At 45.2% G+C, this 288,358-nt stretch overlaps 1 protein-coding gene and 1 long non-coding RNA gene across 4 annotated transcripts; both read left to right on the plus strand.

The window, feature by feature from the left end:
- Positions 1 to 16,584: 16,584 nt before the first annotated feature.
- LOC129341028 (uncharacterized) lies at positions 16,585 to 25,133 on the plus strand. Of its 2 annotated transcripts, XR_008598083.1 has the most exons (5): positions 16,585 to 16,751; positions 17,609 to 17,716; positions 20,621 to 20,729; positions 21,598 to 21,690; positions 23,697 to 25,133. It is a non-coding gene; the product is annotated as an uncharacterized LOC129341028 (long non-coding RNA). The 2 variants fall into 2 exon arrangements; XR_008598082.1 differs by having other exon boundaries at positions 21,598 to 25,133.
- An 8,361-nt stretch (positions 25,134 to 33,494) lies between these two features.
- On the plus strand, positions 33,495 to 190,530 carry PCDH19 (protocadherin 19). Of its 2 annotated transcripts, none has more exons than XM_054996943.1 (5): positions 33,495 to 35,726; positions 39,626 to 39,953; positions 122,190 to 122,248; positions 126,994 to 127,166; positions 188,758 to 190,530. In XM_054996943.1, the coding sequence occupies exons 1-5, from the start codon at positions 33,580 to 33,582 to the stop codon at positions 189,348 to 189,350; spliced, it is 3,300 nt and encodes a 1,099-aa protein (XP_054852918.1). In that variant the 5' UTR covers positions 33,495 to 33,579; the 3' UTR covers positions 189,351 to 190,530. The 2 variants fall into 2 exon arrangements, with proteins under 2 accessions (XP_054852918.1, XP_054852919.1); XM_054996944.1 differs by having other exon boundaries at positions 126,997 to 127,166.
- The last annotated feature ends 97,828 nt before the right edge of the window (positions 190,531 to 288,358 follow it).

Genomic DNA, 288,358 nt, shown 5'->3' on the forward strand with positions numbered 1-288,358 from the left:
GCAGGGTATAAATGAAAAAAATAAATAATAACCCTAATCCGCTGTGGTTTTAAGGGCCAGCAGTTTTTCTTTTCAACTTTTGCTACATTTTCTTCTTAACATGCCCTTCGCCAGTTTCCTGCCATGTGAGTCTGCCTCCTTTTAAAGTTTTTTCCCCCACTGCAAAAACACCTTACATTGACTTTTTATGTTCTCTCCTCGTTTTCAAAGCACCAGTTCACACACAATTTACTCCACTGGAGAAACTTACATAGATTGAAGTTAGATCAAGACAGGCAGCCCTGTTTGTCTGTCTGTAGCAGTAGAATAGATAAGAGTTCAGTAGCATCTATGAGACTAACCAAATTTGTGGTAGGGTATGAGCTTTGGTGAGTCGCAGCTCACTCACAATGGATAGAAGTTGACACCTAAGTTTCCTCAGTGGGCAAATAGTGGTTCCCTGGGGCTGTTTTCAGTTGGGGAAATAGCATGGGGGGGTGCGGCTCCTTCCCATCACACACTACAGTTCCATTTTGAATCAGGCCCCGATGTAACTGGGCACTATGTTTCAAGCAGCACATGTTGATCAAAAGTCTTCCAGGCAGCCATGGGAGAGACGAATGGAGTTTGCAATGTGTGCAACCATGGTTGACTTCATTTGCTCTCAGAGTCATATTTGATAGCTGCATAGCATAAGGGCATCATCCCATTCATTACATAATATCTACTAGGCTGGGATCACCCCAGTGATAATCCACCAGTCCTACCCTCAATGGACTTAATTTCCACCCAGTGAAACCCCTTACATAGCTGATTCTGGCAATATAGTGTAGTGTTGTCCTGCTCACTGTATGATTCTGGGATCATCCAGGTGACTAATTCAGGGAGAAGAAAGAAACAGTTATCAAGAGGGAGAAAAAAGATGGGAAGAAAGTGGCAGCCAAGTGGCAGCAGGAAAAAAAAAGGTGAATATTTGCAGCATCAAAGGCCTTTTTTGGAGAAATATTTCTAACTCCCCAGATCACTATTTGTTTGGATTCAAAAAAGTGAAACAGGAGAGTATCTGAGAGCGCCTTAACTGGCACCAAGTAATGACTTCCCCCGTTATTTTGCTGGGGAAGCAAATGCAGGAGCGTGACCTCCCATTTCGGCTGACATTTCCTCTCTTCCGTCCCACAAATTGTCACAACTGCCACCCCTCCCCCAGCAGATGCAGGGCTTGCTTTATGAATAACTCCCTTGGAATCCTTTCTCCAGAATTTGTTTTATTCACTCTCTCTGGAGGCTGTAATGCCCTCGGGGAAACTGGCAGTTCCCAGCCAAAATGAAGTCGCCTACTCAGACAAAAAAAAAAAGGGGGAGGGGGCAAACCAGCCAAGCAATTTGCTGCCCCAGGCAAACACCTGTTGTTGCGCAGTCAGCAGCCAAGCCTGGCATAGCTTCTTGCCAGTAGAGAGGCTGAATTGGTCCCACGGAGGAGCCCTATCCACCTGGCATCTCCTGGAAGCTCAATATGGAAACTTGATGCTGAGCCAACACAAACCCTCACAGATTCACTGGCTTGGGGTTCTGCCATGCAAAAGTGTATGCCAGCCCCTTCCCTTCATGTAAAGTTTGCTATTTTGGAGTCATGTAGATTAGCTATGATTGCAGCTTTTGATGAACCTTTTCCCTCTCATGCAGGCAATGATCTGTTGAGATCCAATATTCCATCGCTGCCTTCCAAAGCAGCTCTGTTTCCCACCTTTGTATCCTACCTATTCTCCTCTGAGGCCCTTCTTAAACAGACCCCAGATGTCAGGACGGAGGGCCACAAACTATTTATTATGGTACTGTTCAGGGCTTTTTTTTCTGGGAAAAGAGATGGTGGAACTCAGTAGGTTGCCAGCACAGGGGGCAACTCTTGGCAGGAGATAGTGCCCCTGGTACCACATGCACATGTGCAAAGTGCGTGCACGCTCCCAGGACTGCACAATGATGTCACTTTGGATCAGCTGGAACAAGGGGGGAGTTTTTAAAAGTTTAAATTGCCCTCGGCGAAAATGGTCACATGGCTGGTGGGCCCGCCCCCTGATCTCCAGACAGAAGGGAGTTTAGATTGCCTTCTGCGCTGCTCAGCAGCATGGAGGGCAATCGAAACTCCCCTCTGTCTGGAGATCAGGTGGTGGGGCCATCAGCCATGTGACCATTTTCAAGAGGTGCCGAAACTCTGTTCCACCGCGTTCCAGCTGAAAAAAAGCCCTGGTACTGTTGTTCTTTCCTCTGGATGCACAAGTGTTAGAATTTTTTTTAACCTCAAGTAGTGGCATAGGAAGAGGAGGAGAGGCTGTTTAATCCTCCCCCCTCCAGACATTTTTCAATTCGGAATGTTCTCCCATTGTTGCTTTTTCACTTGCATGGAGAAAAGATATGGGGACCTTGTGTCCTTCCCTTTACAAGGGAATTTCATGTCAAACGTGTTTGACAGCTAAACACACCATGTTTGAATGCAAGCCACAATCTACTTGCTTTTCTGAAGCCACAAACTTTCATTTAAAAAGTCTTTCACCATTTTCATTGCACAGATATTATCTCCAAAATGTAAAAGACTAGAGACTTATTTAAATTTTTTTTAACAAAAGCTGGGAATTCAGGGGAACTTGTAAATTGGGCAATAGATTGTTACAGTGTTATTGTGCAGTAGCACAATAGCATTCCTGATTTTTTAAAAAGCTGTCTGGTAGCATGGGGTCAGTAACAAACCTATTTAAATAATTAGGGTGCAGCGACGGTGGGGGAGTAGAACTCAACTGGTCTGTGTGAGAATGTCTATGTGCAAAAACCTGATTGCACTGTACTGCATTGTACTTATTTATTACAATGTTTGTAGTCCATTATGATCTATATAGCCCAGGCAAGCCCGATATCATCAGATCTCAGAAGCTAAGCAGGGTCAGCCTTGGTTACTAGTTGGAAGGGATACCTCCAAAGACGACCAGGGTCACTATGCAGAGGCAAGCAATGGCAAACCACTTTTGTTAGTCTTTTGCCTTGAAAACCCCAGTAAGTCAGCTATGAATTGACAACACTTTCTACCTCCACCATTCATACCCCACCTTTCCTTGTAACTCCAAGCAGCTTACAAATCATAATGAAAAACATTAACTCTTAAAATGAACAAAATAAAGCCATAAATAAGTCCCCTTCTTTCAAAAGACACCTGTAGTTTAAACTCAATTTAAAGCCCTGGCAAATAAGATGGCCTCCAGAAAGTTTCAGGGGGCAGTGTGTGTGTGTGTATAATTTGTATTTATTTTACTTCATTTATACCCCACCTTTCTCACAGCAGCTTACATCAAAGCAGCTTACATCATTCTCTTCTCCATTTTCCCCTCACAACAACGTGACTTAGCAAGTTTCCATCGCAGAGCTGGGAATCGAACCGGGATCACCCAGATTCTAGTCCATCACTCTAGCTCCTACTCCACACTGACTCTCTAGTGACACAGTGCGCAGTGAAAAGGAAGTGGGAGGTGAGGCTCAAATGAATATCCCAGCTTTGGTGCTCTTGATGTCTCAAAACGTGTCTGTGGCTTAATCTGCTCACTGCTGCTGCCGCCCCTGCCATTAAGAACCGAGCCTGTTCCCCTCTTGTGTATCAACCTCTCGGCTTCTCTAGGTCACTCTAAGATGTGACAGTTCTGAGAACTGGCGTCCATACATATGTGGTTCATACCTAATGGCAGAGTGGTTTGCCAGTAAGTGAACTTGCCTGGGGAATCCGCAGGCTCATGCACACCTTTTCTTTATTTTTCTTTCTTTATTTACTTTCGATTTCTATTCCACCCTTCCCAAACTGGCAGGCTCAGGGCGGATTACACTCTGCAAAACAACACACTAAAAAACTTACATTTTACCATTTTAAAACAGCCGTATAAAACAGTGCAATATAAATATTTTAAAAGGTACAAGAAAGCAGCGCAGGAGCTGTCAGTTAATCAATCAGTCCGCCACCTACTCCGCTATATTAAACTTACTGGCGTGGTTGGTTAAAAAGTTCGATGGTGGATGCCTCTAGGAGGGGGGGGGGCGTTCACCTCTATTTGGCCGGTGGGGGCCCAGCTCAGCCCCAACCATATGCCTGTCGGAACAGCTCTCTTTCAGGCAGACCCTTCTCCCTCCTCTGCTTATCCTTGTACACAGAGAGCAAACGATAGTTACCTTTGAATGAGAAAAATATGGTTTGCACATTTTTGCACAAATTAATTGTGATTTGCCATTAATGCCAAGACAAAGGAGTCTTAGCTATTACCTTTCTTTCTTTCTCTCTTTCTCTCTTTCTTTCCATACATGCAAACTTTTAGCATTCTGCAGAAAGCAGGTAGGGTTGAGCTTGAACAGGAGAGAAAATGCAGTCCAGAGACTACCATTGAGATTTGGATATGGGACTTAAACTCAAGGCCAAGCTGGACATGCCATGCAAACGTAGGGGTGGGGAATTCCTGGAGATTTAGAGGCAGTACGTGGGGAGGGCAGAATTTGGGGAAGGAAAGGTGCTCTGCAGGATTGTGACTCTATGAAGTACACCCTCTGCAGCTGCCTTTTTCTCCAGGGGAATTGATCTATGTAGTCTGGAGATCAGTTGGAATTCCAGAAGAACTCTATCTCCCACCTGGAAGTTGGCAATCCTATGAAAACATTTATTTTTAAGTCTGGAAAGCAGCTTTGCATATGGAAAAGCAACCTGAGCAATTTAGATCAAGTGAAGGGAGAGGATATTTAACCTTTCCTCCTCTTGAGGTTTTCCTGCTCCAAGTAGTCCCCCAAATTTGCTCCATGTCATGTCTATGGGGCCCATGCCTGAAATGCTGCTGGGAGGAAAGTAGCCAGTAAGGTCGACGTTTGGAAGTGCACACAGCCTCTCCCCCGCTTCCCTCCTTCCAAAGCAGCTTTTCCAAAAACGAAGCAGCCACCAGGATTTAAAACTTTCGATGTCATGGAGTGTCTACTTTGGCCTTGTAGCTCTGCCCTGCACACATAGTGACTCATCTATGCCCTTCCGTTTAAGACTCTCTCTTGTACACGGAGGATACAGGGGCACAGCACGTGCAAGACGTCCAACCTGGCTATTTTGGTCAGCTTCCCTCTTCCATCTGTGACTGGCTGGCTCTCCTGTTGCATGAGGCTCTTTACAGGAGTGCCCGGCTTTGCTAAAAGCTGCACAAATTGGCTGATGGGTCCAATTTCCTGCTCTCAGCCAGCTTATGCGCTCTGTTCAGCCTCCCAGAACTGACTCGACGTTCCCCAAATTGAAGTGGTGTTTATGGAGAGAGGCTCTGCCTCCAGTTCCAACACTGCGATCCGTCCTTTTCCTTTTCTACTGGTTAGAGAAGCACATCTCTGGGGCTTTAGTCCCCTCTCTGTTCCCTGTGGGTGAAAATGAATGCAAATCTAGAGTAATCCCATGGGAGATCATTTGAGCCAACCAGCATGGTTAAAAAAAGAGACCTTTCCAGGGTTTAGAATACAAGAACTGGAGCTGTACATTTTCCATGCAGGGTGAGATGTGAACTTGTGCACCAAGGTCACTGCATTAAGAAAACTGGGTTCTATGTCTTGTGCAAAAGTGTACAAATGGGCAAAAGATTTAGGACAAACAAAAAGAAATACTTCTTTACTCAAAGGGTAATATTACATAATGGAATTCGCTGCCAGAGAATGAGCACAAATGGGTTTCAAAGGGGATTAGACAGACGCAGGGCTTTTTTTCTGGGAAAAGAGGTGGTGGAACTCAGGACTGCACAATGATGTCACTTTGGGTCAGCTGGAACAAGGGGAGAGTTTTTTAAAGTTTAAATCACCCTTGGTGAAAATGGTCACATGGCCGGTGGCCCTGCTCCCTGATCGCCATACAGAGGGGAGTTTAGATTGGCCTCCGCGCTGCACAGTGCAAAAGGCAATCTATACTCCCCTCTGTCTGGAGATCAGGGGGTGGGGCCACCGGCCATGTGACCATTTTCAAGAGGTGCCAGTGGAACTCTGTTCCACCGTGTTCCAGCTGAAAAAAAGCCCTGGACAGACATGTGAATGAGAGGGCCATCAGTGGCTATTAGCCCTGGTGACTATAGGGAACCTCCACATTCAGGAACAGCAGACTTCTGAATCCCAGAGCTAAGAGGCTAGATCAGGGGGAGGTCCCAACCTCTCTATCTTCTTTGTTTTCCATTCAGGATAACTGGTTGGCCGCTGTATAAAACAGGTTGCTGGACCTGATGGATCTCTCTTCCATGAATGTGTCTAATCCCATTTTAGTGCCATTTATGCACATGACCACCTCTTTGCCATTTTTGTCTCTCCTGAACGGTGCACCGGATTGCAAATGACACTGACTTAAACAAGCTTTTTGATGACTCACACGGCCCCCCCCCTCAGGTTTCAGTATAACCCTGTTCTCGATAGCTAGCAAGTGATAGGGTCCTCCTGATTGATGGGACGTGTGTATTTGGAGCTGCTGGAATTCATGTTACTTCCCAACTGGCTTGTTGGGATGAAATCGGAATGATAACTCTGTGTGACCTAGAACACACACACAGGTCACCCGGCCAGACCAGTTAGACCTTATGGCCCGAGACTGCTTAAGAATACACCCAATATACCCAATGTGACATCACTGTTCTGGGGATGATTAGGAGCAAACGAACTTATAATGTGCATCATTTGTACCCTGCCCTTCTCCACAAAGGCAATACAAAGCAGTTTATACCTTTCTCCTTTTTTAAAATTCCCACAACCTATGTGAGGTAGGTTAGGCTCTGTGTGTGTGTGACTGGCCCAAGGTTTTCCAGTGAGTTTCCATGGTAGAATGGGGAGTCCACCCAGGGTCTCCCAGATCATAGTCTGACACTATAACCACCGTACTACATTGTTTCCCTTCTAGAGAATGTTGCCTGGCAATACTGAACTTCTCACAGGTAATCCCAAGAAACTTCCGAGGAGCCCTTGGATACTGGGCGATCCAGATGAAGGTTACTTGAGGATTAGTACTCTGTACGTGGTTGCTTCCCATCTGCTCAACCTATACAGGTTTTCGCTTTGGAGTTCCCTTTTTGAGCAGGTGTTCGGACCAGATGGTTTATAAGGATCCTTCCAGGGCGGGGACTTTGCGAAACCAAGCATTACAAAAGGCTTCTCAAGTTTCCAGTCCTCTCTTTAGAAGAGAACTAACTGAAGGCTGCATTAGAACTTCCCCTCACTTGTGCTGTGTGTGTGTATGGGGAATAACAAAGTATACAAAGCCTTGATTACAGACTGATGGTTGTATCACAGCTTTCTCTCTCTGTGTCTCACATTGTTCCTGGCTATTCAGCAGCGCTTCATGAACTGACAGCTCTTGTGCTTTGCCTCGCAGCCTCTGTCTTTGGCACATCTGCCGGAAAGAATGGGAGTCCTAATCTGTCCTCACCCCATTGAGATCTGAGCAGTGATTGGAAAGATGTGGATGGAAGTGTTAGTAACAGTACAGAGAGATTACTCTGTGCACTCCTAAACAGAGTTACCCTCTTCCAAATCCACTGAAATAAATGGGCTTAGAAGGGTCTAAGACTGCTTAGGAGTACATTGTTAAGTGTCTTCCACCAGACACAGAGCTTAAAGTAACACTTCTTCTGCCTTTTCGCAAAAGCAATTATTTTCCTAAAACTCTAGACAGGGTTTTCTTTATTCTCCCTCCTCCCAAAGGAAGCAGGATCACAAATCCTGCTTCAAAAATCCAATAGCTTTTTGAGCTTCTTGTTCAAATGAATCAACTCTATACCGAATCAGACCATCAGTCTATCTAGCTCAGCAAAGCCTAATTTGGAAGCGACTCTCCAGGGCTTTAGGCTGCAATCCCAAGCACACTCTCCTGGGTATAAAGCCCATGGAATAAAATGTGACTTACATCTGAGTAGACTGCCTGTGATTGTCTCCTCAGAAACAGAAGGCTCTTTCCCAAGAAAGATTACAGGTGTCCTGCAAGATCAGCCGATGCAGAAGTATTTACACCACCTCCCATTCCTAGGATATGTTTAGGCAGGGCTTTTTTTCTGGGAAAAGAGGTGGTGGAACTCAGGACCACACAATGACGACACTTTGGGTCAGCTAGAACATGGGGGGGGAGTTTTTTAAAGTTTAAATTGCCCTCAGTGAAAAATGTCACATGGCCAGTGGCCCCACCCCCTGATCTCCAGACAGAGGGGAGTTTAGATTGCCCTCCGCGCCACTCAGGGGGTGGGGCCACTGGCCATGTGACCATTTTTAGGAGGTGCTGGAACTCTGTTCCACTGCGTTCCCACTGGAAAAAAGCCTTGTGTTTAGGGAACAGTGAAGGCTGGTGGAGGCCTTTGGGAAGATCCCATGTTTTTCTGCAGGGAAAAAATGCCTAAAAATGTTCTTTGAAGAGAAACAAACTTTCCTCACCAGGTGCCAAGCAATGGCAGAACAGATACTGCATGGAACATTAAACCTGCTGGCCGAGCAGGCTCCAACTTCTCGCCAGGAACGAAGGCTGCCCCAGCTGCTGTCAACCTGCCGTGCCCTGCGTTGTTCCTGCCTCTCTGATTTCTTCTTCTAACTACTGTGACCTTCACTTGGCTGGCGGGAGTGGGGGTGGGGTAGCCTGCTTCAGCCACAGCTCCCCATCCTCCTTCCTCTTTAGCACACAACACCACCAGTTTTGAATGTTTGCAAATAAGATGCTACAACAGGAGTGTAAATTTGGATCTATTTGTTTGTTTGCAAAATGCAAGCTCTGCTTAAAAGCACTCCCCCCCACCCAAAGTGGCACACTACAATCATAATGTAATTTCTAACCCCCGCCAAGAATTAAGCACATAAAAACATGTAGCCAAATAAAACTAAGTGATCTGGAGGAAAAGTGACCTAAAACCCAGAAGGAATAAAACTTGCCAAGAGAAACGGAAATAAAAGCTGCAGCTTTACAGAGAGGTCACAGTGGGGCAATTAAGCATCTGCTTTGATGTCAAAGGTCCCAGGTTCAATCCTCAGTGCCTCTAATTAATGGGCCGCAGGTATATTTGTTTATCTAGATATTTATATCTCACTTTTCTTCCCAGTGAGGACCCAAAATAGCTTACAACATCATTCTCCCCACTTCCTCTCAACAACCACCCTGTGAAGTAGGTTAGACTGAGACAGAGTGGTGACCCAGTAAGAGTCTCTTTACACAAGACCTCTTACACGAGGACGTTCAGGTGAAGGAGGACGCAATGTTAGCCTGGAAGCGTAGTTTAAAAAGACAGAGGTAACAGCTCTGTCAATTTCCCCTCTCTAGGGAGCTGGCAAAGATCACTGCTCAGAGGGTTTGTTAATTTCCTTTTCGCCTCCCCAAAGGCTCTGTTAGTTTCACCTCCTCTTGGGGGAGGCGAAGAGGTAATTAACAAACCCTCTGAGCAGAGATCTTTGCCAGCTTTGTAGAGAGGGTTAAATTGACGGAGACTTTGCCTCTGTCTTTTTAAACTATGCTTCTTGGCTAACATTGCGTCTCCCTTCATTTGAGCATCCAGATCCAATCTAAAGATCTTGTAAGGCATGTATGACCCTGGACAAGCTTGGTGAATAAAAAAACCAAACCCATTTTGTTCACAGGTCAAATATGGCACCACTTTTGATGGAGGTGGTTGATTAGGGTTGCCAACAACCTGGCAAAAAACACCCTCCTCCTTTACAAAGGCTTTATATGTGGAAATGGGCAGCTGAAGCTTTTCATGGCACGGAGGTAAATAACATCACCCAGCAAATAATATCACATTATTCGTCTTTTAAAGGCACAGGACATTTTTTTTCTCCAGGTTGTTGGGAACCCGATGGATGATCCCTAATCTTTTCAGTTGGAGGAGTGCTGAGCTTGGGAGGGTGTTTTCCTTTTAGGGCACAGAGTGGCTTTTCTTTTCGGTCAGAGCTCCTGCGTGTGAAAAGCCATGAACCCTGCTGGACATCCACCTGCCAGTTAGCTGTGGCCCTGACCTGGATAGCCCAGAGAAGCCCGATCCTGTCTGATCTTGGAAGCTAAGCAGGGTCAGCCTTGGTTAGTAATTGGATGGGAGACCTCCAAAGAAGACCAAGGTTGCTACACAGAAGCAGGCAATCATTAAACCACCTCTTGCCTTGCAAATCCCGCCAGGGGTTGCCATAAGTCAGCTATGACTTGATGGCACTTTCCACCACTACCTCCGCTTAGCTGTTAAATGTACGGGAACTCTTTGGGGGGCAGGAGGAAGTTGGCAAGCCTACGCAGGCAGTTTTTAGGAGAGTTGTTGGTTCACTCAGTTTATTCCTGGCTTTGACCTGAAATCCTTAGGGAGCCTCCCCCCACCACCCTGTTTCTCCACTTGCCAGAATAATGGGTTACTTTAATGGGCTTCTCCCTCCACCCCCTTCTCCTCTTTATGCTATGGATGTTTAATAGCTGTTCAATATGTTGACAGCTGGTTGATTCCTCCTTTTTAAACAGGAAGATTTTAGAGCCAGAGATTTTGTTTTTGATAGGTGTACGCTAGACAGGTATAAATGCTGGGTTGGAACGGAAAGTCATTTCTCATTAAAAAGAATGCAAAACAGCCCAGCCGTAACTGCGGAGTCTAATTAAAGGCTTGCATTCTTCTAGAGTTTATACAAAGCCCATATTACAAGGATCCATCAGTGGGAGTGATGAAGAATTTCTAATATATCATCCCCTCCCCTCCGAAAACCCATAAAATCCATAGACTGATTAGGCTACCAGGTGGCAAGACTTGCGCACTCCCTTTAACACAAAAAGTCCAGTGGCGCCTTAAAGATGAACACACTTATTTCCATATGACCTTTCCTACGCACTGCGTCACAGAGTTGAGGAAGTGAGCTGTGATGCTTGAAAGCTCACATGGAAATAAACGTCCATTTTTTGAGGTACCACTGGACCTTTTATTTTGCTGCAACAGACTAACCTTTGTAATCATCTTGAAAACAATCCATGGAACGGCCCCGGCTTTTGCCATGCCTTCCCCACTGGGTTTAGCAACTGGCCAGATTCCCACCCTCCTCTTGTGCCTTTAACAAAAGCACAGAAATCTGCTAGTAAAGCTGGCAAGATTGGCATCTGAATGGTCACAGATAAAGTTGGTTTTAAAGGATGCCTACAGAAAGAGGTTAGAAAGTCAACAACTTTATTCCTCCCCTTTTTGTGAGAAAGACTCTGGATATGCTTCCTAGCAGGCACGGAAAAGGGCGGAGGAAAGAGGGAGGAGAGAAGGAGGAGAGAGGCACTGGCTAGTACTATGGTGTAATCTTAAAGGGAAAGAAGGCACCTCTGGGTTGCAACCAGCAGCTGAAAGGCAGCTTTGGATGTAAGTTGTGGCATGGGAGTCACATGCTGCAGCTGTAATACCTACAGACTGGAACCACCTGAGATGGGTGGATACTGTTGTTACTTCCAGGCCATCATACCATCACCCCCCCTTGCCTTTACGCTGCATTGTCCAAGGTGTAAATGCATCCATGCACACATGGCCCCCTTCTTGCCACCCTGCTGCGTCTCTTGTAAACCATGCAAAACAGCCGATCCATCTTCTTCTACATGTTCCTTTCCTTTTGTCTACTGCCTTTCCATATGTGTTGTTTGCCATGTCTGCAAGATTCCTGCCTCCTATGGCAGGTGGGGATCTGATGAAAGGACAGCCATTAGAAGAGAGAGAGAGAGAGAGAGAGAGAGAGAGAGAGAGAGAGAGAGAGAGAGAGAGAGAGAGAGAGAGAGAGCGCTTTTCAAACTGTAGATCCAGAGGAGTTAGCCGTGTTAGTCTGTAGTAGCGAAATCAAAAAGAGTCCAGTAGCACCTTTAAGACTAACCAATTTTATTGTAGCATAAGGGCCAACCCTCTCCTCCTCTATATTTGACCAGTTTCTGTTGGCCCTCCATGCATCTGACGAAGAGAACTGTGATTCTCGAAAGCTTATGCTACAATAAAATTGGTTAGTCTTAAAGGTGCTACTGGACTCTTTTTGATTTCAAACTGTATTGGCTTATGATATTTATAGACTGCTTTTTGATACAAAAGTGTTCTCAAACCAGTTTACATAAGAGTTAACATTAATTCAGATAACCCCCCTCCCACACACATAAACAAATCGAAACAGCAGTGAACAACTTGAGAGTCTATCTCTGAAAGGACAGAAGAAGATTTTCACCTGCCTCCATAAGCAGACCAATGAGAGAGACATGCAGTCATTTTGGGGAGGGCATGCCAAGGGTCTGGGGATGTCACATTGAAAAACCCAAATTCTGCCTGATGATCCTCTAGTAGTCCTAAAAGATGGTACCTGGAATATGGTTAGTCTGAAATCTGAGGGGAGAATAATAAAATGGTCCTTATCATAACCTTTCTAAGTCCATGGAAGTCAATGGGCTTATAACGGTGTAAACTCTGCTTAGGATTGCTCTATGGACTCAGACTATGTGGGGTATTAGTGCAATCCTAAACAGAGTTACCCCAGTCTAAGCCCATTGATTTCAATGGGCAAAGATTGGAGTAACTCTGTTTAGGATTGTACTGAGACAGCAATCTTAAGTAGGTCTACTCAAAATCTTGCTTAGGTCTATTCAATCAAGCTTACTCCCAAGAAAATGTTCTTAGGATTGCACTTTCACAGTGGGATCCTAATCAGAGTTACCCCATCTAAGCCCATTGATTTCAATGGAATTTGAAGAGTGCAACTTTGTATAGAATTACACTGCAAATGTCAAAGCCAGCACTTTGGCTAGAGAATCAAACTGAAAACTAATTATGCTATTTCAGAATAGGTGTAATATATTCACACTGGCTTATAGCTGTCAAATGGCATTCTGAAACAGTTGAAGTTTTTAGACCATCTTCATGAAAAGTTCCACGTAGAGCACTTTACAGCCGTCCAATTTTGCACGGGGAACCTCTGGATAATTGGACCACCAATTAACTCTGCCCCGCCCCACAATTTTTAGCATTCATGTGCTCAGAGTAGAAAGAACGCAGTTCTCAGGGACTCTCTCATGTGGCCTAGAAACATCATTTTGCTTCAGGGCTGCATCAACCCCAAGCCCGCCGCAGCATTCTCAAGGCTGGGACTAGGCACTGGCAACATTTTTGATCAGAGCGCCAAACCCTCTTGTAACACCTACGTGTAAAGATGTTTGTCTGCTGAGCAAAGAAAAGACAGAGACAAGGACTGGACTTGACCAGACGCATGCAGTTCCTACAACAGAATGGTGTTTCTGTTAGTAGGAGAAGGGATGCTGGTTTCTGCCAATTCCCCCTCCTGCTGTGGGCCCTTGCTTCGCCATCTGTGCTGTTGTTGAGGTTCTGCTGACCCGCAGGAACAGAACTCGGTGTGGGGCAGGAGGACTCAACAGGAGGGGGAAGTAGGAAAGTCTTGCTCCTCTGAGTCCATGGATGGTTGGATATGCTTCACAAGGACCAAGCTGAGATCCAGCAGTCCTGCTCTCCTCAGATCGGGTGGAGAGCCCTGCAGATCCAGAGCATGATAGCAGGCATCAGCCATGCTTGTAACCTTCTCACACGCTGCTGACACCAGCAGCACCGGCAACATCTTAAGGGCTCGCTTTGGTTGCTTGGGTGGAGGACTGGTCCTGAGTGCCAAGCACAATGGTCTGGTATGGCACCGTTCATCAGAGAGTTGCCTATCCCTACTCTAGGGGACACAGAACGGGTTGGCCAGGGACGGTCTTCGTAATTCTAGGGCCCTGGGCAAAAGTCCAGGATGGGCCCCAGAATCACCATCATCCCCTCCACGCTCCCCCACCGAGACCAAACAAACATGACCGTCACCCCATGCGAGGTGGGTGGTAGAAGCCAGTTGCTTGAAGTTGCACAGGATGGACACGAGTGACAGCGGTGGAAGGCTGTTCTTCTTTCCCCCCTTCATTTGGGGGTGGGGCTGTGGGCAGTTGGGCTCCCTTGCACAGGACCCAGTGTAACCTATTGGCTACGACTGCCCCGGGGCTGTCACATTGGTCAGACTCCTACCAGAGGCAGGTTACATCCCAAAATGGTCCCAAGGAAACCTTCTTATTCAACCAACAGTGCTGGCAAGATACTGGAGTACCCCTTTGAGTTGCACACAAGCACCTTTGCCACTCATAAAGCTTCCGTTCCCACCCTCAGAGGTTAAGCCAGTGTGATGTAGTGGTTAGAGTGCTGGATTAGGATCTGGGAGACCCAGGACTGAATTCCCACTCTGCCTTGGGATCTCACGGGGGGACCCTGGGCCAGTCACACTTTCTCACACTTTCTAAATGGAGGGCGTCCAGTAGCACCTTTCAGACTAACCAGCTTTATTGTAGCATAAGCTTCCGAGAACCACAGCTCTCTTCATCAGATGCATCTGATGAAGAGAGCTGTGGTTCTCAAAAGCTGACAATGCATCTCACGAAGAGAGCTGTGGTTCTCAAAGGCTGACAATGCATCTGATGAAGAGAGCTGTGGTTCTCAAAAGCTGACAATGCATCTCACGAAGAGAGCTGTGGTTCTCAAAGGCTGACAATGCATCTGATGAAGAGAGCTGTGGTTCTCAAAAGCTTATGCTACAATTAAGTTGGTCAGTCTGAAAGGTGCTGCAGGACTCTTTACTATTTTGCAACTACAGACTAACACGGCTAACTCCTCTAGATAAATGGAAGGGAGAGAATGATATTGTAAACTGCTTTGGGTCCCCATTGGGGGGAGAAAAATGGGGTATAAACATCTAAATATTTATGCCTCTTCTTTCTCTCTCCCGTATTTGAAGCTCTTTCTCGTCCTCCCCTCCTTTCCCACAGATGCCCTCCCAATAGTGAAACGATGTCTATAAGCTCCTTCAAGGCAGAGACCTGTCTCCTCCGCTCACGTTGCCCTGTAGAGAGCAATGTTCATCAACGGCATCGGATAAATACACAAAATACACCCTTGACTTGGCAGATCAAAGATATCTGTTGAATCATCCTGGAATCCTACCCACTTTTCATTGGTGGCTAATCTCAGGCTAGGCAGGAGAAGCCTTTGTGAGTTGGCCAAGCCTAATGGCCTGGATTGACTGTGCAAATTTTAGCCTCGTGGCTAACCTAACTCAATTTGGCATGTGGGATGACATAGCAACTTAACCGCACATCAAACCCAGCTCCTTGGATGCTGACCCAACTGCCTGGGGAAGTTGCTAGGGAACCAGATGCTCCTGCCGGGGATCTTCTTTTTATTTTTTGAAAGCCAGCTTCCTTTTCTTTGGCATCCCTTTCCTGCTGCTGAAATGCCAAAAAGAGCCAGGAAGAGCAAAATTACAGGCAGCTTGTGCTGTGCTCCTATCATCGCGGGACGTACGGACAGCCGGCAGCGTGGACTGTCTAGCGCTTTGGCGTTAGCAAAGCTAATTATGTGTCAAGGGGAAGGGACAGGCGCTTGGAGATCAAAGCCCCCCAATGTGTGGCTATCTTTATTTTTGTACAGACTTCATTTGGCTTGTACGTGTTTGTGTGTGTGGTTGTGTTTATCTGGACCGGTAATAGGATTATTAATCCATTTTGCTTGGAGTGTTTGCATACATCCAATGAGGCAGGGTATGTAATGGGGGTGAGCTTAATTCCGAAGCGGCTAAATCTACTTTGAGTAGCAAAGTGGATGTGGTATTAATGGCTTCAGCTAAACCCATCCTTATTAGGGGTGGCAAAATCAAATAATGAACTCGCTGACTGTCTCCGGGAGTACTTCTCCTTAACTACTGAGCTAGCTGCTGCTTCGCACCGGCATTAACCAGTGTCAGTAGAGTCACTGCTGTGTTCTTACTGGGAATCCCCCAGGAAGAGGAGAGGGACTTAACCCTTCAACCCCTGCTCGGTCTACATGATCAAAATTGTGGTCTCCATACTTTTATTACCGTCTGAAAGGCAAAAGACTTTTTTAAAAGGACACTTTTTTGGCTTGAAACACTGATAGCAGCACTTTATTTCCCTTAGGGTTACGCACTTGCAATTTGTATGGATTATTCATATTTTGGGAGTTGTATCACCATTAAGTAGGAAATCTGTTACGGATGGAAATGTGTTCCCCTTTTTTGTATTGCTGGGAGGTATTCCTCAAGAAAAAAAAATCCCAGCGGATTATTGTTTTGCATAAGAGGTGCAGAAATGAGCGATGCGTTCCTTACTTTGGTAGACAGCCAGTGTGGTATAGTGGTTAGAGTGACAAACTAGGACGTGGGAGACCTGGGTTCCAATCCCCACTCTGCCATGGAAGCTTGCTGGGTGTCTTTGGGTCAGCCACACATTCTCAGCCTAACCTATCTCGCTGGGTTGTTGTGTGGCTACAATAGAGAAGAGGAAAACAATGTAGGGCACTTTGGGTTTCCATTGACAAGAAAGGGGGGGGTATACATGAAGCAAATATATAAATCTTATAGATCAGATTGATCAGTACAAACAGTGTTACCACTGACCTCAGGTCACTCTGGACAGATAAACTCCATATTTAGTATTATAAATAAGTGACCAGATACTGGCAATGATTAATACTTTGGTTATAGAAAGACCAGTGACGATAACAGCCTTTACAGAATGCTTTTGACTCTGTAGATTTTTTCATATGCATTAACATATTGCAGTCTTGATGACAACCCAGGGGTGGTCTTAGCCAATACAGGGGCAACTGCTTCCAAACACCATATTTGGGGGCAGATTTTAGCAAAATATTCTCCTTCAGCACAACCTGGTTGGAAAAGGACATCATTTCCTGGTGCAACTGGTGAGTGCAGGAGCCTGGGCACACACTTTGTGCTCACACAGGGGTAAGTCCCCCCTCCCTCTGCTCCCCTGGCCCCCGGGGGAGCTGACATCCTAGCCACTTAAAAGAATCTCCACCAGAGTAATCGATATCAGGCTAGGTGGATCAATGATCGGACACTGCATAAATCAGCTTTGCATGCCTGTAACTTGCCAAGCCCTGTCTGTTTCAGCTGCATAGACGTTTTTCCGTTTATGCTGCCATATTTGTTTTCCCGAGCCCTCTTGCTTGGACCTCTGCCGATATTTGCTCAAGAAGCCTCCTCCTGTATCCTCTCTTCCCGCTGGCACCCCCAGAATCATCTGGCGCCTGTTTTTGGTCCAGTACCTCAAGTTTCTTCCAATTATTGCTGCTTCATGGCTATCGTACCTGTTGCATTTGATCTCCAGGTGCTCTAAACTTGCCTCTCTCAAGAACGCCTCTCTCCGAATGGCTGGCCTGCTTTCCAGTCTCTCTTGGCCTGTTTGTATTAATTCTCTCTGCTCTCCTGTGTTCCAAAACGCCTCCCAATTTACTATCATCTGCCAAATTCATTAACGTGCTGTTTACTCCCTCATTCAGGTCATTAATGAAGGTATTAAATAAGAGCAGGCCGAACCCAGATCCCCACAGTACCCCATAAACGCCTCCCCCTGTTTCTAATTACCTTTTGTTTATGGCCCTTCAGACAGTTCTCAATCCGCACGGAGCTCTTCAAGTGATTGGAATTAATTTTTCAAGGAAGGCTTTGCGGAACGTAGTAGCGATTAAAGTTGCTGATTCCTGCTATACCGCAAATGCAGCCTGCTTCTTCCCCCTACCGCTCTCCGTCCCTGCAGGTTGCAAGCAGCTTCTTTCCTGGAAACTTGTAACTGGAGCTGCCTTATACTGAGTCAGACGAGGACACCGCCTGTCTTCCTCGCCAAGTGAGGCTGCCACCTTTCCAGGTAGATTTCAAAGAAAAGAATGAAGGAGAAAAACTCGGTAATTTCTTCAGAGCTAGGATTATCAGGCTGCAACCCGGAGATTGGCTCTGTCCCTTTGAAACTATCAACTGAAGAGCAGACACAGGTTCTCTTATTCATAGAAGCCGCTCTAGGATTGCCAGCCGGCCAGAAAAGGCCTCCCTTATGCCTTGAACAGAGGATTGATATATGGAGCTCTGCAGGTAAAGCTAAATGTCATAATGTCCAAACTGCTGCAGATCAAATAGCTATCAAAGGGAGGCACGGGAGCCAGTAGATAAAGTTAGCAATCACCCCTTCCCTATGAATGTAGCACTGAAGGCAGAAGGGGAGACAAAGGGGCCTGAGAATGTGGAGTCCTGGACATAATGAATAGGTTTAAAGGGGGAGAGAAACTCTTCAGGTTGTAACCTGGCAACCTAACTGATAAGGAACAGAAACTTCTAGAACCTTTCACCCAAATGTTTGCCTCTCTGTGTTCCAGCATCCTTGAGTGGTTATCAGCAGATACCTGCTAGGTGAATAAGAACAGTTATATTTAAGCTCAGCAATATTTACCTGCTTATAATGAATGCTTCCTAAAAGAAAGAAGATCTTTGTGTAGCCTGTACTCTCCTCAAAGCGTCCAGCTGTGCTCACAGCCATGACAGCCGAAGGAAGATGTTTTTCAGAATCACTTAAGCACGATAAAGGATGATAGCGATCTTGAAAAATCCACACGAAGCTAAGAGGAATCCGGAGTGGGCAGACCTGGCAAGTCAGGTTGGAAGAGTTTGAAAAATTTCCACTTTTAAAAGGCATCCGCTGCCTGTGTTCTCTTCCTCTTTATATATCATTATATTTAATTATATACTGTCTGGTCCTTTTGTGGATCATAAATGCTGCAAAAATCAGCTCGCCAACAGAAACTCTTTACATGCTCAGGGGGCTCTGAATGTAAGCAGAAAAATCTGTAAAAAAACACCTTTAAAATCAGCCTGAAGAGGGCTGAATCTGTTATAGGAGCGCAGAATATTAAGTGCAGCTGAAAGTGTGTTCAAAGTAAAAAGCATGCTCCTAAGCACGGGGAGGGAACCGCGTGTTCAAACTCCTGAGAGCTTTGAGAATGCTTGAGGAGCCATCTTTGGAGGGTGAAGTACAGGGCCGGTTCCAGGTTTGGGGGGCATCCTGGGCAGGGAATGCTCACCCCCCATACCCACTACTAGGCTCCCCTTCTTGTCCTCCCACCCATGTGCCCTCACCTGCCTGTGTGCCCTTCCTTTGCCCACTCGCATACTCTTGCACAATCTGCAGTCACAGCTGCCCACAGTGCCTACACTCCCCTTCCCTGATGGAGCTGGGTGGTGGGTGCAGCTAGGAATAGCCACCAGGAATGTCGATGCTTTGGGCACCACCCATATGCCCTTCTCCAGCAGCACTAGGCACTGTACAGCATATGCTTCTGGGAGCAGAGGTGGCGAAGCACTCACAAGCAGGCAGAGGAAGGGTATGAATGCAGGCATCTGAGGAAATGCATGAGAAAGGAGTCAGCAGCCATGGGCCCAGAGTTGCTAGTCCCTCGCTGGGGGCAGGGGATCCCCTGCTTCTATCCTCCACCCCCCGCCCCCACTTACCTGGCCAGCAGGGGAGGCATGGGTCTCTCGGGGGCATGTTCCCGGGCAGAGCAACACACTCCAACGTGCCTGATCTGGGCTGATTCGGGCCCAAATCAGCCAGTACTGGGCCTGAATCAGCCCAAATTGGCCCACTGTGGAGTGTGGAAGCCCGGAAGTGACATCATCATGCTGGCCCGGGAAGGTGCATGCGACCTTCAACAGAGCAATTAGGTGCCAGGGCCCCCACCTCCTGCCAGGAGGACAGGGGGACCTAGCAACCCTACATGGGCCCCACCTGAAACCATGGGCCCTGGCAGCTGCCACATCTTGCCACGTGTTGATGCCAGCTCTGATGAGGTAGGATTTCCAAAAACGTCTCCAGTTCCTCCTAAGCTCCATCTTGGACCATTTCCTATTCTAAAAAAAGAGCACTCTTAAAAAAATAAGTTGTCCTGAAACATTGAAGGAGTTTGTTTTAATTCTAGGGTAAAGTAAATTAGCCCTCTAGCCTGGGGTCTCACCCTCTTTGAAGCCTTGACTAATAGTCCGTATATTGGTTTTTGAAATAATGAAGAAAGTAATGACAATAAAATAAATGACAACAAAAGTTTCATGTGTAGGCCCAAAGCCATTTTTTAAAAGCTGGATATAGTTGCCCTCTACCCTTTTCTACCAGCCCTTTTTGTGTCTTTAATTGTGGTCTGGAGCCCACAAATTTAGCATGTGATGATATTTTCTGGAATGGAGATAAGTAATGAGAAGAGTGTAGGATAGAGTAGCCAACTTCAGGCTGAGAAATTCCTGGAGATAATGGGAGTGGAGCCAGGACTGAGGCGTTTGGGGAGGTGTTTGGAATCCACCCTCTAAAGCTGCCATTTTCTCCAGGGGAGCCTCTCTTTCTAGTCAAGATTATTTGTAATTCTGGGAGAACTCCTGGACCAGCCCCACATTTTATGAGTGTAATTTTTAGGCAACTATTTAATGCTGTTTTTATGCCATACTTTTTTTAATGGTTTTTATATGGTTAATTTATTATTGACAATTTTTATTATTTTTTTGTATTTTTGTATTTTTATTTTGTTTTACTTATGTGAGTTTTGTTTTACTTTTATTTTGTTAAGAGGTCTCTGGAAAGGCAACATATATATACTTTCTAAATATTGTTTGCCTACTTTATTTAGCTAACTGCCTAGGGTACCAAAATTACAGGAGCACCTGCCTCACGTAGGTGAATGTTCTGGAGAAACAAGGACAGCCTTTATTTTGAAATTTATCCGTTTTATTCCCTCAGATATATGCTTTCAAATGGCCTTGGGATCCTAATCTATGTTTGTGATGGCGCCCAGGAATCTGGAGGTCATATTCTGTGCTGATTAATTGTTCTGGAGCACAATAGTAAGGTAATCAAGTTACCGAAATTTGAATGAAAATATGAAAAACTACCCTGGCCAATACTGGATCATTTAATGTGCAATTGTTATACTGCTCAGCAGGCATATGATCAGACTGGGCGGAGGGGGCAGAAACATTTCAGTCGCTGAAGGCAGCAAATAATTCCAGGCTGGCCCTTGGAAAGCATATCCTGTTTACTTTGTGTGTTTTCCCCTTATCTGAGCCAGGAAGAAACATTACCTGCTAAATTTCTGGGTACCAAGCAACCATTAAAAGGTGCAGGTATATGGTTGCCAACTTTTTAACTGGCCCCTGCTCCTGTGTCCTTAAGAGAAGCTTGATCAGCAGAGATGGGCAGATAATTCCTTTTTAAAAGTTCAGCTTCTGGTTTTTGTAGATCAAACTGCTGGGAAAGTTGGAGGAGCGTACCAGGTTGCTGTTCCCCTGGTCATTTGGCAACTCGGCACTGAGAGTAGGGCCAGTAAAAATGGTGGCACCCTCAGTGGTTCTATAGCCTGAGAACACACGATGCCCTATAAGGAGTTGCCATATAGGAAAACTACTGGCACTGCTGTAGCGGAGTCACAGGCACCCTTCTATGTCCACACACAAAAAAAGTGCTGGAACACAACAGGTGATTCACACAAATCATCTTCTCATCTCCTGAGTGAATCATCCACAGATGACTTAGGTGTGTGAATTCAGTCCCAGATTTCACACCACAGACAAAGCCGTCATATATTCTTGCCTCATTTCAAGAACAAAGCTTTTCAATGGGTGTTGGTTCATATATTCAGCTACCATTCAGAAGTGTAATAGTAATTGGATGCTGAAAATGCATGCTTGTGTGACACAGGCTCTTTGCTGCTCTTTCAGCCGGTTTACTGCCTGCATCAGCTCACCTTCCTACTTCATTATGACAGAAATCAACCGGTAATTCCAGCAGCAGCGTGTCGCAAAGAACTTCAGGTGGGAGATCTGATAGCACATCATCTTCTTACTCGGGAAGAATCTTGTAAGGATGAGAGCCAGCCTGGCTTAGAGCGCTTTCACACACAAAGCTTATGTTGGCTTTGCTTGAAATTGGTTCCTAAAACGAATGGCTGCAGCATTCATTTGATTTCTCTTCCAAACCCTCTCCCATATGAACAGCATTCACAAGTGATGCAAAAAGCACAATATGGATCCAAATGTGCATTTTCTTTGGAGTGGCTGTGTGTGTGAAAATGCTCAAACAGAGAAAGCTTGCAAATACCTAGCTCAGGTTTTTGCCTTTGCTATGAAATGTGGTGCCCTAAGATAAGCCGCAATATGAGTTTAACATATTAAAGGGGTGTTTAAGAACAACCAGCCTATTGTGCATGGGAAGTCTTTGGACCAGTCTAGAGAGCTATACAAATTATTAGGACATGCTTCCATGATAGAAAAACTGGTTGAGTAGCAGTATCTTAAGAAGGGAGATCTGACTCTCAGATGCTTCTACCCTGAAAATCTTGTTGGTCTCTAAGGTGCTACTAGACCCAAATCCCTCAGGTTTAATAGTAACTCCTTCTTCTTAAGGAACTCTGGTGCAACAGCCAAATTTGTTGTACACTACAGTACAATACTCCTTTTTTTATTTCAAGGAACTCTGGGAAGTGCAGTTCTGTGCGGTCCGCTAGATAAAGATTTGTATCAAAGAACTACCAGCACTAAACTACAGTTCCCAAGATCCTCTGGGGAAGCTGTGACAGTCAAAGGGATATAAGTGAACACATGAAGTTGCTTTATACTGAGTTCAGTCCACTAGTCTACCAAAGTCAGTCTTGTCTCCTCTGATTGTCAGCGGCTCTCCAGGGTCTCAGGTGGAAGTCTTTCACATCTCTCTTAAACAAACAATTAAAAAAAACTAGACATGCTGGGGATTAAAATTTGGGACCATCACCATACAAAACAGATGCTTTGCCATGGAGTCATGGTCCCTCTCTAGTAGATGATCCCAAAGTGGTCTACAGTGGGTGGGTTGCTCCTTAAATCAAGATAGCCAATACTATATCTTCAAGCCAACCCAACAAGACAAATTTTTATACAAAATGGGAACCTTTTTTTGATTTTCTAGCTAAAAATGAACTTTTACTAACAAAATTGAGATTTCAAGAAATTATGGAAATGGAAACGTGGGGTTTCCGGTAAACATAACTATTAGGAAACTATACCAAGACGGTTACTGTTATAAAGGTCCGTTTCTCATTTCATAATTGGATGAAAGTTTAAAATTATATATATTGATAAGATTATCTCTGTATTACGATTTGGTTGAGATTTGAGTACTTAATATTGTTATTATTATTGTTTGTATGTTACAAGTTAATAATAAAATATTTTTTTTTTAAAAAAGATAGCCAATACTAGATGTTAGGAGGACTCTATGCTGTTCTTTTCCTCAGGTTTCAGAGGGGGATAATCCAAAGAGTTAGAAAGATAGAGAGGTCAAGGCACTCTTTTTACTGCTTACTGCTCCTTTGATATGTAGATTGCTACTCTCAGGATGTCCTCCTCCTAACTTCCTCCCTTTCAACTGTTTTCTTCCTGGCTTTGTTCCAGGCAACATATCTCTCCTTTTCCTCCCTCCATCTTGGAAGCATGGACTTGTCCTAGCATCCATGCCCATCCATAGACTAGCTAGGTAGTTAGGATCTGTCTCTCCTCCTTTCCTATCAGAATATGGAGTTCCTACAATAAAGAATTCTTATTTCCTTTCTAAATATAAACAAGTGTAAGCTTTGTTATTTTCTCTCCTGCACACACACCAACCAGCAGAACCAGCTCACAACTTCCTATAATCATGCTTCCTCTGCTAAACAATAGACTCCGCTAATGGCCCAAACATGGAATCCTTTAATTAGGTTTCTGGGGTCAACATACGATTTATTTATCACTAGAGACACTTCAACAGTTTTCCTTCATTTGTTCTCTCTATCCCATCCTTCATCCAGGGAGTTCAAGGCAGCATACATGAGTCCACCTTAGGGTTTTCAAACTCCAGGTGGAGCCTGGAGTTCTCCTAGAATTACAACTGATCTCCAGGCTTATAGAGACCAGCTCCCTTGGAGAAAATGGCGGCTTCAGAGGATGGACTGTATGGCATCTCATCCCTGCTGGGGCTCCTCTTCTCTCCAAACTGTGCCTTCCTCACGCTCTGCCCCCAAGAATCTTCCAACCTGGAGTTGGTGACCATAGGACCCCCCTCCATTTTATCCTTGCAACAATCCAGGTAGAGGCCTTCTTGGCTGCTGTTCCTGAACTGTGAAACTATTGACCTAGGATTTATAGAGTATGTGTGGAGTGAATTGAGCCTTTCAGGTTATGAGTTTGATTGTATGTAACTCCATCGGCACATAGCACTTTATTAAGTATATAAAGAGTATATGATTGCCAAATTGGAGTGAGAGTGGTCGGAGCTCAGGGTGGACTTGGGTCCTTTTGTTTTTGTGCTCATACCCATGAGAGCCTCTTCCCCCCACCCCCAACCTCCAGGTGAGGCCTAGAGTTCTCCTGGAATTACAACAGCTCTCCAGACTAGAGAGATCACTTCCCCTGGAGAAAGTGGCAGCTCCAGAGAGAGGATTCTATGGCATTATATTCCTGCAGATCTCCCTCTGCCGGCTCTACCCCCAAAGCCCCAAGAATTTCCCAGCCTAAAAGTGGCCTAGACCCAGTGCATTATTTCTTGCATTTGCACAAGAGAAAGGGTTGGGGGGGTGGTCTATGGCAAGAGCTTTTACTCAGATAGGAAGACAGGATTGTAAGGAGGGAGTCTCAGATGTTTCGCTAATGAATTAGGGGAAAAGGGTAAAGGTAGTCCCCTGTGCAAGCATCAAGTCATTACTGACCCATGGAGGGACATCGCATCACGACGTTTTCTTGGCAAACTTTTTGTTACGGGATGGTTTGCCATTGCCTTCCCCAGTCATCTACACTTTACCCCCAGGAAACGGTACTCATTTTACCAACCTCGGAAGGATGGAAGGCTGAGTCAACCTTGAGCTAGCGACTTGACCCCAGCTTCCTCCAGGATCAAACTCAGGTTGTGAACAGAGCTCACCATAGACTTCACCATTATTTTGCATTACATATTATCTGTTGCTTTAAATATGTACTCCTGTATACTACTTGTGCTTCATGTCATCTAATGTCAGTCCTAGAATTGATTATGTTCTGTTTCAGCAGTTCTTCAACCCCGTATTGGATCCTTGCTAATGCTATGTCTTTGTAAACTTGTATTCATTTACCCTATGACATTGTTTATGGAAATGTCCTTGATACTGTATGGAAATGCCTGCCCTTGTCCTTGCCACTGATTGTACTAATCTCACACTCTTTAATCCACCTTGAGTCTCAGTGAGAAAGGCGGACTATAAATGACATAAATAAATAAGTAGCATGGGATGGAAAATGTGGACTTATTTCTATGCTGCCTGCTGCTGCTGGTGGGGTGGGGGCACATTTTCATGCTGCTGTGTGGATGCAGTCGTAGTCTTCCACTTTATTTCTTCGCTGCCTCTGTTTCTAATCTTCCAACTGTCCTTCCTCTTCTTCCTGTCTTTGACATTGCCCTCTAAGAATCCTCCAGTCATTTGCTTCATTCCAATATAGAAGAGTTAGAGTTCTTAGCAGAGAAATCAGACATATGAATTTACTAAATAAACCCAGGGTGGTAGGTGAGATTGAGACAGATTGACTGGCCCACAGTAGGCTTGCAATTGCCTGCCTGTGGCATGTCAACTAGAGCTGAACCCCGGTTTTTCTGTCCAAGCCTGACATTCTCACCTCTACATTACATTGAAATGCTTAGCAAGGAGAAAGAAAGAGAGGAGAGAAATGTGGACAAGTGGATGGCCTTCTATGCTACAGATCTGAATGGGTTACGTTCTTGGCCATCTCCAAGGGAATTTTGGGAACTGTAGTTCTGCAGTGGGAGGAGGGCTGTCTCTGCACCTTGCCATCCTCTCGGCTTGGATCTAGCAAGGTGTTCCTTTGGGTGGACAAATTTTCACCAAAGTGGGATAACTTTCTTGCTTCCCGCTGCAGCCCCAGATATGCCATTTCAGGGAGCGTTTGGAGCTGCGTTGGCAGGAGGGAAGCAACGAAAGTCCCATTCTGCAAGCAGAAATCCTTTTACCCGTGAAAAACGCTCAGCGAGATCCATCCCACAGTGGCCAGGATTCTTGGGAGAGCCATGATAGTTAAGCTGATTTAAAACCAATCCAAGTTTGTAGTGAAGGGGTGGAGAGGGCAAAACGGAGGGGATTTATTAATCAAAAATGAAAAGCCAGTTTCATGTGGCAGGCTGGGGTGAAAGGGGAAGTCCCTTGCCCTAAGAGGCCTGCTAATGCTCACAAGCATCCCCGTTATCCCTGGAGCTGGAGATAAATGTGGACAAGCAATGCCATCACCCGCTGCTAGATGTCCCTCTTGCGTCTTCCAAAAGGAAGCCGGCAGCTGCTTTCGCCTCTCCCTCCCCCTCTCCCTGCACTCCTCGTGAAAGAGACGCTGGAGAGAAGACTTCATTTGTGCTGCGGCGCCTTAAATGCATAATAGGTTTTATTCACTCATAATAAATTCCAGCTCCAAGGATGTGCTTTCAGTGACCGTTTTGTCGATATAATTATTAAAATGATGATTATAATATAAACAGATGACAGGGTAGGACTGTAATTACCAAGAGATAAGAGGGGGAAAAAATCTCCCTTAGCCACTGTGACTCCATGTGGGGCGATAATAGTGACTTTGCATTTGTTCATGCCTTTATCCCCCACCCCCCACCTTTGTACTCAGGGGCTGGATTTGGGTATGTGTAATGGGAAGTGAAGGGGAGGCAAAAGAGAGGTGGTTTGTTTTAAAGGGGATTTGTTTTTTCTGTTGTTGCAAGCTGTATCCTCTTGATTAAGACTAACAGGAGACATTTATGCAATAGCAACTTAAAATGTTAGCAACATTGGGGGGGGGGGATACACCGCCACTGCTTGGCTTGCCAACTTCTTTTATGGCCCTGCTTCAGTGCCTCTACCAGTAATCTTATGCAGAGACCCTTTGCTGATGCAACTTTCTATTAAAAACCCAGCAGCAGGGCCATTAAAACAAATGGCAACCTACCTGCTCCATTACGGAGTTCGGAAGGCAGCAAGAAGTGCCCAGAAAGGCAAGGCTCCTGTACCTTTAAGAACCAAATAAAAAGAGGCTTGTCAACACAGGCAGCTTGTCATTGTAGGAAAAGCTGCCTATGCAGAAATTCCCCCTTGATGCAAATAGGAAAAGGACAGGAAATGGTGTACTCTTTTGGATCTTGTTATTCCCAAAGCTGGCAGAGGATGTTGGAGGAGAGATTTCAGGTCCTGAATCCTCGCTTTTTGCTTCTGAGGATGTGCAGAGAGTTGGGGAAAATGTTAGCAGCATGAACCTGTGAGGGAACGAAGAGCCTCGCCCTCTCCCAACCTTGGTTTGCCTGCCTCATGGATTCCTGGGCAGCATCTCTACTCAGCTTTGCAAAAGCCACTGTATCATTAATAATATTGTTTTACCTGTGCAGTTCTTCTGTTTCTCATAACCTGGGGGGATTGCTAATGGCTGAGCTAGCCCTGTTCAGACTCTTTTTCTCCAGCTCAATCAAATCTTGAAGGCGCCAGTTTACTTTTATTGATCAGTGAGTTCCTGACAAGGTTTGCCACAAGAAAGCAGCAGCGAGATCATTCCCCCCGCCCCCCGCTTGAAAAATATCCTCGAAGAAGGGGAGAGGCCTTTTTAAAAAACATGCTGCTTTGAACACTTCCAAGCAGAGCCCTACAAGCATCGGATGCTAATTGTTCCGTTGAAGAGATCCAGGCAGTATTTTAGTAGGCTGCCAAACCCATACACAAGCAGCCTGTGTCTGTGTCGTAAAAACCCATCTTAATGCGCTTGCTAAGCCTTTTTAATTAGACCTAAATGCATTTAATTGCTGCATGCTCCGATCAAAGGTAAATAACTTGGGTAAGTCATAAGGGGGAGAGGGGTTTGTCTCTGTTGCTCTCTCTTTCCCTCTCCCTCTCCCCCATGCTCTCTTTCAAGGTGCTTTTGTGTCAGCTTCCCCCCTGGTTACACCATACTTTCTGCGTTCCTGAGACTGACATTTGGAAAGCATTGCTTCAACATACTCTATCAAAAGATGTTTGCTTTGATGTGTCTGCTATGGGATCTATCACTCTTTCCTGCCCCACTCCTGATTCTTTCCAAGTCTGACCCAATGCTCAATAAAGTCTTCTGTGGACTGGTTTCAAGCATTTAATACTTTGCCATGTGCTATGGCAACGCTCCCCCCCCCATTTGTTTAGTAGTTATGAGGCAAACTTTGAATTATGTACAGTCAGAGCATTTTCTTTTTAATAGGTGTGAACATAAATTATTACTTCTTAACAGTGCATTAGAGCATTTGTAGCACTTCATGTAGATTAACACAGTCATTCTTACAATGACCCTGTGAGGAAGGATGATATCTTAATCACATATGTTGTAGATGGAAGGTGCTGAAAGAATAGTGGCTTTATAATGAGTTTGTTGCTGAGAGAGGGGGGATTTGAACCAGAGACTTCCAGGTGCCCTCTGAGAGAGTTTATGTGGCTCTCTGCCAGGGCAACAGCCTAACTCCTTGCATGTCGATGACTTGGCAATCCCCAGATATGACAGCTAAGCCAGGCCTGGAACCCTCCAGTATAAACTCCAGGCTCTTGGGTGCAGTACACCCTCCTCTCCACTAGGGGCATGTGTGTACAATGGGCGGGACTATCACAGAGTTCGGTGTGGAGGAAATTGCCTTTCTTCCTCAGTTGTCACTGGCTGTCTTGTAAGATACTGAGAGACATTAGTTCCAATGGGAGAATTTTACGTGGGATGTAATCAAATTCTTGGGAGAGCGGTAAAGCTTGCTTCTGACACTAGGCTTGCCTAAGTCCAACCAGGTTTTTTTTCTCCATTCAACTCTGTTCTCAGTTGCAGCCCTTGATTTTTCTTCCATAGAAAGTCGAAAATGGCTGCCTCAGTGGGAGAAAACATGGGTTATGGACTAGTACATTCTGGTATCTCGTGTATATTGTATACATTGGCTATTTCTGGCCAGTAACTAGCTTTGCTGGAGGGCCAAATGGCCTCCTGCCATGTCAGTGGGGCTTGACTCACAATGAAATACACAAATGGACATACAAAATGCGCAGCGAACCAACACTGCCATACGCCACTGAACTATCCTCACAACAGAACACCTGCATTGAAAACCCCATGATGGAAACAGGAAAACATGGATGCAGTCTTGACCCAACAGGCATCTCACTGGAGAAACACACAATGAAGAATTCCACAGAAGTTCCAAGGACATATCAGGTAGAAACTGGGACCATTCAAAGGTCTTAAAGTTGCAACATGGTTTGTTTGAGTACCGGCTTATGTAGAGATCCAGCATGGTGTAGTGTTTAGAGTTTCAGGGTAGAATCTGGGTGATGCAGGTTCAAATCCACCCTCTGCCCTGGAAGCTTGCTGGCTGACCTTGGGCCAGTCTCTGTCAGCTTAGACTACCTCATAAGGTTGTTGTTGAGAGGATGAAACAGAGGAGAAGGTGCTTTGGGGACAAAAGTGGGGCATAAATAAACAGATATCCCACTGGTATTGGAGAACAATTCCCTAGACTGCAGGTCACAAAGCCAGAGCTGGCTCTTTCATTAAGACCTGCAGCGTAGACTGCATGCATATTGAAAATCCAAGAGACTTCTCTTGCCAACAGCAGTGCCTCAAGACTGGCACATCCGCTGGACCATTCTGCATTTGTGTGTGAATTTTTAATTGTTGCTGTGCATGGCTCAGTTGTGTTTTTAATGAATTTGATGGCTTTTTCATGGTTTTATTTGTTTTTCTTATGAGCTGCATTGGCATGATAGATTGTTGGGAAGGGGCTTGATTAGATAAATGAAACCTTGGTTGTAACTTTGGCACACTGTTAAGTGCACTGAAATCAATGTGTGTTTAATTGTGTGATGCATTGTGGCCACTGAGGTAGGGACTCCCCCGCCGCCTCATGGTCAATCTGTCTCTATCTTCCTCATCTTAAAAAAACATTGCTGCTTGTCCTTATGGAGGAAGGATGAAGAATCGTTCTGTTCTCATAGAGGAGTGCATTCTCTGTAAAAGCGTTCCCTGAAGCCCAATGGAATTACTTTCTTTTGAGGTGCATTCTGCAGTCTTTCAGCACATCCTTATCTAAGAAGATGTTTCAGGTGATTACAGCAAGCAAAACAAAGAAAAGGTTGCTTCATCAATATTGTCCCAGTGCTTAATTATTAGTCTACTTGCCCGCATTGCTGTTGAAATCAAAGGAGCACATGGCCTTGGGGGCTGGGGTGTTCCTTTTCAACTTTGATCCCATCTTTGCTTTTTAAAATCACATCTTTGCTTTACTATCTGTCAATGGCTCTCCCAGACCATTCAACCTTAGCTGTTTGCAGTAGAGAAAAATGTTGATTCTACTAAGACAGACTGGAAAAAAACCTTTTTGATGTGTTCGAAGTCCACAGGAGGTTTAAACCCAGATTGTTTGCTCTAGAGTGGAAAAATACCTGCACTCTCGGGGCAGATGGTTGGTAATTAACCCTTCCACATCCCCCCTTTAAAAATTCTTGTCTGTCCCTCCTCCCACCAACGTCTTAAAGAAAGGACCAGAATTGAAATATACAAACCACATAATGCAAGAAACTGAGCCTAACTCAACTAAAATCAAACAGAAAGAAGCTTAGACAAGGCCCTTGTTCACTGAAATCAATTCCCAAGCCAGTCTGATTGATTTATAAGCATACTTTTTGGTTTCATTGATTTAAGAATTCAGCTTGTTTGAAAGCGAGTCATGGAAGAACTCCTATAAGGCTGGCTTTCTATTCATCGGTGACCGTAATTAACAAGCACAGACAATTTGGGGGAGGGTGTGTGTGTGACCGGTCTTCTTTTTATAGTACTACATTCATTAAGAAGGGCTGACCTCATTCAAGGCACATTCCCATGTTTGGGATTAAGATAGATTTGGACAGATATTCAGAAATATCAGAATTAAAATAAAGCCAGTAACCTCTGTTCCAAAAGTAATAAAGCCAGTGACAGAGTCAGAAGCAGTTTTTTTTTTTAAATGGACCTAACAGTACTTTAGAGACATGCAAGCTTCTGAGTTCCACTAAACCTTTCATCAGGTTAAAAAAAAAGGTCATTCAGAGCACTAACAATGGAAATAAACACTCATGTCTTATTTGGACTTTTACCTTAACTTTCTGTCTCTCTGTGTGAGTGTGGGCAGGTGGGCATGCAAACTAGAAATAGGTTTGGCTGCTAATGAGATCTTCTCTTGGACTGAAGGGGGTGGTTCTTACTGATTTTCAGATCACACTGGAATAGCCATTAATTCTCTCATGAAAGAGAGGTGATCCTTGCCACCACTGCTTCCCTGTTTTCTGAATCTAACTCACAAATGGGCTGTTTCAAATAACAAAAGTAAGAGACAATGTGGCATAGCAGCTAAGGTGCTGGAGGCAGATACGCAAAGCCCCGCTCAGCTGCGGAGCTCACAGGATGCCCTTTCCCAAAGCCACTCTCTCTCAACTAGCCTACCCCGCGATGTTAGTTGCAAGCTGCTCTTTGCTTCCCAAGCCTTTGGCAGAAATCCTGACTTCACCTCTGTGTCTTGCCTCCTCCTCCTCTCCCTCCCGTGCCTGGACGCCTGCTGTGTTTGCAGCAGGCTCCTCCAACCGCTGGCGTCCTTGCTGTTTAGAGGGAAGGGGAAAGCGTCGCAGGATTTTGCCCCAAGCAAGCAGCCACACGTCTCATGATGTTTGAACAAGTGCTTTTTAAAAAGAGCGGAAGGAATAATAATAATAAAAAAAAACACGGCCCACCACCAACTCTACTACAGTTTTTAAAATAAAAAGTACTGTCCAAAAAGAGGAATTGCTTTCATCATTGCTCGCCTGTAAAACAACAAAAACAGCCCCCCCCAACGCACGCACTTTTTAAAAAAGGGACGCCACCCCCCTCCCAGGAGAGCCCCGAGGCGCGTCTCCCCTTCGCTGCATCCCTGGCGGAGAGATGCTCCCATCCTCTCCCCGCCCCCCTGGGTACCACTCGCTTCCATCTCAGCCGCTGGGCCCCGCCCCTTTCCCCTCGGCGGCTCCTCCCCCTCGGCTTGGAACGCGCTTCCCCGGGCTCTGATTGGCTGCAGCCCTGCCGTAGCTCGGGACCGGAGCCGCTGTGTCTCTCTTGCTCGTGTGTGGCCAGCAGTTTGCAGCAGCGGCAGCGGCGGCGGGCGTGCGCTGGGGACGGACGGTCGCTTGCAAAGTCGGGCGGGGACCACACAAAAAAAATTAAGAAAAAAAATTAATTTTTCTTTGGGGGGGGGGGAGGTGGCTGTCCCAAGCCGCAAGCCTGCCGAGAGCGATGCCAGGCGCTGCGGCGGGGCTGGCCTCTGCAAAGGCTCCCGCAGCCCGCCTGGTGGAGCCGCGGCTTTGAGAACTTCGCCTTCGCCCCCCAAGCGCGAGAGCGAGCGCAGAGCCGGCGATCGCCGCTGCCCGGCAGCCCCTGCCGCCCTCCGGCGCGCCTGCCGCCTCTCCCTCCGCGCCTCGCGAAAGGAAGATGAGGATCTCCCGCAAACTTTCCCCGCCGCCTCTGCGTTCCCTTCGGCGCCTGGCAACTTGGATGCTCCACGCCAGATAATCATGGGGGGAGACCCCGAGGCGAGCGGGAGAGCCGGCCGGGGATTGCCACGGCCGCCGCCGCTCTGAGCGCCACCTGCGCGCCGCCGCCCGAGCCCGGGAGCCCTGCCTTCGGAAGCTCGCCTGCTCTGCCTTCCCCGGTTCGGGCCAGCTCCCCTCGTCCGGCAACTCCGCCTGGTTTGCACCGGAGCCCGCGATCCGGCGTTCCTCCCCGGGCCCCGCACCGCCAATGCCTCTCCCCGTTCCGCCCGGGCTTTGGGGATGACACCGCTGCCGCCTTCTCCGGCGCATGGAGCAGCTTTCTTAACACGACGCCGCTTCGGAGCTTCGGATCTGGCCGGCCTGCCTTCTCCTCGCCTTCCTCTCCCCTCCCTGCCTCTGAGACTTACGATCGGACAAGACTCTTCGCTGCCTCCTCCCATCCAGCCCCCCCACCCATGAGCCTTACTTTCACCCAGATCCTTGGCTGCCCCCCTCCCGGTTTTTAATTTGGGCTTTTGGGTTTCTCTGTATTCTCTGCCTTGCCCAAGAGGATGTTTTCCCGGAGTGTCCACTTTCTGCATTAAGGTCTGTGCTATTTTGGGGGGGAGGGAGGGAGGGGATGAAGGGGGGAGAGAGATTTGCGCATGCCAGGTGCGAATAATTTGAGGCCCCTCCATAAGACACGGACTGCACTTAATATCTATCTCTCTGTGTCTCTGTGATTTATTTTTTGTTGAAATTGACGATATAAACCTGCCTTGCCTGTAACTTAGAACTCCCCTTGACCTGGCTGAGAGAAAGACAAGCATTTTGGCATTCTCTCTTGATATATTGTTTTTTTGGGGGGTCCACCCTATCTTGAGGACTTGCAATTGAGAGATGTGTGGTGGAGAAGTGAGAGGCAATTAGCTCATAAAGTAACCACATCCAAAGGCCCCCCTTCCTTCCCCTACTCCCCCCTCTCCTATGTCTCTCCTTTGCTCCTTCCTTCCTCTCCATTCCTGAAACCACCCCAAAGTAGTAAACCCAAATCCCTCCCTCTGTCCAGCCGCAAAATCAACAGGCAAGGAGAGAAAGAGAGAGCGAGAGAAGGGGAGGAGGCAGCGGGTGCACTGAGCCGTGAGCTATGGATATTCTGTGCCCCCTGCTTCGGTTTCTGTTCGCTCTCTTGTGGACTGGGGCAGGTGCCCTGATCAACCTCAAGTACTCAGTGGAGGAGGAACAGAGAGCTGGCACAGTGATTGCCAACATAGCCAAAGATGCACGAGACGCGGGCTTTGTACTGGATCCCCGGCAGCCCACTGCTTTTCGAGTGGTCTCCAATTCGGCACCACACCTGGTGGACATCAACCCAGGCTCAGGGTTACTGGTGACCAAGCAGAAGATTGACCGGGACTTACTCTGCAGACAGAGCCCCAAGTGTGTGATCTCGTTGGAGGTCATGTCGAGTTCCATGGAGATCTGTGTGATCAAGCTGGAAATCAAAGACCTCAATGACAATGCACCCAGTTTCCCCACGGATCAGATTGCACTGGAGATCTCCGAGACGGCTAGCCCAGGCACCAGGGTACCGCTGGAGAGTGCCTACGATCCAGACTCGGGCAGCTTTGGGGTGCAGAGTTATGAGATCACACCCAACGACCTCTTTGGGCTGGAGACCAAGACGCGTGGGGATGGCTCGCGCTTTGCCGAACTGGTGGTGGAGAAGAGTCTGGATCGTGAGACGCAGTCTCATTACAGTTACATGATCACTGCTTTGGATGGTGGTGACCCACCCAACTTTGGCACTGTGGAGTTGAACATCAGGGTCATAGACTCCAATGACAACAACCCTCTCTTTGAAGACCCATCCTACACCGTTAGTGTGCCTGAGAATGCACCCCCTGGCACTCCAGTTATCCGCCTCAACGCCACTGACCCCGATGAGGGCACCAATGGACAAGTGCTGTATTCCATCCACAGCTATGTGTCTGAGAAGGCCAGGGACCTCTTCCAGATCAATCCTCAGACAGGCCTGATCACGGTCAGTGGCGCGATTGACTATGAGGAAGGGCACGCCTATGAACTGGATGTGCAGGCCAAAGACCTTGGTCCAAATTCCATTCCTGCCCACTGCAAGGTGACCGTCACTGTGCAGGATGCCAATGACAACCCCCCTCTCATTAATTTGCTCTCGGTCAACAGTGAGTTGGTGGAAGTCAGCGAAAATGCACCGCCAGGCTATGTGATCGCTCTGGTGAGGGTCTCTGACCGGGACTCTGGTGCCAATGGCAGGGTGCAGTGCAAGCTCCTGGGCAACGTGCCCTTCCGTCTGCAAGAGTATGAGAGCTTTTCCACCATCCTGGTGGATGGACGATTGGACAGGGAGCAACGGGACCAGTACAACCTCACCATCCAGGCCAAGGACAACGGGGTCCCCTCTTTGCAAGCCACCAAGTCCTTCACGGTCAAGATCACAGACGAGAATGATAACCACCCTCACTTCTCTAAACCTTATTACCAGGTCATTGTGCAGGAGAACAACACTCCCGGGGCCTACCTCCTTTCTGTTTCTGCCAGGGACCCTGACCTAGGCCTTAACGGCAGTGTCTCTTATCAGATTGTGCCCTCCCAAGTAAGAGACATGCCGGTCTTTACTTATGTCTCCATCAACCCCAACTCAGGAGACATCTATGCCTTGAGGTCCTTCAACCATGAACAGACCAAGTCTTTTGAGTTCAAGGTCTTAGCCAAAGATGGAGGCAACCCGTCCTTGCAAAGCAATGCCACCATCCGAGTGATTGTCTTGGATGTCAATGACAATACCCCGGTGATCACCGCCCCTCCTCTGGTCAATGGGACTGCAGAAGTATATATTCCCAGGAACGCTGGGGTTGGCTATTTGGTGACAGTGGTCAAGGCAGACGACTATGATGAAGGGGAGAATGGAAGGCTGTCCTACGAGATGGCAGAAGGAGACCGAGGATTTTTCGAGATCGACCAGGTCAATGGCGAGATAAGGACCACCAGATCATTTGGGGAGAATTCCAAGACTACGTATGAGCTGATTGTGGTTGCCCACGACCATGGGAAAACTTCTCTTTCGGCTTCTGCCTTGATTTTGATATACCTTTCTCCGGCTCTGGATGCCCAGGAATCCATAGGATCTGTTAACTTATCCCTGATTTTTATTATTGCCCTGGGGTCTATTGCTGCCATTCTCTTTGTCACCATGATCTTTGTAGCAGTAAAGTGTAAACGGGATAACAAAGAGATCAGGACGTACAATTGCAGGTAAAGTCAGCTTGTTTCTTGGTATCAGCAAAAATGAGAACACTGACATAGATTGGGGCAAACCTTCATAATGTGTATTTTTTTTTAAAAAATGTTGCAAACCCAATTTATACATCAAATTGTTCCAAAGATATTGCTATATAAAAGTATCAACTGTCTTTGTTTTAAATGTATTCACTGCATTGGTGTTAAGTAGCTATACAGTGCAATCCTATGCAGATTTACTCCAACGGAAGCCCATTTCCATGGGTTTAGACAGAAGTAACTCTGGATAGGATTGCACAGTTAATTCAGGGTGTTTGGCAGCAAATTGCCTGTAATCTAAAACCTACCAACCACAATCCGTCTTAAATCTACACGGGTGCTTGTCCTTGGTTGGAGAAAAGAAGGGAATTCCCATAGGAAGTCCAAAACATACAAAAGGGTACAAAAAAAATTAAAGGGGGTAGGTTTGTGATCAACTTTTGGCTTGGAAGTGTGAAGGCACGCTTCTATGCAGGTCTGCCGGGCTTGAGTGTGCAAAAACCTGTTTCTTTAAAAAGGCGTAGCAGGTCGGAAGAGAAACCTCCGTGGGGCTGGGGGGCTGGGAATTAGTTAGGTGGTGTCGTGACAAATTAAGCCGGCACTCTTGAAAATTGCCATGGGTGGACGTTCGCTTTGAAGGGCCTCTGCATCCTTGTCAGTATCCCGTCCCCACCAGATGAGGTCACTGTGGGTGCTTTTGAAAATCTGCGCTTGTTTTCGCCGGGAGGGCTGATTGTAAGAAGAACGTGGGATCTGGCAGAATAGATGAAAGGAAAATCGGGTTCCGCGAGAAATGTAGTAAGAAGCAGAAAAAAAGGGAGGGGGGAAACAGCTCTTGGGAAGCCCTTAAGAAAAAGAAAAGAATAGGAGCTTCTATTTATTTGTGCAGCAGACAAGATCAGCAAAACCCAGCAAAGCCACTCCACCCCCCCAACAACTTTATCTCTGATTCACTGCTAAACCCCCCCCCCCAAGGTTATGATGGGTGTTTTAATTGATAGCCGAGCGCCCCTAGCTTATTTCTCTTCCACCGAGATCTGGAACGGATCGTCTTGAAAGTGATGCGCGGGGTTGCAGTGTGAACTCCCCCTCCTCCAATCAGGCCGCTTTTGAAAGCTTAAGACATGGATTTGAGCCCCTTGAATATGTAACAGCCGGCCGATTATTGTCTCTCTCTTGCTATTCTCTGTGTTGCACAAGTTAGGAGACAAATGCAAACCGCGCATGAATATCAATTGGGCGCCATAAAGGAGCAGCTGCAATAGCCCATAAATGGTTTAATCCTGTTATGGGCAAAAGAGCCGTGACTCCTCCAGTCCGAAGTGATTTCTGAGGGAAGGGACGGAAATTAATTTTGCCCTCCCTTTAGAAGCGCACAAAATGCCTCTGGCCATTTCTGTTAAGGGAGAGACTGGGGGAATGCGTGCCCTTTCAAGTTTTATTTGCGTGGCGTAGAATGGGGACAGAAGAGTTCAGGGTTTCTTTCCCTTGTGTTTAAAGCACTTCGCTTTCCTAGCGTACAGCTTCATTGAGCCAGAGGTTTGTATGTGTGTGAGAGGTTAAAAAAAAAATCATCTGCGAATAAAGCCGTTGCAGGCTCTGTTCTTGCGAGCGGCGTGGCTTTTAAACGAAAACTAATATACCGGATTTCTTGCCTGCGCGGTCCATTAAGCAAGAATAGGCGTCGAACGTATGGGGGGAAAAAACCCCACTCGTGTCAACGCCTCTAACAGATTTTCACTTCTCTATAACCAATTGGTTTAGTGCGATGGCTCAGGGATTAATGAAGTGCGCTTTAATTAAATAATTGGTCAATAGGAAGGGAGGGGCAAATAAGACTGCAGAAGGAATTCCTGTAGGGAACATTTAGGATCCTGCGTGGCTAACCTGAAACGTTTAGACAAACAACACAATTAAGGCATCTTCAAGTGTCAATAGCCCACACAATGTGCAAAGAGATACCCCCCTGCTGGGATTACCTTTAATTTATTGAAAAGCACAGCGGGGGGCACCTCTCTTGGTGGGTATAAAGGGGATCAGATGAAGGAGTGAAGAAATGTGGTTTATAGATGCCACAGACAAGCTTAGAAAGGGAAGGGAAAGAAACGTCCTCTTTGCAACCTATATTATCTTTACTGTGAGGGGGGGGGGAAATCAAAAGTCAGAGGGGGGTGGTGGTTCTTAGGTCCTGGTGGTTTGGAACCTTTGAGCCTACATCAGTTTTGCGTGTTTGATCTTCAGATTTCCAACGAGTACACACATTCATCTCTTGTTACCTGTTTTCTTCTATTCCTCCCGCCTCTCCCTTCTGTCTCTTCTGTGTGTCATCTCCCCCCCCCCACCGCACTTCTAGATTGTAAAGTCTTTGGGGCAGGGTATCCTGTTTCTCTGGTTGTTTTTTTGGTGTTGCTTGCATGGCTCTCTAAACTATCATGCACTGGCATGGCTGGGATGCTACATAAAAAGTGCTCTTTCACTCTAGGTGAGAAAGAAAGAGACAGCGAGGCTTTCTGGCTCATGCCCCCCCCCCCTTCCTGGTACCAATGAGTTTTGAGCAAGAATATTAACAGTATATTTATTTATTGTGCAAACACTGCCCTGCCCCATTCATCTTCCTGTTTCATCCTTGCAATTACTGGATTTTCAAACAATGCAATTTTGAAAGTAACAGATGCTACTTTTGGAAACGGGTATTTTCAGGCCTTGCTTCAAGTCAAAGCCATTTCTTTTGGAAGATTGCAGTGCCTGGCATCTTCTATGCATATCTACATCTGTGTGGTACTGATAACAATACATAGTCCCCAATGCTTATACTGAGCTACCATTATTTCAATCTAGACTTACTGAGATAACAGTGACTGCACTCATGTTTTTAATTATATTCCTGGTAGTTGTTTACTGATAACTTTTCTCTTGTTCCCCCCCCTCCCTTTTTCCACTTTCTTTCCATGTGTACAAGAGACACAGCAAACCTACATTCTGTAAACCAATTGAAGGTCAAAAAAGGAGATAATTTCTTCATCCCAGACAAAACGCTTTGGCCTGCATTTCTTCTTTGGGGAAAAATTAAAAAAAAAATTGCTTAACAGGAAATACAGTACAAAGAGTGACTGGGGATGGCTGAAAGTTTCCACTTGTCATATAAAACATAGCAAGTCATTTGGATACTGCATTGGCCTTGCAAATAAGTTTGTAAAAGTCACAGGTTTTATTTATTGACTTTTTTACTATCCCATCTGGCTGCACTAATTTCCTTTCCTTTTGAGGACTTTTTTTCTTGTGGTTGTCTGAATTTTTTTCTTTTTGCCCCAGTGATCCAGCAAGGGGCTATTTATATGCCTGTATTGTATGATTAGATAAACTGCCTTTAGGGAGGGAAGTAAAGTATGTTTGTGCAGAGTTAATGCCACGGAGATGGCACGGAAACATCCCTCTCTGTGCTGATTCCCCCTCCCTCCACTTTCCACATTTGCATTAATCAATTTTAAATAACTTTAAAAATCCTTATTACCAATGGAAATGCATTCATGTACCCTTTTCACTTCATGGATTTTTACGTCATTATTTTTTTCCCTTTTCTGCAGGCTGAACTATATCTCTGGTAACTAGATCCCGACAATCCTAAGCAACAGACAAAAAAAAAAACCCAGGGGGAACGTATTTTTTACCCCTTATTCCTCACTTGTTTTCTTTATGTATTTGCGCAACAAACTTTTTATGCCTGTGAAAAGTAACCCCAAGACTGTCCATTATCACAAGAGCCGAGCGATGACCTTGCATGTGGATGGGAACCCGTTCCTCTGGGATTACCTGTTGACTTGTGTACGGTTTGAGGATGAAGTAAGATACTCACTTTGCTTTCTTGTGTCCTGCAGAATTGCAGAGTATTCCTATGGGCACCAAAAGAAATCCAACAAGAAGAAAAAAATCTGCAAGAATGACATCCGCCTGGTGCCACGGGATGTCGAGGAGACCGATAAAATGAACGTTGTGAGTTGCTCCTCCCTCACTTCGTCGCTCAACTACTTTGACTATCATCAGCAGACCCTGCCTCTGGGCTGCCGCAGATCTGAAAGCACCTTCCTCAATGTGGAGAACCAGAACCACAGGAACACGGGGTCCAACCATGTCTATCATCACACCTTCACTGGACAGAGCAACCAGCAACCGGATCTCATCATCAACGGAATGCCGCTTCCAGAGGTGAGCATGCATTGGAACTTGAGAAGAGCTGTGCTGGTCTCCAGATGTTGGGGGAGAAACCATAGAGGAAGCCCAGCATACTTGTGAAGAAGGTCCAGAGGCTTGTGGATGACTGTAGTTGAAATGATTGGTGGTCTAGATAGACCTGAACATTTTGGGTGTGGTGGTGGCTTTTCAAAAAGGATTAGGCAAGTTCCTGGAGGATAGATCTATTGGTGGTTACGAGCTGCGCTAGCTAGATGGAATCTCATTGTTCAGAGGTCGTTGATGCTGGTGCCTGACAACAGGGGGACATGTTGAATTGTTCATGGGCTTCTTGGGGGTGCTGGGCTGGTTGCTTTTGGGAACAGAATGCAAGTCTACAGGTGAACCCTTTGGTCCGACCAAACCAGACAATTCATATATTCATTGCTTATTAGAACCTCTTATCTATTGAGCGCTTAGGGCTGTGGCTGTTCATTTAGACTTTCTGGTTTTGGCATTGTGTTGCTGTGTTGGGGCTTTTAAAACAATGCTATTTAGCTTCATGAATGAATGGCCATTGGGACTGCAGTTGCCGAGATCACACCTTGCGGCCGTGCTGCTTGCAAGATGTGGCCCATGTTGGATTAACTGGGCTGTGGCCGGCCTGGTTTTTCTCAAGAATTTATTTCCACTCTGCTTGGCAAACATGGCTACCCTATGACATCATCCAAGTTCCTGCACTGGAGATTAACCCTTACTGCTCCGGTTAGAAACCAGTAGAGGAGGAATAATTCAGAAGCATGGATGTTTCACAAAAAAGCGGGACACTGGCCAGCCTAGCATGAGAAGGGTCGTTTTCTAATTTGGTGGCAGGGTAATGAGATGTAAGCTGTGTGAGTGCAGAGCTGTGTCTGATACCTGTTAATGGCAGGTGATGTTATAAGTTTAAAATTTCAGGCGTTCATTGTGTGGCTTCCTGATGTCATCTATTTTGGACAGTGTTAGACTTGGTGGCAGTTACCAGGTGACCCGGCCTCAAGTGGCCTGGGCGTGTTTAGGTGGGAGTTAATATAGCATCAAGCTTTAATTGACAGGTCAGGTAAAACTTCAGCTGGTTAGGAAGGGGGACCAGATTTTAGCTGTTTGGAAATTACAGACACTTCTGTTGACTTTGGAAGTGATTGGGTTCCAAGGATATGGTTAAAAGGCACCTGTTCAAGCAGCCTTGCTGGAACGAAGATGATCTAAATCTTGACTGTGCTTGGACAAGAGACCGGTCGGGAACTCTGTATAGTCTGTGGGATACAAATGGAAAAACGAGACAAGTTTTGTGGCTCTCTTCTGTTATAGTTGTAGGGAATTTGGATTAAAGATGGGCTTTCCTTTTTAACAGTGTGTGTGGAGGGCATTTGCTTTGTGGCTTTGGAATTATCTTCTTCCACTGACTCAAAATGGCTCCTATATTGCAGTTTTGTAATACACACACCGGTTTAAAGGTAATCAAACGTATCCACTTAATTGGATAAAAGAATGCCGAACTCTCAGTAAACAGCCCTTTAACTGGTTGATAGACCTACGTTATGCTTTCTGAAGAATGGTACTGTAAAATCATGTGCCCCAGAGAAAGTAAAGAATGGTACCTTTTGGTCACATGATTACTCAGTGGGCAGTACCACTGTGCAATAGGGTGGCGGAACTCCTGCTATGTAATGCAATCTCTTGCTTCCCTTTCGGTTATTTCATTCTGTGTTCCTAACTTATTATGGGTAGGAAAGGGGAGAGAAATGTTTTAACACCATTACTGATTTCTGTGAAAAGCAGCCAGCACCCCAAGGCTGATTTCCCTACATTCGTCCTTTACATCTGAGTGATGAAATATCTTATGTTTCCCCTTCTTTGAAAATGGTGCTGTGAAATATTGCTGCTTTTATCGTGAGATAAGCCATTTTCTCCGCTGCTAGGGGAAGAAAGTAGACATTCATACCCGCAACTCTTCTGTTGGGCATCCTTGACTAATGCTTACTTGTTCGCTTTTGAATTATTATTTGGTATTAAGTGAAACAATCAAAGGTTTGTCATGTTTCCCACATTAAACAGCATAACAAAGCTAGGAAGCTGTTGAAATATTTATGGGCTGCTCTGTGCTGCTCTTTCTTGTCACCTATATTTACCCAGGTAGTCTGGGTTATCCCGGTGCATGTGGCATCAAATGTTTTTTTTGGGGGGGGGTTATAGCCCCCCATCCTCCAGTTTATGAAGAGGGAAACACTAGGGTTCCCAGATTTGCACTGGCAACCGCAGGTAGCTTTTTTTGGTGGGGGGGAGTGGAATGTGGGGAGGGAAACCATTGCTGATACAATGATGTCACTGCTCACCTGATAATGCTCTAGGTAAAGACCACAGAGATTGGGAGAATTCTTAGAGCATCGTAGAAGTGACATCTCCGTGTCGGCAACATCATTTCCCCTTCTTGTTTTCTTTCTCCATGCAAAAGCAAGCGAGACTTGGGGAGGGAGGTATAGCTAGGAAACAGTGCCCCACAGGCTCCATCTGACCCCATGAACTTCTTTCCCCTGGCATAGCCCCTAATCTTCAGGGGCATCCCTATAGTTTGTACCCAAGCTACTTCAGCCTACGTAAACCAAGATCCCTGCCAAGGACTCTTTAGCCCCCTGCTCTCTGGCATGAAGAGTGGTAGAGGCTTTGGCATAACCCTTGCCCCATTCAGCCCCTGACTTGCATGCATGTCAGACAGGAGTGTGTAAGGAAGGGGCTTGGACAAAATTTCTGTTGCATTCTTGGGGGAGGAGGTGTTATTTGCCCTATTGGGAAACTATGTGTACTGATGCCCAAAGGGCAAACTGTGCACCTGGGACCATTTCAAGTTGGGAAAATGGCATCGGATGGAAGGCTTAAGCCCCATCTCCCCATGTACCAATCCAATCCAAATCAGCCCAGATACATCTGGGAATTTTTGAACCATGGTCCCCCAGATCTTAGTCTGACACTTTAACCGTTACACAACACTGGCCCTTGGAGAACTGGAAATATTTCAGCTGATGAACCGAAGAAGGTATTTTGGCAGGAATTGATTTAAAACATTGCAGGTGAAGTGGCATGCCTTAGAACCATAGTGTTTCTGGCAGTTCCTAGAGCTACCCTACATAACTTTCAGGTTTTCCCTGCAAGTGAGGTAGTGGTGGAGATGACACTGGCATTTATTAAAATTTTTCTCCCACTACCTTTTGGAGCAGCAGTGGGCAAAGAAAGCTGCTGGTGGGAGGCAGAAGGCGTGGAGCCCTGTCATCACTTGACAGCCTCTTTTCCATCTCAATTCTGCTACATGGGTAAACCAGATTTTTTTGAGGAGGAGGGGCTTTCTTGACTTGCAACTATCAGTGCCTAGGGCTTCCAAGGCCTCTTACAGTTCCTTGCCATGGCTGTGACTTGATGGCATCTCTCCAGGGCCCCTTTCACACTACATACCTGCTTCCAGAACATCGTGAAACGCAGCGCAAAAAACGCAGAAGATAGCGTCTTCTCGCGAGAGTTTTGTGTGATGTTGCGCGAGTTTTGCACGACATCGCGCAAAATTCTCATGAGAAGACGCTATCTTCCATCGTTTTTGCGCTGCGTTGCATGATGTTCTGGAAGCAGGAAGCATTTTACACAGCAGATATGAAAAAGTGCAGAGAGTGATGTAGTGGATAAACGTCTGGGTTTGAGCCTGGTGCACACATGCAGCAGAATGCAGAAGGAGAAAATTGAGGGGGTTGAATGAACTAAGCCACGCCATGTTAGACTACAGTAGGGGGAACCTGTTTTTACTGTTTTTCCCCCATGTACAAATTTGCAGTTGGAAAAGATTCCGACTATTATACCACCTCAGGATTCTGCCACCTTGGTCTTCTGCACCTGGAGATCATGCTTTAAGCCAGATATAATTGTGATGTTTGTGTGTGAGAAAAACTTATCAGTGCAGTCTTCACGTGCTCAGCTTCTCATTTAAACTGGGCTCTTGGCCAGGGTTGGGAAGAGATGGCAAGTGGCAGGGGGAGGGGAGTACTTACCTGTGAGGGTGCAGCAGCACAAGCGCACTCCCGTGACGTAATTATGTCACTTTCAGTAGTGATGTCATCACATCACTGGAACTGCTCTAGTGTTTGGACAATACTCTGTTTTTTGCCCAAATAGGAGGGCTTAACCCATCGCTGTAATGATGTGACTTCTGAGTGTGCAGGAAGTGACATCATCACATCATGGGTGATGTAATGACATTACCTGGAAGGCTCTTTGGTAATCGAGTAAGTCCCCTGTTTCTTTTCCAATTGGCCAGCTGAGTGGTGGTGGGGAGTATGGTATGGGGGCGGGAATCCCCACCCACAGTGGTGGGCTAGCAACCCTACTCTTAGCTAACTGTGATGTGGCTTTAGCACAGCAGAGATCCATAGCCTGGGCATGTTAATGTTGCATGCTCAGCAGCAGTGTGCACATAGCTGTGCTGTTAAACGAGACTCTAAGTGTGTGCAACATAACAAGGATAAGTCTTTTGCCCATTTTGTGTCCCCTTTAAATCAGGCTTTAGACTGGGGAACTGGAGGCTCAAATCTCTGCTCATACATTCCATAGGAATGTAAGTTGCAGGCAGGGGTCATTTCATAGAAAAAGAGCTGGAGGAACTCATTAGCACAATTCATTAGCATATGCCACGCCCCTTGACATCATCAGAAGTTTTTATATAATTATATATTTATATAATTATTTTTACAAAGTGGTGTATTTTGTGTATGATACTCACTTATGTGTTTATAAGTCTGTACTTGTTATTAACTGTAAATAAATAATCTGATCTGATCATCAGAAGTGTGTCATTAGCATAACTGATTTGCATATGCCACACCCCCTGACATCACCTATCCTGGCTGTTTTGGACCCAATCTTGGCCATTCAGGGCCAAATTTGGGCCCAAAATGGCAAAAAGGGTCTGAAAATGGCCGAAAAGGGGCCCAAAATGTTCAGGATTGGGCTGCTGCTCAGTGGGAGAGTGATCCACCACCTGTCAGAGGCCTGATCTGGGCCGTTTCGGCTCCAATCCAGACTGAAATGGGCCAAAATGGCCAAGAATCAAGTGGGCAGGGCCACCTGTCATGTGACCTCTTTGGGGAACTGCCGGAACTGCGTTCCTGCGCGTTCCCCCTCGAAATGAGCCCTGGTTGCAGAATAATTAACCAAGTATCTTGTGGACCCTTAAGAGGTTTATTGTGGCATTGACATCCCCTTTGGATGAAGTCTGCTAATCTTTAAGAAGCCATGAGACTAAACTGAATTGTTTTATTCTGATTTCCAGTATCTGCACAGCCTGGTACAATATTCAGAACCAGGGTAGGAGCAGAACAGTTGCTTTCACCCCAGTGTGATCGTTTCTAATAAAACAGCAAGCACATTTCCTGCTGTATCCCTGATGCTGTCAAATCTACATTTTCTAAGTAATACTTTGGAGGTTGAACGTACCGCCAGAGGAGACAAAGTACTTTACTTCTGTTTCCCCTTGGAGACTGACAAGAGAGTGCAGATGACTCTAGAACACAGAGCAACTATTTCCGTACTCCCGTTTTTCCGACATGGTGGGGCTCTTGTGGCTTTAATAGCTGCACAAGTGACGTTTTCCCCATCCCTGTATCTCCTTGAGGGGAACTGATGTACGTGTTACATTTCTCCCAGTCATGTAATTGTTAAAGGCACAGGCGCCCTTGCCAAGGGGGAAAAAAAATCTGGCAAATACTGTCCTCCTGGCTCAAACGCTAGGATAGAAGGCCCTTTTTTCAAACAACTCTCTCCATCTTCTCTCATTCAGTGTAATAGAGGATAGTTGCTGCTATTTTCCTTTGTGGTGGTCCTGAAAAGCAAAGGGGGGTGGGGGAGAGCAGCTCTGAATCGGCTGGGCGGCTGCAGCTCTTGAGGCTGTTGGAAAAGAAGGCGGGTGCAAAAGCAGTCAGCAGAACACGAAAGTAGGCGTCATTTTGTGACTGGAAAGCTGCTGCAGTCAAGTAGCTGAGGGCATGCCGACAGTGCCCCAAGTCAGGATCTATGACCAAGTCAGTCAGTTTCCCACATAAATGGGGGTAGCATGGTTCTCTCCCCCCCAAAGAATCCTAGGAACTGTAAGTACTCCCAAAGAGTCCTGGGGAGTTGTAAAGTAACCTGAGCTGTTCACTCACTATGATTTTAGGAAAACCAGGGTATCGCAAGGATGACCGAACTATTTTGTCTCCTACATTTTTATCCTGTTCTTTCCCCAAGGAATTCCGGGTGAGTGGGCATGAGTCTCCTCTCCCATTTTATGACCACAACAATCTTGTGAGGTAGGCAAGGCTGAGAAGCAACTAACCAGCCTGAGAGCCAAGCTACAAGTGACGCCTGACACAGGTTGGACACTTGTCAGCTTCCCTCAAGTTTTGATGGGAAATGTAGGCGTCCTGGTCTTACAGCTTGGCTCTCCATTTAATTGAAGTTTACAGACCCCCCCCCCCACACCCAGCGGAGGGGAAGGGGGGAACCTGGCAAGAGCCCAACACTTGCATTCCCCTCCCAACAGCATGTTCTCCTTCACATAGACTGTCGCTCTGTAAACTTCAGTTAAATGGAGAGCCAAGCTACAAGACCAGGATGCCCACATTTCCCATCAAAACTTAAGGGAAGCTGACAAGTGTCCAAACTGTGTCAGGCATCACTTGTAGCTTGGCTCTCAGCTGACTTTTGTGTCAGAGTGGGGATTCAGAATGGTGTCTCCTGAGCCATATACCACCCTGCCTTCCTAAATTGTGTCTAGGACTTGAAGCATATAAAAAATGCTAAATAATATGAAAAGGCAGCACCACTCAGATTCATCTGGCCGAGATTTTACCCTTCTGCTAGCTTGATGCCATTTCCCTGATTTCCGCCCTCTTTGCATGTCTTGCTCTGTATCCTGCTGGGGCAAGTACCAGATTCCTACACGGGAGATTCAGCTTTTGGCCTTTTCAAGGTTACCTGCTCAGAGACTACACGAGGTAACTTCTGCATCACTGCACAAGCGCCTTGAGCCAAAAATGAATGCAATGGCCTGTAGCTGCCGAGAGGAAGGGAGAGTCTGGAATGCAATTAGCAGAGGATAGCAGATGTAATATAGCACCGTTCCAGAGAATTAAAACTCCATTTTGCTGTCGGTGTCGATATGGAAAATATAATCTGGTTTCTCGGTTACACCTGAATGGCATTGACCTCTGAATAATAACTCAGTCGCTACGTCAGTTCTGGTTTCAAGCAGTATCCGACAACTGAATTTGGGAGGGCAGCATAGCATGCTTCAGAGCCACACAGAATTCTTCAGGTAGGATGAAGGGCAGGAAAGCTGAACTGGGCATATCTACTACTGGAGGCTTAGAATAAATGGCTTGTTTTAAGGGCCTTCTGGGGCACTAGAGTTGCCAAATCTGGGTCGGGGAATTCTTGGAGATTTAATAACAACAACATTCGATTTATACACCACCCTTCAGGGCAACTTAACACCCACTCAGAGCAGTTTATGAAGTATGTTATTATTATCCCTGTGAGGTGGGTGGGGCTGAGAGAGCTCCGGGGAAGCTGTGACTGACCCACGGTCACCCAGTTGGCTTCAAGGGGAGGAGTGGGGAATCAAACCCAGTTCTCCATTTGGGGATGGAGCCTGGGAAAGGTGGAATGTGGTAGGAGAGGGACCTCAGTAGGGTATAATATCGTAGAGTACACCCTCCAAAGCTCCCATTTCCCCCAGGGGATTGGATTTCTGCAGTCTGGAAATGAGTGGTAATTCTGGGAGATCCCCACGCCCCACCTGGAGGTTGGCAACCTTATGAGGTATACATCTGGCCAGTGTTCCCATTTACCAGTGGGAGCGGGGGATCCTTCACTCTCACCTTTTGCCCTCTGCCACTGCTTACCTGGTCAGTGGGGGGAAAGGCGGGTAACGGGCCTCCCAGGTGCACTTCCAGGGCCAGTGTGACGACATCACTGACGTCATTGCACCGCCCTGAGAATGCTCACACTCTTTGCAGTGGGCCGATTTGGGCCCCAGCCTTCTGTGAAGCACATGCACCCCTCCCACCTTGCATGATGACATCATTCCCTGGAAGTGATGTCATCACGCTGGTGCGAGCCCGTACATGTGAGTGGGCCCATGGGAAAGAGAAAAAGGTAAGTGCCACGTCCTGCCCTCACGCTGGGAGGGTAAGGGGACCTGACAACCCTAATCTGGCCATTTCGGGAAACAGTAGATGGACCCTTAGCTGAATATAACAGGGCTGCTCCTGTATTCTTAATTGTGTGTTAAAGCTACCAGCGGAGGAACTAGAAGTAGCAAAACAATATCTGCAGATGCTGCTGCAGGTTCCTGAAGTAGTCCTGTCCTACCTGAAGGGTCTTTGTTTCCGGTTTCCTATATTTTGAATATAGAACAAAACTGCTTTTATTTTTTTCCTGCATCACCGCAACGTTATCATATTAATAATAATTGTTCATTTGTAATGATCTGTTTAAAAAGCAGATCATTACAAAGCCCACCAGGTGGAAATGGTTTTTGTAATTGCCCTGCATTTTGGATATAGAACAGACCTGCTTTTTTTGTTACCCGCATCACCGCAGTGTTATCTTATTAATAATAATTGTTCGTTTGTAATTATCTGTTTAAAAAGCAGATCATTACAAAGCCCACCAGGCAGAAATGGTTTTTGTAATTGCCCTGCATCCTAGCAAGAAACCAGATAATAGAAGGGGAGCAGCCGGAGATGAGGGGGTGTGTGTGTGTTGGGTTCATCTAGCTAGTCTCCCTACGGTGTATTTTCTAGGACTCTGTCCATTCTTATTTTAAACGACTGTAGCAGCCGAGCCTCTGTTGTTTCCCTGGGGAGGCTGTTGAACAACAGACTTATAGATTTGAGTGTCAGGAAGATTTTCCTAATGTTCCTGTCGAACGTGTGACTTTTCCCTTATTGCCACAATGCTAAAGCAAAACATTGTTTGATGCAGGATAAGATACAAGGGTAAACATGGTAAGCTTTATATGCCAGTTAGCATGAAATGTTTTGTGTCTGAGAAGTGCGTGGGTGTCTGTCTTTTTTTTTTTTTAAACAAACAGCTATCTGTCTTTTTAGTAAGAGGAAGGTTTGGGAGTGCATGGATATCCAATTGCTCTTTTAAAACAAGAGGCTCTCTTTTATTTTAACAGTTGAACTTTGCAATAAAAAGTCCCCAAGGATTAGTTGTTTGTAAAGATTAGCTTGTGTGCTACAAAATAGACTTTCTTGTTTGTGGTTGGCTGGAGTAGAATTGTGGTAGCAGTTGCCAAGAATGTGTGTACAGGATTGGCAAGGGTGGATCTCCTCTCTACTCAGAAGGAAATAATCAGAATTTTTCATGGAAGCATATCTGAATTTTGTGACTTGAATACTTTCTGCAAATGAAGCTGATTTGCATCTCTTGCTTGTTCTTCAGGTTTTATTCTATTAATGCAAGTCACAGAAGCTACACAGAGAATTTGCCTCCTGTCCACTAGAAATGTTATTATGGCAGGACACTTCTCCTGGCTTCTGACGTTTTGTCCATACTCTTTCAGTTTTCTTCCCAACCTTATGGGCTAGAAACATGCATCGAGATTTTTTAAAACGATTTTTTAAAACAGGCATTGAAATTCTGACTGTGCACCCAGTGCCCTATTGCATACGCTCCAACATTTTATAAATGAAAATATGGACATCCTTTTGTATGGATACATTGTTATGCTCACATTCTACCTGGAGCCTGATTGTGCATGGCCTGGTACCTTAGTATTCATGCACATACATTTATGAGAAATATATGTGAAATATATTTATGAGAAATATGAGAAACAAAAACCCTAGTTCACATGCCCCAACAAAGTTTTATAAAAACACATTCTCCAAAATGTTTCTCGAAGGTAAAAAACAGAAACAAAGATCTACCTGGAACAAGTGTCAGAAGAGGTGTCTGTCACTGCTAAAGGCACAGTTGGAGCATATGATATCCTGTGCAATAACTTCCATCATACTGTTGTATCCCAGGGGTATTAAAACCTTTTTTTATTTTGTTTTTAAACAATTCCATTTTGTCTTTCTGTATGCTCGAGTCCGACACTTAGTTCATTAAAAAACTAATCCAACAATTAGTTCATTAAAAAAATACAATGCTTAAAACCCAGAAGGAAAACAGCCAGCTTCTACCAACTCACAGACTGCTAAGTAGTGTTACAGTTCAAAAAGAGGTTCCCTCTTCCAAAGAGTCCTTCTCTGTGCTGCTTTCATGAAAGTAACAGAAACCTGCAGAGTTCCTCTGGAAGAGAGAACGCACCTGTAGAGCAAATAGAGGAAGAACTGTTATGAAGACCCTCAACTAGCATCTGGACCATTTAAGGAGAGGTGGTCTATCATAGAATCATAGGTTTGGAAGGTACCTCTAGGGTCATCTAGTCCAACCCCCTGCACAAAGCAGGAAATTTACAAATACCTCCCCCCCGCCCCCGACACCTCCATGCCCAGAAGATGGCAAAACACCGCCAGGATCCCTAGCCAAACTGGCCTGGGGAAAATTGCTTCCTGACCCCAAAGTGGCGATTGGCCTTACCCAGGGCATATAAGAAGGGGCCATGAGAACTAAGCACTGATGTAACTCTTCCTGCCCTTCCTCTCATGATCTGCCTAGGTTCACAGAATCAGCATTGCTGTCACATGGCCATCTAGCCTCTGCTTAAAAACCTCCAAAGAAGGGGAGCCCACCACTTCCTGAGGAAGCCTGTTCCACTGATGGACTGCTCTAACTGTCAGGAAGTTCTTCCTAATGTTTAGCCGAAAAGTTTTTGATTTAATTTCAACTCGTTGGTTCTGGTCCAACCTTCCTGGGCAGCAGAAACCAACTCCTTTTTGGAAATATTAGTGAAAGAGACATGTAATGACATTACTATCTGCACCCTTGTTGTTTCCCAGAAGGGTTGTGATACTTGATGAGGCTAATTTAATGCCAGCGTAAGCCTTGGGTGGCAGCTACCATTTTGTGTTTTGATCATTGGATTGGGATGCCAGTGAGAGAAGAACTGTCAGTATGAGTGGAAATGACTGTATTGTTAGCACAGTGAATGAACAAAGGAGATGGAGTTCCTTGGTTGAGAGAAAGGACCACCCCACACCTGACCTTCAAGGCTCTTTGTTCATGTTTATTCTTCCTCCAAATACAATTTGTAGAACTTGAGATTATCACTTACCCAACACGAATTCACTAGTTTAGAAGGGATTCACATTTGGCCCGTCATGGGGGTCAAGAGTATTCATAGTTTCAGGTGGTAGCCATGTTGGTCTGCAATAGAAGAGCATGATTTGAGTCCAGTAGCACCTTAATGACCAGCTAGATTCCCAAGGCATGAGCTTTTGAGAGTCAAGCTTGACTCTCAAGAGCTTATACCCTGGAAATCTTGTTGGTCTTTAAGGTGCTACTGAATAATAATCATGTGTACCCAGAGCCTACCACATACCAATAATAGGAATGTACTCTACCCATGATCCTCCATGTTGCATGAACAGAATAGGCGTATGTACACCCAGCCTGAAAAATCTGGTGGTCACTTTGCACATACCCGAGCATGGTAAATATGTACGTTGCTTCTGTTCATATAATGTGGGAACCACACATATAGGGAGAATTGTTGATAGTTCATGCTCCCTTTATGTGCATTTGGGAGGTTCCCTGTGATTATAATGTCTGAAAGAGATGTAACACCACCCATATCTGAGTTTATTTTGGCAATTTATTACCTCACCATTTCTGACAATTGGAACCCAAAGTGGCATACAGAAATAATTTAAATAAACAGTTTAAACTAACACATAATTTAAACAGAGCAAGGAAACAAATACATGGCAGCATCTTGAGCAAGATCTGAATTCCGTCGGGTAGCTCACATAATGGCCGCAGGATGCGGGCCAAGACCCCTGCGGCCCTGCAAGACTCAAGGACTTGAAGCCCACGGGAGCGGAGTCCCTGGAGACAGGAAAGAGACAGTGAGCTAGATGTAATTCAGCTGACAAGGTGTTTCCCAAACCTCCCTTCCTTTGTCCCCACTATGCCCTTCGGGCTGAACATAAACACCAGAGATACATAATGCTGCCCCAAGCCACTGGTCCATCTAGTTCAATACTGTCTCTTCCTACTGCCAGTTGTTCCCCTATGATCTTCTCCAACCGGGCCACCCATATTTCTTGTAATTGGTAATAAAAGGGATTGAACCTCTGACCTTCTGCATGCTAAGCACTTGCTCTCTCATTGAGACATCTCATTGCTCTTAGTAAGCATGTTTTCAGGAATGGGAATGAGCACTAACCTGGGCCGTTTTGACACTGCTTACCAGCCATGGAACATTGCACCAAGCTCCCGGAACGGCAGCGGATTCCCGGTGCAGTTTCGTGCGAGAGTTCTCATGCGAAATCGTGCCAGGAAGACGCTGCTGTTCCGGGAGCTCAGCGTGATGTTCTGGGGCCGGTAAGCAGTGTGAAAACGGCCCTGATCCCAGAAGGATTCCCTGCTGTCTTTTAGGCGGTGAACAGACATCGAAAATCTGCATACACTTCAGTGTGTTAGATTATATTCATGAATGCTCAACAGTTTTCTTCTCTGGGAGGAAGAAACAGGCACTGACTGGTTTCAGAGACAAGTCTGGGACCTGCTTGTTGATTTCGACATAGTTTTTAGACTGTTGAAATGAACATGCAGAGAAATGATTCTTCAGCAAATGCCAGTCATCGGAGTAATACAAATTAGAAAAATACAAAATCTGAGATTTCAGTCTCCAGGAGGATTTCATTCAGTTCATTCGAATGGGGGAAACATCCATTACTTTCCCGCAGCATTTCTTATGCATCTATTTTTTAAAAAAATTAAATATAAAAACCTAATAAAATGAATCAACAAAAACTGATTACGCCTTTAATTAAAATTTAAAGGTGAGTTGTGATAATTAAAAACAATAAATTAAAGGGCATTGCATTATTCACATTTGAATTTAGATGAATTCTCGGTTCTCTAAAGATTGCCAATTAAAATCTTTGACTGCATAAGTATTTTTTGTTATGAGCGGAGAGGAGGTTTGTTTGGCTTTCTTAGGTACATTATGTTACTTACGAGCAGGGCTTTTTTTCAGCAGGAACGCGGGGGAACAGAGTTCCGGAACCTCTTGAAAATGGTCACATGGCTGGTGGCCCCGCCCCCTGATCTCCAGACAGAGGGGAGTTGAGATTGCCCTCTGCGCCGCTTGGAGATCAGGGGGCGGGGCCACCAGCCACATGACGATTTTCTCCGAGGGCAACCCACTGAGTTCCACCACCTCTTTTCCCAGAAAAAAAGCCCTGCTTACAAGTCCATGTAAAGAGTCCAACTACTGGCTCTTCCTTCTTTGCAATGTGCCCTATGGGTGGCTTCTTTGAGGGAGAGGGAAAGGGGGATGTTTAACCCCTGGCTAACCCATTTCCTAGTTTCAAATAACACAAGCTTTTTTTCAGGGTTTCAGACCCAGATTTAACGTGTAAACATGGGACTGGAACCCTGCAATGGTTTGGTGTTGCTGGCAGGGTTGCCAACCTCCAGGTGGGGCCTGGCGATCTCCTGGAATGACAACTGATCTCCAGATGGCAGAAATCAGTTCCTCTGGAGAAAATGGCTGCGTTGAAGGCCAGACTGTAAGATATTATATAGGGTTTCCAGATCCCCCACTCCTACCCTCCACCTCTTGTCCCCGCTTACTTGGCTGGCAGGGGAAAAGGTGGGGGAAGGTGACTCCGGGGCGTGCTCCCGAATAGGGCTGCTGCGAAGTGTGGGAGCACTCCAAGGCCAATTGTGTGGTCTTGGCACTGCTCCCGCCAGGGGTCATTTCATAGAAAAAGAGCTGGAAGAACTCATTAGCACAACTCATTAGCATATGCCACACCCCTTGCCATCACCGGAAGTGTGTCATTAGCATAACTGATGTGCATATGCCACACCCCCTGACATCACCTAGCCTGGCTGTTTTGGACCCAATCCTGGCCATTCAGGGCCCAAATGGGGCCCAAAATGGCAAAAAGGGGCTGAAAATGGCTGAAAAGGGGCCCCAAATGGTCCGGATCGCTGCTGAGCAGGAGAGTGATCCACCACCCGTCAGAGGCCCGATCCGGGCTGTTTCGGCCCCAATCCAGGCTGAAATGGGCCCAAAATGGCTGAGAGTCAGGGGGGCGGGGCCACCTGACATGTGACCTCTTTGGGGAACTGCCAGAACTGCGTTCCTGCGCGTTCCCCCTCAAAATGAGCCCTGCCTCCCGCTCTCTGCAGCAACCCAATTCGGCCCGCTGCGGAGCACAGGGGTGCTCCCAGAGGCGGCACATGGCCTGTGCAATGATGTCACCCCAGAAGTGATGTCATCATGCAGGCTGGGAGCACGCACGTGCAGGGGGAGCGCTCAGGTAAGTGCCAGGTCTCCAACCTCCTGCCTGGAGGGTTAGGGGACCTGGCAACCCTCTACCCTGCTAAAGTCCCACTCCTTCTGAAATTCCATCCTCCCTGAGCTCTACCCCCGAAACTCCAGGAATTTGCTTTCCTGGATTTGGCAACCCTTGTTGCAGGGCAAGGTATTTCATGGAAAGCAGACCGGCAGAAGAAGAGCCAAACACTTCTTTCCTCTTCCTTTCTGCCTGAAAGCAATTTAAAAAGTACACTTCAGCACACTAAAAAAACCATCCAGCTGCTCTAGAATTAGTGAAGATGCTCATACTAATAGAGATCGCCTGATGTAGCAAGCCAGTTCTTATGAATTTAGAAGCAAGCTGCATATAATTGTGCACTTCTGTGCCGCAACACAGCCAGCTAATTGCACATGTCAGTTAAGTTGCCTCTGTGGTGGTGGCTCTGAGCTGCTTCCACTCTCCCTCCTGCACAGGTTCCTGTAGGATGGGATGGCCTTCATATATGATCTCTGCTTACCAAAAAAGGAGACAAGCCCCTAAGCCTCTGCCATCCCCAAGATCTCAGTGACTTAATATTCTTGAGCCTTTGGTGGTGACCCTGTGAAGATCTGAGACAGCATAAGAATCTGCCAGGCCAGTTTGAGCCTAGTATGTGTTTCGTGGGAAGGGTGTGTGTCAAATTGATCAGTTCATGCAGTTCTCCTGCAGATAAGGTTGCCATCAAGTGGTTGCTGCAGGTCTTCCAGAATTACAACTGATCTCAAAGCTACAGAGATCAGCTCCCCTGGAGAAAACGACTGCTTTGGAAGGTTGGCCCAACAGCACGATACCCTGTTGGGGTCCCTCCTTTCTCAAGCCCTGCTCTGTCTCCAAATCTCCAGGAATCTCCTGACTGGAAGCCAGCAACCCTACCTGCAGAACTAACCCCATCAATGTGCATTTGGCCTTGTGAACGAAAGGATGCATCCCTTTTCTTTAGCAAGCTCTTACTGCTTCAGGCTGTCGTGGATACATAAAGCCGCTTCATATTGATTCAGGCCATTGGTTCCTTCTGGTTCAGTCTTGTCTATTCTGGCTGGTGGAGCCTCTTTAAGGACTTGGACAAAGAAAGGTCTTTCTTGGCATGTGCTATCTCAGATCCTTTAGCTGAATGCAAAGTATGTGCTCTGCCACTGAACTCATGGCCTTCGTTCTTTCTCAGCTAGAAATCGGGCACTCTTGTGTTACACTCTTATCTCGCTCCTCAGATCACTGCCGGACTGCACTCACTCCTTATATTGCTGAAGATTTTTCACTGCCTGCTGGGTGTTTGAATAAACGCATTACCAACACACCTCTCTTTTTAGTGATGGGCACAAACCTGATAAATGGCCATGCTTCCATGCCCTTTCCTCCTCCCCTCATGTGCGGAGCATGAGTGAAGACAATCCAATATTTTCAAGGCTTCAACCAAATCACACTCTGTCATGAATTCCAAATGCGGGCACACTTGGACAAATTAGAACTTGTTTCTACCCCAAACTCTAATTTTACGTTTGATCATCATGACAAATTGCAGTTAGGGCTTCTGAAATCAGGAAGTCTTCAGTTGCTAGATGCAAGAAGGAAAGCGCATGCAAGTGCCATCATGAGCCAGGTTTTTGCTTAACGTAAATGGAGGTTTGTTCAAGAAGGGACTGTGACCTTACTCTGCAATATAGCCTGCCCTGTATTAGTGTTAGTACAACCAGGGTGTGCTAATAAAATTTTACTTAACAAAACTTTGTAGAATTAGGGTTGCCAGCCAGGAATGTTGGTGGGCCAGAAGCATTTGGGAAGTGGGGATTGTGTAGACGGTGATTGATGTCACAGTGCCATGTGACGCTCTAGGAATAACCTCAATCTCTACAATATAAACCATAGAGATTAGGGGGAGTTCTACAGAGTTACATGATGCCACCCCCTATTATTTTCCTCTTGTCACTGCAAGGACAGGACAAGAGTAGTGGAGGCAGGAGGTTCCCCTCCGTGGAGGGCAACATGGCAAATCTATTTAGAATATTTAATAGATTTTTTAATTTCATGGTTTATATGATTGTATTTATTACTGAATATCAGCATATTCAACAACATACCATCTTCATAGGCTATCATTGGAGATGTTTCCATGTGCAACATTTGTGTGTGCTAGCGTCAAGATATCTTTCTTTTATGCACATGTGCGATATGATCTTACATGCTACGGAGTTCTGTGGCTCTTACTGTGTTTAGGATTGCAGCTGTATTTTTTAGAGATGTGAGGAAGGTGTCTGAAGCCTGGAATTTCGTGTGGATGTGCCACCAGGCTTGGGCTAGCAACCAGCAGGAGACTGGGGCGGGAGTGGTGCCATTGGTGCCCTCGCGATGTCGCTTCCAGGGAAAACTTGGAATAGGAATAGCTGGAAACTTTATGGTAAACAGTATGCTCTTAGTGAAAAATGAGAACTGGGGTTGGAGCTCTGGATGTATGTGAACACTACAGAAATTTATACTAAGTCTCCCACAATATGTCCTGAAAATATTGGCAAAATAGAGGCAGTGGTTTATTAAAGACAGGTATGAAAAATGTCCCTAGTAAATAGGAGTCCATGCTGTCTGGGCATGTTACCCCATTGTTAAGGAAGAGCTTTTAGACCTCTCCCAGATCTCTCTTCATTGCTCCACCACAGATGAATTTCCCGTTGAAGCTGGAGCATTAAGGGCAGATTGCACTAAAAGATCAAACAAGAGGAGCTGCTGGAAGGTTCATACACTCCTGTGCATTTTTTCCCTGTTTGTGGAGAGCTCTAATCAGAGCTTTAGTGTGGGGATGGGTCCCCCCCCCCACCTATTCCCTGCACACCATTGTTACAACCTCCCCCTCCTAACTGTTGCTTTCCATTTTAAAGGGAACATACAGATAGCTTGTACGTTTCCCCTAATGGGGCACATAACAGCTGGTTTGTCTGTGTCTGTCTGAAGTCAGGTTGCCAGTTGGCCTTTTTGCTCTAGTGAGAGCAAAAACAATGGGGGGCAGGACGGAGCAATGTTGTGATGTCACTTCCACTTGTATCCAGTAGTGATGCCGTGACGTAAAAACCATAGAGATTTGGGAAAGTCCTAGAGCGTTATCATGTTAGTCCTGGGTATAAATGGAAATGATGGTGGAATGTTGGTGATGTCATTTCCCACCTCCCATTTTTGCTCCCACTGCAGTGAAGAGCAGCAATGGGAGCTGGAAGCCAGGTCCAGGAGATTGCTCACCATGGCAGGCAATCTGGTAAAACTAGTCTGGAAAACTGTTAATCTTGTTGGCCCCACCGTTCCAATCCCAGCCAGGGCCCTCTGTGGCTGCTGTTAACTGAGGAGAAAAACACTATGTTGGGTTTTCTGGCGGCTTGTTTGTTTGCCTTACGTTGCCCATTGCCCCATTTTAATCCTTTCCTCAGTTTCTGACTACAGGTCTACCGTCTCTAGTTGTCTACGATACTTTTCGTTGTCTGTCTAAACAAAATGGATGCTATTTTCTTTTAAGTAATTCACACCACCTTCTCTCCTCCAACGATCTCACTGGGCCTGCCAAAGTTAATGTGTCTGCAGCTTGCGAAGGATTGTTTTATGGCAGGAAGTGAAATCAACCTTAGGGTGCTGCTTGTTTTTCTGTAATTTCCTTGCTTGTCAGGTCTTCCCACCTCCCCCACCCCCAGCTTGTCCTCCTGTTCTGTGCCTGTCTTTTAAAAAAATTGTCAAAAGTGTCTGTTATGATCACATTTTTGTGTATTCCAGCTCAAGTGAATGCACTTCCTCTAATATGCTCAGTTTGTGGAAATCATCTTGTGTCTGGCATTGAGACTTTTTCTTTTTTAACAAATCATGCCATTTGAAAGCAAGCGCGTGGGGTGGGGTGGGGGGGAAGTTAGTAGAATGCCAGGCAATTATCATGAGAAATAATTGGAAGGAGATTGGGTATGAGTAATGCTGTTTATAGAGCTTTAAAAAAAAACACAACTCCACCCTTCTGCACAAACCAGACAATTTTCAGCGTGCTGTTCTGTCACTGCAAATCTTTTTTTAAGAATGGCTCATGCAAGCCAAAGTTAAAATTTAAACTGAGGAAGGAGATACAAATTCTGCCATGATTCCCGGTCGCAGTATCCCGGCTCCTGTTTTTGTACTGCAAGGTTTGCCCATAGATGGGTGAAGTATGAACTGAATGAAGAAATGTAAAAAAGACTAAAGGGGATTTTGTCACCAGGTTGGTTCAGCTGCCACGCTCATGGTTTGGGGAGCAGGATATCTGAACCGGGCCAGTGTCTGGCTTGCCTTCTGCTCCTCTCCCTCTGGGCGGATCCGCCTTTCCTTGCCCTCTAGATTCTGTCTTCTCCTGCCGTGGTCTGTTTGTCTTCCCGCTTTGCTTTAGAACCTGAATTCAGTAATTAAATCATTATAAACAGTGCTGTGCAGCTTGCTGGAAGACTTATTTTGCACAAGATCCTGCCAAAGCCTGTTTTCTCCTTGGGAGGTCAGCATCTTTCATCACTGTTTCTCAAGATTTACAGCGAGCGAGACCCAAGTCCACAGGTCACTTCTCTAATTAGCACATCTTCATTTGCTTCAAGCAGCTGCCTTTTATGCTTGTTATATATTAATGCCAGGGTTTTTTTTTTTTGGTGTGTGCGTTCGAAAGCCTCAAAAAGATGAAGGATGGTTTTAAAATAACCAGGACGTGAGTTTGCTCTCTTTTTCTTTTCTTCCTGAAAGGAAAGAACAGTGTTTACGTGGCTGGGATGACATGACATCATCTGTACCCTGGTGACTGACTGACCCAAGGTCACACAATGAATTTTTTTGAAGGGGTGGGGCATTAAATCTAGTATTTCCCATCCTAGTCTGACGATTATGCCATACTGGCTGTTTCAAAAACATCTACATTTCCCCAGTTTCGGGTCCAGTAGCTCCTTAAAGACTGACTAGATTTCCAGGGTATGAGCTTTCGAGAGTCAGAGCACCCTTCATGTCCCCATATTTAGCATCTTTCCAAAATATGCTTCCAGATTCTGGGCACGGTTCATTAGTTTGCAAAGTTGGAAGTGGCCATTTTGAATTCTGGTGAATGATTCCTAGGAACGTGGCTCTTTAATTTGAATGACCTGGAACTAGAGCAATGGTGCTCACTGTGAAGCTCACTGAGAGTCATGTTCCTATTTGCCATCTACCAAAAGAGCCACATGACTACTGCATGCTCTGTGCATTCCCTCAAAGTGGACACAAGAATGGTGGGACTGTAATCTGGAGAGCCCGGTTTGATTCCCCACTCTTCTGCTTGAAGCCAGCCGGGTGACCTTGAGTCTGTCACAGCTTCTCAGAGCTCTCTCAGCCCCACCCACCTCACAGGGTGATTGTCATGAGGATAATAATAACACACTTTGTAAACCACTCTGAGTGGGTGTTAAGTTGTCCCGAAAGGCGGTATATAAATTGAATGTTGTTGTTATTATTATTAAAGTCACTACAACCTTTTTTCATTACCAAGTTCTACTGAGCGTGTACAGTTGTTTCTCTCCACCACTGCTGTCCCTCTGTGCTTTCTCACTGTCTCCTCTGCATGAGCTCAGGCAAGAGAGTGAGGCTGCGAAGGTGCCTGGAAGAGAGCAAGCTGGCTATTGAGAAAGGAGATAAAACCACCACCACCACCCCACTGTGGCCACCTTGCTCTTTTCCTGGCTAGCTGATGTGGTGGTAGTTTCCCTCTCTCTTCCTAGCAACTAGTTTTCTGTCTTCCCAACAGCTGCCCAGGTGCTGAGGTAAGATTTTAGAGGCTTCAGGTAAGGGTGGGCCCTTTGCGTCACTGCCTAATTGTAAACCGGGGAGAAGCCCTTTTGGTTAATAGACTTCGAGTGGCTTTCTAGATGGCCATGTGTAGACTGACCTTTTCTAGCACTGGAGGCCAGCGTGATGGAAATCAGAATCTTTTCTCTCTCTCTCTCTCTCTTTTTTTTCTTCCATTGTAAGGACAGCCTAACCAAATTAGGGAACTTTGAAGGTAATTGCTCTCCGTGGTGAAATTCTCGTTTTAATATCTTGCTGCAGAGAGAAAACGCTGCAGTTTGTCACCGACTTTAGTTCACGGGTGACTGTTCTTTTTGGTGTCCGTGTGGCATGTATGTTTCCAGTACAGATGCAGGGCCCAATAACACACTACAAAGTCTTTGTGTCCTCTGTGTGTCCTGTTGACAGATGTGCTCTGGGAGGTCTTTTTTAGGCACATGGGGGTCCAGTTCTGATCAGGACAATGGCATCCAGGGAGAGGGGGAAAGCCTTCCTTCTGAACCATTTTTCTGACCTTAAATGGCCCTGGGGAGTGGCTTTTTACTCCACTGGAGAAATTTATGTGTACTGATGGGCTACACACAAATTTCTCCAGTGGGATAAACAGAGCTTCCCAGTCGGGTTGCCATGGCCCCTATACCCCTTGCTGGGAGGTAGAGGACCCTGGCACTTACTTCGCGCCAGCAGTGTGGTGCTTCTTCGCATGCGTGCCCAGGGGCCTGCGTGATAATGTCACTCCCGAAAGTGACATCATCACGCTGGCCTTGTGAGCAGTCCTGCACTCTGTGTAGGGCTGATTCTGCCTATTTGGGGCCAAAATCAACCCCAGATGAAGTGTGGGAGTGCTCCTGCTCCTGGCACGACTACATTACTTCCGTGAGCAGGGGTCATTTCGTAGAAAAAGAGCTGGAGGAACTCATTAGCATAACTCATCAGCATAAATCATTAGCATATGCCATGCCCCTTGACATCACTGGAAGTGTTCCATTAGCATAACTGATCTGCATATGCCACACCCCCTGAAATCACCTATCCTGGCTATTTTGGACCCAATTCTGGCCATTCAGGGCCAAAATTGGGCCCAAAATGGCAAAAAGGGGCTGAAAATGGCTGAAAAGGAGCCCAAAATGGTCAAGCTCAGGCCACTGCTGAGCGGGAGAGTGATCCACCACCTGTCAGAGGCCTAGCCACCACCCTGGGCGGGGCCACCTGACATGTGACCTCTTTGGGGAACTACTGGAACTGCGTTCCTGTGCATTCCCCCTCAAAATGAACCATGTCCGGGAGTGACATCATCACGCCTGCTGGAAACACACATGCAACATGTGTTTCTGGGGTACCTGTCAGTGGTGGGCAACCTTCAGGAGCTTGCCCACCCCAGGAGTTTGTCTGCCATTGGCAAGCACCTGGGAACCTTACTTCCCAGGTCTGTTTTTGGTTGGGGAATTCCCCCCTCATGGTTCCAAATCACCTCCATGCATACCAGGGAACTAAGGTCCAAGCGCAGAACTCCCAGAGTACGTTTGTTGTCAGGACTATGGTTGGCAGAATACCTGTGCAGCAGTCAGGACAGTGAAGTGAATAAGAGTAATGAAAGCTTTATTAATAGAACTAAACTGGATAGGAGAGAAAATAAAATAAAGTTAGCTGCCTTGCTAGTTGTGAGGGTTCATGCCGAGTTTTAGAAAAAAGGCATAAGAATAGCATTCTGCAGACAGACAAGTGGAAAACCCCTTATTAGATAGAAGGCTCTCCTCCTGCAGCCCTATCTAGCTGGAGCTTGCTGCTTCCTGCAATATCTTCTTCTCTTCTTCTTTGTACACAAGACATTGCTATACCTCCACAAGCATGGTGGGACACAAGTACTTTGTAATGTATGCTTAGGCTTGGAGTCTGCATGTGTATGTTCACAGAGTCACTCTCATAATCGCATGTGCACCATTCAACATGTATACATCAGTATGTGCCATCTAAGGGAAGTTCACAAGCTTATTACTCAGGGAGAGGGGATGCTTGAAAGGGAAGGTTTGGGCCTGTTGGCTTTGCTTCTATGTGTATATAACTTGTAAAATGGTGTATAGGTAATTGGGACCTTGCATTTGCCATAGTACAGACAAAGACTATGGGTGTATACTTGAATGCACCTGGGCTCTTGTGCATATTTATAATAACACATGTAGGTTGGATGCAGTCCTGCTCCTTCCCTCCCCCACCATGAACTCTGTCATGACAGTAAATTATGGCCTTGGATTTTTCAGCATTTTGGTCCCCTGCTGTGAAACAAATGTACATTCAGATATGCATGGAATATGAATGTATGCATCTAGAATGCAACATGTTTTAACTCTGCACTTGCTAACCACAGGAAGAGTCCCCCCACCCACATTTATTTATTTATTTATTTATTTATTCAATTTATATACCGCCCATCCCCAGGGGCTCTGGGCGGTGAACAGTTAAAATCGATAAAAACAAAAACTAAAATCAATATACAAATAATAAAACAAATTAACAAGGTGCAGTTGTGGGGAGAACCTTCCCCACCCCAAAGGTGGGAGGCCGACATGGCACCGCCCCCTTCATCTAGGATAAGGGCAGGATTTTCAGGGTACATGTGCCTTGAATCCCAGATTCTCTCATTCTGCATTTTCTGGCTTGTAAACACACCTTCATGTATGTTTCCTTTGGTTTGAAGCAGGGATTCTGATAATGACAGAGGCGTTCTTTATGAAGTTGCAGGCACCAGCTGGAGGAGTGTTTCCTGAATTCCTAGTAGCTAAGCTACACTTGCTTTTCTGAATTAAAATTGGAAGCATTGTTCTTGCTTGTAGTCCAAAAGACTGTCAGTAGAGCTAGAGCCCAGTCTCATGTTTCTGAGTGAGTTATTGCTCTGAGCATGCTTTTTGTCTGGAAAGAGTCCTATGCTGAACATCAGCTCATGCAGAGATGCAACAGGCAGCCTCATTAAAAAAGTGTGTACCAGTAATTTTACTGCATCTCTTTACTGTGAGTGTCCAAATGATTTTAAATGCCCCTGATGTTGGGAAGGGTCATTGGAGAGAAGTTTCAACTAGAGAAGAGTGAATCATGCAAAAAATATTTCTACCTTTTGTAGGACAAGAGTTTGGGCTGATAGGAATCTTTAGTTGCTTCATTAATTAATGCAGAATTACAGTGCTAGAACACTATATGGCTGTATTGTCAAGTTTTCAAAGGCACAAATCTAGTAAGGGATGGGTTCTGGCCCAGGTCCTACCCAATGAGAAATGGGATTAGATATGGAGATCAATGGGATCAAAGGGCAGAGTCCCAGATGGCCAGAGACAGAGCTGAGAGTGGCGCAAATGGGTCAAGGAGCAAAGCTAACGAAAAATACTGGTTCATCTAAAGTGTGCAAGTTGTCTCTGTCTCTTTCTGTTTTCTCTTTCTGGCTGAGGAGAAATCAGGAGGGAAAGGGAAGCAAAGACAACAGCCCAGGACAACTACAATGTTTAGAGAAGCTTCTCTTGAGGCACAGGACAACCTTGCCTGAAAATGAAAGGTAAAATTGGCTGCATGCCAAGTGTGCAAATGTTATAAACGTGCAGTACAGCAAGTTCTCTTGTCTTTTAAAAGTGTGAACACTTTTAAAGAAAACTTCCTATCTGCACATCCCTCCATTATAAGAAAAAATCCTGGTAAAGGGCCAGAAGGGGGAATAATTGGTTTTATATAGTTAATCCTTAGGACTGGGGTTTGGAATGGCAGGGTTCTGCTGCACACACCTGATGCGTTTAAGCAAAGTCATTGTGAAAGTCAATAGGAAAACTTTGCCAAAAAAGAAGACAGCCATATCGGCCTGGCAGCATTTTAAACAGCCAAAGATTTGAAGTGAACTAATAGCTTATGTCAGCCAGACAAGTGATTATGAGTTGGCTTGAAAGTGATACTCTGTCTAACATGGAATTCTTGAGTCCTTACTAAAGTGGCTGCGTTCAGGGCAATGATTGTTAATGAGATGGTGGTTTGGAAAAAAACACCCTGGGCAGAGCTTTCCCCATGCAACAGAGCCGGAATGGCTTATTAAAATCTCCTTCCCTCCGATGGAGAGCAGTCAGTGTGTTATAAGTAAGAGCCTGATGTGGGAGGAGAACTCTCTCATTAAAGACAGACTCTGGAAATTGGAGTTGATTTCTGCCTTTCAACAGCCCTGGGAAGCCCTGGCCTGCTCGCCTTGCATCAGCCGCGAGAGATCTGGACATGAATTCTTTATCACTCTCATGGGAACTTAGAACGTGTTGGATTATACCATCTTTTGTAGTGGCAGGTGTATGCCACAGGGCAGGCTTTAGAATCCCCGTGTTGGTGGATTGCATTAACCCACCCTAAGTCAGGTATATGACATTCCATTAAGCTAAACCCCCTCTGGCATTTTCTCGCCAAGGCTAAAGATCTGCAGCCCTAAGAGCATGCAGGCAGGATGGTGGGTCTATTAGGGAAATGATGCTTTTTAAATAATGATGGTTGTCTTTGGCCTGTAGTCCAGCACTTGTCTGTGTCAAGGGTGATTTTGGATTTATTTTTGCAAAAGGTATTGCAGATGGGTCTTCAGTCTAGATCAAGGGAGGTGGGGAGATGCCTCACACTTATCCTTGCTAGACAGATTAAACAATTCTGTATTTTTAAAATGGATCTGTAATTTTTTTGGGAAATGATTTTCTCCACTGCTATATCACATGAATGAGAAACCGCAAAACCTGGGCTACCGTGAGTCCCATTTTGTAGAAAAGTCCTTGATTCTGTGGGTGTTCGTGGGTGAATCTCTGAGGTGTTAAAGGGAAGAAGGAGGAGGTGAAAGAGGGAGTGAGAAGTCATAGTCGAAGTAGTAGCCCTGTTGTGGATGTAGCAGGTGGTTGGTTCCCCCTGCACTGGCTGACCAAAAGGAAAGTGAGACAATAGCTGTGTTAGTCTGTAGTAGTGAGCTAAGAAAGGAGTCTTGACACCTAAGGCCGATGCACGTGTAACTTCTCTTTGCATGGGTTCTATGGGGCTTAGGATGCAAACTTACACAGAATTGCAAGTTAAGAATTTTTTTTAAAAAAATGTCTAACAATAAATACAACTATTTCCCCCCTTTAACTAAACTCATAAGTGCAAGCATACAGAAACTTTCAGCCAACAATGTCTTTGAAAAGGTAAACCGTTCAACTTGTCGCATCGCACCAAGTGAGAGAGTCCTTTTTCACAGTCTTTCCAATTTGAAGCCACTGGATCCCAGGCTTCTGTCCTCTTCCTGGGGAATCACAGCCCTGCAAGAACAGTACAGTCCCAGTAACACCAACCAAACACAATACACAAACACCACTTTTAGTCATATTGTTCACATACAACATTTCTGATTACCTTATTCAAGGTGATAAGAGCATATGAATTATTATTCAGCTTCCCAGCCACCAGCTTCTTCCTCAGCGGCCTGGCTCTAGCTACTGACTCCACCCTACTGGGCTAAATCAGTTACCTCATAGGGGTTACACACGCACAAGGTAAGTGCCCCCTGTGACCCCCATTTCCTGCTTTCACCCACGGGACCTAGCAACCCTGTGGTGGGGTGTCAAAAATATAAGAGGTGTAGTGGATCTTCAAACCTTATGCCACAATAAATCTGTTAGTCTTTCAGGTGCCACAATACTCTTTGCATTTCCTTTACGGTAGCCCCAAACAATTCCTGGTCTGAGAGTGAGGCCTCCCTGTGAGTAATGGCCTATTTTGGGGGTAAGGATCTACGCATGAACAAGGCATCGGAGCCAAGGAACAGTTGTTACTGGCAAGCTGCATTTTAGGGTGTTATTTATTTCAGAATTTATATCTTGTCTTTCTCCCAAATCAGGGCCACCGAGACAGCTGCAAATTTGCTTAGGGAGCAGAAAAATGTTTCCACATCGTAAGAAAAAGAGATATTGGAGAGTATAATATTTTATCTCTTTTGGACTTTGGTATGTGACGTTTTTATTTGTCTGTAATGGTAGCCTGAACCCTATTGCGGCAAAAGCCATGTGGCTAGATGGTGAAGCGTATTATGGGTTTTCCCCATTATGGAGCTTTGGCATTTGTCACGGGGTCCGCTTGTGCAGCACAATATATTTCTGGCTTTGGATCAATATGTGTCCAATAGAGTGGTCCTCAAGAATGCTGTAGCCATAGATTATATTCTTAGCCTGCAAATGAACATCAAGAAAAAATAATTCTCTCTCCCCATGTACACACGTACGCACACATGCACACTCACATGCACACAAATAGTTAAAAAACATGCTTAGGAACTGGCTTTCTCCATTACTGCACTTAAACAAATGATTTGAGAAAGCACAAAACTTTGCAATTGCTTGGTCTGTTGCAAAACAATGTGGATTTCTTTGCCATTGATTAGGCAATTGATTATTAGTGTGAAAAAGAACATACACTCTAACGTGTGGAATCCTAATCCCTGCATCCCAGATAAATGTCCTGACTGACTCATCAACGCCCAGCCTAAACCCATAGACCTAGAAACATGAAATTTGGGGAGAACATTCTTTTCTTGATGTAAACACCCACTAAGAAGAGATTTTAAGAAATTCTCCCCCTAAGGGGGTAAAAAGGAATAAAATGTGTTTTTCCAAAGAGATATAGCTTCCCTGTGTGTGTGGCTGGCAGGCTGCTGCGTGCTTGCACCCCCACCCACTGCCAGCTCAGCCACTCTTACCTGATTGGGCCATCCTTTCTATGTCATTTACATATGCGGGCTGATTGGGGCTCACAACATTCCACACCTTATCCCCCCACCCCCAGAGACAGTTAGTACTATGCTCTCAGTGGAACTTACTTCTAAGTAAACAGGTTTAGGAGAGGGTTGTTGGAATAACCCACAACAGGTTTATTTTTTTACCATTCTCTTCTATGTAACATCCCCTTAAGATCCCTGATGGAGCCACCAGTGAGTTTCTGCAAAGTGCCAGAATGTTTACAAACATGACTGCTCAAAGGGAGCGATGCTGACAATAGAATCTTGACCAATGGGACTGATTTTGTGAAGGAAGTGAAAGGCCAGCTTGGATGGAGATGGGCCTCCCAGGAGTGGGAGAACCTGTGAGCTGTTTGAATGGACGCAGACTGGGGAATCTGGGGCTGATCCAGAAGTGGTGGTGGAGAGTACATTATGCATACTGGTGGAGCTGACCACATGCTGTTGATCTCCAGTATAATGAACAGTTTTCCTTGGAAAATACTGCATTGAGATGTTTGCTTTACTGTGCCAAAGCTGATGGCAGTGAGTTAGGGAGAAATATGTACATAGGTACCAAGTCAGGGCATTGGTCCATCTCTTTCAGGATTGTCTTAGGTAGCAACAGGTAGCACCCAGAGTCTCTGGTCTTTCCTGTGACCAGAGATCCTTTAACTAGAGATGACAGGAACTGAACTGAGCATCTTTTTGCATGCAGAGTAGGTGCTCTACCTCAGTGTCACAGCTCTCCCCACCTCATCACTGCAATGAACGCCATACTCACTTGCGCTCTGCAAATTCAAGTTGAATGCAAGGTGTCATTTGCTGCTGATCCAGCAGAGGGAGCCCAGAAGCATGATAAAATGTTGTTATGCAAACCAGCTCATGGCTGTACGCTTGTTTGTTTGGTGTGTTTTCAGGAATACGGAATGACTTTTCACGGAGAATAGAAAGAGTTGTGTCAGGTTTTTCTTCTGATCATCAAAACATCGCTGTCATTAACGCTTGAGTTTCAGGCACACTTGCTTTAAGTGCAGAGTGACTCGACAGATCAAGAGCGAAATGGCTTATTCATTCCTGACAAATTGCAACAATCTACGCAGGGGGAGGAAAGGGCGGTTGGGAAACCATGACTGTCGACCGGGTTTTGTGTGGTTACTTCTCGATGGTTTATGAAAAGTGTTTGTTTATTCCTTTGTTAGCAGTGAGGGATTAACACAGCCAGGAGCACTGATTAAAAAGATGGTGAAACACCTGTTTTATAAATGCCTTACGAGCAACTTTGATTTCTCTAGGACAGTTTTTTTAAATAAGTAGAGTGCCCTTGTGCACATCGCAGAGGATGCTGGAGGCAAAAAAGATGACAAATCACACTGGACACCTGAAAAGGAGGACCCGAGAGTTCCTTCAATTGCCACTTGAATGAGAAACTTTGGAAGTCTTGGCTCAGTGTTTACTGCCGTTTGGCCTCAATAAGATCCTGTCTGTGATAACCACTAGAATGTTGGTCACATCATCAGTTGGCTGTGAGCGACACCCTGACTTGGAGCCAAGCTACAAGTGACGCCTGACACAGGTTGGACACTTGTCAGCTTACCTCAAATTTTGATGGGAAATGTAGGCATCCTGGTCTTACAGCTTGGCTCTCCATTTAATTGAAGTTTACAGAACCCCTCCCACACCCAGCGGAGGGGAAGGGGGGCGCCCGACGAGAGCGTGATGCCTGCACTCCCCTCCTGACTGCATGTTCTCCCTCCCATAGACTGCCGCTCTGTATGTAAACTAGAATTAAATGGAGAGCCAAGCTGCAAGACCAGGATGCCTACATTTCCCATCAAAACTTGAGGGAAGCTGACAAGTGTCCAACCTGTGTCAGGGCTCACTTGTAGCTTGGCTCTTGGCTTGGGTCCAGCGGGCTTATAGACAAGTGAGCTTTTATTTTCATTGCTGTTTTCTTTATTTATGGGGGTTTTTTTTGTTTCTCCCCTCCCAAATAAGAGTGAGAGAAGACCGTTTAGGTGAGTAAAATGGTGGAAGTTTGCTTAGGGCCGGCCTTAAGCCTGCCTTCTGTCGCCATGCTTGGTCTAGTGGTGAATTTTTCAGACAAGTGAGGTGCAAACCATGTCCAGAGCATGGAAGATTCTCAGCATCCCAGCCAGTTCATTGCACACAGGAAAAAAAAATCATTATATATAACAATGAACCATTCAAATCACCTCAGCAAATCAGCAGCTCATCCTGAATAAAGTGAGAAAGAACTCTGGCAGAACAAACAACACATTGTACAAGTTTATGGGTTTAATTTGTCTATATCTGATAGCAGATAGATAAAATGACACTGTGGAGGCAACCAATACTGTTTCGAAGGAGAACCTTTAAAACCCCTCCTTAAAGGAGATGGAAATGCATTTAGCAGCAGGGGCCTTCAACATTTCCTGAACTGCAAAACCTTCCTTCTAATGGAATACTGTTCTATTTTTACAGCTGACGTGTGTGCGTGCTTCTGTCTGTATCTAGGGCTGGCTCAAGCCATTCTGCCACACCCTCCTCCTGTGCCACCATTAGGGTTGCCAAGCCCCCTGGGGGGAACAGCCCACACTGGGGGATGGGGTGGGGGTGGCATGCGCATTGGGAGTACTTACCTCACGCACGCGCACAGCGCACTCCCGCACACTCCAGAGCACTTCTTTTTCACGCCGGGAATGATGTCATGGCGGGGTCCAAGGTGGCAGGAATGGGAAGGAGGTGCCTCGAGTGGCCAAGTCTCCTGGTACTTACTGAGCTTATTTTCTTTGGCTCTTTAAGAATAAGCCTGTTTGGGGCCAAAATCGTTGCGGTACAAAGCTCAGGAGCGCTCCCCCAGCCAGAGCAATGATGTCACTTCAGGAAGTGACATTGTCGTGCAGGGCCAGGAGAACGCATGCGCTGTGTATTAGCCTAGAATGCCTGCTTAGGGTGATTACCGGGTATCACCGAGCAAAAGAGCAAATCCCCAGGAGTTTGCCTGCCACTGGCAGGCACCTGGGAACCCTAAATGTGGCACCTGAGTAGAGTCCAGGATGGACTCCAAAGGCATCACTCTCTGGACCCAGGCAGTAGCAACACAGGCCAGGGAGACTTTGAGCACAAGCTGAACTGCTCAGCTCCTCTTACTTCGTTCCCCCCACACCTGGTCGGCCCTCCAAGGGTCCACTTACGCCTCTTTGATGATGAACCAGGGCTGTCATCTGTGTAAATTATATTTTTACCCTACTGTTTCTCCGAGGAGCTAAGGGTAGTATACCTGGTTACCCTCTCCTCTATTTTATCTGGACGTGTGGCATCCATGCAGTAGATTGCCCATCCATGGATCAGACAAACAGTTTTTAGGTTTATAGGCACAGATTCAGTTTGGCATTAATGGGTTCTGCTTTCCTTTTGATGTTCACACCATTTCTTGCATTTAAAATAAAAACTTGAAATGACATGAAAGTGCCATTTCGAAAGAGGTATATTTTAGAAAATGACTTCGCTATTAAAGTTGTTTCGTTATGCTATTAAAGCCACCTAAAATGGAAGATTTGGTGTATTTTTAAAAAAATAAGAGCCAGTAAGGAAATCGGGATATATATACCTTTTTTTTTCCTGTGTGGCTATTAAAGTGAAAGGGCTTCTCTATCACAAATTCCAAACAGTCTGAGCTGGAGCGACTGAATTGGAAGTAATTGACATGCTTGGTATTTGTGAAATTCACTGGGTTCCATCCCTCCATTCTCCCTCTATAAGCAGCGTTACACTGCACTCAAATCGTCTATAGTGCCTCCTAGCCTAGCCTAATCTAATTCCATGCTCAAAGGGGATTTGCGGTCACAGAAAACTGAGGAGGAAGGAAACTGCCCGTAACACATATTTTCAGGATATTTTGCTCTGTGGGGGTATCCCAGAATGCTCAGCGCTGCTGTGCAGAGACTCTGATATGTGGGCAGCCAGACCTTCTGTATACGAAACTCTGGTCAGCAACCACTTTCTTGAGGGACTGCTTTGAGAAGTGCCACTCCTGAAGGGCTCTGTCAGCAGATAACTGTTGTCCTGTGCTCTGTAGGCAGGCCTGGTTTAGGCTTGGCTGTCTAGATTTGGGAATGTAGAGTGGAGCTTGGGGCTTCTGCTAAGTGGACCAGATGATCTAGCAATGTAGACTTCTTAAGCCTCACCATGGTCGAGGCTGCCAAAACCGCCACTGGCATAAGTGTAAGAGGAGTGCAGTTCTATCTAGCTTTCTCCTGTGAGGTTTCCAGATGCTATCATGTCAGCTGAAGCACCAAGATGGCCCCAACTAGAATCGCTGGAGGGTAATGCTAGGCCTTTATCATGAACAAAAATATAAAGAGGTTCCTACCACAAATGCAATATATAGAGAGTGGATGACCATGTGTGTAGGATGGCACAGGATGCTAAGACTGATTCATTAACTTGATGGTTCTGTAAGATGTTCTTTATACTACGCTTGTTCGGTGGACCAAGTCTTCACCCCTGATGAGGTTATTACAACGAAACCTCGAGTATCTTGCCAGCCCTGCATGTTGGGCGACACGGGTATGCCTGTTGGCGTCCCGCAATCATCGGCACCGTCTAAAAAGAATGCAGTAAGAAAAATTAATATATTGGACATGAAAATGAACATATGATACTTACCTTGCTTTTGAGATTTTGTGGGAACTTACCTGTTGGATGCCTTCCCACCTCCCGTTTTGTACTGCACCTGTTGTATAATGGACTTACCTATTGGACATCTTCCTAGTCAATGCTGATTATTATATTTATGTAAGTTTGAGCTTATCTAGGATTGCTGATTATTTGAAAAAGGTTTTGAGTGTATCATCATACTCCTTATAATATACTTTCACTGAGATTTTCACTAGTTCTGATTTCTTGTGCCATCCTACACGCAGGGCCTTTATCATGGCCTGTGGACATCAGGAATAGTGAAAGGCATTAATTTAAGGTAATTTAAGGTATCTGAACAAGGGAACTTTGACTCTTGAAACCTCATACCCTGAAAATCTTGTTGGTCTCTAAGATGCCGCTGGACTTAAATCCTGCTGTTCTACTGCAGGGCCACACAGCTACCCACGTAAAAAGAAGTTTAAGGTGTTATTCAAGGGGCCTTGAAGTTTAGAGCGAACTCTAGGTGAGTGAGTAAGAGACCTCTCCAGGGTGACGATTGCATCGATCCGTATTACACTTTGATAGTTTGGTAGGGTCAGAATTGCAAAATCAGAGTTGGTTATGATGGTTACATCTGTCTACTACATTTTTATCTCTCCCTTCCTCTAAGGGTGGTATACATGGTTCCCTGCACCCATTATGTCCTTACAACAACCCTGTGAGGTAGGTTAGGTTGTAGGGTTGCCAGCTTTCAGGTGGGACCTGGAGATCTCCCATAATTACAACTCCTCTCCAGACGGTTTCCCCCTGGTGAAAATGGCAGCTTCACAGGGTGGGCATTATATTGTAGAGAGGTCCCTCCCCTCCCCAAAGCCGACACTCCCCAGGATCTACCCTCAAATCTCCAGCAATTTCCTAATCTGGAATTGGCAACTCTATAATAGATTGCAAGCGTGTGACGGGGCTAAGATCAGCCAGCAAGTTTCATGGCAGAGAAGGGATTTGAACCCAGATCTCCCAGACAACAGTCTGATCACACCATGCTGATTATTACATGGTTTCATGAGAAATCCAATCAACAGTTGTCATCTGTCTTAAGATGCAGAAAGGTAGCATCACAAGAAAGGGTGAAGAACAGCATGGAGCTGTTTGTTCAGATGACTGATTCTAGCCAATTGCCACTGAGAAGTAGGAATTCGTGGCCAAGTGTAATGTCGGGGAGTTGCTCTAGTTTATTTCAAAGGAGGTTGCCTTTTTTGTCAATCTCAAGGTGTGGTCTAGCCATGCAGGACAATGAGGTGGTAGGATTGTGAAGTAATGGAATTGATAGATCTGGATAGCACAGGTAGGTTTTATCAAATCATAGAAGCTAAGCAGGGTTGGCCTTGGCTAGTAATTGGATGGGAGGCCTCCAAAGAAGACAAGGGTCACTATGGAATGGCAAACTGCCCCTGTTAATCGCTTGTCTTGCAAACCCTGGCAGGGGTTGCCGTAAATCAGCTACAACTTGATGGCGCTCTCCACCCCCAGAGTGGCTAGAACCATTTCCCACTGCAGGTTGGAAGATTCATATTTTGAATGTACTTTCATGTAAAAACTCTCTGCAAATGGAAAAAAATTTAGCACATCAGAGAAAGAGAAAGAGAGAGAGAGGTTCTAGCCTAGCCTTGGGCACACTGTACTAGTTTTCCATTTACAGGAAATTATTAATGCAAGGGAATTTTGTAAAAATCTCTCACTGGCAGTCTGTTCTCCCACCTCAACACTCTACCTCATTACCACCTCATTGCATGCATGTCTAGGCCAAGTCTAAGTTAGGATGCATAATATAGAAATCACAGAAGTGGAGTCTGTGTAATGAGAGAAAGAGAGGTTACGCCAGTAAAGGGCGTACTCTTGTGCAGGTGATAAAGAACGGAAGTTGGATTTGGGAGACCCACATTCAAGAGATTCCTCTGCTACAGATACACCATGCAGTCTTGGACATCTCTCTCTCTCTCTCTCTCTCTCTCTCTCTCTCTCTCTCTCTCCCCTTCCTCCCTTATAAAGCTGGACTTGACCAACTGCTTAGCGTGAAGCTTTTTGCATGCAGGCAAGATTGGAAAGCACTTGGCAAATTGAAATTGCTGTTTAGCGATTAGTAGAAGGAGAAATAATTCCCTGTTGCAGAAATGCATTTCTACATTTTCTGTGGCCAGGCAAGAGAGCAAAATCTGTTATCTTCCTATTTGGAAGGAATAGGAAATGAATAAGCAGAATGTACGGCGCATCTGAACTGGATTTTTAATTTCTTTTGGGTATTAGTCTAGTCATGTAAGTGAGGATTCTTGATTTTACAAAAAAACCTCCACCCTTATTACATTATCGTTAATGCCCACCAAGCGTAGGATAAACCTTGAGCTTAAATCATAGAAACCGGGCAGATTTATATGAAAAGCAAGGGGAAATTCATTTGCCATAGAATGGGGAGTGTTGCATGATAACCAGACAGTTTGGACAGGAAAGCTGTGCACAGTTTAGGTTGTAGTGTATAAAGTTCAACACTTTGTGAAGTTCCTAATTTTTGTTTTAAGGCTGTTTCTAGACCTTATGGCTAAAAAGGGAAACTTAGGCTTGAGACAGACAGTTGATTATTTTTAAAAAGTGTTGAAAAGGGTATGAGAGAAGCATTTGTGATTTTGGTGTACCCACAGGTTTCTAAGCTCACACTGTTGCTCTGTGTTAAATACACCTTTGAAACACTGTGCCGCCAAAAGTCAAATGAGCCATATGCTCTGAACAACAGTCCTTTTCTAATGGCACTTTCAGTGCTCTGATAAAACCGTTGCCTGTTCCAGCGCGTGCCATCCTTAGCAGAGTTTCCTTTTCTATGTCCCATTGAAGTCAATGGACAGAAAAGGGTTTAACATTGTTTAGGATGGCACTATTAGGATCCTTGTCTGAAATAGTGGACATTGTATAGTAGAGATCAGGGCTTTTTTTCTGGGGAAAGAGGTGGTGGAACTCAGTGGGTTGCCCTCGGAGAAAATGGTCACATGGCTGGTGGCCCTGCCCCCTGATCTCCAGACAGAGGGGAATTTAGATTGCCCTCTGCGCCGCTCGGCGGCGTGGAGGGCAACCTAAACTCCCTTCTGTCTGGAGATCAGGGGGCAGGGCCACCAGCCATGTGACCATTTTCAAGCGGTTCTGGAACTCCGTTCCACTGTGTTCCAGTTGAAAAAAAGCCCTGGTAGAGATTAAATTATTTCCCTAGGGCTGAAAATAACTCATGAGAACAAATGAGTTTCTCCTACAGGGCTTCATTGAAGCCAGGGCTCACCAGAGGTGATTCAAGGATCCAGCCAGGGCCCTATTATACGTAAGGCTGACTAGGCTGAAGCCTGAGGGCCCTGCAGAGACTAGGGACCTATCAGTGTTTTTGCTGAGGCTCTAGGGCTCCAATGGTTAAAGGCACTTTGCACTCTGCGCTGTAGCAATACGTGTACATATATATTTATCCGTATATATACTCAGCCTAGGGGCCCAGCCATGGGTTAATATGGCCATGGATCCAGCCCTGGAATGTTTGCTTCAGTAATAACAACAGCAACAACAACAGCAGTCCCACCACCACCACCACCAAAACAACAACAGTGTGCTTACATACCATCCTTCTAGACAGAGCAGTGCCCCACTCAGAGCAGCGAACAAAGTCAGTGTTAATATTTTGCCGACAATACAGCTGGGGGGCTGGGGCCGAGAGGAGTGGCTGACCCAAGGCCACCTGCTGAGCTCATGGCAGTAGTGAGAGTCGAACCAGCAGAGTGTTGATTCGCAATCCAACTACCGAACCACTATGTATAGCTCTGCTATAGTGAAAAATCATGGAAGTGCCTCCTTATCTTCATGATAAGAAGGTTTCGTTTCTGTTGGGCTTGACTCTTTGAAACAAGAACTAACTCCTAATATCCTGGTCAGTATTGTTCACTGGGAAGAATCCCGGACTCAGTCCCCTATTTGTAAAACGGGAATAATTTCAACCAACGTCACTATTTGGTTGTGAGGGCAAGTGTAACTTCTTTTTAAAATTCTTCTTACATACTTCAAAATAAACACACAAATGTAACCATGTTCATACTAACAAATATTCAACAATCAATTGGCATGTGGAAGTGTATAAAACTGTATAGCAAATATTTCTCAGCCTATGACTGTATTATCAACTAGGAAAAAGAAAGGAAAACCAGTCACCTAATGCTGGACATCACATTATAATTCTAAATATATGTTTCTGTTTCTCTGGAGAAAATATTTCTGAAACTTTTAACAGTCGTGGCAAGTGCTCTGCAAACTGCTGTAGGTAAACGGGGGAGTAGCAGAGCTTCAGAAAGATCTGTGAACCTTTTGTAGATAGAAGGAGTTCTTCTGGGAACATGGTGATAACGATTCTCCATAGCACCGTGGGGTGGATCCATTCCAGACTAACTTTCTCATCAGCAGAATGGAACTTGCCTGCCTCTCCCCACTCACTGCAGCCCACTGATCACAAAAATGCTGCTTCTGGGGAAGAGGGGCCCTGAAGAAAGACTGGGGGGCAGGGATCTGCAGTGCGGAGTTGGTGGAAATATCTGGATCCAACCGTATGGAACTGTGTGGAAAGCAACTGATAGGGAAAGGATGCATGTGAGCAAATGAATCTACACTTATCTTTGGCCAGAGCTTTAGCTTATATGGAGACCCTAAACTCTGTGACCATCTTATACCTGCAGAATGCAGCACCCCACAGTGTAAATCAGTAATCCTCAACATTGTGCCCATGAATGCCATGGTGCACCCACCAATGAGCTTCCTAGCGTCCATATGCTTCTTTGACAAAGTATCTCCTTCCAAAACGAAGAGCCACTCTTAATTTTCTTCCATCTCATTGTAGCAGGAGGTGGTTCTAAAGAACTCAGGGTGCAGGAAAAACCCATTTGAAAATAGTTGTCCCTGTTTTGGGAGATTCCAAGCCATGCATCCTCCTAATGTTTTGTGATTTGCTCCCAGAACCCCATAATGGCCATTTTGTGATTGCCCCCCTTACAGCTCTTTGAGAGTGGCTACCTCTTCTTGTTCTCAAAATTTTAAAAATACCCACAGGATCAACAAGGTTGGGGACCACAATGATATATATGGCTTCCTTTAGAACTTTAAATGCATATTTAGATGAGAGTTTAAAGAACTGGGTAGATGGATGCTATTCTGATCCAGCCAGTGAGTCAGAAGGCTGAAAGAAACGTCACTAGCAAGCTGATGAGCACATTTGTAGACCACTCCCCAACCGTGCAATAAAGACAAGTTCCCTTGAGTGTTTGCAGTGGGCCCCATGTGAGCCGCAGAAGACTACCCCCCACTAGGGTTGCCAGCCTCCAGGTAGTGGCTGAAGATCTGGAATTACAACTGGTCTCCAGGCAACAGAGATCAGTTCACCAGGAGAAAATGGCTACTTTTGGGGTGGACTCTATGGAATTATGCCATGCCAAGGTCCTTTCCCTCCCCAAACCCCACTTTCTCCAGGTTTCACCCCCCAGATCTCCAGGAATTTCCCAACTTGGAGCTGGCAACCGTACTCCCCACATATTTGGAAAGAAAGGGTAGGACTTTCTTCTGGGGCAGATGGCAACCTAATAGTACTCCTGGGTAGACATGGGCACGAACCAAAAAAAAAATAACAAACCTGCAGTTCGTGGTTCATTGCTGCCGCCAAACCCGAACTCACGAACCGTAACAAACATTTCCCGCTGACAAACTTGTTTGTGGTTCGTGGTTCATGGGGGTCAGAACAGCCCCGGTTGGACTTAGAGAGCCCATATTCACAGGGAGTGTTTAGCAGGCTCTCCTCCAGCCAGCACCCAAGTTTGGTCAAGAGCAACACAGGAGGTCTGTGGTTGGCCGTCAGAGCTGCCTATCAGGGTTTGCAGGAATGAGATTGGAGTGCCCATGGCTACAGAACACCCCTCTCACTCACTCCCCTGGGTGTCTTTTCCCATGTAACCCATTGTAACCAATTTGCAACTCCATGGTTGGAAGGAAGACCTACTGATCAAGGTTAGCTGGGCTTCGATTCGGGTTTCCAGGGTGACAGAAGGAGTGCAGACAGAGTTCAGGCACTCCCCCAGCTCCGTTTCCAAGGGAATTGATTGATGGCGTCTGACTGTCTGGCTTCACGAACCTTGGACGAATGCAACAAACCGTGCTTCTTACGAACGCTGGTTCATTGGCCATGGACCCTCATGAACTGCTGGATCGCAAACAGATGATCAGGCGGTTCGTGGGTTTTTTGCATTCGTAATGCAGTTCGTGCCCATGTCTACTCCATGTCTACTCCTGGGCCATTGCTAATCCTTTATACCTCCTGTTGTCTTTGTTCACTCTCACCACTGCATATGGCTGATACAGAGGATAAGTACTAGAAATTTAATCAAAGTCTTTCCCAAACATCTCTGCCCTCTCTGGTCTTCCTTAAGTTTCTGCTTTGTTCCTTTCTTTTTTCCTTTCAGCCATCTTCAGAAGAAACCTGGTCGCTCACCTAAGCAAGGGCTCCCTTTGATGCCCTGTGGAGTAATTGCTTAGTGATACGGAGCGGCGGTCGAGGGTCAGGCAACGGAGTTTTAATTGGCCTGCATTTTCCCTCTTATTATTTTATTTTTTCAAAACTTGCATAATTCTGCCCTGCCCACCTTCAGCCCCTCCGCTTGCATCTCAGAGATCAAAGAGATACCTTTGAGCGAGGTGGAATTTCATTGTGTCCTTCAACATTTAATAAACAGTTGGGGGGTGGGGTGGGGGGAGGAACTGGCCTTGGTTGGACACATTGTATGTGACTCACCCACTTGTCGTGTGAAAACATACTGTTCAGAAAATTGTTTAGTGTGAACTTTTGTACCGTGGCACTTGTTATTATTATCACCCAAGCCCAGTAAACTAGCTTGGTAATTATCAGGGGCTGATTTGAATGGACAGCAAAGCTATTCTTGGCAGGTTCGGCTAAGCAGTTGTCACGACAGCTGCATAAATGAGTCTTATGAATCGGGTTAATCAAGGGTAATTAATAACTGCTGTTTTGCCCCTGTTTTGCCTATATATATATATATATATATTTAATAAATAAGATATTGCCCGGGCATTATCAAAAGGGAAAACTGGATGTGTCCTGTGCAGTTTGGTGTGCTATGCAAGCGAGTATTATTAATTAACTTTGTTATTAATGATTTCTTACAGTGCCGTCACTCTCCATGACACATGTTCTCTCTCTCCTTTTTGTCCCACCCTTCTCCTAGGGTTGCCATCCTCCAGGTGGAGCCTTCCAGAATTACAGCTGATCTCCATACTACAGAGATCAGCCCCCCTGGAGGAAATGGCAGCTGTGGAGTGTGGACTAGGCATCACATCTCTGCTGAGCTCCCTTCCCTCCCTCAAACTCTGCCCCCAAATCTCCAGGAATTTCCCAAGCTGGAGTTGGCAGCCCTTTTTCACTGTGTCCTCACAGCAACCTTGTGAGATTGGTTAGACTGAAACAGAACGGCTGGCCCAAGGTTACTCAGTGAACTTTTTTGACTGACAGGGGGTTATTGTGTGGAGTAATATTTACTGATCTGTGTAGTGTAATATCTTAGAGGCAGAACTACGAATTAGGAAAAGGCCTATGCTAAGTGAATGCACAAGACAGTTAACAGTAAACAATAGCACCAATAAACTGGTAAAATATCCAAAACATCAAAAAAAATGTGAATAACACAGTAGCAAGATAGGCCACAACTCAAAAGTCCCAATAACGGCTACCCAGGACAGAGATGCGCTAGAGGAGCAGCATCTTGACCTGATAACTGATGGCAAGCAAAGGCCACCTTGAACATGCAGAAGTGTGGTGTAGGGTTTGGACTAGGACTGAAGAGACCTGCATGCAAAACTCGACTCCATTTAGGATTGCCAGTTCCTGGTTGGGAAATTCCTGGAGATTTGGGGGGTGGAGCCTGGAGAGGGCAGGGTTTGGGGAGGGGAGGGACCTCAGCTTGGTATAATGCCATAGAGTCCATCTTCTAAGACATCCATTTTCTCCAGGGGAACTGATCTTTGTTGCCTGGAGATCAATTGCAATTCCGAGAGATCTCCAGCCACCACCTGGAGGTTAGCAATCCTAACTCTACTACAAAGTTTAGTGGATGACCTTGGACTAACCATAATCTATCTTACATGGTTAGTGTAAATGGGGAAAAGGCAAGTTATGTCGGCCATCCTAATTTCCCTTAAAGATGGGAAGATAAATACATAATAAATAGGATTGCTTTGAGCACTTGGAAGTGCTGTAAAAATACTGACAGCTATAGTGAACATGCTGGATCTATGGGCCACTGTAAAAATCCTACCTTCCACCTTTGGCCCAATGATCACTAAGCACGCTCATTGGTCTCAAGAAGCTGTGGAACCTTGAAGGCTGTTGAATATCGACGAACAGGAGAAAAACGGGGATGGTGAAGTGGGCTCGGGCTGGCCCCTAACAATTTACAGGGTCCAGTAAAGGTTGTGTTTGTGAAATTTGGATCAAGGTGTGATTATTGCCTTCAGAATGTTGAGAGCAATTTAGAGTTAAGAGTGGGTAAGAGATCGAAATTGATCTGCTCAAACTTCCAAGAATATCCTGTAGAGAGAATGGGAAGGAGTGATTCCTAAAAATTATTTCCCCCTTCACACAATTCTTCACAGTGCCCCTGCTTATCATCCGAAATATTTGTCACGAGCACCTTCTTGTCTCTTCCCTAACACACAGTCTTAATGTCAAAGGAGAGAAAATAAAAAGAGGTGAAGGAAGGAAAGGCGAGAAACCAGGGTAACAGGATTTGTTCTTTTTTTCAGGATAGGCTATGAGACTGAGCAGGAGAAGGGTTAGACTTTAAATGCTGGCCCCAGAACTGCAATCTGTTTCCTCCTCCTTTCATAACCAATTAAAAATAACATTATATTTTCTTTTTAGTACCAAAAACCAGTGTGCTTTAGCATTCTGTCTGCCCAAGTACATTCCCATGACAGTCTTTACAGTCCTTTAACCGCTCGTGTTGTTTGTGATTCCCTTGGACATCTGCTTCTATCTTTGTTCAGGGTGGAAGAAAAGTCCCCAAGGCTGTGAAATGTTTTCAGAGGGTTTACAGAGCATGCATATGAACAAAAAACAGGTGGAACCTGTTGCTGTTTAATAGTTAAAGGTCACCACTAATTTTCCTTCCTTCCTTCCTTTCAAAAAGAAACACTATGATCTGGAAGCTCACTGGGTAGTTCACATGTGATGTCAAACTGTGGTTTGGTGCTCTGGTTGGGGGCATTGTGCTTGCGTATTCTGGCCACTGTGCACTCCAGAGGCAATTAGTCACTTGCTATTTCACACAATCCCTATGTTGCCGGTTCAAATAGAAGAGCAAATTATGGTTTGTGCTGAATAGGAATAATTGAATTGGGGGTGCATATGCGGAGAAGGGAAGGGGTGAGCAGAGAAAAGGCTTATAAACTCGAGGGGAAAGCAGGAGTTTGGTGTTATGTCACCTTAAGTCAACTGGCTGAGACGGGCTGTTTCTTCTTCCATGGGGGAAAAACACATTGTTCACATGCCCAGAGGCAGACTGTATATGTATATTTTTTATTTTGTCTTGATGGATAGTTTATCTTATCTTGCTATGGCTTTCTGCTAATGCAGTAAAGATTGATTCATTCAGGAAGAAGCACTAGGTTATAGCATTCTACAAATAAAGAGCATGAAAATTCTTGTATATGCATTCTATATTCCCTCCAGTCTAGTCCCACAACTTAAATTTAGTGCAAATATGTTGCTTGGCTCTGTGAAAAGAACAAAATATAGGATGTGCCTATTACATTCATAAAGTTGTAGGGTATGTATCCCATAGCCTAATGCAAGAGGGAAAGAGTAATAGGAATTGGTTCAGCAAAAAGAAAGAAGTTTGCTGTCTTGGGGATCATGTCTAGTATGTTTCTCCAGTCCTGAAATTCCTCTTTTACCTGACCTGACTCTTGTTTCAGTAAGTGGAAAGCATGGTTTTTATTACAAGTGATGTTAAGTGATGCTGTGGTGTGTTCCCTCCATTTTCTTCTACCGGTGCCAGAGGTGCTGGTGGGCAGTGAGCCCGATACCGAGAGGCCTTATCCCAATTGCAGTTGGGAGATTCCAGGAGACTGGAGTTTAGGGAGAGGAGGAAGCTCAGGGGGACTATGATACCATAGAGGCCATCCTCTGAAGATGTCATTTCCTCCACAGGAACCTCTCAGCCCTCCACTCCAACCCCTGCTCTTGCTTAGTGGAACAGTGGGAGCCCAGTTGGGGGGTGGGAACAGAATTGCATGATGCCATTTCCCCCAGTTTCTGCTCCCACCCAGCTGGCGACCCGAAGATGAACTGGCTTCTGTAGTCTGAAGTTGTAATTCTTGGAGGGCTCCAGGTTCCATCTGCATGTTATTAACTCTAGCACAAGATTTTACCCAGAGCCCTGCCCAAACTAGAATCTCTGGGCGAAAGCCCGGTGAAACCCTAACGTGAAATGTTAAAGTAATTGGGAGGAAGTATCGTATAAATAAAAAGCATTAATCTGGTTAATTGTTGTTGTTGTTGATGATAATAATAATAATATTTGATGCCACAAATGCATTAAGCCATGAGAGCATCTGTTCCTTTTTTCTTTCTACTAAGCATTCTGTTGCATCATAGCTTTCCTTTCCTTTTTTTTAAAAAAATTACTTTGTTAAGAGAAATAGGCTGCGTTTTGTACTCCATGGAGGCTTCCCTGCTTTGAAGAGCAGAAAAAGGGACAAAAAGACCCGATAGAAGTCTTGGTGGTTGATTATTAAAAATAGTCAAGATAAAAGCCTGGGCTGAGAAAGATTACATAAGCTTTGGAAAGAAAATGACCCGAAAATATGATTCGAGACAATGATTGTTTTTTCTCCCAGTCATGTCTATTTTTAATCGCCTCCAGGGCTTTCGAAGACCCCTTTAAACTGTTTGAGAACACAGATCTTTTAAAAAGAGGATGCTTGGAAAGGGAGGGAAGGGGATAGGGGGGAGAGAACTCTAGAGGGATAAGGGAGGCTTTTTTTAAAAAACAAAGAATAATTTCCCCTTATTCTCCAGCAACCTCAGGGTTAATAGCTTGGAACTTGTACTTTGGTTCCTTTAAAAATGCCCAACCAAACAAGCCAATTACAGCCTTTGAATTTTTTTTTTAAAATTGTAGTATCTTGTTAATGGGACTTCATTCTTTGCCACGGCCCATTAACTGAAAGGATCCAGTGAGATGTGGAGGGGTCGGTGTTTTTGCAATAAATAACTGGACTATTTATTAGAAAGCTAGTGGAGCAGGAAAGGGGATTTTAAAAGAAGATGTAGGGCGGGAGGCAAAGGGAAGTGGGGTTACAGAGACTTGGATATGTGGGTTAAAATTTTACTTCTGTCTGGTGCTGGCTGTTATTACTTGTCTTTAGGCTGGAGAATCATAATAGGTTTTTAAAAAAAACCAGGTGTTGAAGTTCTTGCTGTATGTGGCGTGTTCATGAATCTTATTTACGTCTTTTGGACATTGGGGCCAAGTTATAAGTGAAGAATGACACAGGTTGGACACTTGTCAGCTTCCCTCAAGTTTTGATGGGAAATGTAGGCATCCTGGTCTTGCAGCTTGGCTCTCCGACTGCTGTCCATGGACTTTTCAAGTGTCACTTGTCCAACATTCTGCCAAGCTGCCTATATTTCCCATCAAAATTTGAGGGAAGCTGACAAGTGTCCAACCTGTGTCATTCATCACTTGTAGTTTGGCCCCAAGTTCAGCTCTTGGTCTCTAGCTCGCAACAGTCTACTTCTCCAGGGTGTCAGGCAGAGAAAATTCTTTTACCTGAGATTCTTGTAGCGGAGATAGTAGGGACTGAATGTGGTTCCTTTAGCAGACAAAGTATCTATGCTGGCCTTGAGCTCCAGTGCTAGGATTGCCCACTGCAACTTGGAAAATTCTTGGAGGTTCGAGGGCAGTGCGTGGGAGGGCAGAGCTTGCAGATGGAGGCTGAATCCACATTCTTGGCATAGCTCTAAACTGTTGCAATGATAGTGTCTTCCTGGCACAATCTCTGACATCATCGCGCCATGAGAGCGGAATTGCGGTGCGATGACATCAGAAATCACGCCGGGAAGATGCTATCGTTCCGACAGTTTAGCGCTATCCTGGGACGTGTGGATTCAGCTGGAGTTTAGCAGGGATGTGATGCCACAGAACCCATCCTCTGAAGCTACCGTTTTCTCCAGAGGAACTGATGTTTATAGTGTGGAGATCAACTGGAATTCCAGGAGAATTCTAAGCCCCACCTGGAGACTGGCAAACCTAGCTTTTTAATATTGTCACAAACCTTTTTGACCCAAGGCTACAGTGAACCAAACAAAGTGTATACCTATGCCATGGGAAGCGAGGCCTCTCTCAGACCATATTCTCTTAAAACTAATTTCCCCCCTCTCTGGCCTCTGATTTCCCCATCTGTAAAATAGGTTAGAAACTTTCTCATGTATTGATAGAGGAATGATTGCAGTCAAGATTGCTATGCAAATTAAATTATTTGTTGGAGGAATCAATAATACAAGTGCAGGGCATCTGTGACTGAATCACCATATATAATAATTGCTCTCAGTTATTGTCCTTGTTGTTCTTAAGGTTGCCAACCTCCAGTGGGGCTTGGAGATCTCCTGGACTTATAACTGGTTGGCAGACCACAGGGATCAGTTCCCCTGGAGAAAATGGCTACTTTGGATAGTGGATTATATGCCAATATACCCCACTGAGGTCCCTCTCCAAATGCTGTCCTCCCCAGGCTTTACTGCCAAATCACCAGGAATTTCCCAACCCAGAGATGGCAACTCCATTGGCTACTTATTAGTTACCATGTTCAGTTCAAGGTATTGGTTATCACTTACAAACCTTTTCACGGTCTTGGTTCAGCATACCTACGGGACTACCTCCCTCCCTAATCTCCTCCACAGCATCTTTGCTCTTCTGAATAGGGCACGATCCGCATTACTATCGAAAAAAACCCACGATAATGGCGATCACGCAATCATGACCCGGCGGATCGTGATCATCCATGGCCAACGATCCAGTGATCGGGAGAGGCCTGGATCATTGCGTTCGGGCTCGGATTGGGGATCCAGACACTCAGGCACCAGCAATCTATTCCCCTGGCAACGGAGCCAGGGAAAAGCCTGAGCTCTGTTTGCCCTCCTTCTGTCGCTCTGGAAACCCGAATGGAAGCCCAGCTTTCCTTGATCAGCGGGGCTTCCTTCCAACCACGGAGCAGCAAAGTAGTCACAAGTTGGGAGAAGACAGCCAGGGGAGGGAGGGGGAAGGGGGTGTTCTGTAGCCGTGGGCACTCCAATCTCATCCCTGCAAACCCTGATAGGCAGCTCTGACGGCCAAACACAGACCTCCTGTGTTGCTGAATGGGACCTGAGGGGGCTTGTTGCCGCCTCCCCGTGCCCGCCAGGCCCAGCAGCCGCCACCACCACCCACCTTCCCACATAGCTGGGAATACCAGCGTGCCCTACTTTGGCATCCACGATCCACGGCTCGGGAATGGGAGATGATCAGTGTGGATCGTTAATGCAGGATCGTCGTCAGCGCCGATCCATGATCAGCTGGATCATTAATTTTTTTTGGATCGTGCCCATCTCTAGTTTCCTGCAGGTACCACCTTGCACATGGGCAAAATCAGCAGCAGTCCGTACATGGGCTTTCTCTGTGGTGGCCCCTACCCTTTGGAATTGCCTGCCTGAGGAGGTCAGGAGAGTCCCCACTCTCCTGGCTTTCCACAAACAATGCAAAACCAAATTATTCAAAAAGGCTTTTTACTCAGATAGGAGGGCTGTATTGTATGGAGGGGGAGTCTCAGATGCTCTGCTAATAAGTTAGGAACCGTAGACTTCACCGCTATAGACTTCATCACTGTGCTGTATTGGATTCCTGCTAATGCTATGTCTTTGTAAACTTGTATCTGTTCACCCTATGGCATTGTTTATGGAAATGTGCTTGATATTGATTGTACTAATCTCACACTGTGAATTCCGCCTTGAATCTCAGTGAGAAAGGCAGACTACAATCAATCAATCAATCAATCAATCAATCAATCAATCAATCAATCAATCAATCAATCAATCAATCAATCAGTCAGTCAGTCAGTCAGTCAGTCAGTCAGTCAGTCAGTCAGTCAGTCAGTCAGTCAATCAAACAAACAAACAAACAAACAAACAAACAAACAAACAAACAAACCCAGTGTAATATTGAGGCTCTCCAGGGTATGGTTGGAAGGTCTTAATACAGCACCCTTGCTGAAGCCAATCTCTGTTCAGTACCTATGTAGCTGGTAAACCATCTTGGGGACCTTCTCTATGCATGCCTCCTTGGGGTTCCATGATGAAAGGCTGATGTTTGGTATAGTGGTTAGAGTAGGACTTCGTCCAAGGGGACTGAAATCTCTTCTGTGAGTGACCATAGGACAACTCACAGCAGAGGACCATAGGACCAATCTTGCACAACAGTTGTGAGGAACAAATGGGCTAACCTAGGCAGGACAGACTTTATGTTTCTGTACGTTACTTAGCTTTTTTCAAATGTCTTGGAAGTTACTGGTTACAAAATGGCAGCTTGGTGATTGGAGCCAAACACAAAATGGTGGCTTGTAAAAAAAATCATAGCATTCTAGAGCAAGTCTGCAGTGCTTAGGAGGGAAATTTTTCCTCTGTTGTTTTTCCAAGCCACCACTAACCCAAAATGTAACTTGCCCTGCCAGGAAAAAATATACAGTTACCTTCATGTATTCCCTGGAGGAGGCAAAGAACAGCTTGGATGCAGGGGGGAAAGAGCCAATAGCATGTTCTTTTCCTGTCCATAACAGGGGTATGCATGTATGTGCATGAAAGAGGAGGCTGAGGAGAGGTAGATGGGAAAGGGTGCAGGTGTTGTAATTTCCCCATCCAAAGCAAAGGTGTGGGTGTGTGCATGTGCCTTCTTCTCCTTCACGTGAAAGGACAAGAGGAGTGAAGCTGCTACTTCTAATTTGCTGAGAAGGTGAGTCGTCACGCTTGAGTGGCCTTACTTCCACTTAGGTTTGCCAGTTTTCCACTGCAGATGGGGAATGCCCCATCCCGGTTCCCATTTCCTGCCACCACCTCTGTGGCTGCCAGGAGAAAAGTAATGTAAAAAAATCGCCATCATCTCTTGACATCACATCCCTGCTGGGGAAAACCCAGAAATGATGTCAGTCCACTCTAGAAATTGCCAGAAATGCTGTGGTTTTACCACAGAGTTTCCAGTGATTTCTAGAGAGGCAGGGGAACCCAGAAGTGACATCAAGCTGTCACCTGCCCCATAGGGGGCAGGAACAGTACCACTCCCATCTCTGCTTCTGTGGACTCCTGCAAGTCAACCCCTTTATGAATTCCATCCATCTTTGTTTAGGGGAATTTTATACTGCTGTTCAATATAAATTTCTAAAATACAGTCATTACATATTATACGATATCATAATACCAAACATACAGTGAAAGGAGAAGCCATCAAACAGAGGAGTAGAGCAAAGTGGGTGAGCAGAGACCACTTCTGAAAATACCCCAGAAAGGGAAGCCCTTAACCTGATTCTACAATAGGGTTCCCAGTCCCCTGGTGAAGGTGGGGGATCCCCTGCTCCCAGCCTCTGCCCACCACTGCCTCTTACCTGGCCAGTGGGGAGGGGAGGTGTGGGGAACAGGTCCGGGAGCTCTGGAGCATGCTCCAGAGCCTTCATTGTTGAGCTGGGAATGATGTCACAGCAATTCCCCCCCATGTTCACCCTCCATGACACCCCCCACCCCCCCAGTTTGGACCCTGGGAAACCTGGAAACGCTATTCTACAAGGATAGTCAAGAGGAGGTCCAGTGGGCTGCCCAGTGTTTCAGTGGTACAGCAGCAAAGGCACTGCACCTAATGGAGACCATTTGCCTTCCATGTTAAGCCTGCACTTTCAATAGGGCTTTCTTAACAGATAGGGCTACAAACCTGTAGGTGGGGCCTTAGACTGTCCCAGAATTATAACATACTTTGCAAACTGCTCTGAGTGGGTGTTAAGTTGTCCTGAAGGTTGGTATATAAATCAAATGTTGTTGTTGTTACAACTGTAGGAAATGGCAGTGTTGGACTCTCGGGCCTCCCATCCTCGCTGAGCTCCCTTCCCCCCATTTCACCCTCTCCAATCACTGCCCCCAAACCGCCAAGAATTCCTCAAGCTTGAGTAGGCTACTATATCAACAGATCTTAAATTAGTACAACTTAAATGGAGTGAGTAAATAATGTATGCTTTCTGTAGGACCTGCCTCCAGAGTGGGGATGCAGGGTCTGTCTTATAGGGGTAGAGTAGCCTGTTCTACAATGGAATACCACTTGTTCTAGACTTTCTTCTTGATGCAGGGAAGAGTTTCTGTTCTTCCATGGGTGGTTATCATAATTATCCCAGGCATTTTACATTGCATCGAATCTGTGTCACGTGCAGTGTGCCCTTCCAAAATGAACATAACATTTCTGACCCTCAGCCCCAGGGAATGGATGACAATGAGGTTTATTTAAACCTCAAGACAGAAACCTTTAACCAACAGTGAATCTGTGATCTTATTTTTAAAATTTAAGCATTCATTCATGACACAAAGAGGCAGGCCAAGAATTACAGCATACTGAGATGGTTTTGAAAGGTTCCCTGTGTCATCCCCCATTAGTTTTAAGCTTGCTGAGGAAATCTGGGTCTTTGGGGGCAGTGGCGAAACTGCTGTGCCCAGGAAAGTATGTGTGGAAGGCTAAGCAGTGCACACACCTGCCTTGGATTTGTATGAATACAAGATGTATTGGTGAGAAGGGAGGGGGGAAGCAACCAATAGGAAGCCATCTCCCCATGGGTAAGGTGACACGGGTGGCCAGTAAAGTGGTCCACTGCTGGTTGGAGCTTCTATCTGTCAGTGCAAGGCAGTCCAGGAAGATGGGAAGCTCCTGCTCTTACCATAATCATCCAGAGGTAGTGGTGCAGGTTGGGGGTGCCTCAGGGCCAAACTACAAGCGACGCCTGACACTAGTTGGACACTTGTCAGCTTCCCTCAAGTTTTGATGGGAAATGTAGGCGTCCTGGTCTTGCAGCTTGGCTCTGACTGCTCTCCAATGGACTTTTCAACTGTCACTTGTCCAACATTCCGCCAAGCTGCCTACATTTCCCATCAAAACTTGAGGGAAGCTGACAAGTGTCCAACTCGTGTCAGGCATCACTTGTAGTTTGGCCCTCAGTTGGCACTGTGCAAGTGTATGGTTGCTAGGGTTGCCAACCTCTCAGTGGATGCCTGAAGTTCTCCTGGAATTACAAGTGATCTCCAAACTATAGAGATCAATCTGCCTCAAGGAAGTTGTAGCTTTGGAGGATGGACTGTATGGCACCAAGTCCCTGCTGAGCTTCCTCTGCTCCCCAAACTTCACCCCCCCATACACTGCCTTCAAATCTCCAGGATTTTCCCCAGCCAGAACTGGCAAGCTTGGCAGTTGCTGACTGATTAGGAGCTCTTGGAATGGGTATGGGGTGCTGACAGCAGTGTGTGCGGCTAGTCAGTTCGCAACTATGCGCTTAAACAGTGCCATCTGAGATGTTTCCTGCCTGCACCTCTGTCTCCAAAGGTTACTGGTAAACTGAAGACAGGGATCTTGGCCTTTTAACAGATAAGGAAATGTTCTCCAGTGCGGGACCGCCTCTTCCATTACATCCCCGGCAGGGTGTTGCGCTCTGCAGACAAACAACTCCTGGTGGTCCCCGGCCCGAAGGACATCCGTCTGGCCTCAACCAGAGCCAGGGCTTTTTCTGCCCTGGCCCTGGCCTGGTGGAACGCTCTCCCACTGGAGATCCGGGCCCTACGGGACCTGTTACAGTTCCGCAGGGCCTGTAAAACGGAGATGTTCCGCCGGGCCTTTGGCTGAGTGCCAGCAGGTGTCCTCCTTCTTCCATCTAAGACCACCACTTCTTCTGGGGCTGCCCTCGGCCATCTGCTATGCCCATATACAGACTCCCAATATTTGTTTAAATAGCCTGCTCCTGGACTATTTTAATGACTTTTTAAAAATTATTATTGATTTTATGGTTTTTTGACTTTTAATGTATTTTTTGAATGTTGTTAGCTGCCCTGAGTCCATATGTGGGGAGGGCAGGGTATAAATCAAATCAAATAAATAAATAAAAAATAAAAATTGCCCTCATCCTATTGCTGTATGATCTGTCAGATGACAGTTGTTGAATTTTTTTCCTTTTTAAAAATAAAGTCCGGGATACCTTTCTTGTATCAAAGTTAATGGAGGATAGGGCTGTCCATTAGCCATGACAGAAAAGTGGTACCTCCATATGCAAAGGCATTATACCTGTGAATGCCAGATGTTGGGAACACATTACAGTAGGGTTGCCAGGGGTCCCTGGAGCATGAGTGGAGCTACAGGGTGCGAGGGACAGTGGGGTACTTATCTCCCATGCACGCGCTATGCACGCACACTCTCCTGCACTCCCCCGCCACAGAGGAATCCCGGTGGGCACTGAGTGAAAACAGCCCTTTTGGAGACAGTTTTCACTTTTGGTGTGCACACATGGCAACTCTTTCCTTTGTCCAGTTGGAAAATGTGTATGGCACGATGGAGGAGGGAGAGCAACTCCTCTCTCCTCCGTCGTGCTTATTTTACAACAAGATGAAGGAAAGAGTCACTGTGTGTGCACGCTGAAAGGGAAAACTGCCTCCAAAAGGGGTGGTTTTCACTCAGGGCACATCATCTGTGGAGGAGGAGCATGTGCACGCACTTCTCCCCCCGCCCCCATGCTGGCTAGGTGAGCAGGGCTGGGGGGAGGCAGGTGGGGGAGATTAGATGATGTTTGGATTGATCCAGCAAGGCCATCCTTATGTTTATCTGGCCACTGTATCCATAAGACCTATTAAAATGGAGTAATTATCCTAGGCCAAATTAAATAAAAACCTCATCCTATAGCAAGGTTTGGGTTGCTTGGCAGGAAAAATTCTGCCTGTGTTGGAATGTTGAGCAGGCTGTAAAAAAATGGCACTACCAGGTGGAAACAGAGCAGGGGCTTCTGGCCCTTTTCCCTAATAGGTTCCCTACAGGTCAGGTCAGCCCTTATTACCTGTTTCCTCCTTTGCATTTGTAATCTTTCACTCTTGGTGGCTGCTGATCCTGGCAGCCACACTGTCTTTGGAAACATTCCATGAATACAGTGATTTTTAATGAACAAACCTCGTTTACACTAGTGTAGTGTGTTAACCCTGCGTCATCTTGGGACATACTCTGGTAATACTACCCAACTTTAGACATTCCAGATATATAAATTGCTTTTTCCCAAGATCTGGTGTGCTGTAGAGAAAACAAGCTGAAAGATCCTCTGTTCACATCTTTGCCATGGACTTGCAAAGTGGTAAGATACTGGCCGATTCTGCACGGCTTACCTGAAGCCGGGACGTTGCGGAACATGCAACGTCTCGGCTTCAGGTAAGCCGTGTGGAATCGGCCACTCTCTCGGCCTCTACCCTGCACAATCAATATGGGGGGGGGGATAAATCTGGCCTACTTTGCAAGGTTGCTGTAAGGATTCATGATAATGTACGTGAAACGCTTGGAGCACTGAAGGACCTATATGAGTGTGAAGCATGGTAGTTAAGATGAAACAGGTCAAGAGCCTCTGGTTATTAAGGGGCTCTTTCCCCTGCCCACTTTGCTTCAGCCTGGGTGGGTAAATAAATTCAAGTTAAGGATTGTTTAGCAGGATAACATCAGTATCTATAGCGGTTAGAATATTGGACCGGGAACTGGGAGATGGAAATTCAGACCCGCACTGTCCCATGAAACTCACTGGGTGACCTTGTGCCAATCACTGTCTTTCATCCCAACCTACCTGACAGGGTTTTTGAGATGATAAATTGGGGGTGGGGGTGGGGGTGGGGACAGAAGAGAGGAAAGAACCATGTCTGTTGCCCTTGGAGGCAAGGTGGGATTAAAAAATGCAGAGAAAATAAATGCCATGTAAATGCAAATGGAACACAAGTCAGAAGTCCTTCTTCCACCTTCTGCTTAAATCCCACACTTACAACCCCCCCCACCATTTTATTTTGAGTTCTGCGGGCTTGACAACTATTTATCCATCTCCCAAGCTTGACAGCCCTTCTCTGAACATACATTCAGTTCTTTCCAAAAGTCCCATTTTTTCCCCCTCACAGATGTCAATGATTATACTTACTCCATCCGTCAGGACAGCCTCTCTCCCTCATTTGATCCAATTAACTTGCATAAAACCACTTTGCCTCTTTATGTTCTCCTCCAGCTTCGTAGCTATTTGAATAATTTCAGTGCCTTCTCTCTTCGGTCCCCTACTCTGCCCTGTTGTCTCTCCGTGTCAGTTTCCAAATGAACACGGGAGCCTCTTGAGAAGATGGTATCATATTGTGGCTGTGTTGGGGCTGAGGTGTGTGTGTGTGTGTGAAGGATGGAGGGGTCCTAACTGAAGCAAATGTTGAGATGTTCACTTAAATAGAACATTAAATGAGTCATGTCATACTTACAGCATGATTTTGCTCCCAGATATTCAGGCAGAGAAGCTTTTGGAAATTGAAAGATAGGCTTCTATTTCTTCCCTCTTTATAGGCTGTTGATGTTTTAAAAATGAGTACCAGTGCAGTCCTATGAAGGATTACTCCAGTCTAATCCTATCCCTCTGCATAGAATTGCACTGCATAGGATAGGACAGGTGAGCTAATAATATTTTTTTTGAGGATCAGTAACTTATGTAGAGAGAGGTACTGAGCTAGTATGCAAGGCCAGTCAGTTTTAAAAAAAATGTAATACAGTGTCTAGCTTTAATTTTTTAAATTAAGATTTATTGAACAACAACACGATCAAAGTGACAGAAAAGAACCAAAAACTTATGAAAGGATTTACCCATCACAGGCTGTACAATTGAGCATATAACCAAGAATACCAACACTGAATGATAGTAGCTTAACTTCTAACTATTCTGTGGCCAGCTCCATCCTCTGTATAATTTCTGACCCTAATGAGTCCAATCTAGACACATCATTGTATTTTTGGTAAGATATTAATTTCATCAAGGCATTGGATCTCTTTTACTTTCACCAGCCAATCTTGACTCTTGGGCATATTTTTTTGCTTCTGTTTCCTGGCACAGACCGATCTGGCAGCAGTAACAGAATGTAAGGCTACCATTTGAAGATATGTAGAGTTATTGGGTACATGATTTAGCAATAATATCTCTGGTTTGTGGTGGTAGAGAGTGCCCTCAAGTCACAGCTGAGTTATGGCAAATCCTGGTGGGATTTTCATGGCAAGAGACTATCAGAGGTGGTTTGCCATTGCCTGCCTCTGCAACCCTGGTCTTTGTTGGAGGTCTCCTATCCAACTACTAACCAAGGCTGACCTTGCTTAGTTTCTGAGATCTGATGAGATCAGGCTCACCTAGATTATCCAGGTCAGGGCCTTTGGTTTGTAGGAAATTTGTTTTCCCATCCTGGCTGATATAATCCTTACCCCTTGCTTCCAATAATTGGAGACACATTTGGATGTCCGGCACAAATGCAGTGCCTAGCTTTTGAAAGTGCTTTATGCATAATAATACTGATTCCATCTAAAGCTGATTGTATTTATGATACTGTAATCAGTAGCAGAATGCATTTGAAAAACAATGATCAGTATGTCAATTTTACAATTCTGTAATTATTTGTGTTTTTGGACTACTCAAGATGGAGGATCTGGGAGGGGGGCATTTGAGTTGTCCCAATTGTTTATCCCCCCAGTTTCTCATAGGTCCACAGGTCACCTACAATATCAATTGTCCCAGATGTCTGCATGTGCAAGAGATTGTCTACCTGTGTCCAGGGCCGGTGCCAGAGTTTCTGGCACCTGAGGCCAGGGGGGAGCTTCAGGACTGCTCCTGCCCCCTTGCACATGCGTGCGCAGAGCACCTGGACTTTGGGGCAACGGGCGGCTGGGCAGGAGGGCTGAGAGGCTGCCAGCCCAGCCAGGCACGGCGGGTGGCTGGGGAGGCGTGCGTGCATCCTCCCAGCCCTCCCGCTCTGTTGCTCCGCACGCCGTTCTGGACGCCTGCTGTGCCTGGCCCACGGCTGCTGCTCCCGGCCGGGGGCGTGTGTTGGCGGTGGCAGCAGTGCGGGAGAGCTGGGAGGCTGCAGTAGCTGCGGACCAGGCAAGGCAGGCGGCTGGGGCAGTGCACGGGCAGCTTCTCATCCCTCCCGCACTGCTGCCACCGCAATCTGCTAAAGGCCTAACCAGATGTGACATTGTACACGTGTACAATGACTTGGTTATGTCGTTCTGCTTAGATCTGCTGCAACTGTGGTATGTGTATACACCGTCAGCTAGGAGCCAAGAGGCTGAAGTGCTACTGCTGTACCGTGGAAGATTGCTGGGTGACCTTGGGCCATTCATACACTCTCAGTCTAACCTGCCGTGATCAGCTCTGAGCCCGCTTGCAGGGAGAGCGGAATAAAAATTAAAGAAAGAAACAAATAAATAAATAACCTGTCCCACAGGGTTCTTGTGAGGATAAAATGGAAGAGAGGAGAATTATGTAAGCCACTTTGAGTCCCCACTGAGGAGAAAGGCAGAGTATAAATGAAATAAGTAAGAAAATAAATAAATAAATAAATAAGTTTCACACTGGTAAATGGGGCAAAGCTATCTGGAAGGGGATGATATGGCTGTACTTGAGTGAATGGGTCACCCTTATCTTTATAGCTATATTTTCATACAGATTACCCTTCTTCGTGGGGATGTCAACATGACAAATAAGACAGGCTGAAGAGAGGAAGAAGCCAGATGCACCCTGGGAACAGGATGCAGATGAGACTCTGAACAGAGGCAATGGCCCAAAGAGATACTGATAGGAAGAGAGCAGGGGCTAAGGGAGGGGAATGCCTTTGGGGCATTGCCAGCGACTTCCTCAGCTCCAGTGCATCTTCTATGGCACCATGTCCATATCCATTCCCACCATTTGGTGAACATCTTGTCATTGCTACAAGTGAGATTTGTAAGATTCGGTTATGAACTGTGTGAATTGGAAAATACAGAGAAACTGAGAAAATGAATAGTCTGTAAATTAAAGAGTTAGAGACTTTAAAAACAAAAAAGGTAAATATTTGAAGGGGTCTGTAATATGGCAGTGGAATCCACATGTGGCTTCAGTGTTGGGCAGGTGAATAATCCCATATGACACCAGCCAGCAATTTTTGTTGAAAGTAGCAATACTAAAAGAAGCAGAGGTCCTCTGGTAATGTCTTACTGTGCACTGGGTATCTTGCCTGCATGGAGATTCGCTGATCTCAAGATGCTTAGGGTGGAATCATGCAAGCTGTATGTTCCAATTTTGTAGTGTACAGGTTGTGTATTTGGGGTCTTTTCATGCAGATGCAAATGTGATATTCAGTGCATGGATGCTGAAGGGGCACTACCAGTCAGTATGGGGCTGACTGTACTATCTGTACTATCGCTACATGCATGCACCTCACAATGGAGCTACAGATTTTTGATACCACTAGCCCGACCTATTCAAGATAGCTGATATTATTAGTCAGTTTTGGAGAGCTTAATTATATCTTCACTAGCAACAAAGCCTGTGGTGTGAAAAAATACAAGGGGTTCTAGAAAACTGTTGTTGGTCATTTTTTAAATATTTTATGAAACATAACAATCAGTCATCAATGGTGAAAGATTTTTTATATACAGTCTTTTTTGTAAAGATATTGTCGGAATTGGGAAGTAACTTGCCATGCTCTGGTCTGTGGACAATAGAGCGTATGCTGAGGAAGCTGCCTTCAGGATTGCAGCCTAAGCACTCCTCCCCACACCTCCCCTCAGCACCCTCCCACTCTGGCCTCCAGGCTTTTGTGAAGCACCTACTTGCCACTGGGAGGAGTGCTCAGGCTGTTGATTTGCTGGTCCCCCTCCCGGCGGCAAGACAGTGCTTCACAGCAGCCTTCAGGCCCGAGTTGTCAGCAACGCACCTGTGTGAGAATAAAAAGTGAGTCGTTGCCAATACGGCTCGCTTTTTATATTGTAGGTTTGTGAGCTGCTGCTCTCAGGATCTGGGTTTCAAATGCAAGCTCCATTTTAAAAATCAAGTTACAGCCACTCCTTGCTGTGGATTTTCTTATCCATTTCCAAATAAAAATGATCAAAAGCAAGAAGAAAAACAACAATAACCCCAATCCCAACCTAGTATTTATTTTGGAAGAAGAGAGAATTTGGAACGGATTAGAAAATACGCTTGTGCTGACATGTATATAATCTGTTGAGATACTTTTTCTCATTATGGTACAGTAGGTGATGCCCAGGGATAAACTCTCTGGTTTGCCTTGAATATTACATTTTTTTTTGCTGCAGTGCTTTTTATTTTATTGGGAGAAAATGGAAGCTTGACTGAGTTCTCTCACTCTCTTTAATAATCTCCGTCTGAATCTGATGCCCTTTATGTAAGCTTCAGCCATAATTAGAGGGTTGCTGGAGTTAAGCAGGCACGGAGGCTGACTTCGAGAAACATTCATTGTGGCTCATTAAATTTGGAATTAGGACTTAAAAGGTCACGAATAAGTATTCTGTTTATATTTCTGGACAGTAAATCTAAATGGACGCTGCATTTGCACATCCTTTTTTTGCCTCTCTGCTGCTCTCCTTGCGTTTCTCCACTGAAGTTGAACAGCCATTGTGGTGTCTGATGAAAGTGAAACCAAAAAAAAAAAAAAAGGGTATGGTTGCATTGATCAAAGGCAAGGGAGATGATCTCTTGTATTCCTTGTAATTATAAAACATCGATATCAGAAGCTGAATGCACTTACTGTTTCAGAGAGGGGGAGAGAAAGGGACTCTTGATTGCTACTGTTCAGTTTGCAATCTTGGGTATTACCAGGGGTAGCAATAAGTGTGGAGGTAGGAAAATGGTTTCCAAGGGAGATAGGTGAGATCAGACCCTTTTAACTGTTATTGAACCTATTCGGGTGACTGGCACTTAAATGCTGTTTAATAATAGATAGTCCAACTGCATTGAGTCTGCCTTTTTGTCTCGTTTTGGGATGTTGAGCTAGAGCGGACATGTAATGCTCCCTGGGAAAAATGGAACTTGGTAAGATCAGATGGTGGATAAGATTTGGTGTGAGACAACTGTAGGATCAAGACGTTTCATCTTGACAATGAAGTATAGGTAGGAGTGAACATACAATTAAAGCCAGAAGAACAGAATTGGATCCGGACCTAAGAGGAGGAAGAGAACAAGCAATGATGAGGACAGGAATTGATGACAAGTTGCTGGCTTGGGGATCAATTTGTTGAGGACACAAGGAAAGAGAGGCAGAAACTTGACTGCTTTGAAGCTGGTGCAGTGAGACAAAGCTTTAGGTTCAGGTTGCCATCACATGCTCCTGTTGTCCACATTTTGACTGAATTCCGGGCTTGGAACAGGAATGCCAGCCACCCAGAGGGGGCTAGGGATCCCTCACCCCAGCTCCTGTTTCTGCTGCTGCTCTGAATATGGGTAGGGCAAAAATTTTAAAAAACGCTATTGGACCAAGGGTTTGACTTCCCTTCCAAGAATACCTGGAAGTGACATTGTGCCTCTCTAGGAATCTCTGGAAACTCTAGATAAAACCATAAGGTCTCTACTAATTCCTAGAGAGGTTTGACATCATTTTTGGGGGAAACCCAGGAGAAATGTCAGGCCTCTTTAGGAATCATTGAAAACTCTTTTATCGTAGAGTTTCCAGCAATTCCTAGATAAATGTGCCATTACTTCCAGGTTTTCCCAGAGCTGATGTCAAATTGTTGCCAATGGTCACCTCCCATGTCCCGATGTCCCCACAGCCCTAGCCTGGAGTGTCTGTTTGAGCCATTACTTAGCTTGAGTTCCACTTCCTAGTTTTCCTCCCCCCACCCCAGGTCAATTTCTGCCTTTCGTAATGTTCTGCCAGGTAGATTTCAATGACTTCACTACATGAGTCCAGAACTGCATGAATTAACGCTTTACTGATAACCTACTAGTTCAGCTATCCGTTACAGGGTCATTGCCAGGAATGAAATTCTGCCCCAAGTCAGAAGCCTATGTTGAAATCTGGATACAGCCCAGTTCCCCCTAGCTACGGTGTGTGTAATGCAAAAACAAAGCAAAGTTCCAAGGTTATGTATCCATGACAACCGTTCCTTTTCCTGGGCTGAGTGCTGGAGGTAGGCAGATGAGTTGGAGACAACTAAGCTCAGGAGCCCCCCCACTTCTCTGCATGCTTTCACAGAAACACAGGAGACAGCCATGGCTGTCTCTGACCTAAGAGCACAGTGTCCATTAGACTCCAGTCCCTGGCCTAGGCCTTTACTCAGCTGTCCAGGGGTTTGTCCAGGGGTTTGTCACACCTCTGAAGTATGGCAGGGAATGCTAAGACCCTGACATCAGAGGCGTAAGGTAAAGTGGGCAGGCAGAATTCTGCTCAGTTGCTTAGTGAGAATGAAGCCGGCCCCCACCTTCCATCGTATTAGCCAATGAGGGTATCCAGCTATGACTAACATGCCTACTACATCACTGTTGTTGCCTGATATGACAGCCTGAGGCAATACTGTAATGAGGGGAAAAGATGTTTTCTGTGACCTCCCCCTTTTTTCTTGTTGAAATTTTCAGGAGCAGACACAAAGTAAACTGGGAGATAAGGCAACAATTGGTATTTTGGATCAAAGGCAAAAAAGGTGCCTAAATGTTCACATTTGGCTTCCTGGCTTTGGGGAAATGGCGTAAGGCAACCCTATTTTTAATGATGTTTACAGCTGAATGCTGGTCAGGCCACACCTGGAGTACTGTGTGCAGGTGGAGGCCTCGCTTCAAAAAGGATGTGGACAAAATCGAGAGGGTGCAGAAGAGAGTGACGAGGATAATCAGGGGTCTGGAGACTGAGCTCTACGAGGAAAGGCTGAGGGCCTTGGGAATGTTTAGTTTGGAGAAGAGGAGATTGAGGGGGGACATGATTGCTCTCTTTAAGTATTTGAAAGGCAGTCATTTGGAGGAGGGCAAGGAGCTGTTCCAGTTGGCAGCAGAGGATAGGACTCGAAGCAATGGGCTTAAATTACATGCAGAAAGGTATTAGGAAAAACGATGTTAGGAAAAACTTTTTCACAGCCAGAGTAGTTCAAAGGTGGAATCAGCTGCCTAGGGAGGTGGTGAGCTCCCCTTCACTGGCAGTTTTCAAGAAGAGGCTGGATGAATGATCCTGTTAGAGATGCTTTAGGCTCATCCAGCATTGGGCGAGGGGTTGGACTAGAAGATGTGTATGACCACTTCCAACTCTGTGATTCTGTGAATATAGAGAGGGTCTAGCCTTCCAGCAGCCTCTTCCTATTTCCTTTTGCAGGGCCTTCTGGGTGGGAGGTCACTGTGACCTCCCACCTGGGTAGGAGGTCACCATGACCAAATCACTCCCAAGTTCAACTATGCTTATGCAAGCGAGGATGCAGCACAAGTCCTAACACTACACTACTTATAGAGATGTTGACATTCTGTGCAGGAAAATGTCTCCATAAGGTCGCAGGCGTTGGACTCTACAGCCTCCGATTTCAATGGAACGTCATTTGCTGGTCCTGCTGCCACAGCGTCCATTGTGTAACGAGGCAGAGGTCCCCAGGGAGTTCATGGCGGTGGCGAATCACAACCATGACTGGCACTAATTGGCTCCCTTGCTGGCAGCCTCGACAGAGAGGCTGGGGTGCAAAATGGTCACGGCAGGTGGAATGGCCTCGCTGTTCCTCTGGTCAAGGTTGGGGCTTTTGGGGAGAGCTTACGGTGTTACAATCTGCTCTGGGTATAATTGACACTACAGTCTGACTCTGTAGTCCAGCACTAAAAACTGACAGTCTGGCACTAAAAATGCACTGGAAGAGTGTCTGAGGGATTTTGATAAGACTCTGCATTTGGTGGATGAAAAGGCTCATCGGACAGAGACTCAACATTGCCACAATTATTGGGATAAAATAGCACTTTGTCAAAAAAGGGAGGAGGGAGTGAGAGGAAAAATAACCATTTTATTTGGTCCATGAGAAGTGACAAGAAGTTGCTCTCTTCCTCCTTACCTATAGTACTCACCATTCAGGGCTGGCAGGCCTAAATAAATTATTTTTTTAAATTAGCGATGATGTGGAAGGGTTGGGAATTGACATAGGGGAGTGTGACATCAGCTACACTAATACATGACTTCTGGGGAAAACCTGGAAGTGACATAGGGTAGCTCTAGAAATTAATGTAACATCTGTGGTTTTACCCTAGAGAATCCAGCAATTCCTACAGCTACACTATGTCACTTCGGAGTTTCCCCCAGAAGTAATGTAGCAGCAATGCTGATGTCACCCCCCTCCCATGTCCCTGTCCCCAACTCTTCTGCTGGTTGCCAGGTATGGCTTGGCAACCCTAACACCATCTGGTTAATTTGAGAATGATATTTTGGCACTGGAGTGGTTCTTTGAAAGTACAGACTTTCTCCATGATACCATTTTGGACGCCCTGTCTCATTTGGACCAAACAACTGCTTATTGCAGGAATAGTGGTTAACAACAACAGCAGCAATAACAACACAACATTTGATTTATATACTGACCTTCAGGAAAACTTAATGCTCACTCAGAGCAGTTTACAAAGCGTGTTATTATTATCCTCATAACAATTGCCGTGTGAGGTGGGTGGGGCTGAGAGAGCTCTGAAAGAGCTGTGACTGACCCAGGGTCACCCAGGTGGCTTCAAGAGGAGGAGTGGGGAATCAAACCTGGTTGTCCAGATTAGATTCCTGCCGCTCTTATCCACTACACCAAACTGGTTGTGAAAAGGTGAGAGAGGGTATTTGCATATGTCAGGCACTGGGCATCTTGAATGTGGGAGCTAGGTCTCAGTGCCTGCACCTCTACAGCCATGAAGAAGAAGACTAGCCTTGGACTGAAGTAAGCCACAGTGCTATCCTGCGAGTGGCCACTCGAGGAACTGCTGCCTAGGCCCACCCGGATGGCATGTTGCTGATCAGAGCAGAGCTGGCACTACATAAGCTCTTCTGACTTAGCTCCTCAGTCCTAATAAATCGTTCGCTGTGAAAGATTCCAGCTCCAGTCTACCTACCTTTTGAACATGACCTCCTACGTGCTGTGATGATGTCTCCTGCCTTTGGCTCCCTATTGTTAGCCACTATCAGACTTGACCTCTGGACTGACCTCAGCTTGCTTCTTGCTGGAGCCCTGCCTCCTTCCCCGGAGAGGCTGCTTTAGTTGGACTCGTTTCCAGCTGGCCCTGGAGCTCCAACAGAACCCAAGAACATTCCATTGACAGTAAAGGACATAGTAGGACAGAGTGAAATTGGAGATCACATGCTATGAAACTAGACTTGCCAGCTCTGGGTTAAGAAATTCCTGGAGATTTGGGGGTGGAGACTGGGGAGGGTATATTTTGGGGAAAGCAGCCATTTTCTTCAGGGGAACTGATCTATGAGTCAAGCTAGATCTATGGGTCAAGCTAAAGAATTGGATTTGGGTTCCCCAGACTCAGCTTGGGTCCCCTGCACCACACAGCAGTTTTGGGGAATGGCCGTTTAAAAAGAAAAGAAAGCCCAATGGGCCTCAGAATGCCTCTGTTTTCTCCCTGTTTTTTCTGCTTCATATGGAGTATTCTGTGCAGGTGGAGCAGGAAAAAACAGGCGAGAAAACCTCCTTCCTGTGCTATTTTGACACAGGGAAATGGCTTGAATAGGGAGAGAGGAGCCCCTCCTCCACCATCGGAGGCACTCTGAGGCCGTTTGGGCTCTCCTTTATTTTTTGACAGCCATCCCCCAAAGCTGCTGTGTGGCTGCAGGGAGCGCTAGTTGGGTCAAGGGAACTCGGGAATCCAGACCCAACTCTTTAAAAATGTGCACATCTAGCTTGACCCTAAGTCATCTGGAGATAGGGTTGCCAGTCCCCGCTGGGGGTGGGGGATCCCCTGCTCCCACCCTCCACCCCCACTTACCTGGCTGGAGGGGGGGGGGAAAGCGCCTCCTGGGGCGTGCTCCTGGACAGCGCGGCCCGATTCAGCCTGGATTCAGCCAGAATTGGGCCCGATTCAGCCCGATTTGTGCTCAATTCAGCTTGAATCGGGCCACTAAAGAACTACAAGCTTATCCTTGCACTTAGAGGACATTGATAGAAGGGATAGAGTAATACTGTACTATATGATAACGACGGCAAGAACTTTGTATGCACAATATTGGAAGAAAGAAGAAATACCGAAAACTGAAGAGTGGATACAAAGAGTGTTATATATGGCAGAAATGGACAAATTAACAAGGAATCTGAGAGAGCAAGATCCAAAGGAATTTTTTGAGGACTGGGGGAAATTGAAAAAATACTTAGAAAAAAGATGGGCTGTTAAAGGACAATTATGGTCTTTTGAGTGTTATTAAGTAAGATAAGATATAATGTAAATCTTTACCATTAAGTTTAAAATGACAACTAAGAGATAGTATTTGTAACAAGAAACGGGGGGTTGTAGTGCTGTTGGAAGTCAATAGAGGAAAGGGGGTGGGGAGGGGGTGGGGAGCATATACTATCTATAGGGGATAATTAGTAAGTAAGATGTAATAATACTATATATGTTATGTTAACCATCCAATAATTTTTTTTAAAAAAAGAACTACAAGCTACAAGGTAGGTATCACACCTAGGCCTTCCCATCCGGCGGGGTCATTCGGAGGTTAACAGTTCTCCTTGAAACAGGCTATGAAAGTGGTCTGGTCAAATTTATAGGTTTTTCAGGGGACAATTGATCATGGGATGAAGTTTAAAAAGATGTGTATGTTTGTCTGCATAGTTGCCATTACATAGGCAATGCAGTCCTGTTCCAATCTTGGCCAAATGTGCAGGGGAGGATGTAGCCCCACATATTGTCACAGAATTATTGCCCATGGAATAGTTGCAGCAGCCACTTCAGAGGATGTGATAAGCAACATGACGCCCTGTGGGATTCGTCCCTCTCTCTTGGCAATTTATTTGGCAGGATAGGGGAAGGATTAAAGGCATTAAGGCAGTGCTAGTTATTTTGGGACTCCCTGAAACGCCAGCTTTTGCTGTGAAAAGCGAATCTCACCAAAAATTTGGCCTTGACCCAGCTTCGTTCTGAAGATTTAAAGCAAATGGCCGTTGTGATCAGTTTCTTTGACCTGATGGATTGTGGACGAATCATGCTGGAGAAGATCTTCTGCGATGGAGAGTCTAGATCGCTGGGCGTAGATGCAGGAAGCCTTGGTTGAAATCCTTGCATATCTCCCTGGATAGTCCGGATCAAGTTGTCCTCTCTCTCAGACTAAATAACTTTTAAGGCTCATTGGGGAACTTAAAACACCTCTCTAAACTTCTTGGAGGTAGCACAGGATAGAAATGTAATGAAGAATGGAAGCAATCAGACCTTTTCCCCCCTCATTAAGGTAACTTTCCCAGAGTGCGAGGTCTAATTTGTGAACCTTCTGTGCTCATTGGTAAGTGATTACTCACATGGGAGAAAACGAACCAGTGGGAAGAATACTGGATGAGCAAATGTTCACAATCCAGGCTGTGGGATTTGCTTTGGTTTTAAATGAGGGAGGCCCTTTCGTTGATGAATTCATGAAAGCTTCCGCCCAACTGTGAAGAGATCTGATTTTTGTGCAATTTGCTTTTGGGTTCCTGAGACTTTGTATCCGCTTGTAAAGTTGCAAGAGCACCAAAGCTAATGGATGGTTTTTGAAGAAACGATGTATGATGATCTGCCTTATTCATATCCTTAACGTGCTCTGGCCTTGATCATTTAGAACCTAGCAGTGTATCTTCAAAATGCTCAGCTTTTACCCAATCAGTGCTAGGTTCTGAGCCAAATGTTTCCTGTAAAGTTCAAGAACAGTCCCAAGATGGAATTTTATCATGATGAGTGTGACTGCATACACATGTTGGGAAAGATTGCAGGGCAACAGAGTGGTTTTCTTACTTCCATAAAAGATGAACTGGGGCTCACTTGCTTGAGTCCCTTTGATCTTGGAAGAACTGAAAATGAAAGGGACTCATCTCTCTAGTGATGTTGAAAGCTGAAGATGAATCGACTCCTCACTACCCCCCCCATCTCTCTGCCTGTTAGGGGCCTGGCCTTTGTGTGTCTTTCCCCTCTCCTGCTTTATAAAACTGGAGCATTTGTGGCTCTTTAGCACCTCACACATTAGAAAAACTGTCCCCAAGAGGGTGGGATGTTCTGTTCAAGGGAGGAAAAAGAAAACTACTCAGGCAAGTGGAATGACTGAAGGTACAAGTTTGCACGAAGATACATGGGATGATGGAGGAGAGTATATCAAATGACCTTATTCCAAGTTAGGTCATTGGTAGGGATCAGGGGATCCCCGGCTTTCACCCTCTACCCCCTGCCACCACTCACCTGGCCAGCGGGGGAACAGGCCTCCTGGGCACACTCTCGAAGTGGTGCAACATCACTCCCAGGAGTGACATCATTGCACTGCCCAAAGAGTGCTCTTGCTCGTCACAATGGGCTGATTTGGGTCCCACATGGGCTGAATCGGACCTATTTGGAGCCCAAATAAGCCCGCTGCAAAGCGTGCATGTACTCCCGGGTCTGTGCAATAATGTTGTCGTACAGGCCCAGGAGCATGTGCACACAAGAACCTAAGAGAAGGTGAGTGCCAGGTGCCCCCACTCCCACCGGGAAGGTAAGGGGATCTGGCAGCCCTTGCTATTGGTCCAAGTAGCCCAACACTGTCTACTGTGATTGGCAGCAGCTCTCAGAAGTTTGCAAGGGAGGTAATTCCTGTCCCTACTGCTGAGATCATTTTAAACTGGAGATGCCAAGAAATGTGGAAACTACATTCTCATGGGACCATTTTTCAGTGGTAGAGCAGATGCTTTGTATGCAGATGGTCCCAGGTACTATCTTTAGCATTTCAAGTTAAGAGGATCTGAGCAGGTGATGAAGAAGACTTCCATCTTTATCAGTTAGAATAAATGCTGGGCTAGAAGGATTACTGGGCCGTTTCCAGACGGCTTACCTGCCTCCGGAACGTCGCGCCATCTTGCGGGGAAAACGCGAAATATCGCGTTTTCTCGCGCGAGTTTTGCGCGATGTCGTGCGACGTCGTGCAAAACTCGCGTGAGAAAACGCGATATTTCGCGTTTTCCCCACAAGATGGCGCGACATTCCGGAGGCAGGTAAGCCGTCTGGAAATGGCCCTGGTCTTAACTCTGTATGAGGTAGCTTCATCTGCACAAAACCGTGGCTCCTTCTAAGATGACTCTAGGGTTAAGTGAGCTGTCAGAAGGCTCTTTGTTAGAACAGTAGTTCTGAAACTGTTTAATAAGGGAGTCTGCTGGTGATGATCCACCCAATAAAGTCATATGACTTTTTCACTGGAGGGGGTGGGTATTGAATCTGGGACATACATGTGAAGCAGGTGGTCAACTGCCTTCTGCTCGCCTCTTCTTTTCTGGAGTGGATGCCGTCCTAAATCTGCCTTACAAAGGAAAAGGTTCAGAAATGCAATGTATCTGTCCTCTGGTGAACGACAAGTGACTTACCATTTCTAGCTTACATGAACCCTTTCACTGGTCAGGATATAGGACTGCAGCTGGTCTGAATTGCATTCTAAAATTACCGTGTTTTCCAAATAAGGGCCAGCTGTTTTGATTTAATGCATGTACTTCACATTACATGTAATCATAGCAATTAAGGGCTGGCATGATTATCCTGATAGTTTGGAATAAATGTGCACAAGGCTCTGCAGTTTCATGATTGATTGCCCCACAGAGAACCAGGCGGATGGACTAAGGAAAGAGAGAACAACATGATTGAAGGGGTATTACAAGCTTGGCTTTTCCCACTGAGAAGGCCCTGTGTGCTTTTGCGAACGAATTGACATTTTTGTTGCAGTCTCTGAGTACGCCCGCAGGCCTGACGTAAGCCTGCAACACCTGTTCTCGTGATGAATACATGCATCTCGATACAGGGAATGCCAAGATAAAAATGGGTCTGTTGCTGGTTTTTTTTTCTGGGGGATTTGCTCTAATACAAATGGGATGGATTTGGCTTTGGGTAAAGGTCTGTGTTGTTTGTTTGATAATAAGGAAAGACATGGAAACGTTATTCTTGAAGTGTGCAGACAAAAGGTTGTGGCAAGGAGGGTAATGGGAAAGATGTGATTTTAAAAATTCAGTCTGTTTACAGTTCTTCATGGAAAGGCAGGAAATCTGTGCCAAAAATGAAGGCAGTTTCACAAACGTAGGAAGCATGATTGCTGGATCTACATCTGCCTTGCCCTAAAGGAAACCCGTAAAGTGTGAATTTGGGAACCATGATGCAATTAGGGTTCCTAAATGTGCTTAGTAGAGGTGGGCACGAACTGGGAAAATTCTGAACTGTGCGGTTTGTGGTTCATCACGTTTCACGAACCATGAACTTTCATGAACTTGCCTCAGTTCGTGAACTGGTTTGTTTGGTTCGTGAAAACATCACTTTCAGGTCAGCAGAAGATCAGCAGAGAGCCCATCCTCCCGTTGCCTAGGAAACTGATTGATCAGCACCAGCCTGTCTGTAGTGACGAACCAAAATACAAACCAAACAAACCGGGCTAAAATTCATCACAGTTCTGAACCACCAGTTTGCGAACCACGAACCGGCCTGGTTTGTGACGAACTTTGGTTCGTATTTCGGTTCGTGCCTGCCTCTAGTGCTTAGATATTTAAAGACGTGTTCATATTACATGTATGTGCTGTGAGTATCATCAATGTGCTGTAAAGGCCACCATCACATTATGCACATAAATTGTAGAGCTATCCTAAGACAAAGAAGTTGTGTGTACAGAGTGCTTTCAAGTGCCCCTAAAGCCTGCATGATCTTGCTGCAAATCCTAACAACAGCCTTGAATGATTGGTCAGTACTGCAGTTATTCCCATATCTCAGCTGTCACTGAGAGTGAGTGGATTGCCTAGCTGGATGCCAGGTGAGATCTAGAGTCAAAGTAGATGTGCAGCTTTTAAAAAATTTGGGCCATATTCTCCAGACCCAGTTCGGGTTCCCCGCAGTGACACAGCTCATATATAGGAGAGCCCAAATGGCCTTAGAATGCCACTTTGGGGGGGAGGAAGGGCTCCTGCCTCCCCCCTCAAGCTGTTTCCCATATCAAAATAGCATGGGGGAGGATATTTCCTTGGGGAGGGTATTTCCTTGTTTTTACTGTTCCACATGTGCAGAATACTTCACATGGAGCAGCATAAACAGAGACCCCCCCCCCCCGACTCACTATTTTGGAAAGCAGCTTAAGGTGGGAGACAGAACCTCTTCCTTCCCCCGTGGTGCAATTATGAGGCTGTTTGGGCTCTCCTTTATTTGTTAATGGTTATTCCTCACAACTGCTGTGTGGTTGTGGGAACCCAAGTTGAATCTGGGAAACTCAGACCCAGCTCTTTAAAAACCTGCATGTCTAGTTGGACCCTTAGGTTGGTGACATCTCGGGCGGCAGCTCTGAGCTGGTTGATAATGCTTTCTAGCTGGTCTATGGGTGTAGGAATTTGCCCAATGCAGCAGCCTCGTCTCTATTGATACTGCTTGAAGTTGATTACCTACGGTTGCCAGCCTCCCGGTAGTGGCTGGAGATCTCCTGGAATTACAACTGATCTCCAGGCCACAGAGATCAGTTTACCTGGAGAAAATGGCTACTTTGGGGGGTGGACTCTATGGAATTATGCCATGCCAATGTCCTTTTCCTCCACAAACCCCACTTTCTCCAGGTTTCTCCAGGTTTCACCCCCTAGATCTCCAGGAGTTTCCCAACTTGGAGCTCGCAACCCTATGATCACCCCGTCCCAAAAGGATTTTGGAAAGCTGAGAATAGGTGCAGAAAAGGGCAATGAAAATGATGAAGGGAGTGAAGCACCTTCCTGTCGAGACGGCTAAAGTATATGAGCCCTTCAGCTGTGAAACAAGATGGCTGGAGGAGGAAATATGACAGAGGTTTATACAATTACATACGGCTATGAGGAAGTGGATAGAAAGAACTTTCCCCTCCACTCCTGTAATATTAGAACTTGGGGGCCACTCAGTAAAGTTGATGGGCAGTTGATTCAGGCAAAAGGCAGTATTTTTTCACACAATGTATGGTTAATTTGTGGAACTCACTGAAACAAGATACGTGGATGGCCATCAGAGTGAATGTCTTTAAAGGAGGAGACATGTATCAGTGGATATTAGCCACGATGGCTAAACAAAACCTCCATGTTTAGAGGCAGTATACTATTGAATGCGAGCTGCTATCAGTGAGTGCTAGTTGGGGGAAATTATGGGAGAAGGTTGTTGCTTGTGGGCGTCTTGTATTCATGTGGTTGACCATTGTGAGGAAAAAAGATGGTCTGTTTTTATGTTCTTGTTTTATTAATACGGAATCCCACCTTTTGCTGTTGTTGCTTTGTTGAAAAAAGAACCCTTTTTGCAACATGAAAAAAGAATTTAGAACTCTTTCTAGCTCTTGGGGTGCTTGTTTATTGAGAAGATCCCCAATGGCACCCAATTCCAGGAAAGCATCGGCAACAGTCGTCCATAACGACAGCATTTTTTTTTCACTGGTGGAAAACAACAAGGGGTTAAATAAGCAAATAAATAAATAAGTGCAGATTAATATGTCTAAAACGTCCCTGCTGCATGCGTGATTCAGAGAGTTTCTGTTGATATATTTGTTTTGTGTTGCTAAGACAACAGCTAAGAGCACTTTGAGAAATTATATATTAGTTAGCTGCATGGGGGCTTGAGGCTTTTTCGTTGATGGAACTGCTGTTAAAATGCCCGTCTGCAGAAATCAAATCCCAAAGTTTTGTTTGTGTATGTGTGTGTGGTGGGGGAGTTACAGTTTCTGGCATTGGGATCTGATTTAATTTCTTTCCCCAGAGGAGTTAGCCATGTTAGTCTGTAGTAGCAAAATCAAAAAGAGTCCAGTAGCACCTTTAAGATTAACCAACTTTATTGTAGCATAAGCTTTCGAGAACCACAGCTCTCTTTGTCAGAGAGGTGCTACTGGACTCTACTATTTTTTTTTGAGTTTCAGTTTAGGAGGCATTAAAAAAAGATTCCTCTTTGATCGCCTCCTTTCTAGAGCAACTTTATCCTTATTTATGCAGGGTGAAAAGCACATGTTCTAGAGCAGTGGAGCTGCTCTGAAAACCCAGCTTTAGTTCTGAAGTTGAAACTGGCTGTATTCTATGTTAATTGGTTGGCTTTAACTCCAGGCTACCCATGACATCACCAAGAAGTCATCTCCAGAGCTGTTTTGCACTTTTAAATAAAGCTGCCTTTTTGAAATAAATAAAGTCATGATGAATGGCTAAGTGTAGCATCGCAGGAAAAGACAGAGGGGCAAGGGAGCTTTCTGTTTATCAGATATGTGCTTCTGTCATTTCAGATGCAAAGCTTGTAGGAAGCTGTGTGTGCCTTATGGCTCAGGGACAAACTGTGATCTCTCTGTTTTATATCATATTTCTTCACCCATAGGTCAATATAAACACAAGAGATGAGCAAAAAGTGTAGATAAACTTACAATGGCTTGCAGTTTCTGGGTTCATTCCTCTATGTGACCCAGCTAAAAAGAACTGATGGGGGGTAATTCTCACTTAGATTCCTCTTCTTATTATTAGTCACTAAATTTTAATGTCCTATCTTCTGATCTGAATGCCTTTCAATTTGTAATTCTCAGATATGGATGCTACTTGGTTTAGTAGTTTTGCAATGCAATCCTAAAAAGAGTGACCTTGAAAACCTTCATGAAGAATGTACACCTTTCTTTCTTTCTTTCTTTCTTTCTTTCTTTCTTTCTTTCTTTCTTTCTTTCTTTCTTTCTTTCTTTCTTTCTTTCTTTCTTTCTTTCTTTCTTTCTTTCTTTCTTTCTTTTTCTTTCTTTCTTTCTTTCTTTCTTTCTTTCTTTCTTTCTTTCTTTCTTTCTTTCTTTCTTTCTTTCTTTCTTTCTTTCTTTCTTTCTTTCTTTCTCTCCAGTTATACTTTACCTTCTCCCCAATGGGGACCCAAAGTGGCTTACATCATTCTCCTTTCCTCCAGTTTATCAACACAACAACCCTGTGAGGTAGGTTAGGTTGAGAGAGTATGAATGGCCTAAGGTCACTCAACAAGCTTCCATGGCAGAGTGTGGATTCAAATTTGGGTCTTCCATGTCCTAGTCTAACACTTAACCACCACACCACACACTCTCATTCTTGGCACTGGAACCACACATACAGAATCATGCTATACAGGGTACTCCCAGCATGCATGACTTCCATTTCATCTGGGGTCTAGTGTGCGTGTACCAAGGCTGAAAAATCACACGTTGCCCCTTTCTGATGAAATAGCAATTGTGCTTATTGAGAGGGTCATGTGTGTCATGTGCCGTCCGAATGCTAGGACATAATGATTGAAAAGGACTATATTCTCTAAGTGTTCCTATTGTCATGACTGTAACCCTGCATTCATTCCATTGTTCTAGGTGTTGAACCACTGCTAATACTATGCCTTGATTTCATTTTGCAGGTGCTCTAACCATCACTTTCGTTTCTCCCTCTGGCAGCCTGAGAACACAGCTGTGTTATCTCTTTCTTTGAAGCTCTCTGAAGTGACCTTGTACTGTCTGAAATGTTGCTGTTTCTCTTATGCCTCTTTGTCTTGTCTAGCTTGATGTATAGACTCCAGCAGAAGTTCCCAGACTTTTCCCCCACGGGAACTTGTGGTTTGGGAGGGGGGAAATGTTTCAGTATTTAGAACTGTACTTTTCTCAAGTTTCTATTCCTATCAAGGAAGCGTGTACTGCTTGGATGCTTTCTTGCCTCTGAGTAATTCTATGGACATATATATGGAAAGATTGGATTCCTGAATAAAAACCATTTAACCAAGAGCTTGGACTTCTTGTTGCAATGGTACAGAGAGACCTGTTTACCATATCCTGTCATCCATAGCTTGACACCTATTTTTGACACTCTAATCACTATATCACACTAGGGTATAACTCTGTTTAGAACTGCACCCCTAGGGGGTGGGAATGGTATTGAATTCAGAATGTTAACAGTTAACATTTAGTTTTTTTTTTTTAAAAACCCTCCCAACGTTAAAAACGGATCTCAAACGTCCAACTTTTGGTTCTGAAATTTCGCCAGTTTCAGTTTTATATGTATATTGCAGTTTCCTCATTCTTGCTTGTGTCAATGACAGGTCACCCTGTTTCTCTAGGGAATTGCGCACTTGACCATCCTCTGCAGATCAGAGATAAAAGAAAACCTTGCTATTTACAGAAAACATAAGAGGATATCAGCTTTGACTGCACTGAACTCAATCTTCCTGGGTGGGAGTGAGTGGGGTTGTACTCTTCATCGTAAAGAATATCGGAACAATTACTAAAGACGATTGCATATAAAAATTATGGAATGTCTTAATGATAGATAAGCTGTCTCTGGGTTAAATACTGTCATCTGCAAAAACCAAACCAAACCAAACCATGCAGGAATGATGGCCTCTTACTGAATATGTGGAATCTATATGACCTTTCTGTATAAAGCTACATATTTATAAAAGATTATATGCATATTGATACTAGCTTTCTTTTTTATTTGATAAGCATTTACTGATTTGATAGGTAACTATTATATGGCACGAGTGATGGAGGGGATTAGTGGATTTTTCAGAATGTAGGTTACAGCTGTAAAGTTAAGTTATTGGGGTTGTTTTGTAATTTTATGATAAATGAAAAGAGTAAAAACCACTTTTCTTAAACATTAACCCTCTGGGAGTGTCTGGCAGTGTAGAAGAAAGGCACATTCAGACAGTTTCATCTGCAAAAGAATATAACACCATTTGTCTTTTTGTCTTGTGAACATAGCACCCCTACATTGCTCTTTCTGCATCCCCCCCCCCAAGATATGTTTACTTTATTTATAGCCGTGGCTGGGCATTTCACATTTTCTCCTTTCTAGCAGGAAGATTCCCATCTGCTCATTCTTTAACTCCAGGCACACACAGAGAGCATCTTTGGACTTCTTCCCTGTCCCTTCCACCCCCAGCGGGATAGGCAGGCCTTCGTGCGCACGTGCGCACACGCATATGGCCCATGCGAACAGAGCTGGCACTGGAAGCAGCTCTGTGCAGGTGGGAGCAAAATGACTTGGGCATTAGCAGCTGGCATGAGGAGAAGGAGAGGTCAGTTTTGCCAGCTCTCCATCTGACAGCACAAGATCATTCAATAGGTTCCCTAAGAGAAGCCGTACATGAAAGCCCTCGCCTGCCATTTCTTTCTATCCTCCACGGTTCAGCTCCTCTTGCAGCTTGTTCATGAACTACGTCTGCCCTTTAAAAGGGGAAAAAAAGAAACTGGCCATCTGCTTTTTTAGATCCCACTCACAGAACTGCTCTATGGATGGAAATGCATTGGAAGGTTCTTTTCAAAATGTTGTCCCAAGGAGGGAAGGTCAAGCAGTCAGCTGAAAGCTCTGTCCAGCTCTGTCAGGAGGCAGCTTTTCTCCATATTTATATGAGTGTATGCAGCATATAGGATTAAGATCAATTCACATGAACATTGAGCATGTGGCTAGCTACTTGGCGGAGCCTGGATTTCAGTACGTTTATGCCAGATGAGTGGCCTGAGGACTGTCAGCCCAGATTACAATGGGACAGCCTCCAGCTGTGAAAGCATTGGAAAATGTTTCAGGATTTGGTCCGAGAAGCCAAATTGGGAGCATGCCAGCAGACCTCAGTACAGCTTGGAGCCAACAAATGGGTAGGTAGACTTTGGCAATCATGTCATGGTGGATCTCTTCAAGGCAGCAGCAGGACCATCTGAGAGGTGATATGATAACCATCTTCAAGTACTTGAAGGGCTGTCATATAGAGGACAGTGCAGAGTGGTTTTCTGTTGCATCAGAAAGTTAGACCAGAACCAGTGGGTTGAAATCAAAAGAGTTTTCAGCTAAACATTAGGAAGAACTTCCTGACTATAGGAGCGGTCCCTCAGTGGAACAGGCTTCCTCGGGAGGTGGTGGGCTCTCCTTCTAGAGAGGTTTTAAAGCAGAGGCTAGATGGCCATCTGACAGCAATGCTGATTCTGTGAACCTGGGCAGATCATGAGAGGGAGGGCAGGAAGGGTAATATCAGTGCAAAGTCCTCATGGCCCTTTCTTACATGCCCAGGGTAATGCTGATCACCACCTTGGTCAGGCAGCAATTTTCCCCGGGCCAGTTTGGCTAGGGATCCTGACAGTGTTTTGCCTTCTTCTGGACACGGAGCAGGGGTCACTGGGTGTGTGTGTGGGGGAGGTAGTTGTGAATGTCCTGCATTGTGCAGCGGGTTGGACTAGATGACCCTGGAGATCCCTTCCAAGTCTGCTACTGGACTCTGTACTACCTTCCAACCCTATGATTCTGTGACCCGCTGAAATCAAGTGTCTTGAGTGTGGACAAAGCGAGATTTCACCAAGTGATGTTGAAACAGGAGGCTATGTGGACAACTGGTAACCAATTGTTGTGATAAAGAGATTGTGCTGAACCCAAAGCAAATATAGTCAGCATGGGTCAGAGAGGACCAATCCCAGATGCAAGGCAGAGTGGGGTGAGAATTAGAAGCCATGGAGGAGGGCCCTTTGCCGGGATAGTTCCTGAGGGTGAATGGGTCATCAGGGGTGATGAGTTCCCCAGCTTGAAGCTGGCCAGTTTTAACATTATATGGCTCCATTTTGGAAGGTGTGAAGCAGTGTGCATGATCTGTGCCCATAGTCAAGTTCACCAGTTGTTCTGTTTTGTGCAGATGGCTCCCCAGGCTTGCATTCTGCCCCTTCTTAGGCCCCAGGGTCAAGTGCTGCTAGACTTCAGGGATTGTGACATTAGCTGTGTAATTTGGCTGGAAAACAGCCAACAACAAGATCTGGATTGGGGTTAAGTCTTTGGGGGGGGGGGGCGTTAAAAACTCATTCCCCCTTGATATCCTCCTAATCTGAAATGCTCCTCTTTCGTTTAGCCTTGACCGGGGGTGGGGGTGTGGGGAAGGGTACCTGCTTTGTGTCTACTTTTTCTCCTACTTGGGATTAAAGCAAACTTGGGGGGTACATTTTCTGTAGGGGAAATGATATAAGTGGAAGAGTTAGCTCCCCTCCCCCTGTGTCTAGACTGACCCTCCTTGAAGCTTCTTTTATGGGTTAAAATATCTGTCCGAAATTCCATTTATGGAACTCTTACGTGTCACTTTTGGTTTGGTGAAGTGTGTCTGGACTTCACCACTTCAGATTACAAATGTGTGTGTGTGTGTGTATGGAGGGGCTTGTTTTCTGGAATGCTCCTAGATAGAGAGGAAAAACATGGGAGGGAGGGTCAAGTATGCCCTTCCTTCCCATGGCTTCTCCTTTGCAAAACCCTGTCCTTTCCACTCTTCCTGTTGGTGGTAAACTCTGAGCTGGCATTGTTCCACCATCTCTCCTTCACATTGGCCCCATCAGAGCAACCCTGTCCTCTCAGCAAGGCTGGCTCCTGACAACCTGGTGTCAGAAATAGGAGGCTGTGTAATCTTACCCAATTGCGCATGTGTTTTTTTCTGTTGAGACCCAGGGTGTTTGATATTCATAGTCATCTTGGAGGAACGGGGATGAAGGAATTGCTCAGTATGCCTTTCTCCCCCTCTGCTCAGACTCCAACTTGAGTGTACAGCAGTAATTACAAAGTGAAAGCAATAACCGAACCATGCCGTTGATGAGCCCGGCTCCTTTTAGCTTTCTTTCGATAACGTGTTTCTCCCTGGGAGGTGCCTGTTTTTCTTAAATTAGATATTGTATTTGGATTTTTGAAAAAGGTCACGCTTAGCTGGCGTGGCTTTTGCTTTATTATCTTGGTACCAAAGCGTAGCCTCCACAAGCACACCCTCCACTGCTCCAATCTGCACGTCCTGCCACTGTGATTATGCTAGCAGGAGACGCAGCCCTCTTTCCTTATTTATTGCACCATTAAAGATGCATATGTTTATTTTTTGCTTTGTTCGGAATGGCCATAGAAAGAGGGACTGAAAAGTAGGTTTCCTAGGGAAGAGAGAGCTGTAAGGACATGAAGGAGGGAGCTGGGTCATACTTCTGCACCGTCCAATGCAATAGTAAACCCAGGATGGGGCAAGGACATGGGGTCTCAGATGAGGACCCTCTCTTTTCATTGCCCTGGTCTGCTATTATACGCTGTGATATGGCTATCTGGACGCAGGCTGTCTATAAATTCATGAAGTTAGACAAGCTTTTTCCTACATCGATTCCACTATGCTTGACCTGGAGGGCAGAAGCCAATGTCCAGAGACTATCACCTTTCCTGGTTTTGAAAGTCAAAGCAAATGATCACAGACATAGGCTAGGAAGTGTGTGGGCAACCTTGGGCTAAATTTCAGGGGCAAACTCAATATGATACTGGTGTTCCATGGCTGGAATCCACATTTGTAACTTGGCTCTAAAGAGTTGCCCCTAGGGGACTCTTTGGATTGGGATTGTGCTTGGCAAGGGCTCGTGGTGTTAAATTCTTAGGGATGGCTGTAGATTAGGCAGAGGCATGAAGGAGAGGTCCATCCGTGGCTACTAGCCAAAATGACTGAAGGGAGCCTCCACTTCCAGAGGCAGTAAACCTGTAAATACTGGTGCTAGGAGGTGATATCAGGCCTTGGCTTCTATGCTATGTTCACTTGCAGCCTGTTGGTGTACTTGCCAGACTGGGCCTCCTCAGGCAGCCGCTTGGGTCATTTGAGCGGTGGACATGACCTGGCCTCTTCTCTTCCCACCAAGAACATGTAGTTCTTCCATTTCTTGGTGTGTGAGTTTTTCTTCAGATGTGGCTCCTCCTCTAGTATTCTCCCTGTCTTGTCCTTGTTTCTTGCAGAGTTTACCAGCTCTATCTTCATCCCTCCAATTTACATGCTTTGTGTAAAACTTTTCTCCCGTCAAAACCGACCTTTCCCTTATTTCTAATGCCTTCACCTTGAGCAGTTAAAATGTTTGTGAACATTTCATGACATCACAACCGTGTGACTGGCGGCTCATAGGTGACAGGCTGAAAATAGTTTTCAGTCTATTGTATAAGTAATAGAAAGGAACAGTCTTCAGACTCAGACCTCTGTGTGTGGTTGGAAGGATTTTTTTGTGAGGGGGGAGGGGAGAGAAGAGATCTTATTACAAACAGAACTACAGATTTTGAGACAGAATAGCTGTTAAATCTCCTTAGCCAACACACATTGTTCCTTGCTGGATATTCCTTAGTGCTTTGTCCAGCTCTATTTTGAACAGGCCAAGCAATGCAGAATGCCTGTTGCTTCCCCCTGGGAACCATTTCCACAGCCTAACAGACTGTGACACGAAAGCTATTCTGTTCCCTTTTGTTTCAGTTTTCATACCTGTTCTTATGAAAAGGAGAAACAAAGGGGTTTTGAAGGAGGAAAACTATACAGTATTAAACAGTAGTGCAAATGAAATAACCACAGTAATGAGCCTGTGAGTTGTGCACTGGATTTATATATTATTAAGCCAGGGCAGAAGGGCAGGGGTCTACCAAAACAGGAAGTGAGGTCATGCTTTCATCATCTAGCATGGGAGACTTGTGAGGAAATTGTATTTGGATTTTGAGGCTCTGACAGAGATGGTCTTGAGGGTTTTTTTGTTGCAGGTTCTGTACCCACAAGGAGCAGGAGATCATAGTGATGTAGTCTCCCCTTTGTTCTCCACCCTCCCCAAGTAGGTTAATGCTCTGTATTTCATTTCTGTTTATATTTTTGCCTACAGTTTTGTTCCTCCACTTTCCACTTTCAGTGCCTACAGTTTTGGTCCTCCACTTTCAGTTTATCAGATTTATTTCTGTCATGTACCCATATTGTATGTATTTTTATCACATTTATTTGCACAGCTTTTAATACATACTCCTAATATGTATGCCATGCATATAAGGCTGATTTCTTCATGCATAATTACAGTTGAAGAATGTGTACATTTGACGGGAAAATTTAACTGTGAGGAAACCAGAAAATGGCACTGAAAGAAAGGCTTGCAGTTTTGATTAGCACAAAGGAGGAACAAAATCCATGTCAAATCCCAGTTGAAACAGCAGGGATGTAAAATTTAAAATGATCTCAATGGCTGTCTAGCAAAGTGAAGAGAAAGTCTGATATGAAATAAGTGTGCAGATAAAGTTGAGGAGGAGGCACCAAAGGCCTGTCTTTGTCCCACCAGTGATGGTGGTTCATAATCCACTGAAACACACTGGATGACTTTTGGCCAGTCACCCTCTTTCTGGCCTGACCTGGATAGCTTGGGTGAGCTTGATCTTGTCAGATCTCAGAAGCTAAGCAGGGTCAGCCTTGGTTAGTAATTGGATGGGAGGCCTCCAACAAAGACCAGGCCGGAAGAGGCAGGCAATGGCAGACCACCTCTGTTAGTCTCTTGCCATGAAAACCCCACCAGGGGTTGCCAAAGGTCAGCTATGATGTGAGCGCACTCTCTACCACCACACCTTCTTTCTACCTAACCTACCTCACAATATTGTTGTTAGGATAATTGGGAGATGGTTCTTGTAAGCCACTTTTGGTCTCCATTGGGGACAAAAGTGGACTTGGTCGCTCCCAACTGCAGCCTAAACTGGGTGTGACACTGTGGCTCTTGTTCTGCTGGTATTTTTACCATCAGCAATAGCCTTGGGAGATTACCTGTTTGAAGGCAGAATGGTAGAAGGGGAGGGCTGCTTAATCCTTCCCTGCTCTTCTGGTTTCCCTTTCAGAATGCCTCTCCCTCACGTCTTTCTGCCTGAGAATGGAAAAGCAGCTGGAAAGACAGAATTTTTAGTAAACAAAGACCGGTTTTGCGTCTTTCTTGTGCCAAAAATTGCATGATTTGTCCTTTTGGAACTGCTTAAGGAAGCAGGAATCGAAACATGCAACTGCCCGCACCCCGACACTGTGCCCAAGGAAGCCTGGTTTGTAGTTACAAACAGCTTTTGCCTGTCCAAAGGAAATGGCAAACCTCTTTAAATGTTCCATTGCTGCTAGAAAACCTTCAAGCTTTGGTCTGTTTGCTTCTACCCACCCTGCAGCCTCTAAGTTTTACGCGTTGTTTTTCTTGTTCGCTTCAGTGTTAAAAAGAAAGCTCAGCCTATTGGCATGCGAACCTCCGTGTAATACAATAAAAGGGTTTCAAACACATTACCAAGGCTCTATTTTCACTTTTTTTTCCAGCTGGGGATTTACCTTGATTGCCATTTACATATCTATGCAGTAAATATTTTAGCACGCTAATTATACGCTAATAAGAAAACACCTTTTGAACTTTCAGTCAAATTGACACACACAAACCCGGTCCGTCGGGGAATTAAAAAGCAATTAGTTTTTGTAACAGAGTGTGGTCACATTGTTTCTTTTCTGCAAATGGTGCTGTGGTCGCCAAGCTGGTCTGCCAGCCATTTTCTGCCAAATGTTTATGGAATGATCAACGGGGCCTGGAGTTTTCAAATACCTTTAAAAAATCAGATTTAGAGGTCTGTAAGCTTTTGGGCAACTTGATATTGCTTTTCTTGCTGAGGAGCTGTAGTTTTGTCATAAAGTAATTGCTTGTCAGCCAAAGGGGCTCTGGTCTGACTCTTGGGATCTTTAGTTAATGGCTCTCAGCAAAACGATCTGTGCATGAGAGATCTGAGGGAAGTGCTGCCAATCAAACATCATACTGGACGGGCCAGCCTGCAGTGTTGGATTTGCCAGTTCCTCTTTCCCATCTGTGGTGTCCAGTTTTTTTTGTTCCTCCTTGGCATTTGTAGTGATGAGAAGAGTACCGTGTGGCACCCCCAGCCCGAGAGTCTTTTCTTTTTTTCAAAATCAAGTTTCTAGTCCTTGCAAATATGTGGAGTGTTGCTTGGTGGAATGCTGGTCCTTGGAAAGGGTCTGAATAGGACTTGCAGCCATAAAGGATAGGATGAAATTCATTTATTTACTTTTAAATTTTGTTATATTTGTACCCCACATTTCCCCCAAGGAGGTCAGGCTTCTGTCCTGCTCCTGCTTTGTCTTCACAGCATGTCTGTGATGAGGCTAGGCTGAGAGAGTGGCCCAAGATCAACCAGAGAGCTTTGTGGCTGAACAAGGATTTCAACCACGGTCTCCGTGGTCAAACATTGTATGCTGCATATGCACTGTGTCTCAGTAGTAGACGTTCTGCTATATATGCAGAAGGTCTCAGATTCAGTTCCCAGCATCTCCAGTTAGAATTAGTCAGCAGGTGATGTAAAGGTCCTCTGATTGAGGTGCTGAAGAGCTGCTCCAGTTCAGGTCAGCCAATACTGACCATGATAGACTAATGTTCAACATATGGCACCTTCTTTTGTATGCGAGTGCTCTGCATAGTTTCTCCAGCCACTCTGTAGCTACCTACTCAGTTCCTCACTTTCCAGCTCATGAGAACTACTTTAGGCATATCTGGCACCACTGCAGACACCCCCCCCCCTTTGAATGTCAAAACATTCAATTTGAGCGGAAAGGCTGGGCAGACCTTTCCCAAGGCTTGCCTCTCTCATTTCAGCACCAGGGACAGCTGCCACCCAAGCCACACCCGTACTGGAGCTTCTTAAGCCCAGGTCTCACCTTCATGTAGCAGGTCTCACCTTCATGAAGTTCTGGAGCCCGCGACCACCGCCACAGGCCCTCGGCTAAATCTGAAAAGAGTCTGGCTCAAGCAGAGGAATTGTGGCGGTTCTTGTTATTGGACCTTGAGGGTGTGCATTCTGCAAGGTGAATTCGGTTCTTTAAGCTGCTAGGGACAGCACTCCTTTCAGCTGAAAGGGATCTGATTGGGTTCTCTCACATGTGCATTCTGTGAGCCTAGTTCCCTCCCTTTAGCTCCCAAGGCAAGCCACTTAATTTTCTTGTGTGTAGCTCTCAGCCTTGACCAGCTGTAAGAGATCATGTTTGTATATGAGCACCTTGTATTGTACAATGGTCAGAGTGTTCGATTAGGACCTGGAAGAGCCAGGTGTGGATCCCTACTCGGCCGTGGAAGCTTGGGCTCACCATATTCTCTCATCTTAACTTACTTTGCAGGGTGGTTGTTGTCAGGATACCATGGAGGAGGGGAGAACAATGTGATAAACTACTTTGTGTCCTCATCAGGGGGAAAAGAAGGATACAAATTTAAATAAATACATAAATAATAATAACTGCACTTATATACTGCTCTTCTCGACAGATTAGTGCCTCACCGAGAGCGGTGAACAAGTTAGTGTTATTATTATCCCCACAATACTGCTGGGTGTCAGACTGTGGCATCCCAATTAGCCAGAGTCTGCCTTCCTCCCTTCTGCAAGAAGCCAAAGTCTCTTGATTTCAGAAGGTTTATTTGAAAGACAGCATTCAGGCCCAGAGGTTCACACTCCAGAACCAAGATAGTCCTGGCTGAACACAAGCTTTGTTAGGAATGAGCTACAAAATGAAAGTTGTTACAGATCAAACCCTCCGTTCCCAGCCTCCCCCCAGCATTCACATTGCTGGGCGCTCTTCCGTGGGAAAGCTGGTTCGTCAAGGTCGACTTTGAAGAAAAACAGATAAGACGCAGCATCCTCTCCCATGGAAAGTGCGGTCATGGCATACCTAGACCTGGAGGGAGAGAAAGACTAAACAACTACACAGTTTAACATGGCGGAACTAAGGTCAGGTCCATGACTCAGTAACTTTAGAACAAAGGCATCATTCTTTAGGACATAACTTTGGTCAGCTTAAGAACCCTGAATATGACAGATCCTGACACTGGGGAGCTGGGGCTGAGAGGAGTGGCTTATCCAAGGCCACCTACTGAGCTCATGGCAGTAGTGAGATTCGAACCAGTAGAGTGCTGATTTGCAGCCAAACCACTTAACCACTGTGCTACAGTCATTGCCCTCACTATCCATGGGGGGAGGGTTTTGGGGGGGAGGCAAATCCAAGATCAGCTATATATGCCAGTGGTCTTCCCTACCTATATTGATTCATTTCTGTTCTTTCTGTTAAATTGAAATACCACCCAAGTGCTTTTACCCACTAGCTTGCTAATAAAAGGAACAATTATGCCGTCAGCATGTGTGCTGGGCTGCAGAATAAATGAAACCAAAAGGCAAGCCCCAGTCCCAGGGAAATTACAGTCTAATGTAGACCAGTATGTATGGTGGGGAGATGATAAACAGTAGGAGAGGAGAGGATAAGAAGAGAAGCTCATTTACTCTACGATAAGAAGAGAAACAGAGTTACTCCAGAGTCACTAATCAATGGGCTTAGACTGGAGTAACTCACCTTAAGATTACACTGTAAATGTATTTAGGCTTTGTTTCGACTTGAGAGGAGGCCCAAGGCTAATGCCAGAGGTGGGGTAGCAGAGCTGAGTTTTGATCTGGGCCCTGTAAAGGGGGTCTGTTTGGTGCAATTTGAAAAATGTGTCTGATGCACCATTCTGGTAATTGTGATGAATATGTATGGACCATGTTTCTTTAAGATATCCTATAGGTTGAAGGGATGCACTTCTGTTACTCTTGTCTGTCCTGTCTTACTCTTCTCTTCCCTGTGTAGTTTTCAGTGACACTAGGTGATTACAGATAACCATTAATTAAGGGTACTTTCAGGTGGGTAGCCATGTTGGTCTGTAGTAGAAGAGCAGTATTCGGGTCCAGGAACACCTAAAAAGCCAACTAGAGGGGTAACTTAACCCCTGGCAAGGGTGTGAGCTGATCTCATTAAGGCCTGGGATTATGATGGCTTTCCCTAGGACAAATCATATGTCTGTCTTCAGCATGGTAAGAGCTAGCAGAGATGAACCAACTGTTTAACTTTCAGGGAAAGTTCCCAGTGGGCCACTGTTGTGGAGTACCTCTAGCACCTAGGATGAAGCATTGTCGAGTCCCAGTAGCTCTGCCGGCACCTCAGTGGTTACTTGGTGGAGACAGGCCAGTGGTACCAGTGATGGGCATCAGCTCACCCATTGCTTTCTGGGCACAGGAGGAGTCACCAGGAGACCCGATGCCCATTGCTGGCGTCACTGGCCAGGTCTGATCCGAGTAGCCTTGTGGCACCAGTTTGTAGTATGGCAGGGCTACTCAGCTGGGGTCATAATGTCCCAGTCCACCTCTGCCAGCTGGGCATTGTGCTGGGGTCATAAGCTGAGGTAACTGGCAATGGCTGACCCCACATAGAGAACACTTTGCAGCTTGGCTTTGGGCATGCTGGAAACAGATCCACGCAGCGTTCTGTGCGCACTAAGTGATTGGAACACACAGGCTGCAGTTGTCACACGTGCCTCCGTTCTAAGCTGGCCATTGATCTGTGGTGTCTTTGCTCCAGAGCGCCTGGCTGTTCAAAATAGCAGATAAACCATGCGTGTAACCATCTCTATTTTCTTCTTTTCAGACTGAAAACTACTCCTTTGATTCCAACTACGTGAACAGCAGAGCCCATTTAATAAAAAGGTATGTAGGAGTGAGGGTTTTTTTTTGAGGAAGCATTCCATTTTGAATCAAATTTGCATTGTCTAAAGCTCGTTTCTCCTCGTCCTCTTATTATATCCTCAGTCACTGTACGCAGCATCTATTCATTTGATTTTTTTTTTAAAAAAAACCCAGAATGTACATTCTATTAAAATCCTACAGTTTGTGACTTTTAGGGGATTTTGTGTGTAAACAGGTGTCTCATTCATCCAGGAAGGTGGTGATGAGTTTGGCAGAGTCCTGTTACCCTGACAACTTAAAAATTCATAGAGTTTATGCTATTTGAATGTGAAAAATAAAATGATAGATGGAGATGGAGAGAGCTCCCGGCCACGTGAGGAGAGAAAAAGAACTTGTATGGGAGTAGGTAATTGGGCAGCATGCGTTCTCACTTTTTTCTTGAAACTGAATGGCAAGGAAAAATAACATTTGTATTGCAATTCATTCCCATCCACCAAATCCGCCCTCCTACATTATTAAAATAAATCTGTCTGTGGCCCGTTTTCATCCAAGCATAAATTCTGGGATGAATCTTTGGTCTCCTGAGAATTTTTGTTTATAATAATTACTAACATTTCAGGAGCACTTTGGAGGAAACAAAAATTATTTCTAATTTCATAAGAAGCCTATGGCACTTGTTGTGTAAATAAGAAATATTTTGCTTTGCTTCTGGTTTTGGTTCATCTGTTGTGCTGTACACATGATGTATGTGTCTACATGGTCAGTGCACACAAAAGGGAAAGCATGCATGGGCTCCTCCCTTCCTGTGCATATTTGCCTTACGTGGGCCCAGTTCTTACTCAGGTACAGCCTGTACACATCTGTTCCTGTGATTAAGAATGCTATGTTTTGAACCTTCCCAGGCAGAGGCAGAGGGTCCATGTGTGCACAGTTTATATACGCACAGGTGGTATGCCCTTAAGATGCAAATGCATATAGGAAGAAGTGGAGCCAAAAAACATGGTTATGAACAGGGGAAGGAACCAGCTTGTTTTCAACCCCTCCCTCTTTGTACGCTGGCATAGCGAATCCCTTCTGTTTGCATTTTTAAAGAATCATGTCGTGTGGCACTTGCAAGCAGATGATATGAGCAACTTCTATTCAAGAAGGGGAAAGGAAAGTAGTTGTCTTCAGGGTTCATTATATTTAACCACAAATTGTGTAATTGCTGGTAGAGAAAACAACTTCCTGTATCATATTGTTCCTTGCAATCCAGTCTGGAGTTTGAGAAGAAATGTATTCGTCTTGTCTGTTTTGCATGTGCCTTTCAATGAACCTGTATATTTAGTTCTCATGGTGAGCTAGAGTGCAATCCTAAGCAGAGTTGCACCCTTCTAAACCCATTAACTTCAATGGATTTAAAAAGGTGACGTTCTGTTTGAAATTGCACTGGTATATTCTGATTGAGAGGCGAAGAAGAATTCTTTGATGAGGGAGAGAAATCTGGCCATTTTTAGGCGAGGTGAAGAGGAGAACGAGCCCTCATGTGGGTATGCCTCTTGTATAAATGGATTGTTGTTTTGCTGGAAAGACAAATGTGTTGAAACAAAGATGGTGTGGATGTTCAGTTTATGGGGCATGGTGTATGGCACTCTTCTCCTCCCCTTCTGGGATTAGGCATCCACAGTAGTTAAATCACACTGAGTCAGAAAGACCATACTCATCAGGACCATGGACAGAGTGCAGGAGAAGCTCATCATACAGGTACCCTCAGTCCTTGCTCCTGCATTGGCCTAGGAGCTCTAAAATACTGTTTCCCATGGGTAGGTGGCTCAAATGCTGAGTCCCCAGGAATAGTCAGCTTACAACCAAAGCAGTATTGCAGTGGCCCTGGGTTGACCACACTGATGCTGCTCGGAAGAGTCTTGGCATGGGTATTGCCACCATCAGGCATGGGAAGACAGAGAAAGTAACATGCAGAAGGCCACAAGGTTTTCTGAAGATAAGTCGTTGGCATCTGCAGGGAGAACAGCCCAAGCTTGGTGATGGGTATGTTGGAATTACTGGAACCCATTGGCAGCTCCGCGTCTTCCAAAATCTCCTGAGACCTTGATTAAGTCCTGGGACAGGGCACCAACTATATCCAGGCTGTCACATAATCCCTCCCCCCTGCACCAGTGAAGTGATTGCCGTCCAGGCAAGGAGGGTGGCACTGGGCAATCTGTAAATAAAGCTGGTTTTAAAACAATATCTATGCCTGCCCTAAAGAATAACAACATTGTTACCTGGAGGCCCCGAGCTTAATGGTAGAACACATGATTTGTCCTAAAGTCCAATCCAAGGTTGCTCTAGTTAAAGGATCTTGGGTGACAGGGCTGGGAAAGATCTTTGTCAGAGACCTTAGAGAACTAAGGTCAAAGTGGACAATTCTGCGGTAGGTGGATGAATGGTCTGACGGGCAGCTTCATATGTTCAAGGTGTGCCATGTGCAGCCTGGTGGTGTTGAGAGATAAGCCTAAGGAAAAGGGGGAAGAATTGCAACAACGGGGCACAGCTGCAGACTTACCCTAATGAATGTCGTGAACGTGATGTTGTCATCAGAGAATTAAAATGTCAACCATTAATCCTCCGGTGTGTTTTTAATCCAGCAAAATGTCGCTTTTGGAGAAGTGTGATTGCTGCTTTAACTTTGTGGTGTGAATCTTAAAACCTTGCTCTTTAATTAATCTGTTTGGTCTTTCCACATCAATTTCTTCCCAGCCCTCTGCCATGCTGGTTAAATCCCGGTTTTAAAGGGCTTCTGCAGGGATGTCTTTATTGAAAAGGCCAGCTAGGAAAAGGTACAAACCTGAGTGTGTTTTAAACAGCCCTCTCTAATACTCTTCTCCCTCCCCATTTGCTCTTTTTTCCGGTTCTGCAGAAGATGCCATGGTAGGTGGTCCTGTTTGTTCCCATGGAGACCTGGAAAGGGCTTCGCAAAGGGATGGACTTGCATAAGTCTCCAAAGCTTTGAAGTGTGAGCTGTTTTCAGCACAAACTTTGTAGTTTGGGGCCAGATCTCCAGAAAGTACGCTTTGACAGTAATTTACATCAGGTGTCACATTCGAGTTTTAAGGGAAAAGGAGCACCTGACTCCAATGAGATGTGCTGTAAAAAAGATGCAGTGCATCTGCATTGGTGCTTTGGGGGCTGCTGTTTGTTCAGCTGTTTATACTCGCCTTTATCTCCAGTGGAGAACTGAAGTGGCTTCCATCATTCTCCCCTCCTCAGTTTTATCCTCCCAACAACCCTGTGAAGTAGGTTAGACTGAGAGCTAAACTATAAGAGACAAATTACACAAGGATGCCCACGTAAAAGGGAGTCACAATGTTAGCCGGGAAGCCGAGTTTTAAAATACAGATCGGAAGGATATGTCAATTTCCCCTCTCTACAGAGCAGGCAGAGATTGCTGCTCAGAGGGTTTATTTCCTGTTCACCTCTTGAAGGCTCTGTCAATTTCATCTCCGCTTCTAGGAGGCAAAGAGGAAATTAACAACCCTTCTGAGGAGTCTTCTTTGCTGGCTCTTCTGATCTGTCTTGTAAAACTCGGCTTCGCAGCTGACATTGCGACTCCCTTCATGTGAGGGTCCTCTTGTAATTCGTCTCTTGTAGTTTAGCTCTGAGAAAGTGTGAATGGCCCAGGGTCATACAGCAAGGGATGCCTTTATTGAGGTGGTCGGGCAGTTCTCAGCAGCTGCTGTTTGACTGAAGGTAATGAGAACCAGGTTGGGGAATGGTCCCCAACTCATTAAAAATATCCCATCTAGTTTGGCTCTTAGCTAGAAGCAGAATCCCCACCTGCCAAACATCCGTCTGGTTGCTAGTTGAAAACCCACTGTGGGTTCAAGCCATGTTATGTTTATCTGTTGCTGTTATAACCTCCTTTCCCCTTCCTGGGACTCAAGGAGGAGTACATGAGTTTCCCAGGAACTCTCCCATCCATTTGCCAAACAACCCCAGCCATGTTGAGCTTCAGTAAGGTGGTTGTGTTGTGCACCCTCCAAATGTACCCTGGGATCATGTGTGTTTCAAGTTACCTGCCAGGGAAAAGATAGCATTAAAGGACACGTGTTGCTTAAATATTACATCAGTTACGCAGGTGCCTCTCCCAGCTGCTGTATATCACTTGGTATTTCCTGTACATTTACTAACCTAGCCTGGGATTTCTACTTAAGGAAACTTAGTATTGTTCAGCCTTACATGGTCCATAATCATAGGAGACTTTTGTTCCTTTGCCGCTGGAGGAGTTCGGAGTCGTGCATGTCACAGTGAACTGAATAGGCTGAATTGTGGTTGTACTTTGTCTCTTCTGATTACTCTTCTCGCACAGAAGGTGTCCCCTCCCCCCTGCCCGTCTTGCCTGGAGTGTAGCTTTGGCTGTGCTTTTCTCAAACTCTCTCCTTCTTTGTTCCACAAGCAACGACTTTTCTTTTGCTGGTGAGAGTAAGAGCAAGAACCATCTGTAATTTTTTCCCCTCTCACACCTTGGGGCTACCTCCTGTTCTTGCTAGCTTTACCATCTGATGAGTGTTCAGATCAAGGGCTATAGCTGCTGCTCTCTTGTACTGAAAAGACCCCCTTGTGGCTTCTGATTGCCCTGCTGGAGAAGGATTTCTCTCCCCACCCCAGGATGATAGAAACATTGCAGATCATGCCTGAGGCTTTTGACACCCTCTGGGGTGAGAGGGACATTTACCATCTCTGATGTGGTTCGGTGGAGTAAGTCATTTTTTCCCTCTTACACCCAGCAGTTCAACATTCAAGGATTTGGAGGGGAACAGCCTGAAAGACAGTGGGCATGAAGAGAGTGACCAGACAGACAGCGAACACGATGTTCAACGTGGCCTGTACTGTGACACAGCTGTGAATGACGTTTTAAACACTAGCGTCACTTCCATGGGGTCTCAAATGCCTGAACAAGGTAGGTTGCATTCTCTGCAAATGGCGCATGGTACAATGATATATAGAATACAAGCTCACAGCTGATGTTGCTGCTTATTCCATGTCACTTGTAGTTCTCTCCCTGTCAGCCTGAGCCTGTAGACTGTGGTGTCATGGAATGTTTGTGAACATTCTAACTTCTCAAGAGAATCGTGAAGGACAGTGTTGTTCTTGGGAAGGAAGTGAGGGATCATTAGAAAACCTTATGCAAGGTCTAAAGGATGGTCGGTATTGGCAAGAACTCTGGTTGGACAGCCCTGGAAGCTAACTGGGAAACCAAAGCTACTGGTAAGCCAAATCTAAGGAGAAATAGAAGTTATGACAAAGGACTGCTCCTGAATTTCCCATTAATCATTTGAATTTAGTGACCTAGAATGGACCTGCCAGTTTCTATCCTATCCTTTCCTAGGGCTTGACTCCTAAAGAGCTGTGTTGCATACTGTACTATGCTGCTGGGCCTTTTCATTGTGTGTATGTTTTTTAAAGTAGAGACTTACAGACAGTATAAATTAAAAAAAAAATAACACAGTCTGCTTCTTTCAATGAACATGGCAGCAATACCAGTCCTGTGAGATCTTGCTTGGAGAAGAAGAACTGTGTGAAAAGCTTCTTTAAAAAGAAAAGGATTTTCTGCCACGGAAGCCTCTCTTCCCCTTTGCAGATGGTGTGAGGGTTACCCAGTGACAAAGGATATGTGCTTTGTACATGCTCAGAGACACTGTCCTCTTGATTCTAACTTTTTTATGTGTAAGTCCTAGTAAGCGCATTAGTACTAGAAATGTACTAATCCCTCCTGGCCTATCTTTTTACTCTTCTTATGGGATGGTTCCACCACTTCCCATACATTTTTGGAGACACTGTGTCCTCCAGGCTAGAATCCAATATTGATGTCATTTCAGTGAGAGCTAGCACTCCATCTCACAGATGCAGAATTTCGGCCCATTCATAAAAAGAGAAACTTTAGAAGTACAGGCATCTGTTTCTCATCAGAACATGATGTTTTGTTCTTTCTGCTTGATAAATGATGCCTGTTTGACCTGTTGCAAAACGTTTCACTCATAACAACAAGTCCCAAATGAGCCGTTTTGCCCATGGTGGAGGCGTTCTGCAGCTCCGCTCAGTCCCTTTCGAAACCTATTTCCTCCTCTTGGCTATTACAACTTTATATCATTCTAGATGAGGTTTATAAAACATCTGGGGAAAGTATAAATATGTGTTTAAGGGGATGGTATGCTTATTGTGTTCTGGTGTTCCAATAGCAATACACACATGGGAATGCGTTTGTGTATGTATGTGGATGGAGGTTTATAAACTGTATTGTGCTAACAGCAGACACAATCTGAGGTTCTTCGATCTTTAACAAGAAACTGTTTATTTAGAAAAAATGATCTGGGCAACCTTAAATTGGCACAGTCAACCACATAACACTTACTCCTTTTATGCCTAGCTCCTCTGTGTCCTTGAGATGAATATTGACATCTGGTAGTATTGTCACCTGGTTGTCAGCTGGGATTATTTGAGGGGAGAAAACTAGGGAAAACAACATTATGCAATGTCATGATGTCACTTCTGCACGAGTGACGTCACAGTGTCAAATGATGCTCTAGGAATTTCCCAATCTCTGTGGTAAAAGCCATAGAGACCAGGGGAATTCCCAGAGCACTGTGTTATGCCATTCCCCCCCTCCCCCCCTCCCATTTTGGCTCCCGCTGTTCCACTGAGTGAAGCTGGGGGCCAGAATGTGGGGGAGGGGAGGTTGCCCACCACAGTGAAAGGACTATATTGTTGACTTATAGAGTGATGCAGAACTGCTGTAAAGCTACCATAAAGCGCACTACTGAAGATTGCAGTAAGATATGGGTTTGGGATTTTTTGCCATTAAGTTGCAGCCAACCCCATAGGGTTTTCAAAGCAAGAGATGTTTGGAGGTCGTTTGACATTGCCTACCTCTGTGTAGCAAACTTAGACTTCCTTGGTGTTCTACCATTCAAGTACTAACCAGGGCTGACTCTGCTTAGCTTCTGAGATCTGATGAGATCAGGCTAGCTTGAGCTATCCAGATCAGAGTTCAGCAGTACATACTAGTCAATATGGCTTGTCTTCAACAAGTATACATTCCTGGCTGCCTCTGCAGATGGAATCCACCAATCAGGCTGGTTTGGTGTGTGAAATTCCTATCCTATATCGTAATAGCCAAGTCGCCCTGACTGGAGTATACTTAAATCTGGACACTGGAGCCATGAGTGGACAAGACAGAACTTCCTACATACCTGAAAAATGCCTCAAGTTTGGAGAAAAATCTGAAATCTAAAAAAAGTATATACTGTGGGTTTAAAAGCAGCAAGAAAATGATAAAAGGAATGCCTGTAGCTTTAACCAGATACCCTCAGTGGCTGTTACTAGTAAACCTTAAGAGTTTTGCCAGTATTCCAGGTTTAGTTTCTGTCAGTAAAAAGCAGGGGGAGGGGAAGGGCTCTTTCCAGGGCTGTTTTGGTCGAATCATCACTCTGTTATGGAAGCTCACTAGGTGACTGGGCCCAGCCAGCACCACATAACTGGGCCATAGGGGACAGGCTCGAGGCGGGGGAGGTGAAGACAAGGAGACAGAGGAAGGTGAGTGGGAAGGAGAGAAGGAGGCAGGAGAAGGGGGAAAGGCTATGGGGGCAGGGAAGAGAAAGAGAATATGGTGAGGGAGGGGCAAATAACATGCCCCCTGCAAGTCCTCGCAGGTTTCCACTTATACTATCTAATCTATTGCACGTTTGATTTAGCACAGCCTCTTCTAGATTATGGCTTGCTATTACGAGGTAGAATTAATATTCTACATTTCAAGTGAGAGGTGCAAAAATGTCTAGTTATCAGATTTTTCTAATATCAGTGTGCCTTAGGGATCTCATTCCCCCTGTGGGGGCAGGGGATCCCCTGCTCCCGGCCTCTGCCCCTCCACCACTCACCTGGCCAGTGGGGGAAAAGGTGCAGGGAATGGGTTCCACACTGTGCAGCACTTCCTTGTCGTGCTGGGAATGACATCATGGGAGTGCACTCACAAGGTAAGAACTCCCAATGCATGGCCCCCAACCCTCCCATTTCCCTAGTTTGAGCTCCAGGGGACCTGGCGACCCTAGTGTGCCCATTAAACATATATGTACAACTTTCTGCTTTCAATGTGCTTTGAAAGTACCTTAACAATGTGGGTACCCCTATCAGTCTGTGAGTATGGCTCAAGGATCTTTATATATATACGTTACCTAAATTTTAACTATCCTCAAAGCCAAACTTCAGGAATGAAAAATGTTATGAGTAGAGTGTGGGAACTCCATCTCCCCCATTTTGGAACACTAATATTCCTCAATAGTTTTCATAAAAATTCACATCAAGGATTTAACCAAAGTCAGTGAGCACAACTGTGGGAGAAAATGGTGCTGTCCAAAATGGTGGAGGTGTAGCTACCAATTTGGGTACATTTTTGTAAATTAATTTCCTGTAATAATATTATTATTGGGATAACTTTGAATACGAATCTTGAAAAACATTTCCAAAATTTGGGAGTTCTTTACCTTCAACATCCTTAAAACAACAATACACCACTTTTATTTCAAAAAGAGGGAAACAGTGCTGTGTGTATATATGTGTGGATGAGATTGTGTGATCTCAAGCGGAGAAAGGGCTTTTCTAATGCCTATTGTGACAAAAAGTGGGATTTTGTTTAACTAGCAGCCTTTAATAATCAGAGAAAAAGAGAGGAAAACACAGTGGAGGAAAGGAGGGTGAACAAAAGACAAGGGTTTAGAAATAAAGGCAGTCCTCTTGCCAGAGGAAGGTGTCAAAGTTGGAGGAGTTGATGATTACTTGGCTTGCCTGTGATAGGCTGGGTTAGTCAGCTGCAAACATGATTGGCTGGAAGTTTAAAAATTCTTTGGCCCATTTGGCCAGTTAGGAAAGTTTTTGATAGCTGAGGGAGAGAGAGAGAGAGAGAGAGAGAGAGAGAGAGAGAGAGAGAGATGAAAAAAACCTGGAGAAGAAGCAGCCAAGAATAGTGCTATATGAAATAAATTCAAAAGCATCAGAATATCCATGTGGGATATTTCCAAGCACAGACAATCTTGGAGACAGGGTTTCTATATTAGAGGACGGGGTGTATTTTTCTTCTAGGTTTTCTTGGGGAGAGAGTTGTGGCTTAGTTGATTTACAAATTGAAATTAGTTGGAACTGTAAAATTTCTTAAGGATCAACTGAAGTAGTATTCTGAATAGCTTGGTGGTATCAAATTTAAATGTCGAGTAAGACAAATTCCAAAATTTACTTAAAGCCTCAAGTGGCAGCAGTTTCCACTGACAGACTGTTTATCACGTGTGTTATCTCAGATCTGCTGTGACTGGCAGCAGAACTCTGGGTTTCAAGCAGAGAAAGAAGTCTATTCCAATACCTGTTGTCAGAGATGAATAATAATAATAATAATAATAATAATAATAATAGCAGCATTTGATTTATATACCGCCCTTCAGGACAACTTAATGCCCGCTCAGCCATTTACAAAGTGTTTTATTATTATCCTTATGACTATCCTCCTGTGAGGTGGGTGGGGCTGAGAGAGCTCTGAGAGAGCTGTGACTGGCCCAAGGTCACCCAGCTGGCTTCAAGCGGAGGAGTGGGGAATCAAACCTGGGTCTCCAGATTAAAGTCCTGCCACTCTTAACCACTACACCAAACTGGCTCTCTAGTTCCTCTAGTTGGAGATCTCTCTAGATTCTCTAGTTGGAGATATCCCAGACAGTACCAGGGATTTTTTGTATGCAAAGCAGGTGGTTGGCAACTGAATCAAAGTTCCTGTTCACTAAGACATGAAAATGCAGCTGTCTTATATGGATTTATACTTGGTGGTTATTGTCTCAGTCAATATTGGCTGATTGGGAGCAGCGACTCCCAACTGCTGTGACTGATAGAAGGTTTTGGTAGGCTGGTCCCCTAGATGGCTCCTGTTCTGGCCAGAAATGGATTGGGAAGTAAAAACAACTGGGAACAAGTTCTGTCTGTGATGACTGGACTGTTCTTGGATTCTGCATTTAATTATTTTGTTTTCTCTTAACGGGTGCTATATTTGCACAAAGTTGGATGTGTGCCTCATTAAGATGCACAGGATCTAGAAGAAACTGGCATCGTTTGTTAGTGCCTGCAGATGGGGAAGACCTTGAAAGATGTCACTTTTTAGGGATTGTGAAACATGCTGGCAAGTGCAAAGGTGGTGGTGGTGGTGGGGAACAAGTCTGAAAACAATTAATTAAGATTCCTGGAAATACATGAAAAGCTTGAGGGAGGAAGTGGGGAATGTGGTTGGTACAGGACTTCCAAGATGTGTCTTTCATTGCCGTTGCTAGTACTGTAGGATGTTACACTAAGGGTGGCGCCTCTTTTTTGCTGGCTGGTGATTTTGGTGTTGGAAATCCTGGAATCAGAATGCAAATAATAATAGTGCATGGAAGCAGATTAGCCTCATTATTCAGAATTAGACACTAGCCTCTCACTTTCTTTGCTTGAGCTCCTCTGTGCTCATCTATTGGTGGCTCCCACCCTTCTGCCAGGAGTCACAGACACAGGGATATAGCTGCAGTCATAATATGCCTCTGTGTTTACCTGATGGGGAGAAAAACCAGTGTACCAGGGCTGTCTCTGGTATTGACCTTTAAAGCCCTATATGGTTTGGGGCCAGCCTACCTGAAGGGCTGCCTACTCCCGTATGAACCTACCTCACCACTCCAGTCCTCTTCAGAGGCCATGTGTCAGATGGTCCGGCCAGATGAGTAGCAGCGTGAGAAAGGGCCTTCTTGGTCGTGGCACCAAGACCTTGGCACTCCCCCCAAAGGGAGATTTGTCTATCTCCTTCTATCACTGTTTTCCACCAGCATGTGAAGAGTTTGTTTGTTTGAAGTTCCCTCACTAACTCTCATTACCCCGCCTCACTGTTTGTGTGCCCGTGTCTGTGTTTTTATATTTTATTTAATTTTAAAAACTATTTTCTAGATGTTTGTGTTTTAAACACTGTTTGAATGTTTGAAATGCTTATCGCCTTGAGGATCCTAAGCTGGGTGGAAAGGCAGCATAGAAATGTTTCAAATAAAAATGAATGCAATCCCAAGAACACTTTCCTGAAAGTAAAGCCCGTTAAATAAGTTCAGAGTAGACTTGCGTAGGATTGCTCCCTAAGTGTGGGATTTCCCCATGGAATCTGTCCTGGCTTCTAGTGCTGATCCCGTGGGACAGAGCCCCACAGTCAGTCTATTTAAAGTTCTCCCAACAAATTCAGACCTGTTCACAAATCTGGTGGAATGTCTGAAGAGTAGCTCCAGGGATCTGATCCACACATTCCATTTGTAGCTATACGTCAAGTGTTGAATAATCCGCTGATGAGAAATCAGGCAGGATACAAGCTAATTCACACATTATAGAGTACGTGTCCTCATTGGTGCTAGCCCTGGGTACATGTGAATTTCCCAATAGGTCAAGTGGTGCCCCTGGACTGTTCCAGATCAGCAAAACGCTGCAGCAGGGAGGCTGAAGCTCCTTCTCCACATGCATCATAATCCTTATCCAAATCAGGCACCCCACATTTAGGAATTGAAATGAACCAGCAACTCACACCTGACTATTACACTGGATACTAGCTTAAGTATGTGTACTCTGTAATGTGTGACTTAACCTGTGTATGAAAATGTGCCTGTTGTTGAACATTATTCTTTTTGTCTGCATGCAAGAGAGAGGTCCACAGGGCTTTGTTCCTTCACCATCCAAGTAGCAAAATTCCTCCACCAGAAGGAAAAGATGCCTGAAGCCTTAATTCTGGGCATAAGCTGTGAAATGGCTTCAGTTAACCCCGTAAAACTTTCTAAATGGGAGTCGGTGGCGGTCACTTTCCAATTCCCCACCGCCAGCCATGCTTAATGGGAGAGCGGCGATATCTGCAGCAATAATGTATTTTCCGGACAACCTTCTTATGGGTATAGATGAAAAAATTAAACATTTATAGATCTGTGCTATGGAAGTTTAAAATCTTCCAGACCTAGACTCTTTCTGAAAGAGGTAGCATTTATTATACTCCCATACAGAAGACAAGGGTTTTAAAATGAAAGGTTGATGGAGGGGGAGGGAAGGAAAGCCAATGGAAGACTGATCGACCAGCCTTGAGACTGATTATTATGTCTTTTATAGCGTAAGCCTATGCATGTTTACTCAAAAGTAAGACCCATTTTGTTTCATGGACCTGACTTCTGGATAAATTTGCACAGGATTGCAGCCTGAACGTGATTTAAAGTGTTATTATGCATATTTTATACTCACTGGAGGGTTTTAAGAAAAGGTTTGTGAACTATCTGCGGCATTTTCGTGAAAGTAATAGTACTGGTCATGGCACAGGGTTCTGACTGGCAATTGTGTGTTCTGACACGTAATGAACAGATTTCTCTGGTTCCTTTAGCAGTCCAGAATTTTGCTTTCCCCAATTTCCACTTTTTATGAATTCTGGTTTAAGAAAACTTCTGAAACTAATTTCAGACTTGGTGCATGCACAGTTTGCAGTTCATTCCCCTCTACTTTTTTGTGCAATTTTTCACATGCAGTCTGCATTGATGAAACACCACACAGAAAAAGAATCTCCCTGCACTTGTGTGTGTAATCACATCAAAGATTGCTTTTCTTCAGTGTGTGACTAATGCAGATGTGCACATTGGCAGTGCTGGTAATGTTCAACCACGAAAGCACTGAAAGCTAATGCAAGTTTCACATGGATTGTGTTCTTTATAAATCTGGTATTAAAAAAAATGGAAAATGGAGTTTCCGTTCAGAAGCAAGAACAGATAATCAGTCCCCATTTGAAAGAAAAGCTAAATAATTTGGATTTCCAAAATCCTGGGAGAAATTTGGAGGAGAAATATCCTTACACACCCAGAAATCCTGCCCCAGGATGTGTGTGAGCTGGTGGTCTTTACTTAAGTGGCGAGTGAACTCTGCAGATGCTCAGAGGTACATATAACATACTATTATGCATGTGTCAATGCAATTTATTTCATGAGCTCCGGAGGGATTTGGAACTCTTTAGACAGCAGTCCTCTTTCCACGTTGTATGCTAAGCCACATTTGAAGCTGAGGGCTATTTTCCAAAGGAGGGTGAGAAACAGGGGCTGTGGCTGCTTTTTGAGCTTAAAATATGTGCTTTGGGTAGAACTTTATTCTTCACTTTCCGTTTCAAGTGTCTAGTTCTTCACTTTCAATTTCAAGTGTCTAGTCCTCATAATTGTATAGATCTATTTTCAGGCTTGGAGTTTTCAAAAACTTGGAATGCTAGAAAGCCCTTATGCATTTTAAGGGTTTCTGATTTCTGGCCACATACATAGTGCTACTCAGCAAAGAAAATCGGCAGATGAGAACCGCAAAGCTGTCTGCTTCCCAAAATAGACAGTGGTTGCAAGTAGGTATGCCGGTCCACAGATGAATTCTCTCCAGCGCCCACACTTTATTTTGGTTTTTTTGTACTGGACATCCAGTTTCATAAAGAGTTCTAGAGAACTCATCAGCTTGAGCCCTGGTGTATGATATTTTGGTTGGTCATACTCAGGGCTTTTTTTCAGTGGGAACGCAGTGGAACAGAGTTCCGGAACCTCTTGAAAATGGTCACATGGCTGGTGGCTCTGCCCCCTGATCTCCAGACAGAGGGGAGTTTAGATTACCCTCCGCGCTGCTCCAGCTGCTCTAAACTCCCCTCTGTCTGGACATCAGGAGGCGGGGCGACCAGCCATGTGACCATTTTCTCTGAGGGCAACCCACTGAGTTCCACCACCTCTTTTCCCAGAAAAAAAGCCCTGGTCATACTCAAAGACCACACATGACTTTGGCTGCATTCCCAGGATGTCAGCAGTTGTTCCTTGAAGCCCATAAATTGGAGTCCTTGTATTGTTTCTTGAGCATTTGTATGTTCTTGTATTGTTCTTGTATTGCTGCCTGAATGAACATTTTCATCATGGTGCCTAAGTACCTGTAAATTGAGATTGCTGATGATCTCGAAAGCTTTCCAGTAGAAGCGGCTACTGCTAGTCTCTTGCCTAATATTGTGCAGAGAAGGTGCAAAACGCTTTAATGTATTCCATGCAAATATTATGTAAATGAAATCTATGTGTGAACAAGATATGCAAATGTGATGTGGTTCTACAGACTGTGATAACTTTCTAATGGGAACCTTTGTGGTGATCCCTGTCATCTTAAATCATCCTAAAGCCAGTTGCTACTCTTGTAGCTGCAAATATTTAAAACACTTTTCATTGATGTGGCTTGGAGGCTGCTTCAGTGGTTGTTGGTGGTGGAGAGTGCCCGCAAGTCATAGCTGACATATGGCGACCCCTGGTGGGGTTTTCACGGCAAGAGAATAACAGAGGTGGTTTGCCTTTGCCTGCCTCTGCAACTCTAGTCTTTGTTGGAGGTCTCCCATCCAATTACTAACCAAGGCCGACCCAGCTTAGCTTCTGAGATCTGATGAGATCAGGCTCACCTGGGCTATCCAGGTCAGGGTGCTTCAGTACTTTCAGCTAGTGAATTTCAGAACGTGGGGGGTGGGTGGGTCTTGGTGGTCATTGGGATTAACCCTAACTTACTATTATTATCATTTATAGTCTGTCTTTCTCACTGAGACTCAAGGCGGATTACATAGACTGAGATTAGCACAGTCGATATCAAGGACATTCTAATAAACAATGCCATAGTGTAAATAAATGTATGTTTACTCTATTGAAGAAATGGTGAAATAGAGCATAAGCAGTTCTAGGACTGACATTTGACAACATAGGACTACCAGTAAGATCATACTTGAAGCAACAGATAGTACCAGGGCTCATTTCGAGGGGGAACACAAAGGAACGCAGTTCTGGCAGTTCCCCAAAGAGGTCACATTTCAGGTAGCCCTGCCCACCTGACTCTCGGCCATTTTGGGCCCGTTTCAGCCTGGATTGGGGCCAAAACAGCCTGGATCAGGCCTCTGATGGGTGGTGGATCACTCTCCCACTCAGCAGCGGCCCGATCATGGCCATTTTGGGCCCCTTTTCATCACTTTTCAGCCCTTTTTGCAAGTTTGGGCCCAATTTCGGCCCTGAATGGCCAGGATTGGGTCCAAAACAGCCAGGATAGGTGATGCCAGGGGGTGTGGCATATGCAAATCAGTTATGCCAATGACACACTTCCGGTGATAGCAAGGGGTGTGGCATATGCTAATGAGTTATGCTAATGAGTTCCTCCAGCTCTTTTTCTACGAAATGCCTCCTGGATAGTACATAGCGGTGAAGTCTATGGCCCACTCCCTAACTCGTTAGTGAAGCATCTCTTTGAGACCACCTGGTCATTCCTCAAGGCCCTGCTTTGGGTGCCCGCAGATTTCTTGGGTTGTGGCAACACAACTCTGGAATTCTCTCCCCAGACATTAGAATTGCCAACTCTGAGTTGGGAAATTCTTAGAGATTTGGGAGTAGATCCTGGGGAGGGTGGAATATAGGGAGGGGAGGGGCCTCAGCAGGGGTATAATACCTTCCACAGCAGCCATTTTCTCCTGGGGAACTGATCTCTGTAGGCTGAAGATCAGTTGCAATTCTGGAGGGTATCCAGGCCCTACCTGGAGGTTGGCAACCCTACTAGGGATATTCGTCTGACCCTCTGTCACTGTCTTCGACTGGCAGGTGAACACATTTTTGCTTTGTCTGGCAGTTGTTGAATGATCTCTCCTTCCTGTCCTATGCTTTAACTATTATTTTTTGTATATTATATGTATATATTAGTTTTGGGTTTAATGGTTTTTAAGATCTGTTTTTATTGTGCCGTTTTAACTATTAGCCACCTCGATAGCCTGATTGGATAGAAAGGCAGCAAACAAATCATGTAACTAAATTAATAGTTTATTTACTTTATTTATAGTCTACCTTCCTCACTGAGCCTTTGCAGTGATATGAAACTGAATTCCTTGGAGCAACAAAACAACATTAGGGATGCTGTGAAATCTTTGGGTTTTAATATTAATTGCCTTGCCTTATTGAATACTCATTAAAATTAGTGATGCTTCCAGATTGCTGCCTAATAGGAATTTTCCCTGTTCGAGTTCAAGTTGTCCATATTGTAGAACAGAATGGCATGGGTATTCTTTTTGCCAGTTTTCCATTGGTCTGTTAATGTTCGAGGTGGTTGGTGGTGAATACATTTAGATACGTATTAACGTTGTGGCAGTGCGGATTGCAACACAGATCCGTTGTGCATAAAATGCACATACAAATTGACTTTGTCAGTGCACGTACACAAACAATGTTCACAGAAATCTGCAGTGGATCATTGGAAAGATGAGAAATTAAATGTTTGACACAGAAAAATGTGGCATGATTAGGGAACAGAATGGGCAGTATTCACCTAATCCAAAATTAAAATACGGAAGCCTCCAATAATATGTTAATATACCGTACTGGGGCACACAGGGAAAAAATGGACAGGTCTCTGCCTTCAGGTCTCTTAAAATCTAAAGTGGGCAATGGAGAAAACAATAGAGAAGAGGCAGGAAGAGTGTGTGCAAATGCAGATATGATTAAAGCTTGGCTGCAATTAGGAGTGAGGACTTAATGGATGAGCAATCCTGTAGCCCAGGAATAGGGTTGCCAGGTCCCCTTACACTCCTGGCAGGAGAGAGGGATGACTTGGCACTTACCTCTTCGCTGGTCGCAGTGTGTTCGTTGCACCCGTGCGCCCCCCGCTGATGTGATGATGTCACTTCCGGGTGGGGGGCATGCACACCCTTCACAGGTGAGAGGCAGATGGTGCAGGTGAGGGGGGGGGGCGCACAGCACTTCACAGACATTGGCCTGTTTGGGGTCCAGATTGGCCCACTGCGAAGCATGGAAGCGCTCTTGGGGTGGTGCAATGATGTCACTAGTTGATCTCCACGCATATGCCTCTTTGCTCTGATGCATTTATGTCATTTCCGGAAGTGACATCTTCATGGCAGGGCATAGAGGCACATGTGACCATTTGCCCTGCTGCCTGCCAGTGGTGGGTGATCTCCAGGTGACTTGCCTCCTCTTGCCAATCACCAGCGATTGGTGGGCAGAGGGGCAAACTTCTGGGAATTTGCCTGTCACTCGCAGCAGGCATCTGGCCACCCTATTTGTAGGAAATGCTGAGCACATGCCTTTTCTAATAGTTAAGCCATTACTGCCAGATGACGCCAATGCTACTGAGGACCGTTGTCTGAAGAAGAAAAATCACTGATGGTTATCTTTTGGTTTACAGCTGAATTTCTCTTTTGACAGAATTTGAGATAAAAGCAGAGGTTCTGCTCATGGAAACACCTTTGCCGGAAGCTGCTTTGCTTTTTGTTCTGTTTCCAGATTTTTCAGCCCCCCCTCAGATTTTTTCACACTTGTGAAATTCCCTCAGGTTTTTTTTTTTTGCTGCACCATGGGTTATGTAGTCTTAAAGCTCTGCACACCAACTGTTGAATATTGTGAATAGAGGACGTTTGGTAGGAGACAGAACTGGACAGGTGGTGCAGATTTTTTTATAGTCCTGTGTTTTGCCTTGGAAGGATGGACTTCACGGAAAAATTTGTCCCGGGGGTGGTGGTGGTGGTGGTTGCGCAGCCCTATTTTAGACATGACAGAAATGTATGCTTTCATCACAAACCACAAGAAATCTCTCTTGACACAGCCAACGTCTCAGTGATGTTCTCGGATGGCACAATTGCCAATACCATTGTTCAGGATTTGTCTGTGAAAGCAGAACTGATGCAAACTGACGGGGGAGTCAGGTGCTTGGCTTTGAAGGCAGAAAGGGAGGGAGAGACTAGCTCCCAAATTTGTAGGCTCCCCGCCCTTCAGCACCGAGAGTCTTGACAGGCCTGGTATAACTTTCCCATTGTGGTCAGGCCTGTGTGACTACTGAGAACTTCCCGTCGTCTGTGCTTTAATGGGATGGCTCTGAGGCCTGACCCCGCTGCACTTGCATTCTGACTTTACAGGAAGTCCCTGGCTCTTTCCCTTTCCTCTGCTGAATTATTGAGGCTTCCCCTCCCTGGTGGTGGAGTCTTTTCCATAGTGGAGTCTGTCTGTGTGGCATTACGAAGGCGGGGGAGAGGGAGGGATGCTGGAGCATCATCTTGGGTCCTGCTTCATAGCTTTTTTTAGAAGTCGGAATTGAGCCCAGTCTCTCTCTTTACTTTTTGATGGTCTTAATGATTGATTAGAATAATTTCATCAGTTGGAAAGATTGCTTTTAATTGCTCTAATACGCACCCAATTTGGAGTTCATTACCGCACTGAATTGTTTTCCTTCCCCTGCTAATTGATACCAAATGGAACATACCGGAACCCACACTAATGTTCCATTCCTTTGGTGTGCAGGCAGGAAAGTACCTGCCTAGGAGTTAATAATCTGTTTATTTCCAAAGGTGCAGAGTGATTGCCTTGAATGTACTCAACATATTTATTTACCAGCTCTTTCATCAACTGAACTTTCACGTAGCAGGTTTGTTTGGGGGAAAACAAGGCTCCAGAGAAACCAGATGATGCCTTCTTAAATCTAACGTCTGCTAGGAACTGGCTGTTTAAAAAAATTCCAGTATAGAATATGGAGCTCTTTGAGTATGTATATGCTGCACTTCAAAAATAAACACCCACCAAATGTCTTTGCTAAGGTTATCCAGATTCTATGTAGAAAAAGCTGGATTGTGCTACACGTATAATTCAAGCATATTATACACAGCGTATGTTTCTTGCTTTGCAGAATTTATTCTGCTTCTGCTCATCAAAGGGGGGGCACATAAAGCCCATGTATTATACTGAAGCCTTGTGCCTTGATCCTGGAAACCCTATTCATGTACATTCAAGTAGGTCAAAAGATCTGCACGATGAGGCAGGGTGCAGGAAGGGAGATAGTTCTACATAACTGGAGGATGCCCCAGATTTGCAGAAAAGTCCCAAAAGTTAAAAAAAAAAAAGATGTAGGAGTCGTAATCCCTCTCAGATAGAGAAATGACATGCACACTTGTGCACTTGAAAAAAGAGGTCTCACGATGGCATACCTGGCTTTGTAGGGTTTATTTATTTATTTATTTGTGGTTTATTTATTTATGGTTTATTTATTTATTTGATTCCATCTTTTCTCCAAGGAGCTTAGGGCAGCTTACAGGGAGAGAATTCAAGGGCGTGCGCTTTCCTGGAGGAGTGGGGGCTTTGAACCCGGATCTCCCCAGGCCTAGTCTAACCACCGCATCACAATGGGCCTCCCTGTTAATGCAGGATAGATTTTGGAAGGGGAAGCAAACGCACCTTCTCAGCAACAGTAGGTTTGAGTTACATTTACACAACAAACCAGTTCAAGAATAAACCGATTTAAGCGCCAGGCATGGAAATGCATCAGATTTGCATCCCCCTCTTCCTCGAATCGGTCCCCTTCCCAGCCTCTCAGCAAAGCGGGAAGCTGCCTGTGTGCAATAGCTTCTGACATTGCAAAGCTGCGCGGCGCCGTGCTCCATAAACGATGGCATGGACCAGATGCTCATAGCATAATTGAAAATTCCATTTTATCAGAATAGCATTTGCTGTCAGAAAGTTTTATCTTTACTTCAACAAAGAGGTTGATTAGATCCCTCAGGGCCTGAATTAGCATCTCCGTGGCTGGATACCCTCTTTTGCAATTCATGGAGTTATTCCTCCTTTGGTTTTGCTCACACTGAGTGCTTTTTAAAAAAGGGAAAGAAAAGGAGAGAAAAACAACAAATGCCTCTGCCCTCTTGCAAACCCATTCGTTCCAAAAGTTTAGCTCCTTCATTGCAGTTGAGTGAGAAGAGACAAAGGCATATTTAATTTCATCAGTAATCCTTTCATGTTGCAATACTCAGTGCGGAAACACAGACTGATTTGAATTTTTTGATGTTAATAAATAAATAGGTCAGTTCACAAAATGTTGGTGTGTATATGAACATTCTCTTCAAAAAATGGGTAGCTCTATATGCAGAGGTAGGAAACAGATGGATTGTTGGATTGGATGAGATCGTTGTCGCCACTGGCAGATCCATCAGAGATGGAGAGCTGAGTGCTGAAAATGCCCAGAGCTTGCAGTTGGTCAGTCCGTTGGTCACTTGTGCCCATTAGAGGAGCAGAAAGGTAGAGTGGTGGTCTTCTTCAGCAATAAGTTCCCCAAATGGAACAAATGCAACAGGTCTGAGGACTTTATAGCAGGTCATAGCATAGGATTGTTAGGTGGGTAGCCGTGTTGTGCTTCAGTAGAACAGCAGGATTTGAGTCCGGGGCACCTTAGAGACCAACAAGCTTTTCAGAGTAGGCTGTCGAGAGTTGAGAGTCAGAGCTCCCTTCTTCGGATACTGGTGTCTGAGAAAGGGAGCTCTGACTCTCAAAAGCTTACACTCTGAAAAGCTGGTTGGTCTCTAAGGTGCCATTGGACTCAAATTCTGCTCTAGCATGGGATTGGCTTTCTGAGATCACCTGATTTCCCTGACCAAGAACATTCTGGACTGTGCTGCTAGTATCTCAGCCTGAGGTGCTTGTTTCCTCCTCTGGCCTGCAGCCGTACTAGTGCAATGCCTAATCTGCCAGGCTGTGAGTCTCTATTAACTTAGAAAAGAGCCAGTAGCACCTTTAAGACTAACCAACTTTACTGTAGCATAAGCTTTCGAGAATCACAGTTCTCTTCTTCAGATGCATCCGAAGAAGAGAACTGTGATTCTCGAAAGCTTATGCTACAGTAAAGTTGGTTAGTCTTAAAGGTGCTACTGGACTCTTTTCTATTTTTGCTACTATAGACTAACACGGCTAACTCCTCTGAATCTATATTATCTTAGAGTGTTCCATACTTGTTTCAGGAGTAGAACTGTGGTGCTCACATGCATACACATGTCTCCTTTCACCAAAATTCCTACATACATTTCAGTCAGGGGAGAAGGCACCTCTGTATTTTTGTGGACACCAAACTACTCTGCCCGTTGAACTGAGTGGGGAAAAGTGCAGGAGTGCCAGGTGTGCGTCAGTGCAGTTAGGACTCTGAATCATAGCAACTCTGTTTAAGGCTCAATTCAGATGTTGCCAAGCAAGTAGAGTCTGTGACAGACGCAAGCCTGGTTTCTTGTCATTGTTTAATCCTGGTTAAGAATCCCAGATACAGGAAAAGAAATAATCCTTAAATGCGAAGGCACCCAGATTAGGACATTGTAACAAATGGGAGTTAGTCAGAGACTTCAGTTTCCAGTCTCAGCTAGGGATGCTTGAACGTCTATAGGTTTGGCGCATGTTCTGTTCGCCAACCACGAACAAACAGGGAGCCAGTTTTCTAACCGACTCTTCGTCTGTAGGTTACCTGTTCATGGATGTTCAGTGGGTTACATCAATGTATTCCTTCTTAACAGTGCAATCTGGTGTGATTGACTTTTCAGGCATGCACATTCTCACTCAGCCTGACTTATATTCCCTTGTCCTTTCTGTTTTGCTGCTCCACTAGTCAGGAAATTGTTTAAACAGACAGTTAAATCAGTCATAAATCATATAAAATAGGCATAAACAAACACTTCATTAAAAAAAGGCTTCCATTTGGTGTTCATCTAAGTAGTCCTTTGTGATGTTAATTGTTGCTGATCTGTTTGGATTGGCAGTATTTTCATGTATGCAGTTTTGAAAAAAAACTTGATGCAAACCTGTTCAGCAGGCATTTGAGTCATTCAGTGCCAAACTGAACAGACCTGGTGATCAGCTCAATCTGATTATGACAGTCAAACATGATAAGTTCAAAATTTGCGGTATCTCTAGAATCAGTATGCCCTGGGATGGAAGGATGTGTGAGCGTAGTGTAGATTTGTGCCTGTTACTAGCAAACTTCAGTTTGTCCATATTGTCTGAATTGACTCTTGCACGCAAAAGGAGAGCAGTTTGTTGTTTCAGCTTCAGACACTTTTGCTGAAATCCTCTTTTAAAACAACAAGAACATCCATTGCCGGCAGAAAGAAGTGTTAAAATCATGCCTGTGGAAATAAATTGTAGCCAATTGGATTTAAGGGCACGCTGGTAAACAGGTCTGTAATCTCCTTTGTTTGCGCATAGAGCTTTATTAAATATCAGAGGCATTTGGAAGACTTAGTCTAATTTGTTTCTCCCCACACCTTGTTATATAAAATAACATAATGTTGAAATGTGTCTTTCATTGGAGTTAATGAATCCAAGGTCACAGGAGTTAGATAGAGATTGCCGCTATAATTGTGTCTCTTTGCCGGCAACTGCAGGAAATGGTATCCCAGATGGGAACCTGCTGATGATTTCCCTTCTGTTTAAAGGCCACCTGGAAAGGAAAATGAAAGTCGGGCATGTGGCCTTTCTGGCTGAGACCTGCAAGGTGTTTTCCATTTTAATATATGTTTTTCTGCTGTTTTTTTTTTAAATGAAAAATGCCACTGTGACCACCTTGTGTGAGGTACAGCTCTCTGGGCAGCTAAAAAACTGCTCAAGATTTGAAAGTGCACGTACCAAGGGAGCACCAGCTAATTAATGGAAAGGGAAAGTGGACTTCATTGAGAAGCTCACCTTTTCTTTTGTTTTCATTTCTATTAACACATACATAGTATCTTCCCACTCTACCAGTTATTCAAACTTTTATTATCAGGAGAGTGTACTGTATAGTTGCATTCAAATGCATGTAAAAAAATCCATGGCTTTTTAAAAAGGAGGTTAAAAGCTTATCTGGAACCATCTAGGCGTTGGGGTGGAGGCAGCTGGTTCTATGTGAGACAGGGCTGGCTGGAAGGGGGGACAAAGGCAGGGCTTTTTTTCTGGGAAAAGAGGTGGTGGAACTCAGTGGGTTGCCCTAGGTGGAAATGGTCACATGGCTGGTGGCCCCGCTCCCTGATCTCCAGACAGGGGGGAGTTTAGATTGCCCTCTGCGGGGGCGATCTAAACTCCCCTCTGTCTGGAGATCAGGGGGTGGGGCCACCAGCCATGTGACCATTTTCAAGAGGATCCGGAACACCATTGCACCGCGTTTCAGTTGAAAAAAAGACCTGGACAAAGGTGAGTGGAGACAGGCTGGAATATGCTGTGCATACCTTCCATATAGGGTTGCCAGGTCTCTTCAACCTCCTGGTGGAGGCTGGAGACCTGGTACTTACCCATGATGCTCCTCTTTTCGTGTATTTCCAATGCACGTGCATTCCTGGCCTACACAGGAAGTGATGTCACTGTACATGCCATGTGACACCCCTGGAGGCACTCCTGCACTGCATAAGAGGCTGAATTGGGCCGCTGAGGAGTGTGGAAGTGCTATATTTAATAGAGGCTAGATTCAGGCTGAATCAGGCCGCTGAGCACGAGAGCACTACTGTGCTCCACAATGGCCCGGTTCGGGCCTGGACCGAGCCCTGGGAGGCGCATTCCTCCCCCACCGCCAACCAGGTAAATGGGGGCGGGGGGTGGAGGATGAGAGTGGTGGTTCCCCTGTCCCTGGTGAGGTCTAGCAATCCTGACTCCACAGGCCTAATGTTATCCATTCCAGTTTAAACTGGAAGGTATGGTGTCTCAGCAGGGCCAGTTCTCTAAGAATCAGCCGAAAATAGCAAAAATGCTGTTTTGGGCCTGCTGAGACACTTTAACTTCCAGTTTAAACCAGAAGTAACGTTACTGAGTGAGTGGACTGTGGAGCACACTCACAAACAGCAAATGACTGATGGGCAATGGCAGGATAAGCCCCACCTCCCCTCCCCTCCCCCACAGCTTTATTCAGAACTGCAGCCTTCCAAGAATGGCCCAGCCCCCCAAAGGAAGGAGAAAGGGAGAACTAGCTGGTCTGGATGTTATGTTCTTGTAGGGTTGCCAGGTCCCCTTATCCTTCCAGTGGGAGTGGGGACCTGGCACTCAGCTTCTGTTATTCCTCTTGTGCGTGCTGTGATGACATCACTTCCAGGAGTGATGTCATTGTGCCTGGTGCAGCAAAAAACAAAGGTCTTTTTGCCTCCCAGGCCCATTCCTTGGGCCCTTTCCTCACTGTTGGCCAGGTGATTGGCAGCGGGGGGCAGAGGCTGGGAGCGGGGCATCGTCTGTCCCCATTGGGGGACTGGCAGCCCCATGTTCTGCACACTACACATGGCTTCACTAGGTTGGGCACCCTCCTGTACATGTGGCTAGGTGCCCCTCCTTGCTCACGGCACACAGCCAGGCCAGGAACCCTCCTCTGCCTGTAGTTTGGCTGCATCATGCACCCTCCTTCCTCACGCCCTACATGGGACAAGAGCCCTATTTCCCTTGGAGGCAGGCAGAACAAGCCAACAGCCAACTGCTGATGAGGGCTGTGTAGCTGTGTACCTTGAATGGAGCAAGAGCTACCTCTCACTTGGGGCTGGGTGGTATGTGTAGAGTGGGAGACAGCCTTCCAGGCTCGTGGCCCACTGGGATTAATGGCCAATCAGTCCTGGTTCCCCACTAATCATTTGTCCACTCAAACTCAATCCCCCAAGCAGTTTCCCCACAAGGGATTTCCATTGTAGAACACTCCCACCAGGAGAAGTGCCTTTCCCTCATCCAGATTGGCTCCCTTTCATTTGGGACTATTTAGTTTAAGCTCTAGGCAGCCATGGAGTAGGGAACCAAAAACAAGGATCCTGAGGCCTGAAGTCAGGCATAGTCACTCACTACTGTGATAGTACTAGACAGGCAGCTGTGTTGGTCTGTTGGTAGCAAAAGTTCCCAGGCATCAAGTAGCATCTTGGTGGTGAAGACTGCCATCAAGTCGTAGTTGACTTACGGTGACCCTTGGTGAGGTTTGCATGGCAAGAGACTTAACAGAGGCGGTTTGCCATTGCCTGCCTCTGCAACCTGGGTCTTTGTTGGGGGACTCCCATCCAATTACTAACCAGTGCCAACCCTACTTAGCTTCTGAGAGCTGACAAGGTCAGGCTCACCTGGACTATTCAGGTCAGGGCAAGTAGCATCTTAAAGGCAAACAATTTATTTCTGCATAATGCTTTTGTGAGTCAGAATTAACTTTGCCAGGTGCATGTACTGAACAACCATGCACACTTTGCCAGATGCATGGCAAATGTTACAAAGAGAGGCCAGTGTATATACCTACTGTGGTTATCCATGCAAAGATGTGGAAGGCAGGGGAATCCAATGGCTGGTCTCCAGAGTCTAGAAACACCTTACCTAGTCTGGGTGCCATTCATCCTGTAAGCCCAGAACCTCTCCACTGGGAGTAACAAGACATAGATTCATAGGACGTTAGTTCTAGTCTTGGTAAGCTGATTGTTTGGGAAAAGCCACATGGTACTGAGATTTGTTGATACTCTTATCCCCCTCTTGCCCTCTTCCCTGTCCAGCCCAGGCAGCTTGTTGCTCAGCACCGCAGCATCACCACCTGTACAGCCTAAGACTGTGGTTGCTGTTAAGCCTTTGATGGCATTGAAGTCATGGAAGGGCTGTATGGCATCCAAACTGGACGATCCACAATGGCAGCTCATCAGTGAGCATTGTAATGAAAAAGGATGCTGCCTGTGGGGTCTTAGTTGGAACCCAAGGGTCAGGGAGTTGAGTGATGGACTTCAAGTGGATTTTGGAGAGGCTTTGAGACTCAGCCCACAAATGTAAATGGTGAAGAGCTGGGCTTCCTGCCTAGTTTTGGGCTTCTCCCAAAGCCATGAAAAAAAATGGGATTGCATTATATGAAACGGTAATTCAGCAGAGAGCAGCATTGCTTTGGCTAGGTCCTCTAGCTCCATTTTAAAAGTAGAGTGTAGACTCCTTGGGGCAGGGGTCTATCTTTTGGGTTGGAGACACAATATTTTCCCCAGAACATTGGAGACAGTTGGGGGATAGCTGCTGGTAGCATGCCTGTGACCCACTCAACTCTGGCAATAACTTCGGCAGGATTTTGTATTATTTCAAAAATCTGCCCGAACTGACCAGAGGAAAGAGTGGAACAGTGGCCAGTTAATGCCTCTCTTAAACTATTTTCAGCTTTTTGAAATACTGTTTGTCTCCATCTCAACTGATGGAAGCAAATAAAGTGGGTATGATTCAGCAAAACTCTCCCTTATTCTGGCGCAATTTCCCTGAACCCAGACCTGGTTCCACCACTCTCTCTTCCTTCAAATCGCTCCTCTAAAGTCACTTTCTCCACTAAAGCTTAATCCACAGATCCAATTGAAGCAAAACCCTGGGGTTGGATCCAGGCAGCTTTTTCACTGAATCATATTGAATTCTTCTAACTACAGCAACTGTCCACCTGGGTTTTGGTTTCACAGGACTCACAATTAGACATGGGCACAAACCGCATTATGGACCAAAAAAACCCACGAACCGCCTGATTGTCTGTTCGCGAACCGGCAGTTCGTGAGGTCCATGGCCAACGAACCAGTATTCGTTGGAAGCCTGGTTCGTTGCGTTCGCCTGCGGTTTGTGAAGCCAGACAGTCAGGCACCATCAATCAGTTCCCTTGGAAAGGGAGCTGGGGGAATGCCTGAACTCTGTCTGCACTCCTTCTGTTGCCCTGGAAACCCGAATCGAAGCCCAGCTTACCTTGATCAGCAGGTCTTCCTTCCAACCATGGAGCTGCAAATTGGTTACAATTGGTTACATGGGAGAAGACACCCGGGGGGAGGGAGGGGGAAGCGGGTTGTTCTGTAGCCATGGGCACTCCAATCTCATCCCTGCAAACCCTGATAGGCCGTTCTGACGGCCAACCCCTTGTACACTGGGCCGTCAACTGGTGGCTCTAATTGTATCGAGTGGGAGTTTTCTGGGGGCCTCGGATTGGAGAGGGTATAACTCCAAGATCCCTATTGCAATCTTGACCAAACTTGGGTGCTGGCTGTAGGAGAGCTTGCTAAACACTCCCTGGGAATATGGGCTCTCTAAGTCCAACGGGGGCCATTCTGAACCCCACAAACCTTGAACCGGTTCATCAGTGGGAAATGTTCGTTGTGGTTCGCGGTTCGGGTTCATCGTCGGCACCGAACCACGAACCGCTGGTTCGTTAAATTTTTTTGGTTCGTGCCCATGTCTACTCACAATCCCTAGTGTAGCCTTTTCAGTAGGATCCTGAAATCAGCAATGGAAAAGCTGTCTGGATCCGACCCCTGAGGATGTAGAAGTATGCTTGTTCACATGTACTCCATTATACCTTTCTCTCTCTCTTACCTCCTTCTATTGCCCTTTCCCTACAACTCCACATTTAAACTACAGATTGTAGATTCCTTGGGGGCAGGAGTCTACCTTTGTTTGTTTACTTGCGAGACTCTGTAAAGCGCCCATGTACAGTGAGTTGCTGGGAAGTATGTTAAAGATCTGACATGCTCACCATGTAACCCTCTTATGCAGTCTCCAGAGCCCAAGCACATTTCAGTGGGCTTAGAATGGAGTATCTCTGCATAGGACTGTAGTGTCAGACTTTCCCCAACACTAGCACGTTTTGTTCTCATTTTTTAAAAAAAACTATCAGCCAATTCTATTTTAAGTCTCCTAAGGTACCTTTGGAAGAACAAATCATCCTGTCCTTTCTACGTTCTCTGTCTGGCTGTTCGGTTGAAAGACAAGATGGTGCCAAATTATTCTGCGAAAGACTGCTGTTGCCCCCGAGGCAGTTGTCTTGGTATGTGTGAGATTTTAAAAATCCATCTACATTTAGGTTAAGTATCTTGGGTCACACTCTCCCTTGCGAACAATCTCTGAAACAAGTGGGCCCAATTAAAGATCACTTTTGAGGAAGGATCTTCCTTCCTTTTCGTCCTGGAGGCTGAGCCCTGTAAATAGTTAAAATCATCCGTTTCATATTTAGCAGTAGGGTAGGTGTAGGAATAAAAAGGCACCTTCTGCTAACACAGCAAGTGAGCCGTTCTTGATCTCAAACTGTAATCAGTCTACATAGCTAATGAGTCTGAAAACAGACTGAAGCACTGGAGTTGGCACCAGGAAGCACACGTTCTAAACTAACAGTCTCTTGTTAACCTTTCGGTGTTTCCTTCGTGACACTAATTAGAACCAAAATAAAACCACAGTGTATGGATTTCCAAGCTGAAATAGCATTAAAAAAATACATGATCAACTTTGTAGACCAGCTTTATATGATGCATTTGTTCTTTAATTGTGATTGCAGACGGCCGTGTTTGATGGAGGCTTCGATGAGTAACGCTGCAGTGCAACTGTGCTTAAAATGGCTGAAAAAAGGTGCCCAGCCAAAATGTAATTTATAGACATTTCTTGCTTTGGGAAAAGGTACCAGATTGCATTTATAGGACAGGGCGGGGAGGAGCGTTATGGTTGCAATTAAAATGCTTAGGATAACTTAATAATGAGCTGAGTCGTATAACCTGAGCAGCATGTCTTGGGATGAGAAATGTGTTCGCTCTGAAATCAGAGGATTGTACAAGACTGTTGATTATGCTGCTAAATAGGAAAATGTGTATTTGCCATGGCAACCTGCATCAATCTTACTACTTCTGTGAAATCCAGGTCCGTTTATTAAGGAAACAATAGTTATAAACACTGGACTGTCTCCAGCCTTACATGCAGATGTGTGAGCGAGAGAAAGAAATGCCATGTTGATATTGGTAGAAAGAGCCCAAGTGCTTTAAAGTGCTAGAAAATATGAGGGTCATCCGCTCTTTCTTCTTGTAAAGTAACATGTTATTGTACGTAAATATGGTGGGAATGGGTGATTGGTACACTCTTCTTCCACATGTGAGTACTCGTGCTGACTCTGTGATGCTATACATAAGAAGGTAACCGGATCAGAACACTGAACCACCTTACTCAGTATTATCTACTCTGGTTGGCAGCTGCTTTTCAGAGTCAGAGAGGAGAAAATTCTTTTCCAGCCCTTCCTTCCTGAGACCCTTTAATTGGAGATGCCCCAAAATGAGCTTAATGCATCACTAAACATGTGCTCTACCAATGAATCATTCTCTGATAAGGGAACCCCTATCAGGGGTGCATGGTATACCTATGGTATTGAAGGACTTGAGAATTTGCATCATGGGAGAATATGCAAATCTCTGCTCTTTTGCTATATATTTTAAAGGCTGCATTCCCTGTATGAGTCCTCTTTCCTCTTTAATCCTATTTTGATCTTATCTCATGGGTAGAGGTGGGCATGAACCAAAATACGAACCGAAGTTCATCACGAACCAGGCTGGTTTGTGGTTTGCGAACTGGTGGTTCATGGGAGCTCATTTCTCACAAACCATGACAAATTTTAGCCTGGTTTGTTGGTTTCATATTTTGGTCCATCACTGCAGACAGCCTGGCACTGATCAATCAGTTTCCTAGGCAGCAGGGGTATGGGCTCTCTGCAGACCTCTGCTGTCCCAGAAGTGATGTTTTCATGAACCGAATGAACCGGTTTGCGAACCGGGGCAAGTTCGTGAAAGTTTGTGGTTCATGAAATGTGACGAACCACGAACCACATGGTTCGGAATTTTTATGGTTCGTGCCCATCTCTCTCTACTCATGACCTTCTGAAGAAGAAAAAGTAAGCTTGCAACCTGTTGTTGCCATATATTGTTCTTCTCTTGCTTCAGTCTTCTCAGCTGATTTTGCTCCTCTCTAAAATTGTTCCATTTTTTAAAATCTTTGATTTTGCAAGGCACCTCAGATGATGGTAACTATGAAATTAAAAATGTTTGCAATAAATAGAACACCTCTTTGGGGACTTGAGTCTGGAAAACAACTTAGGGCCTTTTCTCCCCAGAATATCGTCCTCCGGAGATGGAAGTACACCTCAAGAGAAAGAAATGAAATCTCCAAATCTGTGCATTTAACTACACAAGATGCTGGCAGGCTCATGTTTGGATCTATCCAGTGCTTTTAAAATTAAATTGCCACTGTGAGTTGCTGAGCTGGGAAGGGAGAAAGGGTTTTAATTATCCCCTCCCTGCAGTATAGTTTTGCACACTGTCCTCTGCCCACCACACTGTTGTCCCCGAAATGGAAACAAGATCGGAACCTTTAGCTCTCTTTCAGTGCTAAAAAAACAGTGTGGGGAGCTTTCTTTTGATGGACGAAACCGTGCAGGGGTGGAGAATGAAATCGCCTCTCTCCTCCCGAATCACAGTTTTCCCAGTCTCTTTATAGTTTTAATCCTGTTTGTTTTGTAATTAGAGTTGCCAACTCTGGCTTGGGAAATTCCTGGAGATTTGTGGGTGGAGTCTGGGGAGGGTGGAGTTTGGGGAGGGAAGGGACCTCAACAGGGTATAATGCTATAGACTCCACCCTCCAAAGCAGCCACTTTCTCCAGGTGAACTAGGGTTGCCAGGTCCCCCTACCCTCCTGGTGAGAGGTGGGAGACCTGGCACTTACCTCTCCAATGCTGCTGTGCACGCGCGCCGGGCTGGTGCAATGATGACACTTCTGGGAAGTGATGTCATTGCACAGGCCATGTGCTGCCCCTGGTAGAACTCTTGCGTTCCTCAGGGGGCTGAATTGGGCTCAATTTGGCCTGAATCGGGCCACTGTGGAGTGCGGGAGCATTCTGCGCCACCCGGGAGTGAACCCTGGGAGGTGTGTTCCCACCCACCGGCCAGGTAAGTGGGGGCAGGGGGTGGAAGGTGAGACCAGGGGACTGGCAACCCTAAACTGAATGGATCTCTGCTGTCTGGGGATCTGTGGTAATTCCAGGAGATTAGGAATCCTACTTGTTGTAATTCTAATGCAGTGAGGGGGGATGAGCGTTTGCCAGGGAGAACTGGCATGCTGGAGGGGGTGTTTCCCAGCCTGTTGATTCTACTCCTTAACCTCTCCCCCAGACCATTTTCCATCAGCCCCCCCCTCCAAGCAGGACCCAGAGATTGAAATAAAGTTGCAGCAGGAGAGTGAGGGGAACACATCTGGGGAGAGGAGTTGTGCACAACTAGAAACAAGTAGAGAAGAGCTAGGGGCTTCTCTTCTGCCCACTGATTCTTTTCTGCTTATTACCTGCCCTACATTCAAGTGAACTTAGCATCAACAGTTTTGTCTTGGTAGAGTAATTCATAGTTTGGTGTAGTGGTTAAGAGCGGCAGGACTCTAATCTGGAGAGCCAGGTTTAATTCCCCACTCTTCCACTTGAAGCCAAGTGGTTCAGTCTTTGGTTCAGTCACAGCTTCTCGGAGCTCTCTCAGCCCCACCCACCTCATAGGGTGATTGTTGTGAGGATAATAACAACACACTTTGTAAACCGCTCTAGTTAAGTTGTCCTAAAGGGTGGTATATAAATTGAATGTTGTTGCTGTTATTATTGTTCTACCTTGATTGGAAGGACTGGGGGCAGAATACTCTGCTCTGGTTTGCAGTATGCCACAAACTGAAAGATGTTCAGTACAGGATGCCTCTCACATTCACAGATTGGTTTAAGAACCGCTTAATTTCTGGGGGTTGTTGTTGTTGTTGCCTTTGGAAAGTAGAAGGAATGATAATAGAAGAGAAGGTTTGCTCATTCACCTCTCTGCTCTCTCCAATTATCCATTTAAATTCAGTAGCGGTGGACAGAACTCCTGCAATTCCTCATAGGAAAGCAAGGTCTTTCTCAGTTCAAATAAGCTGCCATCAGGTCAGCAAGTCACAATTACAAAAAGAAACTACAAAAAGTGGTTGTTTTGGGTTAGAAGGGAAAATCTTAGGTGGAGCATTGAGACTTGGAAGGTGGTCGTGAAGGAACTAGAAAAGATCCTTAAAGATGTCTCTCTGGGGACCAAGATCATGATAATTCCAACTATGGATTACTATGTATGCATGTGAAAATTGGACAATGGAGAAAGCTGACAGGAAGAAAATTGATTCATCTGAAATGTGGTGCTGGAGGAGAGTTTTGCGGGTTCTAGGTCAAATAAAGATCAAATCAAGCCTGAATTCCCCCTAGAAGCTAAAATGATGAAACTGAGGCTGTCGTACTTTGGTCACATATGGAAAAGAAAATAATGCTAGGGAAAGTTGAAGGCTGTAGGAAAAGAGGAAGACCTGAAATGAGATGGCTTGAATCAATATTAGAAGCCACATCTTCCAGTTTGCAAGATCGGAACAAGTCTGTTATTGATAGGTCATTCTGGAGGTCTTTCATTAATAGGGTCACCAGAAGTTGGAAGCAACTTTAACACATAACCCAACATACAAGCTGGACCATCTAAGGTTGAGAGATAGTGTTGTACAGTGGTTAGAGTGCTGGACTAGGATCAGGAAGACCCTAGTTCAAATCCTCCCTCAGTCATGGAGCTATTTGGGTATTTTTGTGTATGAGGTAACTTAATAGTGCATGTCCATTCATTTTTTGTCTCGCAAACTCTCCCAGCCATTTATGGGTTGGATAAGCCTCCTGTTTTACCTGCCTGTTTGGGCCTGGAAAAAACAAAGGAGGTTTTCAAACATCTGTCAGGCTGCCATATGAGAGAAGGGCAGTGGCTCCTCTGCTTTGCATGCAGAAGGTCTTGATTCAATCCCTGACATCTCCAGTTAAAAAGGACCAGGCAGTAGGTACTGTGAAAGGCCTGTAGCTGAGACCCTGGAGAGCTTCTCCCAGTCTGAGTAGACAATACTGACCTTGAGGGACCAATGGTTTATGTGTTAGGTAGCTCAAGGGCTATGTTCTGCTCAGTAGGCCATGTTGTACAGAGCCGGTAGGAACATATAGCAAGTATAGCTTGTAGGACTGGCCACAGGAGCTGCCAATGACTTGCAGTGCAACTCTACGCAGAGTGATTGCTGTCTAAACTCACTGAAATTAACAGGTTTACTGGGATCACTCTGCATAGGATTGTATGGTTACATCTGGTTGGTGCATGCAGGGTAATTGAGATGGTAAAACAGACAGCACTGCTTCAGAATGCAGAGGGTAGATTCCAACTGATTGGATTCACCTGAAAATCTAGTACAGCAGGGAGAAAAGTTCTACTCCTCCATTCTGCCTGCTTTGCTGGTTTTCTTTGGGCAGGGTGGCCCTGTTTTTAATATAAGAGAGCCTTCCCAGATGCGCTCCTCCCTTAACCTTCTCCCCTTGCAGTCTCAAGCAATGCAATACATTCTATCACCACCATTTCAGTCTCCTGCATGTGTGATCCATCCTCCACAGTGTATTATTTTAAAGTCCTGAATCCAGTCCCTACCACTTGCACTTGGAGGATTTCAAGTTGACAGTGCTCTCACCCTAACCTGAACACTAGGCATTGTTCTGCCAGCTCCTTACCTTCAAGGCCATTTTCAGTCATAACTTCCATTACTCACATTTAAGTGTACAGGTGGGGAAGGAAGAGTGTAGAGCAGTCCTTAGTCTTTAAGGTGCCATGGGACTAGGGATGCCATGAATTTCATGGCAAATATTCTTAATAATCCACCTTACCATGTTCCACTGTATCAATAAGCCAGTCACCAGATCTGTTGGCTTCGATGTTGAAAGACTCAAATGCCTGCGCTGACCAGGTTTGTACTAGGTTTTTGGAAAACCATGCTTGCACCAAAACACAGAGGAACCAAACAGATCGGCAGCCATTGATGTCTTTAAGAACTATTTAGATCAACACTAAATTGTAGGGATTTTTTTTTTAAAAAAACAAAGTTTATGTCTATACCGTCAGCTGTGGAATGGAACAGCCATGCAGCAAGGGAAAGGGGAATAGAACTGCACTGGGCTGTGTAAGAATGTGCATGTATCAAAAAGTGGTTGTGCTGTTTTGTGCTGTTACAAAGGAATGGTTGAAGCAACCTATTTAACAGCTGTAAGTGGGTCAACAGTCTGTAGAAAAACTGACTCCCTCTTTGTGACCGGCAAACAGGATGGAGCCAAACTAGCAGGTGTTTGAGCATCTCTACATGGGACTGTTAATTTTTGGACAAAATACAGGGCTGCGCAATCATCTCCTTAGGACATCTTTTCTTTCTTTCTTTGATGGTTCTGTAGTGTGTGACCCAGATCCACCTTTTTTTTGGTGCTGCCAATGCACTGATTCACCAAGTTGCTCTCCTTCAGACCCGAATCTTCTCTGTCTGTCAAAAATCCATTGAGTTACATGTTGCTCCCCCTACTTGAGGCAAATTAAATTTCTTGGCTCTTCAGTCTCTCCACCCTTCTAATTTTTGCCATTTGTATGTGTAGCCATCTTGGGATTGAAACTCACGTCAAGCTCGTTTTACGAATCAGGCAAGGGAGAGCAGCTGCAGAACCGACCTTTCTGCTGCTTCATTTGAGATGTGCTGTATATATTTTTAAACTACCCTGGATTTTTCTTTACCTGACTCCTGTGTTTCCTGTCTCCCAGGACTTGTTTCTCCCATGTCAATCAGTGTTCCCCATCAGCACGCTGCTGGGCTTTAGTAGCTCACTGTGATGCGGCAGAAACCCATACCGAGTCTTTTCCTAAAATCCAGAAAATGTGTTGCCCTTGCTCCATTTTCCACCTGGGTCCCCTTCTATTATTTATATAGGTGCACTGTTCTCCTGACTGGGAGCATCTGGTAACTTTCCATTAATTAGGAATATGCAACTGGATGAACAATTTCTTTTCTGCAAGGCAGTCAAAACAAACTGTTTCATTCAGCCCCTTCTCTCCTACACTGCTGGGAAACTCACCCCAAAGGTCTCCCTGCCTTTGACTTGCCCTTAAGACTGGCAGGCTCTAGATTTTGGCCAGCCGTGCAGAAAAAGCAAATTCCATAGGTGAGACTCCTGTGCTGAAAATGTCTTTTCCTGCCGTCCCCATCCCAGTCAAGTGGAAGATTGCAGAGCCCTCTGGGTATTTTTTAACTAGAATATGGTCAGTTTCCTTGAAGACTCGCAGCCTCATCTGAAGTTTTCTTGTGGGATATGCAGACGTACACATAGGGATTTTCCAGGTTAAAGTGGCTGCTTATGAGTATGCCTGAGCAACTGCATAACCAAGCAGTAACTTATTTTGTACCAAGCCTGCCACTATGCTAAACCATAACAACAACAATAATACAGTAGCATTTGTATAGCACTTTCAAGTGTGAAACATATATTGACATATATATTAACATATAATCTTTACAACAACGCTGGAAGTTAAGTGAATATTTTTATTCCCATCTCACAAATGGGGGAAGCTAAAAGGGAGTGGCTTGCCTCTGAAACACAGCGCAGGTGAGATGCGAACTGGCAGCATTCTAATTTATTTAAGTCTTTAAAACATTTAGATCCTGCCTGTGCCTTTGCATGAAGCTGCTTGCCATCATAGCTCAGCTTCTTATACGACATCCTAATGCTCAGCTATACCTATAATCAGGGCTTTTTTTCTGGGAAAAGAGGTAGTGGAACTCAGTGGGTGGTCACATGGCTGGTGGCCGCACCCCCAGATCGCCAGACAGAGGGGAGTTTAGATTGCCCTCCGTGCTGCTGGAGCGGCGCAGAGGGCAACCTAAACTCCCCTCTGTCTGGAGACCAGGGCGGGGGGGGCACCAGCCATGTGACCATTTTCAAGAGGTTCCGGAACTCCGTTCCACCACATTCCAGTTGAAAAAAGCCCTGCCTATAATGCTCAGAATGGGAAAATATGGCTGCCTTGCCCGTTGACATTGTGGGTGCCAGGGCTCTAATAAATTCTCCTCTTTGCTCTGCTTACAGTGATCTGATCTGCTCCCATTCACCACCAGGGCAGCTCTTGTGAGCGTATGAAGCCATCTTTTCCTTGGAGGTCAATGTGGATGATGAAAACTAGGGCTCAGCATTCCTTCATAAAGGGGGATTTGCTCTCTTCATTGAAGGGGGGTGGGAGATGATGCGGATGGTACTACCCTTGCAATTGAAATGAATGGCTAGGAAGGCAAATGGGGTCGCTTTTGCTATTGAAGTGAATGGTTAAGATGTTGAATAGGGCTGCTTCCAAAAGGAAGGGGCGCACTCCGTATCATGTGAGGCTCAGACAGATGCATGCCAGTGCAGAAGGCCATTATCTCAGGGATAAGCGATAACAGCTTGTGAGATTTCTGGGGTGGCTGCTAGGAAGGCTATTTTATATCCCCGATTAGTTTAGGGAAAGGAAAGGAACGGGTGGCGTCTTCTTGGCTGACGTGATGAGTGCTGGGATGGACAATATGGCAAAGTATCCCTGCCTGACACCGTTCACAAGGTCCCCAAATTAAACCTGTGAATCAGACGTATTTTTCCTCTCTGAACTCATAAAGGAAGCTTCCTAGTGAACCACACCTTCCAAAAACGTTCACTCGCCTCCCCCACAATGAGCCTTTCCTGTATCATCGCTTTGCACTGGAGGAGGGCTTGTAAACATTGCTACCCCCCCCCCCCCGATCGCTCTCTTAATTTTTCCCAGACCTTCCCTTTCACTTTCCTTTCACAGCATCCTGGAAAATGCCCCCCCCCTCGTGTGCCTTGTCGCCACCCTTGCCCTTGGCAAGCAATCAGCAGAACTGTTGCCAAAAGCTTTTTTCCAAAGCGTCGAGTCCCCTCCTGCCTTTGCGACATTGTGGGCATAATTCAGCCCGGCCTGGTGCTTTGTCAACTTCTAACGGTTCTAATTGCTTAATTATCTGTGCTGATTCAGTCGTCAAGCTTGTTAAAACTTTGCCCCTCTGAACGTTGGGGGAAATGAAGTTCCAGCTCTGCGAAGCTGTTGCCGCTGTGACTGCTGTGGCGAAGGATGAGTTTCTGGCTTTTGCCAATGCCTCCCTCCGCCTTCATGTGGTTCGGCTTTTGTTCCATTTTGAGCATTTGCATTTCCAGAGTTTCCTGCTTTGTGCCTTTGATGCCTTTCTTTTCTTTGACCCTGTAGCTTTCATTACATAGTTCGGATAATATGTAAATTGGCTTTGTCTCGAATGGACGTTTTCCTCTGCTGTTTTGTGTATCCCAGTGCCTGCTTTTTCAGAATCCCCTCGAAATCTGCCTTTCTCCCAAGTATCTCTTGCATCGCAGAGGTGTATGATTCTGTTAACTGAACAATGTGCAAAACTTGAGAGCAGAACCAGCTCGCCATCCTCCTACTGTTCATGATCCATCCAATTTAATTAATTATACTTAGCATCTGATGCAGCTTGTCAGAGTTTGAACCCTTGCCCTCCTTTAGAAGTTTAATGCTTTTTTAATTCTCTTGCTTGCTACGTGGCTAAGTGTTTTCTAAATGATGAGACTCCATAGTGACATGAGGCGGCATTGCATCTGTGCGTGCCAGACAGGGAGGAGGCGTAGGGAAGACCCCCCGTAGAGATGCTCCAGTGGAATTTCCAGAGGCCCATTCGCCTGCTCTGAAGAGGAAAGTTTGTTTCCAAGTTCAGATGGGGAATCCGGCTGGTGTCACTAGCAGAGGAACTAGATGCAACCTTAAAATATTCACCAGCTCCAGCTGGGATCCTTTTTTCCCTGAGAGTATATGTTCACTCCTGCTGTTCCCAGAATGTAGCGATGCCATCTCTCCCCATATTAAAACTCCTGTTGATTCCTTAAGTGGGGAGATCAGGAGAAGGCCTACCGTGAATTTCGATAGAGCAAAAACTAGCTTTCCATTTAAATAACCGCATTGGAAAGTGCCTAAGTTCGAGTCTGATCTCTACAATATTTCTAAAATTTAATTCTTTTATAGCAGCCTCTTTTTTCAAGAGTCCAAGGAGAGCAAGTCCAACAGCTAAGCACTTTAAGGCACCAGGAGGGGCTGTGGCTCAGCAGTAAAGCATCTGCTTTGCATGCAGAAAATCCCAGGTTCAGTCTCTGGCATCTCCAGCAAAAAGCATCTTAGGTAGCAGATATTGGGGGGGAAATCATTTCCTGTCTGAAGCCCTGGAGAGCCACTGCCAGAGTAGAATACACTGAGATGGTCTAATGAGCTGATTCAGTATAAAGCTGCTTCGTAACTCCCTCGGTGCAATCCTAAACAGGGTTACACCCTTCTAAGGCTACTGATTTAGGATTGTATTGCTTAGGACTGTGTGTATGTGCTGTCAAGTCACCTTCGACTTATGGTGACCCTTTGAATGATAGACCTCCAAAATGTCCTATCATTAACAGACTTGCTCAGATTCTGCAAACTGGAGGCTGTGGCTTCTTTTCTTGAGGCTGTGCCTTCCCGTTTTAGGTCTTCCTTGGGCCTGATCCAGAAGTTACAGCTGGTCCAGAATGCAGAGGCATGCGTCCTTATCGGAACGCCAGTCCGAGCACACATTCATCCTGTGCTGTGCCAGCTGCACTGGCTCCCAGTGGAGTTCCGGATTCGGTTCAAGGTGTTAACCTTGGTGTTTAAAGCCCTTCACGTACTGGGACCTGCATACCTGCAGGACCATCTCTTATATTATGTCCCCTGCAGGGTGTTGCATTCTGCAGACAAGCAACTCCTTGTGGTCCCCGGCCCGAAGGACATCCATCTGGCCTCAACCAGGGCCAGGGCTCTTTCTGCCCTGGCCCTGGCCTGGTGGAACACTCTCCCACTGGAGATCCAGGCCCTGCGGGACCTGTTACAGTTTCACAGGGCCTCTAAAACAGAGATGTTCCGCTGGGCCTTTGGCTGAGTGCCAGCGGGTGTCCTCCTTCTTCCATCTAAGACCACCACTTTTTCTAGGGCTGTCCTTGGATATCTGCTATGCCCATATACGGACTCCCAATATTTGTTTAAATAGTCTGCTCCTGGACTATTTAATGACTTTTAAAAAATTATTTTATGGTTTTATGACTTTTAATGTATTTTTTAAAATGTTGTTAGCCACCCTGAGCCCATCTGTAGGGAGGGCAGGGTATAAATCAAATCAAATCCATCCATCCATCCATCCATCCATCCATCCATCCATCCATCCATCCATCCATCCATCCATCCATCCATCCATCCATCAATTCCTCTTTTCCTACTGCCTTCCCCTTTTCTTAGCATTGTTGACTTTTCCAGAGAGGACTGTATTGACACTTATTTAACTGCTATTAAAAATCCAAAAATTGGATAAGGAAATAGGAGAGGGTACAGAACTCGTCCCAACTCCAGGCACCAATAGTTAAAATGAACCTTCTTGTCCGGCTGTGCTATATTTCTGGATTCACAGTGCCAGGGACAAGCACCCAGAGCTGACATCATCTTCACTTTTTGCTTGTGAGCGCCCAAGACATTTGGCTGACCATGGTGCTGAACAGCATACTGAACTCTAAGGACCTTGACCTCATCTGGCAAAACACTTCTTATTGACCTAGGATTCTATTATCAGCCAAGTGGCAGGAAAAGCCATTGCCTATTCCAGTATCTTGAGTTGCCCAGAAGCAGCCAATCTAGAGAAGGGCTCAGCTGCTGGAAATGGTAGCCAGTTTCAGGGTCTCACCGTCCAATTTTCACCATTTCTCAATTTATTTAATTCCTTTCTTGCTCGTCCTCCTCCCCTTCTTCAAAGCCACGACTCTTTTTCTCTTCTGAATTGCTTCAAAGGTAGATTGCTTCTTTTCTCAGAGATGGCTTGAACGAGGATTCCCAACTTCCCCCAATAGATCCCTGCATGGAGACCAAAACCTAGCTCGTTCTTGCTGTCACTCAGCATTCTGTCATTCCAGTGACTCCCCTGTAGTGCCTTTTGATTTTTGCCCTGTGGTGGGTACATTCTGTATTAGGATTAATTGAGTCTTGGCTAAGACTGTAACCAAAGCTCCTGAAATGAGGGAGACAGAAAGAGAAAAAGGAATACACTTGGTCCTCTCTTCCTACAAAATCACTTACACTTATGCTATTGATAGTTGATTGGGATCTGTAGACTCCTGGCCTACAGCCAGGGAGCTTCTAAGCATATTCAGCGGCTGAAATAGACAGTGCGGGGCTGTAGGAATTGGCAAGCAGGAGGTCTCATTAGTCAGACTGACTGTATCTGACACGAGAGAATCCCATCTTGCTTGGAGAGGTACTCCCTTCCATCAGCTTTGGCTCACATCCCAACCATATTTAGATGAAGGACAACAGAGGACTATTGTTAACCATGGGCTGTCATTGAAGGGTGCCATGAATACACTTTTGACTCTTTGGTTCAGCATGATGTTGATGTTTGCCTTTGAGAAATGTGGGAAGTGTTGTGTGTGTGGGGGTTCTAGCAAGCATGAAACATTGTCTTTGTTGTTAAGGAGGGGAAATCTATAGGTGGTGCTGGGTAGGGGCTAAAGCTGTGGTTCACATTTATTGGGGATCAAGCCCCATAGAAATTCCGGGACTGACTTCAGAGTAAATGTGCATTAGGCTGGGCTTCCAGGAGCACAAGCAATAAACAAGTTCCTGGTTCAGATTTAACCACTGCTCACAAGAGGGCCTTAGATGAAAATGTCTCTCAGAATCCCACCCTTTGCATTTATTTATTGAAAAGGGGTTTCTTTAATCTTGCCTTTCAGCACAAACTTCTAAGATGGAGAATGGCAAAAGTTAAAAAAAACATCAGTCAAAACATAAAAACTACGTTGATACCTGTGCTTTGCTGTGAAATTTAACTAATTTAAATCCAGTTATAATACTTATGGACATGTAACATTTTTTTGTTTGTATTATTTTTTTTAGTTGGTTTTATAGTATAATAGCATAGTACCTGAGCGTTGTTTGAATAACGCAAAAGGTGTTTGAATAACGCAAAGCGTGTTGAGGGGATGAGGTGTAGAATGTTGTGAGCCCCAATCAGCCCTCATATTCAAATGACCATGAAAGGCTGGCCCAATCAAGGAAGAGTGGCCAAGCTGGCAGTGGGCAGGGGCGCAAGCAGGCAGCAGCCTGCCAGCCACACAGGGAAGCTGTATCCCTTTGGGAAAGCACATTTTACCCCTTTAGGGGGTGAAGTTCTTAAAATCCCTTCTTAGTGGGTGTTTACATCATGAAAGGACTGTTCTTCCCAAATTTTATGTTCCTAGGTCCAGGGGTTTGGGCTGGGCATTGATGAGTCAGTCAGGACACTTGTCTTTACATATATAGATATCTGAAATCTAAACCTGTCTTTTATTTCCCTAACACCTGCTCTCCAGTGCCACTCCCTAGCATTGCTGATGATGCTAGGGATTGAACCTGGGAACTTGTAAAGGACATGGGCTAACAAACCCTTCTCAAAGATTTCCACTATCTATTGTGTTTGGACATCATGTATTTTTCAGACACTACTAAAGCACCTTGCGATTCTCAGGTGGTGTGTTTTGGGGAAGCATGGTATTCTCCAGTGGCAGGAGAAAAAGCAAGGAAAAGAATGTGTGTGTGATTAACAGGTGGAGTTTATGCCCCCCAAAAGGGAAGCTCTGCTGCAGTTCTGTCCCCTTTAGGCATGTATTCCGAGGCCTCTTCCTAAAATCTTTGAGAACTAGGAACTTTTGGTTGTTTTACAAACTGAGATTCTTGAGGGCCTAGCAAGAATGCTGACAGATCTGCCAATTCTTCCCGTAAGTTGCATAACTACCGTAAATAAAGGCAGCCTTCTTTTTTATCCGCTTCATGGTAGAATTGGTATTTGTATGTGGGTTACTTCACTAGTGGTTGAGGAGAGCTGGTGGAGGCCTAGCAGGAGACTCTGGGGCAAGGACTCAACTGATTACTGGTCTCTTGGAAGAATGGTAAGGATTGTGATTTCTTATCATGTAGATGAGGTGAAACTCAGATAGCTGTGCCCAGGGGTCATTTTGTAGAAAAAGAGCTGGAGGAACTCATTAGCATAACTCATTATCATATGCCACGCCCCTTGACATCACAAGAAGTGTGTCATTAGCATAACTGATTTGCATATGCCACACCCCCTGACATAACCTATCCAGGCTGTTTTGGACCCAATCCTGGCTATTCAGGGCTGAAATTGGGCCCAAAATGGCAGGGGCTGAAAATGGCCAAAAAGGGGCCCTAAATGGTCAGGATCGGGCCACTGCTGAGTGGGAGAGTGATCCACCACCCGTCAGAGGCCTGATCCAGGCCGTTTTGGCCCCAATCCAGGCTGAAACGGGCCCAAAATGGCCGAGAGTCAGGTGGGCGGGGCCGCCTGATATGTGACCTCTTTGGGGAACTGCTGGAACTGTGTTCCTGTGCGTTCCCCCTCGAAATGAGCTCTGGCTGTGCCTTCAGTAAGCACTGCTATAGGCAGTGGTTCCACAGATTCTTGAGGTTGGTCACTGAGTTTCCTTTCAGCTTGTGGTAAAGTTTCAGCCTGGGCTTCAAGGCTCTAACTCTTCCATGCAAAGGTCTCAAAAGCATCCTGCATCTATTTTTCCAATGAAGTAATTATTTTTTTTTTAAAGAAAAGCATCCTGCCCACTTTTTCGTTTATCTGCCTGGCTTTTAAAGGGCTTTCTACATAGTTGTGGCTTCCCTACTCAAGCATCAGTGGCCTCACGTCTCTTCCAGCATACTGGCATCTCTGTTTGACTGGGCCACAGTGATTCCAGGAGACCAGCTCAAGCACCATGCCAGCTACAGTCACACACCACAAGTTCAAGGCTGCGTGTTTCCCACTCTGACTTGAATGGATATAAATGGCTTCTTAACTGCCAGGGGGAGAGCATGGAGGGGTATATGGGGAAAATGTTCTGAGCATGCCTGTCTGCAAATTGATTCCAGATTACACCGGTTAAATGCGTGGCTCGTCGCTGCTCAGATTAACCTTGGAATCTCTTCCCTTATCTTACACACATGCGCACCTCCTCCCCAGTAATTTCTGTTTTCTGTAATTTTTCGAAGAGAATAGTCAAGCGGCCATTTTCTGATCGACGCATAATTTTGAATAGGATGTTCTAATAATTGGATTCATTGTTGCAAACTCTGATTTGAATGCCTGGCTTACATTGAATCAGACAGAGGCGAGGCATACTTGAATTTGTCTGTGTGCGATTTAACAATAGGATAGGAAAAAAGTCACCTTTTGGATTAATTTGCTTTTATCTACTCGGTCCCCATTAAGCTGAAGGCAGCCCAGTGTCAAAGGCATAAATGGAGACAAAAGAGTTGCTTCCAATTGTGGCGAATGTGTTTTAAACAGCCTCGAAAATGTTTCCTACTCAGCAGGGTACCGTGCACTCAAATGGTTGCATTAACAAGGAAATATATAACAAAGAGAGAGTATTTAGGGCAATCCCTCAGTATCCCATGATAATGAATTTTAGATTTCTGTAATGAAGTCAAAAGGCCTGTATTTCTTCTCTCCCGGCACGCGATACAGTAACTCCCATTAGCATTAATGGGAATTGGGTATGTAAACTATAGAATCATAATGGATAGAGATGAGAAAGCCCTATCAGATTATTGAGTTCATCCCCCTTCTTAAAGCTCACCTTATTAATGCAAGTGGGCTTGGTGACAGTGTGTTTGGTACAGAATACCCTATTAAGTGCATAGACGGCTGAGCTCTCTTGCTGTGGGTAAGATACAGAGAAGGGTTTTGTGCAACGGTCTTTCCTCTCCCAGACACTGGTGTCCCACCAGTGCACTTCTCACCTACCCTTATTTAAATCTGGCTGGATCCTGAAGCTGCTAGGAGTCTAAGGGAATGAGCAGGTTGCATCAGAAGGGAGTCCGGATGCCAGGTTCCTGCTGGGGATGAGAGATCTCTCTTCTCAGCACTTGTTGCCTGCCACTGCTCTTGCAGCCTGTGAGAAGTTTTTTTTTTTTTTAGATCATTGTTGGTGTGACAGCATTACACTGCGTCCAGGCAAGGTTGTCAACTCCAGACTGGGAAATTCTTGGAGCTCTGGGGGCTGGAGCCTTGGGAAGGGACCTCAGCAGGGTATAATGCCATAGAGTCCACCCTCCAACGCAGCCATTTTCTCCATGGAAACTGATCTCTATTGCCTGAAGATCAGTTGTAATTCCAGGAGGTCTCATGGCCCCACCTGGAGTTTGGTGACCCTACTGGGGCAAATCCAGAAGTGTTGTCACTCTGCTGTAGGAATTGCTGGAAGCTAGGTTTATATCGGGAAACAAGGGTTATACCAGAGTTGAATCAGAGAATCCAAATGTCGAACCAGAGAATCCCATTAGTGAAACAAGGTGAGGAAGCTTGATGAGCTGCGGCATTTAAAAGGTGGCCGGTGGCCACTTGAAGGAGCTCTTTTGGTGTTGGGGGCGGGGGGGGGGGGGCAGAATGGGATGGAAATCCAATCTGCCTGCCACCTCCTTGCCCACCCTGTCAGCCTTGTGCTGCTCTCCTGCAGTGGTGTGGAACTTGGCTCCATTTGTGCTGCTGCCCTCTCTGCTGCTACCCTCTGGCTTGCGCTGCTCCTATGCCTCTGCTGCGGCAGCCTGTGGTAGCTGCCTACAGCTGCGTAATCTGGCCCAGCGAGTCCAGGTGCCCAGATCTGATCTGGGGTTCTGGAATGCGATCCGTCTTAACCAGATTAAGCTGGATTGGCACAAACCCAGCTTTCCAGCCAATTGCTGAATCCAGATCACGCCCCCCCACCAAGAATCCCCTCTCCTCCCTAACAAGCTCCAAGGGGAGTCCCCCTGGCAGTGGATCCTGCTAAGGTGAGCTGCAGCAGTCACTGCCAGTCCCCACATGCTGTTTGGTTTCCTTCCTCATGGAAGCATCTCTTGCGGCAGCCATTTTGCCTGGTCATTAGGAAGCAGTTGTAGAAATTATATGACTCCTGGATTTGCTTGTTTTCCTGTGCGGTGCTTATTATATTGTATGCGCTGCTTTGAATTGCAATCCCCCTGGAATGCAATGGCTGCGCAACCTGTACATGTATCAAATAAATAAAGGAGAAGAAGCGACAGCTGATTCTTGCATACTTGTCCACTGAAACAAAGCCAAGAGTTGTGCTGGTGTAGTTAACAGCTGATATGTGCCATTTAATGCCATGTAGCATTTATACTGTGCTTTCCCCCAAAATGTATTACTTTGGATAATTCAAATGTGGTTCCAGCTAACTCTTTTTAGTTTCCCTACAGAGGTGAAAGTCTTTCAACATCCCAGAGTCACCATTTGCCTTATGCTTGATCCAGACAGGAAGCTCATTGCCGAGCAAAACTCTCCCTAGAGTATACCTCTTTATATTGCATCTTGGGGGCTGGGAGCAGGTTGCCTGTTTGAACGTTTGAAGTCCCTGCACATGGAAAACCAGCTTATCAGAGAGAAGGCTAGGCTAGAACCTTTCTCCTATCTTGTTTTGTGTATTAGGGTTTCCAGCACTGCCTTGGGAGATTTTTAGGGCAGTGTTTAGGGAGTGTGGCATTTGGGGAAAATGCGGTCAGTTCTGGGGAGGACTGTCAGCTCTGGGTTGGGAAAGTCCTGGAGATTTGAGGATAGAGCCTCAGGAGGGTGAGGTTTGGGGATGGGAGGAACCTCAACAGGCTAGAATGCCATGGAGCCCACCCTCCAAAGCAGCCATTTTCTCCAGGGGGAACTGATCTCTGTAGTCTGAAGCTCAGTTGTCACTCTGGGAGATCTCCATGCCCCACCTGGAGGTTAGCAACCCTACTTTGGGGTGATGCTCTAGGAATTTCCCCTCATCTCTCCCGTAAAGGCCACAGAGACATGAGAAAATTTCTAGATCATCACTACGGAGGGCACTTCCTGGCCATTTTTTCCTCCCATTATTTAATTTCTCAAAGGTTGTGGATTGGGATTGAAGGTGGGGGTTAGCCCACCCTGGGTGGGCAAATGACAAGCCTATTCTGTATGGATCTTGTTTTCCAAACGCAGGAAGCCTTTTGCCCCCCAAAGAGGCAGCGTTCACTTGTGCAACTCCATACTTGCCCTCTGTGATATCGTGTAGAAATGGTTTTATCAATGTGATCTGCTGTTTTGTGAATAGCAGGCCTAAATCTTTCTCTCTTTTTTTGGTATTGCATGAAGTTGCTGCAGTGGTGATGCTTTTGATAGCCAGTGCCTGCTTCCTTTGAGTCTGTCTCTTTCAGCTTCATCCTCTCTTTCCCGTGATTGTATGCAGTATTGCGGCATCAGCAGAGGGCCACTCTGTGACATCAGAGCTGATCGACCAATTAGAGGCTTTGCTATTCCACCACTACCCCAAAGCAGTGTATATTTTTTTATATGGCAGACCACGGCTGTTTCCATTTTGAGGATGAGCAGTGGATACTATGTGATTTGCAAATTCATGGCCAAGGAGGAAGACTTGAACCCAGGTCCAAGTTGAACATGGCATCTCTAGAACACTCTAGCTTTCTCATAGATTTTTCCAACTCCAATCTGTTATTATTTCTTTTTTGCTTCCTTCCTTATATGCTCAATATGTCAGTTGTGGTGTCAGTTTTTATTCATTACATGAGTACAGTAAACTACAAGGAATGACGTTAGTAATGGTTATATGGGCCACGAGGGGATAAAACCAGTATGACAGATCCATACCCTGGTGTAAGAGAGCAAAGTGCCGCTGACTTGGATGGGTGTTCCCTGGCTTTTGCAGCCTCAGGATCTGTTCTGTTGTGTTCAGCTGGATGAACAGGGTGAAAATTTCTCCTCGCCGAGCTGGGTTCAGACTCTGGGTTGGCTTGATGGCTGCTTAATAAATTAGAGTAATTCAAATGCTCTTTCCCCTCATTAAAAGAATTCCTTGCAAGCCGCTGCTTGTTTTGTCCAAATATCATCGATCTCCTCCTAATAATGGAACTGGCTTTGGTGGAGGAAGGAAGCCGCCCGACCCCCCCCCCCCCGCAACAATAAAACAAGGCTGAAGAAGATGAGGAAAAAGGTTCTTTCTGACCACGAGAAGTCTTTGTCACTGTTCCCATCTGTTAGCATTCTCCAAAGGGAAAAGCTGTGCTTGGATTATGGTCCTGCCCGACCTCTCTTATTAACAAATGAAGAAGGGCAGGAGTTGAGAAATATTATGCGGTATTTCCCTCGCGTCTTGTTTCCTGGCATTGAACATGCAGGGAGATAAGGAAGAGAGGCAGCCTCTCAGTTTATGAGTGCGTAGTGATACTTGGCTGAGGGCAACTTGCAGGTTGTTGTAAACTCTGGTGCAATGAATTCTCATTTGCTAACCAAGTACACAGTCTTCGCTCTCTGATAAGTCATGATTTGTGATCAGCCGGCAAACTGGAATTGTAAACCAAGGCTTGAAATAAGTTTGGACAGCATCCCTAGGTTCAGTTAGTATTTGGTATGATGTCTGAATTGACAACACCAAGTTACAGCTGTTGTTCTGCCTCCAGAGGCCACTGTGCCTGAGCAGAAGGAAAATGAAAGCAGGCAAGCAACTCTTAACCATGGTTTGCCCATATAACAGCTAGCCAGAGTTTGATGTGATGTTTGAACGGAGACTTTGTCTCATTCTGAGCATACACATGGTGTGCACACGCATCCAGAGGCACCATGGAAACAGCAATACCGAGGCATGTTTCAGGGCTGTTATAGGATTACTAAGGGGAATTTATGTGAAGCTCTTTGGATATTTAAAGCCCCCCCCCAGTGCTAACTGCCAGTATGGTGTAGTGGTTAGAGTGTCCAATAAAGATCTGGGAGAATGAATGGCAAATCCCCACTTACCATGGAAGCTCACTGGGTGACCTTGGGCTGGTCAGTCTGCCTAACCTACCTCACAAGGGTTGTTGTTATGAGGATAAGATGGAGGAGCACTGAGTGATGTTGTGAAAGACCAACTTCCCACTGAGGAATTAAGTGGGGCACTTAGAAACAAAAATAAAAACATTATTTATGAACACAAATCAGTAGCACAGAAGGAGTTTAAAAGAGACTTTGGTTACTAGACCAACTTGTTGCTATAGACAATTTTATAGACTCCCACCATCTACTTCCCCACTCACTTGGCCAAGGTGAGGGAAAGGCGAGGGAACAGGCCTTCTGGGCGTGCTCCCAGAGTGGCGCAACAACATCACTCCCAGGAGTGACATCATCACCCCCCCCCCCGAGAGTGCTCCTGTGCCTTGCAGCAGGCCAATTTGGGCCCCCAAACAGACCTGTTTGGGGAACCAAACTGGCCTGCTGCAGAGTGCGGGAGTGGTCCTGGGCCCTGCATGATGATGCCACTTCTGGGAAGTGGCATCATCGTGCCGCTCCAGAGCTCGCGTGTGCAAAGACAAAGGATAAGGCGAGTACCAGGTTCCCTCTCCCTCCGGGAGGGTTAAGGAGACATGGCAACACTAACTGGGAGGCATTATATTCTGTGGAGGTTCCTGCCCTCCCCAGTCTCCACCCCCAGATCTCCAGGAATTTTGCAACCCGGAAAGACCTAAAGAAGGTCTTTGGGACAAGCGAACATTCCTGTGGGGATACCTGACATATACACTAGCCTGAGAGGAGCTCAGGGAGATATATGAAATCCATGAGAGCAAATGGAAATTATTGACTAGAAAAAGAAGAACGCATGGCTATGAAAGTGCTGTTCGGACGCACTGCTGCCCTCTCGTCGCTTGTCGGTCTGCAACTTCCTCGTTACTCTGATTGCTGCGATGTTTTTTTCCTAGCCATTGCTAGCATGAGAATCACTTCAGACTATGGCTGTGATTATTCATTGTGAAAGCGACTTTTGCCAGCACAAATGCAAGCTAGGGAAGGGAGAGGATTGCTCGCATCCACGAGTGAGCCGTGGATGCAGCCCTGAGCGCCTGGGGAAAAGGGCGGAATCAAAATCTGATAGATAGGTAGGGGCAAAATAAACAGCATTGTGTGAATTGGCCCTAGGTTTCAGTAGGGGGCTAGGATATTGCCTTTGCCCTCCCCACCTATGCCCAAGCCAAATATAAAGTTGCCGTCCCTAAGCTTTCTGGAAGAGAGGAATAAACATGGGTGAAAATCGAAAGCAATGTTTGATCCCTTTATGTTTACTATTTAATTCATTTTTATTATTCATAAATTCAGGCACAAATGTTAGGCCTGCACCCTAGTGACATATTTGCATTTTATTTTAAGTTTGATATCCCCCCCCCCACTGCTACCCGGTTTTGCAAACAGGGGTTTAATGACTTGCTGTTGCTATACAGTTTCAGTGGTTTGTTCTCTCTCTTTCACCTTCCTCGGTGTTTTAAGGAAAGAGATTTCTAACATGGAAAAGTGATATTTGAATACATTCCCCTAAGGCAACCAATTTTCTTTTAATTTGTCTGGAACTAAGCTTTTCTTTGTTGCCATAAGAAAGGATTGGAACTGCTGTAAAATTTATTAGCTTCCAGGAAGATTTTGAAATGAATTTTTTTAATGATCATGCGATTTGCCTGTATGCAGTCATGGTACCATACTGATTAGGGTAGTGCCATACAGCCATTGCCGGATGTCCAAATTGTCAGTATTGAGGAGTGCTTGTAAGAAGGTCCTTATGATAAACTTAGCTAGCCCATTTCCAGCGTTACTCCAAAGGCTGCGTGTCCTATATTTCTGTGCTTCCACCCTATAAAAATAGTATTTCATTATCAGCATTTATGTATTTATGACATTTCAGGGCTTTTTTTCAGCTGGAACGCGGTGGAATGGAGTTCCGGAACCTCTTGAAAATGGTCACATGGCTGGTGGCCCCGCCCCCCAATCTCCAGACAGAAGGGAGTTGAGATTGCTGCCAAGCAGCGTGGAGGGCAATCTAAACTCCCCTCTGGAGATCGGGGGGCGGGGCCACCAGCCATGTGACCATTTTCTCCAAGGGCAACCCACTGAGTTCCGCCACCTCTTTTCCCAGAAAAAAAGCCCTGTTACATTTCCTTTATGGTGTTCAGAGCAGCATACATCATTTTCACTCGCCTCCATTTTATCACTCACTAACAAGTGGGTTAGGCTGAGAGAGAGTGACTTCATGGCTAAATGGGAATTCTGATTTATTCACAGTAAGGGTAATACTGAGCCAGGAACAGGGGTTCCATATTCCTGCTTTGGGCCCCTCACGTGTCCTCACCTCTTGGGCCTGGAGGAGCAGAAATGACGTTCTGTTACATGCCAACATCAGTCTGGGTGGAAATCCCAGATGTGACATCAGCAGGTCAACTGATTTCTAGAGTGCTGGCTGATGTGGGGACGTCGCATATTGGAACGCCATTTCTGTTCTCCTGTCAGCCCTGGTTGGGTGCATCTGTAGAGTGGCAGGATGCCAGTCTGAAGTGGGCATATGGCATCCCTCAGCATTGCCCTTGCTGTGAATCGGTGAGCATTTTTTGCCTCTTTTCCAAGCAAGACTAGAAAAAAAATGGCTTTTTTTTTTGGAGACCAATAGTTTTTACAAAAAGAAAACCCTTCTCTTTGGATTAGACCTACATTAGTGTTCTGTAGTTAAGTACTGCTGTTCATAATGGACTCCTGAACAACTAGGGTTGCCAGCTCTAAGTTGGGAAATTCCTGGAGATCTGGGGAGTGAAAGCTGGAGAAACCTGAAGAAAGTGCGGTTTGGGGAGGAAAGGACCTTGGCTTGGCATAATTCCATAGAGTCCAACCCCCCCCCCCAAAGTAGCCATTTTCTCCAGGTGAACTGATCTCTGTGGCCTGGAGATGAGTTGTAATTCCAGGAGATCTCCAGCCACTACCTGGAGGCTGGCAACCCTATGAACAACCCTACTCACTCCAAGGTTCTCTGCCTTCCAAGGCAAGGGGTGTTAAAAGTGTCATGATCAGGTATTGGGACGGAATCTTAATACACTTCAGTGTTATTTATGAAAGTGTTCATCAAAAGCAGAAACAAATGAGAAAAAAATCCCAGAGCCCCTAGTTAATCAGAGTTACTAATGATTTAGATTATTAGTAAGCCAATCATTTTGCGTGTATATAACTTGTTGGAATACAACATTCACTGCAACATAATGTCATGAGACAGTCAGTAAAGGAGTATGGTTAAAATCACATGGAGATTCCTTCCTGATGTGAACCAAGACTTATCGATTCAGAAGAGCCCCATAACTGAACTTGAAGTCTCAGTTTTGCCTAAGCAAGCTCCTAATAAAATCCAGTTTGTCTGTTACTTACTTCAGTTATGGTCAAGATTAGGTAGAACTTTCTTTTCTTTTCCCTCTTTCTTTTTTCCATTTCAAAGAGCCACGGCTGCTTCAGTTTCCTGTCCCTATGTAAAAGCCCAAATGACTTCTACTTAACACGGCTCTCCAAAACCCTTCTGACATGGATTGGAATGAATTGTGCTTCTCACCGAAAAATGTAAGCTCTGGGTCTATTGTGATTGCCCAGACTGCATAGCCGTACATGTCATTGGAGCATTTATCAGAGATATTAAATCCCTAAGCACTTGTACCTCAATACATTTCAACTTTGCTTCTGTGGCTGGTGCTGGAGATTCTGTCGGTGATAATTCAATTGCTTGAGGAACTGAATGGGTCAGTTTTTCAATCTGTTTTCCTGTTGCGCCGGGCTAGAGTGAATTTAGGTTCTGCAGGAAATAAAAGGTTGTATGACAGTATGACACCCAACCCTAAGCTGATATATATTTAAGCAGATGCATGAAAGGACACACTGTTCTCCCTTTGCATTTTAAGGCAAAGATAGATATAATATGTAAAAAATGAATTGGCAGTGTGTCTCCTAGTTCTAGAGTGAGTCCAGCTTTCTCCCAGGTTTGCAACGTGAATATCAGATGGATAAATAATCAAATGATGATTCAGCCATCAGTCCTACTTCTGTGCCCACTGCCTGCCTTTTAAAATTATTTTTATTAAAGCATTGCATATGCATTTATATACTATGCTTTCACTCACCCCCCTCCCCAAACAGTAGCCAAATGTTTGGCTTCCAAAGTGGTGTACAGTAATTTTTAAAAATCCGCCCCAAGGAGAGTTGCTGGCAACCCATGGGAAACTCACCGCCCAAAGTGGGGCCTGACCAGCAATATGATGATGTCTTAACCATGTAGTTTTGACTAACTGCTACAGCGCTAGCAATGCAGTGATCTCACTTTGCGTTGCGCCGGAAGTGACATCATCATGATGCTGGTATCCACCTTTCATTTCCCCCTATTATTTCCATCCATCCAGTTAACTGGCAGCAGGAAGGGCCCATTGGGGGCAGGAGTTTTGCTGTCCCCACGGGCCTATGGCAACCCTAGCTGTGACTTAGTGGTAGTAGGGCATTTGCAGAATGCAGAAGGTCTCATGTTCAGTTCCTGGCCCCTTCTAGTAAAAGGTTCAGGTAGTAAGTGATGTGAAAGACCAATGCTGGTCTCTGTCCAGGCAAAATGGAAGGATTCCAAAGGAGCTTCATTTCCCAGGGTTCCCTGTGCTATAGCAGCATGAGATTCCGGAGGAGCTTCATTTCCCAGGGTTCCCTGTGCTATAGCTGCATGAGATTCCGGAGGAGCTTCATTTCCCAGAGTTCCTTGTGCTATAGCAGCATGAGATTCCGGAGGAGCTACATTTCCCAGGGTTCCCTGTGCTATAGCAGCATGAGATTCCGGAGGAGCTTCATTTCCCAGGGTTCCCTGTGCTATAGCAGCATGAGATTCCGGAGGAGCTTCATTTCCCAGGGTTCCCTGTGCTATAGCAGCATGAGATTCCGGAGGAGCTTCATTTCCCAGGGTTCCTTGTGCTATAGCAGCATGAGATTCCGGAGGAGCTTCATTTCCCAGGGTTCCCTGTGCTATAGCAGCATGAGATTCCGGAGGAGCTTCATTTCCCAGGGTTCCTTGTGCTATAGCAGCATGAGATTCCGGAGGAGCTACATTTCCCAGGGTTCCTTGTGCTATAACAGCATGAGATTCCGGAGGAGCTACATTTCCCCAGGGTCCCTTCCTCTTGGCCTGTTGCTGCTGGAGGCGATTGTGAGGCCCTTCAAGTGCTACTTTCACATAAGTTTGTGGAAGGATAAAGGATCAGTGGGGTATGAATATCTCAAGTAATTTGAGGAGACTTGCTGGAATGAAGGGAAGGCTTACAGCCTCCCCCCTCCCCAACCCCATTGTGCTATTGTGATATCTTTGGGCACGCTATGGGGCTGAACTTACGAAATGAATCAATTTATTTTTCTGTATTTTAGAAAATAAATTGCATTACCTGAGAGCGTTCTGATTTGATCAAGATGAGATCTTTCACTATTAATGCCCCCACTCCCATTTCCCTCTTTTCTAAGGAAGCTACTGATAATGGATGTGCATATTCTGGTAAATTAAGTTTTTAAGGATTTCTGTTAACCGTTCCCAGCAGTTGCCAATTACTTCTGCATAACTTTTCCAAGCAACCTTTCAAGTTCTTTTTTTTTTTGTCCTCAAAACTCGTTTTTGAACCATTTCCCCAGAACTGCTCCGGAAGCTAAACATGCCATCTTAGAAGAAGTGCTGTGCTTGATTCCTGATCAGTTATAACTAGCTGCTGCATTGAGGGAAATGTATGCTGTCTGTGCTCAGGAGGACACTCCAACTAGCTTGAATTAATAGGGGGAAAAAACCTTCTCTTGACTGAGACCGAACTAGGCAAGATGGATTGGAATATGTGACCTGCTCTTCTCAGTATTTTTAAAAGCCTAATTGCTGTGGTGTGGGATCCCAATTTAGATCTGAACCATGCTTAGAGTTGTTAGGTCCCCTTATCTTTCTGGTGAGATGGGGAGGACCTGGCACTCACCTTTTGGGATGTCTTCATGCACGTGCGTTCCCAGGGCGGCATGATGGCATCACTTCCAGGAAGTGATGTCATCATGCAGGGGCCGGGAGCGCTCCTGTACTTTGCAATGGGCTGATTTAGGCCCCAAGTTTTCAGCCCCGGGAGTGCCCGTGGGAGCCCTATTCCCCTGCCATGTTGTTTGAGAAGGGTTTAATGTAAGCTACAGTTGCTGACCTCCTGGTGGGGGCTAGAGTTTTCCCAGAATTACAACTGATTTCCAGACTACAGATATCATTAGAGGGGATGGGAGTTTCAGAGGGTGGATTGTATGGCACCACGTCCCCATTGAGCTCCCTCCCTTTCCCAAACTCCTCACTCCTTGGCATGACCCCAGATCTCCAGAACTTCCCAAACTGGAGCTGGCAACGCTATGCCCACCTGCCTTGGAGAGGAAAAAGGTCAAGCAAAAAGGGGAGAGGAAATCCAGTCTTTTCTCTCTCTGAGAGTCAAGAACACTGAGGGGCTCTGTTGGCAAAACTGTGCGAAGTCAGAAGGGTTAAACTTCTGGCCCTGCACCATTGCTGTGATTTGAATTGCAGCTTTGTGTTGCAGTGATTAACCTTTTAAAAAACATCCTGGAAAGATTCAAACTCAGATCTGAATGCATCTAGTTAGGCCTTAACATGGTACAAGATCCAGAGGAGTTAGCCGTGTTAGTCTGTAGTAGCAACATAGTAAAGAGTCCAGTAGCACCTTTAAGACTGACCAACTTTACTGTAGCACAAGCTTTCGAGAACCACAGCTCTCTTCATCAGATGCATGCAATTTTGCCACTTGCTCTGCCTGCCCAGCTGTCTGGAAGCTTCGCGGCTCAGACCTTTTCCAAATCAATACAGACACAACATGTCTGTGATAGGGTATTCTTTACTATTTAACATAGTACAAGAGATGCATACCGATATTAGGGTTGTTAGGTCTAGATTGGGACATTCCTGGAGATTTGCAGGGGTGGAGCCTGGGAAGAGCAGGGTTTGGGGAGTGGAGGGACCTCAGCTGGGTATATTGCCATAGAATCCACCTTCCAAGGGAACTATTTTTTCCAGGGGATCTCTTGTCACCTGAAGAACAGTTGAAATTCCGGGAGATCTCTAGCCACCACCTGGAGGCTGGCAACTCTTCCTGATACCGACATTGAAAACGAGAGCTTGACTATCTTTGCTTGCATGAATAAGAGGTTTTAATAAACTGAAACTGAAGACTGGTGTGGAGTTTGCTTGGCAAACAAGGCTTGTTTTTCCTCCCCTCTTTTTCTTCTACAGCTTACCCAGGGAGCTAGTAATGTGTTTCTGTAATAGACTTCTGTAAATGCTACGAAACCAAGGGGAGCCACACTTGTGAGGCAGCCAGGCCCGGCACACACTGTGGGCCTAACTGCAGGCAGTTCTGTCATGATTTCTGTTCCTGCCGCTGCTTCTTATAACTACTTCTTCAATATCTTCCCAGTGAATCGGGAGCATCCTTTCGTCCCAGGGGCTCTATCTCATCGGGCTTCTGCCCACTTGCCCTTCCAGCTCTTGTTTTAATAACACACACAGCTCAGTCCCTGTTTTTATGCAGATGAAAAAAAAACAGTCTTTTTTTGTTTTTGCTTAAGCTTTTCTGAAGCAATTTTGCCACTTTCTCTGCCTGCCCAGCTGTCTGAAAGCTTCACGGCTCAGACCTTTTCCAAATCAATACAGACACAACGTGTCTGTGATTGGGTACCATTAGAAGCTGCCTTTGTGATAGTCCTCTGCAGGGGGGAAGAAAGGTGGCTTGAAAGCCAGGGCTCACTCAGGGTTCATCATTGTTTTCCCTGAGAGAAAGATATTTGTTCTGGAGTTGGTTAGGCTTGAGGTGTTTTCTCTCAGGTTGAGCAATGTGCTCAACTGTGACCGTGTCTCCCCGTCCCTTGCCTTCACCATGCCTGTCTTTAAAAAAGACAAAAACACAGCAACATTTGGGCACTGCTTTCATGCTATAAATTCTGCAGATTGAGGCCATCTCCATAACAATAGTGCTGTTCCGAGGCAACCACAAAGAGTGCTGAAGTGATAAAGGTGATGTAGCTAAGAAATGCCTGTCTTTGCCAGCTGAAAACTGTACTGCCAGAGGAGGGTGGGCGAGCAAGCAAGTGTAAATGGATCTGAGTGAGCTACCAAACCGGTGTGTGGGTCTGCTGGAAGGTACAAGAAGATGGACTGGCTGCCTCACAGTTGCTAGGAGAGCATCCAGGGCACTGGAATTAAGCAGTGGGACACCTGTCCTAAGTGCAGAAACCAAGCTCCTTTCTTCTGCCATGGCATGAAATGGGCAGACTGATTTTCACAGTAAGGTGAGACTCGGAATCTATTCTTAATCTACCTTGGTAATTTCTAGGCTTGACTATTGTGATGCGCGGTACGTAGGGACTGCCTTTGAATATCATGCAGAATCTCTGCAGTGAGTCCAGAATGTGGCAGCCAGGTTGTTGATTGCTGCCTGTCTTTATCCATGTACTGCCTGTGTTGAGACATTTGCATTGCTCCCAGTTAATTTAATGGCGCCTTTGATGCCCAGGGCAGTGTAAAGGGTTACTGTGAGGGAAGCCCCTGTTCAATCTCCTACCCTGCCAGGAAATTCCCTGGGTGTCCTTGAACCAGTCAATCTTTCTTAGCCTGACCTACCTTACAGGGTGGTTGTGAGGATGAACAGAGGGAGATAGAGTACAGTATATACAGCCTTGGTTTTTTACCTTTAATCTCTTGAGAGTAAGAATCTGTTATAATTTATGCTGGTCTAAGACCGTTTTAATAAAGATTGATTGAGACACAGCCTTGGAGGGAGGTTGGGATAAAAGTTAAACATACGCTTAGTTAAAATATCTGTATCCTGCTTTTCCTACAGTTCAAAGCAGTTCACAGAGGTTTTCTGCAATCAGTGAGCACAAAACATTTGCAATGTATGTCATAACAGCATTACAAATGTTAACATTGGCGTAGTCCAAATTATTTGCCCCCCCCAGTTAAATTATGCAGGTTGTATAAATTATGTAAATACACACTAATCAATGATAGCCACTTTGCATATTAAATACTTTATGCTGTTTCTACTTGTCAGGGGAAAGGTTGATAGGCAGTTCAGAGAACTCCTGAAACGCCTTGTAAGCACCAGAAATGGTGCTTACCATTTTTACAGATTTTTAATATTTTTAACGATAAGGACTAGAAACCTGTTTGTTTAAAATCAGAGATTATTTAAAATATATTTCTAAACTACTTTTCAGTTTAAAAAAATTCAAGGCACTTAAAATCATGTTAACGCAATATAAAAACAAAATGCAATATTAAAGAACCAAATTAAATTGGAACAGCAGCAGCTCTTAAACCAATGCACCAGATAGCAAATACAGACACCCAGGGGAGAAGAGGTTCTAGGATCACCATATACTAGTTCTCAATGTCTTTTTTTAAAAAAAATTAAACTTTAATAATCTGCCTATTCCCAAAGGGCTCAAGGCGGCTAACAGCAATAGAAACAAATTTATCATATATAAAACCCTCAAACTGAACACCTACAAATCACATTGCCCTCAAAAACACCCACCACTAACAAATAAAAGGAATACAAACTGCCCTATCACCTGTCTTATATAGCTTCATTCTCATGGCTTTCCAGGAGAATTTTCTGGAAACGGGCGCTTCATTGAACAACGACAACAACAACAACAACAACAACAACAACAACTACTACTACTACTACTACTACTACTACTACTACTACTACTACTACTACAGCATTCAATTTATATACCACCCTTCAGAACAATTTAACGCCCACTTAGAGCGGTTTACAAAGTGTGTTGTTATTATCCCCACAACAATCACCCTGTGAGGTGGGTGGGGCTGAGAGAGCTCCGAGAAACTGACTGACCCAAGGTCCCCCAGCTGGCTTCAAGTGGAGGAGTGGGGAATCAAACCCGGTTCTCCAGATTAGAGTCCCACTGCTCTTAACCACTACATCAAACTGGCTTCATCTTGCATTCCAACTCATGTCATATCTGAAAGTGTAGTGTAGTGTAGCCAACTGCCAGGTGGGCCCTGGAGTTCTGGAGTTACAGCTGATTTCCAGAGTATAAAGATCAGTTCCCTGGAGAAAATGGCAGCTTCAGAGGGCAGACTCTATGATATACCATAGATTCAAGACAAAATCCCTCCCTAAATGCCCCCTGTCCACAGATACCACCCCCAAATCTCAAAGAATTGCCCATGCTGGAGCTGGCAACCCTATGGTAGGCAGGCACAGTTTCTGAGCTGATTGTCTGGATTGGTCAAGGCAGATCGGTCCTGAAGAGCTTTTGGACCAAGCTAAATTGCTCATTAACAATTTCAGAGTGGCAGTAGTTTAGTGGTAAAATGTCCCAGGTCAGTTCCTAGCTTGTCCAGTTAAAAGGGTCAAGTAGCAGATGATGGGAATAGATACGTTTATTTTTGCCAACTTCTTGTCTTCTTTTTTTAATGTCTTTTTTTTAAAAAAAGAAATCCAGAGACTAACCCTTCGTTACTTGTTTTTTGCCGCTATATTTTGGGGTTTCATTTTCAAATATATTTAAACATTTAATTGTCGCTTTTGTCATAAAACATAGCACTTTGATCACATGAACTGTGATTCTCATTTGCGCAAGCCACGCCGAGTTCTCCGCCGCTTGTACAGAATCTACGAATATCACACCCAGAGTTGATTTAAGATGTTCATTCCAGCGACGAGGAGAAAACTGGCAGTACTTAATCCCTTCTTTTTGCTCAAATAGCCGAAAGGAACAAAATCAACATGTTAACAGCCAGCGACATTTAGACAGCTTCCTAGCGCTGGCTGGGGCATGCCTGTGTGTGTGTGTGGCTTGTAGCCTCATTCTCTGAGATCAGTCAGGGCCTCGAAATCTCAGACCTCCTACCCAGACATTTGTGATTGCCACTCACACAATAGAGTGGCCGCTGTGGCAGAGAGAGAAAACAGCGAACATTTGAGATGCGGAGTTGAGACCGATTGGCTGGTTTCTCTTTGGCTCTCTCAGTCTCTCCGCAACTTCCTTAAAGGTTTGCTTTTCTACAAGCTGATTCCCTCTAAGTGCTAAAGCTGCTCATATTTTTTTTGCTGCATTGGGTTATGTGCTGAGAATTTTTATCAGCCAGGGTTTTTTTTTTTTTTTGCGCTAGAATGTGGCGGAAATACAAATGGAGCAGAAAAGCCGAGGTTACATACACAGATGAACAAAGCATCCAAATGACCTGTCCTCAGACAGGCGGGATGCAGATCTTGGCTGAGTCGGCAAAGTGCTGAGGGTTCAGTCCATCAAACCTAAAGGTGCTGTTCCTTTGGATTCGGTCAGCGTTAACTCCTGATGGCCCAGGCTTGCTTTGTTTGAGAAAAGCGCCCTGTGAGAATGAGCCAGGAAAGGGGCTAACTAAAGGCAAGTGCTTTAAGCAAACAGGGTAGCTACATTCCAGAGAAGACTGTTGTATGTCAATGATTGGTATGGTCCAGTGGCCCAGGGACGATATTTCATGCAAACACAGATGTCGTATATAAAAAACGCTGTCATGGCAGATCCCTCAGCCACAGTGTGAGATTACCTGCATCCTACCTGGTCCACTTAACTTCCCGGCAGGAGTGGGTGGGGACCTGCCTCTTACCTGGCTGATTGTCCTGTGCATGCATTCCCAGCAGGTGCAATGACATCACTTCTTGCCTCCCGGGCCCTTTCCCTGCGGCCTTTTCACCCTTCTGGCCAGGTGAATGGCGGTGGCGGGTGGGAAAGAGGCTTGGAGCATAACCGCTTCCCACCTCCACTGTTTGAAGGACAGGTGCCAGTCACAAGCTGGTTCCACCATCCCTCTTGATCTTCTTAATGGCTGCTCTCTTCTATTTTTAAAAAATGTCCATCATTAACGTTTATCAGCTTAGCTGTTCCTTTACTGCTGACTTAATAAAAACATGGAAACCCTTTTTAAAATGCAAAAACTCTTGCGAGGATTGGAAGGTAAGGCGGTTTCTTGGTGACTTTGCGGACACAAGCCTGTCAGCACCTTTCACAGTTTGCCGAACAGTTCCCCCTCCCACTGGGCTTGGAAAAGGAAGACCTATTGGGGCAGAACAAAGGGAGGGTGCTTCCAAGCCACCTCCACTGCTCTCAAAATCTTACGTTTGTCTTTGTTCTCGGGCGGTGAGTGAAAGATTGGTAGTTTTTATGACTCCACCTGACACAAAATGTTTATAGTGGAGTTGGTGACAGTACCACAGATTGCTTTCAGATTCAGAACCATGATCCCCTAGAGGGATCTCAGTCTTGCATAAGAAGAATCAAGCGGTCCACACAGCTACACTCCAGTTAAGCTCAATCTCTGGTGAAGGATGATCTCTGGTTTCTGTGCCAGGAACGAAAAACAGGATGGATCTAATGCTATCAAGTGTTTTGGAGGCATAACCCAGCTCCCCACACCCAGCTTTCTATTAAGAGACCCCCTAAAACTACAACTCATCTTGCCAGAGGGTGGTTTTGATCAGGAATAGAGGTTGCTGTCACCCATGGTAGCCTGGTGTCATCTTGGTGCCAGCTCCCATTCCGCCTTGTGAATCGTGCTTATTTCACTTCAAGATCTTGGCCTGGCTAAGATACTTGGCAGTCTTCCCTCCCTGCCCATTAATGAGAGAGTTTACATGGGGTCACAGGGTGACTTAGAGGCTCTCCACATGAGACACCTTGGCACGTGTTTGTCAAGTGTAGGGAGATGCAATGTTAGCCAGGAAACGTAGTTTAAGAAGACAGAGCCGGTGGAGATTGCTCCTCAGAGGTTTTGTTAATTTCATCTTCACCTCCCCCAAAGGCTCTGTCAATTTCATCTCTCCAGTCTAAAACTGTGTGGGATCTCCTCTAGAGGGCAGTGAGGAATGGAAAAGGGCTGGAGCTGCCTTCCAGAGCCAGGCTTGGACCTAGAAAGGTTATAATGGGCTGAAGTTTCCCTTCGGCATTTCACAGCCTCTTCACATAGCTTCAGTGTATAGCAAAGCCTTTGCCCTACCCCCAGCTCTGTCTTTTTAAACTTCCCTTCCTGGCTACCTTTGCTTCTCCCAACACGTTTTCTTCATGTGTTCGATATCTCATGTAGAGAGACTCTTACTCCCTGGTTTAGATCCTGTGAAGACACCAGTTGTATGAACCGGTATCTCTCTGCAGATTACTGCAATATGTACAATTTATTTTTATTTACAAAAGGTATATCCTGTGTTTCTGCCCAGTCAGGGCTATCAATTGCAATTTTGGGAGATGCCACACTTTGACACATCACAGTGACTATAGGTTCATGCCCCATATGGAGAAGCTAATACAACCATATTGTAGACCACGGCTGATCCCCATTTCCTATTGCAAGTGGCTTCTCAGTTTCAAAAGTATTTATTCATTTATTTCTTTAAAAAAATTGTATGCTGCTTTACTACCCAAATAGGATCCCACAAGGTGGTAAACATTAAAACATTAAAACAACATTTTTAAAAATAAACAGTTTAGTAAACACACACAGACACAGAACACAAAGAACAGGGAGGAGTATCGTGGTTCAGGTTTGCTCTTTGAAATAAGGACATGTAAAACTTTGTTGGCTCTCCAAACTACTGCTAAGGTTCTTTGTTTCATCAGGTCTTAGTGTTCACTAGGGGTGTGCAATTCGGGTTTCTGAAACCTGAAAGAAACCCGAAAGGAACTTGTTTCGGGTTGTTTCGGGTTATCTGAAACGTTTTGGGAAACCTGAAACGTTTCGGGTTATCCGAAACAAAATAACCCGAAACGTTTCGGGTTGTTTCGGGTTGTTTCGGGTTTTTCAATGGGAAAATGCCTCCGTCTTCCCGGACGCCTGGGGGAGGCATTTTCCCACCGAATCAAGCTGAAATTGGTGGAGACCTTCCTCTAACTCCTCTCTAACAACCCCCCAAGTTTCAGACCGATTGGACTTTGGGGGGCCATGTTATGGCCCCCCAAACCAGGTCCCCCTATCCTCGCATAAGAAAGGGAAGGGTGAGCATATTGTTAGCTTGCTGCTGCTCATCTTCTTCATGATTTCCTATGGGGGAAAAATGAAGAGGCAGGCTTCCTTTGCCAGGGGTGGCATTTTGCATGCAAAATGCCCCCCAACCCTCAGGGGCCCTTCTCCCACCTTTTCTCTCACCCCCCACCAAGGCTCAGCCTGCTCCCACTTGGGGGGGCATTTCATGGCCTCCCCAAGTAGGTGCTCTTTTCTCTACTACTTACAGCTGGGGGAGGCTTGTCTTGCCAGGGGTGGCATTTTGCATGCAAAATGCCCCCCAACCCTCAGGGGCCCTTCTCCCACCTCTACTCCCACCCCCCACCAAGGCTCAGCCTGCTCCCACTTGGGGGGGCATTTCATGGCCTCCCCAAGTAGGTGCTCTCAGCCCCCAAAGTCCACCCCCTACAGCCCCACACAAACCCAATTCCCCCCCAGCTGCCACACACCGACCCAAATCCCCACATTAGCCCCTCACAGACCCAAATCCACCCCCAGCAGCCCCACACCCATAACCCCAGGAACAGGCTGGCAAAGGCAGCCCTCTCCCTTTGTTCCCTATGCTGGGAACTTCTAAACTCTCTTTCCCTGGGCAATTCTGCACAGCCCAGGGGTGCCACAATGGTGGGCACACTTCTGAGTGCCAGCTGGTCCCTGTGAAAGAGCACCTGAACCACAGACACCCTCCCTCAAATTCCCCCACCACCTACAGAGATGGCTGTCAGCCAGCCCCATTGTTCCCTATAATGGGAACCAACTGCACAACAAAGAATAAAACACGAACAACACAAAATAAAGTTTTTTAAAAATGATTTTCTCCCTTTCAAAGTACAAGTAGGCAAAGCATTATGACACATTACACCAGCAGCCCCCCACACAGAAAAATAACACAACTCACTTAACATCAGAGAATCACAAAAGCACAATTCCTGTCAAAGACACTTTATTTCTTGAACAGCTTTAGGTTACACAGCAGGGGGGCACACCAAAGGGCATTCCAGCATTCCACCTCACAAAAATAACACAACTCACTTAACATCAGAGAATCACAAAAACACAATTCCTGTCAAAGACACTTTATTTCTTGAACAGCTTTAGGTTACACAGCAGGGGGGCACACCAAAGGGCATGGCAGCAGTATCTTACACAAAAATAACACAACTCACTTCACATTAAAGAATCACCCCAAAAAATTGCTGTCAAAAGCACTTTATTTCTTTAACTGCTTTAGGTTACACAGTAGGAAGGCACAACAGGGCATGAAAGCAGTGTACTACACAAAAATAACACAACTCACTTCACATCAGAGAATCACCCAAACACAATTGCTGTCAAAAACGTTGAAGTGGGTTGTTTCCGAAACAGATTCTTGTTTCGGGTAAACCCGAAACAAGAAACACGAAACAGAGTGCCTTTGCACACCCCTAGTGTTCACTTATAACACCCCTTAACTTTAGACAATCAATCAGCAATGCTTCTACCGTATTAAATTATTGCGAGGGTTAATTAGGAGAAAACCTTTGTAGAGTTTGTGAATATCTCTGGAGAGAGCAAGATCTCATTGCAGAGGAGTCTGGCCCAAGAATAAATACTTTATTATTGTTGTTGTTGTTGTTGTTGTTACTAATATTGATATTGTTATTACACATAACACAATCGATAATTAATAAAGATTGCACGTTATCATTGACTGGCCTTGCTGAGCTGATACAGGTTTCCACCAGAGACCTAAGTACCAGCCAGGTATCGGTGCAATATGTATGCTGTTCCAAGTAACGCCGTCTTTTGCAGTTCTGTAGGTGTTATGTCAGAAAGCTGCAGTTTTTCCATATAAGTTGCCAAATTTTTCAAAATACTTCCCAGTGCCGCCTTATTATTATTATTATTATTATTATTATTATTATTATTATTATTATTATTATTATTAACAACAACAACAACAACAACAACAACTTAACCATTAATATGATGTTTTAGAATGTTCTAAGTGTTGCACATGCGATTTCAGCAATCCAATAACCCTGTAACGTAGGTCAATTTTATTGCCCCCCATATTTTCAGAAGGGGAAACTGAGGATAAGAGTGAGTGCCTTGCCTCGTGAGTTCATGGTCAAAGTGAGATTTAAACCCCAGGGGTTTCCAGTCCCTGGAAAGTTTCTTGGAGCAGTCCAGCTTGTTAGAGCAGAGCTCAGTAATATGAAAAACATCAGCCATTTCTCCTCCTCTGACCTCCATGCTCACATCTAGTACATCTGAACATGTGACGTGACATTTGGGTGGGGACTGTGGCTGAGGGATTGAACATTTGCTTGGCCTGCAGAAGGTCCCAGGTTCAATCTCTAGTTAAAAGGATTAGGTAGCTGGTGATGGGAAAGTTGGTGATGGGAGAGCCAATGCCACTCAGAGTAGACAGTACTGATCTTGATAGACTTAATGATCTCACTTGGTGGCCCTGTGCAGAGGACCTGTCCGTGTAGTGAGTCGAAGCAGAGGGCGAGTGGGAACAAGATTGCTGGCCATGCACCCACCTTTGCATAGTGCATATGCATGGAAGATGTGCTTGTTCATATGTCCCCTCCCTGTTACCAATGATGCCACTGTCTAAATGGGGAAGGGGCCTATAGATGGGCACTTCCTCTGCATGTTTGCACCACACAGATAACTTGGTGCTTGTATGTAAGCAGGGTGGGTGCAGTCAATGTACTCATGCCTGTTCTCCCTCTCTGCACAGTAGGTCAGTGTGTGGACACGTCATCTATACAGGCAGCTTCTTGTTTTCATGTGACCCCTGCAAGCAAGAGCCAAGGAACAAGGCAGGGATGGAGTGACTTTCAGTATGATGTCATCACATTGTATCATAAATTATTAGACATTATATGGAGGTAGGAGGGAAGGGAAGAGAAAGTGCAGAAGCTTTGCTTGCAGCCACACCATCTCTGTATTATCTGGTTCACTTCTAGCCATGGTGAAAAACCACCTGCTGCTGGCGAATAACCTGGCTCCGTCCTGTTACATGCACGAGATGTTGATAAGCACTCAGGCTGCTGTAAAGAGGCAGTATCTCTGCATTCTGGTAGGAAATCAAGAGCAAATCAACTAAAAAATAAAACAGAGGAGCCAGCAAAAATAGCCTGACATGGAGGATGTCTCATGCCGAGCAAGGTTTCAAGCACTGTTCCTTTTAGTGCCGGCAACGGGAGAAAGGAAAATGCTGACTAGGAGCAGCCAGGCATGCAGGCCAAAAGTGGTTTAATTTATTTCCCTTCGTAACTTGTTTCCCTTCAGCTTTTTTGTTCTGACAGCGGCAGCAACTGCTGCAGAAAATTCCAAATGACACCTAACCTGTTGGAGGTTGAACTTCAACCTGTACAAATAACAATAAAAGCAGGGTGGGTGGGTGGTTGAGGAGCCTTTGCAATAAAAAACGGCCCTTTGTGTCAGAAATATATGCAGCTGGTTTCAAAAAGCAAGAGGTGTTTACATGGGATTAAAAAGGTGGCAGATCCCCTTTCTCTGAGTAGATCCTCATGACACACTTAGGCAGATTTGAAGCCTGTTATGGCTTCCTCAGCTTGTCCCAAGATTCTTGGGAATTGTAACTTGGTAAGGATGCTGCGTATTCTTTTTTTAGAGATCCCACCTCTCACAGAACCACAATTTCAGGGTTTATTCATGGATAGCAAATGAGTATTGAACCAGTTGAAGAATGTGGTATAGCTGGTATAGATTGATGGTAGCTTGAGTCTTATTTTGGAAAGTATTTTGCATTTGCTGTAGAGAATATAAAGCTACATCTTGCATACTAATAGCTATATGGCCCTGTCCGTGAATACTTAAATCCAGAGATTGGAGCCATGAATGAGCAATACAGATCTTCCCACACACCTGAAAAAATGCTCTGGGTTTGCAGAAAAATCTGAAATCTAAAAAAAAATTTTTTTTTTAAAAAAGTAAACCAAAATGATAAAAGAAGCACCTGTAGCTTTAACCATATGCTTTCAGTAGCTGTTGCTAGAAAACCATAACAGTTCAACCAGTATTCCAGACTTGGTTTCTGTCTGGAGAAGGCGGGGAGGGGAGGGGCTTTCTGAAGCTCTTTTGGCCTTTGATGGAGGACTTATTGGGGCCATGCCTAGAAGCAGCTAGTGGGTGACTTGATACCACGAGACTTGAATGACAAATCCAGGCCTGTCAGCTTGCTACAGTTCAACAGCCGCCACCCCACAAAAAACAGTGTAGTCTAGTGGTTAAAGTTTCAGAGAGGGATGTGGAAGACCCAGGTTTGAATCACTACTCTGCTGTGGAAGCTCACTGGGAGACTTGGATCCAGTTACATGCTCTCAGCCTTACCTACCTCTCAGGGTTGTAGTGAGGATAATATGAAGGCAAGAGAATGATGTAAGCTACTTTAGTTCCTAATTGTGGAGAAAGACAGTATATAAACGAAGTAAATTAATAAATATAAATGAAAATGGGGCAGGGGGCAGATAAAAGGTAAAGTTGTTTAGTGGGTTTGAAAGAGAGAAGGACATAAGTAAAGGTGATCATATGGAGGTTGCCAGAGAAGGGAAAGAGGAAATAATGTGGGGAAGGAAATATAGGGAAAAGTAAAGTATCTCCTGGAAGTCCTTGCAGGTTTCCCACAATGCAACGGGGCCTGGCTCAGCCAGCATCATGCAACTGGGCTTTAGGGGGGAGGCTGCAGGGGGCGGAGAGGTGAAGACTGAGGGGCAGGCATAGGTGGTTGAGAAGGAGAGAAGGAAGTGGGAAGGTGGTCTATGGAGAAGGGAAAGATGGCATGGTAGGGTAGGGGAAAATGAGATGTCCTCTGCAAGTCCTTGCAAGTCTTCGCTTGTTATACCCGTTTGTTGGGCATATTCCAATTCTACTAAGAAATACAATTTTAGGATTACAAGTTCTCTTGAACTTGGTGTGGACTATGCCATCTGAACCTCATTGTCATGAAGGACTAGAAGGATCTCATTGTCTGATTTGGAAATCATTTTTGGAACTGGGGCCTTAGTGAAAAAATGTTCTAAATTGGGCAGAAACCTTATATGTCATAAGCCCGTTTTGTTTTCTCTCCACAGATCAGAGTGAAGGATTTCATTGCAGAGAAGAATGCCGGATCCTTGGCCATTCTGACCGATGCTGGATGCCCCGGAACCCTGTTCCCAGCCGAGCAAAATCCCCCGAGCACGGAAGGAATGTCATGTCCCTCTCTATAGAAGCTAGCACTGTGGATACAGAGCTTTACGAAGACTGTAGCACAAAGAGAACTTTTGCGACATTTGGCAAAGACGGCAGTGAGCCCGTCCCTGAGGAACGGGGCCCAGTCAACCTGAAAGGCAAAAGAACAGTGGATCCTCCCATCTGCAGCCCAAAGGTCAATGGTGCAGTCCGAGAGGCAGGGAACGGCTGTGAAGCTGTCAGCCCTGTCACATCACCCGTCCATCTGAAGAGTCCCTTGTCTAGCAAACCATCAGTGTCCTACAACATAATGCACTGCCCAGCAAATCGTGACCTGGAGCCGTTTGTAAACAATGGCCCTTCTCGGCCCATGGAGGCAGAGCCGAGGGGCGCAGACAGTGAAAATATAATGCATGAAATTAACCCTCTTCTGCAAGAATGTAGAGAGAAAGACTCACCTGGAGTGAAGAGGCTAAAAGACATAGTACTCTGAGCGATGCCGTAGTGGAAGGGAAGGAACACGAATGGACGTGTGTATTGTTTTTAACAGCTTACTGACGGTTCACAAAATTTGCTGTATTTAAAAGCTTTCCCTAAATGTATTGTTTATAAATGAAGCTATTGTTAATGTGACAATCCCACTTGGTTCAACAGGCGGCAGGGGTGTTTGTCAAAGCAAACAAGGGCAGTTTCCCATTTTCCATGGCAAGGGTGTGGCGACATGGTAGCAGTTTGGTGGATGGAAAGTATTAGCTATGAAGTATTTTGAATTTATATTTTTGTATCTAAAAACAAACAAACACCAGACCTCTAATGTGAAAATCCATTCTTTATGAAGAATTGAATCTTAAAAAAATAAATTAAAACCACTTGTATCTGGTAATCTAGAATATTTACCTCAACATGCCTCTAATTTAGACAATGGCGCGGCCAGTTCTCATGGCACAACTGTGAACATACAATTCATTTGCCTTGGTCCAGCAGTTTTGGTGCACACATGGAAGCCCTTATGCACCAAGTGGGGCATCAGTGCTCTCAATGTGCACAGTCACCACATGTGCGTCAGAACCACACAGAGCTATTGACTGTCGCACCCAGAGCCTGCGGTTTCATTTAAGGTCTTGCTCTTTTGCTATGACCACCCCTGCCTTGGAAACCCTTTTGCCGCCACTTGCTTATCTGTACTCTTATCGTATTTGATATTGCAAATTACTGTATGTCTAGTGATGGAAAAGGCTTTCGAGTGTATTCATTCCTTTCTTTGCTTTTTCTACAAAGAAGACAAAATCCAAAAATGTAGGGAAACTGCAAAACTTAGATCCAATCTTGTCACAGTCATCATCTGGCCAAAAGATTCTCCCACATACTTCCCCCCCCCATCCCCACCCCTCTATGCACATTTTCTTCCCCAGGTCTTTTAGGGTTATTCTGTCATCTCATTTGCTGTTGTTAGATGTGCTGTGTTGAAACTTTTAGAAGATCAGTTCCTTCCTTCCTTTCTTTTTGCTATCTCAAGGAACGATGGGGCATTGTTTTTCCAGGAATATTGGTTGGTTTTCAAACAGAGCTTCCTTGGTTTTGGGAGAGACCAGCACAAAAGAATGATTTTGAGGTCCAATTTATAAGTTACATCGGACATGGGTATTGGTGTGGTGGTGGTGGAGGAGAGTGCCATCAAGTCATAGCTGACTTTGGCAACCCCTGGCAGGGTTTTCATGGCAAGAGACTAACAGTGGTGGTTTGCCATTGTCTGACTCTCCAACCCTGGTCTTCGTTGGAGGTCTTCCATCCAATTACTAAGGCCTTAGCTTCCAAGATTTGACGAGATCGGGCTTGCTTAGGCTATCCAGGTCAGGGTGGGCATTGGTGTAAACATCCCATATGTGCTCTGCCATGTTTAAACATACTGTGTGCATTGGTCTATTTGCACATAGCAATATCGATCAGTCACATTTCATCCTGCCCTTCTTTTAAGGTGTGTAAGGCAAGGAAAAGATTTCACCACCTTCATAACAACTCTGTGGGATAGGCTAGGCTGCGAGTGGGTTTGTATAGTTCAAGGTCATCCAGTGAGCTTCATAGCTGAGTGAGGGTTTGAACCATCATTTTCCCCTTCCTGGGTCAACGCTCTAGTAATTACCCCATTCTGGCCTCCATGTTGGCGTACTGGGGATCAGTGGACCAGGAAGGGACAGCACTGGCATGTTATCATTATGTGTACATGTAATATGTGCATTTCAATATGACAGGGTACAGATGGAATATTTTACCCACGGCCCTCATCAGATATCAGTCAGATCTGCATGTTGCAACTTAGTGTTCTCCTTAGACATATTGTTCCAAAATTGTCTGATTCTTAATGAGCACAGTTCATTTGGCTTCTGTTCTCCGGATTGTACACTTTTTGGGGTGTTCTATACTCCTAGTGAACAAGTTGTCTGTATCTTTCACTGTGAACATAAGTTGCAGCTACATGTAGGAGGTAGTGAGAAAAAATAGCAGCTTTTGTTCATTACTAACTTTTCTAGGTTTCCCTAAATTTCTCTTAGATAAAGACTTCTTTCCCCAGAATTAAAACTGGAAACTTTCTTCACTCTCACGCCCACAGAAGTTTTATTTTAGTTTGTGTTTGAGAAAAGGATGCACCCCATTTCAATCAATAATAATAATTACTCATGCAGATAGGCCTCCTGAGTGAAAGGAGGCAAACCCAGAACAGGGGCTCTTGCAAAGACACAATGGGCAGCCTCCGTAAAGAGAAGAACATTCTGTTTTGTCTCTATTAGCAGTAACTTAATGGCTCATTCACATCCTCTGCAGAGACATGGGAGAATTAAGCATCCCCCATGGGGGATGATTGAAAGGAGGTTGGAGGGAAACAATGAATCATACAGAGATGCAGAAGGCATCCTCCCCTGTCCGTAGGAAATTTGAGCTAATGGAAGTCATTTAGTTAATTTATGGCCCACTAGCAGGACTCTTGGGTGCCTTGGGATTTTCCAGAATTTTCAGAGTTTAACTTTGGGGAGGGGAGGGGAAGGGAAGGCAGGGAAACAGTCATCCAGACGTGTCTATTTGTACCTCCCCACTGAGTGGGCTGGACTGGAGAGTACCAACATTACTTCCGTTTTCTCCATGTATCATGAAAGTAGATCAAGTAAGCAATAGAAAATGTACATTGAGGGACAGTCAAGTTAAATGTGATAGCACTGCAGATGAAGTTCATGTGCCTTCTGTTTGGAGAAAACAAACCAGTGAGTCATTCTTTCCCTCCTTAACTAGTACTTATTTTGTATGGCTACAGATCTGTGGAATTAAGAAGTCCCCCACCCTCTTTCAAGATAAGACTCTTAAGAAGTGAGAGACACCTTGTACTGAACTGACTAGATTCTTGTTTTGCTCCCCGCTGGATAATTTCTCAGAGAGGGCTGGAAACACTGGCTCTGTTGCTGTCATTAACCCTACATTTGATAGAATTTTCTGCCCCATAACATACTCTTTCGAGTCCAGAGATCACTGGAAAGGAAATATATTGCTATTTCAACACTTGCTCTGCCAATCAACAGAAAATAATGGTTTCCAGAGAAACAATCTTCCTGGCTCTAACCTATCTTGATAAAAAATTTTTAGTCACTTTTGATTTATTTAAATTAAAAAATGGCTACAGGAAAAACAGCCTCTACTCTTTATCATCCTGGAAATCAAATAAGCTGGAGTAATTTCTTTTCTTTAGAAAGAAAGTGGGGAGAAAATGGATAGGTTGCTTGATGGTTTGCTTTTTCCACTTGGAGCTCGAATTTATATACCGCCGGGGCATTTTATTTGCCCTATCATTTGAAATCTTTTTTATACAATATAAAAGACATTTGTAAGGAAATTGCACCCATTTTAATTGCTGCAAGATTTTAAACTCTTGGAAACATGGTCCCTTGAGCACAGTGGTTAAGTGGTTTGGCTACGAATAGAGATGGGCACGAACCGAAATACGAACAAGAATTTGTGATGAACTAGGCCAGTTCATGGTTCGTGAACCAGCGGTTCGTCAGATTCCATTTCTGACGAACTGCCACAAACTTTAGGTTGGTTCATTTGGTTCATTTTTCAGTTCATCACTGCAGACAGCCTGGCGCCGATCAGTTTCCTAGACAACAGGGGGTGGACTTCCTTCAGACCTTCTGCTGACCCGGAAGTGACCTTCTGCTGACCTGGAAATGACCTTCTGCTGACTCGGAAGTGATGATTTGCTGGCCTGGAAGTGACATTTTCACAAACCAAAAACGAACCAATTCATGAACTGGGGCAGGTTCATGCAAGTTTGTGGTTCATGAAACGTGATGAACCATGAACCGCATGGTTCATTTTTTTTCTGGTTCATGCCCATCTCTAGCTGTGAACCAGCACTCTGCTAGCTCGATTCCCACTACTGCCATAAGCTCAGTAGGTGGCCTTGGGGAAGCCACTCCTAAGCCCCAGCTCCCCAGCTATATTGTGGGGATAATAATAACACTAAATTTTTCACTGCTCTGGGTGAGGCACTAATCTGTCTGGAAGAGCAGTATATAAGTGCAGTTGTTGTTAATACTATTATTATTATTAAGTGGCTGGATTTTGTGATACTGCTGGCTGGCATATAGAAACCCCCCAGGGCCTAAGCATCATTCTTCTAAGCCTCATACAAACTATGCCTTGTAACAGGCCCCATCTCCCCCCTCGATTCCTTCCTATCCATATAATTCTGTAAGTTGTTAAAGTAGCAATCCTCTTTTTATTTCTAAAAGGACATAAATAGTCCCTATCGTGGGACTAGATTTGTAGCCCAGACTGGGCACCCTCTGGACTCTCAAACCATGGTTAAGCATGCTTATCTTACCTGGAGACGGTCAAGTCTGCATTGGCACCAGGAGCCCTGGTCTGAGTGCTGGCAGGGTACAGCCGGTGTTCTGGAAAGGAAGGAAGACAAGAGGATGACCAGTAGAGGGATAGCCTGATGTCACACTTCAACAACAAGTTGAGAATGAGAGTCTCTCCACACAAGACATTCTTACATGGTCAAGCGAAAGATCTTACACTTGTTCTCCCATGTACTGCTAGGGTGACAGAGTACCCTTGAATATAAGACCACACAGAAAGTACGTCACTTGAGCATCTTGTGTAGGATGTCTTATGTCGAGAGACTCTGAGAGAGTGTGATGCTTCTTGTTGCAGTATAGCAAGTAGTGGTATGGAATGGGCCCTTAGGGTCAGCTGGTTCCCTAGAACCTGCAGATTGTGCCTTCTGCTAACTTGAATTACTGGCTGTTCCCATCTTGAACCCATAGCCCCTGTCCCCCACAGCTCCTGATGTGAGCCTTGAAAATTTGGGGCTCTGTAGGCAAAGACATTGGACTGAATTCCTCTTATTATAATAACAATAACCTTGTGCTTATACCACTCTTCAGGACAGATTAGTGCCACACAGAGCAGTTAACAAATCAGTGTTATTATTATCCCCACAATAATCACCCTGTGAGGTGGGTGGAGCTGAGAGAGCTGTGATTGGCCCACGGTCACCCAGCTGGCTTCAAACAGAGGAGTGGGGAATCAATCCTCGTTCTCCAGATTACAGTCCTGCCGCTCTTAACCACTATACCAGACTTATTATTACTAGTCTTATCCTTGATCTGGCAGTGAGAGGAGAGGGAATGACCACAGCTCAAAGCTGTGCTTATGTGACTGCAAAGCTGCAGTTATATAACTACAGTTGTACCTCTGCACCCTCTGATGGCCCCTGTTTGCTAGAAGTCCATGTAGGCCAGCAAGCGTCTCTCCCCTTATATTTCTTTGCCAGGGCCATGTATTTTTCAACTGCTGCTTGTTAACCACAATTTAGACTTGCACATCTTTTAATAGTGTGTAAAAGAAAAAAAGTCTGTACAAGTAAATAATCCAGGCCAAGCGTATTTAGTCTGGATCCAACTCATTTGTCTACAAGTTTGTTATCTTTTTTTTAAATTCATTTTTCATATATAATTTAAAACCATGTTAGGGCCTTAATATCTTTGGGATATAATTATTGAAATATATTGGGCCTGGTCCAGCTGAGGGCAGGCCTAGCCACATACTCTTCAGCCATGTGCTCCGGCCCTCAGTTCAAGATAGTTGATGCTGTTAATTCTTGTGGTGCTCATTATTTTGTGGGGGAGAAGGAATAGGTTTCAGCCCCTCTCCCCCTTGAGCAAAGTGAATGGTGCCATCGACACTGGCGAGCACTTAGGGGCAACATTCACGGTTCCATAAAGAACCACGTGCATAAAGATTCATGCCCCAATTGAATAATTTTCTTGACTCAAATGTACCAACAAATCTCCCTCTCTTTCCATCAGCATTAACTCCCCTATTCATTCAAACTGAAGATATACATTTCTGGCCACATTCCTTTGAAATGAATGTGGGATCTCCATGGGTGCTTGGAAGAGCATTCAGGGCTCTGAATTGGGGGCAAGGTCGGGGGTCAGCATGTCAGCTTGAACCCTCTTGTGTTACCTGTATCAGACACAAGAACACCCAGGGTTCTGAATTGGGGGCAGGGGCGGAGGGTCAGCAAGTCAGCTTGAACCCTCTTGTGTTACCTGTATTGGACACAGGATTACCTGGAGAAACTCCATTTCTCTATAATATTAGTTTAAGGAAAGTCATTTGAACAAGCTTCTTCGTCTCCCCTCCCCATCCTACACAATGTCTCCTGATGTCAAACTTGCTCTGCTAACCTGTTGAATCAGCTTTCTGTTTTCTGCCGAGTATAATAAGGATTTGATTTCCAGTCATGCTTTTTATACACAGCTGTAATTTAATCAATGCCTATTCTCTGAATATCTGGCTCCAAAGATATATACCATAATGTGAATGAATTTATGGCTTCCTTTCTTCAGGAAAAAAAACCACATTCTCTTTCCCTGTTTTCTGGAATAGCTTGGGCCGGTTGTTCTGTGCATCAGATCACACTTTTTTGCTCCTTTGAAAATCCAGGATCGGGGTGGGAAGGCTTGGTAAACCATAATTGTGGCTGAAATGAACATTTAATGTATTGTCAAGGTGAGGCTGTTGCTGTTCACCCAGTTACATTGTGAAGCTGGAGATGGCCTGTGAACCCCACACATTGTGCAGAAGTGAATTACTTTCATTCGTTTTTTTTTTTTCCAAATAGGAAATAAATTGTAAAGAACACATTATCCAATTGATATGTTGAAATTACTCTTGGGGAGGAGAAGGAAAAGAGAATCTCATTACAAACAAAAACACATTTGTCGATCAATGGGGACAATTGATTATCGTGTTGGTACGGCTGCATTTGCAGCTTTTGATAATTGTTGAACCAGTTTACGGTAACTTTAGCGGAGGAACCTGGCAAACTTCACCACGGCATTGGTGAAAACGGATTTATTACCAGCATCAGCTGATGTTCAGCTGATTCAAGCTGGGATCATGTAATCTTTATGACAAAGAGCTGACCTGGCGCAAGCTTGTGTTTTTTGGCAACAGATGCCACCTGCCTAAATCACATGCTAAGCTCTAAAGTTATGGATATGTTTAGAGTCCAGCAGCAACAGCAAGGAGAACAGAAGAGATGCTCTGTGCTGACATAGACACTGTTTTGCCTGCAAAACTGAGGAACGTGTTCAGCGGTATTTGACTACAGTTCCTCATGGCGTCTCTTTTGCTGATGGTCCGAAGAACAAAATTCATTGTATATGCTGATCTGTATGTTATGTACATTTTCACAGTGATTGGATCATTGTAAATGGGGGGAAATGGGGGGGAAAGAATCACCATGCTGTCTATTTTATGAAGATGATAAAACAGCTTTATTAAATTATTACAACTCTTGTTTCAAAAGAACGGTGTACCTGCCACATTGTTTTTTTCTTTTTCTTCCTTTTTTTTTTAAAAAAAAAGAGAAAGCTGATGCAAACTTTGTTTTCCCCACTTTGGTGTGATTTTTTTTTTCTCTGCTTCAAAAAATCTAATGCATTTTAGTATTAAAGGCAATTATTGAATAAAAATGGAAAATTAAGTGTTTGGTTAAATATGCCTATGTGCGTTTGCTTGTCAACTGAAACAGATTTATGTCTGCTAAACAAACAAAACAAGTTGAAATTTTTAAGCTCCACTGCTGCTTACATACCCTCCTGCAGGGCTCATTTCGAGGGGGAACACACAGGAACGCAGTTCCAGCAGTTCCCCAAAGAGGTCGCATGTCGGGTGGCCCCACCCACCTGACTCTCGGCCATTTTGGGCCCGTTTCAGCCTGGATTGGGGCCGAAATGGCCTGGATCGGGCCTCTGACAGGTGGTGGATCACTCTCCCGCTCATCAGTGGCCCAATCCTGACCGTTGTGGGCCCCTTTTCAGCCATTTTCAGCCCCCTTTTTGCCATTTTGGGTCCAATTCTGGCACTGAATGGCCAGGATTGGGTCCAAAACAGCCAGAATAGGTGATGTCAGGGGGTGTGGCATATGCAAATCAGTCATACTAGTGACACACTTCCAGTGATGGCAAGAGGCGTGGCATATGCTAATGAGTTATGCTGATGAGTTATGCTAATGAGTTCCTCCACTCTTTTTCTACGAAATGACCCCTACGGGCCTCAGTTAGGTTCAGATGAACCTCGGTATATACCACTTACATTGCAAATCCCATATCTCCTATGTGCTGCAATATGTCTGTGGAGCACTTGCATACACAACCTGATTCCTCTCGGTGAATATGTATGCAAATTTGCTTTCTCAGATAACAGGGAGCCCCCTGGGGAAGGTGGGGAAGCTTTCCAACTGAGTCAGTTGCTTGAGGATTCTGTTGTCCACCTTCCATGAAAACCAACCCTTTTTCTCCTTGCGCCTTCTGCTCTGCCTACTTACCATCTGGCAATAGCTCATTGGCAGAGCACATCCTCTGTATGAAGTAGGGTTGCCAGGTCCCTACTTGGGACCTGGAAATTTGGGAAATTCCTGGAGATTTTGGGGGTGGGGCCTGAAGAGGGTGGGGTTTGGGAGGGGAGGGGCTTCAGTGGGGTATAATTCCATAGAGTTCACCCTTCAAAGCAGCCATTTTCTCCAGGGGAACTGATCTCTGTTGCCTGCAGATCAGTTGTAATTCCGGGAGATCTCCAGCTATCACCTGGAGGCTAGAAACAACAAGTCCGGGAATAAACCATTAGCCAACAATTATATTGTATAATTTTCCTTTTTAAATAAGTGCAAAGTGCAAAAGTGCAGAAAGTGACTTAATAAATATACAATTCAATAAATACAATCAATCAAAATCCTTTCGATTGATATTATACAATTCCCGTGTCCATGTCATTTGATATATGCTCGTTATGGATTGAGATAAAAAGGAATATTGACGGCAGTCACTCTAGAGCAATTAGTAAAATGGTGACCTTCCAGTTTTAATTGTGCCCAGAAGAAGTGTGATACATACGAAACGGGAATTGTATAATATGCTCGCATAATCCCGTCGGCACATTTTGGATATTTCTGCAACTTGGATTGGACTGGAGTCACCCTTTCCTTTAGCTTTGTGACCGTCCGGACATTTACGACTGAGCCCATTGTGGCGTTTACCATAATTTTGCTGGACATTGGTATTTACCATAACGACTTGGACATAGGAAAAGGATTTTGATTGATTGTATTTATTGAATTGTATATTTATTAAGTCACTTTCTGCACTTTTGCACTTTGCACTTATTTAAAAAGGAAAATTATACAATATAATTGTTGGCTAATGGTTTATTCCCGGACTTGTTGTTTCTAGCTACTACTATCCGGGCTTCTCCCTGCTGTTTTTGCCTATCACCTGGAGGCTGGCAAGCCTAGTATGAAGAAGGTCCCAAGTGCACTCTTTAGACCCTGGTAGTACGATTGGGAAAGAAGGCCATGATGACCTGCTGCCAGCCGGAAACGAAGATACTAGGCTGCATGGACTAGTGGCCTGAGTCACTATATGGATTTTTATCTCTATGTTCAGAGAAACGGCACAGAAACAGTTGCTGTACTGCCTTCTTCATTCTTTCCGTTGATCTCTCATAGGCATGCTAGTAAATGACGGGGTCAAGAGTAGACATACAGAGCAGCAGCCACGGAGGACGCCTTGCTCTTGGACACTTCAGAACCCAGAGATCCAGATACACAGCCAATAATACAGGAACTCTCCATGATCCCGCTCCCAGCCCTACAAAGAAAGGTAGTGGTGAACTCAGCTAGGAAGTGTTCAAGGATGGACTGTCATCTTGCACCACAAGCCTTCCTTCCACAACCCCTGACCATGAAGAAGAAGTAACACCATGACTTTGGTGTTACTTCGATCAGAGCTCCTACTCAACACCAGAAGGAGTGGGACTACAGGATGTGCTATAAGGATTTTCGACAACTGCTGGGCAAGGCTGGATGTTAGTTGTATGTTCCTTGTTATAGGTCTCTGGTGGGGCAGCTCCTTTTCTGTTTCAGCAGTGTGGCTCTACAGTTAGTCACGTGGCCTTGACATAGATCTAGAGGAGTTAGCCGTGTTAGTCTGCAGTAGCAAAATAGCCAAGAGTCCAGTAGCACCTGATGAAGAGAGCTGATGCATCTGACGAAGAGAGCTGTGGCTCTCGAAAGCTTATGTCACAAGAAAGTTTGTTAGTCTTAAAGGTGCTACTGGACCCTTTGCTATTTAGCCTTCATATGTAAGCTAGCCCCCTTGTTTTGCTTAGAGGACCATGACTCCAAGTCAGTCAGCTTTTCCAGTGGTGAGAATGGAATAGAACCTTGCTTAAGAGACTTACCATCTATATTGGGAGAGAGAATGGAAAAGTGCTGACTGGTGAGGGGGTAGGTGAGATCTGACTGGTTCAAGAAAGAGTTTGGTGAAACAGTGGTAGAATAGGAACATGATTTTTTCAAAAGGTTGAAATTCTGTTGTTCTCCAGCATTCATAATTTGAATTTTGATGTTAAAAATCTGATTCCCAAATCATAATTGGAAATTTGCTGGGTTTGCTCGAATGAAGTTAGCTTCACATTTTGCTAAATTCTGCTGTGTCACTGCTGGAGACTATCAAATAAATAGACTAAGAGAATTTAGAAAAGTGCAGCATACAGATCTTATCAAATGCTGCTTCCTAGAGCACAAAATCTCTACATGGCAAATATTGTAATTAAATGCTGTCAACTTGCAACCAATTTATGGTACTGCCCCCCCCTCCCCGGTGCTTTGCCATTGCCTGCCTCTGAATAGCAACCAGTGGTCTCCTACCTAAGTACTAATAACTATGGCCAACTGTGCTTACGTTCTAAGATCTGATGACTTTGGGCTAGTCTGGATTATTTGGGCTGCTCCCCAGTAAAAATGGAATTGAAAGTATGTCCTGAATGTTCGCATTCCCAGATAATATTTGCCATTCGCGTGGTGACATCAGTGAACAGGCTGAGGCTGTCTTCATGCTATCATCCTCACCTAGGCTAGCCATTAGGCAAAAGCAAGGCTGGGCCAGCTAGGCCATCCTGGCATGCTCAGGTTGCAGAGAGGGTCTCCCCAATTAAATAAACTGTATACAATATCCAATAGTATCTGTTTACTGTTAAATCACCCTTCTAACCTCATATGTAAATCACTGCCACTTACAAAAATTATTTTTATCTATCACAGTGAACACTTTAACCAATATACAGTCAACTTTAAATGAACGTAGAACGTAGAACGTAGAACAATGTCTCTCTTGTCTACATCCACCAGTAGCCCATTAAATGTCCGCAGCTCCAAAGAATGTTCCAATCTGATAGTAAACGTCCAAAATATAGGGGGAAGGTCCTTCTTCAGGTGGAAGATGTAATGAAAGTGCTGTTGTGTACCTGTAAAAGTTTATGTATTTATTTGTATAACAGCAAAGCCCAAGAAAGCTTTACCACGTGGAACAAAAATTGCTAGCGTTTTGTCGGGCGAATTGGGAACACTGTCCTCCGTGTTACTCCAGGGGAGAGATTGCAACTTGGAACGCGTCAACCTTGTGGAGGCTAAGGGATCCCTTCGCATATTCCAGCTTGTAGTTGAAAGGACGTGGATTTGCACAGCACAACAGCACTATCATTACATCTTCCCCACCTAAAGCGGAGGACATTTAATGGGCTACTGGTGGATATAGACAGAGAGACATTGTTTTGTATTGATTTGTATATATGCATTTCCACATGTAGTTCTATGTTCATTTAAAGTTGACTGTATATTGGTTAAAGTGTTCACTGTGATAGATAAAAATAATTTTTGTAAGTGGCAGTGATTTACATATGAGGTTAGAAGGGTGATTTAACAGTAAACAGATACTATTGGATATTGTATACAGTTTATGTGATTGGGGAGACCCTCTCTGCAACGGTCTTTTACAGTCTTCCCCAGAGCCTTTGTTTTTGCTAATGATCAGGTTGCAGCCTGGATTAGTCTTTTGATACGTCATGTACATTTTGAAGTCTGCAGCAGCGGACACGTGTAGCCGTGCTTGTTGCCTCCACACCACCAGCTCTGTCTAGCAGCAAGGAACCTGGTGCCCTCCTCTTTGTGCTTCCCCAACAAGCCCCTGCGATGAAGACCAGCCTTCCCCCTTAGCGCCCATCCGTAGCCAGTCTCATAGCCAGCATCAGGGGGAGTGGGGATTTGAACCTCGATCTCCCACGTCCTAGTCCAGCACCACTACAACTTGCTGAGATGCTGATTTCCCACCTTTTAAATGTATTTACTTCATTTATACTCCGCCTTTTTCCCCAGTGGAGACCCAAGGTGCCTTATATAATTCTCCTGTATCTTATCTCCACAACAACCCCACGAGGTAGGTTAGGCTGACAGTGTGTCACTGGGCCCAAAGTCACCCAGCGAGCTTCCATGGCAGAGGGGGATTTGAACCTGGTTCTCCTAGATCCTAGACTGATAATCTAACCACTACACCACACCGACCCTTCCTCCAAGCTTTTAACAACAGCTGCTGCGAAAGGGAGGAAGGCAGTCCAGAGAAAGTGAGCACAATGATCTGACAGACACTACCAGATGACTTGCCCTTCAAACTTCCTCCTCTTCCTTGACTGCACAGGCGAAAGGGAAAGCGCCAGTGAGCTGCCCAAACTTTCGGGGAGTCGCTGAAGACCCAAATGGAGCTATGAGTGGTTGCATAGCAGCTAACGTTCCCTTGTTGCAACAGACTGGTGAAGAAACCAAGCCTGTATTCATTTCCTATCACTAAGGTTTTTTATGAAGCAAGTGGCCAGCCAAATCCAGTATTGGGGTGGGGGGGAGGCTTATTTCCAGTGAGAAGGGACTTACCTCCTGGTCCTCTGCCCTACCACTGTCAGGCCACTGTGGATATGGATTTTATAACGGAGTCACCAATATGGTATATTCATATTGGTGACTCCGTTTCATCCATATATCTATATACAGCAGAATATATTGGAGAGCTACTGTAGCACAGTGGTTAAGTGGTTCGGCTGTGAATCAGCTCTCTACTGGTTCGAATCCCACTACAGCAATGAGCTCGGTAGGTGGCCTCGGGTAAGCCACTCCTCTCAGCCCCAGCTCCCCAGCTGTATTGTGGGGATAATAATAACACGAACTTGTTCACCGCTCTGGGTGGGGCACTAATCTGTCTAGAAGAGCAGTATGTAAGTGCAGTTATTATTTATTATATCCTTTTCTGGTGTTTCCTTTAAATTGAGTGGGAAGAGTGTGATGGAGTTGGATCGGGCTGGCAATCTCCATGTAAATGTGTCTTTGCCCAGAATCCGTGCATCTGGCCTGCCACAAAGCCTCCACTTGCCATCAGCGGAGAGCTGTCTGAAATGTCAGCACTATGAGAGCTTTCCCCTTCTGGATTCCTGGCCAGCTGTCAACAGCCTGCATCTCTTCCGGCACTCTTTGGAAGCTCGCTGGTTTTCAAAACTGTGGTGTGCTTAGATGATAATGATGTTGGTATTGAAGTTTGCATAAATAGCGGGCCTTGGGGATGGGGCTTAGGTGAGATGGGTGGTTTATAACCTTCTGCAAACGAAGGGATTCCAGAATCCCGAGTTGACTGGCAGTGATGTGTTAAATGTTATTCCTTTCAAGGACGACAGCCACATCAACTAGGACGGTTTTATTCTGACACTGGTGTCAAGACATCTTGATTTATGTTGAACCAGAGGTTTACACCAATTTATGCCACGTGAGGATTATGACCGTAACTTTTAATGGGCGCATGATCTATACATTGTATACAAAGCACGTCCATAGTTTACTGGTGCGTAGAAATACAGTCAATGTTTACTGGAAAATCTTTAGATTTCATATTTTCAATTACATCCTCAGATATATCAAGATTCTACAAGGTACAGGGTCATGCGGAAAATTAAAGAATGTGGAAAGAAGGGGGGAGGTGACTCAGTTCCTTGTTTTTGGTATTCAAGTATGTAAGATAATAACAACCTGTATGCTATTCCTGTGGCTTTGCCAGTTCATACCCATTTGAATACCTGATGGGATCTTTTGCACTTTAATCAGGATCTCATTCACATAACTGACACACCTATTGTTCGCATTGTTTTTCCTTTCAACCTCACTTTGTAAAATCATTTTCCTAGCCCTTCCTTCTTTTATCATATTTTTACACGGCCTGTCCTCCAAGGAGTTCAGAGTAAGTTATGCGGTCACTCCACTGTGACATCAATTAGAAAGTGTGGCCCAAAATCACCTGGTGAGCTTGACAGTTGAATAAGGATAAGAAGGCAAGAAGAGCCCTTCTGGATCAAATCAATGGTCTGCTTAGCGCGGCATCCTGTTTCCCACAGTGGCCAAACAATTCCATAGGAGGACCAGAAAACAGGGCATAGAGACGAAGGCCTTACCCTAATGTTGCCTCCTGTCATTGGTATCCAGACGTTTGCTGTGTTTGGCTGCAGAAGTTCCCACCATGGCTAATAGCCGATGATGGACCTTTCCTCCATGTATCTGTAATCTTTAAAGTAATCTATGCTCATGGCCATCACTATGTCCACTGGCAGGGCATTCCACCCTTTAATTACTCACTGGAGTAGGCTTGCCATTTACCAACCCAAGTTGGGTAATCTCCTGCCTTTGGTCCCAATCCCTCACCCTTGAAAAATTGAGGAATGGGAGAAAAAAATGACAGGAAAATGGCCTCCATAGTGATGCTACAGGAATTCCCCCATGTTTTTGTGGTCTTTACCATAGAGATAAAGAGAAATTCCTAGAGCATCACCCAGATCTGATATCACATCCTCCCCAAAGTCCCCCCTCCCCAGTCACTGCCCTCAAAATCTCCCTTCCTTTGCCAAGGAAGTGCTGGCAACCCTGTGCAATAGTGAAAAAGTTTCACTTTTGTCCATCTTGTGGTTTCAGTCCCTTTTGAATCTTTTACCATCAATTGCATTACATGTTCTGTTATCATGATGAGTAGAGATGGGCATGAACAGAAAAAAATGAACATGATGTTCGTTGTTTGTTGCCATCCACGAACAGAGGCTCACAAACAAGGACAAACACTGTTCATGAACATGTTTGTGGTTGGCTGTTCGTGGGGGCCAGCAGGCTCTCCTCCAGCCATCATCCAAGTCAAGATCCCTACTGCACCACTCCCAGAAACCTGCCCTGAGCAGGCACCAGGAAAGGTACCAATAATAAATCATAGCTTGGCCCCAGAGCCTGGCAGCAGCCCTCGAACATGAAGGGGTAGATCTCTATCCCACCACAGACAAAATTCAAGCTCCAATGCACTCTCTCTATCAAAATGCCAACAGCAGCTCTCTCTCCTTCTCCAAAGCCAGAGTGGAGAGACCCCTCACCCCTGCTCTTTGCTCCCTTGTTGTAACAAATTTGGAGCTCCACACTTGAAAGGAAGACCTGCCTGTCAAGCTAAATGGTGTTTAGATTGGGGTTTCCAGGGCAACAACAGGAATTCAGAGTTCAGACAATCCTTGCCTAAGTTGCCAAGGGAATTGATTGCAGGTGCCAGATTGTCTGGCTTGACAAGTAGCAATGAACGAGGCTTGCAACGATCACCTGTTCATTTAGAATGGGGCCTCACGAACAGCTTGTTCGCGAACTGCAGATTGGGCTGTTTGTGGCTTTTTTTTTTGTTCGTATTGCTGTTTGTGCCCATCTCTAATCATGAGGGGGGAGGGGGAATTTTCTATCCACTTTCTTCATCCATTCATAATTTTATTGGTTGTTGTGGGTTTTCCGGGCTGTATTGCCGTGGTCTTGGCATTGTAGTTCCTGACGTTTTGCCAGCAGCTGTGGCTGGCATCTTCAGAGGTGTAGCACCAAAAGACAGAGATCTCTCAGCCACTGTGACACTGAGAGATCTCTGTCTTTTGGTGCTACACCTCTGAAGATGCCAGCCACAGCTGCTGGCGAAACGTCAGGAACTACAATGCCAAGACCACGGCAATACAGCCCGGAAAACCCACAACAACCATCGTTCTCCGGCCGTGAAAGCCTTCGACAATACATAATTTTATTATCTCCTCTTAGACATCTATTATCTTAACTGAAAAGCCATAGACTTTTTAGCTGCTCTTCATAGCTTTCTTTTGACACAGGTCTCAAGAGGCCTAGTCCCAAACTCTAATCCCACCACACTGATTTTCTGTACTAATATCTGTTCATCCATCCGTCTATCGGGACTACACTTCATGCACCTGTGGAAGTAGGATCCAGTCCATGAAGACATCTATCATAACAGATCTCAACTTTCAAGCTACCTCAGACTCTTAGTTTTTTTGCCTCCCAAACTCACAATCCCATGAGATGCAGCCCTTCAGTATACATGACTTTCAAGCCAGCCAGCTGGTGGCTAATCTAAATGTATGGAGGCACCTAAAGCTGTAGTCATATGGCAACATTTAGTTTTCCATCAATTATAAAATGGGTGGAATTTTGCATCTGTCTACCACAGCATCATATGACTGAAAAAAGGCCAGCTCCATTACTTTTGTTTTCATTTAGAGTTTCATAAAGTACAGGAGAGCAAGAGTCCAGTAGCACCTATAAGACTAACAAAAATTGTGACTCACGTAGGCTCATACCCTACCACAAATTTTGTTAGTCTTATATTCCAGTAGTATCTTTATATTCCAGTATCCAGTAGTTATCTTTATATTCCAGTAGTATCTAAGATAACGTCTTTGAGGTGTGACAATGTAGTTAGGCGATCTTGAAATATCAGATTGATGTTCAATGTCTACAACTCTCTGCCTCAAAGCTTGTCTAGCTAGGTCTCCACCCATCTGGAGGAGAGCTGAAGTAGAGAATCCAAGCTGCACAATACTCACTTGGACAGCCTTAAGCCAGCTAGATCGAAAATCATCTAGGAGGATGTGGAAGATACTGGAAGATCCCATGGGCAGAGAGACTCTGCCCATGCAACAGTGGCAAGATAGAGACGACAGTGCATGTGTTTTTTCGTTGTCCCTTTTATACATTGTGATCTGCACTGTGTATATCCTACCACTACTCGAACGATCTACAGACATTTCTGATTCAGCCAGCATAAATATGTTTCTGTCTGATGAAAGTTCAGAGATTACTCGGCAAATAGCCAAGTTTTGCTCCCAAGTGATTAAACTCCGTTCTCTTCATATCTTGCCAGGCAATGCTGATGAAGAACTGATTGCAACATCTAATACTATTACTTAGTCACACTTTGTTTTGGTCTGTGTACATTTTTATCTACACCTGTTGTTAGTCCTGATTTAAATGCTAGATGCTAGACAGCATGTACTGGCCTTCTGTTTAAGCATCGCACTATTACATCCTTAGTTTTGATTGGTCCTGGTGGACTTTTCTTAATATTGTAAGTGTTTTTGATGTTATGTATTAGCGTCCAGATTTGTTCTATTTTGTACATTACATTTTGCTTGCTTTTGTGCTTTCTATCTCTTTTGTTCTCTGGTCATGGACTGTAACAAAAATAAATCGAATAGGTGCCACTGGACTCCTGCTACAGACAGACTGACATGGCTACCCATCTTGATGAAGTACAGGGACATGTATTCAACTGGCAGTTCCTCTGATGGAACAGCATTGCAGAAGAGGATGTGCCAATTTCCATGATTAACCCCTCCCACTGGAGATCCAACTGGCCCTCTGTGTCCCACTGTGCCCCACTGACCTCCGAAACAAAGCTTCAGGGGTCATAGTGGGCTGCAGCAGGGAAGGGGAGAAGGAAAGTCTTGCTCTACAACATCTACAGATGGTTGGATATTTGGCAGAGTCTCATTCTGGGATGGCACAATGCCACGGGAAACCTGGTGAGTAATGATTGAATGCATGCTTGGGGAAAATAATATTTAGCCACAAAGAGGCCCCTGGATGAAGTTTGTGCTTGGTTTAAAAAAAGAATCTCAAGTCTTCACCAAGGAAGCTCAAAACTCTCTGATTCTCATGAGACTTGCAAATGATCTTCTGCTGGATTCATTTGAATTCACAGCCTGCCTACAAACTACCAATCGTGAGTTAGGAAAACTCTGATTACTTGTACATTTCAAGAGTGTGTGTTTGCAGGCTTCCTTCCAGCAAACACGACGTGTCAGCAAAACGCTTTGGACCCAAACGGCCCTTATTTATTCCCTCCCCCCAACTTCTTCTTCAGGTGAGGTTTACAGAGCAGAGGGCAAACAGCTTGTTATAATCAGATTCCACTCAGCTGCCAGCCTATGGGACTGAGTGACAACCTGGTCAGACGCCCCACATTCCTAAGCAGCTGGCCTAGAGCCTGGGGAGGGAAGGGGTCAGGGGGCCTAATTGGAAAATAAGCCAGGCCGTGGAGGCAAGAAACCTTCTCCCCACAGCAGAGAGTTTGGAATAATGCATGGCTGGGTTTCAATTGATGGATGCTCAGCAGACGCCTCTGCTTGCTTCATTTGCACACACCCCTCAGTCAGGGTCCTTTTGCAACGGTTTGAAAATGCTGATTCTTTCCGACCTTGTGGCACTGAGAGACGGAGGTCCATCCATTTCAATATATTGGAATGTGCCTATCAGCAGTCTCAGGGGCATCACTCAATATTTCTCCGCGATGCCCACAGCAAACCAATCAAGTTTTCTCCATCCCAGCAGGTTGATGACCTTCTTCTGTTCTGCCTTAGGCCCACAGCATCGCCAGTGACGGCCTTTGCTAGTATGAGTACTTACTGAGCAGACCCTGTTGAATGACAGGTGCCGCTAGGCTGGAATTTTACAGGTCTAACCAGATTTTGACCCACTTGGCCGGAGTATGCAAAATCAACATTTCAACGCAGATTTTTATTCCTGTTGGTCCCAGCAACCCAGAGAAAAGATGCTCTGCTTCTATATCAGAGGCTTAATGGGATAGTATTTACCCAGTGGTTATGAGAGGCAGTGCTGTGTAGTAGTTATACTGTCAGACTATGATCTGGGAGACCCAGATTCGAACCTCAGCTTGGCTGAGTGACCTCGGACCAGTCACTCTCTCTCAGCCTAACCTACCTCACAGGGTTGTTGTGAGGGTAAAATGGAGGAGAGGAGAAATATGTAAGCTGCTTTGGGTCCCCTCAGGGGAGGACGATGGGGTATAAATGAAGTAAATAAATAAATAATTGTATCTCTATGCTATGAAAAACTTCAACTGCCCTTTGACAAAAATGAAACCTGTTAAAATGGCATGACATTTTATTTCTCCTTGTAGCTGCCAATCCTAGTGCACATGTGTGTATCTGTAAAGTAGTGTACATGTGTTTGCTGGTGATGGGGTGTCAGCAGATGTATTCATGCTGTGGTGAGTATTTGGGGAGCCAGGCCTAAGTAACAGTATGGAGAGGTAGCTGATGCCACTTTGCACAACTGCTCCTCATATATTAGTCTTTTAGCCACAGGAGCTAGCACGAATAATCCATGGATCACGAATAATCCATGGATCAGTGTGCTGTCTCTTCGTGTGGTGAATTACCACAGTGACAGGATGCAATGTAACCTAAGCTGTGAAGTATTCCTAGGTTCTGGAGGGATTTCACCCACCCAGGCTGTCTTTGGTGCCCCCTGATCTGGAAGGCCTACAGCTGTCCTTGGCCTGCACTGCCCGTACCACACAGACAGTCCAGCTAGCCCACAGCAGACTCTGAGGGCCAAGCTACACATGACGAATGACACTTGAACGGCAAGTGGATTGAGTGGAGGGCAAGTGAACATGGAGAAATACACTTGCTGTTCAGGTGTCATTCGTCACTTGTAGCTTGGCCCTGAGTCCCTGTAACCACCTGTGCATTGACTAACCACATGGAGAGGAAATGAGCACACTGGCTCTCCCCCCACCTCCTCATGATCACTGAGCAGTTGGCAGCACAGAGCGAACACAGGGCGGAAGTATCTGCACATACCCTCCCTCCCTGTGCTGAGTGACAGTGTTTTCCAAACATTGCTGATCACAGGGAGGGAGTACACACTGCTTCCATGTGTTTGCTCCATGCAGATGAGTTGCCAGTTCTGCAGGCACAGGAAGCGGGGCCAAGCAACCTTGTGCCCACTCTCCCTCTCTGCATGATCAGTTAGCACATGCGCAGGTCTTCAATACAGAGCTTCTATCTTTCACAGTCAAGTGACAGCATGCTATCTTGTCCTAGCCCACTTCAGGAGAGCTTTTGGCACTTGCCTGATGAGCGACTAGCTTATGGTCTTGCTGAACCTGTGACCTAATGGGGGATGGTGGGGGTGTGGCTCAGTGATAGAACATCTGCTTTACATTTCACTGTCATCCACAGTTAAAATGATCAGGTGGTATGTAGTGTGTAGAAATGTTCGAACCAGGGCTTTTTTTCTGGGAAAAGAGGTGGTGGAACTCAGTGGGTTGCCCTCAGAGAAAATGGTCACATGGCTGGTGGCCCCGCCCCCTGATCTCCAGACAGAGGGGAGTTTAGATTGCCCTCCACGCCACTCAGCGGCGTGGAGGGCAATCTAAACTCCCTTCTGTCTGGAGATCAGGGGGTGGGGCCACCAGCCATGTGACCAGTTTCAAGAGGTTCTGGAACTCCGTTCCCGCTGAAAAAAAGCCCTGGTTCGAACACTTTCCAGTTGGGCTCATGTCCTTTCCCCCAGGGGTAATCAGGCAGCTAGTTAATCAGCATGCTGCTCCACTGTTTTCAAGCTATTTGGGTGTATTCATGGGCAGGGGCGAATCTCCTATGAAACAAATGAAGCTTAAGTTTCAGGGCCCCTCATTCTGGAGGGGCCCTGAAGCAACTTTTTTTTAAATGAGTGAATTTTTCAACAAAATTGATGGAGTTTTCAAAAAGTGTTTGGTATTAAAATAAGGCTATTTTAGTGACAGACTCACAAGCCAATGAGTTTAAGTACTTAATATTGACCTTAGAATATGTTTTAATGTCTGTTTCATACAGCCTCAAAATGTCCCTGTAATTGGTCAAATTTCAAAATTTTCTCGGGGGCTTGTAGCACCTGAACCCCCAGCTATATGGGCTCGTTGAGCTTGCCAGAATCTATTTGTAGCCTACATCTTGGCAGCTGGATCCTCGAATCCTTCATTGGTGCATGGCTTAATGGTTCTACAGCTCAGTCCTTAGCCAGTCAGAACCATAAAAAGACATCTGAATTCTCAATTCAGTCTGCACTAGTCATGCTTGTGCATTTGAACACCTCTTGATCCTAACAAGCCCCGCCTCCTCTGATGACCTTCTACCTCTCTAGTAGAGAATGAACCAATACTTTTTTCCTGCTCATTGATGTTAGGTGGTGAGATTGTCATTCCTCCAAATTTTCTTCTTCTTCTTCGTTTTTGGTAAGTATTCGGTTATATGTTAGTGTTTAGTGTTAAAGCTGTATAGGTCAAGGTGTGCTTATAAGCTTGGTGACTCAGACCTCGTTGCTGGTGGGAAGGGGCTCACTGTATGGCCCGTTTTCAAGGGTTCCACCCCACCAACCCATTCTCTGCCATTTGGGCCTGAAGGTCCTTGCCAGGGCAGCAAGGCCCTTTGGACCTTGTTTGGTGTTGCCCTATTGTTGCTGGTTGAGAAGGGGCCCCCATAACAGTTCAAGCTTCGGGGTCCCAAAAATGTAGGCCTGCCACTGTTCATGGGAACAGTCTCCTTGCAGCCATCAAAAGCCGACTGCCAGCAGATGAGAGATCAACTTCTGATCTCAGGGACTTCCGGTTTGGGACTCATGGAGGTCTGACGCAGCTCCAACTGCGGAGCTGACCGGACTGCCGTTTTAACCGGCCGGCGGGGGCAAAATAGCCCACGGCCGACTGCTCTCAGGCGGAGAGCAGGCAAAGAACGCTCAAGACCTCAGGGCGCGTTGATCTCGGGCGAGGGGGGGCTCTACGTGACGGGCCCCCTCACGACCCTTGAGGTCCCACCCTGTGACAGGTCGGCAAAGATCTCTGCGGCAGTTTTGGGGCCAATGCAGTTGGCATAAGACCTACGTACCCAAGCTTCAACAGGGGAAAGAGGAGTGGAGGAGAAACGAAGATTGAAACAGTGATTACAACCCACGGAAAGTGAATGGGAAGGTAAAGATCACTATCTTCTGATACGGGACAGATTGTTAAAAGTAAAGAAGATTAAAAGTAGATTTTAAAACTGCAACAGGCTAATTATAACGAGGAGAAGACTCGGTAAGAGTCGAAACAGAAAAAAGACTAAGTTTAAAGAAGTTATTAAAGAATTTGGACTATTGTTTTGAATACTTGCGGTTATGGAGCTGTGAGAAAATCTTGCCATCGCGAGAGCTACTGCGGGAAGTCGGGAGACAGGAAGTACGTAATAACAATAGAGTTGCTGGAGAGAAGCGGCTCCTGCCGGAGGGCAGGAAGAAGGGAATCGCCATCTTTGAAAGGGGAAAAGCCGCGGCTTCAGCGGAAGAGGAAGTAAGCCATTTTGGATTACAAAAACCATAGAAGAACCATAGAGAAAAGACGCCCGACATTTTGGATTTTATAAAAGTTTTTTCTTTGCAAAAAGACTGCGACATTTAAATTAAAAATTAAAAAGACGCTTAATTTCACGCCACGGAGTTAAGGAAGAGGGCGGACTCGTGGGAGCGAGCCAAGGCAAGCCCCACGATGTCGAAAAAAGAGTGGCAATCGGCAATAGAGAACCTAGACAAAAAACTCTTAGAAGTGATTAAAGAATTTAAGGACATGAAACTGGAGCTGATCAAAGAGGTTAAACAGACAGTGAAAAGTGAGCTGTCAGAAGTAAAGAAAGGTATGGAAATAATGCAAAATGAACTGCAAGGAACACAGCAGAGAGTTAAAGTAGTAGAAGGCGCGGTGGAGAATTTAGCTGACGCGCAACAAACAGAGATGAGGCTGATGAGGGGGAGAATGGCGGTTGCGGAAAGTAAACACATGGAGAAGCAGCTAAGATTTCGCGGTTTGCCGGAAGTGGAAGGAAAGACAGCGCAAGAACAGATGATTGAGGTGTTAGCTGAATACCTGGGGAAGGAGGAGGAGGAAGTTGTGGCTATCCTGGACGTGGTATATCGTGTAAATTCAAGAATTGCGACCCAGAGGAAACTACCAAGAGATGTGATTGTGCAATTTACGACCCGAAATATGAAAGAGAAGATTGTGACTAAACAGTTTCAAGATCCATTGAAGATTGACGGCAAGACGATTATCATTATGAAGGAGATACCCAGATCGGTGTTATTGGACCGGAAAAAATATAAGGCGCTAATTCAGATTTTGAAGGACATGAAAATCAGGTACAGATGGGAATTACCAGAAGGAGTGTCCTTTGAATTTGGAGGGGTCAAAAGACGCATCAGATCGGAACGAGAGATGGAGCGATTTATAAGAGACAATGAAAAGGACTTACCAGCAACAAGATTATGATCATGGAGTGTAAAGTTTTATCTTGGAATGTAAATGGACTCAATTCACCGAATAAGAGAAAAAGCATTTTTCACTGGCTATTAAAACAAAAATGTGATATTGTTTGTTTGCAAGAGACCCATATTCGAAAACAAGATGTAAAGTATTTAAAATAAAAAAAATTGGGCAATGATTTTGCAGTGGCCTCTAATAAGAAAAAAAGAGGAGTAGTGCTTTATATTAAAGAGGAGCTGCAGCCAAAGTTTGTAATGAAAGATGTGGAAGCCAGATTTATAGCAGTGGAATGCTATATTTGGATTTAGACAAAAAATCATCAACTGCACAAAAGAAGAGAGGATTGCTACCAAAGTTGTTTTTTGAACTGATGCAACAGGAAACCTTAGAAGATGTATGGAGAAGACAAAATCCGAAAAGCAGACAATTTACGTTCTACTCCGCAAGACATTTTACACTATCGAGAATTGATATGATCTGGGCCTCAAAAGACTTAGCGTTATGGACTAAGGAAGCGGAAATAATGCCGATGGTAGGCTCGGATCATAATCCAATTATGTGGAAATTGGGGAGAAAGAGCAAAAGGAAAGGATGGAGAATAAATGAGGACTTACTTCAAGAGGGAGAGAATATGGAGATGCTGAGAAGAGAGACAAAGTTCTTCATACAATACAACATGAATAAAGAAGTACCAACCAACAAGGTTTGGGACACTTACAAGGCGGTAATTAGGGGCATACTAATGGACTTAAATGGAAGAGCTAGAAAAAAGAAAGAAGAGAGGAGACAGGAGATTATGGAGAAAATAAAAGCCAAAGAAATACAGTTAAAGAAGAGACCAGGGAAAAAGAAAATTTACCAGGACATTAAAATATTACAAGAACAGCTGACAGCAATGAATAATAAAGAATTGGAGTGGAATCTTAAAAGGCTGAATCAAAAAGGGTTTGAAGGTGCAAACAAACCTGGGAAATATTTGGCATGGCAATTGAAAAAGAGAAAGGAAAAGAAAACAATAAATAAAATATGTGAAGATAACAAAATGTATTTGGAACAGACATCCATTAGTAGAGCCTTCTATAAATTTTATGCTAAATTGTATAATAAGAAAGAGGTTAATAAAGAATCAATAGCGACATATTTGGAGAAAATGAAGCTCCCAGTAATCTCGGAAGCGTGGAGAGACAGACTGAACAACGAAGTAACGGATGAGGAAATAAAAACGGCAATACAATTAACTAATTTGGGAAAGGCACCAGGGCCAGACGGACTTACAGCTAAATTTTATAAGACAATGGCCAATGAACTGGTACCATTCCTAAAAGAAGTGATCAATGGAGTATTAAAGGATCAACGGATTCCAGATACCTGGAAGGAAGCTAACATTTCATTGATCCCCAAAGAGGGCCAAGATCTGACTAATGTGAAAAATTACAGGCCTATATCCCTACTTAACAATGACTATAAAATCTTTGCGAAGATACTGGCAGAGAGAGTGAAGGGGTGGCTTTCGGAAATTATTGAAGAGGAACAAGCAGGTTTCTTACCTGGTAGACAAATCAGAGACAATTTAAGGACAGTGATCAATGCTATTGAGTATTATGATAAGCGTTGTGACAAAGAGGTTGGTTTCTTCTTTGTTGATGCTGAAAAAGCGTTTGACAATTTGAACTGGGACTTTATGTTTGCCACTATGGAAAAGCTACAAATGGGAGAAAGATTCATAAGAGCAGTTAAAGAAATCTACAGAGACCAGAATGCAGAAATTGTGGTGAATGATGAGACTACTAAGAAATTGACTATAAGTAAAGGAACAAGACAAGGTTGCCCGTTGTCTCCGCTGTTATTCATCTTGGTATTGGAGATATTGATGATACAAATACGACAAGATGAAGAAATCCGCGGAATAAAAATAAAAGACTTTTCTTATAAAGTTAGAGCATTTGCGGACGATATAATGTTAATTGTGGAAGACCCAATGGAGAATATGCCAAAAGTGATAGAGAAGATCAAGGAGTTCGGAGACTTGGCAGGGTTTTATATTAACAAAAAGAAGTCAAAGATATTATGCAAAAATATGACTAAGCAAAAACAACAATTGTTAACGGAAATAACGGACTGTGAAGTAACAACCAAGGTGAAATATTTGGGAATTGAACTGACTGCAAAGAATATAGATCTATTCAAAAACAACTATGAAAAATTATGGACTCAGATTGAGCAAGATTTGATCAAATGGAATAGATTGAATTTGTCATGGCTGGGAAGGATTGCAGCAGTTAAGATGAATGTGTTACCTAGAGTAATGTTTCTGTTACAGACAATACCAATTATCCGAGACTCTAAGCAGTTTGAAAAATGGCAGAGGAAAATATCAGACTTTGTTTGGGCAGGCAAGAAGCCTAGAGTGAAAATGAAGGTTTTACAAGATGCAAAGGAAAGAGGCGGAATGCAACTGCCCAATTTAAGACTTTATTATGACGCAATTTGCCTAGTGTGGCTGAAAGACTGGATGACGCTGAAGAATAAGAAATTATTGGCCCTAGAGGGATATAAAAAAATATTTGGATGGCATGCATACCTATGGTACGATAAAGTAAAAGTGAACTCTATGTTCCTACACCATTATATACGGAAAAGCCTATATGTAACTTGGAAGAAGTATAGAGATTTTCTACAAGAAGGAACCCCCATGTGGGTAGTTCCATATGAAGTAATAGATCCGAGAGCTGTCGATACTGAACAACAGTGTTTAACATATAAGGAGATAACTCGAATAGAATCTTCCAAACTTAAAATAAAGACACAGGACGAGTTATCACCCAACTATGATTGGTTCCAGTATAGGCAGATCAGAGATCTCTATAACTCGGATAGTGCAAAGGGAGGCATAAGAACAGAGAATTCGGAACTAGAGCAGACACTTTTAAAAGAGGATAAGAAGGAAATTTCCAAGGTATACCAAGTACTGTTGAAACGGTATACTGAAGATGAAATAGTTAAAGTACAAATGGTGAAGTGGGCCATAAATTTTAACAAAGAAATAACAATGGAGGCATGGGAACACTTGTGGAAAAATACAATGAAGACTACAACGTGTACTAATATTAAAGAGAACATTTACAAAATGATCTATCGTTGGTACATGACACCAAAGAAGATTGCGCTAGGGAATCTGAACACTTCTAACAAATGCTGGAAATGTAAAAAACATGAGGGCTCTCTGTATCATATGTGGTGGACGTGTGAGGTAGCTAGGCAGTACTGGGGAGAAATAATAAAAGCAATAAGTGAGATTCTACAATTTCAAATTAATAAGAACCCAGAACTCCTGCTACTGAACTTGGGAATGGAGAACATTCCAGCCCAATATAGAACATTGTTATTTTACATGACAGCAGCGGCCAGACTTTTTTATGCGCAAAAATGGAAAGTACAAGAAGTGCCAACTATTGAGGACTGGACTTACAAATTGCTGTATATGGCCGAAATGGACAAAATGACAAGAAAATTGAGAAATCTGGACCCAGGACAGTTCAACACAGACTGGGAGAAGCTGAAGCAATATGTGTTGAAGAAATGGGAGGTGGGAAGAGAACTGTGGCAGTTTGAGAACTACTGAAATATGACAAAATGTAGAGGGGGGTGACTTTACCGGAGGGTAGAGAGAGAAATGAAAATGTCTAAGCAGCTATTTTGTTAGATTGTTATATATAGAAAAATATATAGAAAATGGATAGAAAATAACTAACTATAAGGACCGACTAATTAATATTGTTCCTGGTATAAACGCATAAATATGTTAAACTGAATAAGCCTATCTGAAGAAATATATGGATCAAATTGATTGATAACTTTCGAAGATAGTTATATAGATGTATAATTAAAGAAAGAGGAAATAAATAATATAATTAAGTATAATTAAAGTAGAATGAAGACAAGATAGGTAAAAAAAAAGTAATATACGGAATGTAAGTTAAATTGGTGGACTTATATGAATGCATGGAATATATGGTTTATATGGTATATGGTTTATAGAAATATTTGAAACCAGGAAATTATGAAATTATGTAAAAAAGGGACAAATTGTTTGTCTAATATGGAAGAAGGGACTTAAAGATAGGGTATAGAGTATTAAAAATACTTAAAGAACGATTGCTTAGATTAAAGGGAAAGTATATGTTTGTTAGATAGATGAATTTAAAATAAGTAAGGGAAAAAGGACAAAGGGTTGGAAAACTGTTGGAAGTCTACAAAAAAGGGGGGAAAGGGAGGGGGTTAGAAATTGGGAAACGGGAATTGATTGTAATGTGAAATTATATGATTCTAATTCCAATAAAAATTTTATTAAAAAAAAAAACTTCTGATCTCAGTGTGGGGGGAATTTTGCTCTGTACCCAGCAAATTTTGAGGGGAGGGGGAGTCAGCTCCCAGCTGATCAGCTGCAGTTCTTCTGCTCTCTGGTCCTGGAAATGTTACTGCCACCCAGACTTGCTGAGAGGAAGCAAATTTAGGGAGGAAGGTGATCAGTAGCCCGGCTAATCGTCCCACCCCAAGCTGTCATCTTGGGCTGTGAAGAAAAGGAGAGAAAAGAAGTTTTTTCCCCTCCTCTCATTTTTGCAACACAGAGATTAAAAGCATTGCATCTGTTCTGCCCATCTTGGGTGAGGGGAAACGCTCTTTCTACCTTCCTTTTAGCAATGCAGACATTTTAAAAAATTGCTTCTGTCCTTTGGAAGGGACTTAGAGGGGAGGGAAGAGAAACAAGCTTTTTCTCTGGCTTTGACAGTGTAGAGATCAAAAGCGTTGCGTCTGTCTCTACCCAGCTTGGAGCGGAGGGAACAGCTCCCTTTTACAGCTTCCTTATGTAGTTGTTTTGTGGAGGAGTGGGGTGGATAAGACTCCAACTCCCAGACGATCTCCCCATCATTAGTTGTGAGTTGGCTTCTGACCAACAGGCGGCTGCAACATTATTGTTTGGCAGCTGGTCCAGTTGCTCAATGCAATCTGAACATTATCCTTGATTGGCTCACAGACCAATTGTGAGTGTCGAGCAAGGAAAATTCACCTACTGAATAAGTTTCCTGAGAAACTTGCAGCAGCCCTTGTAATGTGCAAGAACTCTTCTGGAGATCCTGCGGAGCTGCTGCCTATCAGAGAAGACAATATTGATCTGGATAGATCATGGGTTTGACACCATGTAAGGGAGCTTCATGTGTGAGTTCATGTTTTCATGATGAGTTCATTGATGCCAGGCTTATAAAAAGTGTTACCTTTTGGACATCATAGGCTGATTCCACACACGTTGGATAATGCACTTTCAATCCTCTTTATAGATCATTTGGAATGGATTTTTTCATGTGCGTAACAAAAAATCCACCTCAAGCGATTGATAAAATGCATTGAAAGTGCATTATCCAACGTGTGCGGAATCAGCCCATAATGCATATAAGTGTGGTTGCCTTGACATGGATATCAGATCTAGGAAGCAAAGTAGGGTCAGTGTTGGAATGGGAGACTACTAAAGAAGACCAGGGTCACGAACAGAGGCAGGCAATGGCAAAGCACCTCTGTTTATCTCTTGCTTGAAAACTCCAGTAGGGGGAACCATATGTTGGCTGTGACTTAACAGCACTTTACACACACAAGATGTGGTTGCCCAGGAGTAGGGTTTTTTTTTAATTCATTTATTTCTGTTTTATGGATTTAGAGTATAGGGCTATCTTGGATTGTGTGAGAAGCAGAAATGTTTAAATAAATGAATGAATAAATTTAGGTGATATTTGAGGAAATGAAGTTGAAGATTGAGCCTGAACTGGCTGGCTTCAGCTATTTTGCTCCCCACCCCCGTATTTCACCCATTTTGCTAGGTGAGAATTAATTTTCCTGCTCTCCTTCATCTTATTGTATTCTGAAGGGGAGTGGGGTTGGGAGAATGAAAGGCAGTATGTTCAGAACAGACAAAAAGAAGTGTTTCTTCACATCTTAACATCACAGCAAAAGTGAAACCTGCATGATCTGAGGCAGTGTACCTTTGCCTTCCAGCTGCTGGGAAATCAACAATAAGGGAGTATAAAGCAAGATGCTGGAAGAGATGAAGCTATGGTCTGATCCAGCAAGGCTCCTTTGTTCTCTTTTGAATTGCTGGCTGGCTTTCTTCATTGTGGTTTTTATTTTCCATTGTTTGTACAGTGAGAAGGAAAAAGCTCAGCAATTGGGGAAAAAAAACATTGGGGGTGGGAAACAGAACTGACAACAAACCCTGTTGTCCCAAGAGTCCAAGGCTGGAGATGGTCAGAAGAATTTCTTATTAGACTGGATTGTCTAGAATTTTGTGCCCCGGGCAGCTGTCGGTATTGCATTGTCCAGCCCTGGACGGATGCTGAGCTTTTCCTTTTAGGCTGGAACTGCCTTGGAGGATTTTTGCCTAGATTTTGCCCTTCTGTCGTGTCTGGAGGCTGACCAGGTGAGTAAAACAAGGAATTTCCTGGAGAACTTCACTTAACTCAAGTCTTGAGGTCTCTGTTTTACACCAGCTGGCAGTAAATCTTCATCCCAAAAGCTCAGATCCTCCCTGCCAGATCTAATGTTAAGTGGAGGAGGCCACCTGCCCTGCACATCAGATAGAACAGAACACTGTCGGGTCATCCTGTCAAGGTGAGTGGAGAGAAGATCTGCAGAGCTTTCAAGGGGAGAGTCTGAACTTGATGCTGCTGGAGGCTCAGAGATGCAAGTAGGTAAGAAAGAGTTGGAACTGCTGTGCAAAAAAAGATTGTTTCAAGTCAGATACTCCAAGATTGCTTCTTTTGCAGCCAAATGACAGAGCAATTAAAAGGCGTCAACCTGAGTGTGTCTGCAGCAGTCTGCCTTTTGGGCCAGCCTCTAGTGGTTGCAGCCGAGGGATATATGCGGAATTTTTAAGGAAAGGGAGCTAGCAGTTGGATAATGGGGTACTAGTGGAGTACTGGAGCTGGGAAGCTATTCAGTTTAGACGAAGCAATTTCTCTCACGTTTCTGTCTGAGAACAATCAAAAGGCTTCTTCCCACAAGCCATTTTTCAGAGTACGGTCTTTTTAATAATCCCAGAAGGATAACCATGGCGGTCTGTTACAGCACAAGAAAACAGGAACCTAGTAGCACCTTGTGCTGGAATATATTTTGTTAATCTTCAAGATGCCACTTGATTCCTCTTTAGTGTTTTTTAACGTTCACCAAAGATATAATTTTTGATTGTAACAAACCAATATTTGCATACGCATTGGTCATACAGACTCTGGGAACTGTGACTGGCTGATCCTCCCCTAAAATGTACACTGACAGGACGATCCTAAGCAGAGTTTCAGCCTTCTAAAGTCATCGAAGCCAGCAGCTTAGAAGTGTTAACTGTGTTTCGGATCGCACTTTCAGTGACAAATAGAGATAGGCACGAACTAAAATATGAACCAAAGTTCATCACGAACCGGGCTGGTTTTTGGTTCATGAACTGGCGGTTCATCAGAGCTCATTTCTGACAAACTGCGACGAACTGCTGTGATTTTTAGAGCAGTTCATATGGTTCATTTTTCAGTTCATCACTGCAGATGGGGGGGGGGAAGAGATGGGCTTTCTGCAGACCTTCTGCAGCCCCGGAAGTGACAAACTGATGAACCAAATGAACTGGTTTGCAAACTGAGCAAGTTCATAGTGGTTCATGGTTCGTCATTTGTGAAACATGACGAGCCACGAACTGCCATTTTCCCAGTTCGTGCCTGCCTCTAGTGACAAACTTAGGTTTGCCTGTACATAAAATGTGAAGAACCTCAAGCCAAAAATTAGAGTCTTCTGAATTATTAATTTTCATTTCTACAATTTTTTATTCTCCTATCACAGGGCTCAGGTAATGTTATAACACAGCTGTATCTCATAATATACCCTTATCTCATTGCATTTCTGAACCTGTGCCTTAAGGTATTTTATACTGCATACTTCAGATGGTTGAATTGATACGGCTTCCCACCAAACCAGTTTGGGAATAATAGTTCTGAAAGGGGAGCTAGGGGTATCTATCAAAAGCTTCTACACTCTGACAGCAAGGAGAAGATTTGAACTCAAAGCCTTCTCAGTAGCTGAATATAAATTGCCATAATCAGTCCCATTTTTATCTTACCCTCTCTTCCAAGGAACTCAGGCTTCTCCCTTCTTCATTTTATTGTCACAACAATCCTGCAATGTAGGTTAGGCTCCCAAGTTTTCACTAGACATGGACACAAACAGCATTACGAACAGAAAAAAACCAATGAACAGTCTAATCTGCTGTTCTTGAACAAGCTGTTTGTGAGGCCCCATCCTAAACGAACATGTGGTCACTGCAAGCCTCGTTCATTGCCTTCGGCAGCTGTTAGGCAAGCCAGACAGTCTGGCACCTGCTGCAATCAATCCCCTTGGCAACCGGAGGCAGGGAGGGACTGAACTCTGTCTGAACTTCTTCTGGCTTTCCTTCTGGCTTTAATCCTTCAAAGTACTTCCAGCAGAGAGTCCTGTTTTTACCACTGTGAAGAGAAAATGACAGCCAATGGAGACCCATGGATCATGCCTTTCCCATGGTGCAATCTCTCTGAAACTTGGGGGGGGGGGTCTTCATAGGACAGTGAGGACTATGTTCCCTGGAAATTTGGTGGGTATTGGACATTGGGAAGGTCACTTTTGTAACCCCTCAAACTAGCTGCCAGCAGACACTGTTTTTGCCACAACAGGGCCCTTTAAACTATCAGCTGGCAGGCAGCGGGGGGGGGGTCCCTCCTGCCGCCTGCCAGCTGATAGTTTAAAGGGATCTTTAAGTGGGTTTGAGGGGAGGCGGGCTAAGTGGGGTGGGGTTTGGGGGGTGGGAGTGGTTGTGGCCCCCATGAACAACAAACAACGAACATGTCCAGGAACAGTTCATGTTCATCCATGTTTGTTGTTCATTGTTCGTGGATGGCACCAAACGCCGAACAGGGTGTTTGGGTTCCCCCCCCCATTCCTGCCCATGTCTAGTTTTCACACACTAATCAACTTTATATCTGACAAAGCCAGAAAAGCTTATACCAGGGGAAAAATTAGTTGGTTTTTAAGGTGCTACTGGACTCAAAGTTTGTTCCATACTAACTGTTATGTGCGAGCCTATCTTGGCCTGTTCATAACCACTTGGAAGGTTAGCCATCTCTGTTCCCTTCCGAGCAGTGAGTGGGTTTAATTTCACGACACTTCTCAGATTTCACTTCCCAGATTTCACAAATTTCCCCTCACCACTGGATAGAAAGAGCTGGGTGACCAAATTCCTTGTAAACAACCAAATGATCTTGCTGTGAAGCCAGGTACAGATATACGGGGCAATATGTGGTAACTAGAGATAACTGTGAACACCTGCCAGCTCTGCACAGGTCCAGTTCACTGCTTGTGAGCAGGGAGCTGATTTTTTTTATTATCAGTTTGGCCCATCCATGGCTGTTTAACAGGTTGGCTTCACTGTATTTCTTCCTAACTATTCAGTTCAGTGCAGTTGGCTTTTTGTGCATGCGTGTTTTCACACAGCCTGGCTGAGTTTTACTTTCTATCTTTGCAACACAACTGCTCTGCTCAGAAGACAATTTTTTAAATAGACAATTATATCAGTCACAAATCATAGAGATTATTCATACATAAATGTGCTGTTTTAATAAAATCCTACCCATAGGAGTGTGTTCAGGTAGTCCCTAGTGATGCTAATGGCTGCTGGTTGGTTTGAATCTGCAGTATCTTTGGAGAAGTGCATTTTTGCAAACCTGTTTGGCAGGCGTTCACAGCTGTTTGGTACAAACCGGACAGCCTCTGTAATCAGCTCATGTCTAATCAACATCTTAGAAGATGGTAAGTTAAACAGTTGGACATATTTGTGGTGAAATTTATATCATCCTTAGAGGTAACATGGTTTCCCGTTACCACCCCAAGTAACCTGGTCAAAGGTGATCCATATCCCCCCAGTATTATCACCCCAAGCGATCTGGTCAAAGGTAATCCATATTCCCCCAGTATTGGCAGAGATTGAACAGGACTTGAAAGGTGTGAGCCCTTACATCTGTTTTCACTGCTAGACTTCAGCCCTAGAATAGATTAATGGGCTTCTGAATCAATGTGGAATGCATTGTGGGAGCCAGTTTGGTGTAGTGGTTAAGAGCAGCAGGACTCTAATCTGGAGAACCGGGTTTGATTCCCCACTCTTCTGCTTGAAGTCACCTTGGGTCAGTCACAGCTTCTTGGAGCTCTCTCAGCTCTTTCAGCCACCTCACAGGGTGATTTTTGTAGGGATAATAATAACATACTTTGAAAATTGGCGTTAAGTTGTCCTGAAGGGCAGTATATAAATGAAATGTTGTTGTTGTTGTTGTTGTTATCCCCACCACTGAGGCAGCGCCCTACCTTATAGTGTATTGGCCCTCCCAGCTTGCCATACTAGGAAGTGCTGGACTTTAATTTCCTTTCCAGCTGCAGTTCAGCTTTCTTCTTGTTAGCAGCCAGTTTAGTTCGATGTTTCCCACTGAGGAGTGAGCACCCAGTGAGTGAATTTGCAAGGAGTCCCCCATCCTCTGAGTCCCAGTTGACAAGAAATCCTTATCTCCTACCAGTGGATATTCATAGGCTGCAACACAACAGACCTCCCCCCTCCCCAACCCATTCTGGGTTTCCAGAATACCAGACAGTTGCCTGTAGTACAGTGTAAAATCTGTGAAAGAGCCCATGGACAACAAGCCTGCCAGTGGAGAAGTGTACAGCACCGATTTTGTAGGGAATGTGTCAGGCCAGAATGAAATACATCACCTCTAGGATACAGCAAAAAGGAAGCAAACATTGGAGCCACAAAGCAATGGTACCACATCCCTTGTGTATTCCTCATAGGATGATACAGAAGATATTCAGCGGTCTGTGCAATATCCTGCTAGTTAAAGAAATTGACGGTGACAGTTACTGTCCATAGTGTCCATCTATATCATAGAAGGTGGTTTTGAATTTCTGTTATCTCATCAAAGACTTAATAGCAGATTTCTCTATGCAAAGGCCCAGAGATTATCCCTTTCATCTTCAAACTTACTGACTGCCAGAGTAATCAGGTGCAAATACAAGGTATCTGTGAAGTTAAAGCATAGTACCAAGGATTCTGCGGGATCTTGCAGCTACTGGTCATTCAAGGCAACTGTGTAACCTTGGTAACAGCAACCAGGACTGGGAGTGTCTTGCCTTTGAGATGGGAGCAGGGAGCGGAATGGAGCAACTCCAGAGACTCCTGCTTCTGATGATAAACTGGGAAAGCTTCTGAGGCAGCTGAGAGCTCTAAGACTATCTTAAAGGCTCTACATTCCTTGATACAAGGCAATGTGGAATAAAGGAAGGATTTTCAAAGTTTGTATGGATTAGGCTGTTGTTCATCATAATGTGTTTTATTCTGTAACAGGGTTTTGTATTGGGCCTACATGACAGAAGATGCCTGAGTGAGAGTTTCACCTCAATTCAAGAGGTTAGCCCAGCAAGCAGCATGGACTATGGACTGTAAAAGAAAGAGGAATTTAAGTGTTATATGATTGCATACCGTTGCAGTTTATTTTAATTATTAGTTTTGGTGTTTCTGAGGCCTGTGGCATTTTCCACAACTTCTTAGAAGCCATACTTAAGGACATTTCTGGCATTGTTCTATATTTTAATGATGTCTTTATTGTTGGGGGAATCTACTGAAGAGTAAGTGACATGGGTGTGTCAAACCCTGCCCTGATTTGATGATGCCAGTCTTGATGTTAAACTAGAAAAGTGTTTATGTAATGTCTCCCAAATTGAATTATCTGAGCTATCTCACTTTGCTCTACTCCTTTGTAGGTGAAACAATGCATGATGCTCCTACACATTACAAAATCTTCATGTCTGTTGGGGGACCAACAGGAGGATTTTAAATCAGATGTGAAATGGGAATTTTGTGTCTCCAGGGGTCATTTCGTAGAAAAAGAGCTGGAGGAACTCATTAGCATAACTCATTAGCATATGTCATGCCCCTTGGCATCACCAGAAGTGTGTCATTAGCATACCTGATTTGCATATGCCATACCCCCTGACATCACTTATCCTGGCTGTTTTGGACCCAATCCTGGCCATTCAGGGCCGAAATTGGGCCCAAAATGGTCAGGATCAGGCTGCTGCTGAGTGGGAGAGTGATTCACCACTAGGGGTGTGCAAGGAAAAAACTTTCGGCTTTCTTGTTTCGGGATTACCCGAAACAAGATTCTCTACCGTCATTAGCCGAAAGCCGAAACAAGAATCTCTTTCGGGATTCGGGATTCGGCATTATTTCGGCATTCTTTCGGGATTCTTTCGGGTTTTTTTGTTGGGAAAATGCCTCCGTCTTTCAGGACGCCTGGAGGAGGCATTTTCCCACCAAATAAGCCCAAAATTGGTGGGGACCTTCCTCTAACCCTTCTCTAACAACTACCCAAGTTTCAGACAGATTGGACTTTGGGGGGCCATGTTATGGCCCCCCAAAGCAGGTCCCCCCATCCTCCCCATAAGAAAGCAAAGGAGCAGCATATTGTTAGCATGCTGCTGCTGATCTTTCTTCATTATTTCCTATGGGGAAAAAATGAAGAGGCAGGCTTCCTTTGCCAGGGGTGGCATTTTGCATGCAAAATGCCCCCCAGCCCTCAGGGGCCCTTCTCCCACCCCTCCTCCCACCCCCCACCAAGGCTCAGCCTGCTCCCACTTGGGGGGGCCATTTCATGGCCTCCCCAAGTAGGTGCTCTAATCTCTACCACTGACAGCTGGGGGAGGCTTGTGTTGCCAGGGGTGGCATTTTGCATGCAAAATGCCCCCCAACCCTCTGGGGCCCTTCTCCCACCCCTCCTCCCACCCCCCACCAAGGCTCAGCCTGCTCCCACTTGGGGGGGCCATTTCATGGCCTCCCCAAGTAGGTGCTCTCAGCCCCTAAAGTCCACCCCTCACAGCCCCACACAAACCCAGTTCCCCCACCCCAGCTGCCACACACAGACCCAAATCCCCCCAGTAGCCCCTCACAGACCCAAATCCACCCCCACCTGCCCCACACCCACCATAACCCCAGGAACAGGCTGGCCTGCCCTCCCCTTTTGGGAACCCCTAAACTCTCTTTCCCAGGGCAGTTCTGCACAGACAAGGGGTGCCACAATGGTGGCAGTGCCAAATCGTCCCTGGGAAAGAGCACCTGCCCTGGCACACAGACAACCACCCCCCTGACCCCCCCACCACCCGCAGAGAAGGCTGGCCAGCCTGCCCCATTGTTCCCTATGCTGGGAACCAACCTCCCATCAAAGAAGGGAACACAGACACACAATCATTAATTTTAAAAAACCTTTATTTTCTCATTTTCAAATTACAAGTGGTCAACAAATCACAACATATTACACTTATTGTCCCTCATAGCACAACACAACACAATTAACTACACATCAGAGAATCTTAAACACAATTTTTTTTTTGAAATGGACAAACAGTAAAGTTTTGAACATTACAACAGGTCACATAGTGAGCGGGCACAACAGGGCATGGAAACAGAAGATGATCATAATAACTACCAGCCTAATACAACTCTCCCTCCATAACATGACTTAATGGGGGGGAACCACTGCAACAAAACCCCCCCCCAACCCTCTGGGGCCCTTCTCCCACCCTTCCTCCCATCCCCCCACCAAGGCTCAGCCTGCTCCCACTTGGGGGGGCCATTTCATGGCCTCCCCAAGTGGGTGCTCTGCTCTCATCTCTACCACTGACAGCTGGGAGAGGCTTGTCTTGCCAGGGGTGGCATTTTGCATGCCAAATGCCACCCTCACCCTCAGGTGCCCTTCTCCCACCCTTCCCCCCACCCCCCACCACATGCATTCCTTGACAATCAAGAAATCTGGAGTTAAATATAATGTGCATGTAAGTCCCTCAAAGACAGAAGCAATATGGAGGTAATGACCCATTTGATTTCCACAACCTCAGACACAATTAGGGATCCGTTTCCCCTTGGTGGGGGATCCCCCACTCTCACCTATCACCCCGAAGGGGGAAAGTCAGTGAATGAGCCTTCAAGGTACGCTCCAGGGGCTGCTGCCGTGATGTCACTGATGTCATCTGGCTGCCCTGAGAGTATGCCTGTGCTTTGCAGTGGGCTGATTTGGGCCCTACAGGCCAAAGCAGGATCCCTTGTGGCCCAAATCTGCCTGCTGTGAATTGTGCGTGCTCCCCAGCCTTGTGTGATGATCACATCACCTCCTAGAACAGACATCATCATGCCAGAGCATTGCCATTAAATGATCATGCGTGTGTGAACAGACCCTAAGTATCCTGTAGGCTTCAGTGATGGTATAGTAATGTTTTCACTCACATTATAGAGAGAGAGAGAGACAGAGAAGGGGGGGAGGCACTGAAACTAGATTATTTCTTCTATTTTACTGTCCCCTTCCAAAGCCAGGGTGGCATTGGCACAATGCCCCCCTCCCCCCGGCCAGAGCCTTAGTACCAGTATGCATTGACAGGCCCATGCATCATAGTCCTTTTTGAGACCCAGCCAAGTTGTGCCTTTTGGAGAAAAATGTTCAAGTTGCTGGTGGGGGTATGAACAATTTTTAGATATCCACTGTAGTGCGATGGCTAGAGAGTTGGTCTAGAATCTGGCAGACTCTGATTCTGTGCCTTGTAGGCTTGATGGATGTTCTTGGCTCAGCCTAAGTAAACAATTGTGTTGTGTTTTCCAGAGGCAGTCTAGGTGATTTTGGGGCCCTGGACAAATGTTCTGGACGGGGCCCCAGAACCAGTGCCGCCCCACCACTGGCTCCTTGCCAAGGCCAAGCAATTTGGTCACCTAGGCCCCAGATAGAGTGGGCAGGAGTGCGTTGTTTCCTTCCTCCCCCCCCCTCCACCCCCTCCAACAACTAAGAAGGCCATCGGTGGAGTCACTCCAATGTGAGGCATGGAGCAGCTGTCTATTGTTAGCCTGGTTGTGATGAGGGTGAAACAAATCAAGGGAGAACAGCAATGTGTAAACCACTCTAGGTTCCCATGGGGGAGAAAACCGGGGCATAAGATAAACCTTTAATTTGGTGGGGAGGGGGTATATACATTTTATGTGTATGTGTCTGTATGTTTTATGCATTCAAATCACTTGTGGTGTACTTTAGAATTATATTGAGCTCCACAGTATCCCAAAAACCTTGTCCATGTATTGCAAACCGAAGTCAATCTACCACATCTAGGGTATTCTTCTTTTCCCTACTGCCTTCAATTTTTCTTAGCATTATTGTCTTTTCTAGTGAACCTTGTCTTCTCATGATGTGACATAAGCACTATCATCAATTGATATCTTCAAGGGAGAAAGCAGGCCTGATTTGGTCTGGATGCCACTTACATGTCTTTTTCGGAGTCCATGGTACATGTAAATTGAAACTTTCTTCCCACTTCACAGTGTGAATGCTTTTTCCTCCTATGAGCTTTGTCTAAATTTTACTGTACTGATACTGCTCATTTGGCCAAAAGGCCTGCCCTTGATCAATGCCACATTAAATACTTCATAATAAAAATATGTTTTTAGAACCATTTAAAAGTGTCCTTAAGTGCCATACGCTGATTTAAAAAAACATAAGCTAAATGTTTGGGAACACAACCAGATATGTGAATGACTGAAATGCAGCCCAATCCCACTGCTACTTAAAATCCATTTTTGATGGAGGTCTGGATTGTCTTACATTGGTGTCATTGGGCTTGGAATCAGGAACCTGGAAGCGTTCCATGGGGGCTACAACTTTCATGCCAAGGCTAAGAGGGTGGGAACAGGATCTCTCTGGGGTGGCAAACTCTGGCCTTGGAAGTTACTGGCAATTTGGGGGTGGGACTTGTGGAAAGGAAAATCTGAGTAGGGATCTCCCCCAGAATCCATGGTCCGCATTTGCCCTCTAAAGAGATTGCCCTTGGAAGCAGCCAGTTTCTCTGTAGGGAACTACTCTCTCTAACCTGAACTCAAGCCCAACCAGGAGTTTGGCAGCCCTAGGAAAATTTCAGAAAAAGATGGCAAAGGAGGGCCAGCAACTGATAGAGGCATGGAAGCCCACACCAGGACAGTAGCAGGGGCCTACTTGGGCACAAGGGACAACCAGTGCTCTCATCCCCCATAGTCCACTCCTTACAGCCCCACACAAACCCAGTTCCCCCACCCCAGCTGCCACACACAGACCCAAATCCTCCACTCAGCCCCTCTCAGAACCAAAACCACCCTCAGCTGCCCCACACCCAGTACCCCAGGAACAGGCTGGCCAGCCTGCCCCATTGTTCCCTATGCTGGGAACCAACCTCCCATCAAAGAAGGGAACACAGACACACAATCATTAAGTTTAAAAAACCTTTATTTTCTCATTTTCAAATTACAAGTGGTCAACAAATCACAACATATTACACTTATTGTCCCTCATAGCACAACACAACACAATTAACTACACATCAGAGAATCTTAAACACAATTTTTCTTTTGAAATGGACAAACAGTAAAGTTTTGAACATTACAGCAGGTTACATAGTGAGCGGGCACAACAGGGCATGGAAACAGAAGATGATCATAACTACCAGCCTAATACAACTCTCCCTCCATAACATGACTAAATGGGGGGGGAACCACTGCAACAGGGTCCAGCAGAACCTATGTCATTTCCTGTGGCTGTGCTTTCAGTTCAGACACACAAAGCTGAACTGGGCACTTCCAAGGCACTGGACAATGGTATTTCTGGAGCAGTTCTGCAGAGGTCTCCCCCCACCCCCACACCAGCCTCAGAATTTACCTGGGAACATCTGTGAGAGATCATCATTGGCCGGTGCCCATCCACCACTCTACCCGCATCCCCCAACCATGCAAACCCAACATTAACATCAAATTTTTTTTTTTTAAACATGAACATTCAATCAACTTTTAAAAAACATAATCACAACATTTTTTTTTTGTTTTTTTTCCCTTTTTTTTACATGAACAGAACATCAACTTTTAAAAAACATAATCACAACATTTTTTTGGGTTTTTTTTTTCATGAACATTCAGTCAACTTTTAAAAAACATAATCACAACATTTTTTTTGGTTTTTTTTCCTTTTTTTTACATGAACGGAACATCAACTTTCAAAAAACAGTACAACAATTCTTCTACAATTTTTTTTTACAAGGATTTCATCTGATAAAAACACCTAAGCAATCCCTATCTAACCTGTTTCTCCCTCCAGTAGCAATCCATGTTTCTGGGGCATTATTTTTCATAATAAATTTGGTCCCACAGGGTATGTCTCAGTGATGGGAGATGTTTTGAATACCCTGGGGGGGGGGCTTTCAAATTGCTGGGTGTTTTCCCTTTGCCACTGGTTCCTAACCACCCTCCCTCTACTGGCCGGTTTTAACTGTATATACAGGGTTTTATACAGGGGAGAGCGCGATTCCAAAGGATTGGACTCATAGAGGATGCAGGCCACAAGTTGGGCTCACCTCAGTCACTCTGGAAGTCCAGTCCTGAGAAATCGAAGAGGCGAGAGTTGACCTTCAGGAAGGTCAACTGCTCGACTCTCCATGGGAGAAGGCGAGTGCGATGTGGGCCGACAATGTCGCCCGCATGTGAAAAGACGCGCTCGCTCTCCACGCTCGTCGGAGGGCATGAGAGCAGCCGCTGCGCCTCGAGGGAGAGGTCCGGCCAGACCGACTCCTTCCTGGCCCAGTAGCTGAGCGGATCGGTGGAGAGCGACTCGCAGGGCTCCGCGAGGTAGTCCCTGACCATCGCCTCCGCCGGATCCTCTCTCACGGTCCTCACGACCCCAGAGGGGACGAGGGCCCACCGGAGCATCTCCATCTCCATCGGCACTCCGGTGGTGGCCTCGGGGGGGGCCTGCGCAGAGGGGGCGTCAGAGGGACCCGCACGGCAGGGCCCCTCTTGCGTCCCCCCTGTCGACAGGCGTCCCCTCTTGGCCTGCCTGCGCCTCACCCAAGAGCAGAGCCCGTCTCTGGCTTGGGTGAGGTTCCCGTCCCGCTCGGCGAAAGTGCCCTTTATGCGCGGGTCACACATGGTCGCCAACATGTATGACTCTTCCTTAGTGAGAGGAGTTAGCCTGGCAGCTATGCCCTGCTGCAGCCTTCTCACTAATGCGCGCACCGCTGGAACAAGGTCAGCACGGGGCGCGACCCGGTCTGCAAGGGTGGCCAGATTCCTCTGGAGCGTGTGCACCAGGGGAATGACCAGACCGAGGGTCGCCGTGTCTGACGAGACCGCCACAGTGAAGTCCTTGAAGGGCTTCAGGACCTCCACTGTCTGGGTGATGGTGAGCCAATCCTCCCGGTTGAACTCACCCACCTGACTCGCACCGCGGTGCTCGGAGAGCCACGCGTGGAGTGCGGCCTGCTGCTCCACCAAGCGCTCAAGCATGGCGCAGGTGGAGTTCCAGCGAGTGCTGACGTCAGTGATCAGAGCGTGCTCTGGCACACCTGTCCTGACCTGTGTCTGGCGCAGTTCGTGCGTGGCCTTCACGCTGCGCGAGAAGTGACCCGTGAGCCTCCGACATTTCTGGACAAGTAACTGGAGTTCACGGGTCCGAGTATCCACGGGTTCCTTCGAGGAGCCCAACCCCAGCGCATCTCTCACCACTAGGTGAAGCTTGTGAGCGGCACAGTAGACGCTCTCTCGGCTCACTAGATGCGCTGTTGCCCTCATGTTCTTGCCACCGTCCGTCACCATGCATCCCACGGTGGCGGGTCCCTGGCCTATCCACTCGTCCAACTGTCTCCTTAAGGTGGCAGCGATGTTCTCCGCCGTGTGGGACACGTCGAGCACCTCGGCGTGAAGCAAGGCCTTGCAGTAGCCGGCCTGGCGGTCTCGCATCCTTCCCTGTCTAGCTGTGCTAGGCACCTCCCCCCGGCCCCCACCCAGAACCGACTCGGGTTCCCACCAGTGAGCAGTAAGCGAGAGGTACGCTTGCTGCACACTTGGGCAGGTCCAGATGTCCGATGTGAAGTGCACAGTTCTCCCGGCAACCCGGGACAGCTGTGCCTTCACATGATCCCTGGCAGCCCTGTAAAACGAGGGCACCACCGATCTGCTCAACGACGTGCGAGCAGGGACGGCGTACCAGGGAAAGCAATCTTGGAGCAGCCCTGAGAAGCCGAAGTCTTCAACTACGGAATACGGTTGCCCATCCACTGCTATCATGTTGACGATGTGGCGCGTGATGCGCCTGCTCGCCCTCCGGATCCCCTCTCTGGGCACACTAGCGCCCTGCATACCAAGCATCTCCGGGAGAGAGGCTTGGCGTCCCTTTCCTGCAGGTACCCTTGGGGGGAGAGCACCAGAGGAGCCTGCCTCCTTCTGGCTAGCTGGCGGCCGTGCGGCGCCACTCGAACCCTCCTCCCGAAGAAGCACCGCCTGGTGGTGCCTCTTCATATGGTACCTCATCCCAGACGTGGAGAGATGCCACACATCTTTGCCACGGCTGACGCGCTGCCTACAATGCAGGCACAGGGCTGCTCGGGGATCCTCCGTTGTCTGGAAGTGCTTCCAGATTTCGGAGGAAAAGGGCATCCCACGCTTCCCAGGAGAAGCGCGTTCGGGACCACCCTGCGGCACCTCCTGTGAGGTGCTCTGGCCGGACACACCGTGTCCCACTCTCGGCCGGGCAGGTGGGGATGGACGAGGCTGAAGGGGCAGAGATGTGGGCTCTTCCACCACAGTCTCTGCCTCTTCCTCCCGCGTCCTCTCCTCCTGCACAGCCGCGAGAGGCCTGCTGCTGGCCTCAGAGGAAACTGGGGTGGACCGCCCCAGGGGGGGTCTCACGGGCAGTTCCTCCAACATCCTCCGGGTTCCTGGGGTGAGCGGGAGCGCAGGGAAAGTCATGTGCTCCGCGCCCATCCCAGGAGACACCACATGCTGCCCCTCCTCCAGCAGCTGGCTCGCAACCACTGGAGGAGGAGGAGCCTCAGCAGCAGGCCCCTGCCCAGTGCCAGCCCCTGCCTCACGCACCCGGGTTGGGGGTGGCCCTCCAGCAGCTGCCTCAGGAAAGAGAGTCTTGCGAACCCTCTTCCTGTCACCAGAAGCCAGGCTGGTGAACGGCAGCAGCGCAGGGGAGGGCCTCCTCCGCTCAGATGGAGGGGCTGCCGCAGCAGTCCCCCTCCCCCTCCCCTCCTCCCCTCTAGATTTCTCCCTAGCCTTTCCCCCGGGGCCCCTCTCTGCTTTCCTCTCCGACATACTTTCCCCTCCCAAATTCAACCCTAACTAATCAGAAAAGATTTAGAAAACAAAGGTCAACTTTGTTTTCAAGACCTAACTAACCTGCTCTAAATCTGTGCTTCTAGTGGCTCTGTGACTTGGAGATGAACAATCAAGTGCCTTTTTAAGCAACCCTATTTATGTCAGGGAACCTGAGCCTGCCAATCAGCTGAATTCCTCTGGAATTGAGCTGGCCCTAAACCCCAATAACAGGTGACAAAGCCTTAAACACTCACACACTAGTATGCCCGGGCCGGCCTGGCACCACCACGGGTGCCAGAGATGGGCAGTGGAACCCTAGTTATGGGGGCACTAATGGGAAGCCTATTGACAGCTATTACAAATTTTTATATATATATATATATATATATATATATATATATATATATATATATATATATATATATATATATAGAATTCAAACCTAACACTCACTCACTAATGCTTTCCCTGCTGAGTCCCTATTTAGTTTTTTAAAAAAAACTAGGCTCGGTTTCCCTAATAATTATGTTGAGGGCAATTATCCACTGATCACCTACCAACTGGCCTACCTACCTAAGAGACACTATTTAGCGGGACCGATGTATCTGTGGTATGTCGGTGTGGGGTGTGGATGTGGTGTTTTGAAGATGAGCCTCCCCCCTCCCAAGCTAGCAAGAACCCACCCCCAAGGCCACCCAAATGTGAACCCGGACTCGCTCACAGTAACACCAGTCCTGCAGTCCAGCGATGTTCAGGCGGTCTTGCAGCTGGTCCTCCTCTCCTCCACGATGCTGTCAAGAAAATTGGAAATGTTAGCAGAGTCAACACCACACGCCGCACACGCAACCCCAAAATTCAAGGCCCCGTTGCACAAGCCAAGTCAGCCCCCCCCCTTAAAGGCTAGGGCCAACCAGCAGCAAAACAAAACACATCCACCCAGCAGAGCTTCTGGCCTGTGCAGGCCAAAAGCTGGCACACTCATTTTTTAGTCCTGTGAAACAGCAGTTCATGCCCACCCCACACTCAAACTTGAAAAATGAAACATGAAAGAAAGCAGGCACTGCGATCAATGCTGGCCCCCCTAACCCCCAAACAATATCCTCTTGCCCAACCAGAAAATGCCCCCCCCCCGGCCCAAGCCATAAAGACAGAGCCAAAGCATATGCTCGCAGGTAGGCACAGCAGCAGACATAAGCTCAAAAACCAAATTTAACAACAACCCTACCAGTCCACCAGTGCAGATGTCCAGCAATGTTGATCCTCCATGCAGAGATCTGCAGGCCGATGTCCACCAAGTGCAGTCCAGTCCAGAAGAGGTCCACCAACGATAAACAACCTGAATGTGAAGCAAAACAGTGAGTGCCAGGCCAGCAAACGGGAAGGGTTACCAAAGCCGGAGCAGCAGGCCTGTGTGTGGGCCGAAGGCTGGCACAGTTGATCAGGACGGAGCCTGTTGGGAATCCTTGCAAGCAGGGGACCAGACACAGAAACGCAAGCCACACCATTCCAGATTGTGGAGCACAACTGTGAGTGCCAGGCCAGCAACCAAAAAGGGTTACCTTGGCCAAAGCAGCATACCTGTGTGTGGCCCACAGGCTGGCACAGTTGATCAGGACGGTTCCTGTTGGGAATCCTTGCAAGCAGGGGACCAGACACAGAAAAGCAAGCCACACCATTCCAGATTGTGCAGCACAACTGTGAGAGCCAGCCAGAAGAAAGGCTTCTGGCCTGTGTAGGCCCAAAGCTGGCACACTCTTGTTTTAATCTTAAAACAGTGGATCAAGCTTAAAGAAGGCAAGCACAACAACCAATGCTGAACCCCCCCCCCCACCATCAAACATTGTCTGCCCAACCTGTCCCCCAGGCCATACCTGTGTGTGGCCCACAGGCTGGCACAGTTGATCAGGACGGAGCCTGTTGGGAATCCTTGCAAGCAGGGGACCAGACACAGAAAAGCAAGCCACACCATTCCAGATTGTGAAGCACAACTGTGAGAGCCAGCCAGAAGAAAGGCTTCTGGCCTGTGTAGGCCCAAAGCTGGCACACTCTGGTTTTAATCTTAAAACAGTGGATCAAGCTTAAAGAAGGCAAGCACAACAACCAATGCTGAACCCCCCCCCCCACCATCAAACATTGTCTGCCCAACCTGTCCCCCAGGCCATACCTGTGTGTGGCCCACAGGCTGGCACAGTTGATCAGGACGGAGCCTGTTGGGAATCCTTGCAAGCAGGGGACCAGACACAGAAAAGCAAGCCACACCATTCCAGATTGTGAAGCACAACTGTGAGAGCCAGCCAGAAGAAAGGCTTCTGGCCTGTGTAGGCCCAAAGCTGGCACACTCTGGTTTTAATCTTAAAACAGTGGATCAAGCTTAAAGAAGGCAAGCACAACAACCAATGCTGAACCCCCCCCCCCCCACCATCAAACATTGTCTGCCCAACCTGTCCCCCAGGCCATACCTGTATGTGGCCCACAGGCTGGCACAGTTGATCAGGACGGAGCCTGTTGGGAATCCTTGCAAGCAGGGGACCAGACACAGAAAAGCGAGCCACACCATTCCAGATTGTGAAGCACAACGGTGAGAGCCAGCCAGAAGAAAGGCTTCTGGCCTGTGTAGGCCCAAAGCTGGCACACTCTGGTTTTAATCTTAAAACAGTGGATCAAGCTTAAAGAAGGCAAGCACAACAACCAATGCTGAACCCCCCCCCCCCACCATCAAACATTGTCTGCCCAACCTGTCCCCCAGGCCATACCTGTGTGTGGCCCACAGGCTGGCACAGTTGATCAGGACGGAGCCTGTTGGGAATCCTTGCAAGCAGGGGACCAGACACAGAAAAGCAAGCCACACCATTCCAGATTGTGGAGCACTACTGTGAGAGCCAGCCAGAAGAAAGGCTTCTGGCCTGTGTAGGCCCAAAGCTGGCACACTCTTGTTTTAATCTTAAAACAGTGGATCAAGCTTAAAGAAGGCAAGCACAACAACCAATGCTGAACCCCCCCCCCCCCCCACCATCAAACATTGTCTGCCCAAACCTGTCCCCCAGGCCATACCTGTGTGTGGCCCCACAGGCTGGCACAGTTGATCAGGACGGAGCCTGTTGGGAATCCTTGCAAGCAGGGGACCAGACACAGAAAAGCAAGCCACACCATTCCAGATTGTGAAGCACAACTGTGAGAGCCAGCCAGAAGAAAGGCTTCTGGCCTGTGTAGGCCCAAAGCTGGCACACTCTGGTTTTAATCTTAAAACAGTGGATCAAAGCTTAAAGAAGGCAAGCACAACAACCAATGCTGAACCCCCCCCCCACCATCAAACATTGTCTGCCCAACCTGTCCCCCAGGCCATACCTGTGTGTGGCCCACAGGCTGGCACAGTTGATCAGGACGGAGCCTGTTTGGAATCCTTGCAAGCAGGGGACCAGACACAGAAAAGCAAAGCCACACCATTCCAGATTGTGGAGCACAAACTGTGAGAGCCAGCCAGAAGAAAGGCTTCTGGCCTGTGTAGGCCCAAAGCTGGCACACTCTGGTTTTAATCTTAAAACAGTGGATCAAGCTTAAAGAAGGCAAGCACAACAACCAATGCTGAAACCCCCACCCCACCATCAAACATTGTCTGCCCAACCTGTCCCCCAGGCCATGCCAAGAATAAACTGCAACACCTTTTTGCAGAGGCAGGCCACAGCAGCACATTGCCCAGCATCAAAAAAATTTACAAAAATTTTAAAAAGGCCTACCAGGTGTCCTCTCAGGATGTCCAGCACAGTTGATCCTCCAGGCAGATGTCCTCCAGGCTCCAGGTGCAGTCTCTCTTCTTCTCCTCTCTCGGTCACAGCTCAGCAGCAGCAGCAACAGAAGTGTTCCAGACAGTCTTGCTCCAAATTTAAATCCCCTGCTGCAGCCTCAGCCAAAGATTTAAATCTATTGGCTGGCATGAGAATGCAGCAGTGGGATTGGTGACTCCTAAAGTCCCCAGTCCCCTGCCTTTCCCCACCCACACTCCAAGAGCCACCCTCCTCCTGCTCCCCCTCCCCTACCTGTTAGTTTTGGCGGGAATCTCTGCTGCTTTGCAAATGCAAAGTGCAATGCAATGCTTGCACCTTGCATTTGCAAGGCAAAGCAGGATTCCCTATCCTCCTTTGCAAGAGGGGTGGGGGGTGACAGAAGGAGTGAGTGATTCACTCCTCCCCCCCTCCCCTCTTCTAAGAGCCTGCAGGAAGCCTTTGCTTCCAGCAGGATTTTGCTAGCCGCTTGCTAAGGCAAACGGCTAGCAAAATCAAAATGGCGATTCTCGAATGCCGAAAGAATGCCGAAAGAATCCCGAAACGTTTCGGGTTTTTCTTTCGGCAATCCCGAAACGTTTCGGCATTCCCCGAAACGTTTCGGGATTCTTGAAGAATGCCGAAACACTTTTGTTTCGGCATTCTTTCGGCATTCTGAATGCCGAAACGCACATCCCTATTCACCACCCATCAGAGGCCCGATCCAGGCCATTTCAACCCCAATCCAGGCTGAAACAGGCCCAAAATGGCCGAGAGTCAGGTGGGTGGGGCCACCTGACATGTGACCTCTTTGGGGAACTGCCGGAACTGCGTTCTGGCACGTTCCCCCTCAAAACGAGCCCTGTGTGTCGCCCAGATGCTCTCTGGGCCCTTTCACCTTGTGAATGCAGTGAGTGGGGAGACAGGGATTCAGATTTCCTCCCATGCAATTTTTGTGTAGGGGATCTAACCTATCCCAAACAAAGCTCCATTTCTGATGTCAGAGACTATTGCTACCAATCAGAGAATTATTTCAGGATGGTCCCACCATTTTAATGGCTCTGCGCTAACATGACGAAAAGGGAATCTGGCCCAAATCAGTTGCCCTTTGTCAAAAAAGGAGTAAGTTGGCCAGGTAGCCCCAATGTGGAATGGAAGATAAAGCATTATTCTCATGTAAGCCCCAGGGGTTCCAAGAACCCAGACTTTTTAGGTGGTGCTCTTGAGCCATATTGAATCTTAGGGTTCTGTCATAATGGGAAATCCATTGGTTTCTCTTATGCTTTATCATCACAGCTCTGTTAAAAAATTAGGTCCTGGAAATCAGCCTCATGTCCTTTGTCCCACTAGAGTTGCTTTTGTGTCTTTTTGTTTTAAAAACCAGACTTCTCCTTTGTGTTTAAAGATGGCTCAGCTTGCCCATTAAGTGTGAGGTACTGAGTTTAAACTTCTTTGGTTTCATCAGGCCTTGCAAGGAATCAGCCTAGCAGATAGCTTTGACCTTCTCATGCCATATGGCTCAGTTCTCCCCTAGAGATCCAGGGGAAAGCTTTATAGGTAGTGCTGGGCACTCAACAGAATGCTGGAGGCAGGCATTTTGGCAGCCAGCTTTCTGCTGTCGCAGAACGATCTTCCTCTTGCCCCCAGGAGCTCTGAACCCACGCGGCAATTATTTAACAGCAATCTCCCGATGTTTTTCTAGAGGAAAAGCTTTTAAGCTTGATTGGTGATGGGGTTAATATTGTTTGCCATGTGTCTCTATTTTTTATCTGTATTAATGGAACACACCAGGAGTGGGGTTTTCTGCAATGGTGCTATGAAAATGCAGCTTTGGAATGACTGAGCGCACTGCCACATCCCGGTGTTGGCTCTTTAATGTCCTCTCACAAGACTAACTATCCCTCTCCATCCTCCAACGCTTACATTCTTTGCTGCCGTGCAATTCACAATAATCTGGCAAAGTACCTTTCTCCAAAATTCTTCCTTCTTTCATACGATATCTGTCTTTGTTCTATTTATTTTGAATTCTTGGCTGCTGTCATGGCTCCTTTGTGATATGAACATATGGAGCTGCCTTATACCACGTCAAAGTATTGGGCCATCCAGGTCAGTAATGCCTCCATCAACTGGTAGCAGCTTTCTAAGTTCTTAGACAGGAAAGGGTCTTTCTTAGCATGTTACCTTTTAGCTACCAATGGTAGGGGGTGAGCCTGAGACCTTCTGCATTGAAAGGGTCTACCTCTGAGTCAAAGCCCCTCACTGATCTTTTCCCTACTTGGAATTGGCTGGGTAACCAAGCTACTTATATGTACTAGTGGTCCCCGCCCCGGCCCTAAGGAAGCCCGCCTCGCTTCAACCAGGGCCAGGGCCTTTTCAGTCCTGGCCCCAGTCTGGTGGAACGCTCTGTCAATGGAGACCCGGGCCCAGCGGGACATATTATCATTCTGCTGGAATTGTAAGACAGAGCTGTTCCACCAGGCGTTTGGTGGTTAAAGGTGGCAGTGCCATGTCAGCCTCCCACCTTTGGGGTGGGGGGTTCTCCCCACCATTGCACCTTAATGTATTTGGTTAATTTATTTCATTATTGTTTATTGTATGTTGATTTTAGAATTACTGTTTTCTTGTTTTTATTTATTTTAACTGTTGTTCACCGCCCACAGCCCCTGAGGATGGGCGGTTTATAAATCAAAATAATAAATAAATAAAAATAAATAAAATAAAATGTTAATGAATGGTGGGACAAGAAATAAAGTTGAAGCTTAACATCAAACATGCTACTAAAGGCTTCCCAGCCCAGTATACAGCTTCATAGGCTTAGAGAGGAGAAGTTTTACCTCAGGGTAGGGGAAGGTCAGCCCAAGCCTGAGACAAGGGTTTGTGACACCTGCAGACAGAGGGAAGGCCAGATGGCGCTTCTGAAACTTGTCCTACTCCAATGAAGGGGAGAAAAGTCAGGATTAGGTCATAGCTTTAGGGAAGAAATGCTTTGGGGAAGAAGCAGTTGGGCACCAGGAAATACATCAGTGGGCACCATGGCGCCCGCATTGGGGAGCACTGTTCTAGCAGATGTGGGGTCATAGGCTAGCAATGACAAGATTGCCTCATGACTTAGCTCTACTGTTTGAAGAGATTCTTTTCACAGAAGAGTGGTTGCTTATTGCGGCTCTCATGAAGAAGTGTTGGCTTACTTTTTCATCCTTTATGCTAGGGGATGCCAGCTCTTTTACTGGCACTGCTCCTGAGCCTTTCAAGACAAAAAAATAGCTGATGCTTTCTTCACTACTGAATCACTATTGAATTTATTTATTTATTTAACAATTTATACTCTGTTTTTCTCTTCATCGTGGCCTCAAAGTGCCTTACAACATTGTTCTCGCCTCTTCCATTTTATCCTTACCACAACAATAAGCCTGTGAGGCAGTTTATGGTAGAAGAAGGGACTGGCAATGTCTCTTGCTCAGGCCTTTAGGACGGCCAGCGGAGAAGAAGGAAGGCAACAACCATAGAGTCACCAGGCTGCTATCAGTCTCCTGGCAACAACCATAGAGTCACTTAGATAGATAGGCTGCTATCAGTCTCCTTCCTGCCAGGGGAACTTCCTTCCCTTCTCTCCCCCTCCTCTCTCTCTTTTCTTCCCTGCATGCACCAGGAGAGGCAGTGTGGTGTCTCCTCCTGAGAGAGATGGCCTACTTTCAATCTAAAGTCATCCTAGCTAGTTAGATCAGTTACAAGTTCTTTCTCTCCACTAAACTTACGTAAATATATTTCTTTAGATAAATAAACAGTTATTGGTTCTCTAACTTGGATGAGAGCTTTCTGCGTGCAGTTTGTTTAGTTAATGTGCCTTAACTAAAACCCAATAGTTTAGGCTGACAGAGAGTGACTGGCGCAGGATCGCACAGCGAGCATCCATAGCAGAGTGAACAAGATTGCCTGATACTTTAATTGCTAGCCCATGGTGGTATAGTACCTTTCCTATAATATTATGGGTGGTTATTAAAGACCTAGGAGCAGGACTGCTAAAAAAGATACCAGTTCTACCAAGTGACTATAATGAATAAGATTGCTTGCCACTTAGGAGGCTCTAGGTAAAGCCTGGCACGGGACCATAGGTCCAGGGCTGACTGGCCTTGCTAGTATCACTGGCCCTCACAGAGGAGGGAATGAAATCCTCTCTTCATTGTCAGGATGTGGTAGGCCCTGGTTGTTTTTATAGCTCCTTTGTAGTCATTCCAGCAAAAGAGCTCTTTGACACACCCTGGAAATGTAGGGACCTTTGCCTGTAATGTGAGAAACAGCTCTTAGTGTAAAGCACATGAAAATTCTCCCCTCACCACCCTCAAGAAAACTCACCACGAAGACCAAGAAAACCTGTGCCTGGAAGCACTCTTGGGGAAGAAGGAGGAGGAGAGTGCTTGTGTGAGGAGTGATGTGTCATAAAATGTAGCTTTATTGAGAGATTCTTAGATTACTTGTCTCTCTCTTTAAAAAAGCATGGATGTATTTTTTGATCTGCTCTTAAATAAGTCATCACGGCTGCTGTTCGCTTGCATTTAAGCACAGGAAGGCATCTTGTTCAGGGAGCCAAATGCATAAATCTTATCTCTGTGACAGGAAAAAATACCCAGGCCTGACAGGATTTTGCTGGTGATGGCGACGTCATCACTCACAGGACTTCAGGTGGAGTCTCTTCACACGTGCACCAAACTTAAGTTTGATTGGGGGAAGCCAACTTGTGTTTAACGTGTGACCAAGATCTTACCTTTAAAACAGTGTGTGTGGAGGGGGGTGGGGGAGAGATGCAATTGGCTCCTTGTATGTGTGGAAACAGGAGAATGGGCTGTGGCGGAGAGGGCTATTTGTGTTACAGCTTGTTCCATGTGTCCGCCCAAGATCTGCCCATAATGTCTAATCATGCCTGGGCGGTTGCATAAAACCTGCTGTAACACAAATAGCCCTTCCCGCCATGCCTCTTCTCTGGTAGTTAAAGTACGTGGGGATTCAAAGCAGGGAATGAAGATGTTCCTCCCGCCTCTGGGCATGCATGGCTGCATGGCCCCCTGTTTTAAAGGTCACCCATTAATCATGAGTTGGGTTCCCCCCCCCATAAAGCTTGAGTTTGGCACAAATGTAAAGAGACCACCAGATGCCCCAAATCTCCTTGCCTACCAGAGATAGTCCTTGTGTTCTTGTCCTTGTTAAATTACTCTTCTTCATTTTGCTTTTGAGTGATGCCTGCTTAAATTATTTTCTAGGATGAGTTGCAGAGGTGGATAGGGAAGTTAAAGCCTAGGATCCACGCATCTAAAGGACTGTTTCATCCAATATATCCACCATGTGCCCTTAGGTAGGTTGCCACCCCCTGCTTGTCCCCCCACTTAGGGTAGTAGCCAGCCTGGCATCAACTGGCTTTTTTTCTGTTGAAGCTCTCACTCTATGGCCCAACCTCCACGAGGATGTGAGGGTGTTTTCCATCTTGAGACGCTTTTAGGAGGTGCTCCAAGGCTTTGTTTGTCAGAGCTCTTAATAAGGTAGAACCTGCAGGTATCTTTTGGGGGAAGGGGCTGTCGGGGCCTCTATTTTATTCTATCTGTCTCTAATTTGGGATTTTTAAGTCATCTGGAGCCAAAAAGCAAAGCAGGATGTTAATAGTTCAGTAAATAAATACACACAACCCAGAAGCCAGCAGAACTGAGCATGGCCGAAGGAGAGGTGACAGGAGAGCCTGTTTTCTACATCACTAGGTGGGGCCAAGCTGAACGGCCTTGATGCACTTGTGTGTGGGGGGGTCCGTTCGCTCCTCGCTGCCAGTGGTCCTGTAATGCAGCAACCCACCTGAAAGTTTTCAGGTAAGTTAAAGGGCCAACCCATCCCTACAGAATTATCATTCTTTGTGGCTCCCTTGATCTGTATAGCCTGTATATGTCTGAGTTGGGGGAGGGGGGTACTGAAGAAAATGCATGAACACACATACAAATGCACACACACGAACACTGAAATCTCATGTGGTACACATTCTGTGGTTTCATACTGGGCGATGGGTTTTGATGTGTTAATAAGGTCAAGGTGGCAATTTTGTTTCTTGAACAGAATGAACACCCTCTTGGAATTTCAATCAGGCTTTTTCAGATGAATTGAAATGAATTCAACGGGGTGATGAAGATCCTTGATAAATATACAATAGTGGAAAAACTGGGCTTGCTAAGCGATCTTGCGTATAAGCATGTCGTCCCCCCCCCCCCCGGCGCAAGTGTGTTGGATTATGGGGTTGTGAGATGCATCTTTCAATTACATGGTGCTTATTTTTAGCCCTATCCAAGCTGGTCTTTCTTTGCCTCTGAAATGTCACAGGGTAGGGGGGAGTGAGGAGTAAGGAAATGGAGCCATTTTCTGAGATGAGGCTGTCATGCCGTTAGCAGAGCGACATTCTAACTGTAGATCAACATGACAGAAGAAGCCACCAAAGGCGTTTTAAGATTCTGGCCCATCTGCATTTACGAGTTTTTACACTGAGTCAGCACAAGCTCCCATCTCTGTTAAAATATAATGGGCATCCTGCTATGCAAGTCGATGAAAGCAACGGGGTGAGGTTTTATAACCCAGACGTGTCATGTGTCCAGTTCAGATATAATACCAGAGACTTATTAAAAACTCAGATAATAGAGTCTGCTTCTTAGAAGGTGTGTGGTATTGCTACACAGAGTCAACCCAAAACATGCACTGCCTTCCCTTCTCAGTGATCAGAAACCCTCCATAGAAGAACAGCAAGAATGAAATGGTGTGGATCAGCCCTGATTGGCTAAAACACAGTGTGAGGGAACCCAGTTCAGTTTTCCGAACCATCACTCGTTATGCATTTTTTAAATCCTTAGGAAGCAGCATCATTCTCATTTCGTAAACTTCCAGACATCCACATCTTCACTAGGAGGAGAGGAGAGGGTGTAGTGAGAGGACAATAGCTCCAAAATCCAGAGTCTTCCTCCGTGATCTTGGTGAGAGCAACAGAAATCTTCTACTTTCCTATGCCATTTCTCTACCACCCTACCCCACCCCAAGCTTTTAGCAAGTGTTTCTGCTAGTCTAGATTACCAGCAGGCAGGTTTTATTTCCTTCCTGGGAAAGAAGGAGAGATGGTGAGAGAGGGAAGACCTGTAGCAAACAAATGTCTCTTCTTTGCAAAGCCAACAACTTAAAGTAACATCATGTTAAAGCTGGTCATGCTAGCCATTATGGCCTTGGGTGCGGTCTGTGTGGGATCAAGGACACTGATGGTGCTGAATAGAGATGGGCATGAACCAGGAAAATTCCATACCATGCAGTTTGTGGTTCATCATGTTCCAAAAACCACAAAATTTCACGAACTTGCCCCAGTTCGTGAACTGGTTTATTCAGTTTGTGAAAATGTCACTTCCGGGTCAGCAGCAGCTCTGCAGAGAGAGCCCATCCCCCTTTATTCGCCTAGGAACCTGATTGATCAGTGCCAGGCTGTCTGCAGTGATGAACCAAAATACGAACCAAATGAACCGGGCGAAAATTCATCATGATTTATGAGAAATGAGCTCCCACGAACCACTGGTTTGCAAACCATGAACCAGCCAGGTTGGTGACGAACTTTGGTTCATAATTTGGTTCATGCCCATCTCTAGTGTTGAATAATTCCATATGACAGCCAGCATCCTGTAGTGCTTAGAGGGATGAACCAGGATCTTTGAGGCCTGGGTTTGAATTTCTACTCTGCTATGGAGGCTGTCTTCATGACCTTGAGCTAGCCACTTTCACCCAGCTTAGCCTACCTCACAGAGCTGTTGTTGAGGGGCTAAAATGGACGCAGGAACAACAATTTTAAGCCATTTGGGGTAACCATTGGGGAGAAAAATGGAGGTATAAATAAACAAAATTTGAAACCCAACTATTGGTGGAGGGAGATCACTTTTAGGATGACATATTTATATCCTGCCCTCCAGAAATATCAGAATTCTTTGCTAACAGAACTCAGTTTTTGTACCCCCTGAGTGTGACTTCTATGATTTGTATATTTCCAGTTTTCACAACTGATGGATTGATTTAGTAAATGTATATGCCCCTTTTCCAGAGATCTGCTTGAAGTAGCTCACAAAATAAACACTATACAATAAGATTATAAGAAGTAAAAAAGTAAAGGTGCAAGCACCAAGTCATTCCTGACCCATGGGGGGACATCACATCAAGACGTTTTCTTGGCAGACTTTTTGTGTTGGGGTGGTTTGCCATTGCCTCCCCCAGTCATCTTCACTTTACCCCCAGGAAACTGAGTACTCATTTTACCAACCTCAGAAGGACGGAAGGCTGAGTCAACTTTGAGCCAGCTACCTGAACCCGGCTTCTGCTAGGATCGAACTCAGGTCATGAGCAGAGCTTGGGCTGCAGTACTGCAGCTTACCACTCTGCACCACGGGGCTAGTCAAGATTATAAAAAACAACAACACAAAAAGGATCAACAATAAGCTATAAAAACAGACCAGTGGCATAAAAACAACATAAAACAACATTCATTAGTGTAATACAATGCCCATAAAACATTCTTCAGGCTAAAAGCAGATGATAAAAATAGATTAAAGGATGAAACTCCTACGTTAAAAGCTGGACCAAAAGAAATGTTTTGTCCTGACACCTAAAGGTCAGTAAAGTAGTGGCGGGTGAGTCTTAAGGGGAGAGTTGTGCCTCAGCAGTACAGCATCGGCTTTTCATGCAAACGATTTGAGGTTCAATACTTGGCACTTCCTGTAAAAAGGATCAGATAGGAGGTAATATGAAAGACATTTACCAGACACCTTGGATAGCTGCTGTCAGTAAAAGAAGATAGTACTCATCTTGATAGATCCATGGTCTGATTCACTATAAGGCAACTTTGTGTGCGTTCATGTATATATTCAAGAGGTGAGGTGCCACCACTGAGAAAGCCCTGTCTTTCGTTGTCATCTACCTCACCTCTTGGCAGAGACAGGAGGGTTTGAGAAGAAGACCTTAATTGGTGATCTGGACAGTATGAGAGGAAGTGGTCCTTCAAATACTCCAGCCTAGAGTTGCCAGCGTCCAGGTGAAACCTGGAGTTCTGCTAAACTTATAACCAGGGCCTTTTTTCTGGGAAAATAGATGGTGGAACTCAGTGGTGGAACTCAGGACCACACGATGATGTCACTTTGGGTCAGCCAGAACAAGGGGGGAGTTTTTTAATGTTTAAATCGCCCTTGGCAAAAATAGTCACATGGCCGGTGGCCCCACCCCCTGATCTCCAGACAGAGAGGAGTTTAGATTTCCCTCCATACAGTGGTGCAGAGGGCAATCTAAACTCCCCTCTGTCTGGAGATCAGGGGGTGGGGCCACCAGCCATGTGACCATTTTCAAGAGGTGCCGGAACTCCGTTCCACTGCATTCCCGCTGAAAAAAAGCCCTGCTTATAACTGATCTCCAGGCTACAGAAATCAATATCGCTGAAGAAAATGGCAACTGTAAAAGTAGAACTCTATGACATCACATCCCTCCTGAGGCTCCTTCCAAACTCCATCCTTCCCAGTTTTTACCCCCTACTCACCAAGAATTTCCCAACCCCTTCTCCAGCCCCATGCCAGTTAGGACTGTATAGGTAGCAATCCTAACTTGGATATCCCAGAAGAGCCTGATCTGTCAGATCTCAAAAGCTAAGCAGGGTTGGCCTTGGTTAGTAAGTGGATGGGAGGCCTCCAAAGAAGAACAGGATTGCAGAGGCAGGCAATGGCAAACCACCTCTCTTAGTCTTTTGCTATGAAAACACCCCCAGGGGTCACCAGAAGTCAACTCTGACTTGAGGGCAGGATCTCATTTTTCAGATAGCAATCGGCACTTTGAATTGTCCCCAGGAAAGGCAAGTGGGCCTTCTGCTTGTGTACCACGTACTTCATTTGCCAGGGTTCAGAATTGTGTGCGTGTAATGGGGGACACTTTCTTCACATTTTAGAAAAGCGAGTCAGGGATCAGCACCTTTCCCAGAGTTTTTAGAAGTTAAATTGCCGATTGGAAGATGGCTGTACCCTGCCTGTACTGCATATTTATGTAAATAAACACCAAGGGACATTGTGAGTGTCAGCAAATGGCATCATCAAGTAGCTTCTGGGGTACCAGCAGGACTGATTCTTGTCCCTGGAGCCCCACTGTTGTGCAGCAAAGAGTTGCTACCATTGCTGCCTGCCCCCTTTCTCTGTATAGTAGCAGGAACAGCAGGATTGCCCGCCCCCCCCAAAGGGATCAGGCTTTTGCCCTGCACCAGGAGAGGAGACATGTACATTCATATAAACGAAAGGCAATATGATGTTTAGTGGGGAGAGATGGAAGCGGATTTGACTCGGGATCCTGGAACTGGTCTTGCTCAAGTCCCCTGCAGTTTACAGCCACCATTCCTCAAGCTGCAGCTGCTGCAGTGTGTTTTGAACTGTTGCTAACAGATTGTAGGACAATTATGTCCCCCCCCCTAGTCTATCTTTAACCAAAAGAACAATCACCCTCTTGGCTTTTAAATCAGCGGAGGACAGGATATTGCATAATAAATGAATGCAGCCGCCAGAGAGGAGTCTTCAATAATGTGTAGCAGCGGAGTGGTTGAGGCTCGTGATGTGATCCTCACTATGAGAACAGGAGTGTCATGATGAGCACATCCTTATTTCCAACTGTGAAATGTTGGTGGGTGTGGCACAGCCCCGCCTCTCCCTTGTCCACAGGGAAATCAGCCAAACCAACAAGGGAAATTCTTGACATGGATAGGCTGGAGTGGGTCAGGTGATAACCCCCTGAGCCTTATAAAAGTTTCCAAGTCAGACTGGCTGGCTGTTTGGAGCAGATGCTGGGGGCCCTGGCCCTCTCTTTATAGGAGCTAGATGGACATCCCTCAGTGGTTAGAAAACAGGGACATTATAGTGTATTTTAAAAATTTTCATATCACTGTTTAGGCACATCCCCCATCACATATCACTGAAGGCTTTTCTCCCCCGCTGTATTCATTTCCTGTGCATTAGCCAGTCTTGCACAGTCTTCAGAAACAAAGGGTGCTAATAAGCTGGTCATTACCATTATTTTTAGAAATAGCTTAATACAAGGAATACTTGCAGCCTGTGTTGGCTCAGAAGGAAGTGCAAACAGGATTGCATAGTCTTTGATAAGTCTGTGGCAGGGTGGGAGAGGGGTGAGTAACTCTGCCAACTCTGGCTTGTGCAGTTCATGGAGATTCAAGGGCAACGCCTGGGGAGATTGGAGTTTGGGGAGAACAGGGAGTGCAGCAGGGATGTAACAACATAGAGTTTGTTCTCGGCAGCTGCCATTTCCTCCAGGGGAACTGATCTTTGTAATATAGGGATCTGTTGTAATTCTGGAGGGACTCCAGGTCCCACCGGGAGGTTGGTAAGTAACCCTCATCATTGAGTGTGATCTACTATTGCACACTTAATTTGGATTCCATCCAGTTGACCTGAGGAGGGGCTGTGGCTCATGGACAAGGTACTTAATTTGCATGTAGAAAGTTTGATCCTTGGCCTTTTCGGTTAACTGATCCCAGATATCAGCCTTTGGGAGAAACTTCTCCCTGCCTGAGACTTGGCAGAGCCTCTTCCAGTTGTGAACAATGCTGAACTAACTGGATCTAACGGCTCATGTGGTATAAAGCAGCTGCTAGTGGACTTCCCAAAGGACAAGGCAGGAATCAGGATCAAGTATGAGAAAACAGGAATTGTACTTGGTAAATAGGAACAGTTGCAGAGTGTATGCATAGAGGTCAAGAAGAGGCACTGAGAGACCAGACAATGAAGTCTCTTCCTCTCACAGTGAGCATCTGAAATCTGTAGGTGTTGCCTATTTACATTTAAGCTTTTCCCCCCAGTCCTAAGGACTGGTAACTTGCTTTTTTAATTAGAAAAATGAAAGCTTGAGATCTTGATATTCAACTTGGTGTTTTTGCTCTGCTTATGTAAGAATATACACTGGTCTGATCACAAAACCATCCCCAATATTTGTTTAGTTATTTCTTTTATGACCCACTTTTCTTCTGTCATGGGACTCAAAACGGTTCCTAGGAAGTCTTCTATCTAGTGGCTGTCTGGACCAAATTTGGCTGAGGTTAACACAAGATATGAATAGACTGTCACCAGTTTTTCAGGCTATAGAGGAGAAAAATTAGCATCAGTTGCAGGTGTGGGTTCAAAGTTTAACCTGTTAAAGTTTGACTATTCTCATTACCCCAGTGTCTTCCCTTTTGGTGGCTTGAAGGGAATGAGTTTATGCTTCAGTAAAGATTGCAGCTGTGTACCCTTGCTATCCTTGAGGTATTGCATTTTAAACAAAAGCGTTGACAGGTTGGGCAGTGTTTTTTAAAAGCTACCTTTTGCCTTCCCTTCTCGACCACTGGAACTAGGTTCTTCCAGCAGTACCTTAAGTGTTTATTGCATCAAAGGTCTCTAAGCAGATTTTATTGCAAAATTTATTGCATCTCTGAGAGCAGTGATTTTCAGGCTGGTTTTAACATGCCTCCATATTTGTTACCATTATACCAGCTAGGGAAAAGCAGACTCGTTATGAGATCATTGATTTAATTTTAAGGGAAACCTCCAAGAGAGAGCTACATATTGCTTTTCACTCCTAAAATGTCAGCACCTTGACCAGAAGGAAGCTCAGAGACTCTGCCATCTGGCAAATTGTATACCTCAGCACTTTATAGTGGGAAGCCAGTTTGGTTAGAATATCAAACTGGGGACTGGGAGAGCAGGTTCAAATTCCTGCTGACCTAAAGCTTGCTCAGTGATATTGGACCAGTTACTGTCCCTCAACCTAACTTACCTTATAGTTTTGTTGCAAGGATAATTTAAGGAGGGAAAAGTCATGTAATCTGCTCTGACCTCCTTAAAGGAAGGGTGTGCAAAAAAATGCACTAGACAGTGGTGAAGAACATGGGTCCTAAATCTGTGGGTATGTGGTTCAAAGCTCACCTTAGTTCAAAGCTCACCAGGGGGCTTTTGATAAGCTTTAATCTCTCAGCTGCTCTGTGCAATATGTGAATAATAATAACTCCCAGCCTTACAAGGTTGTTGTGAGAAAGGAATACAACTGAAGTGCTTTGGGGGCTCTATAAGCATCATGTATGTGTAATATAGGTACTTTATGCATTTCTCTTCACTCAGAAGATTTAGTGCTAACGTAATATCAATGGAATCCCCCCACAAAAGACACACAAATGCCACAGCATTACGACTAGACATGGGCATGAACCACAATACGAACCAAAATTCGTAACGACCCAGGCTGGTTCATGGTTCGTGAACCAGCGGTTCGTCAGATCCCATTTCTGATGAACTGCCATGAACTTTAGGCTGGTTCATTTGGTTCATTTTTTGGTTTGTCACTGCAGACAGCCTGGAGCCGATCAATCAGTTTCCTAGGCAACAGGGGATGGTCTTCCTGCAGACCTTCTGCTGACCTGGAAATGACCTTCTGCTGGCCTGAACGTGACCTTCTGCTGACCCGGAAGTGATGATTTTCTGACCTGGATGTGACATTTTCATGAACCAAATGAACTGGTTCGTGAACCGGAGGAAGATTCATGAAAGTTCATAGTTCATGAAATTTGATGAACTATGAACCACATGGTTTGTTTTTTTCCTGGTTTGTGCCCATCTCTAATTACAACTCTCCCCTAATTAAAAAAAGGGGGGAGGGGAATGGATGCTTAGTTGCTTGGAGATTGTTTCATGCTTCTAATGCCACAGAGGCAAAAAACCACAAAGATGTATGCTGAGAACTGGGAAGGGAGGGAGTGGTTTCCACAGCCATTTGGGAAATGATGCCACAGCGTTACGACCCTTTCCTCACTTAAAAATAAATAAATAAATAAGGGAGTATGTGGAGAGCTGGGGAGGGATGGAGTGGTTTCCACTGTGTGGCCAACCAACCAGCACCCTGGGAAAAGCAAAGGCGGAGAGGGAGGAGAGACACAGTTAGAAACACAGGGCCAAGCTACACATGACGAATGACACTTGAACGGCAAATGTATTTCTCCCTGTTCACTTGCCCTCCACTCAATCCACTTGCCGTTCAAGTGTCATTCGTCATGTGTAGCTTGGCCCTAAGAATTCTGCACACCCATAGGAAGCATCAGTGGTGACTCAGTAGTGTCTTAAAAAAAGTCGCCTTATGTGTGCATGGAAAAAAGTCTAGAAAAAAGTCATGGAAAGGCTGATTCTGCATCTCATTCCTCCTTTCCTCAGGTGGAAACCTGGAGATGGAGAGAAGCAGAATGGAATCAGAATTGCCCTAAACGGATCGTACAGAATGGGCCATAAGTCTTTGGATAAAAACATACAAAATTAAGTTCCCTCTCATCTGAACAAGACTCCGAATGCTTCTCATTTCTCAGCTGGCTCTCTATGCACGTATGATTTTTTGTAAAAAGTTTCATCTTAATGGGTTAGGCTTCTGTTGCAAATCCACATACAGGGAGTATTTGGAAGAATCCCCAGACAACTCTGAAGCTGCCTCTCTCTGTAAAATACAATGTTAATACAATGCAACAGCAAATTGCTAATACAATCCTACTTCTGCAGCAGTACTTCTGTGTTGCATGAGAATGAGATTCGACTTTTAGACCTTTCTTAACAATTTAGCACAGAAAAGCTTTTATTATTTTGCAGGAAAGCAGCATATCACAATCTGGATAATGGCATCTGGTAAGAAATACAATAGGCATTTCTTTTCATTTCAAACAAGGCAGAGATAAAGTCATTCCAGTAACTTTATTCATGGACTTGTAAGAAGTAGGGAGAAGCATCCAGGTTTTGTTCCAGGACTAACAATGAATTTCGAAGGTGAATTATTCCAGTCTAAGCCTATTGATTTCAATGAGCTTAGACTGGAATGGGTTTAGACTGGAGTATCTGTGCTTAGGATTTCACTGTAAGAGTCCCTTTCTAGCACAGTTTAAAATGGTCCGGATTATCTGATTCCCATCTCTCTGTATGGCGTCTTCTATTCATAAAGCTCTTCCCTTGGAAAGACAGCTCGGCAAACTGAACCATATGAGTGATCTTGTTTAGAAAACGTGTATATTTTTGTATATGTTACAATGGAACAGTCTGCCCCCCCTGACATTTGTGTGCATTGGTTTAGTCTCATGGGGTGCAGTTCCTGCTTAGTTAGTTCTGTCTGTTAGTTAGAATCAGGGCTTTTTTTCAGCTGGAACGCTTGGAATGGAGTTCCTGAACCTCTTGAAAATGGTCACATGGCTGGTGGCCCCGCCCCCTGATCTCCAGACAGAGGGGAGTTTAGATTGCCCTCCACGCCACTGGAGCAGTGCGGAGGGCAATCTAAACTCCCCTCTGTCTGGAGATCAGGGGGCGGGGTCACTAGCCATGTGAACATTTTCACCTAGGGTGATTTAAACTTTTAAAAAATCCCCCCTTGTTCCAGCTGACCAAAAGTGGTGTCATTGGCCCTGGGAGCATGCGTGCATTTTGTGCATGTGCATGTGGTACCAGGGGCACCACCTCCTGCCAAAAGCTGCCCCCTGTGCTGGCAACCCACTGAGTTCCACCAACTCTTTTCCCAGAAAAAAAGGCCCTGGTTAGAATTGTAGACTGCATGAGCTCTCATGTCCTGAAACCAATTGTTCCCATCCCTGTATCTCCTTGCTAATAAATGGAGGTTGTTTGGAATACAGCAGTTTCTGCTATGTGAACCTAAGTGCAGGAATCTGATTGAGTGCCCTGTTCCTGACCTGCAAGCAAAATGGAACATCACAGAAAATAAATACATTCTGCTTTCCCATGATAACACGCGAAGCAGCACACCACAATCCAATCAATACCAATTCAAAAAAATTCAAACTAATTCATTGACAGGAAACCAGCATGAAAAAATCATGAAAACCAGTCACAGCAGCTAATAAAAAGAGTTGTCAAGAAACTTTCCCATGTGGCAGTTTGCTAGCATCGATAAAACCCCAGTGTATCTATAACAAAAGAGAACCATTAAATAATAAAATAGACAGTATGCCTGAATCCTGGGGGAGTGAGGATTTGTGAGGTATATGTGAGACATTTGTGGTGAAAGACGGGGGAAGTGTGGTGCATCGTGTGGGACAAAGAAACTATGCTGGCTCAAGTTCTGAAGTACATCTAGACTAGAGATGGGCACGAACAAAAAAAAATGAACATGATGTTTGTTGTTCGTTTCCATTCACGAACAGGGACTCACAAACAACCACAAACATGGCCCTGTTCACGAACATGTTTGTGGTTGGCTGTTTGTGGGGGTTAGCAGGCTCTCCTCCAGCCATCATCCAAGTCAAGATCCCTACTGCACCACTCCCAGAAACTTTACCTGAGCAGGCAGCAGGAAAGGTACCAATAATAAATCATAGCTTGGCCCAGAGCCTGGCAGCAGCCCAGGAACTTGAAGGGGTAGGTCCCTATCCTACCACACACAAAGAAAATTCAAGTGCCAATGCACTCTCTCTATCAAAATGCCAACAGCCACTGTCTCTCTCCCGCTCCACTGTCTGCAAAGTCAGAGGTGGGAGTCCCCCTCCCCCTTGCTCTTTGCTCTCTTGTAACAAATTTGGAGCTCCACACTTGAAAGGAAGACCTGCCTATCAAGCTAAATTGGGCTTAGATTGGGGTTTCCAGGGCAACAGCAGGAGTTCAGACAGAGTTCAGACAATCCCTGCCTAAGTTGCCAATTGATTTCAGGTGCCAGACTGTCTGGCTTGACGAACAGCAAGACGAACAACGAAGGAGGCTTGCAACGACCACCTCACAAACAGCTTGTTCGCGAACAGCAGATTGGGCTGTTCGTGGCTTTTTTTTGTTCATATTGCTGTTCGTGCCCATCTCTAGACTTGCTCTATATTGATGCTTGTCATTATTGTGAGTTGGCACAGTGTAATGGCTCAGGAAGCAAGCCTAAGTGGGTTTACTCAGATGCAAGACCCAGTTTATTTTTTGGATCTTACTCCTAAGAAAGCATTCTTTAAGATTGCAGCCTGTCAGCAGGAGAATCTACACTTCCCTCAGCCACAATTTCATGAATGGCTTCCAGTAAACAGCTGTTTCCTTTGCCTAAAATGCCTTCCTCAACAAAATGGGGGGGGGGAGGAAATAGTATTTTTCTTTTTTTAGGTCTGCAACCTATTCCATCCTCAGGAATTAAAAAAATTATCATCACCCCTTCCTCATTTTACTTTGAGCCCTACCGTGGGGTTGCCAGGTTCCCCAGGGGCAAAGGTGAGGGTGCAGGGGCTGGCGACAGTAGAGTAGCTACTTCTTGTGCATGCATGTAGTATGTGCGTGCTCCCACACTCCCCCATCACACCAGAAAAGGATGTCATTTTCTGGAGTGATGGGGGAATCCTGGTGCGCTGAAGGTGAGTGCTGTGAAAACTGCCCCTTTGGAGGCAGTTTTACTGGACTCAGCTTCAGCATGCATTGCAATTCCTCCATCACGTTGGAAAATGAGCGTGATGGAGAAGTTCCACTGTGTGCTGAAGCCGAGCGCAGTGGAAAGTGCCTCCAAAGGGGCGGTTTTCACAGCACTCGGCTTCAGCATACACTGATTCTTCCATCGCTGGTGTGATGTGGGAGACCAGGAGCGTGAGCCCAGGCTTCTCTCCTTCCCCTTGCCTCCCCCCCACTAGTCTGGTGGGGTCAAGGGGGCCCTGGGCGAAGGGATGACAAGTTTACCCTACAGGTTAGCTCATGTTGCTAGGCCGTTCAAATGCATATGGAAGGTGCTCAGACTTGGCCTATCTTACAGAGTTATTGTAAGTATTAGGGCCAAGCTACAAGTGATGAATGACACTTGAACGTCAAGTGGATTGAGTGGAGGGCAAGTGAACAGGGAGAAATACACTTGCTGTTCAAGTGTCATTCGTCACTTGTAGCTTGGCCCTTAGTATTTTTATAAGGAGGGCTCAATCAGCCCTGGAAAAGTCCCCCTCCCTCCTACTGCCTTTTACTGTCAGAAACCAAGCCCTGAATTCTAGCAAAGCCCTGAATTCTAGCAAATTCAGGGCTGACTTTGATTTCACCAGGGCTCACATTCTTTGCTGTAATCTGATCCTAACTATTTATTTTTAAAATCCCGTTTCTCAGCCACATGGCTTGCAAGGCTGCTAATGGAAGTAATCATTCCTGAAAACAAATGGTAACAGAGCATCCTACCAATAAAACTTAATGTCAATAGAAACTCCAATTAACAGCAAACTGACGGTACAGTTAACAGTCAAGCTGAATAAAAATATGATTCAAAGAATGTAATGGGAGGGGGGGGGGGAACCCAACCTCCCAATGACACTAACAGCAAAATAACCAAATCAACTGACACATGCACAACAAAATAATCAAATCATTCCCCACATGCTGACTACACAACTGCATTAACCAACACACATAATACGAATTAACCAAACCAACCCAAATCCTGGGTGAAATTAAAGCTTTAATGTTATTCTTAGTAAACTAGAGGCCAAGTAGTAGGTTATCAGAAGGGCATACTATAGCCCAGGTGCTACTACAGAAAAGGCTCCATCTCTTGTTACTTTACACTATCTCCATCTCTTGTTACTTTATGCTATCTCCATCTCTTGTTACTTTACGCTATCTCCATCTCTTGTTACTTTATGCTATCTCCATCTCTTGTTACTTTACCAACTGTAGGATGGGAAATTCCTGGAGATTTGGGGGTGTAACCTGGGAGACAGGATTTGGGGAGAAGGACCTCAATAGGGTATCATGCCAGAGGCTCCACCCTGCAAAGCAGACACTTTCTCCAGGGGAACTGATCCCGGATGTCTGGAAATTAGGTGTAATTCAATGGAGATCTCCAGGCTCCACCTGGAGTTAGGCAACTCTACTATATACCATGCCTCTGGGCATGGTTCACAGGATAGGAACTTAACAAGAACAACAACAACATTCGATTTATATACTTCCAGACAATGAAACGCCTGCTCAGAGCGGTTTACAAAGCATATTATTATCCTCATGACAATCACCTTGTGAGGTGGGTGGGGCTGAGAGAGCTCTGAGAGAGCTGTGACTGACCCATGGTCACCCAGCTGGCTTCAGGCAGAGGAGTGGGGAGTCAAATCTAGCTCTCTAGGTTAGAGTCTTGCCACTCATAGGCTGATTCCGCACACATTGGATAATGCACTTTCAATGCACTTTATCAATCGTTTGAGGTGGATTTTTTGTTCCGCACATGAAAAAATCCGTTCCAAATGATCTATAAAGAGGATTGGAAGTGCATTATCCAACGTGTGTGGAATCACTCATAATAACCACTACACCAAACTGGCTCTTAGTGGAAGATTTCAGTGAAAGTCTTGAATGAACTTCAGTTGAGGACTTGTGCTCAATACAAGGCATATGAGGCTATCTTTGGCTTTCCTCTGTAATCAAAGAACTGAGTGGTGCAGATTGAGGACAGAGTAATTCTGTAATCATCAGCAAAGCTTCTGTTTAAGATTACGTTCTTTGGTTTCCAGCATTCTGTGACTGGAGGAGACATTTGCTTCTTCCCGCTGCTTGCAGCCTTTCTGACTTGTGTACCTTCACTCTTTGCTTTGAGCAGATGTTTCGGGTGGAAATAGGTTTTCCTTACAAAGCAGGGAACTCGTTGCATTGTGTTCCAGTCCAGACGTTTGTCTCAAGCTTTGTTACACTTTCTGTGCCGACAGAGCGTGAGACGCAAAACACTTTAAGCGAAGATTCTCAGCAATTGCAAACATCCTCTAATAAATATTCATGAGGACTTGTTAAATAGAAATCCAACAACATTTGCAGAGCTTTTGGGGAATGCCTTGCTAGATGTGACACGTTTGTGTTTTGCTGTTCAGTCTGCACTGTCCATCCTGAGAATGCATGGCAGTTTAATAGTCTCTCTCTGCGCAAGGAGAGAAGTACTCCATTTATTTGGGCTTTTGTGGCATCAGTGTATGACAGTTCTGATGTGTTTTAGTGCTAACAAGAAACGGGAACATAACTCAGCCATGGCTTCCCTTTCCATTTTCTTGCCATATGTTATCACACTGGGTCCCACTTGTGTGCAGTAGATCTTGTACAGAGGACATGCAGGTAGGAACACAGCCATGGCAACACTTTTAGTTGAAAGAGGGAAATGTGCCAGGCAGCCCCTTAATAGGCATTGGATAGACGTAAGGTTGCTGGTTCCCTGGTGGTGGTGGTGAGGGGGATCTCCCACTCCTAGCCTCCTCACCCTGCCACCACTCACCTGGTGCCAGTCCTTGGCAGGTAGATTCCCCAAGTTCTCCACAGCAAACACACGGGTGTTTTGGTTGAAGTAACTTTATTAGAGATCCAATGAGTTCAAGGTGCTCAGACAACTGAATTGGCAGAAGTGACGTGGATGGGGTCGGTAGTGTTAGTTATAGGGAAGGTTCCCACCATCAGGATAGGAACCATTGAAGTTTGGGTGCTAAGGAGTCGGGGGGGGGGTGAAGAGGAGAAGCTAGGTTCAGGCTAGACAGAACAAAGAATGAAATCATCCTAGTTCCCAAGAAGGATACATTTCAAGCCGGGCTGCAGCTGGCCTTCAAGGACACTTGCTGGAGGCAGTGGGGAAAGAGAAAGTAAATACTTGCAAGATGACCTACTGCCTTAACATCAATAAGAAACTCCTCATGCCCTCAGAGGACCAGTACATAACACATAGTACGTTCATGGCAGATATGCAGACAGGGATATATGACACCTGGCTGGCCAGGGGAAAGGCATGGGAAGGGCCTCGCGGGATGCATTCCCAGTGTGATGATGACATCACTCCTGGGAGTGATGTTATTGGCAGGCGCTGGGAGTGCTCCTGATTCAGCCTGTTTGGGGGGGTCCAAATTGGCCTTGCACAAAGCCTGGGAGTACTCCTGGGGCCTGTGCAATGATGTCTCTCCGGGAAGTAAACATTGTCATGCCATGCTGGGATCATGCTCGCACAAAGCTCATGCAGGAGGACACATCCAATAGGTAAGTGTTGGGTCCCCCCTCCTCTAGGGTTCCAAGGTGCCTGCCACTGGCGAACAAACTCCTAGGGATTTGCCTCCGCACTTCCTGATCGCCTAGCAATAGAAGTTAGGTCTGATGTCCCCCGAATCCTTAGGATAGGAAAGAGGTTTCTTGCCATCCCAGCAAAGATACTTGTTTGGGTTGGACTGGCACCCTCTTGATAAATATTCTGCAGTGTTTTCTGTCTATTCACAGTGAGCCCGCTACAAGTTGCTGGTAGGAAAGGGCATTTTCTCTGCCTGCCTGCCTGCCTGCCTGCCTGCCTGCCTGCCTGCCTGCCTCTATCTATCTATCTATCTATCTATCTATCTATCTATCTATCTATCTATCTATCTATCTATCTATCTATCTATCTATCTATCTATCTATCTGTCTGTCTGTCTGTCTGTCTGTCTGTCTGTCTGTCTGTCTGTCTGTCTGTCTGTCTGTCTGTCTGTCTGTCTGTCTGTCTGTCTGTCTGTCTGTCTTTAGGACCCAGAATGAAAAGGATGGCTTGCTGAAGCACACTTCACTTTCCCACAATCTCCCTCCTTTCTGCTCTTGGAGAATGTCCAGGAAATTGGCTGTGCTGACCTTTTCCTCTGCCTCTCTTGACCTGTTTGGAAGATTGTGCTGACACTTACCCCAGCATTGTGTGTTTTCAGAATCAGTGTCTGCTGAAGTATCTTGAGACCTTTGGATGAAAGGCACTTCAGAAGTGCAAAAGAACTTTATTAATTAACACATTAAATTAATTTAAGCAAGAGGATGGAGAAAAAAAAGATCAAAAGCAACGGCTCCATTTTGATTCCCCCCCCCCGCCGAGGTTTCTGAGACATGTAAACAGAATGTATGGTCATTTCATTGGATCCTTTGCTTCTCTGTTTCCTGTTATATGATGCTGTTATTGTCCAAGCAAGAGATGAATTTTCAGGGGTGGTAGGAAAAAGGGATTGGGCTCTTTTTTGAGCATTAACATTTGAGCACATCAAAGGGGAAGAATTGGGGGTTTTCCCCTTCAAGATCTATGAACCGCTCTGTTCATGTAGGGTGATTGGGACATTCCTAGAAAGATGTTTCCATTTCAGGGACTTTGATGTTAAGCTTGTAAAAAATATTTCAAAGGTATTTCACAGGTGAGAAAGCCTGACACTGGCACCATGCTAGGTTGCCACATGGCTGTGCACGTTGTTCACCTAAGGGCGAAAGCGATTAATGCACACATTGTGTATCTAGCCCAACATTCTGTTTCATAAAATGGCTAACCAGATGCTCCACAAAGAGCCTACAAATTAGGTCATATAGCCTCCTTCTGATGTTGCCCCCCCAGCAGTGTTATTCAGAATAGGCATTACTGCCTCTAACCTTGGAGGTTCCATTTAGTAATAATAACATTTCATCTATTGCTCTGGCCCAGGAAAACAGATTGTAAAACAAGAATTTTTCTTGAAACTTTGCACATCCTGATCATATTTAACTCCTATCTTAGCATTCTTCTAGTCTTCTAGGAATTCATAGAAAGGGAGGTATTTCTGATAAAGCCATAACTGCCAACAAAATCTGGGAGATTTGCATCTCTGCCCATAATCTGCTGTACAGATGGGAATATAGGATTACTAGATCATACTGAGGCCTAGGGGATGAGTGTCTAATTTTTCCTATCACCAGGGCTTTTTTTCTGGGAAAAGAGGTGGTGGAACTCAGTGGTGGAACTCAGGACTGCACAATAAGGTCACTTTGGGTCAGCTGGAACAAGGGGGGAGTTTTTTAAAGTTTAAATAGCCCTTGGTGAAAATGGTCACATGGCTGGTGACCCCACCCCCTGATCTCCAGACAGAGGGGAATTTAGAATGCCCTCCATGCCACTGCGCAAAGGGCAATCTAAACTCCCCTCTGTCCGGAGATCAGGGGGCGGGGCCACTAGCCATGTGACCATTTTCAAGAGGTGCCAGAACTCCATTCCACCACGTTTCTGCTGAAAAAAAAGCCCTGCCTATCACCTACAAATATTAGTCTTTGATTTAATCGGTCCTGTGACTGAACGTTAGCATGTTCTCCTTGACCTCTTCTCTGCTGCCTCTGGCTTCCATGCTCCACAGCATCACTTGGACATCGATCTGACACCTCAGCAGGAATGGATTTCAGTGGAAGGACTAAGACTGGTTTGGGTTGTGCAATGGCTTTGTCAGCAGGCTTTGTGCTGAAGGATGGACCTGAAGTGGTTAAGAACCCAAAATTGCACTTCAGACAGCAGAGGAAAAGCTTTATTATTTATTATTTATTATTTATGAAACACCCCCCCTCTTCTCTCTCTCATACACACATCTGGTTCTCCCTTCAAGGGTAGCATACACTGGAGTTATTCCATTTTTTAAAACACCCAGAACATCCTGTAAAGCAGGGCTTTTTTTTCTGGGAAAAGAGGTGGTGGAACTCAGTGGATTGCCCTCAGAGAAAATGGTCCCATGGCTGGTGGCCCCACCCCATGATCTCCAGACAGAGGGGAGTTTAGATTGCCCTCCGTGCTGCAGTGCAGAGGGCAATCTAAACTCCCCTCTGTCCGGAGATCAGGGGGCGGGGCCACCAGCCATGAGACCATTTTCAAGAGGTTCCAGAACTCTGTTCCACCGCGTTCCGGCTGAAAAAAAGCCCTGCTGTAAAGTAAGCTGGACTAGGAAATAAGACCTGGGCTGTTTCCACATGTCCTTATAGGCACGGTCCACCCATGGGACTCTGGTGGCTTTTCCTCAGGCTTCCTCATGTCTGCATTTGCAAAACGGATGCATACTGTTTCATTACTGCATTTCCACCTTGTTTATTGGGAATGCAGTTTTTCTAGTGTTTTCTTCTGCTGCGGATTGACAGAGCGGCTTTCCCCCATTCTTTGTTGTGTGAATGCTCAAAGTGCTCTGAAGAATCCTCCCATCTCTGCCCAGTTCCTCACCTGAAACTCTTTCCCTTTCAGTTCAGCCACGGAAGCTTCCTTGCAAAATGAGCTGAATGCAATTGTGTCTGTGCCAGGTTTTTTTTTAAAAAATGGAAAGGGAGGTGGGTGATTTCAGGCTATGTTGATGAAAGTACTAACAAAAACAAAGGCTATGGGAAAGACTGCAGAAAACTGTTGCCAAGAGGGTCTCCCCAAAAATTTTAAACTGTATACAAAATCCAATAGTGTCTGCTTACTGCTAAATCACTCTTCTAACATCATATATGAATCACAGCCACTAGCAAAAACTGTTTTATCTATCACAATAAATGCTTTAACCAATACACAGTCAATGAATAAAGAACTACATGTGGAATTGCATATGTACAAATCAATACAGAACAATGTCTCTCTATGTCCGCAAGTTGTCTGTAATATGTTCTCAACTCCAAAGAATGTTCCAACCTGATAGTCAACATTCAAGATGTAGGAGAAGGTCCTCCTTTAGGTGGGGAAGAAGTGAAGAAAGTGCTCTTGTGCTGTGCAAATCCACGTTCTTTCATCCACAGGCTGTGGATGAAAGGCTTTCGTACAGGCTGTGGATACAGTTTAAAATTTTTGGGGAGTCCCTCTTGGCAACAACAACTATGTTGATGAAAGTGCTCAATCTCCCCTCTAAAACCGCTTTTATTAGGAACTGTTTGGAGGCTATCCTGCGACCTCACAGCAAGGTAAGCACTTGGGTGTGAGTGTGGAGGACGAATTGTCAGAGCAATTCAGTAAAATACACACCTAAAGCAGGGAAAAGGCGGGAAAGACGGGCTGCGTAGAAACGGCCCTGGTCTCAGACATAAGAGTTGAGTGAGGATTTGAATTTAGGTCTCTCCAGTCCAGTGTTGATGGCTTGTCCATTAATGCGTTGCTTTAGCTTTGGTTGAGAGGGTAGTTGAAAGAATTCCAATAAAATGAGCAAATGCTGCCAGGATAATAATGTTGATGAAACTGAATTTGGCCCAGTGTGAAAAGACTGATTTTTGGAGATGTTAAACAGTTCTTACAAAAATTTCAGGTCCAAGCTCTTTCCATACTTTTGTGGGCACGATTGTCAAGTGTAATATTTTAAAAGGTTTTTTACCTTTTGATGGAAACAAAGCTGAGAACTCAAAAGTACCTGAAATCACTCAAATACAAAAAAAAGAAAAGAAAAAATAAGGAAGCGATGTAGGCTTGCTAAATCTGGATTGGAAGATTTCTGGAGGTTTGGAGATGGTGCGTGGAGAGCGGGAGTTGTAGGGGGTATAATATCATAGAGTCCCCCTCTAAAGCAGCTGTTTTCTCTTTATTCTGGAGATTTGTAATTCTAGAAGAACTCCTGGCCCTACCTGGAAGTTGGCAACCCTAAATGGATGTGATGATGGGTGCTTCAAAGTATTCCACAGGTTTTGGCATCTTTCAAATTTAGCCTCATGCAGTTTTGGGAGTTTACATGGTGGTTGACTTTCTGCAAATGAGGGTTAATTTTGAGTGTCTCAGTTTGCTGTTTTGACCTGGAAATCCACATTTTTCTTTCATTCCTCCCTAGTGCAAATCAAACACCCGATCTTTATTTGTTCTATTTCCTTGTACCCAATTTTTCCCGTAAGATGTGTACATATTTAAGCATCATTTGAGTGTTGATAAATTGGCAAATACAGTTTATATATATATATATATATATATATATATATATATATATAACTGATGTACATCATATTATAAATAGCATATAAATGGAGTATAGAAAACCATATAACATGTAAACAAATCTGGTGAACTGCAAAAATTGGAGAACCTAAACATTGACACAACTATAAATGAACTAGTTTGATACCCGTTCTTTGCTACGGTATTTAACTATTTTAAATCCAGTTATAATATTTATGGGTATGTAACATTTTTTGGTTTATGGGGTTTTTTCAGTTGATTTTGTAGTATAATAGCATAGTACCTGAGCTTCACAAAGGTGTTTGAATAAAGCGAAGCGTGTTGATGCTGAAAACGGATGAAGTGAATTTCAAGATGTAATATTTATTGAAGAGATTTTTAAAAGGAAAAGATTGTAGTTCAATAAATAAAATGAAAAATATGTACAACCAGTTTTTTTTTTCTACTGAAAGACCTCCTTGTAGACCACATTGGTGGTTTTCTCCTCAGATGCTAGGATCACCAGGCTGCTGGGTGAGCTCACTCTGGAGCAGACCATATAGAACTGCCCATGTGAGAAGCAGTCCTCCCTCAAGTTAATTCCTGTCACCTTCAATGTCTGACCCTGGGACTTGTTGATTGTCATAGAAAAGCAGACCTTGAGGGGGAACTGCAGTCTCTTGAACTCAAAGAGGTTATCTGATAGTATGAGTGGTATATGTGGTATGAACACTGACTCTCACCGAGCACAGCCGGTGAACAATGTGGCCTCAATGACATTCCTGTGGTGCCATTGCAGAGTTTGGGTGGGTTGAGGTTCTGGAGTAGCATCACTGGAGCCCCCACTTTGAGGAGAAGTCTGTGGGCTGTGAAGCCAGGAGGGTTGAGCATGTTGAGGAACTCCACGGGGTAGTGGACCACGTCATCAATTTGCACCACTGAGTCCACAGATCTGTACTCCATTTCTTCCCCTTCGAGGGAGTTGTGTTTCATTAATGATGGCAGCCTTGTTGATCTTGGGAGTCAGAATGGCATGCTTGCACAGCCAGTCCATGGACTTCTCCATGATAGTGGTGATATCAGGGTATATCATGGCTGTCAGATCTGCTAGGGTCATCATCACTACTGTGCCCAGGCCTGCAGGGATAGTAACCTTTCCCTTGGACTTGGGATACTCTCCATCCCCTATTTTTAGTAGGAGTTCAGAGAATTCCCCAGTGGAACCTCACCTCTCAAGTGGACCTTCATGTTCTTTCTTAGTGAGAGTTTCCTGATGCGGGGCCACAGATACGATGCCTTGACACGCATGGTAACCTCATCAGCTCGAGTTCCCCTTGGGACTACTGTCAGAGTCTGCCAGAAGTCCCCAGCCAGCAGCACAGTGACACCCCCCCCATCACGTCTCATTGTCCCCGACATCTTTGAGGGTTATGCTCGGTGCCTCAAAACACCCCTTGTGCGCCATGGTGCTCTCATCCCAAACAATGAGGTTACAGTTCAGCAGCAATCGGGCCATGTTGCTTTGTTTTGAGATGCTGAACTGGGGTGTTTCAGCATGGATGAAGTTAAGAGTTATCTGGAAGGTAGTGAAGGATCATATGCCATGCCTGAATGAGTCTTGACCTTCCATGGAAGTGAGCACCTCTACTCGTCTTCCAGGATTGCTTTGCTCATAGACTCTGCCACTCTATGCACTTCGGGGTGATCTTGCTGGTACTTGGCCACTGCTGCTTGGTGCACCGCAGGAATACAATGTGCATATTTCTTTGTTGCATCTCTAAGTTTCTTCCTCCTTTTAGCATCAATGTATCTTGCACGACATCTGCCAGGAGGCTTCTTGGGGGCGGTAAGAGGTGATGGCTGAGAGAGGTGTGAGGTGGAGTTGGACTGAGGGACAGGTGGTGTAGTGGGCACTTCGGCAGGTTCATGTGTGAGGTTTGCATTGAAATGGCCCCTAGAAAGGACATGCACCATCTCCCCATTAACATTTAAAAACTCATTTGCCTTACTGATTTTTATATAAAATCCCTATTCAGGAGTCTGCAGTTTCCTTGACCTGATTTTTACCTCAGAACACAGAATTTCACAGCTGACCAATCAGAGAGGGGGGTGCAAGCAGGCAGCAGCCTGCCAGCTACACAGGAAAGCTAGGTCCACAGGGAGATTGGTGGCCCTAGTGAACTTTTAGGGGAAGACTGGGACGTGCATTTTACCTCAGGACACATTCAATGACTCCCAATAGCAACTGCATACTGTTTAGAATGTTGGGATGAAGACCAATCAGGCTGCATATGTAAATGACCTTGAAAGTCTAGCCCAATCAGGGAAGAGTGGCCAAGCTGGCAGTGGGGGGGGGGAAGGGAAGCAGGCAGTAGCCTGCCAGCCACATAGGGAAGCTGTATCCCTATGGGAAAACACATTTTACTCCTTTTTAGCCCCTTAGGGGTGAGTTTCTTAAAATCCCTTCTTAGTTAGTGTTTACATCATGAAAGGAATGTTCTCCCCAAATTTTATGTTTCTAGGTCCAAGGGTTTGGGCTGGGTGATGATGAGTCAGTCAGGACACTTGTCTTTATATACATAGATATACCTATATTCAGTGTGTAAGTTCTCTCTTATATTATGAATATGCAAACACTTTCCTTTTTATATGCAAAGGCTGATCCAAGAGATGAGTGCTTCTGTTCAGGTACAAAGTGCAAAATGACAATGAAATGAGTACTCTGTATATCAGCCTTTCAGACTGCAAACCCAGAGGATGCCAGAATCAAATTTGTATCTGCTCTCTGCAAGGGCTGTGCCTTTGGGAGTTTAAAATCTTCCCCCTCCCTGCAAATTCCTACGGTTGAATGCATGCTATTTCTTTGTATGCTGTCATTGTTCCATGTTAACTAATATGCTGGTTCTTGAGCACTAATTTTTCATCTGGTTAGAGCGTCTTCCTAAGGAGGTCCCAGCCAATCAGGGATGATGTCTATGAAGGCAAATGAAGTTAATTTTCAGTGAGGGCAAGGCTTTTTGCGCTGGCCACATGGGTGATCCTAATCAATCAGGAATATGAGGGCAAACAAATCCAGTTCAGGGCAATGCTTCCTGAAGAAGGAGACACTTCTGTCCGCTTGGCAGTGAAGAACCATTGAAGGAAGCGGGGGAGCCTTTTGACACTTGTGAAAGTATGGAAAATGTCTTTCGCATTGTGTGTTTTTGTCTGAAGTGTCATGAGCCTATACAGCAGGTAACGAATCCCATGTACAGCCAGGAAGCGATTGAGAGCATGAAGTGTTATTTCTGTCTGTGAAGCCCACTCCTAGCAATGGTAGTGCTGGGATAAGGTCTGGATAAAACCTTTAGACCAGCCGGCAGCTTGATGGCTGAGAGCAGCTCCTTGTTGGAGTCTCCAAATCTTTGATGCATCGGTTTGTGTTCTGGTTTTCACTAGCCTGCTTCCGTGCAAATGGTTTTGGAATTAGCCATAGAGTTCCTGCTACCAATAAAGACTTCGTGCAATTCTGGCTTTTAAAAAATCAAATAGGAAAGATATTAAACCTAACTCTGTTCCAACTCATTGGACTGAATTAACCTGTGGCTTCATATTAGTGACCTTCAGTTTTGCTCTACTCTCCCATATGGCTTGCCTCCTTGAGAAGATCTTTTAGAGGGAGGGCAGCAGGTTCCCACCACCGCTGGTGGTTTGCTATGTGTGCAGCTGCTTGTGCGAGTTTTCTGTCAAAGTGTCTTGGGGGCTCTCTCTAATGCTACAATTACTGCACAATGAAAACATCCTCAGTGGGACAAGGGATAGTTTGGTGGTTAAAGGTTCAGGGAGACCCTGGTTTGAATCACCTTTCTGCTATGGAAACTTACTGAGGGACTTTGGGACAGTCACTCTCAGTATAACTCACCTCCTGGGGTTATTGTTGTAAGGATACCATAGAAGAGATAACGACGGAAGATACTTTAGGTCCCCTTTGGGGAGAAAGTATGGTATAAATATCTAGGTAAAACAAATCTGCCTGCTGACTTTTCTTTGTGGACAGGACAGTGGACAAGCTCTCAAACTCCATTCTTCTCATCCTTTCCATATTCCAGAGGGCTGAATGGAGGCCCTCCAGAAAGAGTTAGCAATTCTCTGCTTCCTCCTGCCATCTTGCAGCTTTTCACTAACAACTAACATTCAATTTATAAGCTAACAACAACATTCAGTTTATATACTGCCTTCCAGGACCACAACAGCTGCTCAGAGTGGTTTTCAAAGTATGTTATTATTATCCCCACAACAATCACCCTGTGAGGTGGGTGGGGCTGACACAACTCTGGAAGAGCTGTGACTGATCCAAGTCCACCCAGATAGCTTCAAGTGGAGGAGGGGGGAATCAAACCCAGTTCTCCAGATTAGAGTCCTGGCACTCTTAACCACTACACCAAATTGATTCTCAACTGCCTACTCCATTAGCAGGGAGAAGGAAGGCATTGGTTTATGAATGATTTGGCCCCACCTTTTCTCTTGGCAACACTTCATTCTTTCTCTGCCCCTCCAGTCTCCGCAGCCAGTTCTGCCCATCAGATAGAACTGCCATGCCTGGTTGATCAAGCACATTGTTAAAGACTGGTGGATCATATTACTCTTACGGTATTCTCCATAAGTGCATGGTTTTCTGCACTTGAAGTATAGGGAATCCACTACAAATTCCAGCCATGGCCTCCTCCTTGTTTTATATCCACAGTGATCCTGTGAGGATGAGAAGGAGTGGTAAACCACATGGCTGTTTCCACATGTCCTGGCATAGTGCTAGACGCATGGACTGAGAGCGTCTTCCTGGTGTGATTTCTGACATCATTGCACCACGAGAGTGCTCTCGTGGTGTGATGACATCAGAAATCGCGCCAGGAAGACGCTCTCAGTTTGTGAGTTTAGCGCTATGCTGGGACATGTGGAAATGGCCCATATGTGTGAGCGAAGGCCTCATGGAGTCTTGCTGTAAATCCAAGAGTCTATCCACTATGCTGGCTTTCAAACAAAGCCAATTTGCCTGAACTCTGTTACTTTGCACCAATTATTCAGCCTTGTTTTCTTTTTAGCATCATCTATCCTGTTTTTGAGCTCTAGAAAGGGCAAAGTGCTGTAAGAGAGAACAAAATATCTATCTTCTGAGTACATTCATATATATCCAGCAATTCTACAGTTTTTGAGGTTTCACCAGTCATCACTCGCACACTTTTAAATCAACTTTCATAACCATGAGGACTAGAAACCAAGTTGCTTTTTGTTTTAAAAAGAGAGAGAAATCTGAGGTTTATTTATTTAATTAGCACATTCCCTTCCACTTCTCCAGGTATCTGCTCAAACAGGATAACAGGAAAAAAGAATTGGATAACAGGAAAAAAGAATTGGGGCATTCTACTTTCAATGCTGTATTCCACCAAATTAGAGCATTCACACAGCTCTTTGTTTACATGTTGCAGTTTTTCTAAAAAGAGCAAGGAGATAGGTAACTGGATTTGTCACTGCCCCTCCCATGGCTATTTAAGAAGAAGCACCACGGAATCTAGGCCAGAGATTTCTATTGCTGCACCTTGTCACTCACAGCCACTACAAATTCGCACTGAGCCTTGACAAGAAGACATGCTATTTCACCACCTTATCCCCTGCTTGTCGCTCTATGACAAATCAGATTCCCCCTTGTATGCTGCAGTGCTTTATGAGACCCATTTGACCAATGGAAGAATTGATACATACAAGCATCTCCAACCACACTATTGGTCCCTTGTACCAGCATCTGGTCAAGGAGAAGTATATAAGTGCTTAAAGCTCTTGTAACCTGGCTGGTGGAATCTATAATAGCAATCCATAGATTCACTATAGCATGAATCCAGCCTGTCAATTGGAAACTGTTTGGCCTTCTGAACACCTCTTGGCTCATAAGCAATATCTGAGAAGCATTAAAAAAAGATCAAGCAAATTCTAGGGGGGCATGGCTCTCAGTGATGATTAGTCATGATAACGGAATTAAATCTTCATGTACATAAGCAGTATAGTTCTGAGTAGATGGGTGAACTCCCCTTGACTCGATTCAGAATTGATTTGGTAGCTATGAACATTCTTCAGTATTATTTTATCAGTGTTCCCCCAGATCATACTGTTGTTTCATGTACTAAGGGTATGCATTCTGGAATTCCTAAGCCAAAAATAGACACAAAACCTGCTGTTATAGGTCATTACTAGAGGTAGGCACAGATCAGAAAATGGACCTAAATTTGACATGGACCAGCCCAGTTTGTGGTTTGAGAACATGCGATTCATGAGACCACGTTTTTCACAAACTTTAGTCCTTTGGGGCCAGTCCATCGGTCTGTTGGTCCATGAGTCCAGACAGCCTGGCACCGATCTATCAATTCCCTAGGCAATGGAGGGGATGTCTGAAGATCTTCTGCAGCCTTTGGAACACACCAATCCTAGCCCTCAAAACTTTGATAGGCAGCTCTAGCTGCCAACCAGAGAGCTCCAATTCTTCCCTATGCAAGCAAGGAGCAAGAATTAATTCCCTAGACAATGGAGGGGATGGATGTTCTGCAGCCCGGGGAACACACCAATCCTAGCCCTTAAAAACTTGATAGGCAGAGAGCTCCCATTCTTCTGTATGCAAGCAAGGAACAAGAATTAATTCCCTCGACAACGGCTGGGAAGGTGTCTATGTGGTAAGTGAGGGGGCTCTTCCCCCACTCTTTTCTGTTTGATTTTGCTTCATTGCAAGCCAATGCAAGTCAATTGGCATTTGCGACTCCTAGTATCTACTGGAAGTTTCCTGGGGGCAGCCGCTTTGGAGGTCTGTAACTCGGATCTCCGAAATACAATCTTGGCCGAACTTGGAAGGTGGCTGGAGGACAGCCTGCTGAAGCCTTGCTGTGAGTTTGGCATCTCTGCGTGCAAAGGGTGACATGGACCCCCAGGACCCCCAGAAGTGATGGACCATGGATTGATGAACTGGTCTGTGAATGGAGCGAGTCCATGAAAAGTTTGTGGCCCGTGGTCCGTGAAATATGACAGATCATGGGACGATGGTTCATGGGGTTTTTCCAGTCTCTGCCCACCTCTAGTCATTACTATGCTTTTCTTGAATGCTTATACAAACCTGGGATTCTTAAGCATTACAAAAATCACCCCCTCCTGAAAGATCTGTATAGTTTTTCATGTTTCAGTGCTTACCATAATCAGCAGCATGTGTCTTATTTTAGTTTGTCCAAATTTCCCAGGCAGAGGCCCAGGGAAGGCAGTTCTCCACTGGCACAAGCCCAGCACAGGTGCATTTCTGGCTGGCTCCTCCTCCTTCCCTGCTTCCTTTGTGGGGGTGGGACCCTTTTTTCCCCTCTGCAAGTAGGATGGCTGGCGGACCTTATTTAGGAGCCCATAGCTCCTATATCCCTTGGCCCAATTTGTTTGAAATGTGGGCAGTCTTTACTGGACAGGCAGCACTACCTCTCCTGCTATTTTTGTTGTCATTTAGTTGAAAAACATCCACTCCACCCCCCACCCCAAATTTCCCCCATAGGGGATAATGAAACCCAAATAATTCTGGAATCCCAGAAAAACCCAAGCCTGAATCCTGAAAGTACTGGGGAACCCGAATACCATTGAATGCTGGTATTTATGCCCTTCCTGAGACACCCCCCATTTTTTCAGGTACATGACTGCTGTAGTTCCTAGCACCAGCCATGGGGCTTGGGAATGTAAATTTCTACATCTGGGAACTAGAGGGTTTTTTAAAAGTTTGGGATGGGCAACTATATAAAACATAGGCAAGGACCAAGTGATTTGCCCCAGACAGAGATGACACTTGCCAAATAGAGGGTTGCTTGGTTGGATGGCTAGCCGTAGAGTTCATAGCAATCAACGAGAGTTCCATTTAGGGTAAAGTACCAACACTGCAGAACTTTTGTGCGTAGGATTATAAATCATCTGGGTCAGGCTGAATGGTAATATGCATGCACAAACAGAACATTGTTTTCCATTCTGAGCTGGAGAAAAATCTCTTGGGGAAATGATGCTCAGTTTGTAATGCTGCTGAGCATTCAATCCTTTGTTGAATAAACAGATCTTGATTCAGTGGTTTGGCACTGATCTGGAGCTCAGTGATAGAGCATTGGGTTGGGAAGCAGAAGGTCCCAGATTCAATCTCCAGTTAAAAGGATGAGGAAGTAGGTGATGTGAAAGACCTCGACTGGAGACGTAAAGAGCTGCTGCCTGTCAGAGCAGACAATACTGAACTTGATAGACCAATAGACTTAGTAAAACTGATAGACTATCGGTAAAAGGCAGTTTTGTGTGTTCATATATTCATTGAGCACAAAGAGCTCTCTTGCTTGCAAAGTTTCTCCATTCATTCAGTGGATTTCAAGGGATGCATGTGCAAAGCTATCGTCCTTTTTTGAAGTGAATGGAGCAGCTCACAGGCACTCCACCCCATTGCATCTGGGCCTGGACTAGGGCTACTAGCAAGGAATACTAGTAAAAAATAGAACATTTCCAGAAAGAGTGTCTCATTTGCCTCTCTGATTAAAAGAAATCCAAGCACAAGACATGGCAGAGAATCTAAGTTTTTGTAGAAATGAAAGTATATTTTGAGAAAGAAGCTGTAGAAAATTATACACTTAATTCTTTCTTTTAACACCCAAACCCACATGAGATGATAGGATGATAGCTACTTCCTCACTGTTTAAAGTAGCTTATCCTCCGGAGACCGAGTGTGTTAGCTCTTCTCGGTTTTTCCCAGCTGTCGCTGCAATTTATACAGTCCTATTTGATATTAGAAGGCTGGCTATGGGAACTGCTGGGATTTAGCTCACTACTTTTGAGGCCTGCTTAGGCAGGAGGAGGATTTGGAACTTCTTTCCTGAAACAAAAAGCTAGCTCTTTTGATTTGGATGGGAGGACCCCCATTTTGGGAGGATACTCTCACTCCCTTCTCTTAAATATGGATGGTCAAGTAGCGGCCAATTTGGATCATGCTTTGCTTACTGGTTGTGCGCAGGGAGATGATGTATTCATTTGGCCATTTGGTTGTTTATGAACACCTTGAGCTTGTTCAGAGTGTTCATTTCTGGATATTCAAACAGTACAGTGTAATTAGTAGCATTCTAGGGTTGCCAGCTCCGGGTTGGGAAATTCCTGGAAATTTGGGGGGTGGACCTCAGTGGGGTATAATGTCATAGATCCCGCCCCCCCAAAGCAGCTATTTTCTCCAGGGGAACTGATCTCTATGGCCTAGAGTTGATTGTCCAACGCTAGTGGGCCACCCCACTAACTATATAGTTAGGGTTCCTCAAACCAGCATCTGAAACGAGAGGAGATTAATAACCACACTTTGTTTTCATTATAGTTTCACATGACATAAGAAGGCAGACAGCCTGGCTTAATCCCACCTTCTTCCTCACCATTAGATTGGCTAGAGGTATCTCACCCAGGCACATTTCTGGAATTTTGCGTTATCCATTGCTTTGTATTTTCCAACGTTGTCTCCTTGTTCATTTCCTAGAATGCTCCCTGCCGAGCCAAGGAAATGCCTATCCTCTCTTTATGCCTTCCTCTGACAGATAGACTGTGTGCCAATAAATCCACATCTTCCAGTCCTTTTGTCTGCCTCTCACTGCATAAACTTTTCTCAGTTCATCACAGTTACAGAGAGATATGTATTAAATAATGTTGTGAAGATGCATTGGAGGGGTGGACAGTCCACTACTTTGCAACTTTATAGACATGTTTTATTTGTGATAGCAATACCTCTCAGAGAAAGCCCAACCCAGTGAATGAACGGACACAACTTTTGGAAGTAGGCAGCTCTTGTGTTGGGAACCTGGGCCTAGCTGCATGCAAAACTGGAGCTCCAAGGTGCTTCCCTAATTAATTGATTTATTTAGGAAATTTCAGTGCAGCCTCTTCAGGGAATTTGCCTGAGGCAGCATACAAAAATAAACATAATTAACACATAAAACACCATAGAAGTTGTTAATTAAACATCATCAGACAGACAGTAGTTCAGGGTTCCCCAATAGGGATCCCATTCCCCCAGTGGGGGCGGGGAATCCCATGCTTCCACTCTCCCCCCCTGCCACCACTCACTTGGCCAGTGGGGAAAAAAAAGTGCAGGAATCAGCCTCCCGGGCGCACTCCTGGGAGCAGCATGATGATGCACTGCTGCTTCAAAAGTGGACATGCGCTTTGCAGTGGGCTGATTTGGGCCCCCAATCGGCTAAATTAGGCCTGTTTGAGGCTCAAATTTCCCTGTTGTGCACGCGTGTTCCTGCACCCGTGTGATGATGTCACCCAGAAGTGATGTCACTGGAAGTGATGTCATCATGAAAGAAGAATTCTGGGGACACAACAAAGCTAAGCCCCAGATTCCAAGCATCCTGCCAGGATGGTAAGGGGACCTGGCAACCCTATTCCCCAATGTGGTGCTCATGGGCACTATTGCACCCACCATTACATTCCTTGGTGACTACTGAGCTTTTCCAGAAAGTGGGCAGAGCCTTTATAAGGCAGGGCTTGCCTGGCCTCATCCAAATGAAAAGTTTTTAAAGACTGCTGTAGCAGCTGCAACCCCTGGAGGATCAGGAGGACTTTCCATTCTCTTTCTCTTCCCCCCAGCTTCTCTTTATTTCTTTTTATTTTCCCTTCTTTTTCTCCCCATTCCTCCCCTTGGGCCTTTCTTTTGGAAAGCAAAGAAGGAGGTATTGGCAGCTGCCTCCTCTGGCAGCGATTTTATGGTAACACAGAAATAATCCACCGTGAACACTAACTAAAACAATAAGTGATAAGTCAAAATTATCAGTAGTGAGACAAAAACACATATATACCCAAATATAACACAAAGTTTATATGAATAAATACAAAGATACAAAAAACTCACACTGTGCAACAAGTGCTTCTTATAATGCTCATCAAGTATATTTCTGGAGAAAATAAACAATCCTTTACAAATTACATCATGTTCCATATTTTAGGAATATACATAAGAGTAAAGAATATTACAGCCCCCTTGAAAATTGGAGGAATTCAATTTTGACTTATCACTGATATTACTGTTTTAGCTAGTGTTCAGGGTGGATTGTTTTTGTATTGCTTTTGATTTCACAATGATTTTCTCTGATGTTTACTAGCCATTTTATGGTGGCACTCACTACCTCCTTTCAAAATTCTAAAGGTATCCACAGGCTCAGAAAGATTGGGGAACAGAAATGGGCAAGAACCGGGAAAATTCTGAACCATGTGGTTCGTGGTTAGTCCTGTTTCACGAACCTCGAATCACAAACTTTCATGAACTTGCCCCAGTTTGCGAACTGGTTTGTTGGTTTGCGGTTCATCACTTTCTGAGGCCCTAGAACAGCCCCCTTGACAGTGAAAGATGCCAAACTCACAGAGAGTCTTCAGCAGGTTCTCCTTCTACCACCCTCTAAGTTTGGTGAAGATTGCTTTTCAGATGTCCGAGTTATAGACCCTCAAAGTGGGTGCCCCTAGATATAATGGGAGCCAAACATGAATGCCAGCTGACTAAATAAGAAATAAATAAGAAAGAGACTGATTAGTTTATCAGCAATGCCACCAAAACACTCCAAAATCCTCCTTCTCTCATTCCAAATTCCAGCAGCAATCCCTCCCTCTCTCTTCGCTGGCTGGAAAGTGAACCCGTGAGGCTGAGAGCTGGGACTCGAGAGTTATATATTCCTTGCTCTCATAGAGCAGAATGGGAGCTCTCTGGTTGGCAGCCAGAGCTGCCTATCAAGGTTTTGAGGGGTAAGATTGGTGTTCCCAGGGCTACAGAAGGTCTGCAGAAGTCCAGCCCCTCTGTTGCCTAGGGAACTGATAGATCGGCGCCGGGCTGCCTGGCTTCACAAACTGAATATGAACCAAACGAACCAGCCGTAAAATTCATTGTGGTTCATGAAAACGGGGTCCCACGAACTGGCCTGGTTCATGCCGAACTTTGGTTCGTATTTTGGTTTGTACCCATCTTTGTTGGGGACCCATGCTGTAGCTCTTTGCTAATGGTATCCTTCTGAGCAAACTGCAGCTTTGTTGCCTTTGCCATGTAATGTGTGAAATGGACCCACAGGAGATTTGAATGGCAGTTTCCTCATCTCTCTTCATTATTTCCATACTTTTCTCTCTTTTGTCTCATTTTGCTTTTTTGTGTTTCCCTTTTGCAGTATCCTTTTTGGTTCCCACAACCTATGCTCCCTTCCAGTATCATTTCCCCCATTCTCATCAATGGGAGGAGCACGGCATTTAGTCTGTGAACCCTCCCCATCCCAACTATCCCCTACAACAGGCACATCTTTATGTCTTCTTCTGCCATGTATGTCCTGTACCAATCAAAGCCATCAAATCCACCATCCTGTTAGAAGATTCTGAAGTGCTGACTGCTGTCTATGGCTTTTCCAACACAGTGTCTCATCACTCTAGAGTTGCCAGCCCAGCATTGACAAATGACAGGAGATTTTGCGGGTGATGCTTCAGGAGGGTGGAACTTCAGGGGATGTGATGTCACTTCCAGGAGGAGGTTTGGAGGTTATGATGCCATTTCTGGGCAACACTCTAGGAATCCCACCAACCTCTATTGAGCCAGTTTGGTGTAGTGGTTAAGAGCAAGGGACTCTAATCTGGAGAGCCGGGTTTGATTCCCCACTCCTCCACTTGAAGCCAGCCTTGGGCTAGTCGTAGCTCTCTGGAGCTCTCTCAGCCCCACCCACCTTACAGGGTGTTTTGTTGTGGGGATAATAATGACATACTTTGTAAATTGCTCTGAGTGGGCATTAAGTTGTCCTGAAGGGCGGTATATAAATCAAATGTTGTTGTTGTTGTTGTTATTATTATTATTGGTCTTTTCCATAGAGAGTGGAGAATTTTCTAGAGCATTGCCATCCATTCTATTTCCTTCCCCTTTTCCTCACTGCTCAAATTATTGAGGGTGGGGGACTGAGGGCAGGGAATTGCCTGCTGTCAGTAGGCAAATGGCAAGCCTACTTGGTCCTACTTTGTACAGAGCTGTTTTAATGTTCTAATCTGCCTCTGAAGTCTATAAATCCCCCATCCACCCATTCATCTAGCAATCACAGAAGAAGGTTTCCTCCTTACAGGAGGAATCTTTACACCCTAGACTCAATCAAACTACATGGAATACAGGAGATCTGTAACAGGTGTTTCATTCGGTCTTAAAATGCAGAATAGGTCTGTGCCAATGATCTATTTATTTAGCTACTCTCTTTTTCTTCCCAGTGGGGACCAAGGGGGCTACCGTACAGTTCTGTCCTGCATTTTATCCTTCTAACAACAACCTTGTCATGTAGGTTAGGTTGAAAGTGGCAGAGTGGGAATTCTGAAGTTAGTTCTCCCACACTCTAGTGTGATATTCTAACCCCTATGACATGCTCACTCTCTACAGCATTCTGATGAAGGGGAATGAGTCTAATTCTTTCCTCTGCATTGTTTCCCATTCCAAAATGCCACCCCAGGCTTCTTTTAACTTCCTTTCCCTAATTCCAGGGATCTGTTCCATATCCTTTGCAGCTGCTTTTTAAGTTCAACTAACACAGCAGGGATTCCAATCCTGGAATTACATCACATGTGGCTTGATGGTAGTCAGGAAATCCATCTGTCCTTCTGAATTCTGATAAAAACATCCACCCTATCCTGCAATCTATACAAACAGGACGGAGAGAAAGTTTACTGAGAACTGTTTCCAAAAGCTAGATATCAACGAGTGGGTTTTGAGCTTGCTCAAATGGAGATGCCAATTTTAGCAAGGAAATAGGATCACTGGCCTTTAGATGTGTAGTCTTCTATCCAGTATTGGAATCTTTTTTCTGAATATTAAATTCATTTGAGCACTCAAGTTGCTAGGATCTGTTTTGATAGCAGTTTCCAGAGCAACAACACATTTTGTGGCCATTTATGGATTTCAGGTGAGAATCTAACCATTACTGAACAATAGCAAATCATGTAGCTAGCAACAGTTGCACAGATATTTGGACATTTAGTAGTGAAAGATGAGAACTGCATAAACAGCTTCCTTCAGTAATGTGGGGAGAAATGTAGATGGCCAACCGATTCAGAAATCTTTGCTTCTATTTTGGTTTAGAAAGTTAAGAAGGGGAAAAAAATTCTACTGTAGTTTTTGATCTTGGTCTGAATAATTATCTTCATTTAGGGAATCAAACACTCATTTTATATTTGTGTAATTCAATAGTGGAAGAATTGCTTTCTCTTTCTCTCTGTACCTCAGTTTTTTTTTATATAAAACGGATGCCAAGGTGAAGGAATTGCTCTTTAATTATCAGCCCGGAGTGAATTTTTACAACCAAGATGAAGGGACTCTGGAAATAATTGCTAGCTACAGTCTTATAAATCAGGACATATCCATCGCAGCATTACCGGGATTGTTGAAATTAGAGGTGGAAAAGGGCTATTTTGTTCATCTGCCTGCCAGTGCGAGAGATTATTTCTTATAGAGTGGGATTTATTCTTTCCCCCCCCCCCACCTGTTCAAGTACCTTCCCCGTGATTGATGGCATTTCTCCTGCTTTTCCTAAAGGATTCTTTCACAGGTTAATATGCCTGTTAGCAGATTAGAAGGTTACAGTCACGCATATTGCCCACAAAGTAGAGGAAAAAGGTGTGGCTTCACTTAGTTGTAAAATTCAGCATCTGATCAGAAGCCCTTCAGAAATGTTCTGAATTTTTGCTCAAGGCTTTTAAAAGCTTAGGGAGAGCTGAAACCAGGGCTTTTTTTCAGCAGGAACGCGGTGGAATGGAGTTCCGGAACCTCTTGAAAATGGTCACATGGCCGGTGGCCCTGCCCCCTGATCTCCAGACAGAGGGGAGTTTAGATTGCCCTATGCCGGTGCATAGGGCAATCTAAACTCCCCTCTGTCTGGAGATCAGGGTGCGGGGCCACCGGCCATGTGACCATTTTCTCCAAGGGCAACCTACTGAGTTCTGCCACCTCTTTTCCCAGAAAAAAAGCCCTGGCTGAAACTAATGCTGATACTAATCCTCAACAACCTTAAATCTCAAAACAGTTCACTTAGATAATGTCAGCAAACCTTACAACAACCTTGTAAGGTAGGATAGTATAATGTTAGCTTTATGAGAGTCAGAGTGGTGTAGTGGTTGAAGTGTTAGACTTGACCTTTACCCAGTCTCAAGTCCCTGGTGACCATGAAAATTGCAAGGTGACCTTGGGCCAGTCTCTACCTCACAGGACTGTTGTGAAGGTAAAAGAAGGGTGGGGGAACAAGGATCCTTGTAGGAATGAGGAGGTGGTGGGATAAAAATATACTTAATTTTTTTAAATCCCTGTCCGGGGAGAGGGCAAGGAGGAGAGAAGAGAAATAGGACATGCCTATTCCACAGACTGAAATTGCTTCAATATTGTCAAGAAATTGGTGTCTTATTGATGTGAATGGGTTTGGACTAAGGGAACTTAGGCTCCCAGGTCTCTAGGATTAGCGTGAAGCCTCCTGCGGCAGCCCATTTCTCTTCTACCACTTGATGGGCCAGCTAAGCAAGTCACCTGCCTCAGCACGGTGGTGACATCACTCCTGGAGCTAACCAGAACGGCCGTCACCATGTAGGGGGGATGCGCTAGCATTCACTCCAAATTCTATGGTTAAACCTACATGGTAAGGGCACTACCAGGTCAAGCTGGAAGTGATGTCACGGTGATGCTGGCACAGGAGATTTCCAGAGTGCCTCCTCTCGCTGGTAAGTCTTCCCCACCATTTGTCAGCCTTGAGCTGGCAACTCTGAAGTCAAAGCCTGTGACCTAAGAGTGACAATGACTCTTAATGACTATGGATGCTTACTCTATGGATGCTAATTGTTAGGCCCTGGTCCATCCATGACTCTGTTGAATGCCCATCAGGTCTTGGGAAATGTGACCTCTCCTAGTTGGGCAGGTATCTGTGAATTGGGTTGGGCAAAGACCAAAAAAGGAGGCAGATCACCATGAGTTGGTTATCTTGGCAGGTGCAGAATCTCTTGTTCTGGGGCTTTGCTGTGGAAGAGGGGACCTGCTGTCTCCCTCACATGTGCTCCACTTGCATATTTGGAAATCAAGTAAAAATATTACAAAAATACTCCAAGCCTCTAGTGCTTATTTCTCCAAAGGACGACAAAACAGGCAAGGGCTGCCTCTGGAACTTCTTGCCACTTGGAGAAGGGGAGAAGGCATAACAACATTCTCCCTCCCCAGGAACTAGGAAAACTCTCCTCCCTTGTCTATAGAACTCTAAGGCATCTGTCACAGCCCTGTATGGAGGGCACGTGGCAAGGCTTGAGGTCCCATTAGGACTTTTAAACGATGACCTCTTACAGCACATGGCTGCACATGGTGTTGGGGAGGAGCAGCTGAAGATATTTTGCCCATGGCATATTCCCTTCCTCTATCGATGTTTCACAGATGTGGCTTCTCCACCCTTCCCCTTTGGTCTGGAAACATGATCTTAAGCTGGACACGTTACAGTACATCGGGAGTGTTTTGCCTGTGAGTTTTCTGTCCACTGCTGTAGATTGGCCAGGAGCAGTAATTATTTCTGGCCATTCCACACTGCCTTCCTTAGTGTCCCTAGGAACATCTGTAGGTCGTTGGGGCATAAGTGTGAGTTGCCATTATGCGTTGTGAGTGTTTAGCAGCAGAACCCAGAGAGGCAGAGTGGGAGGAACATTATTGCTGCCAACTTCAACATCCGAGCTGTGCTTTTTTCTGCTCTGCCTGTTTTCAGGTATTAACTTGGGCATGGCCAAAGGCACAAGCCAAAGAGTAAGAGCCAAAGGGTTCTTGGTCCATGACTCATGACCTGTGACCTTGGATGACCTTGCCTATTGACTTTAGAGCAGTCCAAGTTATAGTTGGTGGCTTTGTTTTAGTTAGTTCAGCTGTATTTTCTATTGTATTTTCAATTGGGAATTTTGGAAAGAAAAGAAGCAAATAAATATGCTAAGTATGTAGGAGCTGGAAGTGTGTGCGTGTGTGTGAATGAAAACCCCAGACTTATAAAGAAACAGTCAACGAATATGTATTAGAAAGGGGGTTAACATGTTCATGGCAATGAGATCCTACCAACAATCTGGCAGATGTTTCCTGAACTGGCTGCGGTTTCTGAACATTCTTCAAAGGCAGCCCCATTTAGCCTGCATTACAGTAGTCTAGCTGCATGTTATTAAGGCTTGACTAACATTGGCCAGTTAAGCACACAGTAGCTTTCTAAGGTCAACTAGTAAGTTCATGGGTGGCTAGAAAAGCATCGTTGTAGGGGCACAGTGGTTACAATGCTGGATCTGGGATTTGAATCCCCACACGGTTATGAAGCTTGTTGAGTGATGCTAGACCAGTTCTGCTGCTAAACCTACCCTGAAGATTGTTTTTAAGTTAAACATGGGGAGCGCTTTGTCTGCTGTGCTGAGCTCCTTGGAGGAAGGGCAGGGTGACAATCAAAGAAATGGCATCCAATCCAGCCAACAAGTTTTGTGAAATCAGAAACCAAGAACAGGAAAAGGGAAGGTGAACTGGCGGTGGAACAGAAATAGAAGCAGGACTGCTCCCAGCTGTATGTGTGTGTGATTCACAGGTAATACTGTTAAATGTTCAGAATTACAGCTGGATGCCTGTGGGGGAAGGACAATTTATATAACTGCCTTTTCTGTTGGCTAAAAGTAGAACCTCCCTCCTCATTGTGATCAGCTTCTTTTTCTTCTACGTAGATCTCCCCTTTGGTTCTTTGTGTTCTTCCTAAAAAAAAAAGGCAAGAAATAAACTGGGTTGACTAGTTCCTGAGTCAGCAGAGTTGTAAAATGGAAGATGAATGTAGCCCTTTAACCCTTCAGCCCTGCTTATTGTTCAGATATTTCCCTGCTTTAAGAATATATATATATATATATATATATATAAATATATATAAATATATAAAGCAAGCCTTGATTTTGCAGTGCTCTCTTGCCCTCTCTTCAGGTCGTCTGATTTGTATTTTCATGGGATAATGGCGATTCTCTAGATGGAGGCTATGTTTTATTTTCTTGGAGTATTAAATGTGGGTGGGTGAGAAGTGTATTGAGATAAGGGCTGCTATAAACTTGAAGATAAACGTCTACTACGTAAACATTCTGTGTTTGCAAGCCACAATGGTATGAGCAAAGCTTTGGATACGTTCACCTGCCCAGAATTTGACTTGCACAGCTGTTAAACAGCTTTGGAGCTGCCTGGTAGCTGTGGTTTTGTTTCCTTTTGGTGGCAGAGTTTTCTTTCTTTGCCTCACTGGGGGTTTTGCACCTCCATAGTACATAAAATAATCTTTACAAGGTTACAGATGGTTGGATTAGATAATTAAACTATATGGGGGAGAACTATGTCTTCCATAAGACTGTATGAAACTGTGTGCATGCATAGATCCAGAGGAGTTAGCTGTGTTAGTCTGTAGTAGCAAAATAATAAGAAGTCCAGTAGCACCTTTAAGACTAACCAACTTTATTGTAGCATAAGCTTTCGAGAGCCACAGCTCTCTTCGTCCATGCATCTGACAAAGAGAGCTGTGGCTCTCAAAAGCTTATGCTACAATAAAGTAGGTTAGTCTTAAAGGTGCTGCTGGACTCTTTACTGTGTGCATGCATGAAATTTACTTGAGAACACAGACTGAAAAATGAAGACTTAAAAAAATTACTGTGTTTTTTGACAATCACGGGCTGACCTGATTGATGGGCTCATTCTCTGTGTAAAATGATTGGTAGCCAACCAGCATGCAGGAACAACAAGGAGGAGGGAGGAGGGAAGCTAGCGCTCTCATCCAGTTGTGTGAGAATGTGCATGTGGGGAGGGCAACCAAGACGATTAAGGGGTCGGAGCGCCATTCCTATGAGAAAAGGCTGAAGCATCTGGGACTTTTCAGTTTAGAGGTGAGTAAGGAAGAACGTGACAAAGTTTTATGAAATTACAAGTGGGGGAAATGTAAGGACTTATGGGGGGGGCACCTCATTCCTCTCTGTAGCCCCTTCCCCAACCCTATTTCCTGTTTTCCTCCTACTGGCAACCCCCCTGTCCTCACCTTTCTCTGCTTCCTTGTCTCAGTCCCATGCACAAACCAACCTACCTTTTATCTGCCCCGATTATATATTTCCCTCATTTATACCCCACCTTTCTCCACAAGGGAAACCCAAAGCAGGTTAAATCATTCTCCATCTCTTCTTCTTCTCCATTTTATTATCACAACAACTGTTTTTGGTAAGTGAGGTTGAGAATGTGTCAGTGACCCAAGGTCACCTGCTTAACTTACACGATCTGATGAGGTCAGGCTAGTCTAGGTTATCCAGGTCAGGCCATTGTAGACTCTGATTTTAACTTAAGGTAGGCCACACCACACTGAACTGTTTGAATTTCTGAGCGGAGCCCTCAGATGTGAAATATTAATCAAGGAGCAAGATGTTCAAAAGTACACAGTGAGATTGAACCTTAAATCCAGTGCCTGTTGCAGGCGGATGTAGCTATGTAACAGAAATAAAATTAAAGAGTAACATCTTCTCCTCAAGGAACCCTAGAGGTTGTGATTCTGTGTGGCAGAACAGGGAATCTCTTACAGAGAATTGTCAGCACCCTTGCAAAACTACAACTCCCATAATTCTTTGAAGGACATGACCAAGGACGGATTGGGATACAAAAAGATCATGGAAAAGGGCCCTCACACAGTTTGCTCTGCGCCCACCTGCTGAGGGAGGGAGCAAGACTAGGTTGGGCCCTTGCCACTCCCTTGCTGTGTGAGACTGGGACTCACCTTCTCCTTCCCCATGCCTTGCCCTTGATGCCCATCCCTTGCTTGAGGTCAAGGTGGCCCAGGCAAGTGGAGTGTCACCCCAGGTTGGCTCCAGCAGGGGGCATCCCCTTGGCCGTCAACTCACAGGGACTTTTCCTGGTATCCGTAATAGTCAATCCACCCCTAGGAGGGACAGTGGTGAAATGGTTGTGCAACCAGTATCACTTTGGGGTGCTGAAGTTAGCTACCAGAGGCGCATATTTCTTGTTTTTCTGGGGAAACCTCTTTCTGTGCAACCCTTTGTCTGTGTCTTAACAAACCATTCACAGTAGTAGCATGTGTCATTCATGTAGGTGACTTGCACACACACATGCAAACAAATTTAAACCTGACCTTTCAGGCAGCAGAGCATAATAGCCAAATAGCATCTTCCTGGTTTGGGATGGCAGTGAACTAGAATATAAGTTTTTCTAAGAAGGCATTTAAATTTTACAAATTCCTTTGTCCGAAGTTGGTATGCCTCACTCATGGCCCATTCATGATATTATCACCAGGAGCCTTCCCACACTGAATGTGCTGCTGGGAGATGGTTGCGATCAGGAGTGATTGTACAAGTGGGTGTCTTGCAGTGGTCGCATGCCAGCTCATGCTGATGTCAAATACCAGGGACAGGAAAATATCACTCTCTAGGTTACTATGAAGTAAACATATTCCTGGAGGTTGTATGCCCAGGCAGGGGAGTAAGGGATGTAAGAACACCAGTTCTCTGAAGAAGAGGGAGCCTGTTAAGATGTAGGAAACAGAGAGAGGCAGAGCTTTTGACTGGCATCAACTGAAAGTGGATTGCGTGGGGTAACTCTGCTTCAGTTAACAGCAGGCCTGGTCCAAAACATTTTGGTGCCTGAGGTGACAGATTCAAAAGAGTCCCGCCTTTCTTACTATAAATCTGGGCAAGGACAATTCCATTAGGGGGCTGTTGGCTTTCTGGTACTCTGGAAATTTGGGGGTGAAGCCTGGGAACAGCAGGCTTTGGGAAGGTGAAGAACCTCAGGAGGATATAATGCCATAGAGTCCACCCACCAAAGCACCAATTTTCTCCAGAGGAACTGATCTCTGTGGCCTGGAGGTTGGCTGTAATTCTGGGAGATCTCCAGGTTCCAGCTGGACGTTGGTAACCCTACTCTTGAGGTTGGAAAGCTTAGCGGCCTTGCCCGCTGTCCTTCTTCCAGGCCTCAGATCAGCAAATTTGTTCTTCCCTCTCCATCTCCTTCTTACCCTCTTCTTCTGCCTCTGCTTCCTGTCTTTGTCACCCTACTCACATTTAGGGTTTTCTTCCTGAGCTGGCCTTTCCTTCTGAGCAGGTTAGAATTTATGAGGCCCCCTCCCTGATCACTGTGGGCCTGTTTTGACTCGCATGTATAGAAATCTTTTTGTGATCTTCTTACTCTTCTCTGGACTTGGCTGATAGTATGGTGTGACAACAGGTGCTAATAGGGTTGCCAGACCTGAAGATTAAGGGGGTGGGAAAGGGTAAGAATGGCATTGCACAATCCAGCTAGGGTTGTATGCCTGGCAACTGGCAGGCAGGGACAGTACTTGCTGGCTTCTTCTCCTTCCAGAAGTGACATCATTATACTAACCTTTGGAATACTCCCACACTGCATGGGGCCGATTCTTGTTTGGGGCTGAAATAGGCCCTGCTCAAAGCAGGAGCACTTCTGAGGCCAGTGTGGTGGTTTCACTTCAGGAAGAGCTGTCATCATGCCCAGCTGGGAGTGCATATACTGTGTGTTTGCCACCTTCAACCGATCGCTAGATGGCCAAACTTCTAGGACTTTGCGCCCCTCTGGCAGGCACCTGGGAACCTTACTTCCAGCTGAATAATTGGAAGTGATATCACCACCTTATGTGACACTCTAGAGTTTCCCCCAAACCCTATGGTAAAAACCATAGAAATCAGGGAAATTCCTAGAGAGCTGCATAATGTGGGGATGTCACTTCTGTGTTCCTACTGGAAGTGACATTGTGAGATTTCATGATACCGTGTCCCCTCCATTTCCTCCCTGTCACTCTAATGTCAGACTGGGATTGGATCCCCACTCTACCATGGAAGCTCAGTTGGTGCCAATCACTCAACCTAATCTAAGACATAGATTTATTGTTGAAAGGATAAAATGAAGAAGGAGAGAACAATGTTGCAAGCTGCTTTGGGTTCCCATTGTGGGGCTAAAGTGGGGTAAAAATACCTAAACAAACGTGTTCGTCTCATATAATTTCGCCCCAAATGTGCATGCTATACAAAGTCTTGAAAGATCGGAGTAGAGATGCCCACCATTTTGAAGACAGGAGTAAGAGGCCACACAGCTGTTGAGAAGTTCTGGCCAGGATATTTTTTGTTTGTCGGTCAAGAAGGTTGAAACGTATTAGATTCTCGAGAAGAACCTCTGCCTTGATAGTTTGCAAAACATTTTTAATTTAATTTATTTATTTACATTATTTATAGTCCTCCTTTCTCACGGAGACTCAAGATGGATTATACAATGTAAATCACTACAAGGGATAGGATGACAGATACCTCTGATAAACAATGTAATAGGATTAGGAACTGCAGAAACGTGAAACACAGCTGCCGTCTAAACAAAGCACAAGTATTAAACAGGACATGTTAAACAATGCAAAACATGGTATTATATCAGCCCAAACACACTGCATTTCCCTGAGCTAGTCTTTCATGAAATAGCCCTATTACCATTAGTAAAATGGCCTCCTGAACAGTTTATTTTATATTTATTTTATTATTTGATTTGATTTGATTTGATTTGATTTGATTTGATTTGATTTGATTTGATTTGATTTGATTTGATTTGATTTGATTTGATTTGATTTGATTTGATTTGATTTGATTTATACCCCACCCTCCCCACAGATGGGCTCAGGGCGGCTGTTGCAAAATGCCAAGAGTGTGGGATCCTTAACACCGGGCTGTGTCAACGAAAGATAGATTAGCAGCTAAAGCTCATCCGTGGAAGCATTTGAGGGATGCCTCAGTGTTTCCTTTCAGCAGTATCTGGTTCACCGGCTTCATGGGAGGTAGATGAAACATTAAGGTGCGCAGTCAGGGGGCTTTTGCTTCTGTACACGAAGCTATTCTCGGCCTCTGACGGACCTCAAATTAATTTGATGTATAAAAGAACTGTTCTTAAGTGACCAGCATTTTGCATGACAGCCTCTCTGCCCACTCTTGTGGCAGTTAATCCCCCAGGTTCATGCTGATTTCCAAAACGTCTACTGCTATGTTAAACGTTTATGTTAATTCCCTAGCAGGCAGCCCTGTTGCGGGCCGGATCATTTGCATCCACACTGGTCTGTATGCTTGAAAGGAACAGCTTTCAAAAGACCATTACTGGTCTTTCTATTTCCCATGGCCTTGCACCGTCCTGCTGTTCCAGCTTTTTATGAAAGCATATATTTTTTCTGCCATAAAGATCATAAAAACTGTTTTTCAAGTGCTTGTGTTTGAGTCCATCAGCCATTCCAGTGGATTCTCCAAATCTGGTCAAAAGTGTCCTCCTTGAGTGCTTGCTTAATTACAAGAAGGGCAAAAAAATGTGACCCTTCCTTTGGCCCTGGGAAATGCAACACAACAGTGAAATCCCAAGGAGAGTGACACCTTCCAAAGCCCATTGTCTTCACTTGTGATATGGCACTCTTTCAGGTAAACATCTGGCCCATTCATGCTCCTCAATGGAGTTCTCCTTCTTTGATGAGCCAACACCTGAGGGCTCACAGCTGCATGTGCAAACCAATTCCATTGAAATGCAATTGGTTTAAGGTAATATGCAAATCTTGCATCCAGTGTTAAATCCAACAATAGCTTATTTACACGTGCAAATTATCCCGTGATCCTGCCATCATCAACAGAGAAATGTGCATGTGTGAAGCAGTCCATATATGGTTGGCTTTGATGCGTGCCAAGAGGTAGCCCTGTTAGTTTGTTGCAGAAAATCACACATGAGTCAAAACCCACTTCTTCAGATAGATATGTGAAGGAAAAATTGAACTGGGAAATCTTATGGGGAAAGGGGGAAGGTTCTAGGTTTGGTGCGAATTGCACTGTGAGTTTTTCATGTGTAAATCAAGTGTAACAGGGAAAGAGAAGAGCTGACAGAGAAAGGTTAGCTATGAGCATACACTTGAAATACACATGGTGTAATCAAACCTTGGCATCTTCCCTCACCTTCCTCATAAGATTTCCTAGTATGATTTTCCCTTCACATATCTATCTAAAGAACCGGTGAAAACTCATATTGAACTGAATGTTGTTCATCTTTAAGGTGCCGATGGACTTTTGTTATATATAACTTTGATGCCGAATACTAAGCTGGTAACATGTCATTCGTGGCCAGAACTCTTTGATGGTGGATCTCCATGGAAAATCTTATAACAACAACAACAACAACATTCAATTTATATATCGCCTTTTAGGACAACTTAATGCCCATTCAGAGCGGTTTACAGAGTATGTTATTATTATCCCCACAACAAAACACTCTGTGAGGTGGGTGGGGCTGAGAGAGCTCTAGAGAGCTATGACTAGCCCAAGGTCACCCACCTGGCTTCTAGCAGAGGAGTGGAGAATTAAACCCAGCTCTCCAGATTAGAGTCCCACTCTCTTAACCACTATACCAAACTGGCTCTCTCTTCATGAACAAGGATGTTTCTAAAGTTACTCTCCTCTCAATTTTGATCTAGACTTTGAAATTTTGACAGTGCAATTCTGTGCAGAGTTACTCCAGTCTAACCCCATTGACTTCAATTATTTTTAAAGGCAGGATTTCAATGGGCTTAAACTGAAGTTACTCTGCATAAGATTGCACTGTGAGTCACTTATCTTGTTTCTAAAACTGAATGAATGAGCTAGGAATTCTCTGTTCTCTTTTTATTTCTGAATTGTGCACAAAGACCGTGCATGTGTACTGTATTACAGCCTTCCTTCTCTTCAGATGCTTCTTTCTCCCAATCTGCGTTACCAACAGGCACATATTCACTGATAACACATTGCAAAAAAGCAATCTTAACGTATTAGCTGAATCTTCTCAACTTGCAGAAGGCTCATGATGATCATCAATGTGAATCACTCACTGACTTTGCAGTGTTTTTGTCAATGTATGTGGACATCTGTAATGTAAATGGGAGAATAAGGCACACATGTCTTGAAGGCTGCAACACACTGCACACACTCCCATTCTGGAACTTATTTCAGACATCCTCCTAGTTAATCTATATTTCAGGAAGATCGACATGCAGCACAGACAGAATTTTTAGAAAAATAAAAGGAACTGGAGATATTCACTTTGTCTGACTAAATATGGAAAGATTGGCTTCCTGTACAAGTGTGCAGGAATATGTTATGAAAAAAACCAGTGCCATCCAAAGAGTAAGCCCCATTGAATGGATTGAGTAGACATGCTCAGGATTGCTCTCCAAGTTTCTTCTCTCTTGATCTCTACAAGATACTTGCAGTTGGAATCGCTTGGAACCTGACCTCAGAGACTCAATTTGGATTAATGCATTCATAGCGGATTTGGAACCCAACTAATATATGTCATATGTTCCAGATGTTCTGAACTTCACTTTCCAAGATTTTTATCAAATGGAGTCTTACCCAGAGCTGTGGTCTACCAAGCCCAAGACTGTCTAATCTGATGGGTTCTTCAAGATGTCAAGGAAGAACACTTTCCCATCCCTGAAAACTGCATCCCTTGGAGGAGAGAAGTTAAAGGCTGAGAATGTGGATTCCTGGCTCAAAGCATTTGCTTCTTTCAATGACTCTAAAAAACACCCTCCTCTGGCCAATCCATTGCACACCTAGATCTTGATCCTATTGCTCTGCCTCAAAGATCAAGTGGTAGGAAGTGAAAAGGAATAGGTACTAACAGCTGCACCATTGGAGAAAAGGGTTGTTCTCCATTTTGGATTGAGGGGGCTGTTGAACTTGCATCACAATAGGTCTTTGATCAGCTGAGTTCTCTGTTCTAGTATAAGGTACTTGGGTGAGACTTAAACCAGAGTCCCTATCAAACCAGGCCCACTGTCTTGCAGTGTGAACCATACATCCAGCTACTGGAGTCTGCATAAAATGACAGCACCTCCTGGGCTGTGTTTGCCCTCCTGGTCTGACGTCAGTTAGCTGC

The sequence above is a fragment of the Eublepharis macularius genome, chromosome 13 (genome assembly GCF_028583425.1).
Source record: "Eublepharis macularius isolate TG4126 chromosome 13, MPM_Emac_v1.0, whole genome shotgun sequence".
Taxonomy (NCBI): Eukaryota; Metazoa; Chordata; class Lepidosauria; order Squamata; family Eublepharidae; genus Eublepharis; species Eublepharis macularius.

What these genes read in the sequence shown, in the direction of transcription:
- PCDH19 (XM_054996943.1), top strand. Translation starts at nt 33,580, where the DNA reads ATGGATATTCTGTGCCCCCTGCTTCGGTTTCTGTTCGCTCTCTTGTGG. An exon ending in AGAGCCCATTTAATAAAAAG is followed by an intron (nt 122,249 to 126,993) that starts GTATGTAGGAGT and finishes TCTTACACCCAG; the next exon opens with CAGTTCAACATTCAAGGATT. An exon ending in GTCTCAAATGCCTGAACAAG is followed by an intron (nt 127,167 to 188,757) that starts GTAGGTTGCATT and finishes TTCTCTCCACAG; the next exon opens with ATCAGAGTGAAGGATTTCAT.